Source organism: Rhinoderma darwinii, chromosome 13, assembly GCF_050947455.1.
Source record: "Rhinoderma darwinii isolate aRhiDar2 chromosome 13, aRhiDar2.hap1, whole genome shotgun sequence".
Lineage (NCBI taxonomy): Eukaryota > Metazoa > Chordata > Amphibia > Anura > Rhinodermatidae > Rhinoderma > Rhinoderma darwinii.
This window is the reverse complement of record NC_134699.1, coordinates 42,732,977-43,021,334: the sequence shown is the minus strand read 5'-3', so window position 1 is coordinate 43,021,334 and position 288,358 is coordinate 42,732,977. Positions and strand designations below refer to the sequence as shown.

Here is a 288,358-nt window from a genome sequence, read left to right as displayed (position 1 = left end):
TAAATGACTATTCTAGCTGCAAACGTCTGGTTTTTAATGCAATATCTACATAGGTGTATAGAGGCCCATTTCCAGCAACCATCACTCCAGTGTTCTAATGGTACATTGTGTTTGCTAACTGTGTTAGAAGGCTAATGGATGATTAGAAAACGCTTGAAAACCCTTGTGCAATTATGTTAGCACCGCTCTAAACAGTTTTGCTGTTTAGAGGAGCTATAAAACTGACCTTCCTTTGAGCTAGTTGAGAATCTGGAGCATTACATTTGTGAGTTCGATTAAACTCTTAAAATGGCTAGAAAAAGAGAGCTTTCATGTGAAACTCGACAGTCTATTCTTGTTATTAGAAATGAAGGCTATTCCATGCGAGAAATTGCCAAGAAACTGAAGATTTCCTACAACGGTGTGTACTACTCCCTTCAGAGGACAGCACACACAGGCTCTAACAGAGTAGAAAGAGAAGTGGGAGGCCCGCTACACAACTGAGCAACAAGACAAGTACATTAGAGTCTCTAGTTTGAGAAATAGACGCCTCACAGGTCCTCAACTGGCAGCTTCATTAAATAGTACCCGCAAAACGCCAGTGTCAACGTCTACAGTGAAGAGGCGACTCCGGGATGCTGGCCTTCAGGGCAGAGTGGCAAAGAAAAAGCCATATCTGAGACTGGCTAATGAAAGGAAAAGATTAATATGGGCAAAAGCACACAGACATTGGACAGAGGAAGATTGGAAAAAAGTGTTATGGACAGACGAATCGAAGTTTGAGGTGTTTGGATCACACAGAAGAACATTTGTGAGATGCAGAACAACTGAAAAGATGCTGGAAGAGTGCCTGACGCCATCTGTCAAGCATGGTGGAGGTAATGTGATGGTCTGGGGTTGCTTTGGTGCTGGTAAAGTGGGAGATTTGTACAAGGTAAAAGGGATTTTGAATAAGGAAGGCTATCACTCCATTTTGCAACGCCATGCCATACCCTGTGGACAGCGCTTGATTGGAGCCAATTTCATCCTACAACAGGACAATGACCCAAAGCACACCTCCAAATTATGCAAGAACTATTTAGGGAAGAAGCAGGCAGCTGGTATTCTATCTGTAATGGAGTGGCCAGCACAGTCACCAGATCTCAACCCCATAGAGCTGTTGTGGGAGCAGCTTGACCGTATAGTACGCAAGAAGTGCCCATCAAGCCAATCCAACTTGTGGGAGGGGCTTCTGAAAGCATGGGGTGAAATTTCTCCCGATTACCTCAGCAAATTAACAGCTAGAATGCCAAAGGTCTGCAATGCTGTAATTGCTGCAAATGGAGCATTCTTTGACGAAAGAAAAGTTTGAAGGAGAAAATTATTATTTCAAATAAAAATCATTATTTCTAACCTTGTCAATGTCTTGACTATTTTTTCTAGTCATTTTGCAACTCATTTGATAAATATAAGTGTGAGTTTTCATGAAAAACACAAAATTGTCTGGGTGACCCCAAACTTTTGAACGATAGTGTACATACTATGGTACCCTGTGGAGCCGTGTGAAAGTGATGTTTAGATTGCTATTAGCAAAGGACCGTGCAAAGGACTATGCTAACTATGACATTAGACACTTGGGCCTTTTGTTCAATAGGTTTATTAAGTATGTACAGAGAGATGGGATTCTATATTACTCAGTTCATTCTCTACATTTTCCATGTATTTATAGTAGATTGGGCAGAGCACATTCAAAGAACTGATAAGAATCCTGACCCTTCAAGGGCTGATTTACTTGGGGTCCCATGATAGAAGATCTCATGGGTACTTTTGCCTGACTTCTCCGGGTAGAAACACCCTTGCCATCTAAAAAGAGAAAAAGGTGGAGTAATCATGAACCATCTGGTTATCTATATTAGTCTGTGAACTCTACATTACATAAAATCCATGCTTGTGGCAGTTGTAGAGATCCTCCAAATACTCACAATGTTTACTAAAGCTCGTGTCACTTTGTGGAACTCTATACACATATACAATTATGGTAAATCCACCTGTAGCAGACTTTTACCACTGCGTATATTGAATACATTTTTAGGTGTGGATAGGGATTTGAAAACCTCTATCTATCACAAGTTAGAAGTACATGGAGAACAGCATAGTTTTAGATACCAAAGGCCGCAAAAGTTTTCTCTAAGTAGTCCAAAATATTGGAATCTGGTGCTAAGCGCTATAGGTGACCACAGTTTTCAATTGGAAACACACAAACTAAGATAACCTGAAGATAAATATAATAGTGTTAAAAATTGTGCCAAGGTCTGAGAGGTTACACATTCAGAAATTAATTTACATATTATGGAAAATTATGCAGTTAACGCAACATCACAAGTATAATGGTATCGGCAGGATATCAGATTCTTTCTCAATAGACAACTCAGCTTGACTAGTTGCATTCGGTTGCTATTTTTCCAGTCGGCACAGAATTTTGGTATTTGATAATGGACATTCACTTTAGATTCTTGCGTTTCTTGTAAAAGAATTGATACACAGGTGCTTTGTAAGAGAGCGGTTTAAGTGCAGCATTTTTAACAACGAAGCTATATAGTATTCAGAGGGCAACAGATACATTGCCACGGATTTTACATTTCCAAATGCACATGTAAAAAGCTTCTCCATAGGATACGGTGTTATTTCAGCTAGCCTTGTCACCCCAAGAGCTTTATTCACTCTCGGCTGCTGTTTTTCAGCTGAACTGAAATGAACTGTCAGAGTATGAAAAATACTCCGAGTGCTCCAATTGCTGTTTTTAATCATTAGCTGTTAAATGCTACGGAAGCTTTTGCAGAGCTGAAAATGTGTTTGCTTAAAAAGCAACAGTATGGCATGTTCTAATGCTAAAGACGTATTTCTTCCATGATTGCCTCTGAGGTTTTTTTTCCCCATTATTTTAAATCTTGTGCATTAAATGAAATGAACAGGAAACTTACAATGAACTAATAAATACACTATGTGCACTTTATATGCTCACATTTTGCTATATACTCCCTAAGCAGGTCCTGAGGTTGAAATACTGTGGCTAGAAGTATCCTTGTATATGTATATGTAGTGTGTCCATGGGCATGGAAACTGTGCTGAAGTTATATCCATGGCCGATCGATATCTGCCAGCGGTAATGTGGCTGCATTTTAACACCTGTATTACGTCCATAAGATCTGGACCCTCTGCACCTGCAATCCTTCATTCCCCCCTGTCTGTGAACAAACTCCATGTAAGCCAACGCATAAGATAAAGTAATCACTGTAACTGAGATCTCATTTTTAGGGACCAAATCGCAAAAAGAGTATATTGCTAAATATGAGCACTTCATCTGTTTTTCTTTTTTGTTAGTACCAGAGAGCCCTTTATTTATGTAGAAACGTATTTACCTGCAAGCATTCCACATATAGATGCCAAGGATACTCTTATCCCACCCTTATTAGTTCTTTTCTGATTACAGTCTAAGTTCATGAAATATACAAAAAGTAACAAATCGTTGAAGAAGCAGATTTTTTATTTTTAATATATATTTTTTTATATATTTCAAGGTGTTATTCGTACAGCGGTATCAGACCTTGACCGGGAGTCTCAGGACCGGTATGACCTAGTGATACAGGCAACAGATATGGCTGGGCAGCTGGGAGGACTCTCTGGGTCAACAACTGTCACCATCGTGATTACTGATGTCAATGACAACCCACCAAGGTTCCCCCAGAGTAAGTAAAGGAGATAAATCAGCTATAGTTTGGAGAAACGAGAAATATCCATGTGACAGACTATATGTTTCTTTGGGGTTAAGTTGCATTTTACCAAGTAGAGGGTGTTGCTTTTTTATATTGCTCTTTAATTTGTGACAGTAGACTATATTTACTTCATAGTAATAGCACCATTAAGGTAAGGAGAAGTATCACCAGTGAACAATAAATTTAATCAGCATTAGAATATCTGGTAAAGTCTAGTCAAATATTTCACTGCATCACATTCAATAATATTAACGCATTACTGATATTGATATCACTGATATCTTGATTTTTGTTTTAAATGGTGTAGATATTTATCGTTAATTTTAAAAACTTCCTTTAGTCGGCCATATTGAAAGCACACACTTCCTTCCTACACTGTCTGCATAGATAGTGTATTTTCTGTATAGACAGTGCAACATCTTTAAAGCTGCTGAAATGAATAGGAGTCAAGTAGAGAAATGTCATAATTATTGCAATCTCAAGGAAGTCATGGATACAGGACCCTCTCTCAAAGACCAGGGAGTGACAGGGTAAATGCATACATAACCTTATTTGTGTATATAGTGTATAGTGTTACTATCCTCCCTTATCTTGGTCTCCAGCAGTACAACAGAACTGACATTAAATCACCCACCTTATAATGATAATGAGATGACTCTGCTTAATCTGTCCCAATCTCTACAGCAAAACTGACAAATGAGCTACAGAAAACAGGAAGCCCCAGCCTATTGTGACTGCGCTTGTGGCTAGTGTGAAAACTGGAATATATCAAGATTATTTTTTTTAAGCTGCTAGTATTTAAAAAAATAAAACAAAACACCAATATCGAATATTTTTTTTTACAAATGTCCATAATAAAAACATGATTTAAAGAATCAGTTATTAGAAGAGTTTTTCAAAAGAATGCCTTAAGTGCTTTAGAAAACAGATTTGGGTCTTGAGACCATGGGAAAACCTATTTATCATAGTCTGGGCAGGTCCTTTCCAGCATCGGAGACCTCTGAAAGAAAAGCAGATACATTACTAGGCATACAGCTGTATGAAAAAATATTGTGTTATTGCTTTATTCGATTTGTAAGTGTATATGCTTGTAAATGCTTTACTTTATGGTGATGTGCCTTTATTAACAGGTAATGGTATCTCACTTTGTATTTTGAAAGGCCTGGAAAAACGTCCCAGACACAATTTTCTAGTGTATTTTGCTGCGCCAACAAACTGTGTGAGGAGCACAAAGGGGCGCACTGCTTAACTGATCCAACCTATCGGTATTTAGTGCACGGTCTATGGCCCAGAAAGCAGTAGTCCTGTTAGTGCTGATAATCATGAGATAAGGAGACATCCTCAAGCTAAAGTGGGTTATTGATGGTGGGTTGAGTTGCTAGGGAGCCTCCCAGCAAACAGTAAGAGTGATTCGGCAAGTGGAATTGCCAGGGATTCTCCCATCAAGAGACACTGGTGTATGATGGGTGGAGTTGCCAGGGAGCCTTCCTGCGACAGAAATTGCTAAAGGCCAGAGTTAGAAAGGGCCTGGAGACAAATAGGACATTGTCCAGCATGATGCAGGAGTTATAAGCTCTGTCGGCAAGTAAAATTGGTGAGCCACCATTGCCTACATTGCTATCATTTGCATTTGTGAAACGTTGAAAACCGCGCCTCTCAGCTCCCCCTCGTGGTTGTTGTTAACACCCCCTTGTGGCTGTTTGCGGGAGACTACTGGTCTAGTAAAATAACTGTTATTTGAAACATAACTGGGCCTGCTCTTATAATTGCAACTAAGACATTCCGACTTGCAAAACTCAACTTACAAATTTTTTCCTACAATAATCAGATTAATATTGCAGACTGAGATGGAGAATGATTTTGCTTGAATGTTTGCCATCTTAACTTCAGCATATTGCCACTTCAGCTATAGGCGGACGGTTTGGGTATCTGAGACAGAACAGTTGCCGCAGATACCCTAGTCCAGGTTAAAAACACTTAGCTGAGGTAGAAAGGGACAAGAAGGATCGCAGTGCTTAAACCACACTTACCTCTTCCTATCAATACCATATTAATCAGATATTTTTTAAATACTAAATTTAAGGTGGGGGGCCTTTCTCTTTAGGAAAGGATTTTAGTAGTTCTTAAGATTTAAAATATGATTCCTAAAACTTATAATATTGCCTACTTTCTAGAGCTTTATCGGTTTAGTGTAATCGAGACTGCTCCTCCAGGCTCACTCATTGGTCGTGTAAAAGCAGAGGATGCAGATATGGGAGAAAACACAGACATGTTCTACCAGATCCAGCAGCAAGAGGCGGCAGCATTCTTCAGTGTTACAACAGATACAGTGACTCAGGAGGCTATCCTCAGCATTCTACAGGTATTGACTTTTGAGACATGAGATACAGTACTGTCTGATATCACTGATCATCAAATATGTTACCGGTCTTCATTATATATCTACTGTGAAAAAGTATCTACCCACATCAGATGCGCCCAATTATTGCAAATTTGTCACACCGAATGGTTTATGATCTTTACCCCTTTGCAGGGTGATCATGTAGGCATAACTGATATAAGTAATATTTGTGTTGGGTAACTTTGCCACTAAAATGTGTAGTTCAGAGTTGCACAAAAATGTAAGTTTTTACTTGGTGTTAATAACATTTAATTTTATCCATAAAAGAAATGGAATATAGTCTATTTGATAGTAGGATATAAAAATGTAGGTGCAACAGCTGGGGAGCCACATGCAGAGTGTCCAAGAGCCACATATGGCTCCAAACCTACCGGTTGGGGGAACACTAAATGACAGTACATTTTCTCTAATGCTTGGTACGTAGGGTATCTGTGGTGACAGCCCTGGTATTAGGGCATATTTAATCAATGTTTTTTTACTGCCTTTTCTATCCCTAATACTAGCAGTTCCCAGTTTCCAAATGATATTATAAAAATGTCTACTTTACAGGCTTCAGTTTCTACTTTAGCTGCCTGGATATTGTATATTTCTCCTTTATTTCCAATGATTACTTCCTATAAAAAGACCTGAAATTACTGTGAAATTAAATTACTATCGGTGGTCCTGCAATGTAGAGGTTATGTGAGTTCTCCAGGTCTGCTTGCTTTGGATCATAACACTCTGTAAAGCCTCCAAGGAGTCCTGAGAAGCTCAATCTTCTATACCAAAGGGCATGTGTCACTAAATAGCGTTCTGCTTGTTAGGAGATCTGTGAGGTGTCTGCTCCCACCAAGTGGATATTACATGATCCAACAGAGGGAGTGTGTCTTTATAAAAGTAAACCATTGGTTCATGATACCACACCAAGCAGACCAGAAGAATGTTAAGCATCTCTGTACTACGGTCCCCAGGTAAGTAAGGTTTTTGTGTTTTTCGAGTGAGGGTTCCGGGGTAATAATGGGGGATTAGTGTTACCCTCTGCACCGTCTAACACTACGCCCCGCTTTAGTAATGGACGCTGTCAATCAGCCAGTGTCCATTACTAAGGCGGTAGTAATGACGTTTAAAAGAAAATACAAAGACATAGAAGAAATATTTTATTGAAATAAAAAACTCCCACACATCCCTCATTAACCATTGAAAATAAAAAAACGCTGTCATCGAAGTAGTCCTCAAATTCGACGTAGTCCAACACCCGAACCTGTAAAAAAAGCACAAACACAAAAGAAACCATTAGTAACACAGGTGGTAGGCTTAGATACAGGGCCCATGTGTGATACTGTCTGTTAGACTATGTATCTAAGCCTACTACAAGGTAGGCTTAGATACAAGGCCTCAGCAGATAGTAATCTTATACTGTATAAAATTACTGTCTGCTGGGGTCCTATATCTAAGCCTGCCTTGTGGTAAGCTTAGTTACAGGGCCCTTCAGACAGGATCGCACATGGGCCATATATTAAGCCTACCATGTGGTAGGCTTAGATACAGGGTCCATGTGTGATACTGTCTGTTAGACCCTGTATCTAAGCCTACCACAAGGCAGGCTTAGATATAGGACCCCAGCAGGGTAACAGTAATGTTACAGTTACCCTCCTCTACGGCTCCGCGTGCAGCGGATGTCCCGACACCATCCAGACGTCAGGACTTCCGCTGCGCTCGGGAAGGTGGGTAAGCATAGTGTTATCACGATAGTAACAGGGGCCCGTGTATTTTGTAACATAGGCCCCAGTTACTAAAGTAAACTTTTATAGACTGCTTCCCGGTCACAATTGCGTCCACTGTGACCCCTCTAGCTACACCACTGAATTTGGCAGTCGCCCGGGAATCCGAGGCCCCTGGCCAAAGATCCGGGGATTGGCCCCGGGCGCCAGGTGCTAGCGACGCCCCAGACGTGCCCTCAAGTGCTGGGACCACCCCATGCTGATATATTGTGGGGGGGGGACGACCATGCACGGTGAGGCTTGCTAACCCAGGGAATTAAAAAGTGTAATCAGACAGGGGAGTGTAAAAAAGGATTGATACCAGAGTTAATGGCTGATGATATGATGTCAGCGTGATAAAACAAACTCTGGAACAATGAATGCATATAATTTAAACAATATCCTTGAAAATATATATATATAAGTGGGCTATTAGAGAGTATTGACCTTGCTTATGGACTTAGTCTGGTGTGCCTTGGCTGGGCCTTCGCCATATGTATATATGATGTAAAATGTTGGATTGTACCAAATGGTAATTGATAGTTCTTTTTAATAATCTCTTCTTTAATTATTATGGAAATGTTAAATATGTGTTTGACACTCATTTTAAATAATAAAAATCTTTCTTAATAAAATAAAAAATGAGTGTGGGCTATTAAACCAGAAATTGATTTGAAAAAAAAATGCTTGTCTGTACATACCACATGGGACCTTTGAGCATTGGGGCCACTACTTTTCTAGGCTTTATGAAATACACTGTGATCCCTCTGGCTCACAATTACTGGTGGGTTTAGATCCACCAAAGAAATTAGTGACCAATGATGAATTTATTACCAGAAGGGAAGTGCTCTATGGTGGGATGTTGGACATCAGAGAGCCCAAATACCATTCTAGCCCAAAAAGGAACTTGTTTTTTAAAAATATCCACAAAAAATTCTTATGTTGACGTTTGGGATGTTAAAAGGTATGCCTGTAGTTTGGGGCCCCCTCAAATTTAGTTTTCATTATTCATGTATACATATTGCACCCAACAGCTCCACATGGTTATAGCTTCACCCCAATACCCACCAGATAGGATAGCATTTAAAATGTTCCTATTTTATTTGTGGATGATATATACACCTAATTAAAGAATAATAAATAGTATAGTAAATATTATACACAGCAGACTGGGCAAGCGGAACGAAGCAAATGTGCAGACGGGGGCAGAGCTATAAATTACTGGGCAATCGCTGTGAAAAAATGTTGAAAACTATTTTTAATGTGGAAGGGGAGTCTGACTCCTGTGCTTCTCCCATACTTGTCTGGGATAGAGAATCACTTGCAAAATGAGAGCGCTCTGGGAGTATCTGTAGAAAAGAAGCATTAAACATAAATATACCCAGCTCACATTTTAGATCCAAGGGCATTGTAATAGCCTCAAATGTGTAGTTATAGAAAAGTGAATGCAGAAAATCTCCGAATATCTATCCGTCCGTCTATCTATGAAAATGCTTCTAGTTTGCATTCTTTCCTAATTTACTCCAAATATTCTCATTACAAATAACATTGTCTGCATAACAATTTCAGCAAAAAAAGTCACCTTTGAAATATTTATAGCAAGGCATTGTAATACTCTCATATACGTACTTATATAAAAGCCGAATCTGAATATCTATCTATCTATCTATCTATCTATCTATCTATCTATCTATCTATCTATCTATCTATCTATCTATCTATCTATCTCTACTATGCATGTTCTATCTATCTATCTATCTATCTATCTATCTATCTATCTATCATCTATCTATCTATCTATCTATCTATCTATCTATCTATCTATCTATCTATCTATCTATCTATCTATCTATCTATCATCTATCTATCTATCTATCTATCTATCTATCTATCTATCTATCTATCTATCTATCTATCTATCTATCTATCTATCTATCTATCTATCTATATCTACTTTTCATCTATCTATCTATCTATCTATCTATCTATCTATCTATCTATCTATCTATCTATCTATCTATCTATCTATCTCTACTTTTCATCTATCTATCTATCTATCTATCTATCTATCTATCTATCTATCTATCTATCTATCTATCTATCTCTACTTTTCATCTATCTATCATCTATCTATCTATCTATCTATCTATCTATCTATCTATCTATCTATCTATCTATCTATCTATCTATCTATCTATCTATCTATCTCTACTTTTCATCTATCTATCTATCTATCTATCTATCTATCTATCTATCTATCTATCTATCTATCTATCTATCTATCTATCTATCTATCTCTACTTTTCATCTATCACGTATCTATCATTTATCTTTCATCTAGTAAAATGATTATATTCTGCATTCTTTTTTAATTTACTCCAAATTTCTCATGACAAATAATATTATCAGCAGAGCCATTTGAGGGAAAAGTAGCACCTTCTAAATATTTACATAAATAAATTAGTTGTTGGTATGTTGCCCTCTTGTTTTAATGATGATACAAACTCCAGCTCGCATGGACTCCTAGCATTATTTCACAATGTTCCGGGGACTATCTTGTGATGATACTGAATGCTTGGCTTTCTCACTCTTTGAGTATTCGATAGGGCTAAGGTCAGGTGACTGTGGATGGAAGTCCATAACTTTTACCAGTCCTTACTCATCTTTAATCTTCAAGTAGTGACCCTAGACATGTATTTCGAGTCATTATCCTGCTGTAGTATTAACCCTTGTCCACAAATATCAAAACCAAAGCGTATAATGTAACCCCTTAGAAACGTTCAGTCTCGCCAAGATTTGACACTGAGAAACCTCTTTTTTGCTTAGAATATCTGTTTGACTTCTGGTACTTTCACCTAGTTCTATTGTCATATTATATATTCTACTGTCACAATGTTACTAAATATTGCAATAAATACCTGAGGCATTCACAATCTGAGAGTCATCTGAACATCTTCTTCAATGGAAGGGATAAAAATTAAAGAAGTCTGACCTTTGTACAAAGATTTTAACACAAAATAGCTTAATTTTTAATAGTGCGGGATTTTGTGTATGTCTTCCTTTTACTTTTCTATAACTTTTTTTGTTTTACATTTTCTAAATGATCTATACCACGGCTTCTCAATATATTTCTTCTGGGACCTCGCCAGCCAGAATATGGTAAAGCCTGTTCCTCACCATTGGCCATAATCAATGGCAAATTTTATTTAATTGACTGTAATTTATTTTATAATTGGTCTCGTTACCCTTGTAGAATATCAAAATAAGTAAAAAAAAAGTTGGTTATGTTGCTGAACCAGAGATTTGTGCAACCATAGAAAGAACTAAGCATCCTATAATCACTTCTGTCAAAACTGCCTCACTAGGAGTGCTACACAGACAACGGGAGATGTCTCACCACTGATACCCACCTCACAGCCAGAAGCACTGATCTAGGCAATGAAAACCAGTACAGATTAGGAGTAGACAGGCACTTGCACATGCATAGTCGGAAATGGAACCAAGTTATCCCAGTCCAATGCTGAGTGTTCATCTATTTTTGCTACTCATATCCATTGGCGTACCTACAATAAATGCTGACTATTCCACGAAGGTGTCTATGGTGGTGATAGGGGACCCGGCACTGAACTGCTCCCAGCTTGTTCTCTTGAAGGTGTCATTAAAAATTCTGTACCTGCAGTTTGCTGTTAGCTCCCCCTAGTGGCAGACGCAAGCAGCCATAATTTTACAATTTAGCTCTATCATTGTATAAAGGGAAACAGGAGATTTGATGATCTGCAAAGAGGAAGCTGGAACACACACAGAATATCAAGTTTTCATAACACTTTTCTTCTTTTTTATTTTACTCCTTGGGCAGATGATAAATCACCTATGCATTAAACATTACCCTTACATACCTGGGCAGATTTGGTGTTCGGGAACTTGGGAAAGCCTGGTGACATTTCCTGTGGGAGCTTTACTGGAGGCCATACTGTTAGTTATTCAGCTATCCTAAGAAAATATATAATTAATGAACAGCTACATCAAAGCTGTACTTTCTGATGTTTTTTTCTAGGCAAAATGCTGCAATGGATAAATGGGATAAATAAAGTGACCTGTGGAAAGCACACATTAGACAGTTTACATAAAGACTCTGGATTAATTAGTCCGTGACAACGCCTGTGAAAAATCAGATGTAGTACTACCCACATCTGTGAGAATATTGACGGAACATCTGATGGCAATCACGGGGATCCATCATGATAGCAATTCAATACAGCACAAAGATATTGAAATCCATTGTACTGGGGGAGGGGTAAACCACCTGAGCTCTTAAGTTTAGTCTTTTTTTGTGAAGTGACTTTTTTCTTCTTTGTATTATTGAACACCTCTGTTTTTTCTTTCTTTACGTTATTGACTACTCCTACCCACAGTGAGAGACATAATGATGTGAGTATTCTAAACAATGGCAGAGCCCTAGATCCAGGCTGTGTCTCTGCCACTGTTAAGAGAAGGACAATTTACTGAATATATGCTTTTATGTGCCAAGCGGATTTCAAAACAAAACCATATTTTTTTATATAATTTTTTTTAAATGCATTGACATGGTCTAAATTCAAAATTATTACTCTCTAAAGTCAAATGGTCACCTGAAAAAATATGTTTCAGAGCTGTTCTATTTTTTTAAATCTTTTAATCTATTCAACTAAGGCTGAGTTACTAACCCCCAATGGCAGCCATTACAGTACCCACTGGGGCTTGTCACCCAGATTTTCACATACACTGATCATGCAGGAATAAGTGTTCATACTTGCCAACTGTCCCGAATTTTCCCTGACCGTCCCGCATTTACTCAGACAGTCCCGGCAAATTACTGTCCCGGGACTTGTCCCGGTAACTGCAACAATCAATTGTATCTGCGCCCTCAGGATGCAGATACAATTTAATACTATGGCAGAGCAGGAATCTATACGCTTCCTGCTCTGCCATTCACTCCTCCTGGAGCGAAATCCCCAGCCAAAGCGTTGCCGACTCCCTGGTCGGGGATTCCGCTACAGAAGGTCCCACTGACGTCACTGCCGTTATATGGACAGTGAAGTCATGGCTCTCTCTATGAGAGGAATTCCCAGCCAGGGCATCAGCAACGCTTCGGCAGAGGATCCCAGCACTCCAGGAGTATAGTTACATAGTTGCATAGTTAGTACGGTTGAAAAAAGACACATATCCCTCAAGTTCAACCAAGGGATGGGAAAAGTAAAGGGAAAAATTACTTACCATAAGAGCTAATATTTTTTCATTCTAGGAAATTATCTAAGCCTTTTTTAAAGCCATCTACTGTCCCTGCTGTGACGGCTCCTGCGGTGACTATTCCATAGATTCACAGTTCTCACAGTAAAGAAGGCTTGTCGTCTCTGTTGATTGAACTTTTTTTTCTCCAGTGCCCCCTTGTTTTTTTTAGGGGGTTTTACATGGAACAGGATTTCACCATATTTTTTGTATGTGCCATTTATATATTAATATAAATTAATCATGTCCCCCCTTAGTCGTCTCTTTTCAAGGCTAAATAGGTTTAATTCTTTTAATCTTTCCTCATAACTTAGATTCTCCATGCGCCTTATTAGCTTCGTTGCTCTTCTTTCTATTTTTCCCAACTCCCGGGCATCCTTTCTATGAACTGGAGCCCAGAACTGAACTGCATATTCTAGATGATGCCTCACTAGTGCTTTGTAAAGTGGTAATATTCCATCTCTGTCCCGCGAGTCCATGCCTCTTTTAGTATACAACAATATCTTGCTGGCCTTTGAAGCAGCTGATTGACATTGCCTGTTGTTATTTAGTTTATGATCTATAAGTACACCCAGATCCTTCTGGACAAGTGACTCCCATAGTATAGCTCCCCCTAGGACATATGATGCATGCAGATTGTTGGTACCCAGATGCATAACTTTACATTTATCTACATTAAATTTGTGGATGCCCAAACACTCAGTGTGTTCAAATCAGCTTGCAATTTACAAACATCTTCCATAGACTGAACAATACTACATGGCTTGGTGTCATCTGCAAAAATAGAAATAGTGCTAATAATCGCATCCTCTATATCATTAATAAATAAGTTGAATAATAGTGGTCCCAGCACTGAACCCTGGGGTACACCACATGTCTTACACCTGAGGTTTATTCTGGTGCTGTATTTATGTAGTGAGCTTTGTTCTGGTGTTGTATATACGTACTGAGCTTTGTTCTGGTGCTGTATTTATGTACTGAGCTTGGTTCTAATGCTGTATATATGTACTGAGCTTGGTTGTGATTCTGTATGTATCTACTGAGCTTTGTTCTGGTGTTTTTATATATGTATGAGCTTGGTTCTGATGCTGTATATATGTATGAGATTTGTTCTGGTGTTGTATACATGTACTGATCTTGGTTCTGGAGTTGTATATATGTTGTGAGCTTCTCTTTGGTGCTGTATATATGTATTGAGCTTGGTTGTTATGATGTATATAATTCCAGAACCACGCTCAGTACACACATACAGCACCAGAACTAAGCTCAGTACATAAATACAGCACAAGCACCAATGCAGCTCAATACAGAGACCATTTGCAAATTCTGTTTAACGCCTGCCATATTAGTTTGTGCGGCATAAATCTAGAGCTCACAGTATAGCCAGACTGATGGTAAGAATATGCTGAGAGTTGGTGTTTCACAAAAAAGAACGATACATCGTTGATCGGCGCTCGTTTGCTCCTGTCACACGGAGCTATGGATGGGGACGAGCGGTCGTTACTCGCTCATCCCCATACATTATTATCATGTCGGCAGCACGTCTCCCTGTTTACAAAGGGACATGTGCTGCTGACAACGATATTATTTAACTTTTTTACAAACTATACGATCAGCAGATGATCGAGCGTTTGCTCGTTCATCTGCTGATCCCTAACCTTTTAATGCAGGGCAATTATTGTCAACGAGCATTCTATGAATGCTGGTCTGCATGATAGTTGACCACTGTAAAACCCCCTATAGGGCCTCTCATAGAGCCCCGTGTAGATAGTGCTCCCCATAGTGTCCTTTGTAGATAGTTTCCCCATAGAGCCCCGTGTAGATAGTGCCTCTCATAGAGCCCCCTGTAGATAGTGCGTTCCCTGTAGATAGAGCCCCTTGTGGCATTATTATTATTATTGTTCCCTATAGATAGTGCCCTGTGTGGCGTCCCCTGTAGATAGTGCCCCCTGTGGCGTTCCCTGTAGATAGTGCCCCGTGAGACGTTCTCTGTAGTTAGGGGCCCCTATATAGTCCTCCCCTGTATTTAGTGCCCCCTATATAGTCCTCCCCTGTATTTAGTGCCCCCTATATAGTCCTCCCCTGTATTTAGTGCCCCCTATATAGTCCTCCCCTGTAGGTAGTGCCACCTATATAGTCCTCCCCTGTAGTTAGTGCCCCCTATATAATCCTCTTCTGTAGTTAGTGCTTCCTATATAGTCCTCCCCTGTAGTTAGTGCCCCCTATATAGTCCTCTCCTGTAGTTAGTGCCCCTATATAGTCCCCCTGTAGTTAGTGCCCCATATACACTCCTCCCCTGTAGTTAATGCCCTATATATACTCCTCCCCTGTAGTTAGTGCCCCCTATATAGTCCTCCCCTGTAGTTATTGTCCCCTATAGTTTAGGCCCCCAACACTGCCCACAGTAAAAGGAAAAAAACAAACATATTCTTACCTGCCCCGTTGCCGCGCCAGTCCTCCAGTGGAATGACGTGATTGCGACGACTGAATCATCACTAAAGAGCCGAATGGCGAGGCATCATATGCCTTGCCAGGGCAGCGCTAGTCAACTCAATTGTATTTGTGTTCTAAGGACGCAATTACAATTGAGTGCAGGGGACCGGTTCCGGTTTCCCGCTTCACCCAGGTTCTGCGAACCGGCTGTCGTTTTAACAACCAGTTCAGGAGAACCGGGGCGAACCGGCCGGATCCCACCCCTGGTTGTCAACATAACTAGTGCAGAAATTCTGGATGGCCACACCCCACTAACCACACCCACCAGATAAACCATGCCCCCATAAGACACACCCACCAACGACGCCACACTCTAAGTGTCCCTGGAAAAAAAATTCAAATGTTTGCCACTATGCGTCTTGGATTTGCAATATGTAAATCGGACATGTGTGAATGTAGCCTTAGTGTTACAAAAGTGCTGGCAGTTTTATTATAAAAGCATTATAATCAATAATTATTATTATTATTGTTATTAAAGCATTATTATCATGAACCAAGAGGCTCAGGATGAACAAAGCTATAAGTCACTGTCAGATAAGGGAGTACTGCAGTGCATTGTGGGAGAACACAAGCAATGCTGTATCTGTAATAATAATCTATAGGCCTCATATAATAGCTCTTTAAAGGGGACTGTCACAGATATTGATGTGACCAATGGCGTGAATAATATGTTCTGAGTATATTGCTTTCTCTGGGACAGGCAGCTGCTTCTATTGCAGGAACATGATAGGCTTGATCCCGGGCATCCAATTCAAATCTGTAATCACTACTCAACTTACATTCAGGGCAGGGCTTCCTAGTCCCCTTTATGTTAGGTCTACAAGGTCGCGCAACATGGAGATGATAATGTCGCAATGTGACATCGCAAGTAATGATTGTGAATGTGGTCGCGTTACGAGACGACAGTAGCAAAAAATCTGCACCTACTGAATTTTTGGTCCCAGATCGCAAGTTGCAGGCGACATCACCTGCATAGACATTTATGTAAGTCATTTTCATCTGCGTGTTATTTGCGAAATCCTATCTTTTTCTTTTCTTGGGTGTCTTTTGGATATCGCAATGCCTAAATCGAATGCAACTCTGAACCAAATCGCACCCTAATTAAGTCATGCAACAGCAAAGACAAATCGCAAACATTTTTTGACGTGTAGCCCTAACCACAATAGATCCACAGAGCATCTCTGCTATAAAATCTGCTTCCTAGGCAATATACTGTGCTCAACCAATTCTATTCTCTTTTGGAAGAACAGAATTCAGTACGAACACAAATTTCCTTGCTTAGCAGTGTTTACATATACAATGCATAATGCCTATAGATATAAAATATAGAAAGAAATCTTATGACTGGTGCCCTTTAAATATCAGATTTTGATGTCTTTAGTCAGAGTTACTTTTTCGCTGAATGCAAGATTTAAGTAAACCTATCCTTACGGTTGCCCCTGGCCTCACTTCCTTATACCTATTCTCTAGGTGACTATATTCGGCCCCCGCCGGTAAATTATTCATGCATAGTGGACAGCTGTTAAGATTTGTCTAGTCAGTTTCATTCACACTATTTTTTTGGCAGCTTTTTTTTTGTCCCTGGGAAAAGAAAAAAACATATGACACACTTTTCCCAAATTCTCAATTGTACAAAAACTGTATGAAAACAAAGACAGGTTAGTAAGTGGATGAAAAACTTGTCACATTAGCGCCATCTGCTGGAAAATCGAATTGTCTATATCTTAGTTCATGATAAATCATGATATACCTATATTATATACCTATATTATCAAACAATAAGACTACAATCATTTGTAGTCGGCTGTAACCTAAAGAGTTTTTGTTGGTCTTCCCTGAGTCACTTAAGGGGTCAGTGCATGATTTGCCTCTGTCATGGGGAGTGGACTGTATAGGGATCCCAGGAAAGTTACACCAAAAAATTGCTGCGTAAATAGCAATTACATAATATAATACTGGAAATGTGATATTTTATTACAGCCCTGCCTGTTATCCAAAATCTGTTTATATATCCTCCCACACAGAGGGTATTTTTCTGGCATTTTAAACTGCATGAAAAAGCACAAGCATTTTTTTATGGCATTTTTTGGTGCCGTTTTTTATTTTGTAACATTATGAACATGTGTTCTTTCTGGTGCTTTTAAAGTCCTATACAGAAGTCTGTGGGAAAAATGGCAGAAGAAAAAGCCACACTCCTAACATGTTGCCTTTTAAAAAAAATTACACTTATCCAAAATTTGCTACAAAAAAGCCACAAACAAAAACTCTGTGTAGGTCTGAGTTCACACGGGGCGGATACACTGCGTTAAACCCTGCCGCGTATCCACCCTGTGTGCCGCAGGGAATTCCGGGCGAAAAAGCGCACCAAACTGTGGTGCAGTTTTTCGCTCGGAATGTCCGCTGTGGAAAACTGCAGCACTTAGCCGGCTTCCTGAGATAATGTATCATCCTAGGAGACCGCTGTAGCGGCGGTCACATTGGATGAAGCGTCATCCCAGTAGGCCGGCCCTCTGACGTCCTCCAGGACGACCTCCTGGTATGATGTTTCATCCCATGTGACCAACGCTGCAGCCTGTGCTGGAGGGACAAATGCAGACTCCTGGGTAAGTATGAGATTTTTTTTTCTGAGTTGCGTTTTTTTGGGCGGAATCGCTGCGTACCCGCCGCAAAAAATGCAACAACTGCTATTTGTCGCGGGATTTACCTCCCCATTGAATTCAATGGGGAAAACCCGCAGCAAATAAGCAGCGTTTACGCAAATACAATTGACACACCTTAGATAAATTTTGGAGCATTTTTTCCGCTCTGTATTTACGCAGTCTGTGGATGAGATTTGTTTTATCTCATCCACTTTGCTGCTACTGTATTTGCTGAGGATTTTCCGCAACTAATTCCGTTGCGGAAAAAACGCAGTATTTACGCAACCTGTGAACTGACTCTAAATAGGCTTTGTCATGTTTTACCTTAGACTGTAAAGGCTATGTAAACCTTTGATACATTTTTTTTTTCTTTAATAAAACAACGTATTAGAGGATTTTGGACAATTTTTTGAATTGGTTGTTTATTAAAAAAAATATATATATTTTTTGAGAAACAGCTTCTGTGTATGCAAAATACACAGAAGCTGTGTCTTGCGCTCTAACCTGATTCGGGTTGCATACAAGCCCCGTCTCAAAGAGCAAAACATTTTTTTTTATATAAAAGAACAATTAAAAAGTTGTCTAAAATTCTCTAATATGTTGTTTTATAAAAAAGAAAAAAAAATGTCCTCAAAGGTTTACATAGCCTTTAAAGTAACGTCTGGCTGTAGCGGTTTTTTGTAGAAAAACACAGGCAAAAAAAAAACGTTGTCAAAAACCCCACGAAAACTTGAGCAAATTCTGCATATGATTCCAACCTTAGGCCAGGTTCCCACATAGCGTAAACACTGTGGAATTTCTGCAACGGAATTCTGTGTGGAAATTCCGCAGCACTTACAGTAGCAGCAAGGTGGGTGAGATTTAGTAAATCTTATGCCCACGCTGCGGGAAAAAAATGCAGCGTAAATGTTAAAAACTTGACCTGCGGTGCGGAATTTCATTCCGCAGCATGTCAATTTATGCTGCGTTTTCGTTGAATTTCTGCTGTGGATTTTCCCCATTGAATTCAATGGGGATGCAAAACCCGCAACAGAAAGCCATGGGTTGCGACTTTTGCGTGTATTTGCAGTGTTTACGCTGCAAAAATCGCAACGCCGGAAAAAAAACAAACAAACATACTTACCCAGAACGCCCTCATTCTCCGTGAAATCTGGCCTCCTGGGATGACATTGTATCTTATGTGACCGCTGCAGCCAATCCCAGGCTGCAGCATCACATGGTCTGAAATTTCATCCAGGGACGTCAGAGGAGGGAAGGGGATAAGTATGTGTGCTTAACTGCACAATGTGGAGTGGACATTTTTCGGACGGAAAGTCCTGCGGGTTCCAGGTCAGATACGATGCGTGGTTTTTACTGTGGGGTTTGTTCCCACACACAGGATATGCTGTGAAATTTCTGCAAAAGGAAATCTTCAGTGGAATCTATAAAGAAAACCGCAGAAATCTACACTAGTTTTGCTGCACATATTGCTGCGGAAAAACACTGCTTTTTCAGCAGCGGTATTACCTGCGGATTTAGTGTTAAACATTGATTATGGCAAATTATATGTGCACCTGTGGATTTCCAAAATGCAACAAAACAAATCTGTTGTGAAATGTCTGCTCCCCATTGAAGTCTGTGGGCGAAACAAGCAACATCCCTGCACAGAAACCACAGCATAAATTGATGTGCTGCGGAATTGAAAGTCACACCACAGAACGCTTACCACACAACTTTTCTGCGTGTGTTTTATCGCAACGTGTGGCTGAGATTTGCCTCATCTCATTCACTTTGCTGCTACTGAATATGCTGCGGAATTTCCACACAGAATTCCATTGCAGAAATTCTGCAGCGTATATGCTAAGTGGGAACCAAGCCTTAAAGTGGCTCCAAATCTGCAGCCTTGTTTTAGATTGAGCTAATTTGCTTTGTTTAGCATATGTGATTCAGATATCTACAGAACAATTTAGGGATGTTCAGTGTACACACTAGAGCAGGGGTCTCAAACACGCGGCCCCCGATGCTGTCATCTGCGACCCACGGGGCACCGTAGCTCCCTCGGGAGAGGAGAGAGCAGGCTGAAGGAGGAGTGTGCTCCTTCATCATGTCCCAGAGCAGAGCTTATACTAGCGCTCTGCTCCGGGACTCCTGCTCTTAGGAAGCCCCTGACATCACTGTCCATATATGGACAGTGAGCAGAGCTAGAAGCGACTCTGCTCTGGGACTCCGGCTGGAGAAGCCCCTGACATCACTGTCTATATATGGACAGCGATGTCAGGAGCAGAAATGGAGTCCCAGGCACAGCGCTAGTAGCGCACTGTGGCACTATCTAAAAAGGGTCTGCCCAATCTAGATATTCTTGTGTCTGCCGAACGCTGCCAACTGAGCAACCAGAATGCATTTAGCAACACTAATGCCCCATGCACACGAACGTATTTTGCGGGTGAATTGCAACCCCATTAATTTCAATGGGCCCATGCACACGACCGGGGTGACACTCCGCGGCCGTTTGAGCCGCAAATCACGGCTGTGCACACCACTAGGGTGCATGAGGCCTGAAAACTGGATTGTTAAAATAAACACGTGGAGTAAACTCGCAAATTTCCGTTAAGTTTAAACCTAGCGCTATTATTATAGTAATGTAGTTTTATCATAGTAATGTAGTATTATAGTAATATAGTGTTAATATAGTAATGTAGTATTGTTATAGTATTGTTGTATTATAGTAATGTCGTTTTATTATAGTAATGTAGTATTGTTATAGTCATTTAGTATTGTTATAGTAGTGTAGTATTTTTATAGTAATGTAGTATTGTTATAGTAAAGCAGTATTGTTATAGTAGTTCGAATAACTAATTGATTAACAATAATTTTGTATTGTATCAAATTTGAGAGTAATGCGGCCCGTCAACTTCACATTTTTTCTATGTGTGGCCCATTTACCCGCCGGTTTGTGAGACCCCTGCACTAGAGACATGTCAGAGCAGCTTAAGTTCACTCCCCGCTGACAACTCGGTGGTGGGGACCGCCCAGCTGTTAATGTATTCCCAAATTAGCAAATCTGCCGCCGAGATGAACTGGCTGATTGCCAGGAAATGGAAGAGGATTGCAGGGGAACGTGGACACAAACAAAGATAAAATAAACTGTGGAATCAGGGAGAAGCCAGCTATAAAGGTATGGCAGCAAATTAACATTTCTAGGGACATTATCGGTCCGATTTAGAATGAGAAATACAATTATAGTTTGCTTTTTGAGATTTATTAACTCCCTTAATGCTAGCTGATGAAATGCACTCATATGCCTTCTAAATAATATGTTTATCCATCATATATGCCTGATCAATACTTCTTAATGACATGTTACTTTGCAAATGGAGTTGCCACTGGCTACAAACAAAATGCCATGTCCTCTCCTGGCACAAATGTTTTGTCCCTGTAGCTCATCAGGTTGCTCTCACTTTGGGACTCTTTATAATTTAAAGGAAACTACTTACTATTGATTTATGAAATTTATGGTCATCTAGGAAGAAAGAGAGGCAGCACTTTTGTCAGATCCCATGGGGCTAAATTGTACCACATAGGGATAAATAACCTCTTAGAGTTCGAGCAGAAGGAAACTATACCATAACTTTACCATAGGGATCTCATTAGCACCATCACTAGTCTAGTGGTTTACATTGAGCTCTACAAAAGAGGACAGCTTGCTTTAGTACAGAAAGAATTGGATATTAATATAACTAAATTAAAATACTGTATAACCGGGTCATTATAGTGATATATGTATTAGTTAAAGGAACAGTGTCACCAAAATTTTTTTTTTATATCAGTTTTATGTTAGGGTTTTATTAAAAACGTTTATATTTATTTGTGTGTTACTTTTTTCTATTTTTACACTTTTTCTTCCCTATGGGGGCTGCCATTTTTTTTTCCATTTCTGTATGTGTCGATTAACGACACATACAGACATGGAATACGGCAGCTCCAGTCCCATAGGTACTGCGAACGGGGCCCGTTCCATCCACTATGGTGTACGCCGTGTGTGTGGGAACGGCGCATGCGCCGCTCCCACACAGTCCAATTTGAAATGCGCGCCGCCCGGCGCCATTTTCCTGTGGAACGGAAGTCGCGGGCGGACAGTAAGATTACTACTTCCGGTCGCGACTTCCGGACTTGTGCACATGGAGCAGCGGCAGAAGACGGAGCGGACGGACCGGAGGGAGCGGCGGCGACTGGAGCAGGTAAGTGATTTCTATGTATGTTCGTGTTTCAGTGTGTGTTTACTAGTATATGTAAACCTTCTACACTGTGTGTTAGCTCAAAAAATGGCGACACACAGTGTAGGAGGTTAGACCGTTCAAACCCCTCGTTTCTCCCGGCACTAGCCAGGATAAAGGAGGGGGGGATTCTGAGAGCTCACTAGAGCGAGGGATTTTTTCCCAATTTTGCAGCATAAAGCAATGTGGTTGCTTTACCACATGCAATGCTGCAATTTTGGGAATAGCTCCATCTAGTGACCAGTGCTGGGAAATATTATAAATTGAATCCAATTTATAATATTTCCTGACTCGTGAAAAAAATAAAAAAAATTAGAACAATGTTTAATCACCTACACACTAATTGTTTAACTAAAAAAAAAAAACATGTTTTGCTGGCAACACATTCCTTTTAAAGGATTATAAAATGCACATTTTCTAAAATTCAATTATTGGATGAATCCAGTGGACTGTCAGCAGCTCATATAGTATGACTGTTTATTTTTTGGGATATAAGTTATATAAAAGTGTGTACCAGTTTTCATATACCTTCATTCAGGAAACAATACACTAACCCTTCTCAGCTGTGATGACCGATGGACTACTTAAAGGGGTTTTCCAAGAAAGCACATTCATGGCTTACTTTTAGGATAAGCCATCTATGTATATGTAATTAGTGGGGACCCCCAGTTGTCAGCGTTGCTATCTGGAAAAACATTGAAGGGGCTGCTGTTCTCAAGGCCCCTTTGCTCTGATTGGTGGCCGTCTCTGAGGTTGGGACCCCCACCAATCAAAATATCTATACCTGGAAAACCCTTTTTAACTAATGACAACATATTTTTCCCATCTCTCCTGTCTTGTTATAGGGACATGTTTGTGACATAAACTATTGTAATTCCTTATTGGCATTTGCTATCATGTCCAATAATAATCTCCTCAATTTTAATGTGATTCCTTTGTAATATACAATCTGAAACATAGAGTCAGATACTAAATAGCTCTGTATCTCAGATTGGACAGTATAGTCTGATATTTCTGATTTTAACATATGCTCAGAGAGAAAGCCCAGTATCTCACAATTTTTACCTAGAATTTTGTTATGAACTGAGGTCATAAGTGGCCCTAAGGTTGATTTCCCTAGGCGTATTGCCTAAAGAAAACTTTGGCTTAGGAACCTGAGTGAACGTTCACTTACCTGAGCTGTTCCCTATCAATGGAAGATGAAGATCATAGGCATGGAGTCATCAACCAGCGACCACATGCTGTATGGCACAGAGTCATCAGGCAGAGACGTGGTAAAAAACATGGAATCCATCAGCAATAGTTGCTAGGGGGGCACAAAATCATCAAGAGCAAGCACAATGAGATCCAGCCAAAGGCTCAGCAATAAGCAGTCACACATGATTTAAGGCAAGAGAGAAGTCAAATCAGGCCGACTGAAATTCAGAGATCAATGATCAAATACAGTGGGTAGAAGCAGCAACACAGTGCTATTCCTGGCACCATATTGGATGTAAAGAGAGTCTTGATTTGCCAAGTAGGTAGCTCTTACTGTGCTTGTACCCCAGTCTGCCACGTCCTCTGCGACCAGAGCATTGGCTGGACCAATTGATCCTGGCCAGGTAAGTTTATTACACATGGATTTCCTGCGAACCTAGCGCAAGTAAAACAAAGCCAATCACTAGCCCATACATACATACATATTGAATTAAATTAAACCATAGAAAAGTGAAGCCTGTAACAAAGTTTCCTTTTCTAGGATTGACTGGTTTCCTAGCGATAGCTGGCATTTTAACTATATTCCTCGAATCAGCAAGTCCACTTTAAATACCCATTAATGCAACAGGTTTCATCCTTAGAAACCAACAGTATTCAGTTCATTTGCAGAATATATTATGGTGATTTGTGGAGTAAGCTGCATTGACATGTGCACAATTATTTTATTTATTAGCTTTCTCAAATTTGGCCAACACAGCCCGTGAGCCTCCTGACTCCAGACTAAACATCATTTAAATTCCAGGGCTGGAGAAATGTCTTTTTATCCTAAAGTAATTACAAGGCAATCATTAATAAGGTTATTCTTGAATCCGATGTAGGCAGAAATATTGAGAACGTCCATTTATCACACATTATAAATAAGGACACAGACACTGAGGTGATTGCGAGTAATTGATATTTGCATCTATTTACTGTTGTCATGTTGAAATTACATATTACTTTTTTATATTGTCAGTGCTGGGAGAAATTGCCATAGCAATCTATTATCAAGAAGATTTCTTCACCTTGTCTTACAGCCTCTGGATTTTGAGACCCAGAAGGAGCACTCATTAGTTCTAGAAGCCCAGAACCGCTTTTTGGATCCTCGCTTCTCTGATCTAGGGACTTTTCGGGATCAGGCAATTGTCAAGGTGTCAGTGCTGGATGTAGATGAGCCTCCTAAATTCCACGCTCTGAGCAGGATTATAGAAGTGTCAGAGGATGCACATGTTGGCTCTGTGATTGGGGCGATCACAGCTACTGACCCAGACAAAGCAAACAACTCCATCAGGTATTATGCTGAATGGCAAAAGGAATGTGTGTGGAAGATGTGTGGGTCGTGTTAAAGAATGAATATTATCCCCTTCCCGTCGCAGCCATTTTTTGATTTGTCATTTTCGATTTTCGTTTTTCGTTTTTCACTTGGAGCCTTCCAAGAGCCATAACTGTTTTATTCTTCTGTCAATAGAGTGGTGTGAGGGCTTATTTTTTTGCGGGTGGAGTTGTAGTTTCTATTGGTGGCATTAAGAGTACCGTATATTCTTTGCGGGCTGAAATAAAAAAAAAATATATTCCTAAATAATTTTTGGGGTTTTGTTTTTATGGCTTTCATCGTGCAATAAAAATGACAACTTAACTTTATTCTGTGTCTCAATAAGATTATGGTGATACCAAATGTATATTTTTTTTATATTTTAAAATTTGATTTGTGTCGCCACATTTTGAAAGCCATAACTTTGGCTCATTTTTTGCGAGACAAGCTGTAGTTTATATCGGTATAGTTTTTTGATACATATAATTTTGACCAAAAAATTCTGTTGGCACCCCCACACCATCTACTATACATACAGTGTACAAATGACCATACCATACAATGCCTAATTATAATCATCATATAGTATGGTGGCCAAACAGTGCCATACATTCACCAAATAACCTTTCCATACCATTGCCCAAATAACAATGATCTACTGTGCTGCCACCATCATTAATTCCAAAAATAATATGCCGTACAGTGTCTAGGTAAAAGTGCCACGCAGTGTTTAAGTAAATACCACTATACAGTTCTCAAATAATACCATCATGCAGTGACTGCTCCATACATACAGTAATCTACAGTGCTATACAATGTCTAAATAATACTGCTATACAAATCAAATAAAGATTCATAGTGGTCATAAACCTTGGGTGCCATGTCTTCTGTGGTGTCCTCTTCAGGATGGGGTGGCTGAAGCACCCTGTGCGACTGCACAGGTTGCACACTTCTAGAACCTCTCCTGGATGAATAGATCTAGTAATACAGCTATATTTAGTAGAGTTGGGAGGATACTGCTGTGAACAGTGAGGTTCTATGTATACGGCTCTGCCTGTACAGCGTATCTCTGTGAAATAGGGCTGTAGGCACTCTATGTGCCACTACCGCATTGTGCCGATGAGCGTCACCATATTATGGAAACATTATACACTAGAAGCATTGAACTGTTTGTGATCCTTCCATGACACTGCCTTCCTCTTATTCCATCTCTTCTTAAATCCAAACCTATTTATCATCGACACCCAGATACAAACTAGACAAAACTTCTAATGATGGGATTTTCGAAATTGATGAAGAGTCTGGCAAAATCAGGATAAACAAATCCCTGGACCGTGAAACCTCTGGGTGGCACAATTTGACAGTGCAGGCTACGGAAGCAGGTTAGTATAGTTCAATCGTATTTCTTGAATTCATGTCTTATTTTTCTTCAAAATTGTTATCAGCAAATCAATGTTTATACCACCTGCACCTTACTCTCAGTAAGCAAGCCAAGTACTCAGAATTTAGGCACCACCATAATTTACCTCTTTAAGTGCATACCTCTGGTCATACTTTTACTATGTACACCCTTCTTCCCATAGGTATAGCTATGCTTTCTTTCACCTGGGGCAAAGATTCAGTTCCCTCTACCCCAACATTGAGCGCCGCGGGCAAAAAATGCTGCGAAAACCGCTTTCTCTGATGGAAACGCTTGAAGAAAGGGCATGACACTTCTTTTTCCCATGAGCGTTTTTTTGAGTTTTTGAGGCGATTTTGGATCTTTTTTAATGCAGTTTCAGATGCGGTTTCCACGTCAAAAGCCACGCCAAAGAACTCTGTGTAAACAGGGCCTAAATTAGATTCAAGGAATTTATCCAAATGCCTCAGTAGGGTCACAAAAGATTTTTTTCCTGCGAGATGAAGTTGGCTACAGTCACTGAGAGTCACAGAGAGGACTGAGAAAGGCAGAACTTGATGGATATGTGTCTTTTTTCAATCTATGTACCTAGGGAGAAATTATATTGGGGGATTCAGGAAAGTGGAGGACTTTACTCTTTTCAGAAGGGTAGGGAATGCTAAACTGGAGCAGGTTATTTTTGAGAGCAGTGAAATAACCTAATTCTTTATGGTTTCAAAGTGTCTGCCTGCTGTTGAGTTAATTTCTCTTAAAGTGCCAGCCCCCGCTGCTTACACATCACCTTACAGCAGATCTGTTAGCTAAATATGTTGTGCTATGTAAGGGCAGGATATTAGAGCTACAAATCCGTACTCCTAATATCCAAAAGGGCAAAAAAAACATTTTTTGTGCTGTTTCGGTAATAGAAGCCATGAAAGAAAACAGCAGACTGATTGTTATAAGTCTTCTGTATTCATGATGGGAGGGCCTCCGATCCCCCCGCCCCTCTATACAGTGACTGACAGACTGATATACACAGCGGTCACCGCGTCTCTCACTATCTCCCATTGGCCGTATGTCATCTAGAGTATTGATTGGTGTTAGATGGTATTATATGGGTTTACACATTCTTATTAGTGTACAATCTTTATATAAGGCATGTAGTGATGTCATTATTCTCAAGGTATAGTTCTGGTAACATTGAAGGTGTTATAGTACATAAGTAACCATTACCGTAATATGTTTCCTACAGATGACCCAGAAAAAGTTTCAGTTCTCTCCTTAAGGATACGCATCCTGGACGTAAATGACAATCCTCCAGAGCTCGCTACACCCCATGAATCTTCTGTATGCGAGGATGCTCTTCCAGGACAGGTAATGTTCTATAATCTATACCTATGTGAAGGTTACCAAAGGGACTGCAAGACATTCTTGGCTAAATCTTTACTTCTACTCGCCTGCCCATTTCCAATTTTTCCCAACCCAGTTACTATGACAAGCTGCAAAACCTGTCTTTAATTTTTTTTTTATTGCAAATAACACTATATATCCCACTAACTTCTCAAATGCACTATTAGATTTTCATTAGAAATGATGTGAGATCCTTAAGCCATGCAAGAAGCTTCCCTCCGCAAACTGTTTTGACACATTGGCCCACATTTACTAATGCTGTCTTAGGCTGGATGCACACGAGCATGTTCGGTCCGTAAAGGACGGAACATATTTCGGCCACAAGTCCCGGACCGAACACACTGCAGGGAGCCGGGTTCCTAGCATCATAATTATGTACGATGCTAGGAGTCCCTGCCTCTCCGTGGAACTACTGAAAACATGATTACACTACGGGACAGTTGTCCCGCAGCGAGGCAGGGACTCCTAGCGTCGTACATAACTATGATGCTAGGAGCCTGGCTCCCTGCATTATGTTCGGTCCGGGACTTGCGGCCGAAATATGTCCGTCCATTACGGATCGAACATGCTCGTGTGAATTCAGCCTAATAGTTAGACAGGCGTAAACTTTCAACAAGCCGGCATGAAATGAGTCAAATTTAAAACAGTGTTGCATGCTAGGTAATAATTTTGGTGCATCTTGTATGATCTGTTTTAACACCTTTCTCTTCCTTATACCACTTTTTATTTGGCTTATTTTTCTCCAGATTTTTGTGCTAGTTGCACCCAAAAAATTGGAGAGGGTTGTTGGTGACAATTGCATCTAATTAATTGCAATTTGCAAGTCTCTTAATAAATCTGGTACATTTGGAATTGTCTAAATGTTAGATTGCTTTTTTACGATTGTTATGAGCAGCCGTACATAATGAATTTAGGACAATATTCTTAACTAAATAACTGAATATCCTACAGTATTTCATAGATTTTTCCTGTCTGACTTATTCATCTATTTAAATCAATGTAAATGTGGAGACATTTATATTGCTAGCTGCCAGGGTGCTCTTGGATTGTTATTTAGTCACTCTTGCTCTCAAGCACATAGAGTAACATACATAAGGTCATCTGCAGAGAGGAAATGGTGGAAAAGGCAGAAGAAAGGAAACCCTTGTTTTATATACTTGTATGCATGCTTTATGACCAGGTGACCAAAGACAGAGACCATAGCCTCCAGAATGGTTGACAGTAGTTACAAATTCTATCAATAATTACATTAAGAATATCAGTTCTGGGGAGGTGAAATACTGTACAGGATTACTCATTATAGGACTGATAATTTTATTATTTCAGCAGAAAGGCACTATAACAGGAAGGTTCAATTCATGGGTGCAGAACAGTGTAGAACACCTTAACCCAAATTTTCACATACAAAGTCCAAATGTAACGGCTCAGTATAATGGCTATTTGAACTGACACTGCATGAATGATTTCTGATTCTGAATGCAAATAATCTTGTTATAAAACATGAATTTCTGTGTTTGTGATAAAATATGTATTATCCATCCATATTAAGTTTGGAGAAATAATGTGTGCTCCCTTTGCTGTAGCTGATTCAGACTATCAGTGTGGTGGACCGAGATGAACCTATGGGGGGGCATCGATTCTACTTTAGACTTGCTCCAGACCCCAGCGCCGAGCATCACTTTACTCTGCTCAATGTCAAGGGTGAGCCATATGCTGGTCACCTACCATACATCAAGTCATACCATTCATGCCATACCATTAGCTTCATTATAAAGATCCACAAATTAGTTTGTATTACTTTTCATCTGAATTCACATGAGATACATTTTACTGACACTATTTCCTATAAAAGAAAATGAGGTGTTAGTCAATATTAAGATCAATAGTATAATTTTATAATGCATTTTAATCCCATAAGCTTGTAATGTACTCGCACCTGTGCTTATTGCTTCCTCCTGCTGAGTAATGCACTACACAAGCCGTGTCAAGAGAAGTAGGGAATGGAAAGTGACAATGCCAATGTGAACATTTCTGGCTCAGAAAATGGTTGTCACGTTTCAGTCTAATTCAACTTTATATATATCCTTACTATATCAACACTATATCAAGGCCCAGATGTACTAAGACGGGCCTGTCATACGCTAGTTTAAGTCTGAATCCTGCAGGAGTAAGATGCAACTAATTCATTAAGAGTTGCACACCACTTAATAATTGAGTCAGATTTTGGGCTGTCCGTGCGCTATAAAGTTAGCTAGTGGCTGCCGTAAATTTCCGCTATAATTTACGCCACTGTCTGACGTAAAATATAGTGAATTTGTCAGACCAGGGATGACCACGTCCCTTTTTCTAAGCCAAGTCCTCTTTTAAAGCTTTTTAATCCAGAATGCCGGCCTACGGCCTAACCCCTCTAAGTACTATAGGGTAGGGCAGTTTTGAGTGCAGTTCCTCTTTACGAATAAGAAATGTTGGCATATGCCATGGGTATTCCAGTCTCTATTTATAACATAAGGAAACATGCAACTTTCTAATATATTTCAGTTTAAAATACTACCCACATACTTTCTTACAGCAGTGCAGTAGACAACTGTATCAGCACAGTGGAATGGTTTGCCCATGGGTATGTTCCGTGTAGTGCATCTTTGGGATAAATTGGATGAAACATGGTCCCGGTCATGAGTCTTATGTCATAAAACTGTGTGAAGCTAAATTATGTCGGGGGTCATGTGATGCATTATGTTTCATCCTTTTTAGTCAGCCTATAGATGCATTATGTGTAGGGCACCAACACCAATGCAATTCTATTGGGCAGAGCTCTTAAGTTGCACACGTGTCGCCGGGACATGACCATATCAGATTTTCACATTTAAATCTTCCCACTGTCTTCTACAGAAAAACATGTTACCATGTGCCCTTACTCTTATTGACTCTATGTTCACTCTCTCCCAATACTTAGTTTTTCCTACATATTTTATCTCTATAGATACTTTTGTACTTTACTATCTTATTGCTGCTTCTTATTCATATATACTGTATTTATACTTATTATATATATATATATATATATATATATATATATATATATATATATATATATATATATATATATATATATCAATATCCATAGGAAACATTCTAACTAAATTATATCTTACAATACACCTCCTGCAACAGCAGGAATAGTTCTATGTATTGCATGTTTTCCTTCATACACATGCTAACCTCCATTTCTATATTTGTACTTACTTACAAAGTGGTCTCTGTTGTCTAAATATGAAAGGGGACCTGTCAGCTCTCTTGACAAGTTTGCTTTAGGAAATACTTGCCTTCCCTAAAAATAAAATTTTTGGAGCATCCTTTCTCAATGTCTTTGTATACGCACTAACACTGCCCAATCCGTATTGTCAATCTGTGAACAGACAAACTACAACCAAGGAGAGAGTAAAGCCAAATTGTTAATTTATTCCTACATTTCCAGGTGGAATAACAGAGAAAAGGCACAGTGCAGAGTTCTAAGAAACGATGCTCCAAAATTGTTATTTCATGGGAATACAGGTATTTACTAAAATTGACATGTCAGGAGCAATGATAGTTCCTCTTGCAATTCCATTAGCTACATTTGTGTGTCTTGCTCTATTTTGTCTTAAAGGTGAACTCCACATAAAAGTAAATTTTTAACCAAATTCCCCACTTGCCAAACTAGTACAACCCTAGAGATCCTACTGTATAGTTCCCCACAGGTGGGCAACTAAAAGATTTGTTGCAACAGGAATGAAAGTTTGGAAATTGCTTGAACTACCATATTTTAAGTTGTTTAAATCAGAGTTTTTAGAATTGCCACTAAGCGTGTTTATCGCACTAGTTTCTAATAAGGAAAATGGTTAAAAGTTACCCAATTCCAGGAGTTCCTCTTTAATGTCAAAGTTAATACCATGTATTTCTCCATTACAGATAACACAGCTTCTGTACATACACATCGAATGCCATTTGACAGAAGGGAGCAGGATATGTTTATCTTGCCAATACTGGTTGTAGATGGAGGCACTCCGGCTTTGAGTAGCACAGGAACTCTTACCATTCGAGTGTGTGGTTGTGACAGCACCGGTGCAGTGCAATCATGTAACACCACTGCATATGTGATGGCTGGAAGTCTGAGCCCTGGAGCGCTTATTGCATTGTTGGTGTGTGTTCTGATACTTGTAGGTGAGTTAAAAGGTCTTTTGTTACCTTTCTAGTTTCCCAATTTAAGGTAATTCTCCTGAAATACAACTACAAATTGAATTCCCCAAACCTCCATATGAAGTAACCAATGCACTCCAATTCTACCGCCATAATTCCTTAAAAGGGTTGTCAAATTAAGACAACCCCTGTCTATATGCCCTATTTGGGCATATTGGTATCATAGAGGAAGGTTTCCCACCTGGGAATCCTCTCTATTATCCATTAGAGAGCTACTGTAAAGAGGGGCTCCCATTCTGGGGAACCAAGTACGACAATGTCATACCACATATCTTCTGCAGCAGCAAAATGTATTTCCACTTACAGCTTTCCCCAGACTTAATAGCTGATGTCTGAGGGTTTTTTGCTGCCAGACTGTGAGTCCTCATTTAGAGGAGAGTGTTATAATAAAAAGATCAACCGAGGAACGTCAAACCCTGACAATCCAATGGTAAAAACCCCAACTTAGGGTAAGGGTAAACTAATTCTTAAAACACATGGCATCTCCATAAGCAATGCATTAAATCCATTGTATTGTGCAGACCTTTTGGATGCCTAGATGTATCCCTCAGGCCTGCTCTAAATAATTTTAGTAGTGAATGGTAAGTCCTATATGTAAAATACTATCACTCAATTGAGGCATAAACACCAACAACTCCCAGCAGTAAAACAATAACACCTGTGCAAGTGCTTGGCTTTCTACCAGACTGTTTAAAGGGATTTTCCAGACTCAGATGGCTAATCAGCTGACTATACTATAAAATAACAAAAAGAGTTGCATTCCTCTTTTCAAATCCCGATGCTCCTTGCACCATTTCCCTGTCTCCATGGCCGCATTGGTGATGCGTAGACCTCACTGATGTCAGGACTGCTGTTAGTGATGTCGAGACGACACACCATCGCTGGTGTTGGGTAAACAAATACTGACAGGGTCCAGGAAAAAGTTGGAGCAGGAGTGGCAGGCAATGCAAAAGTCGATTTGGTAGTTTATAGCATAGTCAATTGATTTATAAAAAAATAAATCTGGAAAAGGAAGACTTCTTTAGAATGAAAATGATTAACGCTGGACAATATTTCAATGGGTACATGGTAGTAAGTTGGTGACAGACCCCACTAGCAGCGGCTTATTTCCAATGGGAACGGGCATGGTTCAGGCATGTTAAAATCCAATGTGCCCAATTCTTCTTTTCCCATACATCTGTAATAGGGGACAGTCAAACAATCTTGCCGAAATTGCCATGTTCAATCAACTTTTATTTAATGTGTATGGCGGCTTTAGGCGAAGTCTACCCCACAACATATAACACTTTTCAGGAACTAAATCCAGAATGAAACAGACTAACTTAGTATTTCAAAGGAAATCCACAAAATCCAGCAGATATCACAGACATAAAATATTTTATTCTCAAAACTATGGGGATTTATGATCATTTTAGGAACACAAACAGTACCAACTGATAAAAGTAGATATAATAAACACAATCGCAGACGTTCAAGACTCAAAATAATTATACAGCCTGGAATCCATCTTTAATATTGAAGCTAAAACAGTATTATAAATAAACATCTGGCACTTTTTGAGCATAAAGCTCTTAGTCATGAGGCTAATCCTTGTTAGATTATCATACTGTACTATGTCATTTATACATTCTCTCTTTTATTGCCTGCAGTGCTGATTCTTCTTATTCTGGCTCTAAAACGGCACCATCAGGGTCACCTTTCATCAGATGAAGATGAAGATATGAGGGATAATGTCATTAAGTACAATGATGAAGGAGGAGGAGAACAGGATACAGAGGCATACGATATGTCAGCTTTGCGCAGCTTGTACAATTTTAGTGACGGGAGTGAGACCGGAGGGGACAGTGCTCTTGCTACTCAGCGTCACCCCTTGCCTCAGTGGTTTCCAGGAGCTGAATTGGACTTCTCACTGTTTAAGGACTACATCAGTAGGAAAGTGCGGCTGGCAGATCAGGATTCATCAGTGCCTCCTTATGATTCCTTCCAGACTTATGCCTTTGAGGGCTCAGGCTCCAGTGCTGCATCTCTCAGTTCAATTAGCGGTTGGTCTACAAGTTCAGAGCAAGACTTTTCTCAGTTGGGATCTTGGGGTCCCAGATTTCGTCAACTGGCTTCTCTATATGCGGGACACAAGGGACATGAAGAAAGCCAGAGCTCCTAGCCCAAGTCAATCCCTTAATTTTCAGGGTACCAAGACCTTATTCTCTAATTGTAGGGGCAGACTTGCATCATATTTATTACATATCAATATGTAAACCCCATATGACATTGCTCTACTATGCCCACTAATAGTTTCATTCCACTGGTGCCCTTTTCATCACAGATATACATAACCCTTGTCACCCATGATAATTTCCTTCTCTGACAAACTTATACAGTACATTAACACTCACGAAACAAAATAAATCACCATACTAAAGACAACGTCTGTCATTAATTATAAATATAACTGGTCTGGTCTTGAACAATATCGCATTCTGTCCCCATTTCATATGTACTTTTCTAGCTACGCATATGAACAGCTCTTAAATAATTCTTCAGATTATTCTGTATTCTTTCATTAACTTGATTTAATGGGAAATTCCGGTCAAAAATAATTGCATGTAAAACCTAAGGGGAAAAAAGAGTACACAGCACCACATGGTGCAAGATAAACCTGGTGGATAGGTAGAACAATTGTAAAGAGAGGTAATTGCGCTCACCTTTACGGGTTGTACAAGTCAGGTACAACACTGATGTAAACATGTAAAGATTTTTAAAAAACAGCTGCAGCTCCCCTATCCAGATGCCGGTAACATGAGACGTAATACCGTCAATTCGATTAATTTAAAAGGAAGAAAATGTATGGATATAGAGGAGAGCGCTACTGGTAAGAAAACGATTATCAATGGTAGATTCCTTGATTTATTTGATATAGGCAACGCGTTTCGACACAGGACATGTGTCTCCGTCAGGCCAAGCAAGAACAAACAGTACAAAGAGACATCTTAAATACAAAGCCAAACATGATTACAGTGACGTCACTGACAGCTACTCTCTCCATGAGCTCTGCTTTTGCGTTTTTTTGGGCTGTTCTAGATTTTTGTTATCATGTTTAGCTTTGTATTTAAGATGTCTCTTTGTACTGTTTGTTCTTCCTTGACCTGACAAAGACACATGTCCTGTGTCTAAACGCTTTGCCTATATCAAATAAATCAAGGAATCTACCATTGATAATCGTTTTCTTACCAGTAGCGCTCTCCTGTATATCCATACATTTTCTTCCTTTTCAATTAATAAAAATAATTGCATGACATGTCGTAGATACGTGTCAGAAGATCACACAGGTAAAATTTTGGAGTACAGACCAACAGTGATTTCCAGATCGAAGGGGATGTCAGCGAATAAGGCGATTCAAATTCTATTATAACATTTTATCATTTTACATTGAGCAAACCAACAGACAATATTGGAATAATAATAATACTTAATTTAGCTCAAATTGTTTGAGTATTTTAAATATGCCAGAATGAAGGTCATGAATTCAGACAATGGTTCTAAACACACCAGTAAATATAACATAATGGCTTAAGTAGTATAGGCATTACCTTTTGTAATTGCCAGTAAAATACCAATGAGTTACAGCAATGCTGTAAACAAAAAAATGGGCATAATCCTTGCATTTGACTAAAACCATTTATGCTAATCAGATAGCCGCAAGTTAAAAAATGTGACTATAACCTTTCCTCAGACAATGAATGCAGGAATACAGACATGTCAAAACTGATTACAAAGTTTCCCTCATCCTTCCAATTCAGTTTATAACCATTTTTGGAGGAAAATGTAATTTCCTATATACCTTATTACAGTCATCTTCTAAGCAACCTACTGATGATGCTCTTGCTTTATCACCAGCTGGGAGCCTCCAGCTTACTCATACTCCAAAACAGCTGAATCTAACAGGGTAACCTCAGAGGATTAATGCCTGATGCTTATGAGGGCATATCTGCAGTATTAGCTGTCATTGACGTTGTAATAAACTTTCATTGTTTCAACCTGTGATCTACCATTGTCTATACAGTGCAGTTACAATGACTACGTTTTCCACAGTGCACTACGACAACTCCTAGAGGGATTGTCATTATTTATCATTCTTCCTCAGAGGACAAAATAAAAGTTTCTTCTACTAAATTTCTATGATGTGTCTCAGTGTGATCTGAAGCGTTTACATATCTATTGGGAGGTTAATCGTTTGTAATACTCACTTGGAGAGATAACTCTCCAGATGTGGGATTCAGCCAGCGGAAAATAAGCTGGGTAGGCAGACATCCGACTGATGGCAACAAGTAGGACGCAAACAGGTAGGAATCTACAGGAGGTTGCAGACAAGCTGGGACCGGCAGTTGGTTGCCTGGAAGGTAGCTGTCGCGTAGGGTTTGTGGACCCACAGGGCCGTACCGACTTGGCGGTATGGCAGCTGGCCAACAGGGCGCAGGTCAGAGTCTATAGTTCATATTGGGTACCTGTGGCAGCTCGGACAGTAGCAAGGCAGGCTTGGCTGGGATTAGGCAGCAGGTAGACGTCGGGCGTGGAGTAGCAGGACAGTCGTGGTATACAGCACAGCACGGCAACAGCTCAACTCGGCACTAGATCAGGATACAGGAGCAGGAAACACTAGGAGACCATTTGCAAGACAAACTTAGGATACGACAACAACGCTCAGGCGTGGGAGGCAGGGGCTGAGACCTTCTTATAGCCCTGGGTGCTCTGGAGCAATCCTCTAAATCTCCCACATGCGTGCGCTCTGGCTTCTTGAGTCTGGACTGAGCTCGCGAGCGCACCCTGGTGGTCACTGTGGAACAGGACGGCCGTATGTGCAGACATCTCTGGAGAGAAGGGCGTCGACTGGATGGAAGGAGCTCGTGATCGGCGACCACGGACGATACAGTATCCCTCCTCTTATGCCCCCCCCCCTCTTGGGACCAGAACGAGAGAGAAACCTCTTAATGATGGTAGGAGCGTTGAGATTCTCTTCTGGCTCCCAGGACCTCTCTTATGGACAATACCCCTTCCAACCTACTAAATAAAAGGTTCTTCCTCTTACTTTTTTAATGTCCAGGATCTCCTTAACCTCGAAGGTGTCTGAAGGACCGCTGGAGGCAACCGCAGGGCTTGGAGTCTTGGTAAAGCGGTTCAGAACCACCGGTTTCAGGAGAGAGACATGGAAGGAGTTGAGGATCTTGAGGGTAGGAGGCAGCCGAAGCTTGTAGGCGACAGGGTTGATCTGCTGTAGGATTATGAAGGGTCCGAGGAACCTGGGAGCAAATTTGGACGACGGCACCCTCAGTCGAATATTCCTGTAGGACAGCCAGACCTTCGTGCCAGGAACTGAGGAGGTTCTCTTCTCCTTGTGTCCGCCTTCCGTTTCATGCGGTCGACCGCCAGCAGGATGGAGGATCGAGTCTGCTTCCAGATCTGCAGAAAGTCCCTAAAAGCCGTGTCAGCAGCTGGTACCTCGGATGTATCAGGCACCGGGAGTGGAATTCTTGGGTGTTGGCCGTAGACAATGAAGAATGGTGTCTTCTTTGTGGACTCGCTGGTATGATTGTTCTAAGAGAATTCAGCCAACGGAAGCAACTGCACCCAGTCATCATGCTGCTTGGAGATGAAGTGGCATAAGTAGTTCTCCAAGATCTGATTGATCCTCTCAACCTGACCATTGGACTGAGGATGGTAGGCCGAGGAAAAGTCCAACTTTAGACCTAGGAGTCCGCAGAGGGCTCTCCAGAACTTCGAGGGGTGAACTGAACCCCCTGATCAGACACAATATGCTGCGGTAAGCCATGCAGGCGGAAGATGTGTTGGAATAACAGCTTGGCCAGTAGAGGACCAGAAGTAAGACCGGTCAGAGGAATGAAATGGGCCATCTTCGAAAATCGATCCACCCCCACCCAGACAGCACTGCATCCAGCAGAGGCAGGCAGGTCAGTAATAAAGTCCATAGCTATATGCTGCCAGGGAGCATCGGGCACAGGCAATGGCTGGAGCAGGCCAGCAGGTCTGGAGTGAGCGACCTTGTTAGCTGCACACACTGGACAGGAGAAAACAAAGTCCAAATTGTACTTGGGCAGCGTGGGCCACCAGAAATGATGGGCAATCAGATCTCGGGTCTTACGGGTCCCCGCGTGACCTGCCAGTCTAGAGAAGTGTCCCCAGTGAAGGATTCTCCCTCGGTCAGCAAGGCGCACAAAAGTCTTCCCTGGAGGAATGTCCCCAAATTGCAGGGGATTGACAGAGACAATGCAAGACAGATTAATAATGTTCTGTGGTATCTCCATGGTGTGCTCTGTCTCGAAAGACCTGGACAAGGCATCGGCCCTCACATTCTTGTCGGGGGGCGATAATGTAGCTCAAACTGGAACCTGGTAAAGAACAGCGACCACCTGGCCTGACGAGGATTCAGCCGTTGGGCCGTCAGGAGATAGGTAAGGTTTTTATGGTCTGTAAAAATCAGGATGGGATGAGCTGCGCCCTCCAGTAGATGTCTCCAAACCTCCAGGGCCAACTTGATGGCCAGTAACACCATCCAGATGTTTCATCTCGTTTGTTTGAGACAGATGACCTAGAAGGGGATCCTCAGCCTATCATTGACACTTTCTGTATTATTCCTTTTAACCCTCTGCAGATCAAAGACATTCCTCCTGGGAAAATTTTTGTTCGTCAAATCGACAGGGAGAAAATTCCTGTCTGGGGTCACAATTCCAAGTTGGCAGGCCATTCGAGCATTCGTAAGGCTCGGGACTTTATCACTCGCCACTCCATCTCCTGCAGGCCTATTCCAAACCCTGCCAATTTTGAACAGCCCTTGGCAACACATTGCCATGATTTTTATTACAAATCTTCCTCTCTCTGATGGATGCACCACTGTTTGGGTTGTTGTTGTTCTTGTTCGTTTTTCCAAAATGGTTCATTTTGTTAGTTTACCTGCTCTTCCCCCAGCTCCTCGCCTGGGTAGTCTATTTGTTCAGCATGTCTTTCTTCTGCATGGATTACCCCTCCATATCCTGTCTGACCGGGACGTTCAATTCACATCCAAATTCTGGAGAGCCTTTTGAAAAATTCTGTATGTGAAATTACCATTTTCGTCTGCGTACCATCCGCAATCCAATGGCCAAGTTGAACGAATTAGGGAAGTGCTTTAAAATGATATTTGCCATTTCATATCAGCTGAACACGACAACTGGGTACATCTCCTTCCATGGTCTGAATTCTCTTACAATAATCACATGGGTGAATCTACTGCTGCTTCTCCATTTTTAATTGTTTACAGCCAACATCCTCGTGTCCCTCTTCTTGTACCTGCTACATCTCAAGCTCTTGCAGCTTATGTTTCATACGGGAGTTTTCTCCAGCTCTGGCAGCAAACCAAGACTGTGATCCTGCAAGCGGTGGATCACATGAAGAAGTACACAGTTAAGAAAAGAAGGCCTCATCAACAAAAATTGTACTTAAAGCATAAGTCAAACCATCAGGTATGACATAGTATATCAGAAAACCAAAAATATACCTGATGTAACAAATAACACCACGTAGGCAAAAAATAAAATATGTAAATCTTTATTACCCCATACGGGAAAGGTTACCCACAAAAAACATACATCTAAAATACACAAAACTAAAAACACCCCAGAAGGGAATGTGTATCACGTCCTATGGAAATGACCATATAATGTAGCAGAATAATAGCATGAGACATATGAATGAATAGCCACAGGATCCAATGTCTAAAATAATGGCAACATATGACTCAAAAAAATGCAATGTATCAAGTTCTACAAACAATCTAGGTATCTAAGTAGATAGTCATTTACCCAAAGTGGACATGATAGAATTGTTTGTAGAACTTGATACATTGCATTTTTTTGAGTCATATGTTGCCATTATTTTAGACATTGGATCCTGTGGCTATTCATTCATATGTCTCATGCTATTATTCTGCTACATTATATGGTCATTTCCATAGGATGTGATACACATTCCCTTCTGGGGTGTTTTTAGTTTTGTGTATTTTAGATGTATGTTTTTTGTGGGTAACCTTTCCCGTATGGGGTAATAAAGATTTACATATTTTATTTTTTGCCTACGTGGTGTTATTTGTTACATCAGGTATATTTTTGGTTTTCTAAGAAAAGAAGGCCGCCTCCTCATTTCCATCCCGGTATCAAAGTCTGGTTATCTTCTAAGAATATTTGCCTGAAAATTCCCTCCTACAAATTTGCTCAGCGGTTCCTCGGTCCATTTGAAGTTTTGCAACAGATCAATCCTGTGTCATACAAGCTATATTTGCCTCCTACTCTCAAAATTTCCAATTCCTTCTATGTCTCTCTCCTGAAACCTGCGGTCCTCAACCGTTAGAGTAAGTCCCCTAATTCTACTACAGCTCCTTCCCGGATTTCAAGAAGGTTGGAGGGAGGATCTCTTATTTTGTGGACTGGAAGGGTTTTGGTCCTGAGGAGAGATCCTGGGAACCTGAAGACAACATTGATGGTCCTGCTCTCATCAAAAAATACCTCTTAGGCTCTGGACCTAAGAAGAGGAGGCATAAGTGGGGGTACTATCGTGTCGACGGCTGCGGACCATCGGCATCTCCCCCATCCCAGAGGCGGCCAGTCTGTATATACTTACCGCCAGCAACCCCTTCCTCCTTCCCTGATACGCCAGCGCGCTCTGCCTCCTGCTCCTTAGAAACCGTAGGGTGAGCACGCTCAGGCCGTTTCTTAAATGGATAGTGCCCCTAGCCTATCCCTTAACATCCAGGACTATTTAGGAAGTCTGCCCATTATCCCAGTGCCTGAGCAACATTGTCCTTTCTAGCGCTATCCTGCTAAGTACTCTATCCTGAATACCGTATCCTGTGCCCATGACCAGTCGGTATCCTGTTCCTGTCACCAGTAGGTATCCAGTGCCCGTGACCAGTTGGTATCCTGTGCCCGTGACCAGTCGGTATCCTGTTTCCTGTACCCTGGGTCCATTACCAGTCAGTATCCTGCTTCCAGTAATCCGGCACCAGCCTGCTTTCAATAATCCGGCACCAGCCTGCTTCCAGTAATCCGGCTCCAGCTGGTTTCCACCATCTGCTATCTGTCTATATACAGCTAACACCAAGGTACCATATACCAGTGATTGTTTAACACCTATCTGGCCGGTAATTCCTCTGTTCTGACGGAGTAGCCCTGTGGATCCACAACCCCATTGGACGTTACAAAAAGTATATGCATTGTCCATATCATGGTTATCAGAGCGATATTTCTAGGGGCAATTGTTTATATTTTCTAAATTTCCTGGCGGATAGCAGTAGTCAATGTTTGGTCTAGTAATACAGAACCAGTTCTTATTTTTATTACTGCTTATTTGGTATTGTGTATTAATACTGTTTTATTGGAGCAGTTAAATTAGTTAAAGAGAACTGCAGGGCTGCACAAACCCTGTGACACTTTACATTTTTCTCCTACCCTCCTCCGTTATTTAGATATCGGTGCCGTTATTTTTTGGTGCCCGATATTTAATAGATCGCACAGTCCTGTCTTTGTCTGCCGAGAACTATAGCATTCTCCTCTCTCCAGCTCTTGTTGTGGCACTGTCCGTAGCTGATTAGACAGTGTCACAGTGATGTTACATGCTCCCTTGCCTAAACACGCCCCATTGACAGTTCAGGGGGTTATTTAAATATCGTGCGCTAAATATAACGGCACCAATATCTAAGAACGGGGGAGGTTAGGAGAAAGATGTAAAGTGCCCCAGGGTTTGTGCAGCCCTGCCCATTATATGCTGCGCTCAGCTGCACATGTATGGGGAGGTGAAAGGTTCTCTTTAAACACTACTGGCCAACCTAGCAAAAACTGTCAAAGGAATTTGCCCCTCTTCTATTCCCTATGAAACTAGTGCAGTTGTGTCATATTGTGTTTAGCTCATAACCATATTGACTGTAAAAGATATGCTAGCAGGATGTACTACTTATTCATCTAGCAATATGGTTGAAATATTGTTTTTTTTCCTGTCATCTGTAACCAAGGTTAAAACTTTCTGGTACAATTAATACTTCCTTGTTATGAATGGACAACGCTTTACTTGCACAGTTTAGACATCAATTATTGATGGTTGAAGTACCAGGACAATGGTTGAAGTTGTTCTCTGCTCCATTGAGAGTCGAAAGTATACATTTCTGTATATGACAGGTGTTATTATCTGAATCCACCAGATGGGTGAACGCAGGCTAACATAGTATATTGAATCCAGCATTCTATTATGTCCATCTTTCTTTCCTGCTCAAGAGGTTGAAAACGTCTCCAGAAGGCCTCAAATGGTTAAGCAAATAATTTTTGCGGGAGATCTGGTTTTGCTGTCAGATACCACATTGAACTCCTGCTGTTTGTTTGCCAATTTATCCGTATGATAACTTGAGATTGCTTTTTGGTCCACTGTAACCTCTCTCTACGTTCACATCCCTCTTTTCCCTCCTCTTCTCCGCTTCCAACTCATCTAAATTCACACAAACTGAATTAATGTGCCAGCTAATCAGGATCTGGTCGGATTTCACCGTGTCCTCATTTAATTAACCGGCTTCACCAGTTTCATTTTCCACCAATTAGTTTGCAGGGTGGATGTAAATTAAGATATTTGTTCTTTTTTTTTTTAGTCAAAAGCAAAAATCCTTTGAGGCTCTTATTAGTTTTTCTGCTGAAAAGGAAGAAATCATTTAATCAGAGGAGGCCTCAGAGACCCGTAAACCAGAGATGGTTGTGAAAGAGGAGGGGAGGGAGAGTAGAGATAGAAGTGGGAGAGAAGGGCAACAGCAAGAGAGGGTAAGAGAACAGTTAAAAATATAAGCTTGTCTACTTCCTATAGATGGTTTACTGTGTACTTCAAATTATATCGGTGCCACGTTTTTGTTTTCTTACAAGATAGAGCCTTTTTAATATATTTGATATAAGTAAAGCTGGCTTGTAAAACACAATACCCACACAACTTTGTTAGGGGTATGTTGGTAGGGACATGTAAGGGGCTTATAACTTGACCCTATTAACCAACCATACATTCTGGTTCAATTTTATCAAAGCCAGTGGGTACTGGGGTAATAATTGGGGGTTAGTGCTAGCCTTTTTACCGCCTTAGTGTCACCTTAGTAATGGACGCTGTCAAACAGACAACTGCCATTATTAAGGTGCTAATAAAGTATTAAAAAAACACAGAGACATAAGAAAATATTTTTATTGAAATAAAACTCCCCACAAAACCCTCGTTAACCATTTAATTAAAAAAAAAACGTAGATAATCGCAGTAGTCCAGCGAATCCCCCTTGACTTTCATCATTCTTAGCCTTTTGGTGTGTCCTAGAGCTGATGTCAGCTACTATTTGTAAAATAATTTCCAAAATGGACCTGGACACTGTTTAGCAATTTGAAAACACCTCTTCCTGGCTTGTAGCCAAAAACAGGGAGGGGGGATGAGTCGTCCCCCCCCCCCCCACATTTACAGCAGTTATGAGTTAGGTTGCTTTGCCAGATTCACCTTGCTGTAATTCTGGGAAGTGCTCCCTCTTGTGGTCAACATAGGAAAACATGTCAAATTATTATTTAATTTTTAATACTTCCCACCTTGTGGAAGAAAAAAAAATACACGAAAAAAAAAGAAAAAATATATAATCCAAATAAGTAACTTATTAAAAAAAATAATTATTTGCAATACTTTCCCTTTAAGACCACTACTGTTTCCACTATGTTGCCATAATATGTCTGTATTATGTTGAATTCAAGTTGTCCAACCCTGACTCTAGCCCTGCATTCCTGTGTTCTCCTAATCAACTGTTAGGGTATGTTCACACGGAGTGTTTTCAGCCGTTTTTCTGGCCGTAGACGTCCTGAAAAATGGCTGAAAAATCGGAAGCAGAACACCTCCAAACATCTGCCCATTCATTTTAATGGGAAAAACAGCGTTCTGTTCCGACGATGCATTTTTTATGTGGCCGTTTTTCAAACCGACCACGTAAAAAAACTGCCACGTAAAAGAACTGCATGACACTTCTTCAGCCATTTTTGGAGCCGTTTTTAATAGACTCTATAGAAAAACAACTCCAAAAACGGCTGTTAGAAACGCAGCAAAAAACGCGACTTTGATTAAAAAACATCTGAAAATCAGGAGCTATTTTTCCTTGAAAATAGCTCCGTAGTTTCAGACGGTTTTTATTTTGTGTGCACACATACCCTTATGGTGTCTGCTCAGTGACCTGGTTTAGGGTTCCTACTCCTCACCACAGTCTAGCTTTTGTCAAACCAATCAGGTCACTCAAGATCCATTATCTAAATCTGTAACAGTAAACCCAGGACTACCATTACCCTAAACACTGTTCCCTCTAAACTGTAAGCTCTGGAAATTATAGCTTTAAAAATGTCAAACTCTACAGAATGTTGTTTTAACTCTTCCTTTTCTACATCACAGAGCTTGGAATAGTGACTCTACCTCACGATTACCTTGCCCACTGCTCCCAGTTCCTGCGGCAAGTCCCCGCTGGCAGCCATTGCTTCTGCAATGTTTTCTGTCTTCAGCTACAGCAGTGCTAGATCGGACTACGGTTCTCCTTCTTTCTTCACACAGCGTTGGTGAGTTGCCGAGGCAACCGGTGTCCAAAGATGATGCCAGGCCTGGTATCCAATTTAAAGGGGACCTCGGCTGCAGCTCTGATGATTAAGGCACAATATTTCCTGGCTCTGTTCCTTATTATTTGCTATTGATATTTCTACTTTATATGACCCTGACCCTGGCATGTTCCTGACTAGATATCTGCCTTCTGTTCTGCATTGTTTGCCAGGTACCTGTTGTCCTACTACGGGTTTTGACTCCTGGCTGTACCTGACTATGCTCCTGGCTTATCTTCTAGCCTGACGCATTACTATTAATCTTCTAGTGACGACCCCTGTATCCATTCCTGACCACGCCATAGCTGCTTCAGCGCTACCACCAATCCGTAACTATTCTGTGGAATACAACCTGGGAATCCCCCTGCAGCAAATTCCATACCTCTTTGCAAGGGTTAAGGAAGGAGACCAGTTTGTAGTCCAGAGCTAATCTTTCTAAATCAAGTCGGGCTTGGAAGTTGGAACCATAGCCCGCCTGTAACATGTGGTTTTCTCTAGTGATCCCCCTATCAAGAACACAATCGAAGACCAATAAATGTAGAACAAGACTTTTACAAAACACAAATGATTTTACAGTGGCACAAAATGATACGGTTACTTTCTCTTTGTGAGGCACAGCAAGTATAAATTTTAAAGAGGCTCTGTCACCAGATTATAAGTGCCCTATCTCCTACATAGTCTGAACGGCGCTGTAATGTAGATATCAGTGGTTTTTATTTTAAAAAATGATCATTTTTGAGCAAGTTATGAGCAATTTTAGATTTATGCTAATTAGTTTCTTAAAGACCAATTGGGCGTGTTTTTACTTTTGACCAAGTGGGTGTTGTAAAGAAGTGTATGAGGCTGACCAATCAGTGACCAATCAGCGTCATACACTTCTCATTGTTCCAGCCCAGCTTCTTTCACTGCACAATCAGAATGTGCTGTGGATCATGCTGGGCTGGAACAATGAGAAGTGTATGACGCTGATTGATCACGGATTGGTCAGCGTCAGACACTTCTCTGTACAACGCCCAGTTGGTAAAAAGTAACAACTGCTGTTATTTACATTACAGTGCCGATCAGACTATGTAGGAGATAGGGCACCTATAATGTGGTGACAGAGCCTCTTTAAGTGGCAAAGAAACTTAAAAGTATCTAACAGATCGACAATAACATTCAATCACTAATTATCTCCTTAAGCTGGTCTCTCCCTATCGAAGACCACACCCCAGCTATGTTGTTATCACACAGCTTTCCACCTTATCATCAATTCGCGCTTAATTCTTCAGGCGTTTATCTGCGCTCTCCAGCGCATCATTATTTCTTTCTAGCCCGTTTCATACAGGCCCAAGCAACTTAATAACTTTCATCACACCACTAATAGGCTATCTTTCCCAGGACACCACCATCTACTTCTCCATAATACACGCCCGACAGTGTCTCCTGCCTTTTTGTTTGTCAAATCCCCTACCTTTTTGTGCTGCTGTACTCTCCCCTTCTATAAGTGTGTTGGCGCAGTGTATCGTGTCCCTACGCTCTCTTCTGCCCTTACCAGGCTCAACCAGGACCTGTCAGGGCTTCCCCTCTCCCCTGTCACCACTTCATCCTCCTCCCTCCTGATGACAGCACCGTCGGGTGCGACGCCACCAAGTATTGCGGCTTGCGCCTTCCAAGTATCGCGGCTTGCGCCTTTCAAGTATCGCAGCTTGCACCTTCCAAGCAAACAACACAACAACATATTTACATTGCAGCTGGCGTTCAGGCAGTTTCTAAACCCCATAGCTACATCCAACGTAAATTTACTTCAGATGTGCGCTACCTCAAGATGGCGCAGGCTCAGGAGTGACATCTGAGCAGTTAGACAGAGGGAGGAGGCTCCTGATCGTCCCCGGCGACAAAATTACACGGTGCCAATTGGTTGCCATGGCAGTCGAAAGCCTATTAAAGCAAATCTCATCCACACGCTGCGTAAATAGTGAGTGGAAAAAAACGCTCAGAAATGCGGTGCAGAGTATTATTCCCCAACAGCTCAATTGTATTTGCATAAACGCTGCTTATTTGTTGCGGGTTTTCCCCATTGAGTTCCGCAAAAAACACAACTCAGGAAAAAAAATAGCTTATACTTACCCAGAAGTCTGTGTTTCTTACTCCAGGCCGGCCTCCTGGGATGACGTTTCATCCCATGTAACTGCCGCTGTAGCCAATCACATGCTGCAGCTGTCTCCTGGGATGAAATGTCATCCCAGGAGGCCGACCTGCTAGCATGCTGCAGTTTTCTGCAGTGGACAAAAATTGCACCACAGTTTGTTGTAGTTTTTTGCACGGAATTCCCTGCGGCCACCGGGGCAGATATGCAGTGTAACTTTATGCAGCGTATCCGCACGCGGCCCGGTACCAAATGGTCCGCGGCCCGGTGATTGGGGACCACTGCCCTAGAGGGACTAATTAAAAAATGGAAAAATATGTTTAATAACATCTTTAAAAAAATAAAAAATGTTTAAATAACTGAAAGTTCAACAAACCTTCCTATTCCCATTTTTGACAAAAAAAAATGTAAGCAATAAAAAAACGAAACATAATAATTATTATTGCCGCATCCCTATAAGTCAGAACTAGTAAAATATCACATTATTTTACCCGCTGGGTGAACGCTGGAGGGAACAAAAATTCACAATTCATGCATTGCTCATTTTTTGTCTACTTGCTTCCCCAAAAAATTTAATAAAAGTAAACAAAAAGTCGTATGTACCCCAAAATGGTGCCAGTAAAAACAAAAGCTTACCACTAAAAAAATTAACTTTCTCACCGCTGCATTGATGAAACCCACTCCCATTCCACCCCACAAATAATTTTCAGTTTCCCGGTACATTATATGGTACATTAAAAATTACCATTAAAAACTACAACTCGTCCCGCAAAAAAGAAGCTCTCATACGGCTATGTTAACTCCAATAAGTAATCTCCATGTGTCAGGGTTCCTTTCCCTGTTATTTCACACCGAATAGCCACCTCTGTAAATTGGAAACTGAGGGCATGCATGGAAGAAATATACCAGAGTTGTTGGTAAAGATCCTTCCTCAGTGAAGTAGGAAGTACCAATAAACTTTTATTGAACAAAGAGTTACAAAAAATCTTCTCTGTAGGAAGGTGGGACATGCTTAAGCCCCATTGGCTCTATTCAGCTGTGAGTTCATCTGTACACTCCTCTTGCATTCCAGGGGCGGTGTCTTCCATAGGCGTGTTCCTTATGCAGACTCCATCTAGTTACATACATTCAAGTTCTTTGTGGAATATACTGATATATATATATATATATATATATATATATATTATGTGAGGATAATATTTTTGCAAACAATATACTTGCTAATGATTCCTGACACATGTTCTTCACACTTAACCCTGGGTGAGGTGAGTAACACTATGGTTGCTATTAACTACAGTATGAACCTCCTTATGGCCATCTTCAGGTGTATTTGGCAACTTGGGCAACAGAGTCACGATGGGCTATTTATCCCAGCCCTGGGTTGACCAGGACGGAGCATGTTTATTGAAATCTCTATGGGCCCCCCAAGCCTTGGCATCTGCTCAGGTTCGTTGTGTATTGATGCTGCTCTTACTCGCCATGAGTATCTCGGAAGTGTTTACTTTAGGGTTAAAATGCTCACTAACTAGTCCCAAAACAACTAGAAAAGATTTGGAAGATAAAAATAAACACATCTTTAAATTCTGTATTTCTGTATAGGGAGCTGTAAGCATACCACAGAGTGGAATCCTGTTGGTTGTAAGCAGCAGTTTCTGAGTTGATGGCTGCAGCAGAAAAATAATTCCGTAACAGATGAATAATAATATACAGTTTCTTTAGATTTGAGTGTTACTCTTTAATGTCATAAAAGATAAAAGACAAAATAAATAACCAGTTCTATATTGTATGCCATTTCTGTGTAAAGAAATACATATTTAGGATGTAAACGGTTTTATGTATATAAACTGATGTGCATTTAGTAGGAAACACTAGGAAGTACTCTTACATTACTTCATTTACAATTTGTAAATGACCTTTCCTATAAAATATACACAGAAAATAAAATGTTTTCAATGAAAATGATGCCTTAAAGTGAATGTTCACTATATAATTTTACGTCCAAAATTTTTAGCATATCCTTATAGCAGTCAGAGATCTGTTTTTATGATACAGAGCTCCAAATCCCCACTATAAACAGAGTTAAAATATAAAATTGTGTCTGCCTTCAGCCACCACTAGAGGCAGTTTAGGAGTTTACTGCATATTGATATAGTATTAAATTCCATGTATGTAGTAAGCTCCTAAATGCCCCCTGGTATTGGTTGCAGGCAGCCAGAATTTTATCTTTTTTCTTTAAGGCTGGATTCACACGAGCATGTTCGGTCCGTAAAGGACAGAACGTATTTTGGCAGCAAGGTCCCGGACCGAACACACTACAGGGAGCTGGGCTCCTAGCATCATTGTTATGTACGACGCTAGGAGTCCCTGCCTCTCCGTGGAACTACTGTCCCGTACTGAAAACATAATTACAGTACGGGACAGTTGTTGCAAGGAGAGGCAGGGACTCCTAGCGTCGTACATAACTATGATGCTAGGAGCCCGGCTCCCTGCAGTGTGTTCGGTCCGGGACCTTGCAGCCAAAATACGTTCCGTCCTTTACGGACCGAACATGTTCGTGTGAATCCAGCCTAAGGCTTAAACAGAAGATTTGGAGCTGTATCAGAGAAATATATTAAAAAGTTATAGTATGTAATAAGAAATGAATCAGCACACATTTTTGGAGCAATTAGGTGGCCATTTACAATAAGATAGCGGTAGATGTACTGTATCTATTCTAGGGCATTGTTAATATAGCCAAGAATCAGGCCACACAGAGAAAATGTTTAAGATGTTAGAAAGTTTCTGTGCAGAGACCCATTTCCTATAGAAAATGAAGGCTCAGATTACCCATGTGCTGGCTGTCCAAGATAAGGTAACAAACTGTGTGCCAAGCCGGATCCTAGAGTTAAAGAGGCTCTGTCACCAGATTTTGCAACCCCTATCTGCTATTGCAGCAGATCGGCGCTGCAATGTAGATTACAGTAAAGTTTTTCTTTTTAAAAAACGAGCATTTTTGGCCAAGTTATGACCATTTTTGTAGTTATGCAAATGAGGCTTGCAAAAGTCCAAGTGGGTCTGTTTAAAAGTAAAAGTCCAAGTGGGCGTGTATTATGTGCGTACATCGGGGCGTTTTTAATACTTTCACTAGCTGGGCGCTCTGAAGAGAAGTAACATCCTCTTCTCTTCAGAACGCCCAGCTTCTGACCGATCTTACCTGCAAACGCTGATGCTGCTGCAGAATCAACTGTAGCCTCTGGTGCCGATGTGGCCGTCACGATGCAGGACCTGTGAGTGACGTCACAGATCTGCACTGTCAGAAGCTGGGCGTTCTGAAGAGAAGAGGATGTTACTTCTCTTCAGAGCGCCCAGCTAGTGAAAGTATTAAAAACGCCCCGATGTACGCACATAATACACGCCCACTTGGACTTTTACTTTTAAACACACCCACTTGGACTTTTGCAAGCCTCATTTGCATAACTACAAAAATGGTAATAACTTGGCCAAAAATGCTCGTTTTTTAAAAATAAAAACGTTACTGTAATCTACATTGCAGCGCCTATCTGCTGCAATAGCAGATAGGGGTTGCAAAATCTGGTGACAGAGCCTCTTTAAGGCAACACGTCCATTCCTCTGCTTTAATAGATTGTCCACTATGGAATGAGACAGTTCACCATAATGAGCCAGTTCCAGAAAGACTAAAGGTAAGGCCACACGGTGCGTTTATGTTGCGTTCTTAAACTGCAGCAAGTCATTTTTCAATAGAAGTCAATGGTGAAATGTTTGTTATGGACAGACTGCTGCTATTATATTACAATGTGTTTCAAATGCAAACAAACCGCGTCAACGACGCACCGTGTGGTCTTACCCTAAAAGCATCAGGAATTAGGAAAAATGGTAGTAGTTTGGCATCACACACAGAAGCATTGTATTATGCAAAATCTATGCACATGGATTAAAAAAAGGGACTCCTATTTTGTGGATTCATAAATGACCCTTATAAATACAAGTTAAAGTATTAAAATCTTCTACTACATGATTTTACAGACCAGCATTTTGCCAACATTGACATTTTGTATCGGTTTTCTTAGGAGTTTATTCACCTATCTCTAGAACGGGGCCCCCTAAACCTCACGCTGCCTCCCGGCCACTTCCTGATTACAGGGTCAGGAGTTACGGAAACCGGGTAGCTCAGCGAGTTTCGCTGTTTCCGTAACTCCTGACCGTGTAATCAGGAAGTGGCCGGAAGGCAGCGTGAGCACAAAAAGCTAGAACAGGGATTAGAGGACCCCGTTCTAGAGATAGGTGCGGGTCCCAGAGGTGGGACCCGCATCTATCTGACATTTATGACATATCCGGTGGATATGTCATAATTGTCCTTCATGGGAAAACCTTTTTAAGTAGTTAAAAGCAGTCTTTAAATGGGTTGTCTCATCTTAACAACTCTTTTTTTACTTGAATGCTTCAGAAACCCCAGGCGATTATTGCGGAAAGCTGCAGCTACCTATACATTTCCCCTGCAGCACAAGGCTGCCATTATTAGCAGCTCTCCGTTCTGGCTCATAGAGGGGAGTCTCAAGCGGGGGATACATACTATGATGTCTATATGGCCTAATAGGGCATATAGAAAGGGGTTGTTGAGATGAGACAATCTCTTTACAAGTCAATTATACAATATAGCACGTGCAATATGTTACATATGCCACATTATAGAGACATTATATCTGATCTGCCTACATTAAAATAAATATTGCTCCACTTCAGGTGTCACCATAATACTTCTGGTTCGCAGAGCATTTTTTTAAAAATTACTGTTAATTAAAAATACATAATAAACATTTTTATATTGCATTATCAATATTATTATTACTATTAATATTACATTTTTAAATGACAGTCAGCATTCTGACTACAGTGGAGGTGTCCTACTATCAGGGCAATTCTGAAGATTTTTACTTGGCATTTGGCGACGCAGCTCATTTTCAAAATAGTAACTAAAAAGGAAAACAAAAACTATATTGATAATAAATTACAAAAAGTAACCTAAGATTTTGTACAGTTGTTTTGCAAAGTTGAGCTACAATTCCATCTCACTTATCATAAAAGTATACCAAGATGATGATCTCTGGTTTAAAGAGTGATATGTTTCAAATGATGCTAGATATCTTAAAATCCACCATTTCCAGCTTGGTTGAAGCCCAGTTTAATAGTCTTTACAGCAATGTCAAAAAGTAATTACTGTCCGAATGTTGCCCATCTCAAATGCCTGATCCTGGGCCTTTGCTGATTTTGACATTTACAGGCCCTTCAGACTTCCTCCTGTGATATGTGCCAGTCCTTCCCCTGCTCCTGGGCCACTGGCAGTCCTTGCATTGTAATATCCTGATCATCTTGATCTTCTTCAGGAAGGTTGCCTTCTATAGGGTTAATAAGCTGAAGTTGATTGTTTGCTTCCGGTGGATTCTGTTAAAATTCAAGGCAAAAAACAATAACGACAGCAGTTTTTTGGGGATGGGTTCTTATATATATTCTGCATACACATTTAATCTCTTTTGATGAAAATATCTTACCTGTCTATTTTTCTTCCTGTCCTTACGACGTGATTTCCTAACTAAACAAGAGAAAAACAGGTTAACCATCGATATAAGGAATAAGGTAAACAGCGTTTAAAGAAGTGCTAGATATGTATCTTATGAACAATAAGATAAATGTCAGTAAAGGATAAATTAGATCCAGGGAAATTACCCAGTTGCCCTAGAAAGGTCAAGAAGGATTTTTTTGTTCGTAAATAAGGACAATTGGTTGTTTTGCCTTTCCTTGGATTATATAGCTAGGTTTGCCCTTTTTAGCCTTTGCAACTAAGTAACTACAATGTGGTGAACACTCATCTAGCCAGAATTAATTGACATTATTGCTAGAACATTCATAGTATAAAATTTGACACAGGAACCAATGGCGTAACCGCTCAAAGGAGATCCATGACATTTCATATCATGATTCATAATAGAGTTGTTAGAGGACACCTACATAAGCGGACCTGGCCAGTCAGTGTGTAATATGGAAAGCCATTTATTTGAAAGGCCAGCATGTAATAATACATTTTCCCTGCAGTGGCCGCTATAGGTTTCTGATGCCAGACTTACAGCGATCAACTGATTGCTAGGCCGGCTTCAATTTGAAAAGGAGCATAAGTGACTTTGAAAAATGGTTTAATACTTCTTTAAAGCCACTGGCCAAAGGACCAGAACACTAGTGATATAAATCCCCACAACTGTTAGGTACAATATGGCAATAAAGTTGCCCATACTCATGACATAGCTGTGAAATCAACTCTCAAGTTGGCATCATCTATCTTAACCTATAAACAAGAATGTTGGATTGGTTGAGTATGCTTCTTTTTTCAATATAGACTCGAGGAATAAACCGCTGCCAGACACCTTTGAAATCCAATATGCTCGATTCTTTCTTCCGCTAACAACAGACAACAAAGGTCTCTCTGGCTGCCCCCATATACTTTAGACTCTTGATCCTACCAAAATGGGCACATTTGGCCAACAATAATCTAATGTGTTTGGCTGGCTCCAGTATTCTGTTACACAAGCAGCAGATTTTTTTTTATGCGGTTATTTTCTGTTTCAATTTATTAGGTACTTACTAAATATTATAGCAGCCAAAACAAGCACTACAAAGACCACCATGATGACTAAAATATAAACCCATGTATTAGATTCTGTTGATGGGCCTAAAAAGGGAAGAAAAAAATCTTCATTAACATTACAATTAATATTAATCCACAACAAAATTGTATAAAGCAGAATGCAGAAGTAATACAACGTTCTACAAAACATATGAGGGTTACAAGCTCCTCTCAACAACACTAAAGCATCATTCACAAGACCGTTTCAGTTTTGCGGACCGCAAGACACGGATCCTAGTGGCTTCTGTGTGATGCCCACTTTTTTGGTGGACCCATATGCTAAAATGGGTCAGACAGACCGCAAACATGGACAAGAATAGGTCATCTTCCATCATTTTCTGGAACAGGCACACGGATCTGCAAAAAAAATAGATGTGTGCATGGCCCCATAGAAATGAATGGTTCAGTATGCTATCCGGAAAAAAAATGGGTGGGACACTAAAGAAAACAACAGTCCTGTGCATGAGCTCTAAGGTTCTGTGCACGTGGCTGTAATACAGCATATGTTTATTCTGAAGACTGGGATTGTATCCTGTCCTGGGAAATCATAAGAGCATTTAAATCCTTGGCACTAAAATTGAGGGTTCTGCATGGAGCCGCAATACGACCATTTTCATTGAGCCTTGGATGTCTACAACATCCACCTTGAGTACAATAAGTAAATCTTAGGTATAACGGGGCAATTCTTTCTTATTGAATTCCTCACCATTTTCAAGTAATCCAGACAAAGTTGAAGAATAGTACTACTAGTGTCAATCTGTATTAAAGAGGCTCTGTCACCAGATTATCAAATCCCTATCTCCTATTGCATGTGATCGGCGCTGCAATGTAGATAACCGTAACGTTTGTTTGTTTTTGGAAAAACTATCATTTTTGGCCAAGTTATGAGCAATTTTATATTTATGCAAATGAGCCTTTCTAATGGACAACTGGGCGTGTTTTCTCTTATTTCCAACTGGGCGTGTATTGTGTTTTTAGCAACTGGGCGTGTTTACTTCTTTCACTGCACAATCACACTGTACTGTGAATCATGCTGGGCTGGAACAATGAGAAGTGTATGACGCTGATTAGTCACTGATTGGTCAGCGTCATACACTCCTCTGTACAACACCCAGTTGGTAAAAAGTAAAAACACGCCCAGTTGTCCATTGAGAAACTCATTAGCATAAATCTGAACTAGCTCATAACTTGCTCAAAAATGATCGTTTTTCAAAATAAAAACCACTGCTGTTATCTACATTACAGCGCCAATCAGATTATGTAGGATATAGAGCACTTATAAACTGGTTTGGGACCCAAGTTCCTTCAACAGGCTTACCAATATGCAAAATCCGCATCAATTTATCCCCTGCTGGCATGTATATATCCCAGCTACATAAGCTTGACGGTTTTCACCCTTACCCTATTCAAGATATCTGCTTATGGGTATGTTCACACGGGCTATTTTCAGCCGTTTTTCAGGCCGTAAACGGCCTGAAAAACGGCTAAAAATGCGAGGGCTGAATGCCTACAAACATCTTTCCATTGATCTCAATGGGAAAAATGGCGTTCCGTTCCCACAGGGCATTTTTTAAAAGAACACCTCGTAAAAAGAAGTGCATGTCACTTCTTGAGCCGTTTTTCATTGACTCAATAGAAAAACAGCTCCAAAAACGGCTGTAAAAAAAACCCTAAAAAAACGCAAGTTGCTTAAAAAATGGCTGAAAATCAGAGGCTGTTTTCCCTTGAAAACAGCTCCGTATTTACAGGTGTTTTTTGTTAAGCATGGGAACATACACTAAAGGGGTTGTTCAGCTTAGAAAATCAAGAGCATGGCTGATGAATGAGTATTGGAGGTGTTCTTTGTAAAGTAGACAAGGTAAAATGTATTCAATTGAATACATGTTATAATACGCTTTGCCGCTTTCTACTACTATATCCCTGAGCCTTGAGCTGCACTGGTAACCAGGTTGTCCTTGTTTTTCAGTGCAACATGAGGAAAACCATCTATTTAAACATGGCATCCCCTAAGGTGGGGTAATAACTTACTACAAACAACATCAGCAGTAGAAGTTCCTGGCTGGATTATTATCGCTACATCACCACACCTAAAGCAGAAAAACATGTTAGATGGCAAAAGTTAGCATTTGTATAAGGCTGGATTCACACGACCATGTTACGTCCGTAGAGGATGGAACGTATTTCGGCCGCAAGTCCAGGACCGAACACACTGCAGGGAGCCGGTCTCCTAGAATCATAGTTATGTACGATGCTAGGAGTCCCTGCCTCGCTGCGGGACAACTGTCCCGTACTGTAATCATGTTTTCAGTACGGGACAGTAGTTCCACGGAGAGGCAGGGACTCCTAGCGTCGTCCATAACTATGATGCTAGAAACCCGGCTCCCTGCAGTGTGTTCGGTCCCGGACTTGCGGCCGAAATACGTTCCGTCCGTTATGGACGTAATGTGCTCGTGTGAATCCAGCTTATAATATTTAATTGTACATTGCAGGTAAGCAACCGAACAACTGTGGTGACTGAAAGTACCTCTCATTAAACTGAAAGGATTACAGAATTCTTCTTTAATCTAGGGGCCTCTGGATGACCCAGAATGACCATTTATTTCAATGGAAACTATATAATGCTTGAAGGCTTTTCTCATTATGATAATTTATCACCTGATCGGTCAAACCCCCACTGATCAGACTTTATTACCTATCCTGTGGATGGGTGATAAATTATCATAATGAGAAAACCCATTTAAAGGCGTTGTCCAGTTTAGAAACCCCTTGCTCCTGAGAACCTGTCCTGTCCTGCAATACACAGACAACCCTAATAGAATTGAGAACTGCGTAATGCTTAATTTCCTCTGTGGTGGCGCTGCAAGGAAATTGCACAATTACTGTCAGGTTTCCCCCACAAATAACAGCTGATCACTGGGGGTCCCAGCAAGGGGACACCTTGTGATCTGCTTAATTTCAAGTGACCATTCTAACAAGTAGGGATTGACCAATACTGAGAATTCCTTTAATTCCAACTGCGGCATCACTGAAGAAAAACTGGACTCTTAGGGTACGTGCACACACACTAATTACGTCCGTAATTGACGGACGTATTTCGGCCGCAAGTCCCGGACCGAACACAGTGCAGGGAGCCGAGCTCCTAGCATCATAGTTATGTACGATGCTAGGAGTCCCTGCCTCTCTACAGGACAACTGTCCCGTACTGTAATCATGTATTCAGTACGGGACAGCAGTTCCACGGAGTAGCAGGGACTCCTAGCGTCGTACATAACTATGATGCTAGGAGCCCGGCTCCCTGCACTGTGGTCGGTCCGGTACTTGAGGCCGAAATACGTCCGTCAATTACGGACGTAATTAGTGTGTGTGCACATACCCTCACTGTTGAGTTTCTCCACAGTTATGGCTGATCGCTGGGAGAACTTTCTAACAAAATGGATTGTCCAGAGCTGCAACCTTGCTTCAAACCATTCAAAAGAATAAATGCCATAACATAAGTGTCATTCCATTACAGCACTCACAATTGATAGGAGTTGCTCTAGCAGAGCATATATTTGAGAAACCAACTTGTCGGACAGGTGGAATGCTGTGTCGACCCCATTTTGATAGTCACTGGGCTCCTCAGTAGGACCCATTCTAATGACAAGGTTCATTTATGGAGATTGCATGGATGTAAATGTGATTGTTTCCATGAAGTCATTGGATGAGGCACATTTCTATTGCCCCTTGATTGGTATTTAATGGGGGCATTATACAGAAATCTTTATCTGAAGGATATCTGTCCTAGTGATATGATCGCTGTACAGAACAGCGCATAAACTCAATCTGGCCTCGGGATTAACGATTGCAATAACATCAATATTCCTAGAAGTTCACTAATCCTTGTTTCAATCAAGACCACCAAGATCAATCGGCTATATGATACGTAACTAATAACCCACCTTAAAATGAGAAATGTTCCTAAATCACATACCAGACTACTGCAGAATTATTTTTTCACTTGCTAGGAGTTTCTGTCTCTAACTGATATTTTATTGACCAAAGCAGTTAAGGGTATGTGCACACGGCTTATTTTCGGCCGTTTTTTCGGGGCAGTAAACAGCCAAAAAATGGCCGAAAAATCTGAAACAGAATGCCTCCAAACATTTGCCCATTTATTTCAATGGGAAATACAGCGTTCTGTTCTGACGGGCTGTTTTTTTACGCAGCTGTTTTGAAAAACAACCGCGTAAAAAAACACCCGTGAAAGAGAAGTGCATGTCACTTCTTGAGCCATTTTTCATTAACTCTAAAGAAAAATAGCTCCAAAAACGACCGTAAAAAACACAGCGAAAAACGTGAGTTGCTTAAAAAACTTCTGAAAATCAGGAGCTGCTTTTCCTTGAAAACAGCTCCGTATTTTCAGATGTTTTTTGCTAAGCGTGTGAACATACCCTAAAGGGAGAAGTCATTTTGTGTAAATCGAATGGATGCACTGCATGTGCTGTACATTGCTTTGAAGACGAATTAACAGATATAACGTATTATGTAGAAGCAGATTGAGGCTTTCTTCATATAAAACACATTTATATCACTGCTGTCTGTTTGCACAACACTTTTCAATTAAACAGCTATCTCGTTTGAAGTCGTTGTTCCCTGCAGCCATAACATTTTATTAATAAACAGAATGGAAATTACACATTTATAATTTATATTCATTATAGCATTTTCCACTTAACAATAAATTAATTAATAGAATGACATTAAAGGGAAACGAAACCCGAAACGATAATTTGATATGTTATAAAATAGAATATGCTAACTGTCATTTCCTTCATTTGAAGCAAATTTCTGTATATTCAAGCAGAACATGAAAATTTGTTCAGCACAGACGCCATGTGGAAATGCTGCATCCATAATACCTGCTGTATGATTTACAGTAACATTGCCCGGCTGTGCCCTAAAGTCACAAGCAATCAAATACCTGTCCAGTCCAGATAAGGTCAGTTCCATACAGCCGTAATATGGCCGCAACACCTGGGCCCTCAAGTTTGTATGGAACTAATTACCATAGGAATCTATAGTGATCTAAATTCAGTTCAGTAGAACCGCAGAGACCAGAGTACTAGATACTAGCTGCAAAGGCCTAGTTTCCAGCTGCAGAGGTGAACCTGGGAGATCTTTCACCCAGGCAAACATCAAATCCTGACTTTTAATGGCGCCCCTACACCACCCAACACCCAGGTTATATGTCCCTTTCCCACTAGCTATCCAAATTACTAAGGCCTCATGCACACGACCGTAGTCATGTGCACGGCCATAATTTTCGGGTCGGCCGGCAGCGGACTGTCAGCCATTGTTTTCAATGAGCCCGGACCGCAGAAGACAGCCGTAATAAGACAGGTCCGTTATTTCTGCGGTGCGGGCTCCCGGGCCATGCACAGACCGTAAAAACTATGGTCGTGTGCATGGCCCAATAGAAATGAATGGGGCCGCAATTCTCCCGTGGATTTTCGGGGGAATTGCGACCGCAAAAGCACGTTCGTGTGCATGGGGCCTTAGTCATAAACTAGTTATTAAAAACAAACAGTAGGCAGTTCTATTTGGCAAAATCTATCTTGACCCTAAGGGTGTGTTCACACATGCCAAATTTGTTGCAGAAATTTCTACAACTGTCCCATTCATCTGAATAGAACTTGCTGAAATGTATGATCATGCTGCAGAAACAACCACATTTTTCGCAGACATTTAGCATACGTTGTGCTCATTGTAAATGTCAATAAAAAAGAACTAAGAGAAGGGCGGAGGTTAATATTGCTAGAGAAAAACAAGATTTTAGAAAAGTTTATGTAAGATGGAGCTATACCTAGAGCCTGTTTTTATTTTTAGTCTACAAACACACCAAAAACAGCAGCCTGTATTCTGAGTCTAAGGGCTTATTCAGACGAGTGTGTAATACGTCCGTGCACAGAAGCACTTCCGTGGGACGCGCGTGAGTCATGCAACAGCAGTAACAAGTATGATTGAAAACAGAGAAGCACCACGTGCTTTTCTGTTTACAAACATACAAACAGAGTGTCATAATGATGGTGGCTGTGCGAAAATCACGCAGCCGCGCATCATATGGTGATGACACACGGAGCTGTTAAGTGCGTTTTGCGCGCACAAAACGCAGGGTTTTTTGCGCGCGCAAAACGCACACACTCGTGTAAATCCTCCCTAAAGGGAAGATGCCATGAATTAGAGATTTCACACAGTCCTGCAGGTTTCGATTGGATTGATCCTGCTTGTAAAAAAACCTGATTCAATTATTAACATTGTACTAATATATTCTTTACGATAAAGCTCCACCTCTGACTAACATTGGTTCTACTGACAACAATTGCGTCCATAATACCCTGCAGTCTTGCATATGAACACAAAAATACCCAAAGCAACATTATTTCATATTTTCCTGTGTTATGGAGCTAAGTTATTTAGTGTATTCATTACAAGAAAGATCAGCAACAGCTAGCCTATTGAAGATTTACTACAAAGATGATGCTAGATCTTACACTTGCTAACTTCACTTTGGGTCTTTACTTTAAATGCAGATCTTGGAAGCTGAGCTTGAAAAATTCAGATATTACTGTAGAATTAACTATTTGTCATTTTCAGTTCAAAGACTGAGGCCTCATTTACACGAACGTGATATACGTCCGTGAGACTCACGTGCTTTTCACGCGGGTCGCACGGACCTATACAAGTCTATGGGGGCATGCAGACAGTCCGTGAGTTTTGCTCAGCGTGAGTGCGCTGAAAAAAACTCACGACATGTTCTAAAAATCTGCGTTTTTCGCGCATCACGCACCCATTGAAGTCAATGGGTGCGTGAAAACCACGAAGGTCGCACGAAAGCACTTCCGTGCGAACTGCGTGATTCGCGCAAGAGCTGTCAAACTGAATGTAAACAGAAAAGCACCACGTGCTTTTCTGTTTACAAACATCCGAACGGAGTGTCTTAGAGATGACCGAACCGAACTTCACCGGGTTCGGCCGAACTCGTTTTGACCGAACCCGGCAGGAGACAGTCACTGTCCAGGGTGCTGAAAGAGTTAAACTGTTTCAGCACCCTAGACAGTGACTTCCGTGAACGTGAACGTGTAAAAAAAAAAAAAAGTTCTGACTTACCGATAACTCCCGGCTTCTTCCTCCAGTCTGACCTCCCGGAATGACAATTCAGTCCAAGTGACAGCTGCAGCCAATCACAAGCCAAGCACAGGTTGCAGCGGTCACATGGACTGCCGCGTCATCCAGGGAGGTGGGTCCAGATGTCAAGAGAGACGCGTCACCAAGGACGCGTCACCAAGGCAACGGCCGGGAAGTTCTCGGTAAGTACGAACCTCTTTTTTTTTTAAACAGGTTACTCGATATGGTGATCGGAATTCACTGTCGAGGGTGCTGAAAGAGTTACTGCCGATCAGTTAACTCTTTCAGCACCATGGACAGTGACTGACGTCGGCTAGCCTCATCTCTATGATGGCGGCTGCGCGAAAATCACGCAGCCGCGCATCATACACGGATGACACACGGAGCTGTCAAGTGCCTTTTGCGCACGCAAAACGCTGCGTTTTTTACGCGTGCAAAACGCACACGCTCGTGTAAATGAGGCCTAAAAGTGTGTATGACTCCCTGGTAGCATTTCGGACTGGGGTGTATAAGTGTTTTCTTACTTGCTCCAGTTTTTACAAGGCTCCATCTCCGATTCAATAGCAGAAAAAGTCTTCTCATTGCATGGTGAGCACTGGGTGTCAGAAAGACTGGTAGCTGGCAAAATAAATAAGAGAGTGTAAAGGTGAGTCCGACACCCCCCCCCCCCCGCACACTACTAGATCGGTGTAGGAGAGAAAAGTTTATATATACGTTGGCGATGATACTGCAAGCCACACTGGAACATGCTAATGAATATGAAGTGTATGGCTGTGACCACTCCCCAACCTCTACCCTCTTCTCTCGAGTGATGGCCCTAGCGGTCGCCCGCGTCACAATGTGCTATTTAGCAAAATTCATCACATAAGAGCAGAGGGGGGGGTGGTTACAGCGAAGTAGCATTTCACAATAGCATACGGTGTGTGAGGATTCAAAGTTAATTTTCCTAGAGTGACTTGCCGTATCATCGCCAACATAGGCATTAATAATTTTGTATGCTCTACGAATATTAGCATTTTTAGGGGGACAAAAGTGGTGACAGACTCCATTGAAAACGTACCAAAACGCCTGTGTAAAGCATGCAATAAATAAAAACTATTACTATGACTTCAATACCTCCCGATAATCATACCATCCCTAAATAACCAGACCACGCTAGATGACACTGGATGTAAATGTATAGGATGTTAATTATTTTTGTGTTATATAATAAAAATACAGTAGTAATACAAAATTATTATTCACCAGAAAAATTATAATTTCTAGCTTTTAATGGCAAAGAAGGAGAGGTTGAATGTGAATGAGCGGAGAGCACTACATTTAAAGGAGTTGACCCATCAGGATAACCTCTGTCCATATGTCATAGAGCTCTGAGTTCGAATGGGTATGTTCTGGTGGAATCTGAATGGCCTCCATATAATACTACATTTATCATACAATGATCAGGTGACAGCAACTTCCCCTGGCCAGGGTCGTATTTAGAGTTTGTGCTGCCCTAGGCACTTTTAGAGCGGACCCCCCCCCTCCCCCGATAACGCAGCTTTTTTTACCTCCCCATTGAATTCAATGGGGAAAACCTGCAACAGAAAACCAGCGATTCCACAACATAAATTTACATGATGCGGATTAAGAAAACGCACCGCCATTCAATGTATGAAAGTTTTTTCAGTGGGTTTTTTAGGCAGCGTGTGGATGAGATTTGTTCAAATATTATCCATTCTACTGCTACTGTATTATGCTGCAGATTTTTTGCAATGAAATCCGTTGTGTAAAATCTGCAGTGTTTATGCTACGTGTGGACATAGCCTAAAATAAACACTCAGTGCTACCCCATTATCATTCCCTCCCCTGCCCCCCACATGAACACTGAGGCCCATTTCCCCTATTATTGATTAGGTCACAGTTTATTATTTTTTAGAAAAAAAACAAAACACTCCTGCAGTGGTCCCCTTTCCCGACTAGAGCAAAAAATGGAAGGTCACATCAGTACATCGTCCTACTTTTACAAGTAGGCCAATGAACTGAGGTAACCTGGGACCATGTGATGTAAACTAACCAATGTCAGCTTAGAGTTGTCACTGCTTAGTTCACTGTCATAGACCCAGGAAGGTAAGTATAATAATCGTTTTGTTTTTTTAATTATTAGTGTTACTAACATGTTGTTTTTGGGTGTTTTAGAGGTTCGGTTATTGGACTACGTCAGATTCTAGTACTACTTTGATGACAGAGTTTTTATTTTCAATAAAATGGTTAATGAGGGTTTTATTTCTATAAAATATTTTTTCTGTGTAGATGTTCTTTTTAACTTCATTACTACTGCCTTAGTAATGGCAGCTGTCTGAAAGACATTACTAAGGTGGGGCTTTGTGTTAGCCGGTTAAGAGGCTAACACTAACCCTGGTACCCACCGCCACTAGGGGTTCTAGGAAGAGCCGGGTACAATCCAGTTCCCGACCATCTGAAGAGATGGTTGAGTACTGGGGCGGATGCAGGCTGGTATTATTAGCCTAGGAAAGCCCAAAAACAATGGCCCTTCCCACCCTGGTAATGCTAGGCTACAGCTGCTTTATTGTATCTAGCTGTTTATGAGAAATAGGGGGACACAAAGTTGTTTTTTCAATTATTTATTTAAAAAAATCGACGTGGGGTCCCCCCCCATTTTTCATAACCAGCCAAATACAACATAGCAGCAGCAGACTAGCATTACCAGGGTCGGAAGTCCCATTGTTTTTGGACTTTACCAGCCTTATTATACCAGCCTGCGGCCGCCCCAGTGCCCGACCATTACTTCAGATGGTCAGGTACTAGATCGTACCTGGCTCTTCCTGGAACCCCTGGTGGCAGTGGGTACCGGGATAATAATGAGGGGGTTAGTGTTAGCCTCTGCAGTGGCTAACACTAAGCCCTGCCTTAGTAATGGACGCTGTCTATCAGAGAGCCACTATTACTAAGGCAGTAGTAATATAGTTAAAAACAAACAGACACAGAAAAAAACCCTACACAACCCGCGTTAACCAATTTATTGAAAATAAAAATACCGTCATCTAAGTTGTCCTCGAATCCGATGTAGTCCAACGACCGAAACTGTAATAAAAAACAACACAAAAAAAACATTAGTAACATTAATAAGTAAAAAAGCAAAACCATTATCATATTTTGCCTTCCTCGGTCCATGACAGTTAACTAAGTAGTGACAGCTCCTAGCTGTCATTGGTTCATTTACAAAAAGTAGGCCAATGAACTTAGGTAACCGGCCCCCACGTGATGTAAACTAACCAATGACAGCTTAGAGCAGTCACTGCTTAGTTTACTAAGCCTTGTAAGTAACACAGGATCACCCGAGATGTGCCAGAATTTTGGATGGACGCGGATATAATTGAAGAGAGTACATTACATTAGGGTTGTCACGATACCAGAATTTGAACTTCGATACCGATACTTTGTGTACTATTGCGATTCTCGATAATTTGACAACAATAATTTAAAAGTTCATCCATTTTCTGATGTGAGGCCCGTGATGTGATGAATTTTGAACCTCCGTGTGCCTCACATTAATAGTGATAGCTGTTTAACTAACGCCTGCTGAAAATGGCTAAACAGTGTCTGATCCTGAAGGCTCAAAATGGCCCAATCCTGAACCGGTTAAAGGGGTATTCCAGTTACAACAAGTTATCCCTTATCCTTAGGGTAAGGGGTAACTTGCTGATCGGTGGGTGTCCAACAGCTGGGACCCCCACCGTTTCCGAGAACAGGGGTCCCGTACCCCTCATTTCAACCGTGCGGCAGGTTGCTTATGTGCACTGCCGCTCCATTCATTCTCTATGGGAGCGCCGGAGATAGGCGAGTACAGCGTTCTGCTATTTCCGGCGCTGCCATAGAGAATGAATGGAGCGGCAGTGCACATGAGCAACCTGCAGCTCGGTTCAAACGAGGGGTACGGGACCCCTGTTCTTGTAAACGGTGGGGGACACAGCTGTCGGACACCCACCGATCAGCAAGTTACCCCCTACCCTATGGATAGGGGGTAACTTGTTGTAATCGGAATACCCCTTTAATGCCAGTAGATTAGCCTGTGTACTTATAGTACAAAGGCAGTTGTTAGGACATACCGGAGTATGCCCTAACAGGAAATATGGTCAGACGGCCCTGGGGTCCTTCAATGGACCCTGGGCAGTCTGCCCATATATGGTAAGTCCCTCAGTCGCGTCACAGGGATTCCCTGTGATGCGATCCAAGGGGCATCCCCCTTCGCATTTTGCCCTTGAATGCTGCGGTCAGATTTGATCGCAGCATTTAGGGGAATAGCGGCGGAGATAAGAGGTTGCTCTGATCTCCGCCGTTAGAGCGGGGCTGCTACTGTGTATACAGCCATTGCCCCGCTCCTGACAAGTGTGTGCGCGCGCGGTCAGTATAAGGTGATATGATCAGCACTGCACTAATGAGCGGCGGCACCGCCGGCCCTGAAGTCAGAGAACATGGGGGTTTTTCAGTGCGCCCATCATGTTCTCTGTCTTCAGTGGCGGGCCTCATTAGTGCAGTGAAGGTAGCATCACCTCATGCTGACCACGCGCACACTTGTCAGGAGCAGGGCAATGGCTATATTACACAACTGCAGCCCCGCTCACTACATTCATGTATTACAATACTAAGCTGTGCGAACCGATCAACCCAACACTACACTACATTAAACATGTACTTACCTGACCTGCTGCGCTGCTGTCCGCTCCGCCTACAGCGCTTCTTAGACTGAGTCTAAGACATGCCCACTGTTCTCGGATTGCCTACAGCTGCTCTGGCCAATCCAGTGCCTAGTGGTAAATACGGCCTGCTCCTGGCAAAATCAGTTTACATATTAAAGGGGTTGTTGGTGATATGATTTGTTTTAAAAAACCCATGTTAAAAATAAAAATCTTTGTAATAAATTTCTCTGTTGGTACCATGCCTCTACTAGGCTTCAGTGATCCTTTGTTCAAAGTTATATATCCCACGGCAGCCATTGGACGATGAATCACTATGGATGCATTGTCACTGCGGCTTAGTAAACATGAATGAGCTACAGGGACCAAGAGAGTAGTTTATACATAATATTTCTTCCAGTAGCACCTCCTATACAGACTGCAGTTGACCACATCTTTTCTCTTACCTTTCTTTACCACTCCTTCTCCAGGACCACATACTTTGTTCAACACACACGTCTCACAGGATTCACTTGAGCAGTGCTTGCCCACTTGACATCTACAGTTCACATTGGTGGTTGGTGTTCCTTCACTTATCTTCTCAAAACCAAGTTCTAATGTGAGAACAACATGTTGGTTAGAAAACCATTGTACTAAGACAAAAATATAGAAGGGTTTAAACGACAAAAAAATCATAGAATAAATTCAGTATGTGGAAAGAAGCATCATGAATTATTAGAAATATTTCTTTAAAGCGGCATGTATATAACAATGTATAATCAAGGTGAATCATAAGGAAAATTAGGATCAATCTCATCTATGACACTGTTGTGTGATAACCACATTAGATGGTGTGTGTGTGTGTGTATTATTTGCTATAGGTGTGATGGGAGTCTTATAGACAATGTTGTAGAGCCCTAAAGTCTGTGATCAGTCATAATTTTGAATAAAATTGTTTAACTGACATCATATTATATCGCTACTTTGAAAAATTTGTATTTGAAGTGTGAAATTGTAGGAGGTGGGTGCCTTTTTACTTCCCACGGCTTAGCCTCATCTCTAGAAGAACTACCAATTTATCAGCTGGTTACCACGGATTCAGCTCCTGGACTCCCCACCAATCAACTGATATACCCGTCTCATATCACCATATTTCCCCTGCAGCAGCCTGCATTCAACTGAATAGGAGACCATGTAGTATATTGCAAGACCAACTCAGCTAGAGTGATTGCTGCTCAATGTATCCATCCTACTGAGGGCATTGTGACTGGCATTATCTACAGAGGGCATTGTGATTGGCGCTATCTACAGGGGGCATTGTGATTGGTGCTATCTGCAGGGGGCAGTGTGACTGGCGCTATCTACAGAGGGCATTGTGACTGGCGCTATCTACTTAGGGCATTGTGACTGCCATTATCTACAGAGGGCATTGTGATTGGCGCTATCTACAGGGGGCATTGTGACTGGTGCTATCTACTGGGGCCAGTGTGACTGGCGCTATCTACAAAGGGCATTGTGACTGGCGCTATCAACAGGGGGCATTGTGACTTGCGCTACCCACAGGGGCCAGTGTGACTGGCGCTATCTACAGGGGGCAGTGTGACTGGTGCTATCTACATGGGGCATTGTGACTGGCGCTATCTGCAGGGGGCATTGTGACTGATGCTATTTACAGGGGGCAGTGTGACTGGCGCTATCTACAGAGGGCATTGTGACTGGCGCTATCTACAGGGGGCATTGTGACTGGTGCTATCTACTGGGGCCAGTGTGACTGGCGCTATCTACAGGGGGCATTGTGACTGGCACTATCTACAAAGGGCATTGTGACTGGCACTATCTACAAAGGGCATTGTGACTGGTGCTATCTACAGGGGGCATTGTAACTTGCGCTATCCACTTGGGCCAGTGTGACTGGTGCTATTTACAGGGGGCAGTGTGACTGGTGCTATCTACAGGGGGCAGTGTGACTGGCGCTATCTACAGAGGGAATTGTGACTGGCACTATCTACAGAGGGCATTGGGACTGGTGCTTTTTAAAGGGGGCATTTGGACTGGTGCTATCTACAGGGGGCATTGTGACTGGCGCTATCTACAGGGGGAATTGTTAGTGTGTGTTGGGGTTTTACTTTAAAATATTTGACAACATTTAAGTCATGGGGACAGAGTATGGTGCTATTATAATCAGGGGCACGGTGTATAGCACTATTGTAATCAGTGGCGCAGTGTGTGATACTATTATATTCAGGGGCATAGAGTGTGGCACCATGATAATTTTATCTTCGTTTATAGGTGCGGAAATGTTGGAAAAGTGAGAAGCCAGAGACATCTGAGCATCAAACTCTGCAGGAATGAGCAGTGGTCGGGAGAAGTCATCATGGAGGTCTCGACCGGATAGAGAAGAAAACAGAAAAATAACTAAAAAGAATCTGAGGCGTCACCTGTGAGTCACTCAATGTAAATGTTAATTCTCCCTGTGACTGATCAGTACTGTAGTAACAGTATGATCTGCTGCGAGATGATAAGTGTATCATTCTTTTTTGTGATACAACAACTCCCAGCATATCCTAACCATTGTTCTGGCTATACTAGGGGCTGTCGTTTTATGTCGTACAAACTTATATGGCAGGGGTTAAACTGAATTTGCAAATGATCTCTGTACGGAGCTGTATTTGTGCTGATGCTGTATATATGTACTGAGTTTGGTTCTGGTGATGTATTTATATACTGAGCTTTGTTCTGGTGATGTATATATGTACTGAGCTTTGTTCTGGTGCTGTATTTATGTACTGAGCTTGGTTCTGGTGCTGTATTTATGTACTGAGCTTGGTTCTGGAGCTGTATTTATGTACTGAGTTTGGTTCTGGTGTTGAATTTATATATTGAGCTTGGTTCTGGTGCTGTATTTATGCACTGAGCTTTGTTATAGTGCTGTATATATGTACTGAGCTTGGTTCTTGGTTTGTATATATGTACTGAGCTTTGTTCTGGTGCTGTATAATTGTACTGAGCTTGGCTCTGGGGCTGTATATTTGTACTTGAGCTTCGTTCTGGGGCTGTATATATCTACCTTATCTTAAGAAAAGGTAAATATATACAGTTAAAACAAAACCCCAAAAAACGTGGAGGAATCTTAGTTTTTTCCAATTCAACCATTATATAATACTTTAAATGGTGCCAATAAAAACTACAACCACCCCCCCTGCAAAAAATAATCCTTTACACACCACTCCATTGACGTGAAAATAAAAAAGTTATGGCGGCCAGTGAAAAGTGAAAAATTTCTTGGACTTTAAGGGGTAAAACAACAGAGACAGGTTCTTTAAGGTTATATTCACGCACAGCAGATTTTTTTTTCCAGAAACCACAAACAATTTAAAGCTCCTGACCTCTTTAGGGTTTCAAAGTATTCTGCTTTCTCTCTTCTGTATGGCTCATTCTGCTTTTACAGAAAATTCAAAACTGTGCTAGATTTGTGGCCGACTAAACCGAAATCTGCAAATATATACGGTAAAGTATCATCAGTGTACTGTTTTCAGAGTTGGGGGGGGGGGCGGCAGACTTAAAAAAGTGCCTGGGGTCCTTGGTGCCCTTAATCCACCCCTGTATTTATCTATCTATTACATATCTATCAGTCTATCATCAATAAAAGTGAAATGGGTCCGGCGCACAATATATTAAAATCACTGTTGCTTTATTGATAACACATTTAAAATGAGATGGATAAAAATCCCGGGTGAAGGAAGCTTACGCGCTTCAAACATATTGGGGTTTACCCTTTTTTGAAGTATGGAATAGCATAGTAGACTATTGTAACATCCATGGCCGTGGACCGTCAGGATTACTCACCCCTCGACGGCCGCAGGAATGGTCTGGGGAGCGCTGGCCCGCATCTCCTTCCCAGGAGACGCCAGTGCTCAATTCCGCTCCACTCTGCTGTGTCCCATAGGGTGCGCGCGCACTCTTGCGCCCGACCTAAAAGGGCCAGTGCGCGCACATGTATAACATCAGCAATTAGCCCATGATCACCCTGGACTATAAGGGCCCTGCACCTTTGCTCATTGCCTGAGCATTGTTAGTATCCCCATGTTAGTCTTGCAAATGGTCCCTTGGTGTTATCCTGTTCCCGTTGTTACCCGTGACCTGCTACCTGTATCCTGTATCCCGTGCTGTGTCCTTGGTCCTGAGCATGTTAGTGTTTGGAGTCGTGTCTATTGCACCTGCTGTCGTCTGCCATGTCTGGCGCAACCTGCTGCACTTGCTGTCATCCGCAACGTCTGGCGCAACCTGATGCACCCACCTCCATCTGTGCTAATGCCTCTGCCACTGTCACTATTCAGGTACTCTAGTGTGGGACTTTGTATTAATTGGGTGCCCTGTTGTTTGGCCAGCTGCCTCCCTGCTACAGCGATGCGGCCTAGTGGGTCCACATACCAAGAGACCGTGACAACTATGCCATTCCATCCTGAGAGATCCCGCAAAAAAATGTATAGTGCTCCTGACAATACTATATGGACAGTAATGTCAGGGACTTCCCAATGCCGGTGTTCCCAGGCATAGCATCGCAATCACTCTGTCCTTGGACTTTGGCTCTCTGGAAGATCCCGAAATTACTGTCCAAATATGGACATCAAGAACAGCGCTGGACTCCCTGGGCAGAGCTCTAGTACAAGCCCCGTGCGGGGACTCCAGCCCTGGGAAAGCTACTAACATCACTGGCCATTTATGGACAGTGAATTCAGGAGTTTTCCCAGAGCCATTCCCTGGGAGACGTATACCACTGTATGCCACACAGTGGGACATGTTTTGGCTGAATTGAACAAAATCCAGGGCATTAGCCGGTCATGTGCCTTACCCTTGGTTTAATTTACTGTAATTGACATCAGTACCAAAATCTGTTCACGCGCTTAACGTGCAAACATGAGCGCACTGTGGCGGAACGGGTGATGGTTACAGGCATTGTACCCAGATAAAGGTTAAGCCTGCCGCAAACCGTCGCACTCCCGCCATCCGGGTGCCATAGCTTAGATGGCGCCCGGTGCTAGATGGGGATATGTCCCCTAAAACTGCATTACGTTATGTTTGATAACCAGTTGTTTTATATTATATTGTATTCAGTGCTGCTTCACTGTCCTCCCCCTCTAGGGTTAATCTTATACTGAAGGAGAATGAGTCACAGGCTGAGAGCGGAACATGTGTAATGTAAATAAGAAAAAGGAGGGGGCCTGTTTCCTGAGTGAGGGATATAGCTGTGCTGGAGGAGAACTGAGTGAGTTGGAGCCCAGGAGAGGATGAGATAGCAGTGTGAGCTGCAGGCAGGGGCTGTCTACCTCAGAGATGGTACCTGACCTAGGGACAGTAATAGAGGACAAGTGCTGGAGTCCCATCTAACTAAGGAGGATCTGAAGACACCCCAAAGGATGAAAGGTACAGTGGAGAGACCCCATAGTGAGGTAGCCTGTCCCATCCAGCCCAGAGGGGAGAAGCAGCGATGCATTGGTTCTGTGTGTGTCTGTCCCTGTTAATAAACGCGCCGCTGTGGCTTGTCCCCTGTTAATCTGTGTCGCCTGAATCTATCGCCCACATTCTCTTGGCGTAAACCGACCCCCACTGACCCGGTTTCGCCACACGCACCACTTTCTGTTGCCCAACCCTCGGTAATGAGGGGCAGCTCACACTCCTTGGCTGTATTGTGCCCAGAAATTCCTGATGACGGCCCTGGTATTGGATTGTGATTCTGTCATAACAAAAAACAACGGCAAAGTTGGGACCTTCATGAAAACCTTTCCGGACAATCAATGTACCTATGTGCCAAATTTGGGGTCAAATAGTTCAGGCGTTTGGAAGCCTATAGTAGACAGACAAACAGATATTCGCTTTTATATTATAGATATTTTCTGTGCAGTAAGAAATAAGAAGTACAACATTTTTTAGTTATTTATCAACTTCTGGGATTTGTAATGAACAGACAGATTGAAATAACCCTTCATAGTGCCTACTATGACATCTTTTACTTCGTTTCTGAACATAACAAAATAAAGCAACTTTGCGAATAGTCCTACCTAATAATAATCCTACAAATTTGTAAATACAGGTCCCATATACTGAGAAAAAGTTAAATGGGTTCACCATATGAATATTTCATATTGTGGTACCGTCATCTGTATAGGTAGCAAGGGTATATATGGTAAAGAAATCCATACACAAAAAAAGCTAACCAGCCAAAGATTGAGATTGAATTTACCGCACTATTTCTTAGGGCCTGTTCACATCAGCGTCGGGTTTAATTTGGGCTTTTCATTTATCCTTTCCATCAGGAACAGATGAACGGAAAGCCAAACAGAAACTATAGCTTTCATTTTCATTACCATTGACTTTAATTGTAATGCTTCTGCTGTAGTTTGTTTCCGTTACGTAGTCGACTACGCTATTGTTTCCATTAAAAAAAATTTACTGAACGGAAACAAATGGAAACCAACTGAAATGGAAGCATTAACATTGAGATCAATAGTAATGCAAACGGAAGCTAGTTCGGCTTTCCGTTCATCTGTTCCCCTGATGGAATGGATGAACGGAAACCCCAAACGGAACCCGATGGTGATGTGAACAGGCTCTTAATCTACTCCCCAAAAATCTTGACAAACACTACAGGGAAAATATAGCACAGAAAAGAAACAACAGATAAGGGACACATACGTTTATTGCATTCTTGATGCAGTAGACAGCTAGTTTCTCTGTGATATTCAGCCTGGTACTGTCCGGGAGAGCAGGCGAAGCACACCGTTTCATTATGCTCTGTGCATTCTCTGACCAGCCTCTGTCCTGTTAATGATGAATTAGACATTAAAACACATACAAAGATAAAATATACTAATAACGCAACAGTGAGAAATGGCAAGTGGTATAGATAAACATTCAGCACACAGAGAGGTCAATGAACTAAAGTTTACAGAAGACAAAGTTCACTGACATATTTAATAATTAATTTATTCTTATGTATTCTCATCCTTGGTGCCCCTTCTAGTACTGGTCCATGCCACTCCTCCATCCAGGACAGAAGGCAACGTGTAAGCATGTTAGGATCTCAGTTAACATAAAACTTTAAAGCTTCAAACTATTTGTATTTCATTTTTCACTGGATACAGAGATCACATTTGTATTTAAACAAAGTAGAGTATTCTTTGTGATAATGCTATGCTTCTTAAAAGGTTAATCCCATGTCGGACATTTATGGCATATCCACAGAATAAATGTCCGATAGATGCGGGTCCCACATCTGGGACCCCCACCTATATCTAGAACAGGGTCCCCTGACACCCGTACTACCTTCTGCCGATGTTGCTTGACTCTGAGTTACGAGGTTGTCTGGAGTACGAAAACAGACAAGCTTGCTGAGCTATGCTATTTGTGGAACTCCAATAGACATGAATTGGAGTTCTGGAAACAGGGTAGCACAGCGAGCAATGCTGTTTTCGGAACGCAAGAGCTGCCAAAACAGCTTCGTTTTATGTGATACGCTGTTTGCGGAACTCCCATTCACTACTTTGTGAGGTTCATAGACAGTGTAGCAAAACCCGACCACCTCGGAAAACTTTGGATGTAATTGGAGCTGTTTTTCCATGGAGTCAATGGAAAATGTCTCCAATTACGTCTCAAGAAGTGACATGCACTTCTTTGACGCGGGTCGTCTTTTTTATGCGCCGTCTTTTGACAGCGGCGCGTAAAAAAAATTACCGTCGGCACAGAACATCGTAAAACCCATTCAAATGAATGGGCAGATGTTTGCCGACGCTTTAGAGACGTATTTTCGGATGTAATTCGAGGCTAAAATGCCCGAATTATGTCTGTAAATAGGTTGTGTGAACCCAGCCTTAAACATACATAGACAGACAGATCAATAAACATATAGTGTTTCTTACTCAAATGCACTTACCTGGCCTACATAATGAGCAACATCTACTGTATTTTTCATATTCTTTAACATCCACACAAAATTCTGAACGCTACAAAAAGAAGATACATTATAAAAATTAGTCATATATCATATGTCCTGAACCATTCTTAGAGACCACTCATTAGGGCCAATTTACAGCATTAAACCAGTTACATAAAAGATATTGTGTATTGCAAACAACTTTCTAACCTCTGCTTTATAAATATAAATAGAACACGGTCAGTGGCGGATTAAGTAGACCATAGGCCGTAGGCTGATCCCCAAACTTGGGCCCCCCTTCCCCACCGCCGCTCTGCCGTGTCTATAGTGAACACCACCTTTTTGTGCGAGCATTGACAAATGGGTGTTACGATTCCCCTTGTCAAAGTGCTGTGTCCCTACATATTGACAGTCTCCAACCATCGCTGACAGTATCACACTTCCTCTTGACAATGGGAATGGTAACACGCATTTGTCTATTAGTCTTAGGTACACAAAGATATGTAGAATACAAAAATTTCCTACAATAGACATGTCAGGAGAAAGGACAGATCCCCTATAGATCCAGTGACTCACAGGTGATGTCTTCTATGATGGGAGTCATTTTATTTTCTTCTCCATCTGATGCAGACCGTTATGGCGACTTCTCCTGATGAGACATCTTTGCCCATCACTTCTGCAGCCATTTCCAGCCTCTATAGACAAACAAATTTAGACACCAAAGCCCAGAACCACACATTAAAGGGGTTGTCCTGGCACAAACCGTTTTTTATACTGATGACCTATCGATGTGCCCGGACGACCCCTTTTACTCAGACAAATAAATTTGGACCCCAGACTAGATCATAGAATACATACAGACCCAGACCTTCTAAACTATTGCAGTCCTCAGACCAGACCCCCCTAAAAAAATACAGACCCCAGAACAAGCACCCTAAATAAATACAGACCTCAGACAGGACCCCTAAAGACAGACCCCAGACCTGGCCCTCTACACTAAAAATGACCCCAAACCTGACTCCCTTAATACAGACCCCATAAACTAATACAGACCCCTAAATAAAGACCCCTAAACTAATACAGACTCTAGACCAGGCCCCCTAAATACAGACCCCATAAACTAATACAGACCCCAAACCCCTAAATACAGACCCAAGACCTCAAACTAATACAGGCCCCCTAAATTCAGACCCCCAGACCTGAAACCCTACAATAATAAATGACCCCATACCTGACTCCCTTAAGTATTACAGACCCCAGACAAGACCTCCTAATCTAATACAGACCCCAGACCAGACCCCTAAATAAAGACCCCTAAACTAATACAGACCCTTGACCAGGCCCCCTAAATACAGACCCCATAAACTAATACAGACCCCAGACCCCTAAATACAGACCCCCCCCCCTAAGTACAGACCCTAGACCTCAAGCTAATATAGACCCCCTAAATACAGACCCCAGACCTGACCCACATCAATAGTAATGACCCCAGACCTAACTCCCTTAAGTAATACAGACCCCAGACCAGACCCCCTAATCTAATACAGACCCCTAAATACAGACCCCTAAATAAAGACCCCTAAACTAATACAGACACTAGAACAAGCCCCCTAAATAGACCCCATAAGTCAAACTAATACAGACCCCCTAAATACAGACCCAGACCCCTTAAACTAACACAGACCCCTAAATATACAGACCCTAAACCCCTTAAACTGAAACAGAACACAGACACCCTAAATACAGACCCCAGACCCCTTAAACTAATACACACACCAAACTTCCTAAATACAGACCAGACCCACTAAATGCAATCCCCAAACAAGACCCCCTAAATACAGTCCCCAAACTAGAGCCCCTAAATACAGTCCCCACACCAGACCCCCTAAATACAGATCCCTGAAACAAATCCATCCCCTTATACTTACATAGCAGCTCACCTCAGTCTTCTCTGTGGAGTCTTGCTGCTGCTCATGGACCTGCGGTCATGTGACCAGCAGGTCTCTAAACAGTAGTAAGAACTTCAGAGATGAGGTCATGTAACCTTATGGCTAAAGATCCCTTTGCAGGACATATACAATGCTGTTTCATCGCGATTTCTGCCGCGATTTGCAGCAAAATCGCGGCAATAACGCGATAGAACTACATTGTACTTTGGGCGGCCATGGGCCCTCTAGGAGCCTCGGGCCCCGGGCGGCCACCTAAAACGCCCTATGATGATCCGCCATTGAACACAGTTGCTTTAGGAAAGTCCCTCGATTTATTTCTTGGAATAATTTTCATAAATTGGCTCCTTTGTGAGCTATAATCCAAGTCTTCCTACACAGAGACCTTGCCTTAATAAGAATATGTCTCAGGCAGCATATGTTGAGGGTAGCAAAAGATATGGTATTCTTTAAATGTACGTTTTCCCTTATGTAAAAGTTCATATTATCAATTCCCACTCTTTTCGTTGATAATAAAATGTGCGTTCTCAACGTTTTTTTTAATGTGACGACAAATAGCAGTATTTCAGTCACTGCGTCAGTCTTTAAGATGACTAGGAGTATGCTGTCTCTAAATGAAAAGTGACAAAGTATTTTCTTTATGGGAGGCTATGGAGGAATCCTGCTGTGATCCTGCTGGTAAATGTATTACGGTTATGAAAGTTCTAAAACTTGGTCAACTTTAGCAGTCTGCTTGGAATTTCCCTACATAGATACCTAGGCTCCAAAGTCTGAAGAAATGTGCAAATAAATAGTTGCTCTCAACCTTAAACCAAACCCTAATCCTAAGGGCAGATACAGACGGACGTTGCGTTTTTGCGCGCGCAAACAACTCAGCGTTTTGCGCGCGCAAAAAACATTTGACAGTTGCGTGTGTCATCCGTGTATGATGCGCGGCTGCGTGATTTTCGCGCAGCCGCCATCATAGAGATGAGGCTAGTCGACGCCCGTCACTGTCCAAGGTGCTGAAAGAGCTAACTGATCGGCAGTATCTCTTTCAGCACCCTCGACAGTGAATGCCGAACACAATATACAGCAACCTGTTAAAAAAAAGAAAAAGTTTGTACTTACCGAGAACTTCCCGGCCGTTGCCTTGGTGACGCGTCCTTGGTGACGCGTCCTTGGTGACGCGCCTCTCTTGACATCGGGCCCCACCTCCCTGGATGACTCGGCAGTCCATGTGACCGCTGCAGCCTGTGCTTGGCCTGTGATTGGCTGGAGCTGTCACTTGGACTGAATTGTCATCCCGGGAGGTCAGACTGGAGGAAGAAGCCGGTAGTTATCGGTAAGTCAGAACGTTTTTTTTTACAGGTTCATGTTTATTGGGATCGGTAGTCACTGTTCATGGTGCTGAAACAGTTTAACTCTTTCAGCACCCTGGACAGTGACTATCTCCGGACGTCGCGTACCGGAAATTTTTTTGCCGGGTTCGGCCAAAACTAGTTCGGCCGAACCCGGTGAAGTTCGGTTCGATTGTCCGGGTTCGCTCATCTCAAAGACACTCCATTTGGATGTTTGGAAACAGAAAAGCACGTGGTGCTTTTCTGGTTACATTCATCCTTTTGACAGCTGGTGCGCTGTTTCAGTCGGTTCGCACGGAAGTGCTTCCGTGCGACCTGCGTGGTTTTCACGCACCCATTGACTTCAATGGGTGCGTGATGCGCGAAATACGCGGAGATATTGAACCTGTCGCGCTTTTTACGCAGCTGACAAACGCTGCGCAAAAAGCACAGACTGTCTGTACTGCCCCATAGACTTGTATTGGTCTGTGCGTGGCGCGTGAAAACCACGCGGCCCGCACGGACCGAATACACGCTCGTGTGAATCCCCCCTTATACCCTAAAGGTCATCTTACACAGCTCGTTTGCACCTTTCACAAGGAGCTAGTATGGGGACGAGCGCTCATTACTCCGATCGCTCGTCCCCATACATTATTATCATGTCGGCAGCGTGTCTCCCTGCAGAGAGATGTGCAGCCGAAAACGATAATATTTTTCATTTTTAAAACGAATGATCAGCAGATGAACAAGCGTTTGCTCGTTCATCTGCTGATCATTGCCCTGTTTACACAGGACAATTATCTGCAACGAGCGTTCTATGAACGAGTGTTTGCCCGATAATTGGCCCATGTAAAAGGACCTTAAGTTACAGAAACATCAAACCAAGCAAACCTAAGGCTGGATGTTTTCAGTACGGGACAGTAGTTCCACGGAGAGGCAGGGACTCCTAGCGTCGTACATAACTATGATGCTAGGAGCCCGGCTCCCTGCAGTGTGTTCGGTCCGGCACTTGCGGCCGAAATACGTTCGTCCTTTACGGACCGAATATGCTCGTGTGAATCTAGCCTAAGACACTGGTGAACACACATTAAGTTTTAGGGAATGGAGAACATATACGTGTATACACAGAAACTCGAGTTGGTTTACAGAGTTATAAGTTTGGAATGCCTGTAAACTATTACTCGGGTAACTAACCATATGATTGTAATAATCCAAGAGAAGGACTCATAGTTATGTGCTATGTATACAGTCAGATTATATTATAAATAGGTTATTGATGCTTCTATTAAATAAAACATTGATGGGTAATGAATGCGTCTGGGTCGACACATTGCACTTTATTGAAAAAAACTAAAATAACCTCAAAGGCCATGTAAACCTTTGAGCTATATATATATTTTAGACAAATTTTCAATTGGTTTTTATTTATTTTTTTAAATTAACTTTTTGAGATACAGTTTCTTTGTATCCTGGATACATAAAAGCTGTATCTTGCGCTCAAACCTGAACCCAACCGGTCATCGGGTCTGATGGCTTCGGTGATAGAAGGTTCTGCATGTCTCTGACAATTGTCGATCACATCTAAATTCAAAACTTAGATGTGGTTGATAAAAGGGGATCCTGCATGTCAGAGACATGCAAGGTCGGCTGTCACCGTAGCCATCAGTCCCGCTGACCTGGGTTTGAAAGCAAGATACAGCTTCTATGTATCCAGGATACAAAGAAACTTTATCTCAAAAAGTTAAAAAAAAGAAAATATTAAAAAAAACTATTAAAAAGTTATCCAAAATCCTTTAATATGTTGTTTGTAAAAAAAAATAGTTTAAAGGTTTGCATAACCTTTAATTTCCTTCGGAAATATTTAAGTTCCTCTTTTCAGTTCATATTTGCCAATTCCTGTTTAAAGAGGCTCTGTCACCAGATTTTGCAACCCCTATCTGCTATTGCAGCAGATAGGCGCTGCAATGGAGATAACAGTAACGTTTTTATTTTTAAAAAACGAGCATTTTTGGCCAAGTTATGACCATTTTTGTATTTATGCAAATGAGGCTTGCAAAAGTCCAACTGGGCGTGTTTACAGTAAAAGTCCAACTGGGCGTGTATTGTGTGTGTTACATCGGGGCGTGTTTACTTCTTTTACTAGCTGGGCGTTCTGACGTGTCATCCACTTCTCTTCAGAACGCCCAGCTTCTGGCAGTGCAGACACACAGCGTGTTCTCGAGAGATCACGCTGTGACGTCACTCACTTCCTGCCCCAGGTCCTGCATCGTGTCTGCCACATCGGCACCAGAGGCTACAGTTGATTCTGCAGCAGCATCAGCGTTTGCAGGTAAGTAGCTACATCGACTTACCTGCAAACGCCGATGCTGCTGCAGAATCAACTGTAGCCTCTGGTGCCGATGTGTCCTCGCTCGTCCGACACGATGCAGGACCTGGGGCAGGAAATGAGTGACGTCACAGCGTGATCTCTCGAGAACATGCTGTGTGTCTGCACTGCCAGAAGCTGGGCGTTCTTCTAGTTCTCAGATGCACCCTACTCAATGATCTTACAAGCATAAGACAACCATTTCAAAGTAAAATATCTGAAATAGGAGACAGAGTCTCACATATGGAAAACAAGATGGTGTCATATGCAACTGCACATAATGAACTTGTTGACTCACAATTCTTTAGAGGAAAGAGTTAACAAACACCAAACCAAAACGATCGACTCTGAAGATAGAGACAGACGTAACAATATCAAATTTTGGGGTATTCCGGAAACAGTAGCTAGTTCAACCCTACGAACTCACATTCAACAATTTGTGAAAAGTATGCTACCTGACATCAAAGAAAAACAAACTCAGTATTGACAGAGCACATTGGGTTCCTAAACCCAAGAATATACCTGAGAATGTCCCACGTGATGTACTAGCTAGATTTACCTTTTTTCAAACTTAAGAACAGCTAATTTATATCTCAAGAAAACACCAACCTCTACCTCTGCCATACTCCCATCTTAAACTGTTTACAGACCTATCTGCAGCTACACTGCAAGCAAGAAGAGAATTGCCGCCACTAACGCAAATATTAAGAAAAAACTACATCCAATACAGATGGGGATACCCTACCAAGATTTTGATAAATCACAATGGTATAATCTACACAGCCAAATCAGTGAATGAAGGATATTCACTTCTGAAGACGTGGGACATTTCTCCAAGCTCACCTCCGCCTTCATCCCCTAGGAAATCACCTTCAAGAATTGATGGAGAATGGAACAGGATTGATCCTACTTGACTTTACACTTATCATTATACATCTGGAGTGAATGATGACTTCTTTGTTGTGTCTATTTGTCACGTTTCCACATTTTCCCCAAAATATCGGTTCTTACACTGTTACTGAATGACTCCATAGTCATCAAAATTTCTGTTATAATTGTTAAGTTAATTGTTTTTCTAATTCTCATAAACACATTTAATGAATGCATTGCTATAGATGTATGTAAAGGTATGCATATACATTTTTTTCACCAGACGACCATTTTTGACCTCATGCCTGGCTAATTTTTTTTTTATTTCCTTATCTTGAATTGTATATGACTAATAATGGGAATTAATTTCTTGTAATTGAATGTAAGGGGAATCAATTCACCTTTCAAAAGAGCGCTTTTGTGGCAAGAAGCTAAAATACAGGGAGGTGATGTGCTATGCATACAAGAAACACATATAAACAATAAAAAAAAAAAAGAAACTGCATCATAAAGAATACCCCACCATAATAAATACTTTGTACACTCAAAAAAAAGAGGAGTACTCATAGCTTTTAAACTACAATTATTCACGATCAATATATAGACCCACAAAGCAGATACATTATATTAATATGCTCTATCAACAATCTAGACTACACAATAGTAAATCTATATGCCCCTAATAGAAGACAAATACATTTTGTCAATAAAATATTTAGAAAAGTTCAGAAGATTAAAAAAGGAAATTTAATAATATGCGGTGACTTCAATTCTATTGTAGACCAATCCCTAGATACAACGTCCACTTCAGCCAACAAAAACACTGATCTCCAACATTCCATAAAATATAACTGCTTGATCATTGAGTAGGGTGGTTCTTGAGAATTCAACACCCAACAGAGAAAGATTACTCCTATTTCTCACGAAGACAAAAAACCTACTCAAGAATAAACCTATTCTTAATTGAAAAATCTCTGATAGACAGAGTAACAGAAACAAAAATTGGTAATATACAATGGACAGATCACACACCAGTCTCAATATCCATATCCGAACAGTTCCCAAAAACACATAACTTTATTTGGTGTGCAAATTCCTTAATTATCTCACATGATAAACATTCTAAATCCATTGCATCGGACATTGAGGAATATTTCTATTTAAATTATTCCCCCGGATCCTATGGAACGCACATAAAGCATATATAAGAGGCTCTTTTATTAAAATAGGAAGCAGAGTTAAAAAAGAAAGGGAATTAAATATTAACAAATCTATATAAAAAAATGAAACAACTAGAAACATTAAATAAACAACTACTTACTTTCTCAACCTGATCTGAACTAGTAAAAGAGAGGATCCATCTACGAAACCTACTATTACACAAATATGAACACACTCTCAAGAAAACAAAAATGCACGATTACACAAAAGATAATAAAGCAGGAGCTTTATTGGCCAAAAGACTCAAACAACAAGCCCAAAAAAATAGAATTTCTAAAATTATTCACCCCACAAATGGGAAAACGATTCTAACTCTAAAAGGCATATCTAACGCTTTTAAAGACTATTATCAAAACTTATATAATCTAAAAGAAGATAACAACACTATTCAGCCAACACAATCTCTTATAGACAATTTTCTTAAACAAATTAAACTTCCTAGTATATCAGCTGAATCTTTAGAATCAATCAACTCCCCTTTATCTTTGAATGAGATTGAAAAAGCTATGAAATCCACTGCCCTACACAAAGCCCCAGGTCCAGATGGACTCTCAAATTATTATTACAGCAGATTTGCAAACATCCTAGCACCCAGATTACTCAAAGTAGCATCCAACAAAGCTAGTTTCCCAAAAGAAATGTTATCGGCGTTGATTATTACTATTCCAAAACCTGGAAAACCAACAGAACAGACTTCAAGTTATAGACCGATATCTCTCCTTAATGGAGATATTAAATTATATGCAAAGATATTGGCCTCTAGGTTGAAACAAGTTCTTCCCTCTCTGATTGTCAATAACCAAGCTGGCTTTATCCCAGGTAGACAAGCTCCAGATAATACAAAACGTAATGTCCGTGGCTGCGGGCTGTCAGCTCCAACCTCACCCTGACAGCCGCAGCCACGAGTCGGCAAGCGCTGGCCCCAGCGTCTTCCTCAGGAGAAGCCAGCACTCGCATCCACTCACCTCTGCCTGATCCCGTGCTCGTGCCCGCTCTTAAAGGGGCAGCGCGCGCGCCGGACCTCATGGACGAACTGTCACCCATGAATACCCTGGACTATAAGAGGGGTCCAGCCCCCTAGTTCTATGCCTGAGCGTTGTTGTGTTCCCTATAGTTTGTCTATGTGATGGCCTCCTAGTGTGTTCCCTGTTCCAGTCCCTGTCCCTGTACCTATACTTGTTTCCAGTTCCTGTACCTAGCAATCCATACATTCCTGGTCTACCACGGAGCTGTGCCAAAGTTGTACATCCACGTCTGACCTGCTACCTAGTCCAAGCCGAGCCTGCCCTGCTGCTGTCTGAGCTGCCACAGGTACCTATAGAACTATAGACAGTCACCTGCTAACTGTTGGCCAGCTGCCTTACCGCCAAGGCGGTACGGCCCAGTGGGTCCACAGACCCTTCGTGACAGACGTCTTATATCTCTTATGCAGTATTGTGAAAAGAGAAATATACCTTCGACCTTTCTTACTATTGATGCAGAAAAGGCATTCAATAGGATAAACTGGAACTACGCCTTTTCGACATTGAACAAATTTGGCGTAACTGGATATATTCACTCTGCAATTAAGGCTTTATATTCCCAACCTTCTGCCAGAGTATATACTAACAATGCCCTATCGCAAGACTTTACAATATCTAATGGAACAAGACAGGGTTGCCCCCTCTCCCCAATATTCTTCACTCTCTCTATTGAACCATTAGCAGAAGCTATCAGTATGGATACTGATATCCGGGGTATTACTGTAGGTCAAATGGAACATAAGATAACCTTGATTGCAGACGACATTATTTTGTGTAACACTTATCATACTAAATCTCTAACTAAAGTATTTGATGTAATGAATAATTTTGGTTCTATTTCTTACTACAAGGTTAACCAAGCAAAAGCGCAAATACTTCCTACTCATATCTCCACACATGATCTTCATATATTAAAGGCCAGGCATGATCTTGATTGGCAAACATCGGAAATAAATGACTTAGGCCTCATGCACACGACCGTAGTGTTTTTCTGGTCCGCAAATTCCAGGACTGTGTTCCGTGAAATGTCCTCCGCAGTTCATCCGTATGTAATCCGCAGTTCATCCGTATGTAATCCGCAAAATGCGGATAAAAAAAAAAGCCTAGGTAAAACAGGATGACGACAACTCATTCCCGGTCGTCGCCTAGCAACACTTCCGCAAATCCGCAAACTGCGGTTGACACACGGAGGTGTACCCGCATTTTCCACGGGCCCATTGACTTCCATGGGCATGTCCGCATCGAATTTGCGGGCCGTAATAAGACATGTCCTGAGTTTGTGCGGCACGGATTTGCGGACATGCGGGGACCCGTGAAAACACGGATAGTGTGTATGGGCCCATAGAAATGAATGGGTCCGCAATTCTCCCGTGGATTTTCGGGGGAATTGCGGACGCAAAAACACGTTCGTGTGCATGGGGCCTTAGGTATTAACCCCTTAAGGACGCAGCCACTTTTGACCTTCCTGACAGAGCCTCATTTTTTAAATCTGACATGTGTCACTTTATGTGGTAATAACTCTGGAATGCTTTTACCTATCCAAGCGATTCTGAGATTGTTTTCTATGTTAGTGAAAAAATTTGGTCGATAAATTCAATATTTATTTGTGAAAAACACCAAAATTTAGAGAATTTTTTTTTTTAATTCAAATGTATCTGCTTGTAAGACAGATAGTTATACCACACAAAATAGTGACTAGTTAACATTTCCCATATGTCTACTTGATGTTTGCATCATTTTTTGAACATCCTTTTATTTTTCTAGGACGTTACAAGGCTTATAAGTTTAGCAGCAATTTCTCATATTTTCAAGAAAATTTCAAAAGGCTATTTTTTTAGGGAACAGTTCAGATCTGAATTAGCTTTGAGGGCCTTATATATTAGGAACCCCCACAAATCACCCCATTTTAAAAACTGCACCCCTTAAAGTATTCAAAACAGCATTTAGAAAGTTTCTTAACCCTTTATGCGTGTCACAGGAATTAAAGCAAAGTGGAAGGGAAATTTGCAAATTTAATTTTTTTTGCAGAAATTCAATTTTAATCCATTTTTCCTGTAATACTGAAGCTTTTTACCAGAGAAACACAACTGAATATTTATTCCCTGATTCTGCAGTTTTTAGAAATATCCCACATGTGGCCCCAGTGTGCTACGGGCCTGAAACAAAGGCCCCAGAAGCAAAGGAGCACCTAGTGGATTTTTCAGCCTTCCTTTTCTTAAATTATATTTCAGGCACCATGTCAGGTTAGAAGAGGTCTTGTGGTGCAAAAACAAAGGAAACCCCCCAAAAGTGACTCCATTTGGGAAACTACACCCATAGAGGAATTCATCTAGGGGTGTAGTGATTATTTTGACCCCACAGGTATTTCATAGATTTCATTAGAATTGACCAGTGAAAAGGAAAAATTACATTATTTTTCAATAAGATGTAGCTTTACCTCAGAATTGTTAATTTTTTCAACAAATAAATGAGGAAAAGCACCCCAGCATTTGTAAAGCAACTTCTCCAGAGTATGGAAATACCCCATATGTGGTAATAAACCACTGTATGAATACATATCAGGGCTCAGAATGGAAGGAGAGCCATTTAGCTTTTGCAGTGCTGATTTTGCTGGATTGATTTCTCTGCACCATGTCGCATTTGTAAAGCTCCTAAGGTACCAGTACAGTGGTAACCCCCCAAAAGTGACTCCATTTGGGAAACTACACCCTTAGAGGAATTCAACTAGGGGTGTAGTGAACATTTTGACCCCACTGGTGTTTCATAGATTTCATTAGAATTGTGCAGTAAAAATTAAAAATTACATTTTTTTCCACTAAGATGTAGCTTTAGGTCAAAATGTTTCATTTTCTCATCAAATAAAGGAGAAAAAGCACCGTAACATTTGCAAAGCAACTTCTCCAGAGTACGGAAATACCCCATATGTGGTAATAAACCACTGTATGAATACACATAGGTACCAGTACAGTGGAAACTGCCCAAAAGTGACTCCATTTGACAAACTACACCCATTGAGGAATTCATCTAGGGGGGTAGTGAGCATTTTGACCCCCCAGGTGTCTCGTAGATTTTATTACAAATGGGCAGTGAAAATGAAAAATTACATTATTTTCCAATAACACGTAGCATTAGTACAAAATTTTTCATTTTCTCAACAAATAAAAGAGAAAAAGCACCGTAACATTTGTAAAGCATCCTCTCCAGAGTAGGGAAATACCCCACATGTGGTCATAAACGGCTATTTGGACATACAAGGGAAGGAGCGCCATTTAGTATTTGGGGTGGAGATTTTACAAGATTTTACAAGATTCGTTTTTGACACCTTGTTGCATTGAGCTATAGTATCAGTACAGTGGTACTCCCGAAAAATTACCCCATTTTGGAAACTAGATCTCTCAAAGAATTTATCTAGGGGTGTAGTGAGCATTTTGACCGCACAAGTGTTTTGCAAAAATGAGTAAACAATAGATGTTGCAGATTGAAAATTGCCGTTTTCCACAGATATGCCATTTCAGTGCCCAATGTGTTGTGCCCAGCTTGTAGCACCGTAGACACACATCTCATAAATTGTTAAGCGGGTTCTCCAGAATACAGTAATGCCCCATATGTGGTCATAAATTGCGGTTTGGGCACACTGCCAGGCTCAGTTGGACCACCATTTGGCTTTTTGAAGCACAGATTTTGCTTGGTGTATTAGTGGTATTTCAGCTTATAATGTGGGGGCATATGTGAGCTGGGCGGAGTACATCAGAGTATATGTAGGCTGGGTGGAGTACATCAGGGTATATGTAAGATGGGCGGAGTACATCAGGATATATGTAAGATGGGCGGAGTGCATCAGGGTATATCTAATCTGTGCGGAATACATCAGGGTATATGTAAACTGGGCGGAGTGCAACAGGTCATAATAGGATAATGTAATAATGGGGTGAATGAATAATCCATGGATTGGTATGGTACGCTTTGAACCAATCTTTTATACACAGGCCGGGTTTATTGGCTATTATACAAAATATCTGCGCTCCAGTATTGCCTTATATTTGACTTCTTCACTAGCCCTATAAGCCGCAAAAGGCCCTAAAGTTTCCTCATCTCCACTGCATCTACAGGGTCCACCTGTGGGGTCCAGCAAATGACGATGTGGGGTATTTAGTGAAATTCTACTGGACCTAAAAAATCAGTCTGGGCCGTCATTTTGCATCATTGCGTTTTGAGAGTCATAACGTGTTATTTTTCCGTTGACGGAGCTGTGTGAAGGCTTGTTTTTTGTGGAACGAGCTGTAATTTTTATTGGTTCCATTTTGGGGTACATGCGATTTTTTTATCACTATTTATTCCATTTTTGGGAGTGGAGGAAACCAAAAAACAGCCATTCCAGCACGTTTTTTTTTGTTTTTTTTTTACAGTGTTCACCGTGCAGTATAAACAACATGTTAACTTTATTCTGCGGGTGGATACGATTACAGCGACACCAAATTTATATTGTTTTTTTACGTTTCACTACGTTCCCACAATAAAAATACTCGTTTCTAAAAAAATCATGTTTTAGTGTCGCCATTTTCTGACAGCCATAACTTTTTTATTTTTTCGTTGATATCGCTGCGGGCGGGCTTGTTTTATGCGTAACGAACTGTAGTTTCTATTGGTACTATTTTGCGTTACTTGCAACTTTTTGATTACTTTTTATTTAATTTTTTTTGAGACAAGATGACCAAAAAATAAAATGCTGTCATTGTTTTTTATTACAATTTTTTACGGTGTTCACCGTGCGGTAAAAATAATGTGACCATTTTATAGATCAGGCCATTCCGAATGCGGTGATAGCTATTATGTATAGTTTTTTTTCATGTTTTCATTTTTTTCTAATAATAAAGGAATTGACCAGGGAAACAGAGCGATTATTGTTTTTATCAGTTAAAACTTTTATTTATTTATTTTTCTTTAACATTTTTTTTTTCTTTTTTCACTTTTTCTTTTACACTGACCTGGGGACATGAAGATCTGGTCTTCTGATCCCCGGTACAATACACTGCACTACTTATGTAGTTTAGTGCATCGTAACTGTCATTCATCATCTGACAGTTAGCCTATTAGGTCCTGCCTCGGGCAGGACCTAATAGGCTTCCGTACCTGGGCATCCAGGAAGCCTAGCAACGGCATCCTGGTTGCCATAGCAACCATCGCCACCCGCGATCCATGGGGGTGCAGAGGGAGCTCCCTCCCTCTGTCAACCACTTCAATGTGGCAGACGCCATTGACAGCCGCATTGAAGGGGTTAAATGGCTGCGTTCGGTGGTAACAGCCATCACAGTCATTGCAGCGGGATGTCAGCAGTGTATGACAGCTGACAGCCGCTGAAGATAAAGCGCGCACAGCTCCTGTGCTCACTTTATCTACAGGGCTTGACTGTACGCCGTGTGCGGGAACGCACTTTGTATCTGGACATACAGTCACGCCCAAAAGCGGGAAGGGGTTAAACTTACACATCCTACAGGCAACTGTACCAGAGGAACTTCCCAGGCCTCATATCAGAACTAAAAACAGATATGCAAATGTATTCCAAATCTATTATATCTTGGTTTGGTAGAATTGCCACCTTTAAAATGTTTCTGCTGCCAAAGATGATGTATCTCTTTAGAAAAAATCCCGTACAGCCTACAAAATAATGACTATGCATAGAAAATCAGAAGGATTGGAACTCCCTAACTTGAGAGATTATTATATGGCATCCATATTAGATCAAACATCACACTGGTGGACAAACAACTCGGATAAAAGCTGGGTAGATCTGGAGAGATTATATAGTTAAATTGTTACATAGTTTGTATGGCTGAAAAAAGCCACATGTCCATCAAGTTCAACCAAGGGACGGGAAAAGGGAAGGGAAAAATTTCTACACATAGGAGCTAATATTTTTTTGTTCTAGGAAATTATCTTTGCCTTTTTTAAAGCCATCTACTGTCCCTGCTGTGACTGCTCCTGTGGTGACTATTCCATAGATTCACCATTCTCACCGTAAAGAAGACTTGTCGCCGCTGCAGGTTGAACCTTTTTTCTCCAGACGGAGGGAGTGCCCCCTTGTTTTTTGAGGGGGTTTTACATGGAACAGGATTTCAAAATATTTTTTGTATGTGCCATTCATATATTTATATAAGTTAATCATGTGTTAATCATTTTGTTTGTGACACTAACATGTTTTAACCCCTTAAGGACGCAGCCTAGTTTTGGCCTTAAGGCTCAGAGCCCATTTTTCAAATCTGACATATTTCACTTTATGTGGTAATAACGTGGGAATGCTTAAACCTACCCAAGCGATTCTGAGATTGTTTTCTCGTGACACATTGGGCTTCATGTTCGTGGTAAAATTTGGTCGATATATTCAGTGTTTATTGGTGAAAAATTGCAAAATTTAGAGAAAATTTTGAAAAAATTGAATTTTCCAGAATTTAAATGCATCTGCTTGTAAAACAGACGGTTATACCACCCACAATGGTCACTAGTTCACATTTCCCATATGTCTACTTTAGATTGGCATCGTTTTTTGAACATTCTTTTATTTTTCTTGGACGTTACAAGGCTTAGAACATAAACAGCAATTTCTCATATTTTTAAGAAAATGTCAAATGCCTTTTATTTAAGGTACCTGTTCAGTTCTGAAGTGGCTTTGAGGGGCCTATGTATTAGAAACCCTGATAAAACACCCCATTTTAAAAACTAGACCCCTCAAAGTATTCAAAACAGCATTTAGAAAGATTTTTAACCCTTCAGGCATTTCACAGGAATTAAAGCAAAGTGGAGGTGAACTTTGCAAATTTCATTTTTCTTGCGGAATTTCAATTTTATTCATTTTTTTTCTGTAACACAGAAGGTTTTACCAGAGAAACACTACTAAATATGTATTGTCCAGATTCTGCAGTTTTTAGAAATGTCCCACATGTGGCCCTACTGCACTCGTGGACTAAAACACAAGCCCTAGAAGCAAAGAAGCATCTAGTGCATTTTGAGTCCTCTTTTTTATTAGAATATATTTTAGGCAGCATGCCAGGTTTGAAGAGGTGTTGAGGTGTCAAAACAGTAGGAATCCCCCAATAGTGACCCCATTTTGGAAACTACACCCCTCAAGGAATTCATTTAGGGTTGTTGTTACCATTTTGACCACACAGTTTTTTCACAGCACGTATTTGAATTGGGCTCTGAAATGAAAAAAATTTCATTTTTTCCAATAAAATGTCATTTGTGATCAAAATTTCTTATTTTCACAGGGAACAAAATACCCCATTTTGTTGCCCAATTTGTCCTTAGTGTGGCAATACCCCATTTGTGGTGATAAACTGCCGTTTGGGCCCATAGGAGGGCTCAGAAGGAAAGGAGCGCTATATGTTTGTTGGAGTTCAGATTTTGTTGGATTGGTTTTCGGGTGCCATGTCGCATTTGCAGAGCCTCAGAGGTATCAAAGCAATGGAAACCCGCCAGAAGTGATCCCATTTTGGAAACTACACCCCTCAAGGAATTCATTTATGGTTGTTGTTATCATTTTGACCGCACAGTTTTTTCACAGCACCTATTTCAATTGGGCTGTGACATTAAAAAAATGACATTTTTTCCAATAAGATGTAATTATTTACCAAAATTTCTTATTTTCACAGGGAACAAAATACTCAATTTTGTTGCCCAATTTCTCCTGAGTGCATCAATACCCCATTTGTGGCAATAAACTGCCGTTTGGGCCCATGGGAGGCCTCAGAAGGGAAGGAGCGCTGTGTGTTCTTTGGAGTACAGAATTTGCTGGTTTGGTTTTCGGGTGCCATGTCGCATTTGCAGAGCCCCAGAGGTATCAAAGCAATGGAAACCCACCAGAAGTGACCCCATTTTGGAAACTACACCCCTCAAGGAATTCATTTATGGGTAATGTGACCATTTAGACTCCATAGTTTCTTCACAGAACTTATTTGAATTGGGCTGGGAATTAAAAAAATATATATTTTTTCCAATAATATGTCATTTTAGCTCAAAAATTCTTATTTTCAGAAGAAATAAAATACTCCATTTTGTTGCCCAATTTGTCCTGAGTGCGGCAATACCCCATTTGTGGTGATAAACTGCCGTTTGGGCCCATGGGAGGGCTCAGAAGGAAAGGAGCGCTGTGTGTTCTTTGGAGTACAGATTTTGCTGGATTGGTTTTCGGGTGCCATGTCGCATTTGCAGAGCCCCAGAGGTATCAAAGCAATAGAAACCCACCACAAATGACCCCATTTTGGAAACTACACCCCTCAAGGAATTCATTTATGGGTGTTGTGACCATTTTGACCCCATAGTTTTTTCACAGAACTTATTTGAATTGGGCTGGGAATGAAAACAAAATTATTTTTTTCAAATAATATGTAGTTTTGGCTGAAAATTTCTTATTTTCACAAGAAACAAAATACCCCATTCTGTTGCGCAATTTGTTCTGAGTGCAGAAATACCCCATTCTGTTGCCCAATTTGTCCTGAGTGCCGCAATACCCCATTTGTGGTGATAAACTGCCGTTTGGGCCCATGGGAGGGCTCAGAAGGAAAGGACCACCATTTGGCCTACTGGGGATTTTCTAGTGCGAAGTCATGTATGCAGAAGCCCCTGAGGTACCAGTACAGTTGAAACCCGCAAGAAGTGACCCCGTTTTAAAAACTACACCCTTAAGGCATTCATCTAGAGGTGTAGTGAGCATTTTGACCGGAGACCTACACCCCATAAACTGTAATGTGGGTTCTCCCGGGTATGGCAATACCCTACATGTGGCTGTTATCAGCTGCCTGGGCACACAGCAGGGCTCAGAGGGGAAAGACGAGGGGGGATAAGCTGTGCGGAGTGCATCAGGGTAAGTAAAATTGGGGTAAATTATAAACCAAGGGATGTATGATAAATTTTAAAACACTTTCATACAGAGCTCTGGTTATTCGGGACACGTGTCACATTGATATATTGTGTCATCCATTATCGCCCTCTTATAGCAGACTTTGCACCTCTTTTGACTTTTTCCCTTCTTGCCAGTTTGGGGAACTTCTCCTGGAAAGTGTTGCCCTGGTACGATGCGTGTGGGTTCGCTTCCAGAAGTACTGTGTGCCCCCCCTTCTTGGTCCCTAAAGATTAGGTTCTTGATAATCACCTCTTGAAATTCCAGGAAAGTTCCTGTCTGGCCTGCACATCGACGTAGCATGTACGCATTGTACAATGCCATCTGTATGATGTGCCCGGCCAGCTTCTTATACCACACCGCATGGCGCTGTAGGGCTTCAGGGCTTGATCTTACAAGTCCACACCTCCCATGTACCTATTGTAGTCCAGGATGCAGTCTGGTTTGGGGGTGGCCTTTCCTTCATATATCCTAAACCTGTAGGTATACCCTGATGCACTCTCGCAGCTTATACATCTTCACGCCATACCTTGCCCTCTTACCCGGCAGGTACTCGCGGAATTGAACCCTCCCTTTAAAATGTACCAGGGACTCATCAATAGAAATACACTTCTCTGGGGTGTATGCTTGGGAAAACCGGGCACTGGAACGGTCTAATAGGGGTCTCCGTTTATACAAACGGTCAAAACTGGGGTCATCTCGGGGTGGGCACGGCTTATTATCAGTATAATGTAAGAAGCTAAGTATTGCCTCATTTATTTATTTTTTTAGGTTCCAGTTCAGTTCTGAAGTTGCTTTGAGGGGCCCATATATTAGAAACCCCTATCAAATACCCCATTTTAGAAACTAAACCCCTCAAAGTATTCACAACAGCATTTAGAAAGTTTATGAACCCTTTAGGTGTTTCACAAAAATTTAGAGCAAAGTAGAGGTGAAATTTACATTTTTTTTTTGTCAGAAAATCCTCTTTATACCATTTTTTTTATAACACAAAAGGATTAATCAGTGAAACGCAACTCAATACTTATTGCCCAGATTCTGCAGTTTTGAGAAATATCCCACATGTGGCCCTAGTGCAGTAATGGACTGAAGCGCCGGCCTCCGCCGAAGCTAAGGAGCACCTAGTGGATTTTGAGCCCTCCTTTTTATTAGGCACCATGTCCGGTTTGAAGAGGTCTTGTGGTGCCAAAACATTGGGAACCCCCCAAAAGTGACCCCAATTTGGAAACTAGACCCCTTGAGGAATCCATTGTAGTTTTCATGGGGTGTATGCGGCTTTTTGATCAGTTTTTATTCTATTTTTAGGTGGCGTGGTGACTAAAAAACAGCAATTGTACGATTGTTTTTTTTTACAGCGTTCACCGTGCGCCATAAATGACATATTCACTTTATTCTGCGGGGCGATACGATTACGGCGATACCCTATGTTTATAGTTTTTTTTTATGTCTTATGGCGTTTGCACAATAAAATAAGTTTTGTAAAAAATCATTCACTTTTTGTGTTACCTTATTCTAAGCGCCGGAACGTTTTTATTTTTCAATCAATAAAGCCGTGCGAGGACTTATTTTTTGCGTAACGAACTGTAGTTTCGATCTGTACCATTTTTAGGTACATGCGACTTTTTGATCTCTTTTTATTCCATTTTTTGGGAGGTGAAGTGACCAAAGAATTGTGATTGTGGTTCGGTTTATTATTATTTTATTTTACGGCGTTCACCGTGCGGGATAAATAATGAAATAATTTTGTAGTTCAGGCCGTTACGGACGCGGCGATACCAATTATGTATAGTTTATTTGTTTTTTTATATATTTTTATTAATAATAAAGGACTGATAAGGGAAAAAGGGGGATTTTTACTTTTATTACTTTTAAATCTTTTATTTTCTTATTTTTACACATCTTTTTTTAACTTTTTTTTAACTTTATTACTTTGTCCCACTAGGGGACATGAGGGCAGGAGGCCCTGATCGCTATTCTAATACACTGCACTACATGCGTAGTGCAGTGTATTAGAACTGTCAGCTACTCACTGACAGCAAGCATAGTGGGTCCTGACATTGTCAGGACCCACTAGGCTTCCGTCTATGGCATAGCCGGACGCCATTGTTTGGTGTCCGGTTGCCATAGTCACCATCGCCGGCCGCTATCGCGTAGCAGGCCGGCGATGGCAGCTTAACCCCTAAAAAGCAGCGATCTCTATAGAACGCGGCTTTTAAGGGGTTAATCAGCGGGGACACAGCGATCGGTCCCCGCTGTAGGAGCTGTGACAGCTGCTGAACAAGACAGCAGCGTCACAGCTCCTGTATGTGTCGGGAGGACGGCCGAAATGGCCGTTACTCCCGAGACGTACTATTACGGCATGGAGCGCGAACGATACAGCTGCCATGACGTAATAGTACGTCAAGGAGCGGGAAGGGGTTAATTGTTCTGCTTTTTGTAAAATAAGGACGGCTTTTGGTAAAAGACCTCTACCCTATAATGAAAGATAGTTGTGAGATATTAGGTCACTGATCTATGGTGAATCAGGTGAAGAAAACCACTTTCATAAGCCCTGTCTTCGCTGAAGGAAGTAGCCAAAGTTCCATTCGTGGGTAATTCAGTAGCCTAATTTATCACAAAAGGTGGGATTTGTGAAGGAATCATTTCAAAATTCCATGTTTTGTATTTTGTGTCAGTATACACTGCACAGTATGATATTCATTATTGTCTTTTCGTTTTCCTTGTAATAATCTGCAGATACTCTGCAGATTATTTAGTTATTTCATTTTGGCAGTAAAACAGTTCATGCAAGTAACAGTTCGTGATGGCGCGCAAGGTCAGAGGGAGGGATTCTCCCTGTTGCTGATTACACTCTGAGTTATGCTCTTTGTTCTATGTGTCCTATAAATATACTGTGTAGCAGTGTATACAAGTATATGCAAGGGGAGAGGGGGCTGTATAGCGCTATATACAAGGGGGGATTGCTGTGTAGCACTATATACAAGGGGAGAGGGGGGCTGCGTGCGAGTGCGTGCTTTCGCGGGTGCGAGCGATCGGTCGCGCGTGGGCGGTGTTTGAAGGCCCCCATGACGAGAGGGGGGGCCCGCAGCTCACGACATTCTTTTGGTGAAAAAAACGGGCCCCAATGCAGGGGCCTGTTTTTTTCTACCAAAGGCAAGTCGCGGCAGTTGCCGGGATCCCCTTTCAATTAGGTTTGGCCGGGCCGCTCACATCAGTACCCCTAATACCCCCCTGATGGCGGCCCTGGTGGCGCTATCTACAGGGGGTCTGTGTGGTGTTATCTACAGGGGTCTGTGTGGTGTTATCTACAGGGGTCTGTGTGGTGGTACCTACAGGGACAATGGTGTAATGGCGGATTCATTCATTGATGTCTATAATTGGTGTTTATAACTGTCTATTTTACTGCGGGACTTGTAATATTATCGTATTTAAAAAAGTTATTAAAACTAATTTAAAATACCCTTTCTTCTTCTCTTATTTAGCGTTTACTGGGGGTATTACATTTGGTCATCAGATCGCCCACCATTGATGGGGAATTGCCCTGTTCCCTAACTGCCCCGCTCAGGAGCTGCCAAGAATTAGAGGGAACATTGATAGCAACATGCATCCATATGAATACACGGCTTCACTTCTCTTTTGTATGCTGCCTACATTTATTAATGTGGCATATTTCTAACAGAATAACCTTTTAACAAATGTTTTCTCTATTTCATGTGGAAATGTAATAAGAATTTGAGGTGAATGGGAGAAAGCTGAAATACTGTGATCCGCTACTACAGGTGTGTTGCTGATTCACAGTGTGAGAAGTAAAGGAAATTAAGGGGAAGCAGCGCTCGTACAAGCACTGCAGCCCCTTCAAAACAGCTGATTGGCGGGGCTGCCTGGAGTCAGATCCCGACCGCTCAGTTATTGATAGCCTATCCCGCGGATAAGCCATACATTTTTTGGTGCTGGACAACCTCATCAATATGCTGTCATAATTAGGGGCACCATATTAAGGGCTTGTTTACACGAACATGATATACGTCCGTGCAACGCGCGTGATTTTCCCGCAGCCACGCATCATATGGTGATGACACACGGAGCTGTTAAGTGCCTTTTGCGCACGCAAAACTCCACGTTTTTTGCGTGCGCAAAACGCACACGCTCGTGTAAACCCGGCCTTAGAGTAAAAGAAATTCTGGACTTATAAGCAGAGCTAGAGAATCCATTGTATTCTTGAGGTTATCACTGACCCCGTCTGTCCTTTCCCCTCCTAATACAGCGACTCCTAATTAACCGCTTCCCGACCGCCCACAGTAAATTCACGTCGGTGCTTGCTGGGCTCTGTGCAGCGCCAACGTGGGTGGGTTTAAAAGTTTTTTTCCAGGATTTTACATTGATGGCCTATCCAAGGGATGCAGGTCATCAATGTTGGATTGTACGGGTCCGACCCTTTGAAATCTCTTAAAACCCATTTAAGAATAAAATATCTCCTTTCTAGCCATTTAAAGGGGAATTCCAGTTTACACTTTGTATGGTAAGCCCCTATTTTCCCCCACATACTTTTATTTTGAAAGTAGTCTCTTTTAAAAAAAGAAATGTTGACAGTTGTTTGTGCAGTTCGTTCATGTGGTAGTTCAATGTGGTTTTCCATAGAAGAAGTTCTAGCAATTCAACAGATACTGGAGTATTTTTTGTGGCAGTAGTGCAGCTCCCAACTGAACGCGACCAAAGGCCTATATGGCTATGAATGTTGCCTCTTTGGAAAATTCTAGCTATATACAGTTGTGAATTAATTAAAATGTCTTATATTTAAATTGTATTAACAGTTATATTTACTAATAAGGCAACATGGAGATAACTTAATTCTGGTCATTTATTCAGCCCCCTTAAAAAAGTAAAGAAGGAACTTTTCCCCTTGTAAAATGATGAAGAGTGAACATGATGGACATTGGGCATATTTATAAAAAGTGACTTATAACCGTCAGATTTCTGACATCAAAGTGTTTATATATGTAACCCATTGTGTTTTTTAACCTGTATAACATACATTATTATAGAAGCCCATCAAGAAAGATATCCAAGAAGAACAATAATCCAGTATTACTTCACTGTCAGTGGTCCATGTAACAAAAATGAAAGCAGAGGTATTATTAAAGGGCAGTGGGCATCTAACACCCCTCCCAAATTAACATGTATGGTATCATAAAATATGCCGTCACTTTCTAACTGGTGGGGGTCACCAATCAGTGGAATCAAGTCATTCACTTAAATGGGGCTGTGTTGTAGTTCTCTTTACAGAGCCTAGATGGTAGCGATGATCAGTTCCCATGATCAGTCGGTCCATGAGTCCATCGGTCCGACCCCCAAACAATCAGCAAGTAAAGGTATATCCTAGCAATATGCCATCAATTGCTAAAATGAGTAACCCCATATACCTAGTAACAAGCTCTTTTGGCCTTTTTATATAACTATCTTTTATGTAAAGATCTTCACAAACTAAGATGCTCTGATTGACATCACTGCCGTTTTGGTTGCTGCTAAGTGTGAATGACGGCAGACAGATGGCATTAGACATGTCAACCACAGATGTGCCACAAGGGGAATCTGGTTTATAAGACGGTTTATCTTTAGACTTTATCTGTTTATATATTAGTCTTGATGTTTAATACAAGAAACATTACAAAGTCAACTTTGACTTCGCTGTTAACTTGATTTCAGGCATTTTCTGATCTTATAAATTTTTACTTAGCAGTGGGTTCATGAAACAAAATTCTCTGTGGGCTATTTAATAAACAGCAGTACTGCCACGGTGTACAACTTTTGAACAGATTAGTTGATCATCATGGCATGAAATTAGCCTACCAGTGGGAAGCTAAAGTGAACACACATTTAGATAGTGCACAGTACTTGACGTCTATAGTTGAAGTCCCCAGGGAGGCAAACAGCAGGTGCTTGGAAACTACCAGTGTCAGAAATGAGGAACAAACACATATTAACTCCTTGGGGAAACAAAGAGAAGATTGATTTTTCGGTAGCACAAAGCACATGGGAATGAGCACCGGGTTTGCTAGTTATTAATATTTGCGACTATACAACCAGTTATTACAGGAAGGTGGTTTAAAGGGCTATTCCCATCTTGATAAATATACCTATAAAGCATAACAACATAAAATTAGGCATTTTTCTAAATACCTTCTTTTTTTTAAATGCTGTACTTTGCAATATATGCTGGCTCCATCTTACTGACAGCCCAACTTTGTTTATTGCTCTTTGCCTAGGGATCCGGCCACCACTGCTTTCCTCTAGCGGTGGCCGAGCTTGCGCTGTTCTACCTCTTTATTTTGCAGTGAGGATGGTCGGAATCTCGGGAACGCGCATGCTCCCTGCCCGACCACCTCTCTTGAGTTCTATTCTAGTCTATAGGACGGCCCCCAGGCATGCGTAGTAGCCCTGGAGCCGTCCTGTACTCAACACATGAGTAAAGGCCAGCCGAGTTAGCTGAGCCCTTATCAGAACTGGTGTGTAACATTGTCTGTTCCATACTTAGGCCTCCCACACACGAGCGTGTTTGGTCCGTGATATACGATTCGTATGTTGGCCGCATTTTCCGGATGGAACACACTGCAGGGAGCCGATCTCCTAGCATCTTAGTTATTTATGACGCTGGGTGTCACTGCCTCGCTGCGGGACAACTGTCCCGTACTGTAATCATGTTTTCAGTACGGGTCAGTAGTTTACTACACTCCTAGAAGGAGTCCCAATAAAGTTAGCTACAGGGAGGGGGGGGTGTAGCAAAAACTACATTATCTAACCCCTTTGGGAGCGCGCACTAACAGAGCAGATTCACATCAAGCTCACGCCCCCTTTTAGAAAATATAACCAGCATTAGCTGCACTATCTAGTTGAGAAAAAAGGGAGTTAGGAAATGAATATAATTTATTTTTTTACAGCATTATATTTATATTTTTATTTATGTTTAGGATGTATTAAAGAAAAAGAATGACTAAACTTGGGAATAACCCTTTAAGTCATGTCTCACCTGGCAGTAGCAGCTACAGAGAATCAGCAATATAATCCAAGGGTACATTGCAAGATCACAGAATTTCCAATTGTGGCAATATCAACAGAATGGTCCCGAGAGCATCTGTAACAAAGCAGCAGCTGTAGACACACAGGATCTCAGGGCTCTCAGAGAAGATATCAGAGACACAACATCACAGGACATGAAGATTACGATGAAGAGGACCCCAAAAGAGAACATAAGAGGTTCAATAATTTGAATCAACTGCAAAGACCAAGGAAGACAGCAGACAAGTGCTTGATATGTGTCCTTTGCTTCGATGTATACAGTAAGACCCGCCCAAGGATTACTGCTGAGTGAAACTGAAAGTGGGAACTACATTGGATCCAGGAAAGACTAGGGGATTTTTAAAAGGGAACTCCACACAGTTTTAAACCACGTCAAAATTTAAAATTTATATTAACCCCTTAAGGACGCAGCCTAGTTTGGGCCTTAAGGCTCAGAGCCCATTTTTCAAATCTGACATATTTCACTTTATGTGGTAATAACGTCGGAATGCTTAAACCTATCCAAGCGATTCTGAGATTGTTTTCTCGTGACACTTTGGGCTTCATGTTCGTGGTAAAATTTGGTCGATATATTCAGTCTTTATTTGTGAAAAATTGCAAAATTTAGAGAAAATTTACAAAAAATAGCATTTTTCAGAATTTAAATGCATCTGCTTGAAAAACAGACGGTTATACCACCCAAAATAGTTACTAGTTCACATTTCCCATATGTCTACTTTTGATTGGCATCGTTTTTTGAACATTCTTTTATTTTTCTTGGACGTTACAAGGCTTAGAACATAAACAGCAATTTCTCATATTCTTAAGAAAATTTCAAAAGCCTTTTTTTGAAGGTGCCAGTTCAGTTCTGAAGTGGATTTGAGGGGACTATGTGTTAGAAACCCCCATAAAACACCCCATTTTAAAAACTAGACCCCTCAAAGTATTCAAAACAGCATATAGAAAGTTTTTTAACCCTTCAGGCATTTCACAGGAATTAAAGCAAAGTGGAAATTAAATTAGCAAATTTCATTTTTTCTGCTGAATTTCAATTTTATTCAATTTTTTTTTAGTAACAGAGAAGGTTTTACCAGAGAAACACTACTAAATATGTATTGTCCAGATTCTGCAGTTTTTAGAAATGTCCCACATGTGGCCCTACTGCGCTCGTGGACTAAAACACAAGCCCTAGAAGCAAAGAAGCACCTAGTGCATTTTGAGGCCTCTTTTTTATTAGAATATATTTTAGGCAGCATGCCAGGTTTGAAGAGGCGTTGAGGTATCAAAACAATGGAAACCCACCAGAAGTGACCCCATTTTGGAAATTACACCCCTCAAGGAATTCATTTATGGTTTTTGTTATCATTTTGACCGCACAGTTTTTTCACAGCACCTATTTGAATTGGGCTGTGAAATGAAAAAAATGATACTTTTTCCAATAAAATGTCATTTTTGATCAAATTTTCTTATTTTCACAGGGAACAACATACCCCATTTTGTTGCCCAATTTGTCCTTAGTGCGGCAATACCCCATTTGTGGTGATAAACTGCCGTTTGGGCCCATGGGAGGGCTCAGAAGGAAAGGAGCGCTATGTGTTTGTTGGAGTCCAGATTTTGCTGGATTGGTTTTCGGGTGCCATGTTGCATTTGCAGAGCCCCAGAGGTATCAAAGCAATGGAAACCCACCAGAAGTGACCCCATTTTGGAAACTACACCCCTCAAGGAATTCATTTATGGTTTTTGTTATCATTTTGACCGCACAGGTTTTTCACAGCACCTATTTGAATTGGGCTGTGAAATGAAAAAAATTATATTTTTTCCAATAAGATGTCATTTTTGATCAAAATTTCTTATTTTCACAGGGAACAACATACCCCATTTTGTTGCCCAATTTGTCCTTAGTGCGGCAATACCCCATTTGTGGTGATAAACTGCCGTTTGGGCCCATGGGAGGGCTCAGAAGGAAAGGAGCGCTATGTGTTTGTTGGAGTCCAGATTTTGCTGGATTGGTTTTCGGGTGCCATGTTGCATTTGCAGAGCCCCAGAGGTATCAAAGCAATGGAAACCCACCAGAAGTGACCCCATTTTGGAAACTACACCCCTCAAGGAATTCATTTATGGTTTTTGTTATCATTTTGACCGCACAGGTTTTTCACAGCACCTATTTGAATTGGGCTGTGAAATGAAAAAAATTATATTTTTTCCAATAAGATGTCATTTTTGATCAAAATTTCTTATTTTCACAGGGAACAACATACCCCATTTTGTTGCCCAATTTGTCCTTAGTGCGGCAATACCCCATTTGTGGTGATAAACTGCCGTTTGGGCCCATGGGAGGGCTCAGACGGAAAGGAGCGCTATGTGTTTGTTGGAGTCCAGATTTTGCTGGATTGGTTTTCGGGTGCCATGTTGCATTTGCAGAGCCCCAGAGGTATCAAAGCAATGGAAACCCACCAGAAGTGACCCCATTTTGGAAACTACACCCCTCAAGGAATTCATTTATGGTTTTTGTTATCATTTTGACCGCACAGTTTTTTCACAGCACCTATTTGAATTGGGCTGTGAAATGAAAAAAATGATATTTTTTCCAATAAGATGTCATTTTTGATCAAAATTTCTTATTTTCACAAGGAACAACATACCCCATTTTGTTGCCCAATTTGTCCTTAGTGCGGCAATACCCCATTTGTGGTGATAAACTGCCCTTTGGGCCCATGGGAGGGCTCAGAAGGAAAGGACCACCATTTGGCCTACTGGAGCTTTTCTGGTGCTAAGTCATGTGTGCAGAAGCCCCTGAGGTACCAGTACAGTTGAAACCCCCGAGAAGTGACCCCATTTTAAAAACTACACCCCTTAAGACATTCATCTAGAGGTGTAGTGAGCATTTTGACCCCACAGGTACTGTGTAAAAGATAATGCGCAGCAGATGGTGCAGTGTGAGATTTGCAATTTTATATATGTATATGCCATTTCAGTGTCCAATATAGTGTGCCCAGCATGCGCCACCGGAGATATACACCCCTTAAATTGTAATGTGGGTTCTCCTGGGTACGACAATACCCTACATGTGGCTGTTATCAGCTGCCTGGGCATACGGCAGGGCTCAGAAGGGAAAGATGAGGGGGGTAAGCTGTGCGGAGTGCATCAGGGTAAATTGAAAATCAAGGGATGTATGATACATTTTAAAACAATCTTTTATACAGAGCCCTGGTTTTTCGGGACACGTGTCACATTGGTATATTGTGTTCTTCCTTATCCCCCTCTTATAGCAGACTCTGCACCTCTTTTGACTCTTTCCCTTTCCACCGGTTTGGGGACCTTCTCCTGGAAAGTGTTGCCCTGGTACGATGCGCCCCCCCTTCCTGGACCCTAAAGATTAGATCTTGAAATTCCAGGAAAGTTCCCCTCTGGCCTGCACATCGACGTAGCACATACGCATTGTACAAAGCCATCTGTATGATGTGCCCGGCCAGCTTCTTATACCTCACCGCATGGCGCTGTAGGGCTTCAGGACTTGATTTGACAAGTCCATCCCTCCCATGTACCTATTGTAGTCCAGGATGCAGTCTGGTTTGGGGGTGGCCTTTCCTTCATATATCCTAAATCTGTAGGTATACCCTGATGCACTCTCGCAGCTTATACATCTTCACGCCATACCTTGCCCTCTTACCTGGCAGGTACTGGCGGAATTGAACCCTCCCTTTAAAATGTACCAGGGACTCATCAATAGAAAAACACTTCTCGGGGGTGTATGCTTGGGAAAACCGGGCACTGGAACGGTCTAATAGGGGTCTCCGTTTATACAAACGGTCAAAACTGGGGTCATCTCGGAGTGGGCACGGCTCATTATCAGTATAATGTAAGAAGCGAAGTATTGCCTCATTTATTTATTTTTTTAGGTTCCAGTTCATTTCTGAAGTTGCTTTGAGGGGCCCATATATTAGAAACCCCTATCAAACACCCCATTTTAGAAACTAGACCCCTCAAAGTATTCACAACAGCATTTAGAAAGTTTATGAACCCTTTAGGTGTTTCACAGAAATTTAGAGCAAAGTAGAGGTGACATTTACTCTTTTTATACCATTTTTTTTATAACACAAAAGGATTTATCAGAGAAACGCAACTCTTTACTTCTTGCCCAGATTCTGCAGTTTAGAGAAATATCCCACATGTGGCCCTCGGGCGGTAATGGACTGAAGCACCGGCCTCCGAAGCAAAGGAGCACCTAGCGGATTTTGAGCCCTCTTTTTTATTAGGCACCATGTCCGGTTTGAAGAGGTCTTGTGGTGCCAAAACATTGGAAACCCCCCAAAAGTGACCCCAATTTGGAAACTAGACCCCTTGAGGAATCCATTGTAGTTTTCATGGGGTGCATGCGGCTTTTTGATCAGTTTTTATTCCATTTTTAGGTGGCGTGGTGACTAATAAACAGCAATTCTACTATTGTTTTTGTATACTTTTTTTTTTTACAGCGTTCACCGTGCGCTATAAATGATATATTAACTTTATTCGGCGGGGCGATACGATCACGGCGATACCAGATGTTTATAGTTTTTTTTTATGTCTTATGGCGTTTGCACAATAAAATACGTTTTGTAAACAATCATTCACTTTTTGTGTTACCTTATTCTAAGAGCCATAACGTTTTTATTTTTCAATCAATAAAGCCGTGCGAGGACTTATTTTTTGCGTAACGAACTGTATTTTCCATCAGTACCATTTTTAGGTACATGCGACTTTTTGATCTCTTTTTATTCCATTTTTTGGGAGGTGAAGTGACCAAACAATTGTGATTGTGGTACGGTTTATTAATTATTTTTTTTACGGCGTTCACCGTGCGGGATAAATAACAAAATAATTTTGTAGTTCAGGCCGTTACGGACGCGGCGATACCAATTATGTATAGTTTATTTGTTTGTTTATATATTTTTATTAATAATAAAGGCCTGATAAGGGAAAAAGTGGGACTTTTACTTTTATTACTTTTAAAACTTTTATTTTCTTATTTTTACACATCTTTTTTTAACTTTTTTTTTACTTTATTACTTTGTCCCACTAGGGGACATGAGGGCAGGAGGCCCTGATCGCTATTCTAATACACTGCACTACATGCGTAGTGCAGTGTATTAGAACTGTCAGCTACTCACTGACAGCAAGCATAGTGGGTCCTGACGTTGTCAGGACCCACTAGGCTTCCGTCTATGGCATAGCCGGACGCCATTGTTTGGTGTCCGGTTGCCATAGTCACCATCGCCGGCCGCTATCGCGTAGCAGGCCGGCGATGGCAGCTTAACCCCTAAAAAGCCGCGATCTCTATAGAACGCGGCTTTTAAGGGGTTAATCAGCGGGGACACAGCGATCGGTCCCCGCTGTAGGAGCTGTGACAGCTGCTGAACAAGACAGCAGCGTCACAGCTCCTGTATGTGTCGGGAGGACGGCCGAAACGGCCGTTACTCCCGAGACGTACTATTACGGCATGGAGCGCGAACGATACAGCTGCCATGACGTAATAGTACGTCAAGGAGCGGGAAGGGGTTAAAGGTATTGTTCATTATAATACCACTAATAGGATATTATTTATTTCCTAGTGATTTCATTATTGGACAGCTGTTGAGGCGGACATTATGAATAATATATCCTAAATATGTTAATGTACTACATAGGTTCACACTCCTCTGTACAATATCTTTCCATGTTACTCAAAAGAGATGTTACTACAAAATCTTCAATATGCAAAAAAACAGGGAAATAAATAATCTGATATGAAAATAAATTTATTGTTCTCGATGACCTTTCCCCAAAGCCAAGACTTTGATGAGAGTCTCCATCACATCATGGAAGTCAGAGTTCAGTGGATAGTAACTCAGTAAGGTGAGAAAAATCAAACTAGTTCAACCTTTTATCTTACAGTGTTGATCCAGAGCAAGGCAAAAAAAAAAAAAAAAACAACTAGTAGTAACCAATTGCCCCAATTTTTGGGGTGTCTCTCTCCAGTGGCATAAGCTGGGCACAACATATTTGCTACTGAATTGGCATATCTGGGGAAAAATTAAAATTTTTACTTTGCACCATCCGAAGCGCATTCATTTATGGAAAAGACCTGTGGGGTGAAAATGCTCACTACACCCCTTAATAAATGCCTTGAGGGGTGTAGTTTCTAAAATAGGGTCACTTCTCAGGGGTTTCTTTTATTACTTCACATCAGAACCCTGCAATTGTGAACCAATACTTTATATGTCGCCAAATTAGGCCTCAATTTCGCATGGTACTCTTTCACTACTGAGCCCTGTCGAAAGTCCAGGCAAAAGATTAGTGCCCCATGTAAGGTGATTCTAAAACCAGGAAACACAGCATAATAATCTGTCTTGTTATGGTGGCACAAGCTGGGCTCATATATGGCATCGCCAAAACCGGGAGAACCCGCTTAACATTTTATGAGGTATTTTTTCTTCAGTGGCACAAACTGAGCACTACATATTGTGCACTAAAATGGCATATCAACGGAAAATTGCAATTTTCACTTTGTACTATCTGCTGCGCATTCATTTCTAATGAAAACACACCTGTGGGGGCAAAATCCTCACTATACCCCTTAATATGCCTTAAGGGGTGTAGTTTCCAAAATACAGGTCACTGCTTGGGGTTTGTTTTACTATTTGACCTCAGAGCTGAAAATCACCAAAATAGGCCTCAAATGCGCATGGTGCTCTTCACTTCTGAGCCCTGTCAAATGTCCATGCAAATGATAAATGCCTTGAGGGGTGTAGTTTCTAAAATGGGGTCACTTCTTCGGGGCTTTCACTGTACTCCGGTACCTCAGGGTTTTGCAAATGCAACATGGCGGCCAAAAACTCAGCCAGCAAAATCTGCATGCCAAATAGCGCTTCTGTGTTTCTAAGCCCTGCCGTGTGTCCAAACAGCAGTTTATGACCCCCATATGGGGTATTGCCGTAATCGTGAGAAATTGCTTTTCAAATGTTGGGGTGCTTTTTTTCCTTTATTCCTTGTAAAAATTGAAAATTGCCACGTTTTGTCAGAAAAAATGTAATTTTCAATTTCACAGTATAATTCCACTAAATTCAGCACGGAGCCTGTGGGGTCAAAATGCTCACTATATCCCTTGATAAATTAATTCAGGGGTGTAGTTTCCCAGATGGTTCACTTTTGGGGGGTTTCCACTGATTTGGTCTGGTAGGGGCTTTGCAAATGCGACATGGCACCCAAAAACCATTCCAGCAAAATCTGCATGCCAAAAAGCGCTCCTACCATTCTGAGCCCTGCCGTGCATCCAAACAGCAGTTTATGACCACATGTGGGATAATGACGTACTCAAGAGAGATTACTTTACAAATTTTGGGCGGCTTTTTCTCCTTTAACCCTTGTAGAAATAAAAAATGTCTACATTTTAGTAGAAAAAAATGTTGATATTCATTTTCACAGCCGATTTCCACTAAATTCCAGTTGTAGTTTTTCGTAGCACTATTTATTGTGCCATATAATGTACTAAAAAAACGGGAAAAAATTATTTGTGGGGTAGAAAATGAAAAAAAAAACAGCGATTCCTCCATTGTTTTTTGTGCGTGGTTTTTACGGAATTCACTGTGCAATTAAAACAACATGTTAACTTTATTCTGTGGGTCAATACGATTACGGTGACACCAAATATATATAGTTTTTTCTATATTTTACTACTTTTAAAAGTAATAATCTAAGTGTAAAAATGAAAATTTATTTTGTTTTGCCGAATTCCGAGAGCCGTATGTTTTTTATTTTTCCGTCGATTAAGTGGTATGAGGGCTTAATTTTTGCGGGATAAGCTGTAGTTTTTAATGATACCATTTTGGGGTACATGCGACATTTTGATCACTTTTTATTTTATTTTTTGTGGGAGATGAGGTGACCAAAAAATAGAGATTCTGGCGTTCACAATTTTTTTTTTTACGGCGTTCACCATGCGGGATAAATAATGATATATTGTAATAGTTCAGAATTTTACAGATGTGGCGATACCAATTATGTTTATTTTTTATTTTTTCAGCTATCACATGTTCAGGGACCAAAAGATTGGCCCTCGATACTCTGCCCAGGGCTGTTATCAACAGCCAGGGCACAGGGCTGTGTGCACGCGATCGCGCATTCACACTCTCTGAAGTACCACAGTAATTGTCTATACGGCGGACTTAAGAGAACCTGACCGCTGGCCGTAGTCAGCCAGCAGTCGGGAACCTGTTAAAGCTCAGTGATGCTCTGCCCTGTAACACCTGAGATGCAGAATAAAACCCGTGCTGGCCAGGAAGGGAATGATAAACCCTATTACCAACATGCCTATCATTCCATAACAAAATCCAGCTCCGAACTTGAAAATTACCAAAGTCCTTAGCAAACTACTCCTTGCTAAGGATACTCTGATTTCCTGGATTCCTTCTATCTCACCCAGCTTTCCCTGGATGGGACAGATACTTCCTGGAGCTTAGTACATATGAGAGGAATCTTGGGGAAATATAGAAATCACCTACCACTTTTTCCTGTCACTGTCTCACACCCTATTATGACTCTGTGCAAAACGAAGCCGTAATATGGGCGTTTACATGAGCCCTTACTCTGTGAAGAGGAAGAGTGAACAGAGCATGACTGACCTCTGAGCTAAACCTACCTCATTGTGCAAGTCTGTGGAATCTCAGTACAATAAGGGTATGTTCACTCGGGCGTTTTACACCTCGAATTACGCCTGAAAAAACGGCTCCATTACGCCTACAAACATCTGCCCATTGCTTTCAATGGGTTTTACGGTGTTCTGTTCCCACGAGGTGTAATTTTACGCGTCGCTGTCAAAATACGGCGCGTAAAAAGACGCTCGCGATAAAGAAGTGCATGTCACTTTTTGGGATGTTTTTGGAGCCATTTTTCATTGACTCCATTGAAAAACAGCTCCAATAACAGCCGTAAAATACGCTGCGAAAAACACGAGTTGCTACAAAAACGTCTGAAAATCAGGAGCTGTTGTCAGGTGAAAACAGCTCTGTATTTTCAGACGTATTTTGCTAAGCCGTGTGAAAATACCCTTAGAATACCACTGACAGAGAGAAAGCAAAAGGGAAAGTGAATAGAGGTTTTTTTTTTATTTAAATAAAGAAGTTGAAACTCCGCAAGTGCTAAAAATTCCATACACATGACTTCAACTGTTTGGCTTCCACATTACTGTAACTGGATTTTGTACGTTTCATTTTCCTGTTATTTCAGGTCTAATGCATATTGACAAAAAAAAAAAAAACATGTCTCAACAAATTAATCCCATGGACTCTGTGAATCACCTTAAATTGTTCCAGGTAATCACTGAAAAAACCCAGTGGACAGTGCATTTCTCCCTACCTTACTAAAAGTCTAGTTTCTGTGGCTGACCGCAGGACTTCAAGGGGTTTTCCAGGAACCCCAGCAACCAGCAGAATGAGGAGGCAACATGGTCCTTTCATTGTTGGTCCAGTATGAATATTTTAGCATATAGGGTGTTTCACACATATCATCTAGCTGTGATTTCCCTGCATTTTGCGTGGCTTTTGTTTTGCTAAAACGATGCAGCCAGATCTTTGCTGGGACACAAACAATGGCCAAATTTATTATTAGGGCCTGTTCACATCACCGTTCGCTTTCCGTTCCGGGGTTCCGTCGGAGGCTTCCGTCGGGTGAACCCCACAACAGAAAGTGAAAGTGAAACCACAGCTTCCATTTTGTCAGGTCCGTATATCAGGGAAGCTCCTTTCTCCCTGTCATTTCACACCGAATAACCACCTCTGTAAATTGAAAGCTGAAGGCATGCCTGGAAAGAAGTAAACCAGTCAGAAATGTTTGGTACACAACTTTCCCTTCATCAGAAAAGAGGAGAACTGAACTTTATTCAGAACAAAGAAACAAACAGAGGAGACACATGCCCCTCCCTCGAGATCTGGGACTTGCTTAAGTCCCATTGGCTCCTCAGCTGTAAGTTTTCCTGTACATTCTTCTGCACACTCCTCTTTGCATTCCAGGGGGCGGTGTCTTCCATAGGCGTGTTATGCAGGCTCTTTGTGCTCCATGAATCCAATCTCTTTGTGTAATATACTGAATATATATATATATGTAAGGATAATATTTTTCAAACAATATACATAGTAATGATCCCTGACAGTCCCCCCTAAAAATATTATTCTATCCCTGAGTCTTGCCTATCAACCTACCACTGACCACTCGAATCAGGCGGGTAGGGGTTTTGGATTTCTTCACCAGCTTGAGACGAGCTACTCCTTAAAAGTAACCCCCCTTTGTACCTGGACTTCCAAGGTTTCTGAATGGTCCTAACTGTCCCTATTCTCCTCAGTATACAGGATGGTTGTCTTTAAAGGGACTGTCGGTGTCACCTCGTCTATTTGTGTAAACATAGTGGGAACAGTCTGTTCTACAGCTTTCGTCATCATTTTCCTGATACAAGGGAAAACACAGCACACAAGGACAGAGAATAGTATTAAAAAGACGACTACCACTACTCCTATTTGTGCTAATATTTTCTGCCATCCAGTCATCCATGAGAAATACTGGTCCCATGGGTCGGTAATACCTGAGTTCCTTTTCAACTCCTGAGATAAGCTCTCCAACTTATGTATGTCCATTGTGACTTTTCCTTTGGGCCCGGTGTTTTGTCGGGGATATACGTACAGCAGGTTGTCCCTATCATTCGGCATACCCCACCTTTTTCAGCCAATATCATATCAAGAGCCATTCTATTCTGGAATGTCATAGTTGAGGTAGGCCCTAGTTGGTCGGCTAACCCTTGTAAAGCATCTCGGGTATAATTTCCAAACCGCTGCTGGTTGTAATATATATAATTAATCCAGTCTACATTTTTATTAACAGTAATAATTGGGATAAGAGACTCAAATCCTGCCTTTACCTGATCTCTGGCCTTGAACTCGTCTGACACCCCCCTCGGGACACCAATTGTATCTATATACACATGTGGATCGAAGCTTCCCCTTGGGGATGCTTCCCTCTTTCTGCGGGGGTAAGATCCTTTCATTGGGTCTTCATTTGAACCTTCACCAAGAATGTGGAAAGGCATAATTGCTTTAGACAATGCACATTCTCCTTTCCATTGCCCCTCAAGTCTGGTTCTGATTTTCATATCCCCACATATCCAGTATATATCGCCCAAAAACTGCACCTGATTCTGAGTGATAGATGCATTTAATGAGCTGTACTTTGAACAGTACCCTTCCGGAAAGTTCCCTAGGAACCGGCCATTCCCTTCTGTATTGGTGTAACATGTGTAGTTGCCTTTGTAAATGGTAAGTCCTTGGGCTTGTTTGGGTGTCTTGGTGACTATGGAGTATTCCTTTTTCCAGGACTCGCATACTGTGTGGTCTAATGTTACATTGGTGTATAGGCTTAGGAAACATTCTTCAGCATCGTCAGGAATATTAAGTGGTACTATCCCCAGGTGTGGCCGGGCTCCTGCACACACATAGCAGTTGGACTTATTCACTTTCCGTGTCGTATATTGTACCCACTCTAACCAGACATTATGGTCCCCAAATCCGGTTTCTACGGCCATAGTGTCTTCCAATCCTGGGTCAGCCATGGCCATCATTTTTTTATGCATCTGTATTTGGGATAGCAACACTTTTATCAGTCTCTGAGGGTTCAACTTTCTCCATTCTCGGGAGTCTACCATATCTTTTAGTTTGAATTTTCCCATTTCTCTGTTTACTCCCCCATAGGTCCCTAATATGTATGTGTCTTGGTCTGTTTTAGTAGGGTTTTCTATGGTGAGGATCAAGTCTAATCCTGACAGACCACAGGCTTTCCTTGATAACGTCATTCTAGTTAGAAGTGACTTCCCATTAATGTCTTTCTTTTCTAAGGCACTCTGTGGGCGATATCCCTAATGGTCCCCCGTGTTCCAGCCCACCGCCTTCCAGGATGTACAATGATTGCCGTAATAATTGTGTTACACATATATATTGAGTGCCTCGATCGCACAGGTGATAAGCATTCCAATATCCGCATGTTTGTTTGACACAACTATGTTTGTTTCTGAAGGATGTTACAGACTCAAATTCAAACTGGTATGTAGCTACATGTGTACTAGAAGAATTATACCTTTGTAGACTCCTGTGGGGTGGGGGCGGGTTGCTTTTCAATAGCTTTAGCTATGAGGAGGACCTTCCTGGGATCCATGTCAACATATTCCGGCCTTCCCTCCACCAACTTCTTCTTGATATGCTCCTTGAGACCATTAACAAAGGAGGACACTAACAACACCTGTTGCATTTTGACTTTAACATCAAACCCCTGGTCTTGGAAAAGGGATTGTATCCGGGCATAGAACTTCTCCACTGACTCCGTGGTGTCTTGGGTGCAGTCTGAAATACTCGTGGAAGATTCCGTTAACCTATCCCTGGCCCATCCTTTCATTTGACGGCAAAACACATCTCCTGATTCATAAGTTACCTGATTTGGTACTTGTGTATCATCTAAGGCAGACTGGATTATGGGCCAGAAACTATCCCCCGCCTTGATGCTAGTGATGAGTTGCAAATCCTTCCATGCTGCTGAGTATGTCTGTTGAATTTGTCTGAGTCTCCTGTAGAACGGCATAGGATTCTTGTCCGGGTCCGGGAATTGGCTCACAATCTGGTTCACTTGCGTCGGATTGAAGGCCACATATTTGTTGGGTGCGTCACCTTGGGACGTGGTCGTGGTCGTAGGTGGGTCAGGGACTGGAGGAGAGCCGGGGATGGCGGCGGAGGCGGCTGTGGTAATCCCGATCTCCTGAGGCAGTGCCGCATCGGGGAGTACCACGATGGGTGTGGATATGGGAACTAGAGGTAAGGCTGTAGGAGGGGGTGGGTAGACCGGTGGGTGGGGTAGGCCAGGTAGCAGTTCATCCGGATCTTCAGGGAACATCTCCTTAAATAAAGATGAGGGGATAACTTGCTTGGACATGTTCTGCACGGCCTGCTTCAGTGCTTGGACAGTAACATCATCATTGCTAATTAATCTGATTTCCTCCAGGGACGGCACTGCTGGGTGATGCCGTATGGCCTGAACAATTGCCTGTGCGCATGCTTGAGGTGGGAACCCGAAAATTCCTGCACTAATAGCTGGGAGTGCTATGGTTGTGAGACGTTTATAATTGGCGAAATCCAGAATCCTGCGGACAGTTGTTTGAAGCTGTTGAACACAGTGCTCGTGATTCTCGGCCTCATACACAGGGCCTACTGAATGTACTATCAGGGTGCAGGGGAGATTTCCTGGGCCTGTGGATACCAGATCTGTCACTCTAAGTGGGCCCTGTTCCTGAACTATGAGATCGCTGTCACGTTGAATTCCGACACCTCCGGCGTGTACTATTGCTCTGGCCACCCCTCGCATATGGCGGAGCTTACTATTAGCTGGATTGACAATTGCATCCACTCGCTGGGTGACAATATCGCCCATTCCTGCTATCAACAAAGTGTCAGTAGGCCACACCAGTCTTTTTGCTAATGGTTCCCAGTACTGTGGGTGGTGGGTGTCCTGCATGAGAGAAAGTATCCCTCTCTTCCACTGGTGGGGACTCTGGTATGTGAAATGTGACACGGCCCGGGATCTTACTGACCGGGAGGGGGAGCGTACAATCCTCTTTCACAGCATGTAACTCATGCTGGAGTTCCTTGTCTTCATCCGGTTCACACTGACTCCTTCTCTTTGCCATTTCACATTGAAAGGCCGGGCTATTAAGAAAGTCATCTATGGACGGGAAGCGCCCAGCCATGGTTGGGGGGACAATAGGGAAAAGGGGCACAAAATCTTTCGGGACATAATAGGCACCATCTGGTGTAAGAAACCACCGAAAAAGGCCATACTTACAAATGGACACAGCCAGGTCAGAAACGCTGATGAAGGAGTGAGCAGGTGCTTTGAATAATAATAGCCACTCCCACTGGTCTTGAGGGGTAAGGACTGGGTATAGTGGTAATGGTGGCTCTATGGTAGCTTCATGTGGAGTAGTAAGATGGTCGCTGGGGGTGGGAACTTGCTGTGACGTACTGATGTCAGTTCCGGGTGTACTGGGCGTGTCGGTGGGTGCGGAAGGGGTTGGTCTAGGGGTTGGGCCTGGGCAGGCTGCTTTGGTTGAGCCGGACATGAGCTCATCAGGGGGTGAGGAGCTGCCTCTCCCACAGGAAACACTTTGTTCAATTGTAAGGGGGTTTTGCTGGCCACAATAAGGGCACACCCAAAATGAGGGATGGCGGCCATTATAAGGTGGGGGCTGCTCCTTTGTTGTATAATACATATAACATAATATAATTCCTTTCTTATTCATAACTTCTGCTTCTTCAAATCCCTCTTTGCTAACCGCTATGGCTGTTCGCTGCCATGCTAAAGCACTTTCCATCAACTTACTATCTTCTAACTTCCCTTTGTTCTCACGAATACCTTTTGCCCAATCTGCGGCTTGGAGCCACCCTCCTTTATGGATCCCACACACATCCATCAATTTCTTCATTTTACTCACATACTGCTTCCCTTCCCTTCGCTTCACTAAATCATACGAAAAGGACTGTCCGGAAACGGACAATCCTGGAGATTTGAATATGGACCGTAAACCATCCATTCTAACAGTCTATATTATACACGTAATTTATATATCAATTTTCGATCTACAACTCTCTGACCTGGTTAATATATTATCTACAATTTAATACACCACTTATCAGTGCGTTGCACCCCGCATGTGCCTATCCCACGACTTATCACACGTCTTATCGCACAGTTTACCGTGCCCGCATGTCCGCGTATAAGACAGGTTATAATACTATCCACGACTTATCAGTGTTTAGACACACCCCGCGTGCCCCTGTATAAGACAGGTTATAATACTATCCACGACTTATCAGTGTTTAGACACCCCCCGCGTGCCGCTGTATAAGACAGGTTATAATACTATCCAGTCCCTAATTACCCAGAGGATGGTTAGTCGGGCGCGACTAAGGTCTCACAGGTTTTCGACCTCACAGCGGAAAATATCACCTCTGTCGCCTGAGATAATCCAGGAAATCAACAAAAGGGTTCTACAGATCGCCACAAGACCGTCCACAAACACAGATAAGACGAAGATTCATAAAATCAACTCGCTTACCGTGTTGCGGAGGTGATCAAATTCCTTATCAGTGGGCAATCTCGGGTCCTCTGTTTCACCCTGTGATTGTCGGTTATCCGGATTTCGATATTTCCTCGAGTGAGGTCCCATCTGGGGTGCCAAAAATGTCAGGTCCGTATATCAGGGAAGCTTGTTTCTTCCTGTCATTTCACACCGAATAACCACCTCTGTAAATTAAAAGCTGAAGGCATGCCTGGAAAGAAGTAAACCAGTCAGAAATATTTGGTACACAACTTTCCCTTCATCAGAAAAGAGGAGAACTGAACTTTATTCAGAACAAAGAAACAGACAGAGGAGACACATGCCCCTCCCTCGAGATGTGGGACTTGCTTAAGTCCCATTGGCTCCTCAGCTGTAAATTTTCCTGTACATTCTTCTGCACACTCCTCTTTGCATTCCAGGGGGCGGTGTCTTCCATAGGCGTGTTATGCAGGCTCTTTGTGCTCCATGAATCGAATCTCTTTGTGTAATATACTGAATATATATATATATATGTAAGGATAATATTTTTCAAACAATATACATAGTAATGATCCCTGACAGTTTCAGTCACCATTGATATCAATGGTGACGGAAACATCGCTAATGGTTTCCGTTCATCACCATTCCGTCAGGTTTCCGGTTTTCCGATGGAATCAATAGCGCAGTCGACTCTATTGATTCCGTCGGAAAACCGGAAACCGTCCGGAATGGTGACGAACGGAAACCATTAGCGATGTTTCCGTCACCATTGATATCAATGGTGACTGAAACGGAAGCTGTGGTTTCACTTTCACTTTCCGTTGCGGGGTTCACCCGACAGAAACCTCCGACGGAACCCTGGAACGGAAAGCAAACGGTGATGTGAACAGGCCCTTAATGGTGTATTTTGCACCAATGGAATTGGAGAAAGTAGTTGGCAAAGATTGAACCTAATTTATTAGTCTAAAAGTAAATTTACCATGCTCCCTTCTCACCTGTTTTCAGTTTTCGAGTGATAATTTGGCACGATTTTAGATTTTTAATTTGTACAATTTCTTCCAAAATCATGCGTAACTGAATAATAAATGTGGGCCAATTTGCTGTCCATACTAGCATAGACGGGCAAACAACACAGTGACGTGTCATCTATACAGAAATCAGCTCAGTTGCAGAGAAGCTAATTCAAAAGTAGCAAACAATATGGCCGCTCTTCCTGTTGTTACTTTTGCCAAAATGACTCGAACATCAAACTAGAAAAAATGCCAATACCAAACTTTTGATTAACTAATATATAGTAATTTTTATGTTTTGGGTGGAAATCCTTTTTAGCAAATGTAAATATGTTCTTCTATATTTCAGTTGGTTATGCAGAACACAACAGAGCATATCTGCATGATCTGCCATGGAACTGCCCCGAACACTCGATTGGTCCATCTTCCCCTTCGCATCCCTTTCATCTACAAGTATTCTCGCACTAAAGAAAACTTTTGCATTTATACCATTCCCGGATATAAAGAAAATATAGGAGGATATTAAGGCGCTGGGTAAGAGTTAAAGGAGTTGGCCATGTCGGTGTAGCCTGGATTTGGAAGAGCTAAAGGTATTCTAAGAATCCATCCTCGGAGTCCAAATCAGATAGCGATGCATCGGAGAGATCACATAGATACAAACAAGTGCTTCAGTATCGAATGTGGCATTCTCTGGTGCTTGAGACCTTGTGATATTTATTTATACAAAATAAGGCAATACACAGTTGAAGACCAATATAAATCATGTATGATTCAGTTCCAGCCCAGTTCTAGAGGTAGCTTAACCAATCACATTAAAAGTCACTACATAGTATATGAATATATTACTTGCATAAAAAAATAATATGGAAACATATCTATATATAGCCTCAGGAAATGTTCTTAAACCCACTCCATTGGAGTGACACGTTCAATTTGGTTAATTTTGCGCCTGAAATCTTGTTTGGAGAAGATACGATTTTCAGTCTTATTAAAAACGAAAAATCTCATCATCTTGGTGTTGTAAAAACTTCAATGTATGTTAATAGTTTCAAAACAATTTTTTACTGAGACTTTGAAGGTCTAAGGGCTTATTCACACGACAGGGTCCCGCCCGAGCCCGAGTGTTGGCCGATAAAATCGGCCATTTTTCCCGGCCGGTGTGCATTAGTTTTGCATCCGTTCTGGGCTGGGCAAATCTGGACAGTGACATCAGGGGCAACTCCTGAAGGAGAATCCCCATGTGTTCGGGGATTCCGCTTCAGGAGTTTCCGCTTCAGGAGTTTCCCCTGATGTCACTGCCCAGATATGGACAGAGACATCAAGTGCTCTGTCCAGGAGCGGAATCCCCGAACACACGGGGATTCCGCTCCTTCAGGGAGCTAAAGTCGGGCTAGCACATAGCAGAGCAGGGAGATACCTCCCTGCTCTGCTATAGTGGCGTCGCTACAGCAGTAGCAGCCGCAACTGCTCGCGGCGCCATCGAAGGTGTCGCCGGGTCAGGGCGCTTTTAAAACAAGCAGGGGAAGGGAGCCAGCGCAGTGCTCCCTTCCACCTGCTGTACACCCCGGCCCTGCCACACAGTGTATCTCCAGCGTACAGCCATTCGTCCGAATGGCATCAACTCCTCCTCCTCACATGTATTCTACGCTGTGAGGGAGCGAGCGACGGAATACATGGCCATCACTCGGGACACATTCCGGTGATGGCCGTGTATTACCCGGCCCCATAGACTTCTATGGGAGCCGGGTAAACGGCCGAAAATAGGACATGTCCCATTTTTTGACGGCCAGGTTTCCCGGGCCGTCAAAAAATTGGTCGTGTGAATAGCCGCATTAGGGGTCTATTGTTCCTACTGCAGCCGGGTGACAGCCGTTTTATGAACGGCCATCACCCGGCCGGGAAACCCTGTCGTGTGAATAAGGGCTAACACATGTTTTCAAATAATTATTAGCTCTCAAAACTACAGATTTTTCTACTGAATGGTGAATGATTAAACAAATATCAATAATTACTCTCATAGCCACCATCAATATAAAATATCTAAAATGCCTCAGACAATAAACAGAGCCAAAAAGAACTGGTATTAGGCAAAATGAAGTATGTATAGATAATTTATATAACCTCTCCACCTTACCATGCTCCCATAGTACTGCTCTCTCCTGCAGGCTTGTGTGGGTGGGACACCCGCAAAGTGAAACTAAAAGTCCCAGCATGCATCCCTTCCTGTCATCCCATTTTGAGCGCAACACCTCAGCCAGCGACTCTGCTAACATTTTACAGCTGTATAAGCTGTGTCTTGCTGTATCCGAGAAAGTATTAAAAAAAATTGTAAGATTAACACAGCCCCACCTGTAAATAAAGATTTTTCCCCTTCCCACTCACAACTGTGATCTGTAGGCACATTAGATTTAAAGGCATGTTGTTGCCAGATAAACATGTTTTTTTTTTTTTTATTAAACATTTAGTGTGTGGGTGATTAAACATTGTTCAAATTTTTTTTATTTTTTTCACGAGTCAGGAAATATTATAAATTATTTCTAATTTATAATACTACCCATTTTTGGTCACTAGATGGAGCTATTTCCCAAAATTGCAGCATTGCAACATTGGGTTAAAAGCTCTCGCTCTAGTGAGCTCTCAGCATCCCCCCCTCCTTTATCCTGGCTAGTGCCGGGATAAACGAGGGGTTTGAACGGTGTAACCTCCTACACTGTGTGTCGCCATTTTTTGAGCTAACACACAGCGTAGTAGGTTTACATACAGTAGTAAACACACACAAACACGAACATACATTGAAATCTCTTACCTGCTCCTGCCGCCGCGGCTCCCTCCGGCCCGTCCGCTCCGTTTGCTGCCGCTGGTCCAAGTGCACAAATCCGGAAGCCGCGACCGGAAGTAGTAATATTACTGTCCGGCCGCGACTTCCGGTCCACAGGAAAATGGCGCCGGACGGCGCCAATTTCGAATTGGACTGTGTGGGAGCGGCGCATGCGCAGTTCCCACACAGACGCCGTACACGGAAGTCAATGGGACGGGAGCCGTTCGCAGTCCCTATGGGACTGTGGCTGCCGTATTCCATGTCTGTATGTGTCGTTAATCGACACAGACAGAAATGGAACAAAAAATGGCAGCCCCCATAGGGAAGAAAAAGTGAAAAAATAGAAAAAAGTAACACACAAACACACAAATAAATAAAAACGTTTTTAATAAAACACTAACATAAAACTGACATGAAAAAAAAAATTTTGGTGACACTATTCCTTTAAGTGTCATAAACATTTAATTATTAGTTTTTCAATGAAACTCATGGATGGTATGGTGTCTTAGGGCTCTTTGAATCATTGTAATCAATCTCAGACACCTGTGATAATTAGTTTGCCAGGTGTGCCCAATCATAGGAAAACTACTTAAGAAGGACGTTCCACATTATTAAGCAGGCCTCAGGTTTTAAGCAATATGGGAAAGAAAAAGGATCTCTCTGCTGCCGAAAAGCGTGAAATAGTGTAATACCTTGGACAAGGTATGAAAAAATGGGATATTTCAAGAAAACGTAAGCGTGATCATCGTACTGTGAAAAGATTTGTGGCTGATTCAGAGCACAGACGGGTTCGTTCAGATAAAGGCATAATGAGGAGTGTTTCTGCCAGACAAATTAATAGGATTAGGAGAGCAGCTGCTAAAATGCCATTGCAAAGCAGCAAACAGGTATTTGAAGCCGCTGGTGCCTCTGGAGTCCTGCGAACCTCAAGGTGTAGGATCCTCCAGAGGTTTGCAAGTGTGCATAAAGCTATTATTCGGCCACCCCTAAACAATGCTCACAAGCAAAAACGGTTGCAGTGGGCTCAGAAATACATGAAGACTTATTTTCAAACCGTGTTGTTTACTGATGAGTGCCGTGCAACCCTGGATGGTCCAGATGGATGGAGTAGTGGATGGTTGGTGAATGGCCACCATGTCCCAACAAGGCTGCGACGTCAGCAAGGAGGTGGCGGAGTCATGTTTTGGGCTGGAATCATGGGGAGAGAGCTGGTAGGCCCCTTTAGGATCCCTGACAGTGTGAAAATGACCACTGCAAAGTATGTAGAGTTTATGACTGACCACTTTCTTCCGTGGTACAAAAAGAAGAACCGTGCCTTCCGTAGCAAAATTATCTTCATGCATGACAATGCACCATCACATGCTGCAAAGAATACCTCTGTGTCATTGGCTGCTATGGGCATAAAAGGAGAGGAACTCATGGTGTGGCCCCCATGTTCCCCTGACCTCAACCTTATTGAGAACCTTTGGAGCATCCTCAAGCAAAATATCTATGAGGGTGGGAGGCAGTTCACATCAAAACAGAAGCTCTGGGAGGCAATTCTGACCACCTGCAAAGATATTCAATCAGAAACTGTCCAAATACTCACAAATTCAATGGATGCAAGAATTGTGAAGGTGATATCAAAGAAGGGGTCCTATGTTAACATGTAACTTGGCCTGTTAAGTTTTTTCTGATTGAAAGAGCTTTTGATTTCTGTAAATATGACCTCCTGGTGCTGCAAATTCAACAAATTACCATTTTAGTTCTCTTTACAACCTTTAAAATGTTTTGATCTCTGTTGTGCATAATAATTTGAAACAGTGAAGTTTTAGTTTTTTACTTCTAAAAAAAAATCTGTTATCATTAGGAGATTTGTTCAATAAAATTCGCATTATACTCCAACGGTTGATGGCTTGAAGATTATACTGACTGTCATTTGCATCGACTATTTAGGAAAATCAGCGAAAAATAACATTTGCATAATAATTTGGAATGCGGTGTATATTTGGGATGGTATCAGGGAGCAGATAGCTCCATCTGGCATACAGGAATCTATGGATATGTGGCAAATCAATGTGTGTATATACACACAATTACTTATATATTATATCCCAAGAGGAGTGCACTGTCAATCATTCCCCTATTCGTAAGGAAGAGGTCTGTCGTGCATAGTGAAAGAGGGCACACACCAGACACATGTATAATATGTCTAGCGGACTAGTCCTGCATCACTCATCCTATTAACGGGGTATATCCAGTGGCGGATTATCATATGGGCGGTTCGGGCAGCCGCCCGGGGCCCAAGGCCCAACCGCACATCATTTTAAAAATCACTTAAAGACTCATGGTGTGGTAGCGCCGCTAATGGCCGTTGAGAGAGAGGGAGGGGCGGGTGGGCGGACTGCAATAGAATGTAGCCGCCAGCGCAGTGCTGATGAGGAGGAGGGGGATGGATAGCAATAGCTGGATAGGACTAGCAGACGTGCGTCTGCTAGTTGTGGTAGAACACGCCCCTCTTTGGCGCTGCCAGTGAGGAACGGACGAGAAGGGCGGTGGACGAACGACGAGGAAGAAGGTAAGTCTTCATGTTCGTCTCCTGCCAGCCTGCCACAAGCAACAATTGGCAGAGGCTAAAGGGGGATAGATTATACAGCAAGGGGGGGGGGGGGTGAGATTTCCATCTAAGTCACTGCAGAGGACTGTATGAAGAGGGGAATAATCCCTCAGTATTTCAGTATTTATTATACAGCAGGGAGGGTTGAGCGTGTAACTCACTGCAGAGGACTCTATGGGGGGACAATCATTTCCCCCCATAGACACTCAGCAGTCAGTTACACGCTCAACCCCCCCCCCCCTGCTGTATAATAAATACTGAAATACTGAGGGCTCTATGAGGGATGGGGGGTTATTCCCCCCTTCATGGAGTCCTCTGGAGTCACTTAGTCACTTAAAACAGGACATGGGCTCTGAAGTACATATATAACAAATTCTATATTACAAGTAAGGAAATAATTGATTTTGAACTGTTTATCAGTATTCGGATGTCTAAAAAGCTTCCCTTCAACCATGAGAGAGCAATTTGTACAACCTAAGCATGGGAAACAACCCTTTTTGGGAGGATACAAGTAAGTTTGTCAATTACCTTTGGAGGATCCAAGGTCTGACCTCACAAGCTTATCCCTAAGATTGGGCGGTCTCCAATAAGAGAAAAGAGGCATATCAGAAAAATCTTCTATAGTAGGAAGACAGTGGCCCAACATTGGCCAATGTCTTCGAATAATGTAATTAATCCCATTACTCATATGGGAAAAGGTAGAGACAAGAGGAATGCGTCTGTTTCTACTTACGCCTATCTGTTCTAATCTCTAGTAAGTCTCTCTCTCTCTCTCTCCCTCTCTCCCTGCCCCCCCCAGCATCCTCTCACTTCCCACAGTACTTCCCCCCTCCCAGTATCATCTCCCACAGTATTATTTTCCTTTCCCTTCAGTATTCTCCCACACCCCCCCCCCCCCGTCATCCCTCTGCAGTATCATCTCCCTCCCAGTATCACTTCCCTATAGAAAGCCCCTGTCTTGCCCAGGTCAGCACGATCTCCTCTCTGCGCTGAGTATAGTAATGTACTACTTGTAGCAGCAGCTGCTCCTGTGCTGTGCAACCAGAGAGAGAAGACACTCTGACATGTTACACGGCACAGGAGCTGTCCAAGCCATCAGGAAGAGCTGCCTACTGCTGCTGCTAGAAGTAGTACAGTATTATGCTGCAGTGTAGAGAGAAGATTGTGCGCAACAGTCCCCCCCTTGTATATAGTGCCACACAGCCCCCCCTTAGAAGATAGTGCCACATCCACCTTGTATATAGTGCCACATCCCCCTTGTATATAGCGCCACACAGCCCCCCTTGTATATAGTGCCACACAGCCCCCTTTGTATATAGTGACACATAGCCCCCCCCTTGTATATAGTGCCACACAGCCCCTCCTTTTATGAATGTCTTTAACTTGACCTTGATAACTTGCTGCATTGTGATATCACACAACAAAAGCCATTGAAAAGTCATTGAAAAAGTCAAGATAAGGGATCTAGCCACTGTTTATTTAATGCGTTAAATGTCAAGGAAAAGGTGGCTACATCTGTATTTAGTGCCACACAGCCCTCCCTTATATATAGTGCCACACAGCCCTCCCATTGTATATAGTGCCACACAGCCCCCCCTTAGAAGATAGTGCCACATCCACCTTGTATATAGTGCCACATCCCCCTTGTATATAGTGCCACACAGCCCCCCTTGTATATAGTGCCACACAGCCCCCTTTGTATATAGTGCCACATAGCCCCCCTTGTATATAGTGCCACACAGCCCTCCTTGTATATAGTGCCACACAGCCCCTCCTTTTATGAATGTCTTTAACTTGACCCTGATAACTTGCTGCAGTGTGATATCGCACAACAAAAGCCATTGAAAAAGCCAAGATAAGGGATCTAGCCACTGTGTATTTAATGCGTTAAATGTCAAGGAAAAGGCGGCTACATCTGTATTTAGTGCCACACAGCCCTCCCTTGTATATAGTGCCACACAGCCCTCCCATTGTATATAGTGCCACACAGCCCTCCCATTGTATATAGTGTCACACAGCCCACTCCCTTGTATATAGTGCCACACAGCCCTCCCTTGTATATAGTGTCACACAGCCCTCCCTTGTATATAGTGTCACACAGCCCTCCCTTGTATATAGTGTCACACAGCCCTCCCTTGTATATAGTGTCAGACAGCCCTCCCTTGTATATAGTGTCAGACAGCCCTCCCTTGTATATAGTGTCACACAGCCCTCCCTTGTATAGTGTCACACAGCCCTCCCTTGTAGTGTCACACAGCCCTCCCTTGTATATAGTGTCACACAGCCCTCCCTTGTATATAGTGTCACACAGCCCTCCCTTGTATATAGTGCCACACAGCCCTCCCTTGTATAGTGTCACACAGCCCTCCCTTGTATATAGTGTCACACAGCCCTCCCTTGTATATAATGTCACACAGCCCTCCCTTGTATATAGTGTCACACAGCCCTCCCTTGTATAGTGTCACACAGCCCTCCCTTGTATAGTGTCACACAGCCCTCCCTTGTATATAGTGTCACACAGCCCTCCCTTGTATACAGTGCCACACAGCCCTCCCTTGTATATAGTGTCACACAGCCCTCCCTTGTATATAGTGTCACACAGCCCTCCCTTGTATATAGTGCCACACAGCCCTCCCTTGTATATAGTGTCACACAGCCCCCTCCCTTGTATATGATGAAGGCAGAACGACACAGCCATCTTTGCCCACGTGTCACAGCCAAAGTTGTCACGAAGCCCTAGCCCTATGTGTGCCACTTTGATAACTCATTTTTGCCAAACTGAATGGCTAATTTTTACTTTGAAAGGGGTCGTTCTTAGGACACATTCAATAACCATTTCCATTTGAGTGATTTTTCATAAAAATTGACAATCGGATGAAATATGAACAGAATTTTAGTACATGAAAAAAAAAAAAAAAGATTGTTTATTGAACATAAATTTCTGCTTTATAAATACATTTCAATTTTGTAACAATTGTTGTGATAAAATTTTACCTCAAAATATTACTAATATCAAGCAAGACGCGGGTCAACTCCGCTCCTGTCCTCTGCACACCCTGTCAACCTGTGAGGAAAAACTCATTTAATGTTCACACGGAGTATTTTGGGGGAGGAATATCTGCCTCAAAATTCCGTTTGGAACTTTGAGGCAGATATTCCTCTCCCTGCACGCCGATTTTCGCGCCAATTATCGCGCCGTTTTTCGCCCGCGGCCATTGAGCGCCGCGGGCATAAAACAGCGAGATATACGCTTTTTCCTGCCTCCCATTGAAGTCAATGGGAGGTCAGAGGCGGAAGCGCCCGAAGATAGGGCATGTCGCTTCTTTTTCCCGCGAGGCAGTTTTACTGCTCGCGGGGAAAAGACGCTGACGCCTCCCATTGAAATCAATGGGAGGCGTTCTTGGGCCGTTTCTGCCGAGTTTTGCGACGCGGTTTCCGCGTCAAAAAACTCGGCAAAAGACCCCGTGTGTAATTCTTACTAATACGACGATATAACAAAAATGCTGCTTCTTTTGTTAACAAAAAACAAAACACAACAAAACGGTTAAAACACTTTCCAAATTAGGATTACGAAATGTATAGATAATGTAGATCACGTCACAGCAGCCATTAGCTGAGAAGTAGCCTGCGAAGACAAGATGGCGACGGAAGGCGGGTCATGCAGGTGACGTCACGTTTCCGGCGCGGCCAACCACAGCTCGCAGCTTCTGAGGCTGAGGGATAGGCGGTATTTTGTCGTAAAGCAAAACGGTGTGTAAAGAGCTCTGGGACGCGGGAGGCTTTGTGTTCGGAAACGGTTGCTCGTAAGGAAAGAAAGGTCTGGAAATAGGTGAGCGCCATGTTTTGTATTTAGACTGCGGACTGAACAATACGTGTATTTATACTGAGGAATGTGGTGTATGCGTATTGTGGCGCGCACTCTGGGTCCAGGGCAAAGCCATAATGCCTTGTCTGCTTGTATCATTTGTGTGTAAGGTGTTTTTTTTTTTTTACGTGTTATGCGTCGCGTTCATTATAGTTACCATGTTCTACCCCTTGGTAAGCAATGAGTATGTGGAGATACACAGCTACCTTCAGGCAGTGGTTAGTAGTAAGTGACTATAACTGTATGTGGCATATACTACTCCTCTACATCACATCACTACCGCTATATACCCTGTATGCGTTGGAATTATAATCCTGTAAAAGGATTAATATCCGTGATCTGGGTATTTCATTCCTATGGGAGAAACCTGCAGAAAATATAAAAGAAAACCTTTTATTTACTATTAAAATTATTCTCCTGTGCTTTGCCACTAGTTAGACACGTGTTTACTAGTCCTGAGTGACTTAAAGAGGCTCTGTCACCACATTATAAGTGGCCTATTTTGTACATAATGTGATCGGTGCTGTAATGTAGATTACAGCAGTATTTTTTTATTTAGAAAAACAATCATTTGTGACGGAGTTATGACCTATATTAGATTTAGGCTAATGAGTTTCTCAATGGACAACTGGGCGTGTTTTACTTTATGGCCAAGTGGGCGTTCTCCCCATTCATTTACTCTGCAGATAGCTATATCGCTTTGTGCAGCCACATAAACACTATAACATTATGCAATGTCCTGATAATGAATAGACATCACCTCCAGCATGGACGTGATGTGTATTCAGAATCCTGACACTTCGCTAACGTTTGTGTCAGATTTACAGCAATGCACTGGTGCGCTAAGACACTGGCCACCCGGACGTAAGTTGCGTCGCTTGCGCCTAGGGGTTAATCATGGTGATCACATGCTCTGTTGCCGAACTGATCGGTTCGGCTGTCAGAGAACAGGTTACTGGGCAGCCGGGGACACTGACACCGCCGGCGTCAGAGCGATCTCCCCAGTGCTATGCCGGCAGATGCAGAGATCTGTAGATTCGCGCCCTGGCTGCACGGGGTATATGCGGATAGGGTGTGAATCTACAGATTGTCGGCATGAAAGGGTTAAAGCGGATCTGTCACTAATTTATTAATTCCCTATCGCCTAACTAATCTAATAGGCGATATCCTGCTGATAACTAAAGTGTAAATTGTGTTAGCGCACAAGGACGTACAGTTACTGCGCGTTTCCCGGTGCACACTGTCAGCGACAGTGCGCACAGGGAACCTGGAGGCCAGCTGTCCCCGACAGCTGACACTCCACTGTTGCCCACCGACGGCTCATTTTAGCTGATTTCGGCAATTAACCCCTTAAATGCGGCGATCGATTGCAATCGCCACATTTTAGGGGTTTCTAGCACATCGGCAGACCTCACAATGAAATCGTGGGTTTTGCAGATGGCTAGCATGGCGACCGGAGGCCAATTAATGGCCTCCGTGTCTGCCATGTACGGAAGCCTATCAGGACCAGCCACCTGATAGGCTTCATGTCAGTGACAGGACGTCACTGTCGTTCGCGATACACACGGTCATTGACAGTGTGCATCGGGAACCAGGTCAGCTGTCCCCGACAGCTGACACCACTGTTGCCGATCAGCGGCTCATCACCGCTGATTTCGGCAATTAACCCGTTAAATGAGGGGCTTGATTGCGATTGCCGCATTTAGGGCAATTGTAGCACATCAGCAGCCCCCATGCAATTGTGGGGGCTGCTGATGCTTGTGATGGCACCCGGGGGCCAGACAACGGCCTCCGGGTCTGCCATGTATAGAAGCCTATGAGGATCAGTCTCAGGCTGGTCCTCGTAGACTAACTGTCAGAGTGACTGTGACGTCACACTGACAGTTGGAATACGTTACATTACCAAGGTAGTGTAATGTATTCTAGCAGCGATCAGAGCTGCAGGTCAAAAAAGAAAGTGTAAAGAAAAAAGTAAAAAAAAGTTACAAATGTTTTACAAAAATGTAAAAATAAAAGATTTTTTTTTTCTATAATAAGTCTCTTATTATAGGAAAAAAATGAAACTGCTAAAAAAACAGTACACATATTTGGTATCACCACGTTCGTAATGACCCAATCTATAAAACTATAATGTTGTTTTCCCCGCATGACGAACGCCGCAAAAAAACCAAACTAAAAACAATGCCAGAATCACTATTTTTTTGGTCACCACCCCTCGCAAAATATAAAATAAGAAGTGATCAAAAAGTCGCATGTACCAATAAAAACTACAGCCCGTCCCGGAAAAAACAAGGCCTTACACCGCTTTTTGACTGAAAAATAAAAAACTTACGGCTCTCAGAATATGGTGACACAGGAAAGAAATTATTTTATAAACCAGTGATTTTATTGTGCAAACGCTGCAAAACATAAAAAACGATGTACATATGGTATCGCCGTAATCGTACCGACCCGCAGAATAAAGTAAAACTAAGTTTTTAGCGCATATGTTTTTTGGTCACCAAAGCTCTAAATAAAATGTAATAAAAAGTGATCAAAATGTTGTATGTACCAAGAAATTGTACCAATAAAAACTACAGCTCGTTCCGCCAAAAATAAGCCCTCACACCACTCAATCGACCAAAAAATAAAAAAAGTTATGGCTCTCAGAATGTGTTGATACAAAACAATAATTTTTTATTTTTAACAAATAGTTTTTTCTTTTGTAGAAGTAGTAAAATATATATATACACATTTGGTATCACCGTAATTGTATTGACCCGCAGAATAAAGTTAAATTGTCGTTTTTACCGCACGGTGAAAGCGGTAAAAACGAAACCCAAAAAGCAATGGAGGAATTGTTTTTTCCAATTTTACCCCACATAGATTTTTTTTTTCGGTTTCCCAGTACATTATATGGTACTTTAAATGGTGTCAATAGAAACTACAACTCTTCCCGCAAAAAATAAGCCCTCACACCAGTCTATTGATGGAAAAATAAAAAAGTTATGGCGTTTGGAAGGCGGGGAGTGAAACTAAAATGGAAAAGCAAAAAAGGAGCAGTCCTGCAAAGGTTAATTAATTTCTATTTAAAAAACAATTACCACATGTGGGGGATTGTCACACTCGGGAGAGATTGGGTTACAAATTTAGGGCGACTTTTTCTCCTTTATCCCTTGTGAAACGGAAAAAATTCAACATTTTAGTGGACAAAAATGTTTATTCATTTTCACGGCATAATTCCACTAAATTCTGCAAACAACCTGTGGGGTATAAATGCTCACTATATCCCTAGCAAAATTTCTTGAGGGGTGTAGTTTCCCAAATGGGGTCACTTTTATGGTGTTTCCACTGTTTAGGTCCCTCCAGTACGTTGCAAACGCGACATGGCACTGAAAACCAATCCAGCAAAATCTGCGCTCCAAAATCCAAGTGGCGCTCCTTCTATTCTGAGCTCTGCCGTGGGTCCAAACAGCAGTTTATTACTGCATATGGAGTATTGCCGTAATCGGGAGAAGATGCTTTACAAATGTTGGGGTGCATTTTCTTGTTTACTCCTTGTAAATATTAAAAATGTCTGTTTTTTCAGAAGAAAAGTAGATTTTCATTTTCACAGACTAACTCCAATAAATATAGCAAAATACCTGTGGGGTCAAAATGCTAACTATACCCATAGATAAATTCCTTGAGGGGTGTAGTTTCCAAAATGGGGTCACTTTTGGGAAGTTTCCACTGTTTTGGCACCACAAGGTCTCTTCAAACCTGACAAGGTGCCTAAAATATAATCTAAAAAAAAAGCAGACCCCAAAATCCTTTGCTTCTGAGGCCGGTGTATCGGTCCATTAGCACACTAGTGCCACATGTGGGATATTTCTAAACACTGCAGAATCTGGGAAATAAATATTGAGTTGCGTTTCTCTGGTAAAACCTTCTGTGTTACACAATTATTATTTTTTTTTTTATTACAAATGAATTTCGGCAAAATAAAATGAAATTTGTAAATTTCACCTCTACTTTGCTTTATTTCCTGTGAAACGCCTAAAGGTTTAAGAAACTTTCTGAATGCTGTTTTGAATACTTTTAGGGGTGCAGTTTTGAAAATGGGGTGATTTATTGGGGGATTCTAATATATAAGGCCCTCAAAACCACTTCACAACTAAACTGGTACCTGTAAAAATGTCCTTTTGAAATTTTCTTGAAAATGTGAGAAATTGCTACTGTGGAAAGCGAACCGTGATGTGAACGGGCCCTTAGTGTTAGAATAGGCAGGCAGGAATAGTAAGTTAGAGTGATCAGAAATTGTTAGTTAAGTCATACATTAACTATTTAGTGTAAATTAATAAATGACAATAAATCTGGCACTTTTTTTTTATCAATTGTTTCGTTGTAATATAAAATGTGTTGCATATGTAGTAAAAATATATATTTTTTGAAAGTGTGATTTTGTTGCGAAAACCCCCCCCTAAAAAAATGATTGTTATCCGAAGTAGTTCAGAAGTTATGACCGTTTAAAAGAATGTATGCCAAAACTTAAAATTTAGGCCTGTTCATTGAGGCATCAAGAAAGGGTTAATCTACTTCAAAGTTTAAAGAGGCTCTGTCACCAGATTATAAGTGTCCTATCTCCTACATGATCTGATCGGCAGTGGCTTTTATTTTGAAAAAGGATCACTTTTGAGCAAGTTGTAAACAATTTTAGATTTATGCTAATTCGTTTCTTAAAGGGAATGTGTCGCCAGAAAAACATGTGTTTTTTTTTTTAATTAAACATTTAGTGTGTAGGTGATTAAACATTGTTAAAAATTTTTTTATTTTTTTCACGAGTCAGGAAATATTATAAATTAGATTCTAATTTATAATATTTCCCATTGCTGGTCACTAGATGGAGCTATTCCCAAAATTGCAGCATTGCAAAATTGGGTAAAAAGCCCTCGCTCTAGTGAGCTCTCAGCATCCCCCCCCTCCTTTATCCTGGCTAGTGCCGGGATAAACGAGGGGTTTGAACGGTCTAACCTCCTACACTGTGTGTCGCCATTTTTTGAGCTAACACACAGTGTAGAAGGTTAACATACAATAGTAAACGTACACAAACACGAACATACATTGAAATCTCTTACCTGCTCCTGCCGCCGCGGCTCCCTCCGGCCCGTCTGCTGCCGCTGGTCCAAGTGCACAAGTCCGGAAGCCGCGACCGGAAGTAGTAATCTTACTGTCCGGCCGCGACTTCCGGTCCACAGGAAAATGGCGCCGGACGGCGCCAATTTCAAATTGGACTGTGTGGGAACGGCGCATGCGCCGTTCCCACGCAGACGGCGTACACAGAAGTGGATGGGACGGGAGCCGTTCGCAGTCCCTATGGGACTGTGGCTGCCGTATTCCATGTCTGTATGTGTCGTTAATCGACACAGACAGAAATGGAACAAAAAATGGCAGCCCCCATAGGGAAGAAAAAGTGTAAAAATAAGAAAAAGTAAAACACAAACACACAAATAAATATAAACGTTTTTAATAAAGCACTAACATCTTTAACATATGAAAAATAAATTTGTGATGACACTGTTCCTTTAATGACCAACTGGGCGTGTTTTTACTTTTGACCAAGTGGGCGTTGTACAGAGGAGTGTATGACGCTGACCAATCAGTGACCAATCAGCGTCATACACTTCTCATTGTTCAGTGATTGTGCAGTGAAAGAAGCTGGGCTGGAACAATGAGAAGTGTGGATAGGACATCAGTTTTCTGGTAGTGGATATCCCCTTTAAGCAATTGCCTAATTAAAACATATGTTATGACATGGCAAAGATGCGGTATTGGTCAATATGATCAGCCTTATGGATTCTGTGGTACTCCTCAGTTCACTTGTCATTTCAGGATAAGAGAGGCTATTTATATATGTAGTTGCTTTCAAAGGAAGCGTATTTCAAATGAGCCTATACAGACAATGTTGGTCATACTGTGCAGAGAGATGGCGTCCTTTCATCAACCAACAAAATGTACACCTTATGCTCCATTCAATTTTCCAGAGTGTTATATGCAATTTCTATGTTAGCAATAATGTCCACAAAAGGGAAAAGACCCAGCAATGGTCAGTTGGCTCATAGATGTTTTGTAACGCCTGTTAATTCCAGTCTTCCGCTTAACGGGCAGGTTAGATGTCCGTAAGACAACAGAGTTGTCTTGCGATGGTAATGAAGACATTTTTTGGTGTGTGTCTGCTGTCTTCGATCCTAAGAGTATGCGGTAGAGGAATTCAGGTTGTTCTACGAGGTTGCATAATCTTTGGTACATGGCCAGGATCGGCATCGCTCGGTGCCGCGCGGCGTGGGTCAGCGATGTGGTGATGTTTGTCACGTCGCTTACAAAGGTTGATTAATTGGCTAATGCGTTTCATCCCAGATTAGGACTTCCTCAGAGCCATCCTCTAATAGCACATTGTCTAGAATATACACAGTCGAGTCACATTATTATCACCACCATCTAATATCCAGAGTAACTGCCGTGTGCAGCATGGACAGCAGCTAGATGGGCTGTGAGTGACTCAATAAGGGGCTGGTAGGTTGTCTTGGGTATCTGGAGCCATGCTGACGGCAGTGCATCCCACAAAAAAAATAATTAAAAAACAATACTAGCATCACTTTTTTTTGGGTCACCAGCCCTCCCAAAATATAGAATAAAAAGTGATCAAAAATTCGCATCTACCCCAAAATAGTACCAATAAAAGCTACAACCCTACAATTATGGCTCTCAGAATATGGTGACACAAAAAAATTAATAATTTGATAGAAAAGTGATTTTTATTACGCAAACGCCACAAACCCGGTAGTAACATCCTCTTCTCTTCAGAACGCCCAGCTTCTGACAGTGCAGATCTGTGACGTCACTCACAGGTCCTGCATCGTGACGGCCACATCGGCACCAGAGGCTACAGTTGATTCTGCAGCAGCATCAGCGTTTGCAGGTAACCGATCTTACCTTCAAACGCTGATGCTGCTGCAGAATCAACTGTAGCCTCTGGTGCCGATGTGGCCGTCACGATGCAGGACCTGTGAGTGACGTCACAGATCTGCACTGTCAGAAGCTGGGCGTTCTGAAGAGAAGAGGATGTTACTTCTCTTCAGAGCGCCCAGCTAGTAAAAGTATTAAAAACGCCCCGATGTACGCACATAATACACGCCCACTTGGACTTTTACTTTTAAACACACCCACTTGGACTTTTGCAAGCCTCATTTGCATAACTACAAAAATGGGCATAACTTGGCCAAAAATGCTCGTTTTTTAAAAATAAAAACGTTACTGTAATCTACATTGCAGCGCCTATCTGCTGCAATAGCAGATAGGGGTTGCAAAATCTGGTGACAGATCCTCTTTAACGTCTGTCACCCATAGGCTATAATTCTATTAGTTTAGTAGATATGTCCTGAACGATTGACCCTGTTAATGGTTTGTCTGTTAAACAGATACCATTATAGCCTATTGGTGATGGATGCCGCTGGTAGGCATCTTTCACAGCCTACGTTTAATGTATACGTCTGGAGTTTTTCCCCTGACTTATATGTTTAAATTTAGGCAAAAATGTTATGTGCACAGGGCCTAACAGTTAAATAACCTATAGTGATATTTGTTTTATGTACGGATCAGTTTTGATCGTTTTGTGCATTTACGTTGGGCAATCACAATCCATAGAATCAAAGCATCAATTACTACGTGTAAGCGGATCTTATCTTCTGTGATCCTGCAGCTAGTTTTCACCTTCCTGACAGCCACGTTTTTCTTTAAATATGATGTCGCTTTGTGGTTATTACTTTGTCATTTCTTGGATAAGTAAAAGCATTCCAGTTTTCTCATGATGCGTTGTACTTTGTTAGTGATTAAAGTTTGGTCGATACGATTGCCTTTTTCTAAATTTTATTTTCTTTGCCTTAAGACACAGTAATAGTTATTAATTACCATTTCCCATATCACTTTATGATAAAAAAAACGAACTTTTTATTTATTTTCTTAGGACGTTAAACCCAGGTTTAGTTTTATTTGTATTTTTTTTTTTTTCAAGATGTCCAAATCCAATTTTTTATGAAATAATTCAGTTCTAAAGTGGCTTTGAGAGGTCTTTATGTCTATCACCCCATTGTAAAAAAATTGCACCCCTCAAAGTTTTTAAAACAGCATTTTAGTTTTTTAGCAGTTTAGGCATTTCACAGGAATTAAAGCAAAGTGAAGTTACATAGTTAGTACGGCTGAAAAAAGACACATGTCCATCAAGTTCAACCAAGGGAAGGGAAAAGGGAAGGAAAAATTTCTACACATAGGAGCTAATATTTTTTTGTTCTAGGAAATTATCTAACCCTTTTTTAAAGCCATCTACTGTCCCTGCTGTGACCTTCTCCTGCGGTAGGCTATTCCATAGATTCACAGTTCTTACAGTAAAGGAGGCTTGTCGCCTCTGCAGCTTGAACCTTTTTTTCTCCAGACGGAGGGAGTGCCCCCTTGTTTTTTGAGGGGGTTTTACAAGTTGAAATATAATTTTTTTTTTTTCTTGCAGTTTATTCCGTTTTAATCCTTTTGTGTTAGCAAAGAAATGCAGCTCAGTAACTATTACCCAGTTTCTGCCTCAGAAATTAAGGTCTTGGGGTGCCAAAACATAAACTCCCCAAAAGGCCCCATTTTGGAAATTGAAACCCACAAGGAATTAATCTAAAAGTATAGAGAGCGTTTTGGCCTCATTGGCCCGTGAAAATTCGAAAATTAAATTTCCCAGTACATCCCTCATGACCGCAACACAGGAGGTTTCCCTATTGAACCCTCAGGAAGACAGAGCGGTTAAAAGGCTCCTCCCACCACCCACTTTCCAGTGTTCTTCCTGTCCTTACAGGGTCAGGAGCAGAGAGACATCGCTCCTGGATAAATTCGGGCAGGGGGCGAGATCAGGGAGTCCGTGTACTCCCTTCTATTCCCCTATGTGCCTAGTCTAATTAGCTCTCAAGCCAGAGGTCCCTTAGCTTCCCAACCAAAGCATCTACCTTAGGAATCCTAGGTTGGGTTCCAGTAGCGTGCGGGTTCGGGATCCCGAAGTTCAGGATTCGGCCGGAGGCTGCGAGACCATACGAGGACCGTGAGATCCATAATGTTGGTAGCGGCGGTGATATCCTCGTGAGCCGTCGCGTCATAGCTGGCGACTTGACACTTCGACTATGCGACCGCTCAGGAGTGTTATTATTTATCGGAGGGTGAATTAGAAGAAGAGGAACTCTTACCTTCAACCTCCTCTACACAGGGGGAAAAAAAATTCTTCTCTTCTGAGATGTCCGATACTTTAATCCAGGCAATACGGGAGACAATTGATATCCCTGAAGAAGACAAACTCCATACCATACAGGATGAAGTGTTTGGGGGCCTGATGGAGAGGAAAACAGATTTTTCCGGTAAATGAAAATCTCAAGAAAATGGTAACGGCGGAATGGGAGGATTCTGAAAAAAAGACTCTAAATTTCAAGAGAATTTAAAAACCGACTTCTCTTTGATCCAGAAGACACGATACCTTGGGATGAGATCCCAAAAGTTGATGTTCCAGTGACTAGGGTTGCTAAAAAAAAACCGCAATCCCCTTCGAAGATTTCTCTCGGTTAAAGGACTCCACGGACTGAAAGGCAGAAGGACAACCGAAAAGAGCTTGAAAATCCTCATCTGCTTTAATCTTTACAAATAGCCCAGCCTTATCTGTAGCAAGATCGATTTGTTTATTTGGTTAAACCAACTGGAGGCCCATTTAATGATAAACAGCAAAGAGGTTTATATTGGAATCTCTACCCTTACTAAAAATGGCAACCGGATTCTAGGTAGACTCATCAGCCGAATCCATTCGATTTGCTTCTAGAAATGGGGCTCTGTCAAATGCTGCTAGAAGAGCATTATGGCTCAAGATGTGGTCAGATGACACTAAGTCTAAAAACAAACTATGTTCCATCCAGTTTACAGGATCTCTGATTGGTCCTCTCCTGGATAACATGTTGGAAAGCGTAACAGATAGAAAAAAGGGGTTTCCAGAAGAGAAACCTAAAAAGACCCCTCAGTTGCGTAAGTTTAGCTAACAGAGGGAAGCAACCTTACAGAACTACAGAGGGAATGGGGTAGTCCGGTTGCTAGAATTACCCTAAGGGCTTATTCAGATGAACGTAAACTACGCGCGTGCAACGCGCGTGATTTTCACGTGCGTTGGCCGTAGCTATATTTGTCAATGGGGCCGTGCAGACATGGCAGCGTTTTTTGCGCAGCGTTGCTCCGTTGCAAAAAACTCACGACATGTCCGTTGATTCAGCGTTTTCAACGCATCACGCAACCATTGAAGTCAATGGGTGCGTGAAAACCACACATGTCGCACGGAAGCACTTCCGTGCGAACTGCGTGTTTGCGCAACAGCTGTCAAAAGGATGAATGGAAACAGAAAAGCACCACGTGCTTTTCTGTTGCCGAACATCCAAACGGAGTGTCTTTGCGATTAGCGAACCCCGACAACCGAAGCTAAGTTCACCGAGTTCGGCCAAACTCGTTTTGGCCGAATCCGGCAAAAAAAATTCCGGTCCGCGACGCCGGGGAGACATTCACTGTGCATGGTGCTGAAAGAGTTAAACTGTTTCAGCACCATGGACAGTGACTTGCGATCCCAAATTACATGAACCTGTAAAAAAAACGAAGTTCTAACTTACCGATTACTCCTGTCTCCTTCCTGCAGTCCGACCACCCGGGATGACACTTCAGTTCAAGTGACAGCTCCAGCCAATCACAGGCCAAGCACAGGCTGCAGCCAATCACAGGCTGCAGCGGTCACTTGGACTGTCGCGTCATCCAGGGAGGTGGGGCCCGATGTCGAGAGGCGCGTCACCAAGGACGTGTCACCAAGGCAACGGCCGGGAAGTTCTCGGTAAGTACGAACTTTTTCTTTTTTTCACGGCATTCACTGTCGAGGGTGCTGAAAGAGTTAGCTCTTTCAGCACCTAGGACAGTGACGGCGTCGACTAGACTCATCTCTATGATGGCGGCTGCGCGAAAATCACGCAGCCGCGCATCAGACACGGATGACACACGCAGCTGTCAAATGGTGTTTGCGCGCGCAAAACGCAGCGTTGTTTGCGCGCGCAAAAACGCAACGCTCGTGTGAATCCGGCCTAATGGTGGAAGGGGTCAAGAATATCTCCTCAACCCCCCAAAACTAATTTCAGCCGTCAAAGCAATTACGCCAGAAGTGTGGGAGGAAGGCTCCTACATTTTTATTCCAATTGGACAGGAATAACACAGAACACTTTGGGTTCTACAAATTATAGAAGAGGGGTACAAGATAGAGTTCTCCATTCCACCAGAGAAGTTTCTATTAACCAAGTACCAATCAAGAGATCATCAATTCCAGAAACTGCTACAATTAAAAGCGATTACTCCAGTACCCCACAACGAAAGATTCAAGGGCCACTATTCAAAAATGTTCTTGGTCAAGAATCCAAACTGTTCTTACAGGACTATAATCAACCTGAAATTATTGAACAAATTGGTGAAATATCGCATGTTCTTAATGGAGTCTATCAGATCGACTACTCCTCTGATCAGGAAAGAAGCATCAATGTGTACGATAGATTTAAAGGGTGCATACTATAACGTCCCTATCCAATCCACCCATTCCTCATATTCGCGATTCAGAACGGTCCTTCCGTTTTTTACTTTCAATTTGTCTCCCCTTCGGCATTTCCTCCACCCCCCAGAATTTTTACAAAAATTATGGCAGAGATGGCATTTTTAGGCTATGTTCACACGGAGTATTTTGATGCGGAAACCGCGCCAAAAAGCTCGTAAAAACGGCCCGAAAATGCCTCCCGTCAATTTCAATGAAAACCGGCTTGCGGGAGAAAGAAGCGACATGCCCTATCTTCGGGCGTTTCCGCCTCTGACTTAAATGGGAGGCAGAGAAATCGTATTTCGCGGCGTTTTATGCGCCCAATGGCCGCGGGCGAAAAACGCTGCGAAAATCGTCGTGTAGGGAGAGGAAAATCTGCCTCGAACTTCCAAACGGAATTTTGAGGCAGAAATTATGCCTGCAACATACTCCGTGTGAACATGGCCTTAAGAAGTCAAAGCATAGTGATTATTCCATATCTATTCTATTTCCTGCTGACAGAAACTCCGTCTATCCTAAACCGCCATCGGTTACAGGTTCTTTCCCTACTACAGGAATTGGGATGGATAATCAACTTAGAGAAGTTAAGTCTTCCTCCCCAAAAACAGAAGATCTTCCTGGGAGGGCTGTTAGACTCCTCCCTCCAACATTCCTTCTACCAAGGGATGAACAAATACTTCTACTGACTGAAGTGGGGGAAAAAACACCTGTTCCACAAGGGAAGGAATGTGGCTGTTGGGATTGATGACCTCTTTCGTCCAATCCATTCCATGGAGTCAATTCCTCTCCAGACCCTTACAGAATCTAATCCTGTCCCAGTGGGATTGAAAACAGGACTCCTTGGATTCAGATTCCCAGAACAGTGAAGTCCTCTCTCCGCTTGTGGCTCTGCCCAAACAACATAAGCAAGGGGGTCCCATGGAAAACTTATCCTTATGTAGTAATTACCACAGATGCCAGCAAACATGGCTGGGGGTGGGTGGTTCAAGATGAGCATTTTCAGGGCATATGGCCTGTTCAGATGAAGATTATGTCCTCAATCTTCAGAGAATTTAAAGCCGTATGGGAGACATTCATAAAAGGGATGCACGTAAGAATTTTAATGGACAACATAACAGCAGTGTCCTTTCTTCGCCATCAGGGGGAACAAGACACACTCCTCTTCAGGCCCTCCCTGTACAAATCTTCAGTTGGGCAGAAGAAAATGTCCTATCTGTCTCCGCGGTCCACCTAAAAGGCTCAGAGAACCTATTGGCAGACATCCTAAGTCGGAAGAAAATAGACCCCGGGGAATTGTCCCTGAACATGGAAATTTTTAAGTTCTTAACCCGAAGGTGGGGTTATCCACAAATAGACCGATTTGCCACGAGAGAAAAATCCCAGGTAGAGACATTCTTATCCCTAATTCTCAAAGACAGCCCATTGGGGGTAGATGTATTCTCCCAACCCTGGGACATGGATCTGGCCTATGCCTTTCCTCCGTTTCCTCGAATACCAGTGGTATTAAGAAAAATCCAGGAAGATTTGACAAGACTTATCATTCTTCCCTATTGGCCAAAAAGATGCGGGTTTCCAACCTTAAAGTACCTAGCATTGGAAGACCCTGTCATTCTCCCAGTCAAGAAGAACCTTCTCTCCCAGGGTCCCTTATTCTTTCAAGGAATACAAACTCTGAAGCTTGGATCCTGAAAGGCAGATCCTGAGAAACCACGGTCTGTCAGACGAGGTAATTTCAACTATCTTACAAATCCATAAAGAAGTTACCTCGAAAATCTCACAAAAAATTTGGAAAAAAATTCTGTTCCTGGTATGGAGATCCGGGACCAGACCCCTTTCTTCCTAACATCGCGAAGATCCTAGATTTCTTACAATCCGGATTCAATAAAGGGCTCATCGCTAGTACCTTTTTAAAAGTGCAAATTTCGGCCTTAAAGAGGCTCTGTCACCACATTATAAGTGCCCTGTCTCCTACATAAGGAGATCGGCGCTATAATGTAATTGACAATAATGCTTTTTATTTAAAAAAACGATCTTTTTTCACAAAGTTAGGAGCGATTTAAGTTTATGCTAATGAGCTTTCTTAATGCCCAAGTGGGCGTACTTTTACTTTCGACCAAGTGGGCGTTGTACAGAGGAGTGCATGACACTGACCAATCGGCATCATGCACTCCTCTCCATTCATTTACACTGCACTAGCGATATAGTTATATCACTATGTGCAGCCTCATACACAAGCCCTAACATTACTAGTGTCCTGATAATGAATACACATGAAATCCAGCCTGGACGTCATGTGTACTCAGAATCCTGACACTTCTGACTCTTTTTTTTTTTGTGAGATTCCGGCAAGTGAAACCAAATCTCGTTTAGCTCCGAGATCTCGCGAGGTTTCGTATCCGTTGGTGGAATCTCACAAAAAAGAGTCAAGTGTCAGGATTCTGAGTACACATGACATCCAGGCTGGATGGTCATGTGTATTCATTATCAGGACACTAGTAATGTTAGGGTTTGTGTATGAGGCTGCACATAGTGATATAACTATATCGCTAGTGCAGTGTAAATGAATGGAGAGGAGTGCATGATGCCGATTGGTCAGCGTCATGCACGCCTCTGTACAACGCCCACTTGGTCGAAAGTAAAAGTACGCCCACTTGGGCATTAAGAAAGCTCATTAGCATAAACCAAAATCGCTCCTAACGTTGTGAAAAAAGATCGTTTTTTTAAATAAAAATCATTACTGTCACCTACATTACAGCGCCCATCTCCTTATGTAGGAGATAGGGCACTTATAATGTGGTGACAGAGTCTCTTTAAGTAATTTATTCAATACTCCTTTAGCTGAACATAGGTGGATCAGAAGATTCACTCAAGCAGTTTCTAAATTGAAACCTTCCCTAAAGAAATCGGTACCTACCTGGGATTTAAATGTAGTGTCAACGGCTCTTTGCGATCCTCTCTATGAGCCTCTCGACTCAATAAATCTGCATTTTTTTTTTTTATTTTTTTTTTTATTTTTTTTTTTTTAAAAAACGCTAAAAGCTACATTTCTAGTCGCTATTACATCAGCAATAAGGACTGAAGAAATCCAATCTCTTTCGGTATTAGAACCCTACCTAAAAATTCAAGAAAACAAGATCATTCTAAAACTAGATCCTTCCTTTATTCTGAAAGTGTCTACTGCCTTCCATAGAGACCAAGAAACAATTCTACCTTCCTTTTGTCCAGATCCTAAAGACCAACCAGAAGAAAAATTCCATTACATGGATGTCGGGTGAACAATTCTTCGGTATCTGGATAGAACCTGTTGTTGGAGACGAGATAAAAATCTATTTTGTCCTGTGTGGGGAAAGAATAGAGGAAAGCCTCAAAAAGCTTTCTATCGAGATTGATAAAAATCACCATGCAAGAAGCCTACAAGTCCCAGGGACTTTGTGCCCCACAAGGCATTAAAGCTCATTCAACAAGGGCAGTTTCGGCATCCTGGGCAGAAAGAAGAGAAACTTCTATAGACCAAATCTGCAGAGCTGCCACCTGGTCAAGCTATCATACGTTTTGCCAACATTATAGGCTAGATGTTCTGTCCGATACGGATTTAAGTTTTGGACGGAAAGTCCTCCAATCCGTAGTCCCGCCCTGAGCATTATAATTTGGTATTGCTCCTGTGGTGCTGTCGTGAGGGATGTACTGGTAATTGTATTTCCAGGAATCCATCATGACAGCACCCTTACATTCCCTCCCTTATTGAAATTCTGATTTGTGCAAGTAACATGTCAGTTATTATTCCTAGAAATAAAATAGGGTTGCATCCATCCTGGTGTAGTAATTGAAAAACACTGGCAAGTGGGTGGTGGGAGGGGCCTTTTAACCTCTGTCTTCCTGTACCTATAGAGGTCAGTAGGGCAACCTCCTCCTGTGGTGCTGTCATGATGGATTCCTGGAAATACAATTACCGGTAGGTCTAATTCCTACTTTTTTCTTTCTAATGACATTTTAGTTTCTTAGCTCAATTTGTCATGTTCACCTGGAATAAAAGCTAAAAATCCCCCCAACATTTGAAAAGCAAATTCTTCCACGTACGACAATATTCCATATGTGGTCATAAACTTTTCCGTTTGGGTACACTGCATGGCTCAGAACGGAGGAAGCTCCATTTGGCTTTTGGAGTATAGATTTTGCAGGATTAGTTTCTTGGAGTCATGTCACATTTGCAATGCCCTTGAGGGACCAAAACATTGGAAGCCCCACCTAAACTGACCTCATTTTGGAAAGTACACCCCTCAAGGCACTTACCAAGGGATGTAGTGAGTTTGTTATCCCCACAGGTGTTTGACAGAAAATACCGTGCAGTGAATGTTGCAGATGGAAAATGGCAATTTTTCCATAGATACGCCATTTCATTGTCCAATATGTTGTCATTATGAAATGACATCTCTCTAATTATTATGTTGTGTTTCCTAGTTTTAGAAACACACTACTGTGGCCTTATTCTTTTGCCTGGACATACGACAGGGCTCAAGAGTGATTGCAACCCCTGCGATTTACAAGGGAGGGGGGTTGCAGTTTACAAGGGAGTGGGTGCTGCTCTGTCTGGTAGAGGATGTGGCAGTATCTACATGGGCACTGTGGTACTATTGGGGGCTGGCACTATGCGGGCACTATGTGGGCAGTGTGGCACGATCTACAGGGACATTGCGCCACTATCTACATGGGCACTATGGCACTATATGTGGGCAGTGTGGCACTTTGTGGGCACTATCTACATGGGCACTGTCACTAAATGTGGGCACTTTGGCACTATCTACAGGAACATTGCGGCACGTTCTCCATTTTTATTTTATTTTTTAGCAACCAGGAAAAATGGACAGATGGACTGGAAATGGATGAGAATTTGAAGACACTAATGCAAAATGGACATGAAAAATTGTCAATTCAGTTTTTAATGGCCATCTTTTTTCACTGTCGTATGGCTGTAGCCTAATCGACTCTGATGCCAAGAGTCACGTTCACATGTACCGTGGGTTGGGCTGGGATATCCGGCTGACACACGGACCGTTTTTCACGGGCGTGTGAGTCCGGCCTTAAAGGAACAGTGTCATCACAAATTATTTTTTTATATGTTAAAGATGTTAGTGCTTTATTAAAAACGTTTATATTCATTTGTGTGTTTGTGTTTTACTTTTTCTTATTTTTACACTTTTTCTTCCCTATGGGGGCTGCCATTTTTTGTTCCATTTCTGTCTGTGTCGATTAACGACACATACAGACATGGAATACGGCAGCCACAGTCCCATAGGGACTGCGAACGGCTCCCGTCCCATTGACTTCCGTGTATGGCGTCTGTGTGGGAACTGCGCATGCGCCGCTCCCACACAGTCCAATTCGAAATTGGCGCCGTCCGGCGCCATTTTCCTGTGGACCGGAAGTCGCGGCCGGACAGTAATATCACTACTTCCGGTCGCGGCTTCCGGATTTGTGCACTTGGACCAGCGGCAGCAAACGGAGCGGACGGGCCGGAGGGAGCCGCGGCGGCAGGAGCAGGTAAGAGATTTCAATGTATGTTCGTGTTTGTGTGTGTTTACTACTGTATGTAAACCTACTACACTGTGTGTTAGCTCAAAAAATGGCGACACACAGCGTAGGAGGTTACACCGTTCAAACCCCTCGTTTATCCCGGCACTAGCCAGGATAAAGGAGGGGGGGATGCTGAGAGCTCACTAGAGCGAGGGCTTTTAACCCATTGTTGCAATGCTGCAATTTTGGGAATAGCTCCATCTAGTGACCAAAAATGGGTAGTATTATAAATTAGAAATAATTTATAATATTACATGGACTCGTGCAAAAAAATAAAAAAAATTTGAACAATGTTTAATCACCCACACACTAAAAGTTTAATTTTTTTTAAAAAAACATGTTTTTCTGGCAACACATTCCCTTTAATGTAATTTATTTAAAACCCCATTGTGGGGTTGGTACTGCACAAGGTCCTGCTCAGACTTCAGACAATAATGTAATCTCGCCCCAGAGTGCCCGCTCGGCGCTATCTGCCTGGACCTGCTGCAATTTAAACTTCTCTCACCTGCAATGTCGGAGATCGGCTGAGGGTGTGACTGGCAGATGGGGATGGCGGTGCATGCAGTATTTAATGGATTATAGATTCTGTTAATCTGTTCCCTACCAGGAACACATAAGTTATAATTAGACGTTTTTCCAATTGTATATATGATAAAAAACAAGTTTTTGCAGAGGTTAAAAGTTGTGAAGTTACGCACAATAATTATAGCAATATGTGTTTAGTTATTTATATAAAGAAAATGTATTAAATTATCTTTTGGTATTACTGTTAAATAAACAGAGAAAAATAAGAAAATCGAGATTCAAATAGAAAATCGTCCAAAGCGTTGAAAAAAAATAAAAAAATCGAGATTTTATTTTTTGGCAAAATTGCCCAGCTCTACTCTGAGGTCAAATCGTTGAAGAAACCCCCAAGCAGTGACTCCATTTTGGAAACTACAACCCTCAAGGCATTTATCAAGGGGTGTAGTGGGCCTTTTGACCCCACAGATGTTTTGCCGACATAAATGCGCTGCGGATGGTGCAAAGTGATCGATATTGACTGCGGCATCTAAGGGGTTAATTAGCCGGGATCGGAGATGGGCCATTACAACAGAGTTTCAGCTGACCCCTGCGGCTGATGGCAACTCCTTGCTGGCTATGATTTACAATTAGGACAAATGTCGGCAAGGGTTTAAAACGCCGTTTTTCCAGGCTTATTGGATGCTAAATTTGCCCACTGCTGGATTATATGTGTTGATTTAAACTTGTGTAATAAATGTATCTGACTACAAAAGTTTTGTTTCAATGCTTTTGCTCTTTAGCAACTTTTTATTTTTATTTTTTGTGTTGGCTGGTATTTCAGACCAGTAACATTCTAAATCAAGAAATACTTCTGTTAATAGGAAATCTGGCTTTCTTTCTCTTTATGCTTTGTAGTCTTGTATGGAAATTACATTCTTGGGGCTCATGCACACGACCGTAGTGGTGTGCACGGGCCATGATTTGCGGCTCGGCCGGCCGCGGAGTGTCACCCGCGGCCGCCTGCAAATCATGGGCTGTGCACATTGTGTACATTCATTTCAACGAGCCTGGGCTGCAAAATACGGTCATAATGAGACATGTCCTATGTTTTTGCGGTACAGGCTCCCGGGCAATGCACGTACCATGGAAACCACGGTCGTGTGCATGGGCCCATTGAAATGTATGGGGACGCAATTCACCTGCAAATTTGCGGGGGAATTGCGGCTGCAAAAATACGTTCGTGTGCATGGGGCCTTTAGTGATTAAAAAAAAAAAAATAGCTTTAGTTAACCGCTGTAATGTGACAACGGTGGCGAGAACACATTTTAAAATATGCCTGGCCATTTTTTTTCTTGCGAAGTTCCTTTGGGATTTGTCAAATATGTCTCGCCGAAGGAACAAGAGTGCTAGTCCTTCCAGGAACCGAACGGACAGCGATGATCCCAACGATTTGGATAGAAGAATTTTTGTTGGCAATTTACCTACAAACAACATGAGCCGGGAAGATATGGTAGACCTGTTTTCCAAATACGGAAGAATTAGTGGTTAGTATTGCTTTATGCCATTTAATGGAACAAAGTAATAGAAAAACGTACAGCACTGTAATTTAAAAAATCCACCTGTATTTGGATGGGTGATTTTCAACTTAAGGGCAGAAAGTGCATGAAAATCGGGCAACCTAGAAAATGTTTTGTATCTGTATAAAGATTTATGGAAGCATGTCCTTTTGTCACTGGTTCAGTTTGATGAAAGATAGCGGGACAGAAGGTTTTTTTTTTTTTTTTTTTTTTTTAGTTGCCTGGCTTTATATGTAAATGGTTGTAGATAAAGAAAAGCTTATTTAAAGAGGCTCTGTCACCACATTATAAGTGCCCTATCTCCTAGATAATGTGATTGGCGCTGTAATGTAGATAACAGTGTTTTTTATTTTGAAAAACGATCAATTTTGAGCAAGTTATACACCATTTTAGATTTATGCTAATTCGTTTCTTAAGACAGCTGGGCGTTGTAAAGAGAAGTGTATGACGCTGACCAATCAGCGTCCTACACTTCTCTCCATTCATTTTTAGCAGTACTCGCAACACAGTGTGATCTTAGGTAAAGTTTCAGTGAATGACCGCACACGTGATCTCGTGAGATCACGCTGTGCTGCTAGTTCTGCTAAACATGAATGGAGAGAAGTGTATGACGCTGATTGGTAAGCGTCATACACTTCTCTTTACAACGCCCAGTTAGTAAAAAAGAAAAAACACGCCCAGTTGTCTATTAAGAAACTAATTAGCATAAATCTAAAATTGTGTATAACTTGCTCAAAATTTATCGTTTTCCAAAATCACTTACCTGCATTACAGCGCCGATCACATTATGTAGGAGATAGGGCACTTATAAAGTCGTGACAGAGCCTCATTAACTAAAGTGAAAAATGGTGTCAAACCTTACCCCAACATCTTGAATTTGGTTAACCAACAAAATCTTTCTTGGGCGTTTTTTATTTTTTGCTTTAACAATTATTAATCTTCCAGCCCTCACCATGTTCCGTCGCTTTGGGTTTGTCCAGTATGAACGTAAAGAAGAAGCTGATGCAGCTGTGGAGGGTGAAAGAGGTCGCATTTATAAAGGGAGTAGATTAGGTAAGGCAATCTAGCTGATTATGGTTATATTCTGGAATTTAGCTTTTCCAACACATTTTTTAAACTCTACATTTCACAAGGTCATATTCTATTCATCTATTTTAATAACCATAGCAGATTTAAATAGCCTCTCTTTTAAAGGAGTTTTCTGGGACTTTTATATTGATGAATTGTCTTTAGCATATTCAATCAATATCAGATCGATGGAGGTCTAACTCCCAATCAGCTAACTGAAGGGGTCACAGTGACTGCCGCAGCATCTTCATAGTTTATTAGGCACAGCGCGTACAGATCCATAGCGGCTGTGACAGGGATTGCAGTTCTCTGCAGCCCATTCAAGTGAATGGGACTGAGTTGCAAACCCAGGCACGGCTTCTATATATGTGTATATTGCTATGCCTGGCAAATTATGAATAGCCGCCGTTTCCCCATCAGTTAGCTGATCTGTGGGGGTGCCGGTGTTTCCACCGATCTGATGTTGATGGCCTATCCTAATGATAGGCCATTAATATAAAAGTCCTGGAAAACCATTTTAGGACAACGGATTTGCTAATGCCAATCTGCAGAATGCCCTATTCTGCTGCGGGAAGGTGACGAAGCGGACCCTTGCCATTACAAAAAGTAAAATCCAATTTTTAATCTGCAGAAGTAAAGTGCAGATTTGCTGCAAAGGAACCTTTAATCCTCCTGCAGTTAGAGCGCCATGAGCCTACTGACGGGTTCCCTTTAACATGCCATTTGAGGGGGGTCTCAGTATTTTACCACAATGTATTAACTCTTTACTGACCAATAAATTAGTGTCATTTTGATAGTTGTGGTTTTGCTTTAGTGTCTGAACAATTCTATTAGCTGCATTCATCATGATTTTTGCTTTAATTAAAGCAGTGCTTCATAAACACAACACTCCTAAAGTAGGCAAGAAATTATACTTCTGGGCCAAAAGTATGTGGACACCTGATAGTCATACCCACATGAGCTTGCTGGACATCCCATTCCAAATCCATGGCCAATAATATGGAGTTGCTCCGTTCTGTGGCTATAATAGCCTCGAGTTTGTGCCCAAAAGAGCATCAGACACTGTTGGATGAGAATTTGGGCTTGCAATTAGTGGAGTTCATCCCAAAGGGGTTCAGTGGGGCTGAGGACAGGGCTCTGTGCAGGCCTCTTGCTTCCCCCACACCAAACTATTCTAAACCATGTATTTTTGGACCTTGCTTTCTGACTGGGGCACGGCCATTCTTAAACCGGACAGGAGCCGCACAAAGTTGAAAACATACAGTTGTGTAAAGTGTCTTTTGTAGTCTGTAGAATTAACATTACCCTTCACTGGAAATAAGGGGCCTAGCCCAAACCATTATACACAACCCCAGACAATTATCCCTCCTCTACCATATTTTTTCAGTATGCATTTAGGTAGGTAGTGTACTCCTGGCATATGCCAAACCCAGATTTGTCCATTAGATTGCTCCAGAATCCAGTGGCGGCGTATTTTACACCAGCCGACACTTGGCATTACGCATGGTGATGTTATTCTTGTGTGCAGATGCTCTACCATGGAAACCCATTTCATGAAGCTTCTGAAACACTGTTCTTGTGCTGATGGCCCTTCCAGAGGCAGTTTGGGCCGCTGCAGTGAGTGATGCAACAGAAGAGAGGTGTTTTTCACACCTCACGCTTCAGCTCTGCAGCCCCGCATGTAAGTTTGTATTGTTTACGGCTTCGTGGCTGAGTTGCTGTTAGGCCTAGACACTTCCACTTAACAATAATAGCATTTACATGTGACTCGGGCATCTTGGAAATGTCATGAACTGACTGGTGGCAGAGATGACATCCTATGATAGTGCCATGTTTAAAGTCACGGCGCACTGCAGTAGAACCCACACTGTTTGACTATGGAGATTGCATAGCTGTGTTGTTGATTTATAAGCACCTTTTTTAAATGGGCGTGGCTAAAACACCTTAACTCAATAATTACAACAGGTGTTTACATACACTCCAAGATTGAAATTGCAACACCAAGAAGAAGTTTTGGAATTGTGGAAATCACAGGATCGATAGACGTGTTAATGATATGCAAATGATATAAAAAAATGGAAACCAAATATTCCAAACATCTTAATTTATTTAGTATCATATGATTGCCACGCCAAGAAATACACGCACTTTCAAACCTTGTCATTCTATCAATGAGGTTATTAATGGTTGTCTGAGGAATGTTATGCCACACTGTATGCACTTGGGTACGCAAATCATCAAGATTGGCTGTTGGCAGCTCCCTTTGCAATTACCAACCAATGACGTCCTTCATGGGAGGCAACTCCAGAGAGACTGCAGGCCATGGTCGCACGTTTAGGCCACACAGGCTGCTTACAGTAGCTCGAGCAACATGCGGCCTGGCGTCCTTTTGAAAAAGCTTCTTGGACACTTTGGAGAAATGGCCGTACCACTGGTTCCACGACCAAATCAATGTAACGCCGAGCTGTTGGTGTACCTGAAATGAAGACTTGAGGGGTCTGGCTACATTACATTATGCCACACCATAATCACGGGAGTAGGACCGGTGAGACGTTCCCCTGTGAAGGCCTCTTCGTGGCATTGGTCTCCATAACAGTCTTCGGCTATCTTTGTGTACGAGACAAAAGCGTGACTCTTCGCTGAAGAGGATAGACCTCCATTGCCGTCTCGATGGCGTGTGGTCAATGGAACACCTGTAGCTGGACGTCTGGCTTGTAGTCAATTTTGTGAAAACTCTGTCTGTTTGTTTGTGTCGACACTGGTTGTCTCCCTAATTGTACTTATTAAGTGATTGTTGTAGTGTTGACTTAATGTCGTCTTCTCTGAGGACCTCAGCCGGCGGCAGGAACATATCTGCCTTTGGCTGAGATCCATAATGACATTTTTGTGTTGTGGAATGGCACCTGGGACTCATTCCAGGACTTTGTAGCGCATATTAACTCCAACGAATTGGGTCTGAAATTTACAGCGGAAGCCGATAAACATTCACTGCCTTTTCTGGATGTTCTCATTGAACGTGATCCTAATGGATATATAAAAACAGGTGTATAGGGAAAAGTACCGCAACGAACAGCCTCCTGAGGTGGGAGAGCTCACATCCATATGCTCTTAAAAAGGGTATACCTAGGGGACAATACCACCGCCTCAGGAAGAACTGTTCTAAAAACCCCAACGTTCAAAAGACAGGCTAAGGATCTCCATAGTAGTTTTAAAACTCGGGGATATCCTGATCGCATTTTGCAAGAAGCACCTGAATTGGCTTTGGACAAGGAACGTAATTCCATATTGGACCCGAAACTTGACCTGTTGCATGACCAGGACCTGGGTAATATCCTAGACCCAAGACATCAAATTACCTTTCGTAGAAGTAGCGGCCTAAGGGATCGCCTAGTCAACAGCCATTATGCCCCACCACAGCCACAGGATAATTGGCTGTCCAGAAACCAATGGGGACATGTAGATGTGGAACATGCCTGGCCCGTGACCAGTTATTGCCCTCACGCACACTTACCAGCTCCGCAATGGGTGAACAGTTTGAAATCAGAAACTTCATTAAAGAGGCTCTGTCACCAGATTTTGCAACCCCTATCTGCTATTGCAGCAGATAGGCGCTGCAATGTAGATTACAGTAACGTTTTTATTTTTAAAAAACGAGCATTTTTGGCCAAGTTATGACCATTTTTGTAGTTATGCAAATGAGGCTTGCAAAAGTCCAAGTGGGTGTGTTTAAAAGTAAAAGTCCAAGTGGGCGTGTATTATGTGCGGACATCGGGGCGTTTTTAATACTTTTACTAGCTGGGCGCTCTGAAGAGAAGTAACATCCTCTTCTCTTCAGAACGCCCAGCTTCTGACAGTGCAGATCTGTGACGTCACTCACAGGTCCTGCATCGTGACGGCCACATCGGCACCAGAGGCTACAGTTGATTCTGCAGCAGCATCAGCGTTTGCAGGTAAGATCGGTTACCTGCAAACGCTGATGCTGCTGCAGAATCAACTGTAGCCTCTGGTGCCGATCTGGCCGTCACGATGCAGGACCTGTGAGTGACGTCACAGATCTGCACTGTCAGAAGCTGGGCGTTCTGAAGAGAAGAGGATGTTACTTCTCTTCAGAGCGCCCAGCTAGTAAAAGTATTAAAAACGCCCCGATGTCTGCACATAATACACGCCCAGTTGTACTTTTACTTTTAAACACACCCACTTGGACTTTTGCAAGCCTCATTTGCATAACTACAAAAACGGTCATAACTTGGCGAAAAATGCTCGTTTTTTAAAAATAAAAACGTTACTGTAATCTACATTGCAGCGTCTATCTGATGCAATAGCAGATAGGGGTTGCAAAATCTGGTGACAGAGCCTCTTTAACTGTAAATCCAGCGGGGATGTATACCTGGCTAGATGTGAGTGTCCGATGGACTATGTTGGTAAAACCAAGCCCGAATTTAGATGCAGGATGCGGGATAACTTTAATGATATCCAAAATAAGAGAGAGACCCCAATCTCATGACCTGTCCATACGGTACATTGGGGTAATCGTGCTTCTATGAAAATGATGGGAATCCAGGTTGTTCACAAAAATTTTAGGTGTAGTTTCCCAAATGGGGTCACTTATGTGTGGTTTCCACGGGTTTGGCCTCTCGGGCTTTGCAAATTCTACATGGCACCCATAAACCATTTCAGCTAAATTTGAGCTCCAAAAGCCAAATAGCGCTCCATCCCTTCTAAGCCCTGCTGTGGATCCAAACAGCAGTTTATTACGTAATCGGGAGAAATTGTTTTTCAAATGTTGGGGTGCTTTTTCTCCTTTTATTCCTTGTAAAAGTTAAAAATGTCTATAAAAAAACCTCAGTGTAAACAGGGCCTAAAAATTATGAGGTTTTCTTTCCGCTTAACTGACAATTTGATTTTAGTTTTCTTCCAATTATCCCACACTGGATAATTATTTTGGCACCATGTTTCCATGACTCCCCTCTCTCAATATATTCGTTGTATTATTGGTGGTTCGTGCACCTTTTGCTTTGAGGTTAATAAAAGTTGTGGTGTTTTTTTCTGTAAATAAATACCATTCTTATTTATATGTAGCCTTCATGGATTGCTACATAATTAAATAAAATATTTAAATAAAACAAGTTTTTATAGTAATTCTTTCCAAGCCAGTACATGTGTATCCTGCTTTCTTAGTCTTTATTTCTAAATAAAAGTCTTTTACACTCGTAATGCAATGATTTCTTTTTTTATTCAAATTTTTAAGGGAATCTCTATCAGTTCTGAGGCGGTTTTTATTGTTGTGCGTCTAATAGAACACTAAAATGCAGAAAATAACTTGCATTGCTTTATCACTCACATATTTGTACAGCGCTCCTATGGCAGACTCGCCAGCGCATAATTCAGCTAGTGCCATTGTTTTTCAATCTGTCAATATATTTAACTACTTAGGCATCATGCACAGGACCGTAGCCATGTGCACGGCCGTGATTTTCGGGTCGTCCGGTCGCGGAGTGACACCCGGGAGCCGCCCACAGATCGCGGGCTGTGCACATGCCCACGTGCATTATTTCCGATGAGCCTGGACACGGCCGTAATAAGACATGTCCGTTCTTTCTGCGGTCCGGGCTCCTGGGCCATGCATGGACCATGGAAACCACATCTATAATGTGTATGTATGAAGATATATGTATGTATGTATGAATGCAGTGAAGGAAATAAGTATTTGATCCCTTGCTGATTTTGTAAATTTGCCCACTGTCAAAGACATGAACAGTCTAGAATTTTTAGGCTAGGTTAATTTTACCAGTGAGAGATAGATTATATTAAAAAAAACAAAACAGAAAATCACATTGTCAAAATTCTATATCTATTTGCATTGTGCACAGAGAAATAAGTATTTGATCCCTTTGGCAAACCAGACTTAATACTTGGTGGCAAAACCCTTGTTGGCAAGCACAGCAGTCAGACGTTTCTTGTAGTTGATGATGAGGTTTGCACACATGTTAGATGGAATTTTGGCCCACTCCTCTTTGCAGATCATCTGTAAATCATTAAGATTTCGAGGCTGTCGCTTGGCAACTCGGATCTTCAGCTCCCTCCATAAGTTTTTGATGGGATTAAGGTCTGGAGACTGGTTAGGCCACTCCATGACCTTAATGTGCTTCTTTTTGAGCCACTCCTTTGTTGCCTTGGCTGTATGTTTTGGGTCATTGTTGTGCTGGAAGACCCAGCCACGAGCCATTTTTAATGTCCTGGTGGAGGGAAGGAGATTTGACGGTACATGGCTCCATCCATTCTCCCATTGATGCGGTGAAGTAGTCCTGTGGCCATTGCAGAAAAACACCCCCAAAGCATAATGTTTCCACCTCCATGCTTGACAGTGGGGACGGTGTTATTTGGGTCATAGGCAGCATTTCTCTTCCTCCAAACACGGCGAGTTGAGTTAATGCCAAAGAGCTCAATTTTAGTCTCATGTGACCACAGCACCTTCTCCCAATCACTCTCAGAATCATCCAGATGTTCATTTGCAAACTTCAGACGGGCCTGTACATGTGCCTTCTTGAGCAGGGGGACCTTGCGGGCACTGCAGGATTTTAATCCATTACGGCGTAATGTGTTACCAATGGTTTTCTTGGTGACTGTGGTCCCAGCTGTCTTGAGATCATTAACAAGTTCCCCCCGTGTAGTTTTCGGCTGAGCTCTCACCTTCCTCAGGATCAAGGATACCCCACGAGGTGAGATTTTGCATGGAGCCCCAGATCGATGTCGATTGACAGTCATTTTGTATGTCTTCCATTTTCTTACTATTGCACCAACAGTTGTCTCCTTCTCACCCAGCGTCTTACTTATGGTTTTGTAGCCCATTCCAGCCTTGTGCAGACTTGTCCCTGACATTCTTAAAAAGCTCTTTGGTCTTACCCATGTTGTAGAGGTTAGAGTCAGACTGATTAATTTAGTCTGTGGACAGGAGTCTTTTATACAGGTGACCATTTAAGACAGCTGTCTTTAATGCAGGCACCAAGTTGATTTGGAGCGTGTAACTGGTCTGGATGAGGCTGAACTCTTAATGGTTAGTAGGGGATCAAATACTTATTTCTCTGTGCACAATGCAAATAAATATATATAATTTTGACTATGTGATCTTCTGTTTTTTTTTTTTAAATAAAATCTATCTCTCACTGGTAAAATTAACCTAGCCTAAAAATTCTAGACTGTTCATGTCTGTGACAGTGGACAAACTTACAAAATCAGCAAGGGATCAAATACTTATTTCCTTCACTGTATGTGTGTATGTATGTATGTGTGTATATATATATATATATATGTGTGTGTATATGTACACTACCGTTCAAAAGTTTAGGGTCACTTCGAAATTTCCTTATTTTTGAAAGAAAAGCCGTTTTGTTTTTTTCAATGAAGATAACATTAAATGAATCAGAAATACACTCTGTACGTTGTTAATGTGCTAAATGACTATTCTAGCTGCAAACGTCTGTTTTTTTTAATGCATTATCTACATAGGTGTATAGAGGCCCATTTCCAGCAACCATCACTCCAGTGTTCTAATGGTACATTGTGTTTGCTAACTGTGTTAGAAGGCTAATGGATGATTAGAAAACACTTGAAAACCCTTGTGCAATTATGTTAGCACCGCTGTAAACAGTTTTGCTGTTTAGAGGAGCTATGAAACTGACCTTCTTTTGAGCTAGTTGAGAATCTGGAGCATTACATTTGTGGGTTCGATTAAACTCTCAAAATGGCTAGAAAAAGAGCTTTCATGTGAAACTCGACAGTCTATTCTTGTTCTTAGAAATGAAGGCTATTCCATGCGAGAAATTGCCAAGAAACGGAAGATTTCCTACAACGGTGTGTACTACTCCCTTCAGAGGACAACACACACAGGCTCTAACCAGAGTAGAAAGAGAAGTGGGAGGCTCCGCTGCACAACTGAGCAACAAGACCAGTAAATTAGAGTCTCTAGTTTGAGAAATAGACGCCTCACAGGTCCTCAACTGGCAGCTTCATTAAATAGTACCCGCAAAACGCCAGTGTCAACGTCTACAGTGAAGAGGCGACTCCGGGATGCTGGCCTTCAGGGCAGAGTGGCAAAGAAAAAGCTGTATCCAAGACTGGCTAATAAAAGGAAAAGATTAATATGGGCAAAAGCACACAGACATTGGACAGGGGAAGATTGGAGAAAAGTGTTATGGACAGACGAATCGAAGTTTGAGGTGTTTGGATCACACAGAAGAACATTTGTGAGATGCAGAACAACTGAAAAGATGCTGGAAGAGTGCCTGACGCCATCTGTCAAGCATGGTGGAGGTAATGTGATGGTCTGGGGTTGCTTTGGTGCTGGTAAAGTGGGAGATTTGTACAAGGTAAAAGGGATTTTGAATAAGGAAGGCTATCACTCCATTTTGCAACGCCATGCCATACCCTGTGGACAGCGCTTGATTGGAGCCAATTTCATCCTACAACAGGACAACGACCGAAAGCACACCTCCAAATTCTGCAAGAACTATTTAGGGAAGAAGCAGGCAGCTGGTATTCTATCTGTAATGGAGTGGCCAGAGCAGTCGCCAGATCTCAACCCCATAGAGCTGTTGTGGGAGCAGCTTGACCGTATGGTACGCAAGAAGTGCCCATCAAGCCAATCCAACTTGTGGGAGGGGCTTCTGGAAGCATGGGGTGAAATTTCTCCCGATTTACCTCAGCAAATTAACAGCTAGAATGCCAAAGGTCTGCAATTCTGTAATTGCTGCAAATGGAGCATTCTTTGACAAAAGGAAAGTTTGAAGGAGAAAATTATTATTTGAAATAAAAATCATTGTTTCTAACCTTGTCAATGTCTTGACTATATTTTCTAGTCATTTTGCAACTCATTTGATAAATATAAGTGTGAGTTTTCATGGAAAACAGAATTGTCTGGGTGACTCCAAACTTTTGAGCGGTAGTGTATGAATATATGTGTGTGTGTGTCTATGTGTGTATATATATATGTGTGTGTGTGTGTGTGTGTATATATATGTTTGTGTATATGTATGAATGTGTGTGTTTGAATATATATACACATATATGTGTGAATATTGATCCACTGTTATAACTTTAATCATCTTCTAAATTAAAATTCTATCTTGAAATAAGAAGCTAGAGCTCTTGGCCATAATGGTGACAGAAGTCATGTCAATGGTAAACTGTTGTGAACAAAGGTTTCTTGCGCTTTTAAATCTCCCTTTCTGTTTTGTATTGGGAAAAAAAGTGAAATCCCTTTCGATGCGCTGCCTATATAATTTTCCTGCATGCTCTGACAGAGTGGAGTAGTTTGGTCTATGATCACTTTTGCTTGTTCCCAGCTATAAACTCTTTTTGCTATTGTGAATCATATAATTTTATTAAAACTTTAAAAAGTAACAGATTGCCAGCTGTATAGGTATTTGAGCTGCATGTAAAATGTCATTTGGATTTCACTACTTTCTGCAATACAAAAATCAATGCTTTTTTTTTTCCGAAGTAGTTACTAGTACTTACTATTCAAAATGCGGCAAAATCTGTGCGCCACATTTATTGACGGTTTTAAACTGTGCAGCACTTGATAAGGAAGTGTGGCTTAGGAAATGGGCGTGGTTTAGTAAAAATGGAACTTGGCTAAAAATGCGTCGCCAAAAAAACTGGCATAAACTAGGTTAACCAATAAGAAAGAGAAGGGTCTAACATGTTCAGCAAGATGAGCCGAATTTATCATACAGCGTGCGTCACTTTGATAAATTTGTTACCGCTGTCTAAATATTAGTTTAGCATTCGTAAAGATTTCCCACTGTGTGTAAAACATTTACCAAATATACGATACGGTTGCTGTTTTTGAAGACCTGCTCTCGCCTTACTTTTTCTTATTGACTGGAACTTCACTTTTTCTATTCCTATTGTGAGCCAGTAGAAGATGTTTTAAGGAACGTTGTGTAATAGTTCAGAGATTGATACATGCACTCTTAATAAATATCTATCCATTTAAATTCTTCCATGGTGGTAGTTTTATTTATTTCTAGGATTGTGCTGGTTATTGTGACTACTTCCAAGTTATTGAACAGATGGGTTAATTGTGCTTTTCAGATATTAACAAGGCAGCGGATAGAAGAAATATGTATAAGGCAACATCCAGGTCAAGCCCATCACAAAGGTAAAGTACTTCAGAGCCAAACTTGGTCTTCTATTGGATTTCCTGGATCAATCTTTCTTCACCATCGTTTTTACGGTTACGTAGCTGGACGTTTTCCCACTTTTAATGCATCAAGCTTCTTCGACATTGGCAAAAGTACGGCGCAACCTTGGATATTTTTTTGCGTTCTCGCCTTCCCGTATTGGGAAGGATACTAAAAATAAAAAATAAAAATTCATATAATATTTGAAGACAAAAAACAACAAATTTTAAAATCGTGTTTAATATTTGGTCTGGTATGTTTTTTGTTTGCTTTTTATTTATTTATTTTCCCTTACTTTTAATTGGTATAATAACCACTTTGTTGGAACGGAGGGGAAAAAATACAGATTTTAATTCTAACCCACTTCATGTCAAAAGCAATTTCTCTTTCTGAGATGTTTTCGTTACCTAAAAAGGTAAAGCAACAGGACAAAACAAACACACAAAAAGACACCACTATTTTAGTAAATACAATCTATCAGATGTTTTATGTGTCAATGGTAAATATATTTTACTCTCTGCTCTGAACAGGGTTCTTTTGAGGAGTGACTTTGTACAACCGCATTATAAGGCGTCCAGGCATGTTTGATCCTTTTAAACTTTTGCATTATTTTCAGGAGTTCCTTACCGACTGCATCAAGATTTTTCCATCTTGTATGCCTTTCTTTTGCAAAGAATCTTGATACATAAGCTGACTTAAAATGACAGGAAAAATATTAAAACATATTTATTTAAAAGAAAAAGAAAAAACAATTCTTCGTCACCGGATAAATGTACACTGCTCTTGAAATTTTGGTAGTGTAAAAATCGAGTAGTAAATAAATAAATCAAACAAAACGTACAAAGTTTATGGTTTCAAGTAACCTGCAACTATGCGGTGATCTCGTTTTAAATACACGGACTAGCAGGCGTCATGTTTTCAGTCTGTATGTGTTCTTACATCAGTACAGGTTTAAGGGGAAAATTAATAAAACAATCTATTTTTATTTTTTTAATAGCATCTATAGATTAAAGGGTTGAGTATTAATGCAACTCTTTTTTTTTTTTGTATATTTCTGAATGAATTCTAATAGTTTGTTTTTGGCGCTCCAGAGATTTGTATCCATATGGAGAAAGTCAGGAGCCAAGGCGTGACAGATCTCCTGTTCGCTCCAGTCCCAGGAGAGACAGAGAGCCAAGAGAGAGAGATTCGCGATCCGTTCGGGACTCGCGAGATGGTCGGGAACCAAGGGACGTTCGAGAGCCTAAAGACTTGAGAGATGCTCGTGATGGAGATTTGAGGGATGGGCATGGTTCAAGGGATGTCCGAGATCTGAGAGATACCAGAGACCATAGGGACTATAGAGACCCTCGTGATGCAAAAGATCTAAGGGATGCAAGAGATGTCCGCCTTAACGATCCTCGTGATACAAGAGAACTTAAAGATTCATTGTATGACCGATATAGAGATGTCCGTGACACGAGAAATCCATACAGGTATGAACTGTTTTTATTTTTGTATTATATACCCTTTTCTCGATCGATTAAAACCATCTTGCGTGAGCATACATAAGAATTGTTTGTTAATGTTGACAAAAATCTTCTACATTCAGTGTTTCAAGGAAATGTATAAACAGTCTTACATTCCAGTTTTCCCTAAAGTGAAGGACAATAGCTCCCTTGCCCCCACATTTTCTCTATCCTTTGAGGCCCAGAAAACTTAGATCTGAGCTACTGTTTGCAGGGTATTCGCACTTAGACTTCTTATGCTGTCTCTGTGTTTGCGTTTAGCCATAAAGGGGGTAAAAGTAGTCGGCATCTAGCTCCTTTCCTTACTAATTAGTGATGACAAATGAGGCAAACATTTGAAGTCTCTCCCTAATGACTAAGGTTTTTTGCAAGTAGCTGGTGGGTCATAATCTCTGCCATTTCCCTGTCCATTATATCTGAAGGAGAAAAAAGGACATAGGCCACATCGTTTAGTATATTAAATAGGATGAGACTTGGGGGAGTGTTGGGGGTATGAGCGCTCACTTTCTTCGGTTGTACAGTCAAAGTACAATTCAGGTATGTGCGTGGCGACAGTTCAATGTCTGCTGCTGCTGCCGTCCCTGAACGGTGGGTGAGTGCCACCTCCGCTTTAATATGCATACGATTTCAGGGCAAGGAAAAAGAAAAAATGGGGATTCCAAAGAGGTGCTGCTAACATTCAGAAATTGTGATAAAGGAAGGTAATTTATTAACAGTTGTCGTGGCTACACGGCCCGTGTCTTCCTCATGCCAATAATTTGATGTGACCGGAGGAAGACGCTGGAGCGTTGCTGAAATGCGTAGCCACGATAATTATTCATAAATAACCACCTTTTATCACTATTTCTGCTTGTTCGCAGCACCTCTTTGGAATCCCCATTTTTCCTTGCCTGGAAATTGTATGATTCCTTGTCAGTACATCAGCAAACGCAGACTGCTTTATGACCTTCTGTAGTTTACGGTTTGCAATAAACAAAGGTGGTCCAATTTACAGGGCCAATCCAGTTATTTTTGTTCCAACACAGACCATGAGGAGATATTCCAATAACACTTCTCAAACCTCCTCTACTTTCGTGCGAATAGGCATACCGTTATGTTGTGATTGTGATCTATTAACCGCAATAGGATTTAATGGTATGACACAGATACCAGCAGCAGGTGCCCGCTGTGTTATACCGCAAACATGTTACTCTTACTTGGAGTGATGCCTATTCTTGGACGACTATAGGAGATTTGGAGCTGTGATCGAGCTTCTGGGGCGTGCACCCAACTGTATTTCTTGACTGGTGCATATTATCTCTTTATATGTACCCCATAATGGTGCCTTTTAAAACTACGACTCCCCTTGCAGAAAACATGCCCTCATACGGCTATGTTGATGGAAACCTTTAACGCTATATGGCCCTCAGAATTTAGTGAGAAAGAAATGAAAAAAGTCGCTGCGTTCTTAAGGCCCAAAAAAAACTGTGTCCTAAAAAAGTGTTCATTATATTTATTCTTCCTTAAGTATCGCACTAACTACCAGGAATGGAGATCATGACTAATCTGGCGGTTTAACTACTTTGATTACAACTCGTCCGACAAAATACAAGACCTGGTTCTTAAGGTGTTAATATGTATTGCCCACCTTAATGTGGCCTCTTAGTGATGATCCCTATTACGGATCAAGTTTTCCACTATACGTGCTTCTAGAGGAGCATTTGGTCTCATATACAGCATCTGGTAAAACATGTTTTGAATTATGCGAATACGTTGGGAATACCAACAAAGGAGCAAAGGAACTTGTGCATAGCCCTTTTGACTGACCTTGCCTATGTAAGGAAAAGCTAACAAACTCCACATGGACCCTCATGAGGACTTACACACCCCACCCACAACTTTCTTCTGATGTCAATGACTGACAAACACTTTTTCATTAGCCTCTAAAGTTTTTGTTTTCTTTCATTTTTCAGAGTTGATGATGTATTTGATTATTACCGCAAGCGGGAGGAGTTGTTAGATCGTGTTAGAGACCCCCTGGATAGACACCCAGATGGTGTGTATTTTTCTTTTGCCTTCCATGTCCTAAAATTATTTTACAGGAATGACTAACTGCTATATTATTATTTTTTATCATGTGCACCCCAGCTGATGTAGCTAGCCCATGTCTACTTCTATGCCATAGATGTACTTCTATTTCATAAATACCTGCTCATATTCGTGCCAATACCACCTTTTTCTTCAGAATCCACAGCCTTAAATATTTTAGCTAATAGTCACTTAGCACCGCTGACACTTCGTTCTATTGATCGGCACTGATCAAAGATCGGACTCCTGCCTGTCGCGCATTGATTGCGTTTCCTAATGGTATGTCTTTGTGTCTATCCTGAGACATTGACGTTAACATCAATGGGAGTTATAAAAACATAATAAGGTCACATGTAGATTTCTGTAAATGTCAATGGAGAATTTGAACAAGCTGTGAAATGTCTATAGTGTGTATAGAATGTAGCTTTGCTAAAGTGCCTTACGTTGTTTGGGTCCATGCACGTTACTGCATTCAGAATACATATTGCTGAGATGCAGAATTTTGTACCCTGTGTGCCTCCGAATTGCACATTATTCCAGTGATTTTGATTACTTTGGTATTGAAGGGGTATTAGCATCTGTTCCTGTGGATATGCCATAAATGTCTAATAGATGAGGGTCCCAACTCTGGGCCCCGCACCTATTCTCTAAAGCAGGGCCCCCTGTCCCCCCGTCTTACCTTCTTAAACTGTTACTGCTCTTATTGAGTTGCGAGGTGGCCAGGAGTACAGAAACAGCCAAGCTCGTTGAGCTACGCTATTTCTACAACTCCTTCAGAAGTAGTTGGAAGCTCAAACAGGTGCAGCACAGAGAGCTTATGCTGTTTTCCGTGGCTCCCAAGTTCCGGAAACAGCCCAGCTTACTGTGCTACACTATCTATTCACTTCTATAGAAGTTTTATAAAAATAGCGTAGCGCAGCCAACTCTGCTGTTTCTGTACTCCCATCCACCTCAAAACTCAGTTGCCGAAGAGCAGCGGGAGAAGGTAGGACAGGGGCTCCATTCTTGAGTGGTATGGGTACAAGAGGTGAGACCAGCATCTGTCGGACATTTATGGCAACACTTGTGGATATGCCATAAATGTCTGAGATGGGAATATCTCTTTAGATGTTAATGGGAGTGATTAGTTATGTATTGGATTTATTAATAAATGTATATCACTTCGTAGACTTGGTTTTTGCTCTGACATGAAATGGTCACTTATTCAATGGGAAGCCAGAAAAGATGCAAAAATTAAATAGTTGAGTGAAAGTCATTTATTTATTTTTTCTGCTTTCAACAGTAGGTCTAAAATTAGAAATAAAATAGGGCTAAAATGTATACTGTCCAAGAAACTTTTTGGTCAAACCTCCTTAGGCGTTATGCCGATCGGAGTCAGGGTTTTCATTTATATGCACACATCACTATTCTTCCCCTCAAATCTGACAATCGGTGACGAAAGTTATAAACCGAGCCTCTGACACCTATCTGAACAGGGCCTTAAATGTCAGACTTTCACAAGTTAATGCCCGGGATCTTAAGGATTTCCTTTTTAAATAGAAAAGTTTCAGTTTTGTGTTTCTCTTCTAAGAATAGATTAGAGCGTAAAGATGCAATATGCTGCTAATTTACGAAACCTGAATATGACTACACTTTCTGTTGTCACTTTAGCAAAAATGGCCATTACATCTGTTTTTAAAATCATGGTAATAGCTCCGTAAGGAGAAAAAAAAAACACCACCTGATATGTCTGCTTCTGGATGGAAATCTTGTTTAATCCAGGACATGCAGGTATAATAGTAAGGTAAGAGTGTACATAAGTAATTAAAAAATAAAAAGTCACTGTGAAGTGGCAACATATACTATATTCTATTGAGCTGCACACATTTGTTAGAGTAAATGTCCCCCCTTTCACACTTTTTTTTTTTCCTCTTAATGTGTGTGTATATAATGTGTATGTTTAACATTTGAGCTATATTTGTAGAAAGATTCAAGCGTGAAGAAAATCGACGAGAGGAGCTATACAGACAATATTTTGATGAGCTTCAAAAAAAAATTGATCAGGATCGCCGCGTGGAGTGTTCCGTTGTTGTAGCGAACAAGCAGTCAAAGTAAGAAAGCCTGTAATTGCATATTTATTTGGCCTTTCTTCAATGTTGTTGTACTTAAATGTTCTGAAATAAATCAACCTTAACTGAAGAATCTTTATTTTCCAGGGAATATGCAGAGTCAGTGGGTAGAAAGGTTCGCGACCTGGGCATGTTGGTGGATTTGATCTTTTTGAATACAGAGGTATCTTTATCTCAAGTTTTGGAGGATGTGACTAGAGGTGGTACACCTTTTGCTATAGTGATAACACAGCAGCACCAGACTCATCGCTCCTGCACTGTAAATATTTTGTTTGGAACCCCTCAAGGTAACGATAGATCACCTGCTGTTATATAACATTATTTTTTTTTTTTATTTATTTATTTTTTAAGGCTTTTCACCCAAAATATAAAATAATCTTTCATTCTCCTTCGCAAACATAATCTATAGGAGGTGTGGGACTCCCTGATTTTACTCTTTTTACCATAGGACCACTATGGGAACCTGCATACTAGATGTTTTACATCACGGCTTAACTAAAAAATGGGTTCAATTAAAGCTAGATTTATCTGTAAAAGGTTCCTTGCCTCCAGTTTCTCATCCTGTACCTATGGATATCCCCTTTCTTACAGACCATTTACTTAGTTTTTCAGACTTTTTTTTTTTTTTTTATGAAGATCCTCAGATTCTGTCTGGTTTGGAGAGACCCAGGATTTTGGGTGTCCTTGTCAGGTCAGACCCATCCTGGGTAACTTTCTTTTCTCTACTGTTAAACCTTTAGCCAATTTTTACCCGAATGGGTAAGCCCCTGCTGCTGCTGCTTGATGCCTTTTATCACCAGCTGGAGAGTTGTCATAGATCCCTTCCCTCTCAGACGGACACTCGTAGACCGGTTACACCTTCTGAACGTTTATGCCTCTAGAAGGATCCCCAGTACACAATCTCTTCTGTATGGCCTGTTTCAGAGAGGAAAGACCCCCAATCTCTGACCTTCTTCTCCAAGTGAGAAGAAGACCTTCAAGACCCTTTCCCCCCAGAGACTCGTTCAAAGATTATTTTTTTTATTCCCCCTTCCCCATAAATCTTCAATTTGTTTCACTCAGGAGAAGAACTTAAAGATTCTCCCTCGACAGTACAGTTGCTTAACAACGCTACATGCCGTGTTCCCCATCTACCTCTGCCACTTGTTGGCATTGTGCACGGGCCATTGGCTCTCATTCTCACACTTGCTTGAGTTGCCCTGTTATCCATCCTGCTAGCCCTGTTTGATCTATAACAAAGTTACCCATTCAGATGTAACGCCATCAATGGGGATTGCTCTCCTTTCGCTATGTGGTGAAATCCATGTGTCTACTTTTTAGCATTCGCTAAAAGACCTATTCCCAGGTATTGGAAGCAAACAATCGCTCCTGCACTCTCAGGATATGAAGCCGAGATCAACCACATCTATTGTATGGAAGAACTTATCGCTTAAGCTGCAAACAAATGGGAATCGGTTTTTGATGTTCTGGGAAGTTGACATGCTGTGTACATGGCTTTCCACCCATTCGTTTTTACTAGGGAATGTATGTGCTTGCACAGATTTATTTATTTTCCCTACCTTCCTCTTGTCCTTCTTTCCCCTTTTTTCTGATTTATTAAAATGTTATAATATTCCTTATTTGGACTGTTTTTTTTTCTGTTTTTGTCTTTGAGATTCTTATTCCAACACTGCCTGTGAATTTGGTTTTACTGCCTTACGACTGCAATAAAAAAACAACTTTGATTTACCCACAAATTGCCAAATCAAACCTTTTAGATTTTGTCATTTTTCTGTTGTTATAAAATGAAAAGTAAATATTTTTAATAGGAAATCCAAATCCAACACTTGGAAATTCTGAAGTTGGTGGTAATTTGATCTTTCAGGCTGAGATTTTCATTCAGGCCGCCTGTACTGATTTTAATGCAACAAAAACATTTTAGACGGGGCTATCACAGAATACTTTGCTTTTGGATTTCAAGTATTCATTGGTTATTAAACAGTCAGCAAAGTAGGGCATAATTGGTCGAACTTTATTGTCATTTTGCAGCAGGGAGCTTTCTAATTCTAACTTAACAGAGCTGTGGGTCTTTAAATTCTGTCAGCATACCTGCTAATAAAGGCAACATTGGGAATTTTAAAATGAAAACAAACTGAAAATCTAAAATGCTCATTCTAGTCCACACACATTACTTGTAGACATAAGTTGTGATGCAGATGAACATCAATTCATGCTAAAAATAATTGACTCAAAGGGGTTTTACCACGAGAGACATTTATGATACATCCGCAGGATATATCATAAATGTCAGATAGGTGCGGGTCCCAGCTCTGGGACCCGCACTGATATCCATAACGGGGCCCCCTAAACCCCGTTGAGCCGCTGTGTGTTGCGGCTGAATCAGGTTTTTACCGACCATGAAAAACGTTATATGGTCATGAGTTGCGTAAACGGCGTAACTCGCTGAGCTACGCTGTTTCTGTAAGTCTCATAGAACTTAATGGTAGTCACGGAAACGGCATAGCTCGCATGCTACGCTCTTTCTGTAACTGCCATTCACCACTATTGGAGTTAAGTAAACCGCGTAGCTCCGCGAGTTGCGCTGTTTATGTAACTCACGACCATATAACGTTTTTCATGGTCGGAAAACACCTCATTTAGAGGCAACACACAGCGGCTGAACAGGGTTTAGGGGGCCCCGTTCTGGAGATAGGTGCGGGTCCCCGAGGTGTGGATGTGTCATAAATGTCTGAAACTCCTTTAACACCAAGCACACGATCTGTTTTAGAAACTCCTAGTGGGAAAATTCTTTCCATTTATGAAGGATCATAAAATTAAAATACTGCAACATAAAACAATTTAATGACTTGATATGTAAAACTACAACCTGAATGTATTTTGATTTTGTTTCCTTTTGTGTGTTTAACTTTTATTACATTGTTATTAAAGAGCATCGGAACATGCCCCTTGCAGACGCCATGGTTCTTGTGGCAAGAAATTATGAACGGTATAAGGTAGAGAAGCGCGAGAAGGAACGTGAAGACATTGCAAGACAAGCTGCCAAGCTGTCTACCGACTCCATTTTAAGAGAGCGTGCCGCAGCCTTGGATGAAAAAACAAGAGCTCCCCCACCTCCTGCAGTCCTGAGCCTACTTACTTTGCTCTCAGATAATCGATATGTTACTGCTGAGGAAATAGATAAAGTTATACTGTATTTACGAGATCGTAAAGAAAGAATGTTGGCTGTATCTGGTGACTCATTAGCATGTAAGTAATGACTGCCCTGATTTTAATAGCCTATATCAAATGTGTTACTTTTTAATTTACTAAAGTTTTCTTTAATGGACCATATTTGTCATGCTTGTCTCTTTTTCTTTCTTTCTTTTTTCCACAGCACTCTCAAGGCCGTTGGGATTAAGTTCTGGACCTTCTCTTGATAATTCTTCAACCCTTGCAAGCAGTCAAACACTGCAGATGACACAATTGACTTCTGGCATTCCAGCAGCTCAAACTCCAAGCAAATCTCAACTAGAGCTGCAGGCAAAAATTCTTAGTCTGTTCAATAGTGGAGTTTCTACTGTCAGTGCCAATCCAACCAGTTCAGGAGCAATAACTGCCCCAGGCCAGAGCTATGGAAATGTGACCTCTACTCAACGGGCTGCAGCACAAATGGACATTCCATCTCTTGGTCCATCTGCACAGAGGTCACAGCCCATAGTGAACCAACATCCTAGTTCTTTGACACAAGGTGAAGCTGTAAGGAGTGCAGCATCCAGACCTGTTCCATCTCCTCATATACAGAGTATGTATGGACAACTTCGTCCTCCGGTTCCTATTAATATGCCGAACCAGCGACCGGGGGCATCTGCAGGCATAAACTTTGACAACCCTAGTGTGCAAAAAGCTCTGGACACATTGATCCAGAGCGGGCCTGCTCTTTCACACTTGGTGAGTCAGTCCGCAGGTCAAGCGGGTCGTAGTGGGCCTCTGCAGCAGCCTGCAATGGGCTCTTATGCCCGCCACTACTAATACAGGCTTTCACATCTTGTTGACTTCCAGTGGTATCTTACAAATGAATTTCTTAAAAATGAAAACGAGTTGTTGTTTTTTTCCTTTCTGTTCTGTCTTACACATGAAACCAGTTTAAAAAATAAAAATCGTTACATAATAGTGCATCGATTAGCCAGAGTGGCCAGGTTTCATTTTCGGAAGTATTCTGAGAATTCTTTTGCTACATCCTTTTAGCCACCAATAATTTTACATTGGTGAAACGGTTTTGTGAAAAATCTCGTCATTGCCATGTATGTTACTACATGAAATTATATCTGGTTGTAAACAACTTTTTTTAAGTAAAAGTTTATTTAAAAAAAAAAATAAGTTGTCGACTCCTTAACTGAAAGTTTATTTTTCCTAAAGTATATGCTCGAGTCGTTTTGACTATCGGTTAAAACTTTTAATATCAGGTTTGAACACAACATCCAAAGGGTGTAATAAAATGAAGTTTATTGCATTTTGTGCTGACAGTCTCAAAACAAATTAAATTGGTACGTTAAAGCTGTATGAGGAAGTAATATAGCATTCAACCACAAAGAGAACCACACTAAATACACAAAACATGAAACTATTCCTGTAAGATACATAAACGAAAGCAGCCAGTCTATAGCAGTGAATTATTTGGTTTGGAACAGTAATATCTGTACACTGATTTTAATCTATATCCATAGTTCTAAACAAAGAAAAGAATTAAAGCATTATTTCTTATATTTACTAGTCCTCTAACACACTTCATAGTTAACTGGGAGTCACACAAAACATAGTGGTTTTAAAGATCATATTGGTGGGGGAACTTTCCAAAACACATTTAAATAGGTATATATATATTTATGTATATTGCACAAAGTGAGTTAAATTAATAGACAAATGTAAGCTTTTGGAGTCTTACCAAAGTCATGGTGTCAGCCATATATATTTCTGATGCTTGCAGTGCAGCTTGTTTATTGATATCACTAAGCTGCCAAATTATCATTGAGCTTTATTACCTCCCACCCCAAAATCTTATTTAAAACATGCCCGTTAGCAACATAGACCTGGAAAGTTTCATAGTAGACTTACTGCGCAGCTCCATTTCATCCTGTAAAGCAAAAGCAATTTGTCCGCGAACACCAGTCTGTACCAGTGGCTGAGGCTTGCCTCCGTATCCCAACTTTTTTTTTTTTTTACATTTTTTTTTTTTAAAGATGATAGAATTATTACCAAAATATTTTATATTCTCAAAGGTCCCTGATATATCTGCATAGACGCAAGAATGTGCACTTTCCAACTATGACCTATACAAATGAATACTAAGTATTAGCAGGTTTAGAAGTAAGCCCTGGCCTCTTTGGAAATTGCTCCTCTGTACAAAACCCTAACATGTCCATCTAGGAGCTGTTGCACTGGCAATCTAAAGTCTTACCTATATTTTCTTATAGTGCAGAAAATTGTCATTTTAAATCTGATGCATAATTCATTTTTGTAAAACTAGTCTAAGGCCCCATGCACACGAACGTGCTTTTGCGGCCGCAATTCCACCGAAAATCCACGGGAGAATTGCGGCCCCATTCATTTCTATGGGCCCCTGCACACGACAGTGGTTTCTACGGTCCGTGCATGAGCCAGGAGCCTGGACCACAGAAAGAAAGGACATGTTTTATTACGGCCGTGTTCTGCGGTGCAGGTTCATAGAAATTTTTGCATGGCTGTGATTTGCGGGCGACCCGCGGCTGACACTCCGCGGCCGTCCGACCCGAAAATCACGGCCGTGCACATGGCTACGGTCTTGTGCATGAGGCCTAAAGGTTTTTAGGAATTTGTCTAAACAAAGATTAATCATTGTATAAGTTATGCATCTTTCCAATTTTTTTAAATTCCTCACCATTTTTAGATGTTTGTAGTCTATGAATGGGAACATCCTCGTTTACATCTAAAGGCTGAAAATCCATGCAGGCCAAATACTACTTACAGCTGATTTTGCTACAGTATTACCCACTGTTTGCAGCCCTTCGTGATCCAATAAGCCAGGACTCCAGGCTAATAAATCTGCTTTCACTGATATTGAAATGGGCACTTCTGATGTATCGATCACTGTGAACTACCTAGACTGAATATGTTGGAGCTAATTTTCAGCTGTAAAAGGTGTTAATTTTTTAATGGATTTATGCCTCTGAAAGTAAACTCTAGTGTATTCGTTCACGAACACCAAGCAGAGATCTTGGACTTGACACACAAAGTACACTAGAACGTTGCACTTTTTGTTATACAATAATTAAGCTTTATACAGAACTGGAAAACATTCTGAAAGGTAAACTTTTTACATTTCAATTTTTTTTTTATTCTCTAGATGTGCTCGAAAATGTTATCTGTTATAATGGATGTATTTGCTAAGATCTATGTACCAGAGCAACAGCTGGAGCACAAGAGAGCCAGTTTTTCACTCTGAGGCACTTCAAGGAACAAATGGTAAAACTCATGGGCAACTTATGTACAAATGTCAAAACAGCCAGTTCTCCCAGTAGCTGTCACCAGAGGTACTTTGCACAGATAAGCTTGGACCTTACGAAGTTACAATGCTGTCAAGGTGAACATATTTGCACAAATTAAATAACATTTGCAGGGTGTTCACCATTGCAGTCATGCAGGGGTTGCAATTTTTTTTTTTTTCTTTCTACACATGGCCTAGTGGAATCACTAGAGACTGACACACAAGACACACTACAAGAGTAGTAGAAGCCTATAATAAAAATGGGTGACAAAGGGGCACTACGAGTCACACAGAATAAAATGACGTATCATTTAAAAAAAAATAATAATAATTTGTGTGTATATTAACCATATATAAAGGTTGGAGTTGGATTTTCCTCCAGATGCTGACTTCATGCTGCAGTCCTTGTTTGAAACAATGTTACTACTGTATTCAGCAGGTTCTCTCGGACTTGAGGACAAATGGGATACATTTATTGCAAACACAATTTCATTCATGAAAGCACCAGATTAAGAAAAATAAAATGAACACCATAAGCAAATTTTTAAGTCCTATATAGGTTTTCCAATATTTTTTTTAAATAATTTTTTTTACAAGGGGATGGGGCTTAAACAATTACGATTAGAAAAATATTGACAATGTGCTACACGAGAAAACTTAATAGAATTTTGCAGTACATGCTTAATTTTTTGTTTTAAACATTAGAACTCTGCATTCTGAATAAATCTGTTATATATTTATATAGTTAAAAAATATATATGTACACTGGCGAGTGCTCTTCAACACCTACGCCACATACAGCTTAAGTCACAGCACTGTTGACATGGCACTATAAAACGTTTAAACACCTAAAATTCGTAGGGCCCATCAAAAGGAACAAGCTACGTGTCACACTTTGAAAATTAAAATGTACGGGCCCAACAAAAAAAAAGCAAATTGGAATTATGTTATATACTACTGTTCTGGAAGACCAGTTCTAGGAGACTTGTTTTTTTTTAGCTTTGTTCTGGTTGAAATGTGTTTAAGAAGTGCATAAACATTACCGGCCTTGTATCATTTTAATAGTTCTTCAGTAAACAATATCAAAGATTAGTGATAATCCTATACTATCACTACATTTTATGTAGGAGTAACTTCATTTGTACAGTAGTAGAGGACAAAACAAGCAATCACAAAAATTACAGCTAAAAGATTCATGATCCGAATAGCGTGAAATGAACTTTACATAAGCGATCTATTGCAGGCCATGCAATTTGAGACTGTGGAAGCAAGTCACAGTCTCCAAGAGGTCTCCTGATTTCCCTGCTACTGAATACACACAAACTGTTGCCCTGGTCACCCTGTCTCAAATCTGTAATCACTAATGTAACCATTCTTTCGGCACAGTTCCTCAAAGGCAATCCTACAAAGCAAAGGGTAGAGGAAAAGTAAAAGGCAGAAACAATTGTTCCTTTTTTTTTTTTTTGCATCCGATTATTATTGCAACGTGCTCCTCGGCGTCAGACAATATGTTAACAGCCCTTGCTTTTTTCCTGCACAGCTGAGTGGTCCTTTTTAATGTCTTGTTTGGCCTCTTCTGTGACTTTGGCTCGGCTCTTCCTGATCTGGGGCATGTGCAGTCTGAATTAGGCCATGTCAATTGTCAGTTAACTTTGCGGTTACCCCAAATCCTGACCGATCAAATTGCTGAAGCCGAGGAGAAAATAGCGGATATCAAGAAAAGGGTGAAGAGGGAGCAACATTTGGAACAGTAAAGCATGCTGGTGAATACCCCCTCTCTCCCTTATCTTGTCACACCAATACTTCAGCTAATAACTGGTCTTTATCACCAATAGGTGTAGTCGAGTTATCTTCTGATTTCTGCCAGTTAAACCCATGTGTCCTCCCAAGCCTGTGTCAGGGAGAGTTTAGTGTAATAGTGGATCACAGGATGCACAGACGGGCCAGAATCGATAGCATCTTAAGCAGTGTGGCTCAGTTTAAGAAATGTACACAGACTTATGTAAAGATGTATATAAACTTCATCAGTGGCACGCTGATGAAGATATGAGGAACAGTTGCACTTGTGCTGGAATGGAAGATCTGGTGCTGCAGTTCACATGTAAGGGCATTAAAGGGGAATGGTGGAAGCAAGTGAAGTTTCTGAGCACTGACCATATGCCCCCTCCCATCTCTCCTGTTCTCTAATACTTTTGCAATGTGGAGAGAGGTTCGAAGACTCCTAGGTGCAGCAAAAACTTCATCCGGGTTCTGGTGTTCAAGAATAGATGGTGATCACCTCACGTCCTCCACCGCGAACTAACATAACTCGGTCCAGATGTTCTGTGAGGACTTCTAGGAACTCCATATCTGGTGCCAGAAGTTAAGGGAAATAAAAATGTATTGTTTCATAATAGTATAAGTTCCTATATAAACTTGATTCACCAGCCTTAGGAAGGAAAGACCTATGAGAGAGATTTATTAAAACTAGGGCAAAGGAAAGTTGGAGCAGTTGCTGCCAGCTACCGTTCAGAATTCATTTTTCAGAGGCCGTGCTCCAAGATGATATGTGAAAGGAGAAAAGTGGGAGGAGGACAATGGCGCTCCTCTAAGGTAATATTGTATGGATTATGGGTAAAAGGCAGTGAGATGAGCTAGTTCACTCAAATGACAGTGTTGTGCAAGTATAGGCACAAGGCTACTGCTTTGCGTGGAAGCTGTTGATGATCGTTGTAGGTGTCGGCTGCCACCCGCTGCTATCCCACGTGTCAAAAACTCTATGCCTGGGGAGACTAATACAGGAAAAGGAGGAGAAAAGTTGCAGCTTTCGGGACACGGCGCCTGACCGGTAAGTACTCCAACGAAGTATATTTTTCAGTTTATTGCAATTAACACTACGCGTTTTAGGACCGGATCTTAACCTGAGGAAGGGACCGGTCTGGTCCTGAAACGCGTATTGTCAATTGCAATAAATAAACTGAAAAATATACTTAGTTGGAGAACTTACCGGTCAGGCGCCGTGTCCCGAAAGATGCAACTTTTCTCCTCCACTTCCTGTGCTCCAAGATGAACCCAGATTAGTTGCGAACTGCTCCAATTTTCCTTTGAATTTTGCTAAATTTACCCTAGGGAAATGCACTGCAATAATTATTTACAAAAGAGATATAAGCTGTTACTATATGGGATAAAATCACTTCAACAGTAACTAAAAGTACAAAAATGTTAGTATTGTTATTTGATATCTTAACCCCTTGATGACCTGGCCTGAAAAAACCAGCTAAATTTTTCTGTTTTTGCCTCTGCCTTTCAGCAGCCATAACTTTTCAAAAGCGATTCTTGGCATTGTTTTTCTTGTTTATTTTTTATCCCGTTCACGTTTCACGCTAAATAACCCATTATATTAATTCTCCAGGTTATTACGTTCGTATAGATACCTAATATGTGTAGTTTTTGTTTTTTTTGTTTAGTGGAGGGGCAATAAAATATATTTTATGCAAAATAATGCCTTTTTTTTGTGACTTTTGTTTTTAATCCCATTAAGAGAGAACTTTTTATTTATAACTTTTATTTTTTTCTTGTAATGTATTAACATACTGTGCCCGAACAGCAGGCAAACGGAACAGACAGTCCTGGGGTCCTTTCTAGGTCCCCAGGCTCACTGCAGAGGGATTCCCCGGTGTTTGATCGATTCACCGGAGTCTCGGTGATGCGATCAAAGAGGGGAATTCCCTTTAACCCTTTGATTTCCGCGGTCCGTGACCGCAGCATGATCAAACAGCTGGGGTCCGAATGTTTTCCGACCCCAGCTGGGTTCAGGAGGCTGCACTGAGATCAGGAGCTGTTACAGCTCCTGCTTAGAGGATGAGCGCTCATATGCAGCGATGCCAAAAGATGTCGTCGTGAGCTGGGGATCTGCACCGCCTGCCGTCAAAATACGGTGGGCGGTCATTAAGGAGTTAAAGCTTTAAAGTGTACCTCACCTTTCAGGTAACTTTTCAGAATAAGCAATCGTATGTGTAAACATGCGGACTAACATTATATTTGGCTATTATATGACTTGTATCCAGTATTTTCTGTAATTCTCAGCTTGCCCTAAGATAGGAGCCTAACTGCAATACAAAGCACACAGAGACCATCCTGCTCCTCCATCTCTTTGTAGGACACACATAGAAGCAGCAGCAACATGAACATTATACAGCAGTGTAGCTGTGAATCCGGCACTGGAGTGAGATAGAACACCAGAAGTTGCTACAGCATCTTCGTGTGTCTCTATGCTTCTCTTTCACTCTGCTCCTCCCCTCCCCATAGACTTCTATAGGTATAATTTAACCTGATTTCTCAGTGACCTGATAGTCTGTCTCTTTCCTTGAGGAGACCGATTTAGCAGTAAATTCAGAGTTGGTGAATTTAGGAGAGGGTGGGGGACACAAGACTGATAAGTGGAGAGAGTCCTTTTTCTCTAATAAGATTTGCTTCTGCTATTGATTTATGCAAAACTTGTTAAAGTTAGGGAACATTTAGAGGAATTTAATGAAATTTCATGTCAAATGTGTTTCTGTAGTATGCCAAACTCAGATTTTCATATGTATAGCAGCAGTATAGCTCCATATTTTAAGTAGACTATAAATTACCTGGGTAGATAAACTGACTTGACTACTGGTTTCATTGTCAAGCAGACTTCTTGTGTTCGAAATATTAACACAACTAGTATTAATTCTCCAAGAAGATAAGTTAATATAGTCTTCTCTTACACCAGCAGCATGATAATGGGGTATTTCTGCCCCTGTGTACCAGTAAGACAAATAAATTGTAATTAATCAAATAAACAAATAGTAACTAATTAACCAGAGCTCCCTAACCCTATTAACAGATGTCTAACCCTTCCCACCTTGTTTTTTTTTTTTTTTTTCTGTCCTTGGTGGACTTTGAGAGATGGTTTGCTCTGCTGCTTTGTATTATGTTTCAGTTCTCATTTATTATGCTTTACTAGATTGAACTGAGAGGTGTAAAAAGGTGTTTCTTAACCCTATGCAATCTTTTGAAGCTGCTGTTTTAGTATGTTTTAGCTTGGTATTGCACTCTTGCACCTTAACTTTCCCCTCCCTTCTAGGCAGTGAAACTTAGGGTATGTTCACACGGCCAAATTACGGACGTAATTCGGGTGTTTTACTCCTGGAATTACGTCCGAAATTACGGCTTGAATGCGTTGACAAACATCTGCCCATTGAAAGCAATGGGCTGACGTTTGTCTGTTCACACGAGGCGTATATTTACGCGTCGCTGTCAAGACGGCGCGTAAATAGACGCCCGCGCCAAAGAAGTGTCCTGTCACTTCTTGGGACGTAATTGGAGCGGTTATTCATTGACTCCAATGAAAAGCAGCGCCAATTACGTCCGTAATGGACACGGCGTTCAAGCGCCTGCACATGCCGTTACGGCTGAAATGACGGGGCTGTTTTCTCCTGAAAACAGCCCCGTAATTTCGGCCGTTACGGACGCTGCCGTGTGAACATACCCTTAGTGTTCCTTGTTCGGGTGCCTTTTTAGTTTTCAACGTTTCTCTTTAGCCATGTTACCCGTTAATCTTTTTATGAAGAGGCTGAAGCCTCTAATTCTGTTTTAGGACCGCATCCCATTCTTTAAAATATATTTGTTTTGGCATCTGGGTTCCTTGAGTTTGGGGTGTAGTAGGCGAATCTTCGCCTCTGTGGCTACAGTTCCCACTATTTTAAACGGGATTGAGCTGCCCTCCCTCATTAGGCGCAGTCATCACTTGGTTTTATACTTTGTTTCTGTGAAGTTACATTAGTATTTTTTTTTCATTCTTGGTATAAATTTCTAATAAATTTATTTTCCTAGATGTTCTGGTCACAGAGGTTTGGGAAGAAGAAAAGCACCCTCCAAATGGTGAACCATCTGCAAGATGGGCTGATTGAGTTAAGAACTCCATTTTCATGAATCCATGCTTAAATCAGGCAGTCGCTCTAGTATTAGGAAAGTCTAAGCGTTGCCATGGGCAATGCCCTCAGTATATATATTCAATGAAGATTAGGAAAAATATTAGTTTTCGTGGAAAGAACACATAACTTTCAGTCGGAGGACCTGGATGTTGACCCCCCCCCCCTACTTTTTCAACATCCTAACATCCTGATCTCCCGACTGAAAGCTATTTCTCTGTTCTTTCCACGGGAATTAATGTTCCCCACCTTTTTCTTTCCATGGGAATCTCAAGTCTCCACCTCTAGGGGGAAAAAAGCTATGATGACCGACTGAAGCGTCCTGATTAGGTCCATGTTTCCTTTAAATAAAGTACACCTAAGCAGTGGGGTTCTCCTAAAAATGTTATGGCTATTGCCACATTGTCTAGTCATAGTAATGTACCTGCTGAGGTCAGATCAAATCTTTAAAACGGCCGCACTGAGTGTGCACTTTGAAGGGCCTAGTCTTATGAGAAGAGCCAGTGGTGCGATTGTATTACGTCTGGCTACAAATAACAAGATTGTATGTTTGACAACTATTTGGCTTGAGAAGGTTGCCTTAAAGGACGAGTGTCGCGAAAAAAATTTTTTATATAACAATTTGCTTTTAGTGTTTTATTAAAAAATGTTTTATTTGTGTGTTGGGGTTTTACTTTTTTTTTATTCACTTTTTCTTGTCCATGGGGGCTGCCATTTTTTTTTCCATCTCTGTATGTGTCGATTAATGACACATACAGACATGGAATACGGCACATACAGTCCCATAGTGAATCCGAACGGGGCCCGTTCCATCCACTATGCTGTACGCCGTCTGTGGGAATGGCGCATGCGCCGCTCCCACACAGTCCAAATTGAACGTCTTCGTCCGAGCGACGTCCGGCGCCATTTTCTTGTGGACCGGAAGCCGCGGCTGGACAGTAAGATTACTACTTCCGGTCGCGGCTTCCGGACTTGTGCACTTGGAGCGAAGGTAGCAGACGGACCGGAGGGAGCGGCGGCGGCAGCAGGAGCAGGTAAGTTATTTCTGTGTATGTACGTGTTTTACTGTGTCTTTACTACTGTATGTTAACCTACTACACTGTGTGTTAGCTCAAAAAATGGCAACACACAGTGTAGGAGGTTTGACCGTTTAATCCCCTCCTTTCTCCTGGCACTAGCCAGGATAAAGGAGGGGGGATTCTGTGAGCTCACTAGAGCGAGGTGAGTTTTCTCAAATTTTGCAGCATAAAGCAATGTGGTTGCTTTACCACATGCAATGCTGCAACTTTGGGAATTGCTCCATCTAGTGACCAGCACTGGGAAATGTTATAAATTAGAATCTAATTTATACTATTTCCTGACTCGTGAAAAAATTAAAAAAATTAGGACAATGTTTAATCACTTATACACTAACTGTTTAACTAAAAAAAAAACCCCTTTAACCTCTTCCCGCCGCAGCGCTTTTTCAGGTTTTCATTTTCGTTTTTCCCTCCCCACCTTCCAAAAGCCATAACTTTGTTTTTCCGTCTATAGTCCTATGAGGGCTAGATTTTTGCGGGATGACTTGTTTTTGTAGCACCATTTATTGTGCCATATAATGTACTAGTAAACGGGGAAAAAATGGTTTGTGGGGTAGAAAATGAAAAAAACAACGATTCCTCCATTGTTTTTTGCGCGTCGATGTTTTACTGAATTCACTGTGCAATTAAAACATGTTAACTTTATTCTGTCGGTCAATACGATTACGGCGATACCAAATATATAATGTTTTTTCTATATTTTACTACTTTTACGAGTAAAAACGTAAGTGTAAACATTTTTTATTTTGTCGCCAAATTCAGAGAGCCATAACTTTTTTTATTTTTCCGTCGATTAAGTGGTATGATGGCTAATTTTTTGCGGGATAAGCTGTAGTTTTTAATACCATTTTATTGTACTTGCGACGGTTTGATCACTTATTTCATTTTTTTGTAGGAGATGGGGTGACAAAAAAATAGAGATTCTGTCTTTTACAATTTTTTTTTTTTACGGCGTTCACCGTGCGGGTTTAATAATGATATATTGTAATAGTTCAGACTTTTACGGACGTGGCGATACCAATTATGTTTATTAATTTGTTTACTATGCTCTAGGGGGAAAAAATGGGAAAAGGTTTTTTATTTTTAAACAAATTTTTACTTTTTTATATTAGTCCCCCTAGGTGACTTCAACCGGCGATCGTTAATTGCTTGCACGATATATTGCAATACTAATGTATTGCAGTATATCGGGATTCTGACAGGCATCTATTAAGCCCTGCCGGAGGCGGGGCTTGATAGGTGTACAAGATGGCGGACCCCCAGGCAGGCCCCCAGGCAGCCATAGCAACCATCGCCCTCCTCTAACGATTTAAATGCTGCGGTTGGTATTGACCGCAGCATTTAACAAGTTAAACGAGCAGTATCGCGCTCGAGCGCGATGCCGCTCGTTACTGTGAAGTGTCGGCTGTAACAAACAGCCGACACCGGCATCGTATGGCACGGGTTCACTCCGTAAGCCCGTTCCATACTTCCCCTACCCCACTTTGGCGTATGGATACGTCAAATGTCGGGAAGGGGTTAAAGACCCAGATTTTTTTTACGTTTTTAGTTTTTTACTCAGTGCCTTCCAAGAGCCATAACTTTTTTTTCCGTCAATAGTGGTGTGAAACGTTATTTTTTGCGGGGGGAGTTTTAACGTACCAAATAATATCATGGGAAATGGGAATTCAATTCTTTGTGGGGTGCAATTGGGAAAAAAACAATTCCTCAATTTTTTTTTGTCCAGTTTCTACGGCTTTCACCATGCGGTAAAAACAACAAATGAACTATTCCGCTGCTCAATAAGATTACGGCGATACCAAATTTATTTATATATATATATATATATATATATATATATATATATATAACTGCTTTTACAAAGCAAAAACTATTTTTGTTTCACCGCATTCTGAGGGCCATAACTTTTTAAAATTTTTCTTGTCGAATGAGCAGTGTTGAGGGCTTGTTTTTTGCGTGACGAGCTGTAGTTTTGGTACCATTTTTCGGTACATCTGATTCGGTACATTTTGATCACTCTTTATTTTTAAAAAAAATGTTCGCTATATTGTAATAGTTCAGACTTTTAGGGATGTGGCGATACCAATTTTTTTTAATTTCTTTTTACATTTTATTTTTGCACTCTTGAAAAAGTAATAATTTTTTTTTTTTTTTTACATATTTTATTAGTCCCCTTAGGGGACTTGAACCAGCAATCGTTAGAGCGCTGGTACAATACACTGATACAAACGTATTGCAGTATATTGTCATTTTTACAGGCCTCTGCCAAACCCTGCCGGAGGAACAGCTTAGCAGAGACAGACAGAAGGCAGACCTAGAGGCCTTCATTAGGCACCCGGGCTGCCATGACAATCAGCCAATCGCCCTCCAGCCACGCGATCGATATCTAAGGATCACACACCACTCCTATTTAAATCCCGCAGTCGCTATTGACCGTGGCACCTGCAGCGTATGGGGTGAGCCTGCTTCAAACTTTACAACCTGCCCCCCCGCCGCTTCATGAGGAACAGTTTCGTCATGCGCCCCTCCCACACAGTCCAAAAGGAATATCTTCGGCAGAGCGACATCAGGCGGCATTTTCATGTGGACCGGAAGCCGCGGCCGGACAGTAAGATTACTACTTCCGGTTGCGGCTTCCGTCTATATGTTCAGAAGCAAGGACTAGGAGCGGAGGCAGCGACGGCAGGAGGATATAAGTTATGTTTGTGTATGTGATGTGTGTGCATGTTCATGTTATACTGTCTGATTACTACTGTATCTAATCCTCCTACACTGTGCATTCCCTCAAAAAATGGCGGAACACCGTGTAGGAGGTTTGAACATTCAACCCCCTCCTTTCTCCTGGCACTAGCCAGGATAAAGGAGGGGGGATTGTTTGAGTACACTAGAGTGAGTGTGTCTTCTCCAATTTTGCAGCATAAAACAATGAGGTTGCTTTACCACATGCCAATGCTGCAATTTTGGGAATTCCTCCCTCTAGTGACTAGCACATGGAAATGTTATAAATTAGAATCTAATTTTATAATATTTCCTGACTTGTGAAAAAATTAGAACAATGTGTAATCATTTATATACTAACAGTTTAATAAAAAAAATACATTCTAGCAACACATTCCCTTTAAGGGAAACCTGTCACCTATTAAACGTGCAGTACCTGGTGGTAGTGGGTAAAAACTTATTTTTATGTAAGCTATAGTTATCTTCTAAGTAGGCTCTGTACCTTTTTTAGTATTCAGGTTTTTAGTGTTCCTGCACTGTATGCTAATGAGTATAAGTCATATCTTTGTTTAAAAAGAGTCCTATTTTCATTTCTCAAGCCTTTCAGAGTTTACTCCGCCTCCTGGCTTTTGATTGACCACATTCAGGGTGGGCCAGTTTTAGACGGTGGGCAGGCATAAGAAGAGGAACGAATAAGACTGCTGGATTATTACCATAAAAGGTGCAAAATGTTTGCAGACCGTTATTTACGGTCAAAGGGTGAGTTTAGGAGAGGGGATAACGACAATGAAGTTTAGATAGCAGCGGCCTGCGAGGGGTGAGTAGAGTTCAATAGGTGAGATGCTGGTGACCGGTTCCCTTTAAGGGTCCAAGTTTAGTCCTTGTCCCAAAAGCCCTTGGTTGGAAAGGTTCCTAAAATGGTCTGCTAGTATGAGATTTACCAACCTCAGACCTGTGGCAAAATGGGACCGCTTTGGTCCTAAGAGATTTATGCTTATCTACCTCTGGAAGAGGTCCCTTCAATTTGTCTTTTACTAGCCTTCCTTTCATGAGAAACGTTCTCTCCATTCCTAGATATTTCCTGTTGTCTTGAGATTTATTTAGCTTTTAGTAAGAGATCAGTCTCTTTCCTGAAAGAAACATAGGCTTTAAATCCACCAAACCTACTCTTAGTAGATGGATTAATGAGGCTATTAGACTGGTTTGCATTGTTCATACTCTGATCCACCTAATTTTTATTAGAGGCCAGTCTACTAGAGCAGTGTCCATTGTGCTGGAGCAGTTTGGTGGATCAGAGTTTTTTATGGATCAGAGTTGCCGTGCATCTTGGAGCTCGGACTAAATCTATTTTTCAACCATTACTGCCTGAATTTTTGGTTCTTAGAGGAGCCATATCTCGAACCGTCAATTTTGAACTCCGCCAAACAAAAGGACTCCCCCTATTGGGTTACTTATTGCTTGATCCCCTATTGTGTTGCTGGTAGGACGCAAGCGAAGTGTAGATTTCTAACAATCTGTTTTGCCATAGTCCTAACAGCAACACAAGCTTCCTGTCCTAGTTAGTTTTACTTTATAATAAACACAAGGTAGGAGGGGCTAGACATCTTTTTATAGGGTCAGGAGGCTCTGGTTTATTTCGTTTTTAAATTGATCAATTAAAAATACTCCGTCCTACTAATACATGGGGGGCGGAAATACCATATTTTTCTACTGTTAACCTTAATGTTTTCGCTCAGTGCTAACTCATGCCCACATTTTCCCGTGCATGCACGTCATGGGAAGGGTCACCCTCCCGCATTTGGACGTGCATGTATGTAATGGTGATCGCGTAGGCACGGAAGCTGTGCCTGCATGATCACTGCAGGAGCCCGGTTGTGATGGACAACTGGGCTCCCGCTGCAACGGCTGAAATTCTGCGGTCAATACCGACTGCGCCAGTCTTGATAGTAAGACGGGGCTCCCTCTGTCACCAATCGGCGACCCGCAAACATGATTGGCCACCAACTAGTAGCCGGGGGCCTAACAAAGGCCCACAGGCCTGCCCTGGCTATAAGTATACCAAAGCATTATATCTGCGATCGGAAGATCGTATGGTGAAGTCCCATACTGGAACTAAAAAAATATTTTAAAACTTCTAAATACAATTAATGAAAAACTTAAAAAAAAGATGAACAGTAAAAAACAAAAAAAAAAGTTTCCATAAAAAGTGGTTTTATTTAAAGAGGCTCTGTCACCAGATTTTGCAACCCCTATCTGCTATTGCAGCAGATAGGCGCTGCAATGTAGATTACAGTAACGTTTTTATTTTTAAAAAACGAGCATTTTTGGCCAAGTTATGACCATTTTTGTAGTTATGCAAATGAGGCTTGCAAAAGTCCAAGTGGGTGTGTTTAAGAGTAAAAGTCCAAGTGGGCGTGTATTATGTGCGTACATCGGGGCGTTTTTAATACTTTCACTAGCTGGGCGCTCTGAAGAGAAGTAACATCCTCTTCTCTTCAGAACGCCCAGCTTCTGACAGTGCAGATCTGTGACGTCACTCACAGGTCCTGCATCGTGACGGCCACATCGGCACCAGAGGCTACAGTTGATTCTGCAGCAGCATCAGCGTTTGCAGGTAAGTCGATCTTACCTGCAAACGCTGATGCTGCTGCAGAATCAACTGTAGCCTCTGGTGCCGATGTGGCCGTCACGATGCAGGACCTGTGAGTGACGTCACAGATCTACACTGTCAGAAGCTGGGCGTTCTGAAGAGAAGAGGATGTTACTTCTCTTCAGAGCGCCCAGCTAGTGAAAGTATTAAAAACGCCCCGATGTACGCACATAATACACGCCCACTTGGACTTTTACTTTTAAACACACCCACTTGGACTTTTGCAAGCCTCATTTGCATAACTACAAAAATGGTCATAACTTGGCCAAAAATGCTCGTTTTTTAAAAATAAAAACGTTACTGTAATCTACATTGCAGCGCCTATCTGCTGAAATAGCAGGTAGGGGTTGCAAAATCTGGTGACAGAGCCTCTTTAAGTGTAAAAAAAAAAAGTTAAATACACACATGGTATCACTGCGATCGTAACTGCACAAAAATCTAGTTAACACATTAGTTCAACTGCATGGTGAACGCTGTACAAAAAATACGCAGAAATCCATTTTTTTTTTTTTATTCTCCATTCCCGCCCAAACAAATAATAAAAGTTAATAAATCAGTCTCATGTACCCCAAAAGAGTAGCGATTTAAAAACTGAATCTCGTCCCGCAAAAAACAAGCCCTCACGTGGCGACATCAGCAGCTCTTGTAATGGCGTGATGCAAAGTTACATTTTTGTTTAAAAGGATTTTTTGATTGTGCAAACGTAGTAAATCGTAAGAAAAATACATATATGATATAGCCGTAATCGTACCGACCCATGCAATAAAGGTAACATGTTATTTATGCTGCGTATTGAACGGCGTAAATTTAAACCGCAAAAATCAATGCTGGAAAAGCTGGATGTTTTGTTTTTTTTTTTCAATTCCCTCCCCAATAAAAGTTTATATAATATATGCACCCAATAATGGTGCCATTGAAAAATACAACTCGTCCCGCAAAAAACAAGCCCTCATATGGCTTTGTCGACAGAATAATAAAAAAGTTCTACCTCTTGGAATGCGAAGAGGAGAAAAATAATCATTGGTCATTAAGGCCAAAATAGGCAGGAGAAACTTCCTGTCATGACTTCCCTGTGTGACCACGTGATTATGCTTTGCTCCAGCTGAAGACCGTGCAGAGAGAGACACACTGACACCTCAGCGGGGCCTATTCTAGCTTTTCTGCTGCCTGAGGCAAAAATTGAAATGGCGCCCGCAGATTTTGATTGACATACCCCAGCCTCCTCCAACTCTTGCGGATGCGCCATTGCCTTGTACTGGCATGTGCGGTGCAGCCTGGCAGAGTACACCTCGCTTCACGATGTGTGGCCAAGTAGTACTACAAGGCAATGCTGCATCGGAGAAAGTTGGAGGAGACTGGTAGTGATTTATAACAGCCGGGGGGGATGTCAGTCAAACAGAAAGGTGGGTTTGGAGGCAGGACTGTGACTCTTCAGGATAGCATCACCGCCCCATGACCCTTTAATGAGTTATTAGCATATAGTGTACGCTGGTTTAAAAGTTGATTATTATAGATTTTGCTGCATCTGAAAAAAAAACATACAGGAGAATGTTTGGAAATATTGTCAGGTTGTATATTACTGCATGGTGGCGGTTCAAGGGGTTAAAACTACCTGACCAGTTCCCATTAAAAAACAATACATTTTAACTTCCATCTGCCCTGCATTTGTTATTATAAATATATCCTATATAATTACAGCACCAGAAGCTACGGAAAATATATACAGTACCAGAACAAAGCTCAGTACATATATACAGCGCTAGAACAAAGCTCAGTAAATATATAAACAGCTCCAGAACAAAGCTTGGTACATATATACAGCTCCAAAACCAATCTCAGTACACAAATACAGCTCCAGAACCAAGCTTATTACATATATACAGTACCAGAACAAAGCTCAGTACATATATACAGCACCAGAAACAAGTTTAGCGCACAAATCCAACACCAGCACAAATACAGCTCCATTTAGCGCAACCTCTGCTGTATAGGTTTGTACGGCGTAAAACTACAACTCCCAGCATGGCTTGAACAATGGTAAGGAGATGCCGGGAGTTGATGATTCACGAAAAAAATAAAATCATACCATCCATCATTTTGCTGCAGATGATACAGTGACTACAGTACTGATTGGAGGCAGAATAAACATTTAGATTAAGTGACTCACCAGCGACCATCTCAGATTCTAGTTCTTTTTCTCTTTTCTTCTCCATCCGGTTCAGACCTCTGATGACTTCTCCCGGCCACAGCCCATTTCTACAGTTTGCCGCTCAGATGTCTTCAGCTTCTCACTTTTCAAACATTTCTGCACCTATAAATGAAGATAAAATTCTCATGGTGCCACACACTACAACCCTAAATATAATAGCACAATACACTGCACCTCGAATTATAAAAGAACCATATACTGTGTCCCTGATTATAATAGCACTATAAACTATCACACACACACACACTGCTGCCTGTAGATGGAGCCCCCTGTAGATGGTGTCCCACGTATATCCTCCCCTGCAGATTGTGCCCCACGTATAGCTCCCCCTGTATATAGAGCCTCCCCTGTATATAGTGCCCCACATATGGCCTTCCTGTAGAGTGTGCCCCACATATAGCCATAGATAATGCCACTCACAATTTTAAGTGGGGGGGGGGGGACTTTACATACATACGTTGATCCCGTTCCTGGGCTGAACGACTGTGCTGATTGGCAGGGCAGAAGAACTTGCCCCCGGCAATCAGCGCATTTCAACAACAGAAGCAGCGCTATGACGTCATCGCGCCGCTAGCATTGTTGAAAGGCGCCGATTTGGTGGGGTAAGTAATTTGCCCTGCCAATCAGCGTCTTTTTGAGGCCCTGCCCGGCCATTCTGCGTTTATGCATGTAATTGTATCAGCGTCCTATAGACGCAGTTAGAATTCGTGCAGGAGGGGGTGGTGGCGGGCCCTCAGAGAGGCAGCAGGCCACCGCCTGAGGCGAGAAGCTCATCTTGCCTAATGGACGGAGCGACCCTGCCACACAGCAACTGAAATTGAAAGCCCAGAGTGGAACAGCACGGCATAGAGCACCATAGCACAGTGCTGGAAGCTAGGAGCAGAGGAAAGTCTAACAGAGAGGAGGAACTGAAAATGCGGACAGAACGCTTTCCGAGCAAACACTGGGTGAGATCATCTTAATTCTATCACTATTCTTGTTACCTCCTCTCTCTTTTCACAGTATTGTTTTACCCTTTGGAAGATGTCCCAATCCCCTGGACTTAAATAATATAGGAGATAAATATTTTGCCAAGAAAGGTTAAAGACATGTATTTTAAGAGACTTTTAAGAACAACCTGCCACTCTGCCTTGAATTTAGGAGAGGGAAGATAAGCTCATTAGTTTAAACTGTCTTAACCGTTTAAAATTGTTTAAAAAGAGGGAAACATGGATGTGACGAAAAACTTGAATAAAATACATAGATACGTATTATTCTAAAAATCACAAACCGGAATATTTAGATTTTAATTATGGGGTTTGACTTCTTCCATATAACCTTACAATTACTCTCTGGAAAATGGTTTATAATCCCCCCGGGCTTGAATAGCAAAGTATAATCTGTTACTCTGCCTCTGATACGGGGGAGAGAGTATTAGTTCATCAGTTTAAATTGCTCAAAAGGAGGAGAATGTGGCTGCGACAAGGGTATTTGAACAAAATTCATAAATGGGTCTTGGCGTACTATAAAGATTATAAAGCGGATTGTCTGAATTTAAACTGAGGGGTCTGATAACCCTATGTGACTAGCACTGTATAACAAAAACACCAGACTGCAATTATTTAAAGCCATTTAAAGGTGCTGTTAGCAGTTAAAGAGAGAACATGCCCCGAGGCTCCCAAATAGGTAAACATTTTAAATCAACGGAACAAGAGAATCGAGGATAATTCAAACATAAATCCCCAATGGGGGAAGACTGAACCCAATCTTCCAGTAGATGAGGTGGAATAGCCTCCAAGAGCACCCTTTGATATTAAAGAAATGGCAAGTGGTGGGGGAACTCCTACCATCTCTGACAGAAATGATGGAAACAAATTTTCAAGAGAAAACTAAAATATGATAGAGGAACAGAAAAATTACACCGGTAGAATGGAGGAAATTGAAAAGAGGGTTAGCATCCTGGAAGATGAAATTGAATATATTCACATAAAGCTCCAAGAATCTAACAAAGTAAGATAGGAATTAGTGGAGAAGCTAGACTATTTAATTAGGAATTAGTGGAGAAGCTAGACTATTTAGAGAACAGATCCCGGAGGAACAACCGGGATCGTGGGCATGCCTGAATCTTATTCCAATAATGGCCTTAGAGACGTGGTTATGAAACAAATATTGGAAAAACTGGGCATACAGAATGAAGTCAAAATAGAAAGAGCTCATGGACTGGGGCCACCAAGGAATCAAGAAAAAAAATTTGTCCAATTGTGGTCATTGCAAAGATACTGGACTTTAATGATAAAATCCAGTTACTCTGAGCAACAGACAGGATTGGAACTCTATGGAAACAGAATATTAATATTTTCAGATTATTAAACTGCAGTGTCTATCAAAAGGAGAGCATTCTCAGACCTGTGCACCCTGATGGCGAGAAGGGAGATCAAAATTATTGTAATACCCGGCAACTCTCAAAATTCAGAAGAAGGCTGGGGCATTTACACAATTCACCTAAAAAGAAGAAGCAAAGCATTATCTACAAAAGAGGAAATATAAGGGCAGGGAGGACAGAGGGGAGGGAAAGGAGAAAAAGAAAAGGGTATTAAAAATAAATAAATGGGCCAGACAAGCTTATCTTGCTAAATCTATAGAGAGAGTTTATGGACTGAGAAGGGAAAGTAGGGAAGGGGTGTGTGTCCCCCCCCTAACATTGGAGATATAAATTTAACACTAAAACCGTTATGTAGGTCCTCAATATTGCTGTAATACACATTATTAAAAAGGAGTGGGAAATACACACACACATACAGGTTTGTTGTATGGCTTTTTTTTTTCCCCCCTCACTTTGTAGACATAAGCTTAACCCCTTAATGGCCGGCCTATTTTAAACCTTAATGACCAAACTTTTTTTATTATTTTTTTGCGTTTTTTACATTTTTTTTTTGGGCTGGTAATGGAAAAAAAACCCATAAATTTCGCCACTCTTTTTTTGCGTCTTCGATTTACGCTGTTTACTGTGTGGTATCAATAACTTTATTCAGTGGGTCATTACAATTGTGGCGATACCAAGTTTATATAGATTTTGTATGTTTTACTACTTTTACCGAGTAAAAACACTTTTTTTTTCAAAATTATTTGTTTTTGTGTCGCCATGTTTTAAAAGCCATAAGTGTTATTTTTATGCCGATGCAGCTGTATGAGGTCTTGTTTTTTGCGGGACGACTTCTAGTTTTTATTGGTATAATTTTGGAGTAAATGCAACTTTTTGATCACTTTTTCTCAAATTTTTTTGAAGGCAGGATGAACAGAAAACAGCAATTGTGGCATTGTGTTTTTTATTTAATTTTTTACGACGTTCACCGTGCGGGTTAAATAACGTAATCGCTTTATAGATGGAGTCGTTACGGATGTGGCGATACCAAATATGTGTAATGTTTTCATTTTTATTTTTTCATATTGAAGTATTTTATAAGGGAAAAAGTGGGTTTTTCATTTTTTTTATTTGGGATTAACTTTATTCAACTTTTTGATAACTTTATGTTTAGTCCCACTAGGGGACTTCACTATTCGATCTTCTGATCTTTTATAATACACTGCAATACTTCTGTATTGCAGCAAATTTTTCCCTGTCAGTGTAAAACGGACAGGCACCTGCTAGGTCATGCCTCAGGCATGGCTTAGCAGGCATCCACTACAGGCAGACTTGGGGGCCTCTGTTAGGCCCCTGGCTGCCATAGAAGCCATTGGCACCCTGCGATTGCAATTGCAGTGTGCCGATGGGGTGAGAGAGGGAGCACCCTCCCTACAAAACCACTTGGATGCGGCGCTCACTATTGAGCGCCACATCTAAGGGGTTAAACAGGTGAAATCGATGTTGAAATCGATCCCGTCCGTTAGTGCAGGTGTCTGGCTGTCTTTAAACCGACCGACACCCGCTTTAGCCGGCAAAGGACACCTGTGCCGGGCTTATGTCAGAGCGCTGTGAAAAGGCGTATTGGTGGTTGTTAAGGGGTTAACACTTAGACCGTTAAACGGTCCCTATTATATTTATACTACACATTATTAAAAAATAATTGGGAAATATGCACATATAGATTTGAATAGTACATCATGGTGGGGTTTTTTGGGGGGGGTTTTCCCCCTCCTTCTAAATATAGAAAAAAAATGTAAAACTCTATTCATACCTCTCTATATAGGGGAGTTTGTAAAGGGGGTAGTAATGTGTGTCAATGGTAGATAATGGAAAGATGTATATATGGGGAATACCTTTCAAAAATAATGTAAGATCTAAAAATTATTAATGGGAGGGTTAAGAGTGGCTTTGTGGAATGTAAAGGGCATATCTACTCCGATTAAAAAGAGATAAAGTATTGAGACAGTTGAATGGGGTAAAGGCAGATATTGCTGTTACAAGAAACATATTTAACAGAAAAGGAAATTATGAAAATGCAAAGAATTTGGGTGGGCCAGGCGAGGGGGATCCATTTAACGAGAAGAGGAGGAGGAGTTATATTACTAATACATAAAAAGACTTAACTGTAAGATAGTTAAAACAGAAGAAAATGTACAGGGAAGGGGATTGAAGGCTGAGGTGGTAATTGGCGACAAAGCACTTAGTATTTATAATGTCTATGCACCCGACAATCCAACAGAGGAATTTTTTTCTTTTTTGGAAAAATGGGTGGTGGTAGATACAATATTGTTTAAGATCAAAGTGGGTGATTTTAATTCAATATTGGACCCGCAGATGGATAAATCTAATACAAAGGCCACTCCAATCAGGAATAATACATCTTTTAAGAAAATGATAAAAAATTGTCTGATAGATGTGTGGAGGATTTTTTACCCTGACGCCAAAGAACTTAATTTTTTTCCGGCAGTGCATGGATACCTCTCAAGATTGGATTACATCCTGACCCCGAGAACTTGTGAGTAGGGTCTCTCAGATGCATGTGCATGATATAGTCATAGCAGACCATGCTCCTGTAAGCATGGTCATAGAAATTTTGAATACAGTAGACCATAGAGGATTCACGTGGAGCTTTCCAAGTTTTTTTTATACGAAGATATAGAATTTAGGTGATTTCTCATAAAAGAATTGGATTAGATTGTAGAAAATAATAAACAACATAGGCATCAAGGTATATTACTTATGGGAGACTACGAAGGTGGTTATTAGAGGGTGGGTATTATCTCATATGTACAAGGCATGAAAAAGAAAAACGTAACCAAGTTAATGGAAACAAGTAGTAACTACCGAAGAAGGTTTAATAAATACACCGAGAACCCTAGCATTGAAAACAAAATTAAATGGCAAGAAAATAAAAAAAATATACGAGGCTCTACTGGGGGAAAAAAAAAAACAACAATACAAACTAAAGGCAGATGCTAAATACTATAAATATGGAAATAAATAGGAGATTCTTAACCAATTTAGCTAAAGGGTATAAAAAAGCACATCATATAGAGGTAATTAGAAATGAGAAGAATATACTGGTTAATTCACCAGACCAGATTGCAGAAGCATTTAGGGCTTATTACAAACCTCTATACAGAGAACCAGAAGGATGCGATAAAGAAAAGATGGTTACATTTTGAAATGGGATAAATTTGCCAAGATTAAATGAGATCGAACAGGACTTGCTAAATAAAGAGATAACAAAAGTAGAAATAAAGGAGGCAATTAACGTACCATTAAATAAAGCCCCTGGCCCTGATGGGTATAATGAGGAATTCTACAAAATAGTAAAAGATAAGGTTGGAGATCTATTGGAACAAAGCGTTTAAATAAATATTTCAAAGAGATAAAAGGATGCTATCCGCCAATCAGGCCTACATAGTGGTAATTGGTAAAAATGACAAAGATTACCAGAGTCATACATACCAATATCACTATTAAATCAAGATATAAAAATCCTCACTAAAATAATGGCAAATAGACTCGCTACTGTACTACCCAGATTGGTGGGGGAACACCAAAATGGATTTGTGAAAGGTAGAACGGGAAATAGAAACATCAGGAAGACACTTGCAGTACTGGACTGGGCCAGACCCAGGACACAGTTAATGCCTAAAGCAGTTTTGATTTCATTTGATGCAGAAAAAGTGTTTGTGTCCTGGGTCTGGCTTGGACAGGTACTGGAGAAGATTGAATTTACGGAGAATATCGGGCAGCTCATACGTTGTTTATATGGCCATCCACAGGCTCGAGTGAGGGTGGCAGGGACCCTGTCTGGCCCCTTCGAATTAAAAGGCGGGACGAGACAGTGCTGTCCGCTCTCGCAGCTCCTGTTTAATTTGGCTACTGAATCTCTGGCTCTGAATCTAATAGCAAATACAAAAATAAATGTAAGGAGTTAAAAATAAAAATTAAGGATATTAAAATCTCGCTGTTTGCGGACGATCTAATAATATATGTAAAGAATATTGATGAGGCGGTTGAGGAGATTATGAATACATTAAAAGAATTTGGTTTGTTGTCTGGCTAAAAAGTGAATCAATCAATCAATTTATGGTCCTAATGATGTCAAAAAGGGCGGATCTTGCTTGGAGTGGCAAGTCTAACCTTCATATTGTAAATGAACAAATAAAATATTTGGGGCTAAAAGTAAATAGAGATGTAAATATATCACAGTAATTATGACCCTATCAAAAATAAAATAAATCAAGAATGAAAAAAAAAAATGCAGTAGTTACCTTTATCGATTTTTGGAAGAGGTCATCTTGTAAATATGATCAGCTTTACAAGTTTGTTGTACCCTATGCAAATGCTCCCATTTTTATTAAAGAACAGAGATATTAAAGTGGAAAATAGCTTTTTGAAGTTTATACGGAAAGATAGAAAAAAACCTAAGGTAGCAATAGAGAAAAGAAAAAAAGGCGGTATTGTTACCTATAATTGGTCTTGTAGCTTTAGATATTTAAAAATGTAAAAGAATGGAGAGAAGTGAAGTCTCAACTAAAGGGGGTTTTACACCGGGTGATAATCGTGCAGAAGAGCATTCATATAACGCTCGTTGTCGATAATTGCCCTGTGTGAAAAAAAAAAAGGGCAGAGATCAGCAGATGAACGAGCAAACGTTCAATCATCTGCTGGTTGTATCGTTTGAAAAAAGTAATATAATATCGTTGTCGACAGCAGATCTCTCTGTGTAAACTGGGAGACTCGCTACCGACATGATGATAATGTATGGGGACGAGCGATCGGAGTAACGACCGCTCGTCCCTATCCATAGCTCCGTGTGACAGAAGCAAACTACCGCTGATTAACGATGTCTGGTTGATTGGCGCTCGCTGTACCGGCCGAGTGTCGGCTGGTGTAAAAGGCCCTTAACTAATAAGAGGATAGAGGATCTCCTCACATATCCAATATCTTTAAAAGGATTAATGTGTACAAGAAAGAAAGTAAGGACAGAGTAATTGTATATTGTTTAAGGAGACTATTGCGACATGGAAAAAAATAAGGCTATACAGAGAACCAAGTCATGTTGATACCGAATTGGAGCTCAGACATGTTCCAATTTTGAGACCAACACTGGATAGCAAAATTTGGAGGGAATGGGCAGGAAAGGGAATGAGTAAAGTTGGAGATATTCGAGATAATCAGGGAAAGGTAAAATCATTCTCAGCACTACAAGTTGCAGGGAAATTGGAGGCAAAACATTGGGGTGGGGTGGGGGGAAGAGAAGTATTTGAAGAGAAGGTATGATTTATTGTGTTTAAAACTTATGGAAATATAAGTTATGAATACAATACAAAAAAAGTATTGTTTATATGCTTTTAAATGGAAATAATAAAATATTTATATATAAAAAAAAAAAAGGACCAAAATAGGCCTGTTATTAAGGGGTTAAATCTACACTAAGTTTTACAGAAAAGGATACAGTTTTCATCCCCTTTTCTATTACGAGGTGGACCAGGCATATTGAGTAAAACAAGTTTTGCATCGTGAGACTTCTTCACTATAACCTCATTAAGTTTCACAGCTGTGTGCATCCTGCGAACATTTGACTGATTCCTGGGTAAAAAGAAATTGCATAAGAAAATTTGTATACACTTACAAGTCTACTAGAATATCAGCAACGGCATTCAACAAGTAGCTTTGTAACACAAAAAGACTTACAAGTTTTCCCACTCCCTGATTGCAAGAAAAGTAGACATAAATAAGAATTAGTGTAAACAAACCGGCATATTCTACATATACATATATATCTTTTACAAGTACTTTAATAAATTACTTTGATTTGCAACCACAACGTTGGTGAACCAATAAGAAGATTATGCAGGAAGACTTATGGACATCTTGTGGTTGGTTGTTCACCTCTGGTGGATTGCAGTACTAGCTGTTCTAGAATATTTTTTTTATTATCTGTGATTTTGTCTGTTTTTACACCATAGACCAGGCATCTGCCACCAGTGGCACTTCAGCGGTTGTGTAACTACAATTCCTAGCATGACCTGTCAGGATTTTGACAACAGCTGGAATGTGGCTGGTTGTAGACACCTGCCATAGAATTCTTTTTTTTTTTAATTATTATTATTATTATACACAATATGTATCCTGCTTCTACATGTGCTCTAAAACAATAAAAATGTTAAGAAAAGTGTTCTAATTGATTTCAGAAGTTAACATTCATTGTAACGTTTAATATTTTCTACAACCGTTCAAATAAATATTCATATAAAATTCAGATCAGAGCCAATTGAAGAACTCCAAAATCTATAATACTGTGCAAAAGTTTTAGGCAGTTGTAGAAAAATTCTGCAAAGTAAGAATGCTTTCAGAAATCAACATTTGGTGTGACCACCCTTTGCTTTCAAAACAGCATCAATTCTTCTAGGTACACTTGCACAAAGTCATGGATTTTGTAGGATTATAGTCAGGTGCATTATTAACTAATTATATAAAACAGGTGATAATGACCATCATTTTCACATGTAGGTTGAAACACAAACATGAATTGTAACAGAAACAACTGTGTAGGAGGCTTAAAACTGGGTGAAGAACAGCCAAACTCTGCTACAAAGGTGAGGTTGTGGAAGACTGATGTCATAGGTTCACCATGGCAAGACTGAGCACAGCAACAAGACACAAGGTAGTTATATTGCATCAGCAATGTCTCCTAGGCAAAGATTTAAAAGCAGACTGGGGTTTCAAGATGTGCTGTTCAAGCTCTTTTGAAGAAGCACAAAGAAACAGGCAACGTTGGTCGGCCAAGGAAACTTAGTGCAGCAGATCAAAGACACATCGTGCTTACTTCCCTTCAAAATCTGAAGATGTCCAGCAGTGCCATCCGCTCAGAACAGGCAGAAACCAGTGGGACCTAGGTACACCGATCTACTGTTCAGAGAATTCTGGCCAGAGGAATTGCTGCCAAAAAGCCATACCTTCAATGTGCAAACAAGGCCAAGCGAGTCAAATATGCAGGAAAACATAGGAACTGGGGTGCAGAAAAATGGCAGACAAATTTGAAATATTTGCCTGTAACTGAAGGCAGCTTGTTCGCAGAAGGGCTGGAGAGCGGTACAATAAGGAGTGTATGCAGGGAACACTGAAGCACGGTGGAGGTTCCTTGCAAGTATGGGGCTGCATTTCAGCAAATGGAGTTTGGGATTTGGTCCGGATTAATGGTGTCATTAATGCTGAGAAATACAGGCAGATACTTTTCCATCATGCAATACCATTAGGAACGTGTCTGATTGGCTCCAAATTTATTCTGCTGCAGGACAATGACGCTAAGCAGCCAATGTCATTAAGAACTATCCTCAACGTAAAAAAGAAGTAAGAGCCCTAGGAGTGATGATATGGCCCCCACAGAGCCCTGATCTCTACATCATCGAGTCTGTCTGAGAGTACAAGAAGAGACAGAGGAATTTGAAGAAGCCTACAGTTCTCCAAGATGTTTGGAACAACCTACCTGCCGAGTTCCTTCAAAAACTGTGCAAGCGTACCTAGAGGAATTGATGCTGTTTTGAAGGCAAAGGGTGGTCACACCAAATAGATTTAGATTTCTCTTCTGTACATTCATTTTACATGTTTTTAATTGATTAAAAAAACCACTTCTATTTTTACAAGCATTCTTACTTTGCAGCAATCTTCCACAACTGCCTAAAACTTTTGTACACTACTGTAGAAACATAAGTTATTCAACAGGTCTAGCATTTCCTAATTTAAAATTATTATTATTTAGATGAGCCATACTTGCAAACAAAACTGATATGTTATATGAGTTGATTGGAAATAAAAGGTTAATAATTTTTGCATTGAATCTTTAGCAATAGTCCAAACTAATATTTCAATCAAGTTGGAAGAACACATATTATGATGAGGTAAACTATGATAGTTTTGACTATGTAAGTATTTCTTGCGCAAGACTGCCATACGGCTATATATTCACGTTCCAACTGCCGATGCCCGTACAGTTGTCACGTATATAAAGGTTTGCAGCCTGGAACAAGATTTAATGTGTGCAGTGCTGCACTTTTACGTCTGCTGGGGCTTTGAGATGCCCAGAATACACCCACCCTGTAGATGGCACCACACACAACCCCCTGTAGATAGTGCATACCTGCCTATAGATAGCAACACCTAAGCTCCCTCTAGGAGCGGAATCCCCGGTCAGAACACTCTGGCCGGGGATTCCGCTCTTAGAGGGAGCCCGTGACGTCACTGTCCTTATCGCTTTGACTGGGGATTCCGCTCCTAGAGGGAACTTAGGTGGGGCTATCTGCAGGGGGTGTTGTGCTATCTACAGGGAGGATGGCACTATTTACATTGGCACTATATGGGCACTACCTAAAGGGGACGCTGGTGCTGTCTACATGGGCACTGTGGCACTATCTACAGGGGCACTGTGGTCTTTTCAGGGGGTTGGGACAAAAAAAAACCTAATGAATAAACGTCATCCATATTTTATTTTTATTTTTTTAACAGCCATTAAAAAAACGGATGGCAAATGGCAGTTAAAAAGTGGCAGACAGCCTGGAAATGGATTCAAGTTTTGTGACGCTGATGCAAAACCGCCATGAAAAACTGGCAGCTGATCCATTTTAACAGCTTTTTTTTTTTTCACATGTGAGTATAGCCGTCTTCACTCTCCCCTCACAGTGATCCAGGTTGACCGAGAGAGAAGAACTATTGTTACAGAGTGCAACAGTGTGTATATATCTATATACATATACTATAGTTAAATATATATTTTAAAAAAACACATTTTTAGTGATTTGTCTGCTCATAATAAAAATTAAAAACATGGAATTAAATTTATCTAGAAAAGTTAATTTTACGAAAAAATATACAAGATGTTATTTTGCACTTAAAGGAACAGTGTCATCACAAATAATTTTTTTATATGTTAAAGATGTTAGTGCTTTAATAAAAACGTTTATTTTCATTTGTGTGTTTGTGTTTTACTGTTTCTTATTTTTACACTTTTTCTTCCCTATGGGGGCTGCCATTTTTTGTTCCATTTCTGTGTGTGTCGATTAACGACACACACAGACATGGAATACGGCAGCCACAGTCCCATAGGGACTGCGAACGGCTCCCGTCCCATTGACTGCCGTGTACGGCGTCTGTGTGGGAACTGCGCATGCGCCGCTCCCACACAGTCCTATTCGAAATTGGCGCCGTCCGGCGCCATTTTCCTGTGGACCGGAAGTCGCAGCCGGACAGTAATATTACTACTTCCGGTCGCGGCTTCCGGACTTGTGCACATGGAACAGCGGCAGCAAAGGGAGCGGACGGGCCGGAGGGAGCCGCGGCGGCAGGAGCAGGTAAGAGATTTCAATGTATGTTAGTGTTTGTGTGTGTTTACTACTGTATGTAAACCTACTACACTGTGGGTTACCTCAAAAAATGGCGACACACAGTGTAGGAGGTTAAACCTTTCAAACCCCTCGTTTATCCCGGCACTAGCCAGGATAAAGGAGGGGGGGATGCTGAGAGCTCACTAGAGCGAGGGCTTTTAACCCAATGTTGCAATGCTGCAATTTTGGGAACAGCTCCATCTAGTGACCAAAAATGGGTAGTATTATAAATTAGAAATAATTTATAATATTACATGGACTCGTGCAAAAAAATAAAAAAAATTTGAACAATGTTTAATCACCCACACACTAAATGTTTAATTTTTTTAAAAAAAACATGTTTTTCTGGCAACACATTCCCTTTAACTTAAGGATGCAGCCAGTTCTGGCCTTAAAGAGGACCTGCCACCTCTCCTGAAACATTTATTTTAGTAAATACTTGCATTCCCCAAAAACGTTAAAGCATCTTTTCTTATAACTCTGCATTGTGTCATTACTCTGTTATTCCTTCTATTATTTATTAATACGTACAATTCCTCTTGCTAAAGGGGTGTGGCCATACAGTCTCATTGTGTCAGCACTGGTTTTTTTTTGTTTTTTTTGTTTTTTTTTTCTTTTAAAAGAATAATTTGTCTTTGTGTTGACTCACTTTGAGAACAATAACTTTAATTTTATTTTTATTGTTGACAGCTTTGAGAGGGCTTGTTTTTTTCAGTTGTAGTTTTAAGTGTTACCTTTTCAGGGTTCATAGGACTTAATGATAAAAATTTTTTAATTTTTTTTTGGGGGGAGGAGGAATGAACGAAAAAACACAATTCCACCATTGATTTCTTTATAACACATTTGTTTTATAGTATGGGTGGTTATGGTTGTGGTGATACGAATTGTGTGTACTTTTTTCTTTTTATATATATTTTTTTTTCCATCAAGAATTGTGTAAGGGAAAAAGTTTTAATTTCAATGGGAGGCGTGGGCTTTTTCCCCGCGAGTGGAAAAACAGTCTCGCGGGAAAAATAAGCGACATGCCTTATCTTCGGACATTTACGTCTCTGACCTCCCATTGACATCAATGGGAGGCAGAGAAAGCGTATTTTGCTGCGTTTTTTGCTCGCATCGCTCAATGGCCACGGGCGAAAAACGCGCCAAACAGTGTGCAGGCAGATCAAAATCGGCCTCAAAATTCCAGACGGAATTTTTAGGCAGAATTTTCTGCCTGCAAAAAACTGTGAACATCGCCTTAGAGTATGTTCACAATTAGTGTAAACACTGTATTTTCCGTGTATTACAGTAGCAGCAGAGTGGATAAGATTTGAACAAATCTCATCATACGCTGCGGAAAAAATCTGCCAAAACCAAGTTCATAAACTGACATGCGGTGCACTTTTTTTTAACCCGCAGCACGTCAATTTATTCTTTGGAATCGCTACTTTTCTGTTGTTGCTTTTTCCCATTAAATTTAATGGTAGGTAGAACCTGCAACAAATAGCAAATGTTGCCGTTTTTGCGGCGCAGAAGGAGTGACTCCACCACAAAAATCTAAACGCAGAAAGAAGAAACCTTTTTTTTTAATTAATAGAGGTTAATACTTACCCTGCTCTCTGTTGTCACAGCGACGGTTCTTCTGTTCTCCATCCAGGCCGGCCTCCTGGGATGACGTTTCATACCATGTGACAGCTGCAGCCAGTCAAAGGCTGTAGCGGTCACAAGGGCTGACGAGTCATCCGTGGAGGCCGGCCTGATGGAGAACAGAAGAACTGTTGCTGTGACAATGGAGAGCAGGGTAAGTATTAACCGGTTATTAATTTCAAGCAAAAAAGGTTTTTCTTTTAGCCAGAATTCGCTACGGGTAACAGGGCGTATACGTTGTGTACTTTTAGGCAGCGTGTCCACCCTGTGTGAACATGGCCTTATGTGTCTCAATGGTTACAGACTACAAGTAAGCCTATGTGTAGTCTGATCCTGCAGGCTTGCTTTACTCCACTCCTTCTGCCACTTCTTACTAACTTACAGATAATAGAAAAAATAGTAGGTGGAGAGAATACCGCATGACTGCAGGATATTTGTAATCTGTAAACATAAAGACAATTATTTCTGCATAAGAGTTATAGTAGTGTAGAAGCCATGCTAAGATATTAAGTGTGCCTACTGTAGTGCTAGATCCTACTTACGGTTTCATATTGAAAAAGTCTCTTATGCCTTCTGGAGTGCTAGGACTTTTGCTTTTGTTTTTGTCTGCTGTAAACTTATCCTTTGTCCAGGTAAGGTGCACTTTTTCTTGAGCAGTGTCTGGTTCCTCTGGTGGAGATTGGGGTGTACTTGTTGCATTTTTATCATGTATTAATTGTACCTAAAGGCAAAGGAGATCCATATTTAGAGAACAATAAAAAGAGAGATGTTTTCAGGGGTCAAGACAACAAATGGGATCTAATTTTACCTCTTCCTCAGACTTTTCCTCACAATCTCCCACTTGCTCTTCTGGAACACTAAGATGCAGTCGAGTATTTGTAGGATTCTTACGTCTTATTGATCCACGTGATTCATCTGTAATGCTCTGAATCTGTATGGAAAGGGTAAGTGTAAACCACATCTCACATTTACTTTTCATTTTCTTTTTCTTCTGTACAGAATTAGAAAAAAAAACTGTGCCTCCCCAGTCTACAGATTGTGTGTGATATTGCAGCTCAGACCCATTCACTTCAGTGTAGCTGAGCTGCAATAATAGTCAAAACCCATAGACAAGTGAATACTGTTTCTGGAAAAAGCAGCCATGTTTCTCTAACCCCTTACAACCCCTGTAAAGCTTCTAGCTCTGAATTTGGTCTTTATAAACAAGATTACAACTCTACAAAGTCCTAGGTTACCTTGTCATGCAATTTAACTTTTCTCTTTAAAAAAAAATGTCTATACTCACCTCCCTCTCCCGTTCTGTTTTCGTCAAATGCATTTGTTTCAGGATTTGAGACCTTTGTTCCATCACTAGAGTTTTCTCATATGTGTATGCTGAAATATCACTGTCATGCTAGAGCACAGTAGAATAAATGTTAATAAAAATATACAGTACAAATATTGGAAATAAAATATTTTAAAACAAGGTTGGCTTTTTAAGAATAAGTAAAATGGATTTTCCTTTCTTAATATTCCTTTGAAAGTATCCAAGAGACACCAGAAATCAGATAATAAAACTTGGACAAAATGGAGAGACATAATAATAAATGCAACATCCAAGATGAAGTTCATTTTAAGTTAATTTATCTTTTCGTTTTACCCAACGAGCCTTTTTAAATTTGGAGACGGCGGTCTTGTTATCTGGTGTCCTAATTTAAACTGGCTATACACCATAGATTAAAGTCATCCAAAAATTGGGCATGTTGGATCCCCCTATTGAAATAAGCATGTATGTTTATGGTAGAAATATAGCTGTATGTTCTAATGTGTATGGCCACCTATAAGAAGTCTTGTAATGGTTACCAACCGCTCATGTAGAGCATTAGAGTGATGCATGCATGCTGACCATGTATAAAGATTATTAATATTGGCACTAAAGTTGTTAAAGAGGACCTGTCAGAGACAGACCTACTAATCTTCCATACTTCGTTCCTCAATTGTATTTATCTAGAATGTTATATTGTCAATAAACTTACCATTTCTACTACTTCAACTTCTGCATTAATTCTTAGGTGGTATAAGAAGGTGGTTAGATCCTTTTTCATCTGGATACTATTGTCATCCATTTGTGCCACTGTGAAAATCCGCATTGTACACCTCTTCCAAACCTTAGTAGATAGGATATATTGCAAGTATTTATTTGATATTATTTAAAAACGACTTTTTAGTTGTAGCTGTAGGTTGTTACATGTATTTGCTGATCTGTGATATATATTTTTTTTATATTACTTGTTATAAACCAGTATTTATATTATCTGAACTGAATATAAATACACAACAGTGCAAACATTTTTGTTTTTAAAATCATTTATATTTTTTTATCATGGTATCATTCAATTGATTTAAAACTTAGTGAAGATGTTACTGTTGAGAATCACTATTACTGCTTGAGTTTACTGATTTTATTTTTTATTAACTTGACCGTGAAACCCCATTTTCAGCAGCTATTAAATATAATTTTTTGGTTATAAGAGAAACTTTGTCATTTGTATATGTTGCATAGTTGAACTCCATTATTCTGTTGAATAAAGCAAGTAAATTGCCTTTCCTTGGGTTGCAGGGTATGCATAGCACTGTAATTTTGGAAGGTCTATTCTCGGTTAAAAAAAAAATGTCCAGAACAATAAATTTCAGGAAATAAAAAGAACTGGTAGGACCAAATACACATACACAGAAGAGGATATACACATCTGTGTCTACAGTTAGAGAATCAGACTCCTTACAGTTTCTGAGTTGGCAGCTTCAAATAAATACTATACGCCAAACACCAGTGTCATCTGCAACAGATGACTCTGTGATGTTGGCCTTACAGGCATAATTGCAAAAAAAACAAAAAAAACTTTATTTGAAGCTAGAAAGCAAGAGTAAAAGCTTAAAATAAAACATTTTTGCCATCAAGATTCACAGACCAATCACTGGCCAACCTGACCCAACAGAGGAAAACATCTTTCTAGAAATGGGTATTTGAGTAGGAATTTGACCTCTAAAGTTTATTTGTTAAAATATATAAACTACCCGTCAAAAGTTTTAGAACACCTTAATTTTTCAAATTATTTTTTACATTCACTCAGTTCTAGTACAGAAAATAACGTGAAATGGTTCAAAAGTAAGTTAAAAACATAAAAATATGAATTTTTAACATCAAATGCAACAATAGTCTGAATTTCTGATTTTAACCAAAGGGCTTTTTTCACAGAAGACATCAAGGAGAACCTGTTCTGCAGCACAGAAAGCAAATTATGGTTTAAAATTGGATAAAACTATTCCTACAGGTGTCTCAACTTATGGAGATTTCTTTCCAACCCTCTGATTCTATATAACTAGTGTTGAAACAGACTGCATTACAACACCCTGTAGGGCTGGATTTGAACAGTTTTGCTCTTCAGGTCAGAGCACATTGCTATCATAATGGCAAGAAAAATGCAATTCACAAAATAAGACCCTTAGAAGTGTCCTACAGAGAAATTGCCACGAAAACCAAGGTGGCAGTTAGTACAGTTTTCTGTACCATCAAAAGGCACTTGGAAACTGACGGGAAGAGGTCTGGCAGACCAAAGGCCACTACAAAATCAGATAACAAGTTTTTGAGAGTCAACAGTTTGCGTGATTAGAGCCTCACAGCACAAAATATTCAAACCCAGCTTAATGCAGCAGAAAACAAACACGTTTCCATTTCAACTGTGAACAGAAGACTTCTATCTACAGGTTTGACAGGTCGAATATTAGTAAGAAAGCCGCTGCTAAGATTGCAAAAAAAAAAAAAAAGACTTGCCTGTGCCAAGCAGCACCTCCAGTGGACTACTGAAGAGTGGAAGAAGGTCTTATGGACAGATGAATCAAAATTTGACTTTGGTACATCGCGCAAGGTTTTTGTACGTCGTCGAGTCTGTGAAAGTATACTTCCTCTGTGTGTGACACCAACTGTCAAACATGGAGGAGGAAGCATGATGGTCTGGGGCTCTTTTGCTGGATCTGGAGTTGGCAACTTGTAAAGGGTTACAGGTACACTAGACAAAAAGGGCTACCACAACATTTTTACGTGCCGTGCAATACCCTCTGGTGTACGCCTACTTGGTCAGGGGTTCATATTCCAGCAAGACAATGATCCAAAACGTACTTCTAGGTTGTGCCAGAATTGCTTAAGAAGACCAGAAGAAGCTGGTAGGCTTCAAAGAATGGAATGGCCTGCACTGTCTCCAGGCTTAAACCCCTTTGAGCTTCTTTGGTATGAACTTGACAGAAGGGTGAAAGCAAAGCAACCTACAAGTGCAACACGTTTGTGGGAACTTCTGCAACAATGTTGGGAAGAAATTTCTGAACAATATCTGAATGCAATTGTAGAAAGGATGCCTCAATTGTGTAAAGCTGTTCTATCAGCTAGAGATGGCTACTTTAAAGAGTCAAAAATCTAGATTTAATTTGTTGAAACAAAGTTAATCCATTATTTTTATTGATCTTAACTTGTTTATTTCTTCTATACTTTCATTTTAACCCCTTAATGACCAGCCTATTTTGGACCTTAATGACCAAGCTATTTTTTAAGTTTTTCAAGCGTCGCATTCCAAGAGCTATAACTCTTTCATTTTAGCTTCGACATAGCTGTATAAGGTCTTGTTTTTTACGGGACAAGTTGTATTTTTTAATAGCACCATTTTTAGGTACATATTATTTATTGATTAACTTGTATTAACTTTTTTTTGGGGGGGAATAGAAAAAAATCTGAAATTTCGCCACTCTTTTTTGCGTCCTAAATCTACGCCGTTTACCGTGTGGTATAAATAACACAATAACTTTATTCAGCAGGTTGTTACGATTGCAACAATACCAAATTTGTATAGTTTTTGTATGTTTTACTACTTTTACACAGTAAAAACGCTTTTTTTTCTAAATTATTTGTTTTGTGTCTCCATATTTGAAGAGCCGTAACGTTTTTATTTTTTCGCCGATGCGGTTGTATGAGGGCTTTTTTTTTGCGGGAAGACTTGTAGTTTTTATTGGTACCATTTTGGAGTAGATGCGACTTTTTGATCACTTTTTATCAAATTTTTTTAAAGTCAGTATTCACAGAAAACAGCAATTTTTCCATAGTTTTTTATTAATTTTTTTACGGCGTTCACTGTGCAGGTTAAATAATGTAATAGATTTATAGTCGGGGTCGTTACGGACGCGGCGATACCAAATATGTGTAACTTTTTAACTTTATTTTGTTTTTTTAATAGTAAAGCATTGTGTAAGGGGAAAAGCTGGGTTTTTCATTTTTTTTCACATTTTTTTTTAAATTAACTTTATGAAACTTTTTTTTTACTTTTTGACTAGTCCCATTAGGGGACTATAATATGCGATTCTGCGATCGCATTTATAATACACTGCAATACTTTTGTATTGCAGTGTATTATGCCTGTCCGTTTAAAACGGACAGGCATCTGCTAGGTCATGCCAGAGGCATGACCTAGCAGGCATACACTACAGGCAGACCTGGGGGCCTTTATTAGGCCCCCGGCTGCCATCGCAGACACTCGGCGATCGTATCGCCGGGTGTCGGTGGGAGAGAGAGGGAGCTCCCTCCCTCTCTCCAAAACCACTCAGATGCGGTGCTCGCTATTGAGCACCGCATCTGAGGGGTTAAACATGTGAGATCGATACTAATATCGATCTCACACGGCAGATCAGGGACGCTCCCAGCCCTCAGCTGCCTCTAGCAGCTGAGAGCAGGGAGATTTGACAGCTCCCTGCTCTGTAAACTTATTCCGATGCCACGACTTAAAAAGTCTATGGCATCGGAATAAGGCCCGTTAGTGACCGACGTAGAAACACGATGGGCCGGTCACTAACGGGTTAAAATACATTTGAGACATTAAACTGTGTAAATATCAATAAAAACTGGAAAAATTGAGGTGTTCTAAAACTTTTGTCCGGTTGTGTGTGTGTGTGTGTATGTATGTATATGTATATGTATATATATATATATTCAGAAAAAGCGACCGCACTCCAAGGAAATAGGTGAAAAAGGTGATGCGTTTTAATCACCCCACATGCAGGCAACATTTCGATCCGACTCAATGTGATCTTTGTCAAGGCTTGACAAAGATCCCATTGAGTCGGATCGAAACGTTGCCTGCCTGTGGGGGTGATTAAAACACATCACCTATTTCCTTGGAATGCTGTCTCTTTTTGAATTTTTGTATCTACAAGGGTTCTTAGCCTCAACACACGAGGTTTGCACCCACCACGGTGGTGCTTAACTATTTTTTCACTATATGTATGTATATGTGTGTATATATATATATATATATATATAGATGTGTGTATGTATATATTTATATATAATATTAGTATTTCCATGGTGACCTAGGAAGCAGTGCCTAAAGTTTCCCTACCATCTTGCTGATTCTTCATAAAAAGAGTCAATATGCCGTGTTCATAAATGTATTTCTAGTGCATAAAAGCCTACAAAGCTGTGTCCAGTTTGCTAGTACATGTTGTCTTGTAAAATTTACAAATCTCTATTAAATTCACTTTATTTATCAAAGCCTGAAAACTAGTCTTTGTGGTTTGTAAATTAGCTTTGCAATTAATTCTTCATTTTTTTTTTACAAACACACCTCTACTCAGTAGATTACATTATTTTAAAAATATCAAAACACTTTGTAAAACTTGTGATAAATGGAGCAGCTGTCTGTAGCAACTTATCCAGTCACTCTTTTCATTAGAAAGAGGAAAACTGGAATGTGATAGCTTGTTGTGGGCAACTTATGCTATCCACTATTTTTTTTTTGTGTTTTTTTTTTGTTAACATAAAGTGATATTCTATTCAGAGAACAATTACATTTGATTATGGCAGAAAATCAAAGGTAAGTTTATCTTTGTATAATATATGTTACTTTTTGGATGGAAGAATGTCTTGTCTATGCTATAGAAAACAAAAATAACATACTAATGTATGACTTGATTAAAAAAAGTTATATAAAAACATGCTTGTCATAATGTTAAGATTAGTCCTAATTTATAAATTATTTTTCTAATCATGAGTTCTAAATGGTTCCATGAACTTTCAAATGCTCTTATATTGTAGTTTTTTCTTCAGTTACCTTGTGGTGACGCAGAAGGAATGGCAAGAGCATCAGCATACCACCATCATGAACCACCCACCAAACATCAATATTTCCTTCAGAAAATCTTTCCTGGTTTGCAGGGTACATTGACACATTCTTGGTGGCAATCAAAGCCAAATGAGCAGCAGTAGTTTCTCTAACAAGTTCTGCAATGAGAAGAAGAAATAATAACAGATAATTGCATAATAGGTATGTAGAAATAAATGCCATTTAGAGATTAATAACACCAATTTGTTACTAGAGTATAGCAGGGTAATACCAATGAAGTCTCTCCATGTCTGGTGGTCTTCTTTCTGTCTCCAATTACGTGGCCATCCAACCAGGACAGTGTTATGTTGCAGCCCTCCAAGGCCACTTGACTGAATCAAATGAGAAATTCCATCTCGAATATTGGAAGAAGTAACTACCTGGCAGAAACCTTTTACCTTTTCAGCTTCCATAAGCCTACGTATAGACTGGAATTGTATAAAGACAATACAAAGTATGAATCCTAAAACGGCCACATGTTATTTGTATATGTCTACAATGTAAAAAAACAAAACGCCTGACACTTACCTCTTCAGCACGTTGAGATTGGGGGTTATTCTCCAAGTATGTTCCTTCTAACACAGAGCCAACAATGGTCAGTCCTTTACCTGCTTTTAACTGTGAGGTTAAAGAAAGGAGCTGCGGATGAACAACATTTTGTTCTTGATCAACCCGGACTAGAACAAGCAACTGTGGCCTACAATGAAAAATGCATGAATTCAGTTCTAAAATACCATAGAGGGAAAAGCTCTCTTTCTTAATTAAAATGTTTTTAATAGTTTACATACATACCTCCAGTTTTTGGTGTGTGGAGGGGCCTCCTCCAATCTTAGAAGAGCATATCGAGCTGCACTGAGTGACAGTCCACGAATTCCATCTCCCCACTCCTTCTCAGCCCTGCATATTAGCAGTTTGGTATAATATTTGTTTGAATAGCTCATAACTCCTTTTTACTAGAGACACATACTATAAATTGCAGTGGATATGCCATATAACACACTGATGCTATAAAATTTATTTTTTTAGAGATGAATTAGGCCTTAAAACACAAACAACATACCAGTGTATTATGCCTTAAACAGCTGCCATAAGTCACAAAAGTATTGTGCCCTTTTACTGAACAGATGTAACGCATTCATATTTTACTGCAGAATACAGGCCAACATTTTATGGTTCATGGGAACTTATCATTGGAATAGAACATTAGATTGTAGTGTAATTACACCTATATTTGGAAGGTCTAAAGGCCCTTTTACATGGGCCAATGATCGGGCAAGCGAGTGTTAATATGAACGCTCGTTCCCGATCATTGCCCTGTGTAAACAATCAGCTGATGAACGAGCAAAGACTCGTTCATCAGCTGATCATATCGTTTATGTAGCACAAAATATTGTTGTAAGCAGCACATCTCCCTGTTTAAATCAAGTAGAAAACGTTTGAGGCCCTTTTTAAAGCTGAGCATGAGAGACCACATCTAAACTATACAGCATGATGTTGACAGCATCATGCTGTGAGGGTGCTTCTCTGCAGGAGGCACAGGGAGGCTTGTGAAGGTGGAATGTGAAAAGAACCCGCAAAAAACATGTTAATTCCTGAAATAAACCCACTGCATTCAATTGGAATGTCCAAGGGCTGAATTCTTTTTATAGGAAAGTTAGCAAAAATAAGTATTCTTTAGATGATATTACACGACCCGCCGTGGGCCGCGTAGACTAGTGCCGATCAACGAGACAGCTTGTTGATCGGCACTTGTTTGCTCGTTTCACAAGGAGCTAGTATGGAGAAGAGCGCTCGTTACGCCGATCGCTCGTCCCTATACATTTTTATCATGTCGGCAGCACATCTTCCTGTTTACACAGGGAGATGTGCTGCCGACAACCATAATAGTTTTGGCATGTAAATGATGCAATCGGCTGTTCTGTGAATGCTCGTTTGCCCAATAATTGGCCGGAGTAAAAGGGCCTTTATGCACAGCAATGTCTTCATCAGCTATATTTTTGAAAAAGGTGTTTAATATATGCTCACCCACGGTACTCAATGTATTTGTAGATAAGACCAGCAACCAGCATGGCCACAAGAGCGTAATACCATGAGCAGATAAACATCAAAGACAGACAAAGGCTCATTCCAAGGAATGAAAGAGTCCTGTGAAAGAGAGACAAAACCGGAGTGTATTTTCAGTGCAAGAAACATTCCTAGTGCTAACAAATGTTTAAAGATAATAATAAATCTCTTTCCCAATAAGACATCCCATCTTAAGATTTTCCTCTAAATGTAAACTTTATTCTCCTTGTGAGTCTCTGCGGGCTTACCCGCACTGCTGGACCCTGCAGTGCCTTCTATTTGTTTATACAGAGAGTATTAATTAGGTTTGACATATAAGATGACAGCTTTCTTGAGCAATCTTCTTTTTTTTAGAGAAAGCAAAATACGTGCAAATTTACAGCTGTAGCCATCTTTATCTTGACTTAACGCATTAAATACACAAGGGGAAGATCTTTTATCCTTACTTTTTCAATGACTTTTGTTTTGTGATATCACGCTACAGAAAGTCATCAGTCAAGATAAAGAAGGCTAAATCCATACTAAGGTGTCCACTTAAATTATGAGTAACATATTAGTTGGAAGATGGATTTCTCTCATAGAGCGATTGTATCAAACCGACCTTTCCATGAGTTTTAATATAATATTTCAGGCCTTCACTCACCAGTGGTAATATTTGAAGCGAGGCCTCCAGTTGGGAGTCCTAAGCAATGTCTGAACAGCGCAGGCCAAGTTAACAAACATATAACACATCAAGAAAAACCTGCAGTCACAGAAAGGAAGAAGAAAAGACAGGGACTAGAAAGTTAGAAATAGTCACAGAAGAATCCGAGATTTAGGGTGGTGAAAATAAAATAAAAGAATCTGAGATGTATTAAGAGACCAATAGACATTAAACATACATAGAAAGAATAGGAGCAACTTCATCCAGAGATGCGATGAGGATACCAATCTCACAGATGCAGGCTGTCAACAACAGAGCCCATGTTGGTTCTCCATTAGCCTTTCCATGGCCAAATACCTATGTAGATAATGAAAGTACAAAGTATGATTAAAACTATATACTAGCATAATAAGTTTTAATATCAGTCACTAAGAAATATTACTTTCCTCGCATTCAAATGAAGAGAGACGTACAAACAAACAAGAAAGTAGCAAATATAAGACATGCTATCACGATGCCTGGAAGCAAAGATCTCTATGAGGCCTTCAGAAAGAAGTTTATAGATACCTATGAGTCTAGAAAGGGATTTAAAAAGATCGCCAAACTGTACATCGAACATTCCCCTGTCCAGAAGATTATCTACAAGCAGAGAATATTTTAAATAACTGCCAATGGCTATCCAAGCAATGTCACTGTTCGTGAAAACCTTGGTAACAGTGACCATAATATAGTTGCATTTTACCTATACTGCAAAACAAAACAACCACCGGTTTAGAGGGCAAAAGCACTTAAGTTTAAGGAGGCTAATTTTCCCTGGTTGAGGGCTGCAATTCAGGACAGACTGGGAACAAATAATGGTACAAATGTTAAATGGGAAAACGTAAAATCTACTTTGGGTAATTATAGTGCAAACTGTATAAACGACTAAAATTAAACCCCACATGGCTTACACCTTCTGTAAAAAGGGCAATATATGACAAAAAAAGGGCATTTGAAAAATACAAATCTGAGGGTACAGCTCCAGCCTATGTAAATTACGAAGAGCTTAATAAAGTCTGCAAAAAGGTAATACAATTGGCTAAAATACAAAAATGGAAGCCAGATGGCCAAGGTTAGTAAAACAAATCCCAAAAAATTCTTCAAGTATTTAAATGCAAAAAAGCCAATGTCTGAACATGTAGGACCCCTAAATAGTGGTAATGGGGAGTTGGTCACAGGAGATCAAGAGCAGGTAGAGCTACTAAATGGGTTCTTTAGCTCTGTATATACAACAGAAGAAAGAGCAGCTGATGTAGCCGGTGCCAGTGCAGTAAATCCATCAATTTATATACTGAATTGGCTGAATGTAGATCTGGTCCAAGCTAAGTTAAATAAAATAAATGTGAACAAGGCTCCGGGACCAGATGGGTTAGATCCAAGGGTTCTTAACTTAGTTCAGTTATTTCTGCCCCCTCCTTATAATATTCAGAGATTCTCTAGTGACTGGTATAGTGCCAAGGGACTGGCGCAGGGCAAATGTAGTGCCTATTTTCAAAAAGCGCTCTAGGTCTTCCCCGAGTAATTATAGACCATTTAGCTTAACATCCATTGTGGGAAAAATGTTTGAGGGACTATATACAGGAGTATGTGACGAAAAATAGTATTGTAAGTGAAAGCCAGCACGGATTTACTAAGGACAGAAGTTGTCAAACCAATTTGATTTGTTTTTATGAAGAGGTGAGCAGAAGCCTAGACAGAGTGGCCGCTGTGGATATAGTATTTTTGGACTTTGCAAAGGCATTTGACACTGTCCCTCATAGACGTCTAATGGGTAAATTAAGGACTATAGGTTTAGAACGTCTAGTTTGTAATTGGATTGAAAATTTGCGCAAGGACCGTATCCAGAGAGTTGTGGTCAATGATTCCTACTCTGGATGGTCACCGGTTATAAAGTGGTGTACCCCAGGGTTCAGTGCTGGGACCACTATTATTCTATTATTCAACTTATTTATTAATGATATAGAGGATGGTATTAGTAGCACTATTTCTATTTTTGCAGATGACACCAAGCTATGTAAGTTCAGTCTATGGAAGATGTTCATAAATTGCATGCCCATTTGGACACACTGAGTGTTTGGGCATCCACTTAGTTACATAGTTGATAAGGTTGAAAAAAGACACAAGTCCATCAAGTCCAATTTATAAATCAACTAGCTTTTATACCCGGCGTTGCTCGGGAGGTTGACTTACGGTATAGATAGAGTAAAAGCTCACTATTTCATTACCCAATTATGTGTTGTAAGGCCATGAAAACTACCATAGTAAAATTCATCCGTAATTACGGACCCATTCACTTCTATTGTCCATGGACACATTCCTGTTTATTTACAGGAAGGTGTCCGTGCCGTAGAAAGGCTCCGCAAAAGATAGGATATGTCCTGTTTTTGCTTTTTACGGACCGTGCTCCCATACTTTTATATGGGAGCACGACCCGCATAATAATTAGAGAGTATTAAAAGTTAACTTACCTGCTTCTTCCTCCAGTCCGGCCTCCCGGGATGGCGTTTCATCCCATGTGACCGCTGCAATCACAGGGAGATCATCCAGGGAGGTCGGACTGGATGTCAAAAGAGGGACGCGTCACTAAGACAACGGTACGTATGAACGTCTTTTACTTTCAATCGCTGCAGAAACTCTGGTGGAAAGAGAGAAGGGGAAGCCCTTTCGGGCAGAGAGAAGGGGCTGCCGATTAGTGCAGAGAAAACCGGTCCGTAAGTACGGGTGGAATACTGGTGACACCGGACAAAATGTTATTGGAAGCACCATTAAATATCCTTAACACGGATCACATGATGAAAAAAAATGTATTCATTTTAGGAAATAAAAGTCCTAAGCCAGTGCTCCTAGACTAAACTACGAAGTGCTGGATGAGGGGTGGGGACTTCTGATTCATGCCCATTTGGCATAATTTTTTCCTCGCTCCTCATCTTTACCATTAGTCCCTCCATTGCTCATTGCTTCTCCATGCATTTTAGTCCCTCAATCACTCATTGCTTCTCCATGCATTTTAGTCCTTCAATTATACGAGACAGGACAATTGTCCTGCCTCTGTGTAAATACGCTGTGGCCAACATTGCAGTGCTGCTGTGTTAGGCAATTCAGCGAGGAATGATGTACGTTGCAGCCAATTATGGGCTGCCACGTAATCAATAGGGAACGGAGCCTGTCAGTGCATTCCGTTACCTGGGGAACACGTGTCCAATCAAAAATAGCTATTCCCTGATTTTAAACCAATGAAAAATCGGGCTTCAAACAAACTTTCAAAAATATATATAAGATCCAGAACCCCCATGAGGTTGATGCCACTCATTAGGGGAAAAAAAATCCTCCCTGACTACAAATATGGCAATTGGAATAAATCCCTGGATCAACATCCCATCTCCAGAATCTAGTACTCATAACCTGTAATATTATATTTTTCAAGAAAGGCATCAAGGCCCTTCTTGAACTTGTTCAAAGAATCAACCATCACAACATCCTGTGGCAGTTCCAGTCTCACTGATCTCACAGTAAAGAATCACAGTCTGTGATGGTGGTAACCTTTTTCTCTAGACGTAGAGGATGACCCCTTGTGCTTGTTACAGGCCTAGGTTTAAAAAGATCATTAGAAAAGATACGGTACTGTCCAATTATTTATTTGTACATTGTAATTAGATCTGCCCTAAGCAGTTTTTTTCTTCTAAACTGAATAGATTCAAGTTTGATAGCCTTTCTTGGTACTGCAATCCGTCCGTTCCCTTAATTAGCTTGGTCGCCCGTCTTTGTACCCGTTTTAGTTGAGCCATGTCCTTCTTATACACAGGTGCCCAAAATTGTACACAATATTCCATATGTGGTCTGACTAGTGATTTGTATAGAGGCAAAACTATGTTCTTGTCTCTCTTTTGATGCATCCCATGATTTTATTTGCCTTGGCAGCAGCTTCCTGGCACTGGTTGCTAAAGGTAAATGTACTGTCCACCAATATCCCCAAATCTTCAGTAGTAGTTTTAGTGTTTTAGCATTAAATGCATAATTGTAGAAAAAAAATCCTCGGCCCATAGGGCATAACCTTACATTAAACTTCATTTTCCATTTCCCTGCCCAAACCTCCAGATCCCCCAAATCCCTCTGTAGTATTACCTTTTATCCACCTCCGTGTTGATTACTTTACAGAGCTTGGTATCATCTGCAAATTCTACTCTGTAAAACCTCTACAAGTTCATTTATAAACATTAAAAAGAAGAGGGCCCAATACTGACCCCCGTGGAGCTTTTCAGTTTTCTATCTCTGAGAAAGTTTTAACCCAATTACACATATTTTCCCCCAGTCACAGCATTTTCATTTTATATACCAACTTTTTATGCGGTACAGTATCAAACGCCTTTGAAAAGTCTACATACACTACATCCTTAGCCTTACCCAGGTCTAGTCTAGAACTTACCTCCTCATAGAAGCTAATCAGATTGGTTTGACAGGATCAGTCCCTCATAAACCCATGCTGGTGCTGCGTTAACAGTTTTTTGCATTGAGATACTTGAGAATAACCACTTAGAAAACCCTCAAATATTTTACCCACAATGGAGGTTAAACTTACAGGTCTATAGTTTCCGGGCTCACTTTTTGACCCCTTTTTGCATATTCGCACCACATTTGCTATGCACCCGTCCTGTGGAACAGAGCCAGTCGTGATAAGATCCTTAAATAAGGGTCTGTCTTTCACGGTACTTAATTCCTGCAGAACGCGGGGGTGTATACCATCCGGGCCCGGTGATTTATCGATTTTAGTGTTTTTAAGGCGGCGCTGCACTTCTTAATGGGTTAAGCAGGGGACATTTAAGCCCCTCCCCTGCAGCCAGTTTTGGACTTCCAGACAGAGCCTCATTTTTCCAATCTGACGTGTCACTTTAAGTGGTTATAACTATGTAGTGCTTTTACTTATCCAAGCGATTCTGAGATTGTTTTCCCATGACACATTCTACTATATTTTTGTGGTAAAATTTGGTCGATACATTCAGTGTTTATTTGTGGAAAAACACCAAAATTTTTAGAGAATGTTGTCAAATCAGCATTTTTCTAAAGTTTAAACGTATCTGCTTGTAGGACAAATAGATTGGACTTTTCCTCATCCGCCTCCACCATTATAACCAGATTGTGTTGGTCCTCCCAAAACATTCAGTTTTCAGGTTCTTATTATTTATGTATCTATATCTGCGCTATTGTTCCCACGAAAAAAAATGTAAATCTCACAGATTGGAAACAAACGGAAACCATTTGCAAAAGAAGCATTACCATTGAAATCAATGCTAATGCAAACGTAAGCTATGGTTTCGCCTTTTCGATGCTGATGTGAATACATCCTAAAAAACAAACTAAGGCCCCATGCACACGACCGTAGATTTAGTCCGTAATTACGGTTAGTAATTACGGACTCATTCATTTCTATGGCCGACAGACACCTTCCCGTGCCGTAGAAACCTTCCATAAAAAATAGGACGTCCTATTTTTTTAATTTACAGACCGTGCTCCCCTTACTTTATAATGGGAGCACGGTCCGCAAATGCGGATGACTGTCCGCGGCCGGCTGTGCCTGTAATCACGAACCGTGGTTACGGGCACAGTCGTGTACATGGGGCCTAAACAGTATTTCTACCCCTAGTTTAAAAAGATCTAGGATACTTAATAATTATTACTTTTCTAAAATATATTATTATTATTATTATTATTATTAACACGCCAAGATTTTTATTAACACTATAAAATTGACTTACTCTCAGGAAAGGTACAATGCCATCTCGTGATATGGCTTGTAAAAGACGTGGCGCTCCTGTCAGGCTTTGCAAACCAGCTCCACATGTAGAAAAGAAAGATCCAATAACAATGACCCAGGGTGAAGGCCAGGACAATGTTCCCACCACTAAATTTCCATTAACCGCTTCTCCGAATCTGTAAGAGAAACATAAAAGGCTGAAATCTTCCTTTCAAAATCATGCATACAATAAAGAACATGCTATGACTTTGGGAATAGGCAAACTTTCTGAATTGCCAAAAACACCATGTTATACTGCAATATAAAGAAGAGGCATCAATAAAACATTGGTATGTCCAAAGTAAGGCATTTTATGCTGGTTCCATATTACAAAAAAACATTTAGGATACTTACTTGTCACGCAAAACAACACCTTCTATGCAGGCACCAAACAGAATAACAGTAGTGATATCTGTTTAGCTGTAAAGGAGAATCTGAGACAGTCACTGTGTAATTTATAAACAAACGGGTATTACAAAACTGGATTTACTGCTGCACAAGTGGACACGTCCAGACATATTTATTGTTTTTTTTTGTTTTTTTTAATTATTTTTGTGTGGCTATTGGATACTTGTTAATAATAGTAGAAATGCATAGATCTATTTACATTTAATTGAGTTACATATATTTACTATGTTGTATTTGCCTTTAATTTGAGGGACATATTTGAAAATTGCTACTCTTTACATAAGTGGGGAACATGTTACAGTGCACAGTGACACACACTACATTGACATTCCTTCTAATTAGTTGGATGGCTATTTCAGCCACATCCATTGCTAAAAGGTGCATAAAAGTAATCATACAGCAATGCAATTTGGCAGGATAAGGGCTCATTCAGACGTTTATTTGAATGGGGCTATGCAGACATGCCTGAGTTTTTACGCAGCAAGTGTTTGTTGCGTGAAACTCACTACGTGTCCGGTATTGGTGCGTTTTCACGCACCTAATCGCCCATTGAAGTCAATGTGTGCATGAAAACCACGGACAGTACACGGACGTACATCTGTGTGCTGTGCATGTTTTTCAGGCATCAATTACGTTGAAAAAAAAAAGTGCTTGCAAGAGCGCGAAAAAAGCATGCCACACGCAAAGCACACTGCTACAAAATGCAACGCACACATACTTTTTTACACGCGGAAATCTGTCACGCTCGTGTGAATGTAGCCTAAGAGTTTGAAGTGGCTTTTAGGGCCTTATATATTAGAACACCAATAAGTCACCCCATTTTAAAAACTTCGCCCCTCGAAGTATTCAAAATAGCGTTTATAAAGTTTCTTAACCCTTTAGACGTTTCACAGAAAGTAAACCAATGTAGAGGTGACATTTACAAATTTCATTTTTTTTGTTGCAGAAATTAATTTTTAATCCATTTTTTTTGTAACACAAAGTTTTACCAGAGCAACGCAACTCAATATTTATTGCCCAGATTCTGCAGTTTTAGACACTTTTACATTTGGGCAGACCACCTAAGAAAACAATCTCCCTTTTTTATACTAATCTTCGAAAAATTTATAACACGGATACCCTTACTCATGTTAAAGGCTGGGAGGAAGAATTAAATCTGACCTTCACGGAAAAAGAGATAGGGGAAATTTACAATAACTCTCAAGGTGTTTCTAGATGTATTAAAATTCAGGAATCCACATATAAACTCACTACCAGATGGTACAAAACCCCCTGGGTCTTGAGCAGAATTTATCCGGGCACCTCTCCACTATGCTGCAGTTGCCACAAGACAACGGGTACATACCTCCATATATGGTGGGAATGTGAAAAGATAGCTCCATTCTGGGTTTCTATACAGTCCCTGTTGAACACTATAACCCAATCTTCCATTACCATAGACCCCTGCCTGATATTCCTAAACATACAGTCACCATCTACCGGGGTCAAACCTGGAGTGCTTTGGACACAATTATTTGGTGTGGCTAAGGCGCTTATAACGCTTTATTGGAAAACCGATACAGTCCCCCAATTGGACGGTCTTCGGAAAGGGGCTCAACTAGCAAGGATGGATGAGCTTTCCCATATAGAGCTACATAAATATGCTAAATTCCAAACTATTTGGAAACCCTGGTCAAATTTTTGTGAGGACAAAAATTATAGCCATTTTTGGGCTGATGATCATATACAATAGATGGGTTGACCCTTTGCCGCACTGTGTAATCTGGTCTCCTCAAGGCAGATGTTTGACATCTCTCTTGATTGTTGACATGACCTTTCTTCCACATCCTTCATTCTCTTCCCCCCTTTCCCCTACATACCCTTCCCCTTCCGCCTGATTTCTTAGTGACAATAAGTACTGAAATTGTTCTACTCTTTTGCTGTTTATAGCTACTACTAATTGATAGTTCTTTCTTATCTTTTGGCTTTTACAACCCAATGCTTCCAGGAAACTGTATACATTCTATGTTATAACACTCTGAAAAAGATGTGACGACTGTATATTGCTTTCTTTTTCTCATATGATGCATGTTTAATCAATAAAAAAAAAATTATTGTTAAAAAAAAAGTTGCTTGTACCCCAAAATGGTGCCAATAATAACTACAGCTCGTCCCACAACATAACAGCCCTCATACCACTACGTCTATGAAAAAATAAAATTAGTTAAGGCTCCAATAAGTCAGGAAATAAAAAAAATATGCAGTTGTGTAGATCAGAGGGGAACATTTCTTCTGTTCCTAGAGGCGATGTATCAATGCACTAAAATTAGGGAACCAGAAAGGGTAGGGCCCAAACATATTTGCTGTAAGCGAGGGTGCCCGTTTTATACCAGGACAACACTTTGCGAGTAAAAGTCCCCAAACTGCAAAGGTGCGGAGTGTGGACCAAAAGGGGGAGAAGTAAGGACACCATTTATCAGTTCGTCACTGGCCTGACATCACGCTGTGTTAATGTGGGATTGTTATTGACGATACTCAATGGCACTAGGTTATAAAAAAAAATAGCATCAGGGGACCCAGAAAACCATCAGTGGTGGAACAGTTAAGAATCCGCATCGTAAGTGGATGACTGACAATGTTTATCATGTTTACAGGTTCTGCTAATATGAGCGTTAAAAAAAACGTACAAAAAAATGTGCGATCTCAGCCTCAAAACATCACCACAAGTCATCGTCTTTTGATGACGGCTGTATTTAAAGGGGTTGTCCACTACCGGACAACTGATGACCTTTCCGCTGAATAGGTCATCAGTATATCATATGTGCGGGTCCGACAACCGGACCGTCTGCCGATCATCTTCTCCGGCTGCCTGCAGGCATCGGATGTCATCGCGCAGTATGCAATGTACGGAGCTGGAAGCAGTTGGTTCCGTACATTGCATAGCGGCCGTGCTGCAGAACTGTAGCTCGGCTGCTATTCCGTGACTGGAGCCATCTGCTTCCGGCAAGTCCGGTGCCCGGAGGCAGCCAGATCAGCTGATCGGTGTGGGGTCCGGGCGTGAGACCCCCACTGATCAAGTACTGATAACCTATCCGGTAGTGGACAACCCCTTTAGATCCCAGTTACCTCTGCCGCCTTTATACGCCAGGTGGAGGTAAACAGGTTAAGGGTGGGCCACTAATTATGGACCAGTGCAGTATGCTGGCCCCCCGGGCTAAAATTTGCCAGACAGCCCCTGAGTCTAGACCCCTAGGTTAGCAAGGAGTAGGGGACAGACCCGCGGATGAATGATGACTTCACTATAGGCTTTATCAATGTTTAATTTCTCAGATATAATTAAACCTACTCTTGTGTTAGGATAATAATTTCCAGGACAATCCCAGAGTTTTTGACTTCCAATTATATCTCATATTGTACCAAAGCCAATCCCATATTGACAGTTTGTTCTATAGGATATCTTCCATAACTTCTTGTAATACTGTGTATTCTTCATACTAAACGGCCATATAATTGAAATTATTACGCTATTTGTTAAGGATACATACAAAAGATGTAGTTGCAATAGCCATTATAGTGCCGATAGGAATAGATTTTTGTGCATCACGAAGATCTCCAGACCTGTTAGAACCAGCCATTATTCCTGTGTGGTTGAAAAAAAAAAAGTGATAAAGTAATTACACAGATGCCAGATATAAGGTGATACAGTATAAAGAGTATCTAATAACAATGCTATTAGAATGATTCACACACACCTTACTTTTCACACCACCATGCATCACTCTGAGCTGTAGACTTATTTATTTATTTGATGGTGAGAATACATTTGGTTTTTCATTCTGTTGATTTGGTATAAGCTTTGTTTAGTTTGCCACATTTTAATTAGTTCTGTAAACGTGACATTTCAGTAGGTTTTCATAATGCAGTGGGAGAGCAGTATTTTCAAATTCCTAATTAAGCCATTATCTTTTTCGTTTTATTATTTGTGTCTTTTTTTTATCATTGCTTTTAGATATTCACTTTCAAGGAATTTGCTTATTTAAATCACTAAACAGAAGTGATAACATAGGTTCTCATTAAAGCTCAATTATCTCAAACTGTGAAAAGTTATTAAAAATATTGTCAGGTTGAATATTCCAATGCTCAAATTACATTCTCCTACAGATACTTCTCTCTTAATCAAGGAGGAGGCAGGGAAAGGAGAAAAGCATCATGAGCCACTGAATACAATAAATATAAGAAAGAGAAAGCACACTGCACCTCCTCTAAAGATACAAAGTGAGATTTCTTTAAAGAAAAGAAACTCCTTACCTTCGGTGCTTTATAAAGATATATTTTGAAATTAAACCGGTCAGAAGAATTGGTGAACATGAAATGTATCATTTTCATGCATACAATAAACCGTAATAAAATTCACCTGTGACTGAAGGAAAATAAATTCCCACCAGCAGTGTGAAATATGTTGTCATGTCACTAAAAACATATGGCTGGTCCAGGTTAATTGGATCTGCAGAGGGTACAGATGGCAGACCATTTTTCTCCACCATAATGCCTTTTGGTAAATAAGTTGACCACAGGTTTTCTGAAGAGTTTTAAATGGAAAAAGTAGAAGATGATTAATCTCAAAAGTGTAAATCTTTAGACATGAATGATGCATCTAATTTTATTTTCTGCAGAATTCTGTATGGTTTCTATTATTGTATAAAATGGTTCCCCCTTTTACTAACCGCTTTATCTAGCTTTTATCAGTCTCTTCAACAAAATTCACCTTGTATAAGAGAACTAGCTACTCCAGGAATGCCCTGAACCTCTGTGATGTTATTCTGAGAGAAGTACAGGTCACATGTTGCATTCAAGAATGGAGAGGAGCAGAAAAGAGCCCAAAGCTTGGTGGTGACTGTCTCATTTCCAATGTCTATAAACTTAGCACAGATATCAAAACCTTTTCGGGAAAGAGTGCGGTTGCCAAGGATGCAGATACTGAAAACGTAAAGAAAGAAGACAATAGAGGAAGATGCTGCACATTATTATAGAAATGCTTGCAACCAAAAATAAATGATTACGATACATACATCATTTAGCCACAACAATAAAACTACCTGCCTAATATTGTGTAGGTCCTCCTTGTACTGTCAAAACGGCTCTGAGCCGTCGAGGCATGGATTCCACAAGACCTTTGACGGTTTCCTGTGTTATCTGGCACCAAGACCTTAGCAGGAGATCCTTAAAGTTGCGAGGTGGTGCCTCCATGGATCAGATTTATTTTACCAGCGTATTCCACAGATGCTCGATCGGATTGAGATCTCTGGAATCTGGAGGCCAAGTCAACCTTGAAATCTTTGTCATGTTTCTCAAACCGTTCCTGAACAATATGTGCAATGTGGCTGTATGCATTATTCTGCTAAAAAGAAGAGGCCACTGCCATTGGGGAATACTGTTGCCATAAAGGGATGTACGTCCTCTGCAACAATGTTTAGGAATATGTCAAAGTAACATCCACATGAAAGGCAGGTCCCAAGAACATTGCCCAGAGCGCCACACTGCCTCCTTCCAATAGTGCATCCTGGTGACAACTCTTTTACAGGTAATCCACACACACACACACACACACACACACACACACACACACACACCTGTCCACTTGATGTAAAATAAAATGTGATTCATAAGACCAGACCACCTTCTATTAGTCCACTGGGGTCAGCATGAGAACTCTGACCAGTCTGCAGCTACGTCCCCTCAATCGCTGCATGTTGCAATGCACTGAGGGTTTTTTTTTTACACCTTCTTATCATAGCCAGCATTAACCGTTTTAACAATTGGTGTTAGAGTAACTTTTCTGTGGGATTGGACGAGATAGGCTAGCCATAGCGCCGCATATGCATCAATGAGCCTTGGGTGCCCATGACCCGGTTGCCGATACACTGGTGGTCCTACCTTGTATCACTTTTGCTAGTTACTAACTACCGCATATCTGGATAGAATATCCCACATCACCTTCCCTTTTCGGAAATGCTTTAACCCAGTCGTCTAGCCAACACAATTTAGCCCTTGTCAAAGTCACTCAGATTTTTACAATTGCCCATTTTTCCTGCTTCAAACACATCAACTTCAAGAACTGACTATTCACTTGCTAATATATCCTATCCCCTGAATAGTGCTATGTAACAAGATAATCACTTAACCTGTCAGTTATTTTAACGTTATGGCTAAACAGTGTACGTGCCAACAGGGACAAGAATTTAAAAAATGCTTTATATACATCAATGGATTTTGTCAACTGAGTAGCAGTCTTAAATCCTAGGTTATAAATATTTCAATATTGTTCTTGCTATGCTAGTATTCTTAAAGAGGTGGCATGGCAGCAGTGGTTGATATGGCTACCCTGCTTATATGATTGTGAACATGGATTTTATCTCAGACCTGGTCTTCTTATATAATATTCTTTCCAGAGCATCTACTGGATAAAAATAAAACAGACATAAAAGGACAACTCCAATCTTCCTCTCTAATGCAGCTGTTCTTATAGGGGGAAGCTGGTAACTGTGGCGATCTTCTACGGATCCTCATATGAATGAGTTGCTTTAATTGTCTCTTTATAAACTCCTCAACATTGAAATTGCAACACCAAGAAGGAATAGTTTTGGAAATCACAGGATCGATAGACGTGTTAATGATATGCAAATGATAAAAAAAATGGAAACAAAATATTCCAAACATCTTGATTTATTCAGTATCGAGTATGATTGCCACGCGCAGAAATACACGCACTTACACGCCTTCGGCATTCTATCAATGAGGTTATTAATGGTTGTCTGAGGAATGTTATGCCACGCTGAATGCACTTGGGCGTGCAAATCATCACAATTGGCTGCCAATGACATCCCAGATGTGCTCGATGGGAGACCAGTCCAGAGACCATACAGACCATGGTAGCACGTTTAGGTCACGTAGGCTGCTCACAGTAGCACGAGCAACATGCTGCCTGGTGTTGGTTGTCTTGTTGAAAAAAAGCTTCTGGGACAATTTGGAGAAATGGCCATACCACTGGTTTTACGACAAAATCAATATAATGCCGAGCTCTTAGTGTACCTGAAATGAAGACAAGAGGGGTCTGGCTACCGTACATTATGCCACCCCACACCATAATCCCAAGAATAAGACCGGTGTAACGTTCCCTTGTGAATGCCTCTTCATGGCGTTGCCCACGTGGCTTCCAAACCAATCTCCGGCTATCATTGCATCCGGGACAAAAGCGGGACTCATTGCTGAAGAGGATAGACCTCCATTCCAGCCTCCATTGCCGTATTGCTGTGCACCATGATAGCCTTTGAGAGCGGTGGCTTGTGGTCAAGGGAATACCTGTAGCTAGATGTCTGGCTCGTAGCCCAATGTCGTGCCCTAGGCTTGGGATGTCCAATTTCACTTGCAGTACAGAATGGATCACTACGTGCCATTCTTCCACTCAGATGATCCGTCCGTGCAGAGGTTTGCCTCCGCGCACCTCTTGTTGCTCTCCCAACCTCAGGGACACGTATTGTTGAATAGTGCAGACATCTCGGCCTAGGCACATAGCAGATTGGAGCTAGGTGCTTGAAAATGTGATCATTTGCAGATCTTCGCGACACCTCCTACTTCCTTAATTTGCATTACCTTTATGGCTTGCCCTTCTTGGTGTTGCAATTTCAATGTTGAGGACTGTATGTAGAAATAACAAAGGAACCAAGGTAATCATGAGTGAATTTATTTTCCTTGCAAAAGAGGGGCATTGTGAGGTGAATAAAATAAGTAAAAGCGTCATTAACTTTGTACAGTTGTTATTTTGTAAGTATATAAGTTCACCTGTAACCACCCTTTTCCCTCTACGTTGGTTCAAACGGCACTTAGAAACCTAAAACTGCTCTGCAGAATCCTATCAAACAGTGACACAAATCTCAGCTTCCACTGAATGATTCGTGGGTGCATAACTAGTAAAACCTGAATTGCAGGTTCAGTTGGAATTAAGCTTTTATGGGTCGGGTATTGATTCGAAGATCTGTGCTGCATAGCACTAAATAATCAGATTTTCTTCTTGATCTTATAGACTATGAAAAATATGTTAACATATAAACTTCACAACTCCTAGTTTGATGTAAGGAACCTGATGGAAATAAATGATTGCTGTGATGAAGATGTCACATTTAAGGCTTTAATCACATAACCATATTACAACTCTTGCTCTCTTTTGGGCTAGCTGAAATTGAGTGGCTTGTGATATAAGTGGAGTTATAAAACTGGATTGTGTTGCTGTGTTACTGTGTAATATTGTGCGAGATAATAGAATTGAGTGCTCACAAATAGAAAATAGCAAAAACTGACAATCTAAAAAACTTGTTTTCTTTGCAGCTTCTTTCCTGCTGAGCAGCTGACTAGGGGGAGGGGTTAACTGCTCTCAGGTGATATAAATTAGCCTGCGGGACTCACTCTGAGCTTGCTCTCTTCTGGGCTAGCTGAAATTAAGTGGCTTGTGATATAAATGGAGTTATAAAACCGGATTGAAAAGAGGAGTTAAAGCCCCTGTAAGTAATCTTCTTTTCTTTTACTTTAACAATTGTTCACTTTTTTTGTAACTGGGATAATTGACTGCAAGATTGGAGGTTTGGTTCAGTGCACAGTCTGCCATATGAGTTCCAGGGTGAATACCTCTGTGGAAGATGTGAGCATGTTCACCTGGAAGCTCGCAATAGAGATCTGGAGGAGCAAAATGCAACACTGAGGGCGATAGACAGTCTTGAGCGGAGCATGCTGCTCACTGAGCAAGCAGTTAGTGGGGTAGACCTGGAGGGTGAAGACATGGGTCAGCAGGACCATGCAAGTAGCTGGGTTAATGTAGTTAGGGGCAGTAGAAAGGGGTCCCAGTAAAGGAAGACCAATCCTGTTTCTTATATTCCAAGCAAAATTGCCAAGTTGGGTGATGATGCGAGGGTGTCAGTCTCAGAAATGGCAGCCCTAGTGGATAGCCGGGAGAACAGCCAAGCTAGTAGTCGGTGGGATGGTAATGCAGGTAAGGCAAGACAATTGGTAGTTGTAGTGGATTCTATAATCAGGAAGAAAGAATAATTTGTCGCCAAGACCGCCTCAACCGAATGGTTTGCTGTCTCCCTGGTGCCAGGGTTCGGCATGTGGAGGAATGGGTGGATAAATTACTGGGAGGGGCTGGTGATGATCCAGCTGTTGTGGTCCATGTGGGTACCAACAATAGAATACATGGTAGGTGGAGGAGCCTTAAGAATAATTTTAAAGAACTAGGCTACAAGCTGAAGGGAAGGGCCTCCAAGGTAGTATTCTCGGGAATACTGCCTGTGCCATGCGCATCAGAGGAAAGACAGCGGGAGCTCAGGGAGTTAAATGCATGGCTTAAGTCTTGGTGTAGAGGAGAAGGCTTTGGGTTCCTAGAGCACTGGGCTGACTTTTCATTGGGGTACAAACTGTATTCTGCAGAGGATTTGCACCTAAATGGAAGGGGGTCTGCTTTGCTGGGGGAGAGAATTCCAGCTGGGGGTGGCGGAGTATTCAAACTAGGGCAGAGGAGGGAGGTCAATGTAAAAAATAAAGGGGCAGTTAGGGTAGAGAGGGGTCAGACTACATTGGTGGGGGGAGAAACAGACTGTGGGGAGAGGATTAGACAACAGGATAAGGAGATCCCTTTGTTACAAAACAGCAATGAAAATAAAAATGCCCAAATAATCACATTTCTGATACTGAAAGTGAAAAATTGAAAGGCAAGTTAAAGTGTATGTTCACAAATGCCAGAAGTCTAGCAAGCAAAATCAGAGAGCTAGAGGCCTTGGTACTGGAGGAACATATAGATATAGTTGCTGTTGCTGAAACATTGCTAGACTCTTCACATGACTGGGCTGTAAATCTACAGGGTTCTACACGGTTTCGCAAAGACAGGGCAAATAGGAAAGGCGGTGGGGTATGTCTGTATGTGAGAAGTGATATAAAGGCGAGTGTGAAAGAGACAATAGTGGGTGAAGATTGTGAGGAGGTGGAAACCTTGTGGGTGGAATTACAAACGGAGGTAAACACTGAAAAAATTACTTTTGGTGTAATCTATAGACCCCCCAATATAACTGAGGAGATGGAAGGTCAGCTATATAAACAGATGGAGCAGGCTGGTACAGTAGTAATAATGGGAGATTTTAATTACGAGGATATTAATTGGTGTCATGGTTCGGCTTCAACTGCAAAGGGGAGAAATTTTATGGGCCAGTTTGTGGAAGACCCGACTAGAGGTGAAGCTCTGTTGGATCTGGTCATTTCTAAAAATGCAGAGCTTGTTGGGAATGTCAATGTTCGTGTAAACCTTGGTAACAGTGATCACAAAATAGTTAAATTTTATCTATACTGTAAAAAACAAACACAGGCTGGGAGGGCAAAAACACTTAATTTTAAGAAGGCTAATTTCCCCAGGATGAGGGCTGCAATTCAGGATATAGAATGGAAAGAACTAATGTCAAGTAATGGTACAAATGATAAATGGGAGATTATCAAATCTACTTTGGGTAATTATACTCCAAACTGTATTCCTATAGGTAACAAGTATAAACGACTAAAATTAAACCCCACATGGCTTACACCTTCTGTAAAAACGGCAATACATGACAAAAAAAAGGGCGTTTGAAAAATACTAATCTGAGGGTACAGCTGTAGCCTTTGTAAATTATAAAGAGCTTAATAAAATCTGTACAAAGGTAATAAAAGCAGCAAAAATACAAAATGAAAGGCAGGTGGCCAAAGATAGCAAAACAAATCCCCAAAAATTCTTCAAATATATAAATGCTAAAAAGCCAAGGTCTGAACATGTAGGACCCCTACATAGTGGTAATGGGGAGTTGATCACAGGGGATCAAGAGAAGGCAGAGTTACTAAATGGGTTATTTAGCTCTGTATATACAACAGAAGAAAGAGCAGCTGATGTAGCCGGTGCCAGTGCTGTTAATATATCAGTTGATATACTGAATTGGCTGAATGTAGATATGGTCCAAGGTAAGTTAAATAAAATAAATGTACATAAGGCCCCGGGACCAGATGGGTTACAAAAGAGCTTAGTTCAGTTATTTCAGTCCCCCTCTTCATAATATTTAGAGATTCTCTAGTGACTGGTATAGTGCCAAAGGACGGGCGCAGGGAAAATGTGGTGCCGGTAATTATAGACCAGTTTGCTTAACATCAATTGTGGGGAAAATGTTTGAGGAGCTTTTGAGGGACTATATACAGGATTATGTGACAAAAAATAGTATTATAAGTGCAGCCAGCACGGTTTTACGAAGGACAGAAGTTGTTAAACCAACCTGATTTGTTTTTATGAAGAGGTGAGCAGAAGCCTAGACAGAGGGGCCACTGTGGATATAGTGTTTTTCGACTTTGCAAAGGCATTTGACACTGTCCCTCATAGACGTCTAATGGGTAAATTAAGGACAATAGTTTTAGAAAGTATAGTTTGTAATTGGATAGAGAATGGCTCAAGGACCGTATCCAGAGAGTTGTGATCAATGATTCCTACTCTGAATGGTCCCCAGTTATAAGTGGTGTACCCCAGGGTTCAGTGCTGGGACCACTATTATTCAACTTATTTATTAATTATATAGAGGATGGGATTATTAGCACGATTTCTATATTTGCAGATAACACCAAGCTATGTAGTTATGTTCAGTCAATGGAAGATGTTCGTGAATTGCAAGCTGATTTGAACACACTAAGTGCTTGGGCGTCCACTTGGCAAATTAAGTTTAATGTAGATAAATGTAAAGTTATGCATCTGGGTACCAACAGCCCGCATGTATCATATGTCGTAGGGGGGGGGCTACACTGGGGGAGTCACTTGTTGAGAAGGATCTGGGTGTACTTGTAAATCATAAACTAATTAACAGCATGCAATGTCAATCAGCTGCTTCAAAGGCCAGCAAGATATTGTTGTGTATTAAAAGAGGCATGGACTCGCGGGACAGGGATGTAATATTGCCACTTTACAAAGCATTAGTGAGGCCTCATCTAGAATATGCAGTTCAGTTCTGGGCTCCAGTTCATAGAAAGGATGCCCTGCAGTTGGAAAAAATACAAAGAAGAGCGACAAAGCTAATAACGGGCATGGAGAATCTAAGTTATGAGGAAAGATTAAAATAATTAAACCTATTTAGCCTTGAAAAAAGACGACTAAGGGGGGACATGATTAACTTTAACATGATTAAATATATTAATGGCACATACAAAAAATATGGTGAAATCCAGTAGCAAGAAAAACCCCCTCAAAGAACAAGGGGGCACTTCCTCCGTCTGGAGAAAAAAAGGTTCAACCTGCAGAGGCGACAAGCCTTCTTTACTATGAGAACTGTGAATCTATGGAATAGTCACCGCAGGAGCCGTCACAGCAGGGACAGTAGATGGCTTTAAAAAAGGCTTAGATTATTTCCTAGAACAAAAAAATATTAGCTCCTATGTGTAGAAATGTTTCTCTTCCCTTTTCCTGTCCATTGGTTGAACTTGATGGACGTGTCTTTTTTCAACCGTACTAACTATGTAACTCCATGTGAAAGCAGTATATACGCTATATACGTTGTGTTTTTTTTGTTGGGGGGGGGGGGGTCGGGTGTTCGGATTTTTTCTGCATTTTCCTTTTCCTGATGGGATCAAATGCCTTTGCAGAGCTGTAATATGACTCATAAAGTAGCTGTAAGACTAAGATTTTTTTTTTTAGGATAGGATAATACTGCATGCTGTGCTGTTCTATCCTATAAACCCATTATAACTTAATATGTCAGGATCTGCTATAAAATGGATCATAGTGGATTCTTTATATCCATCATGGGTTTTCTAAACACTGAAGCCATGATGCCGCTGTGAAAATAGCATAACCTTGTATTGTTAAACTGCACCCAGCCATCAAGTTCTTCACATTTGCCCAATTATTTTCCCGTTTGTAGATTTTAAAATACGGAACTTATGAGCAAAAGAAACATTAACAAGAAATTCATTGTTTATGAATTAATTATAAAGTAAAAGTCTGCCTGCTAGACTTTAGTTATACAGCACTATGAAGATGACACTTTTGCCTTATATTATAAAGTACTTTTAATTATGCTTTCTTCTATTTTTAGTTTTCCACTTCTGCCCAAGAATTAACACCAGACTGTTTAGCGCTGCAGTTTCCTGGATGTACCCTGCGACTCAGCTTGTTTTCAGTACAATTTCTGCATATATTAATTGATTTTCATATGCGATGTTGAAGACATCTGGTACCCTTAAAGACTAATCCAAAGGACACTTCTATTGATCACTCTCTAGTACTGTATAATGTCACCTTGACTATGCTCTTCTCCATATTAGACTGCTTGGCTCAGCAGTCAATGGGGCAAACACCAGAAGTTCAGAGCTTTTTACAAGGTAACGTCCGGAATTCTCCCATTTGCCCCTCAATCACTTATCTAACAATATGAAGCCCACTGTTGTTCATAATGATATTAATCAAACTATTTCTACATTAATCCAGTGGTCTGCTTTTAATTCCAGTCTTTCTTTAACTTACTTTACAATGATATATAATCAGCAAAATTGCTATTAAAGTACTACATCAAGTAGCACTGCATCTTTGGCAGATTTTATGTCTATGGGGGATACCAGAACCTCCTTCAATGACTGATGTAATGGATAATTGCTTCCTCAGAGATAAGTAGCATCATAGGTGGCTGCCAGACACTTCCTCTCCAGCCAAGCCAAAAGAGCATCATAATGGGGGAAACAGACATTTTATTTCTTCACTGAAAGTTTTTGTTTTTTATTAAATGTTTATAGCCATCTTAAAGCAAACATGTTGTAGAATGCAAAAAATAAAATTTCAAATGCATTTGCTTATTTTTGAAATGTGTCACCATACATAGCTCAATGCAAAATAGGACTATAATATAATACCACCTGCAACCATTCTCGACAGTGTTTAACTGATATAATCTTAGATGTAAAGATGCAGGGGAAATTAAGAAATCACCTGATAATATTTAAGAACACAATGTTAAGAATATTTAAGAAAACTCACGGAAAATCTGGTGGGTCAAATGCAGACTTAATGACTCCGGCATATATCGACAAGATGGATAGGATTACACAACCCAAGAACAACAGCGCAAACTTATTGACGTACTTCACTCCCACAAAAACCACAAGGGCCATGCAGGTTAGCACACACGTGCCATAAACACGCATGTTATTAAGAAGTACAGCAGGCTCCTCACTAGCCTCTTTTGCCTTAAAGATGGCCATTCCAGGGAAGAGATATGTCTGGATAAAGAAAAGGTTATGTTAAGAAAAGCATTTCCCTTAATCGTTTTATTTTCATATAATAATTAAGCAGTTCAGACAACATTTGACCTCTAACCAAGCAAGGAAACTACTAGTAAAGATGTTGCAGGTCAATGACCTGATCCAAAAAAACAAACACATGTTAAACTGTGATCTACAGGATTATCCCCTTCACTTGGTTGCACACAGATCTCCCTTGCCTTAATTATTAGCCTTATATATACGTTCCTGTTGACCCCTCACCTCACTGTTCCTGGAAGATGCAGAACGTGGCAAAACGCGCTTTTGACAGTGGAGTCAGGTGATGCAGCAGCAACAACAACTTTCATCTATGGCCAATTCAGGTTTGTGCAACTATTACTCTTAGCATATATGCATAATATTGGTTAGTATCACTGTATTTTTTTCACTTAACCAGTGTTGTGACCTGCTTATGGGTTTACCTTGATCCATGTAGATATTTGCCTGCTAATACTCTGTTATATATATTCTCTCTGATAGTTATCTGTAATATTACTGCTACTACCCTCGCCCCTTTGTACATTTTTTTTTTTAATTGTGTCATATGTGTTTTTATGGATTTGTTTACAATTAATCATTCGAGAATAAAGAGTTGTCATATTTTGTTACTATCTTTGGCTATCAAAGGGTTATTCTTTTTTGGTTATATGATTCCGGTGAACCCTGGCCACACAGTCTTTCAGACTGTTATTGTTTGAATTTGGAAATTTTTGAATTCCTATATCTGCCGTGTTTGTAGGTTATAATTATGTTCTATGATGTAGTCTTACCGACGGTATTGCTCCAACCAGTTATTGTTTTGGCTGCAGTCTTCCTCTGCTAATACCAGTATTAACACAACTTAAATGTTTTCCTTCCCCTTTCCCATTCCTTGGTTGAACTTGATGGACATGTGTCTTTTTTTTCAACCGTACTAACTATGTAACTATATGTAACTGTAAAGCCTAGCTGTAAGCCTCCAATATCAAACAATTGCAAATAATATGTTGTTGGTGTAGCCCAAGTCTATAGGTTATGTCAAACAGGCTACTTATGTATTTGCTTTTCATTCTCATTTATATCTGTCTTTCCCTATGTGTTCTTGTCTATGCAGAGCTGCAGATGCTCATTAAAAATTTTAAAATCTAATTTATAAATCCTATAACTTGTAAAGATAAAGTATGCAATCACAAATGGGTTCCCCAGGAATTTAGAAGAAATTATACTGGAGGGTCATATTTGAAGAAGCAAGTTTATTTAAGATGACAAAAAAAGAATATTTAACTTTAATTATACTTTTCATTTTAGAATTCTAAAAACAATTCTTTCATTGCAAGGTCATAAAAAGAAATAATCCATTTGGACTGCTTGACTCCATAAAGCCACTTAGTCAGGGAAACCATTTTCCAGTGACCACCCTGTTCTCTAAGTCCGTTCTGAAGACACTTACTTCGAGATAGCTTAAGCACTAAAGTGCACCCTCAGCTTCCTAGACTTCTTTAAGCATGAGTTTTGGGAAAACATAAAGGGGTTATGTGGATTAGCAGTGTACTCACTGCAGTATGTGAGTACACTTGCTAATATACATTCCGGTCCACCTGTCGCACTGATGAGATTTTAATAGATTTTTATAGCGCTGGCGGGGGACTGGAAGTCTAGTGGCACATTATTCCTTCAAGACGACACGACTCGTCATCGTGACGGGCTCCACTGTACTCTATGCTCTGTGTAATCACTGTAGTACCGCTACAGCGATTACATAGAGTACAGTGGGGCCGGTCACATGACGACGAGTCGTGCTCCCATTAAGGAAGATTGTGCCACTGGACTTCCGGTCCCCCGCCAGCGCTATAAAAGTCTATTAAAATCTCATAATTAGCGCGACGGGGACCTGGAATGTATATCAGGCTTCGTTCACGTCTGCGTCGGGACTTCCTCCATGAGTTCCATCGGAACTTTCCGTCAGGGGAACTCCTGAATGGAATCCAAACTGAAATAAACGAAAACCATATGTTTTGCATCACGTCTGATATAAATGGTGACTGATCCGGTGAAAATGGTTTCCATTTGTCACCGTTGTTTGTGAACGAAGCCTTAGCAAGTGTGCTGACCTACTTCAGTGAGTACACTGCTAATACTTTTCAGTCCCCACATAGCCCCTCTAAAATTTCTAGTTTGACTGCACTTGTGTTTTTCTCTATGGCCTTCATGTGTTGAACCACTGAGTACACCATTGCTTTAAGATTAAAACATTGACAGCACAGTAGTCACTTATAAATCGACCATTGAGTAAATGTTACTTCCAGGTTACGTAGTATAATACAAATCAAAGCTAATTTTATTAACTCACCAACAGAATCTCGATAGTCCCCAGGATGTACATTGCTCCTGCAAATGTCGTCCCCAAGTAAAAGCAAAGCCCCACAGCTCCTCCAAACTCCGGGCCCAACGAGCGAGAGATCATGTAATATGAGCCACCAGCTACAAAGAGATAATGTTTTCAGAAACAAACACTGAACATATGGGAAATATTGCACATTGTATCACCGCACTGCACCTCATACCACTGTATTATTATTAGTCAATGCACTGCACTCTTATAGCACTTCACCCATGTATTACTGTGCTTAGTATATTAGGCTTCGCACATTTGGCCTCACAAAGTATCGCTATATACTATAACAGGGATTACAAAAAAACAACTTTATACAAAATCTTAAAGCATAACTTCATTGCAATAATTTCTTCCTTCTACAGTACACTTGTGTACTAGACATTACTATACATTCTTTCTGACCAATAATCCCCTTATGCTCTTATTTAATCTGTCTGTATCTGGCATATAGTCTCCAACACCCCCCACACACATTGCGTCTGCATCCAACAGTATTGTGCACCCCCACCCAATTCCTCCCACGCACTGCATCTCCCTTATTTTGTTCATCTGAAATTCCCCCTACCTGGCACAACTCCATTGGTAGCGATGGCGCTCATTGAGATAGCAGTCAGCATGGTCTGCAGAGCAAACACAGGTAGGCACCATGAGCCTGTACCCAACGCATAATGGGGTGGGGAAGATGATGACAGGAGCAGTGCATCATAAGGGGTAGACATGAGACGCAATGCATCATGGGAGGGTAGGAGAAGCATTGCACCATGAAAAGAATTTGTCTCAGGTACAGTGCGTGGTAAGGTGATGATGTCCGCCGCAGTGCAATGTGGGAGATTTTCTGGTGCAGTGCATGGTGGGAGTAAATGATATCAAATGCAGTGCACAGTAAGAGGATGTGATATCAGATGAAGTTCATACTCGGACTACATTGCCTGAGATACAACACTCACTCAGACAATAGAAACGGATATGTAGGGCACACTCAATGTGATATCAGGCGCAGTTCACCCTCAGATGACATAACCTGAGGTCCACTGCAGATTCAAGGGTAGTGATATCAAATACAGTGTACATTCACAGGATATGAGATCAGATGCAGCATACAACCAGGGAGTATGAATTCAGATGCAGTGAACAGTCTAAACATGTGATATCAGAGGCCGTGAGCAGCAGTAAAGTAGAATATACGACATGGCCACAATCCGATTATGTCATGTTAAATGTTTTTTTTTTTCAGGAGAATGAATAGCAATGACTAAGCACTTGGACGGGTAGGAGGCTGTGGTAAATTCCGGTAGTCAAATACGTTGTGCAATATCGGTCAATGTTTGTATTTGCAAAAGTGGTTTAGGTATTGGCTTCTTGGAAGACTAGAAAAACATAGAAAGTCTTTTAAGTCAGAAAATGTCTTTAGTTACAGATATGTCCTTCCTTAACTTGTCTCTAAACCCAACATATCCCGAGATGTAAGGTGCGAGATGTTAAACAAACACGTAAAAAACAATCTTCCTCTGATGTATGCCATCTGTTGCCCATAGACTTTGTTGGAAAAAAATATAAAAAAATTATACATTAAACGCATACTTTATTTTACTGGACGGCTGTAATACATGCCTGTGATGGGCGCAATCCGTCACCCGTAGGCTCCCATGTTAATAAAAACTTTTTAAAGTTTACATTTTTTACTGGATGGCGCCAGATTGTATTTAACTGGTATTATGACAAATTGTATATCAACGCAATTCAAGAAAAGTGAATGGTGGACACATCTGTAGATGTAATTTTATTCACCTCAGACCAAATATAAGAATGTGGCAACTGTTATGTCCGATATCACATGAAAAAGGTGCCACTTTGGATACAGAAGATGCAATGTCATAGATAAGGAATGAGACACAGAAGACATGATATCACAGAACACACATTATAAGAATTAGACACTGTCATACCAAGTACGTACAAGGATATGATACTGAAAGTAATTCTGTGTCTTGTTAGGTTGGTGGTGCATTCACCTGACAGAGCATAGATAAACTGCCTCATAGATGTTGTCATGCAAGTGTTGTACATTATACCGGCAAGCAAAACCAAAGAATTTACTTAATACCCAGGATAGAGGCAATCCCACCTCAACGTCTTATGTGGGATCCAGCAATGATCTTAAAGTGTAGCTAAACGTTCGACAAACATAGTGACATGTCAGAAGTTTGTATTGGTGGGGGGTCCGAGCACTGAGACCCCCACCAATCGCTATAACGAAGCAGCTGAAGCGTTTGTGTGAGCCGCTTCGTGTCTGTTCGGCTTTTTCCGGAAATCAATGTAGCGGTGTACGGACTCAATAGAAAGTCTATGAGCCTGTACTCCGATACATTGGCTTTCCGGAAAAAGCCGAACAGAAACTAAGCGGCTCAGTGCTCACACAAACGCTTTAGCTGCTTCGTTCTAGCGATTGGTGGGGGTCTCAGTGCACGAAACCCCACCAATACAAACTTCTGACATGTCACTATGACATGTCAGAAGTTTGTCGAACGTTTAGCTACACTTTAAAGTAGAGACCTTAAAGATTTTATATGCGAAAATCTTTTTTTTTTCTTCTAGAAACCGCGACATTTGTCCATAGGTTGTGCCTGGTATTGCAGCTCAGGTTTATTAAATTGGGGGTTAAGCTGTGATAACATGATCAATAGTGGTGGTGTTTCTGGAAAAAAATCGACCTTTTTTTCTAATCTCATAAAACTCCATCCCAACAATTGACGTAACTATACATCACGGCTGGGAAGGCGGAGTATGGACCAAGCCCACAGGCTGAGCCTGCTCCATACTCAGTGGGACTCAGTATTTTGCAGCCAACACTTTACTGTACAGACCGGGACTGGAGATAACAATAAAAAAAATGACCGTGACCCGCAAAAAACAAGTCCTCACACCTCTTCATCGACCGAAAAATAAAAAAAATTATGGCTCTCAGAATATGGGGACACTTTGTAAAAGTAATACATCATAAAATATATATATATATATATATATATATATATATATATATATATATATATATATAGATGACGTATGGCCATAATCTTATTGACCCACAGAATAAAGTTAACATGTCGTTTTTACGGATTTTTCCAAATCCATCTCTAGTATATTATGGTGCATTAAATGGTGTAATTAAAAACTACATATGGCTATGTTGACCGAAAAACAAAAAAAGTTATGGCTTTTGGAGGGCTGAAACAAAAAATTTAAATGAAAAAATAAAAATTGGCCACAGCAGGAAGGTGTTGAGGGTTTTTTTCTGAGTGAAACTCCGAGATCTTGTAAACAAATAGGGGTTTTTGGGGAGATCTAAACATATTTGGGAAAATCCAATGTAAATCCATATTGAATGTTAAAACTAGGCTCTGTTCACTATGGAAACCAGGGTACAGTTTCGGATCAGTCATACGACGAATACCACCGGTACCCGACAGACCCCATTGTCTTATAATGGGGTTCATCGAGTTCCGTAGTGGTGTGACAAGAAACATACCTATGCAGATGTGATGGAATCTGCAATGGAGGATCCGATCAGAGCCTCCAATACAGATGTGAACACCGCCTTCATTAGTTGAATAAAGGGACTGCTTTTCAGTTATCAGTTTGATCCAGAAGTGATGTTCTTACATTCTGCACACCGCCTATTTCCCATCAATTCAGAAGTAGTGACAAAAAAGCAACTTCGAAGATGTTACGTACGTTGTTGAGGCATGTAAACTATATATGTAGGCAAGTTGGTACTGCTGCAGCTTAAAAATCCAGTAGAATCCAATACCTTGGTCAGACCTCATGAATATATTAATAAGTCAGTTTGTCAATTATATTGGTTGCTTATATCACATTGACGAGCTATGAATGGTTTCAGCTCATAAGATGAATGTCCCAGCAGCACCCAGCAAAGGACAGGGCAGGAGGTGTCCAGATCCAATATTTTGGGAAGAGTGGGGGTAAAAGCCAGTAGAGAGGGTGGCTGCCATAATCGGAGCAGGGGGGGCAGCACCCAGCAGAGACTAAGTTGTATTGTAGAATTGCCAGTGCAAATTAGATCCTGTTCACATCACGTTTGCCTTCCGTTTGGTCTTTCTGTTTATCTGTTCCATCAGATGAACGGAAAGCATTTCAATGGTATTTATTTTCTGTCAGTTGGTTTCAGTTTGCGTCCATTACGCTAGGTTTCAGTTTGTTTTTTTACAGAAACAATAGCATAGTGCGCTATTCTTTCAGTAAAAAAAAAGTAACGGAAACCTAGCGGAACAGACGCAAACTGAAAGAAGAAAAAAAATACCATTGAAATCAATAGTATTGGAAACGGAAATCATACTTTCCGTTTGTCTTTTCGTTCATCTGTTCCTCTGACGGAACTGATGAACGGAAAGACCAATCGTGATGTGAACAGGCCCTTAGACTACACAGTAGTGGCATGGCTGATATTTCTAGACTTTGAAGAAAGATGGCCACGTTGCATCACACTTGTTTACAGATGAATGGGTGGCACAGCTTTGAATATAGGCCACAACAGGATAAGACATCCATATGTGACATCATCAAATCCCATGTCACCATGTAGCATTATCCCTGTTGAGTGCACCAGAAGAGAGTTAATATCTTGCTACATTGGGGAGGGTTTCCCTGGGCCACCAGTATTTACATGTCTCAAACTATATTAAAAAAAATGGTCTTGGGTAAAGTTGAACGAAAGCAATAAAATAAGATTTTTTTATTTTATCTTAAGCTGATCAACAGATTTAATACAGTTCTTATTCAAGGTATATACAGCTATATACCAAGGACTTATTTTCTTACTATTTAGTTATTCTAGTGTGAGGGACAGGGCTGTATGCAGGCTGTATGGCATACAGGGCAGCATCATGTGTCACCATATAGCTTGTCTATCTCTATAAGGTTAATTTATACAACGGATGTTCCTACTAAATAACAAGTTGAGATATTAAAAACCATAAGGAATTAATACAGAAAGTATATTGGAAAATTGTATAAGTTCTAATTATACAAAAAAAATAACAATAATTTGCTGAATGGGGACAACCCTTGGCCTTCAAAATATACAGTATGTGTGAGATTCATACAGTAATAAGCAAAGGGCGTAATACCAGAATTAGGCACTGGGTGTCATAATAGACAAATGGCAGATAGTAGAGTAACTACATATGCGCAGCAATGTTTGTAATCGTCTGCAGGGTTATAGTTAGTGTATCTGCTGATACAGAAAGACGGGACCCCAATTAGTTAGAGCGGTTGCCTAGCAACAGGTCATGGCACCAGAGGCGACTATGCTGCATCCATTGTCCCTTGCATTGGAAGTATAAGAATATGAAGCTAAATATCTATTTGTCTATCTACAGGTAGTTAGCATGTTTTTGTTTTGTTGATGCGCCTTTCATCTCGGAGTAGCTTTAGATGTTGAGGATCGCCTCCCATAGATTTGGGTACTCAGATTCAGGGTGCCTACACAGATCCAATCAATATTTTATTTATAGGTTTAACAATGCGGATGAAGCAGAGTTGATTCTGTTATTTAACACAATGGAGTTGTATTTTTTAATGGACCGTAATATCTTAGAGATACCTGCAGTCCTATGTAAAACCACCGCACTGTAATATCATAATGGTGAGTCGTACCAAATGTCAACATTAGTTCTGTAACGCCAATTTATAGCACGCTTTGTTTCCTTGTATAGATCGGGTTGGCAAAAGATTTTCCTTAAACCGCTCTGGCAGCCTTAATTGAATTTCTTCCACGACTTTAACTTAATAGCCTAGATCAGAAATGAGTTTTACGATTTTAGTGCCATCCAAATAGCGCACTTTTAAATAAGCACATGCAATAGAATCCAAAACAAGGCAATAATTCAAGAAGCCGTGTTGCTCAATTAAGGATTAGCTCTGGCACTAGCAGTGATCCTATAAAGAGTGGGTGTGATATCAGACACAGTCACTGGCAGCAACATCAGACAAGATCATGGAATAAAAATACAGAATAGATGCCACATCACACACTGTCAGGCCATATGACATTCTTCAGTCACATAAAGTGTGCATGTTATGATGGACTCCATCTAGGATATGGCGCAATGCAGTTATCAGGTAACATATGGGACCAGTTTGAGTTTAAACAGTTCAATGCTGCTAAATTGCAGGATTGAATTATCCAAATGCTGGAAGTAGAAAAGCTATGAAGAGCGTCAGTGGAAATGGTTAGGAGAGAGAAGCCAAAAGGAATGAGAGGGTTATGAGAACAGAGATGTTCAGACATACAGTAACATTAAGAATTAAAGGTTGGTTTAGAGAAGAACATAGAACATCAGTGATAAACACAGTTTTCCAAAAATCCATCACCTTAACTCACATGCATTTAATTCTAGAAATAGCTGCCTGTATGTAATCTACTGCGTTCTGGCAATATAAAGAAACAAGGCACCTATAGAAGACACTTAACCATTGTGTTTATTGCTTGGCATCTTCGTTTACTGCAGCAGATGTGCTGAGATTGCCTATCTCTCTATTGCTATTTGTACTGTTATGGGTATCGGGAGAAGCACTGAAACTTTTAGAAGGATCAACCTCCTGTCATGGGTAAAGCTTAGTTGTGTGTTGGATATATGGAACGGTGTACGGATTCCATAGAAAGTCTACGAGCCTGTACACCACCTGCTCGGCTTTCCAAGAAAAGCCGATCAAAAGCTAAGCGGCTCAGCGCTCACCCAAGCACGATCGCTTCGTTTTAGCGATTGGTGGGGGTTCTCAGTGCGGAGACCCCCACCAATCAAAACTTCTGACATGTCACTATGACATGTCAGAAGTTTGTTGAAATTGAGTTACCCTTTAATCCTGACACTTCCATTCTATGTCTATATATTTTAGGGAAATGGTTCCAAACCCCAGTCCTTAGGCTAAGTTCACACGGAGTATTTTGCCAAGTTTTTTGACGCGGAAACTGTGTCGCAAAAACGGCCCTAAAATGCCTCCCATTGATTTCAATGGGAGGCGTCGGCGTCTTTTTCCCGCGAGCAGTAAAACTGCCTCGCGGGAAAAAGGAAGCGACATGCCCTATCTTCGGGCGTTTACGCCTCTGACCTCCCATTGACTTCAATGGGAGGCAGAGAAAGCGTATTTCGCTGTGTTTTATGCCCGCGGCGCTCAATGGCCGCGGGCGAAAAACGGCGCGAAAAACGGCGTGCAGGGAGAGGAAAATCTGCCTCAAACTTCCAAACGGAATTTTGAGGCAGATATTCCACCTGCAAAATACTCCGTGTGAACATAGCCTTAGAGTGGCTGTTTCACAAATACAACCCCTTTTCTAAAAAACAAAACAAAAAAAACACCCCGGAAATCATATGATCCTGAGCCCCCTGGTATTAAGGTGATATTGCCAGTAGACTATTAATGGGACTGGTGTAACTAATCTATTTGTAATATCGATTTATAGTTTTTACCCCACAAACCCCAGATTCTAAAAAGCTTTCTCAGAATGACCTGATCTACTGTCTTCTGTCATCTACTACTTCCCAGTCCCATACTCACACAGGAGCAGCACATCAGGACAATAAGAAAAGACTCCATGACACCTCCAACTCCCACAACCCAAGTGAGACGCAGGAAAAGGATGACACCAAAAATGTTCTGTAAGCAGGGAAGGTAGACACCCATAAAGGTTCCCATCCTCGGAGCCTGGGATAAAGAATAATAATTCTATAAGGTAATGAAATTCTTATATGGGAACCAACACAAACCTATATGACTGTTATATCTGAAAATGTATTACTAACATTATATATATATATATATATATATATATATATATATATATATATATATATATATGTGTGTATGGTGCAGCAAACTGTAAATTAAAATACATGAATATGAAAAAACAAGTTTATTCATCTTTTTTTTTAAATTATTTTATGTTTATGTAGGTCTTAAACTTTTTGTAATGTATATAACAATGATGAGTTTTCATGCGGTGGGGAGGGGTTGTTTGGCACTAAACTGCCCCCACTTATTTCAGCTACCTGCAGCCCCACTAGGGGGAGCAAACTGCATAAAGATTTGCACAGCTCCGCTCCCCCTACTGATTGCTGCAAGACAGAATTCTATCAGTAATCAAGAATCACAGAATTTTAGACCTAAAAACAAAACAGTAGGCAATAAGTTTAATAGAGGTTTAGTACATTTGGCAAAGCTCTCCGTGTCGAGTGGGGTCCATTCTGAGTTTTGCAGGATTTTTGCGTACAACCTTTAGAGTGGAATTACTTCTATTATATAGATAATTATTATATGTACTTTTTCTGTTCCATACCAGCACCCATAAATATACAATATTGGTTTTATTATTTTCTTCAGCACCAGAGCAGTGGAGGACACATAACAAGGAAATATTGTTGAATAAGGAACTAACAGGCAGGGGCCTCGCAGAGCACAACACAAAATATAGTCCGTAATATCCAAGTGTTACTTGTGTTGTTAGTTGTGATATGAAAGGATCTGTCAGCCTAATTCACATCACATGAGAAGTCCTTCAGGGATTTAAGTTTGTCTGGCGGTTCACTCCACGTTGCTATTAACTCAACACTAATGCTTGGCTTTAAACGACCATGATGTTCCCAGGAGGTTCCTGGGTAAGGTTAAACTAGATAAACACGGGTGTTGCGAATCTCAGATGTGAAAAACTGCAGTTTTTCACGTCCGAGGTGCATCCGTGCTTTGCGGTGCGGGACAAGATATCACGCATCCCCCATAGATTAGAGTCTATGGGGGGGATGTGTGAAAAAATAGTACATGTCCTATTTTCTCATGAACCCTTCACATGGTCCGTTGAAACAACGGCTGTGTGAACGGCTACATTGAATTATATAGGTCCGTGTGACGGCTGTTGTTTCATTGGCCGTCACACAGGCGTTTAACACGTTTGTGTAAATAAGGTCTTAGAAGTCTGAGTGATTCCTCATCCTTAATGTAAGGTTTCCTTATTACTAGCCGATAAGAAAAATATCGGTCACCGTTGACCAGACCATGGCATGACCAAAGTGTACAGTATTCTCTAGTCTCCTTAAACCATTGCATGCTTGAAAAAATAATTCTGTATATGACCTGTAGTTTACAGAATTATATATTTCTCAGCTTGCATTTAAGAAATGAACAATATATACTGTATCTCGCTTTTAACATTATATAGGACTATTGTTTGTTTTTTTCTGTTTTATCTATATAAAAAAAATACAAGTATTAGCAGCCAAATGCTTTGTTAATTAAGGAGGCTCTGTCACCAGTTTCATATTTCCCTATCTTCTACCTAATCTAATAGGCACTGTGTTGTAGATAACTACTGTGTCACGTTACTGGTGTAGTAGGCTGCGTCCTTTTAGCTGAACAGCGGATTTCAAACAGACTCAGTGTGCTGAGAGAAACTATACAGATGTAGCCGCTAGTCAGATGAAGCCGGGTCGGTGCACAAGCAGGTAGTCAGATGAAGCCGGGTCAGTACACAAGCTGGTAGTCAGATGAAGCCGGGTCGGTACACAAGCTGGTAGTCAGATGAAGCCGGGTCGGTACACAAGCAGGTAGTCAGGTGAAGCCGGGTCGATACACAAGCAGGTAGTCAGATGAAGCCAGGTCGGTGCACAAGCAGGTAGTCAGGTGAAGCCGGGTCGGTGCACAAGCAGGTAGTCAGATGAAGCCGGGTCGGTACACAAGCTGGTAGTCAGATGAAGCTGGGTCGGTACACAAGCTGGTAGTCAAATGAAGCCGGGTCGGTACACAAGCAGGTAGTCAGATGAAGCCGGGTCGGTGCACAAACAGGTAGTCAGGTGAAGCCGGGTCGGTACACAAGCAGGTAGTCAGGTGAAGTCGTGTCGGTACACAAGCAGGTAGTCAGGTGAAGCCGGGTCTAACACAAGCAGGTAGTCAGATGAAGCCGGGTCGGTGCACAAACAGGTAGTCAGGTGAAGCCGGGTCTAACACAAGCAGGTAGTCAGATGAAGCCAGGTCGGTGCACAAGCAGGTAGTCAGATGAAGCCGGGTCGGTACACAAGCAGGTAGTCAGATGAAGCCGGGTCGGTACACAAGCAGGTAGTCAGGTGAAGCCGGGTCGGTACACAAGCAGGTAGTCAGATGAAGCCGGGTCGGTACACAAGCAGGTAGTTAGATGAAGCCGGGTCGGTACACAAGCAGGTAGTCAGATGAAGCCGGGTCGGTACACAAGCAGGTAGTCAGATGAAGCCGGGTCGGTGCACAAGCACGTAATCAGATGAAGCCGGCTCGGTGCACAAGCAGGTAGTCAGGTGAAGCCGGGTCGGTGCACAAGCAGGTAGTCAGATGAAGCCAGGTCGGTACACAAGCAGGTAGTCAGATGAAGCCGGGTCGGTACACAAGCTGGTAGGTGTTTCAAACAGGAGCAAGTGCAAGGCAGCAGGAGCAAGTTCAGTGGCCTATAGGGGCCTCTTGTGGCTGGAAGTGTGAATGGCTGATGATATTCCTAACATACTGTGTTGTTGTTGTTTTTTAAAAACTGTTTATTAGTGACAATGTTATGAGCATTTTAACATTTATTCAAATCTTTTGTAAAAGCCCAACTGGGCGTTTTTTTTACATTAACCAAGTGTGCGTTGAAAAGAAACGTGTATGACGCAGACCAATCAGCGTCATACACTTCTCTTCATTCACGTCTAGCTTTAGTCACACACAGCGTGACCTTGCGAGATCACGCTGCGACGTAACTTCCTCCCGCAGTTCCTTCACCGGAGAGTCGGGAGAATGACCAGACATCGCCTCCAGCCAGGAGGCGTTCTTTACAATGCCCACTTGGTTAAAGTAAAAAAAACCTCCCTATTGGGCTTTTACAAAAAACTAGCATAAATGTTAAAATGCTCATAACTTTGTCACTAATTAAAGTTTAAAAAAACAAACAAAAAACAACAACATAGTAGTTATCTACAACACAACACCTATTAGATTAGGTGGGAGATAGGGAAGTATGAAACTGGTGACAGAGCCTCCTTAACCCATTAACGACCTCCCACCGTCTTTTGACGAGAGGTGGTGCATGTGCTTAGTCTACAGTCTTTTGGCGTCGCTGTAGAAGAGGCTAATGAGAGCTCATCCTAACTTACAGCTCCTGATCTTAGAGCAGCCTGCTGAATACAGCTGGGGTCGGAAAACATTCGGACCCCAGTGGTTTAACCCTTTGATCGCCGCGGACCATTACTGCGGCAAGATCAAAGGGAACTCCCCTCTTTGATCGCGTTACTGGAAACCCGGTGTTGTAATCAAAGAGCAGGGAATCCCTCTGCAGTCAGCCCTGGGGACATAGAAAAGACCCCAGGGCTGTCTGTTCAGTTTGCCTGTTGTCCGGGGACACTATGTGCTGCCCTAACAGAAGCCTGCGTCATAGTGACACAGTATAAATTAATGTATTAGCATACAGGAGTACGCTAATACATTACAAGTAAAACAAAAATAAAGTTATCCCTTAATGGGATTAAGAAAGAGTAAAAAAATAAATAAATTTTAAAAAAAAGTCCAAAAAAAGTCATTATTTTTCATTAAATATATTTTATTGCCCCTACACTAAATAAAAAAAACTACACATATTAGGTATCTAAACGACCGTAATTTCCTGAATAATTAATCAAACTGTTTATTTAGCGTGAAACGTGAGCAGGATAAAAAATAAACAAGAAAAACCATGCCGAGAATAGTTTTTTCCTATATTCACGCCGTAAATATAATTTTTTTCTACCCTCAAGCTGTGAAAAAAAATAATATAATTTCACCCGCATAAAACAAGGCCTCATACGGCCACGTCAATAAAAGAGTTATGGCTCCTGAAATGCAGAGAGGTAAAAACTGAAAAATGTAGCTGGTCATAAAGACATTTTCAGGCCCGGGCATTAAGGGGTTAAGAGGTCCCTATATCAAGTCCAAGATTATACTTTTCTTTGATTTACTACACGTCACAGCAGGGGCATAGCTAAAGGCTCATAGGACCCGATGCAAAGGTTCTTCTTGGGGCCCCCCCAAACTTCTCATGGCCGTGGGCCTGCATCTTTCAGCTGCATCGATGGGTCTCCTAAGTGACCCAACGATGCAGCACTTGCAGCCAGGGGCGTCACTAAAGACTTAAAATGCCAGCGGAAATAGCCCCAATAGATATAACCCCCCAAAAATGTGTGTGCGTGTATGTATATGTGTATATAGGAAACAGCATATCTATAGCACTACAACCCTATAGCTATGGATAGACCGTATCACACATGATAGGATTAGATACAGTGGCTCAGCAGACAGTATCACACATTATAGGATTAGATACAGCGGCTCAGCAGACAGTATCACACACTATCGGATTAGATAAAGGGCCCAGCTCGAAGACATTGCGGCTCCAGCGCTGGACTCAGGAAAGGTAAGAATTGTTTTGCTTTTTTACGTGTCACTAATTTTTTTTGTGTGTTTGTGTTTTTTTACAAGTTTGGTTGTTGGACTACTTCGGATTCGAGAACTACTTCGGGTTGTGTGGGATTTTTATTTCAATAAAATATTTTTTCTATGTCTTTGTATTTTTCTAAACTTTATTACTACCATCTTAGTAATGGCCGCTGGTTGATTTACAACGTCCATTACTAAGGCGAGGCTTAATGTTAGACATTAAGAGGCTAACACGAACCCCCATTATTAATTCGATACCCACCGCCACCAGGGGTACAGGGAAGAGCTGGGTACGATCCATTACCCGACCATCTGTAGTGATGGTCAGGCACTGGCGCGGCCGCAGGCTGGTATCATTAGGCTGGGAAAGTCCCAAAACAGTGGCCCTTGCCACCATGGTAATGCTAGGCTGCTACTGCTATGTTGTATCTGGCTGGTTATAAAAATGGAGGAACCCCATATCGTTATTTCAAATTATTTATTTATTAGCAAAAATGATGTGGGGTCCCGCTTATTTTCATAACCAGCCAGATACAACACAGCAGCAGCCTAGCATTACCAGGGCGGGAAGGGCTGTGTTTGGCCTTTCCCAGCCTAATAATATCAGCCTGCGGCCGCCCCAGTGACTGACCATCACTACAGATGGTCCGGTACTAGGCAATGAGGACATTCGGACATTCCGTTTTTTTCACGCAGCGTGTGTCCGCTGCGTGAAACTCACATGTTTTTGCGCATCATGCACCCTTTGAAGTCGATGGGTGCGTGAAAATCACGCGCAGCACACGGACGCACTTCCGTGCAACAGTAGATCAAGAAATTAAGGGAAAGATAAAACCACCTCCTTCATTTCTTTTTCTTAACCTCAAAACCGCGTGTCATAAGGTTGGCATATGCTTGAAAATCACACAGCCACGCACCAAACACTTATGACACACGGAACTGCAATGCGCAAAAATCGCTGCGTTTTTTTGCGCGCGCAAAATGCACAAGTTCGTGTGAATATCGCCTAACACATGGTAGGCTTAGATACAGGGCCCATGTGCAGGTGTGATACTGTTTGTTGGACCCTGTATCTAAGCCTAAGGTAGGCTTAGATACAGGGTCCAGCAGACAGTAATCTTATACAGTATAAGATAATATAATAATACTAATGTATTTAGTATAATAATACTGTCTGCTGTGGTCCTGTATCTAAGTCCACCACATGGTGGGTTAAAAGGGGTTTTCCAGACATTAAACATTAATGTCCTATCCTCAGGATAAGCCATCAATAACTGATGGGTCGTTGTCCGACACCTGGGACCCCCGCCAATTAGCTATTTTGAAGGGGGTGCAGTACTCGTACGAGCACTACTTCCCCTTCATTTTCCTTACTTGCTCACACTGTGAATCGCTGACATGTCCGTGTCGGCGATTCACAATGTGAGAAAGTTACTGGAATGAAGGGAAGGTAGTGCTCATACGAGCGCTGCACCCCCTTCAAAATAGCTAATTGGCGGGTGTCCCTGGAGTCGGACCCCGACCTATCAGCTCCAGCAGACAGTGGTATTGTACTTACCCTCCTCTTCGGCCGCAGCGGAGGTCTTGACTCCATCCAAGGTCGGGATGTTGTGTGCAGCTCATAGCGTTGTGACGTCATGCGCTGCGCACAGTGCTGTGACGTCAGGACCGCCGCTGCGCTCCGGAAGGAGGAATGTAATAACTGTCAGTTACTATAGTAACGGGGGCCCATGTAGTTTATTACATAGGCCTCAGTTACTATAGTAACTTTTCATTGATGTGGGCCCCCTAACTTCGGGGCCCGAAGTGGCGTAGCTACACGGGCCCAGTCGCAATTGCGACCGCTGCGATATACTGTATGGGGGCATTATACTGTGGGGACAGCTATGGATGGCATTATACTGTGGGGACAGCTAAGGGGGGCATTATACAGTATAGGGGAATTATACTGTAGGGGCAGATATGTGGGGCATTATATTGTGGGGGCAGCTATGGGGGCATTATACTGTACGGGCAGATATGGGAGGCATTATATTGTGGGTGCAGCTATGGAGGCATTATACTCTGTGGGGGCAGCTATAGGGGGCATTATACTGTGGGGGCAGCTATGGGGGGCATTGTACTGTATGGGGGGAATTATACTGTGGGGACAGCTATGGGTGCATTATACTGTGTGTGGGCAGCTATGGAGAGCATTATACTGTGTGGGGGCAGTATGGGGCATTATACGGTGTGGGGGCAGCTATGGGGGGGTATTATGCTGTATGGGGGCAGCTATGGGGCATTATGCTGTATGGGGGAATTTGGGCATTTTACTGCATAGGGGCATCTGTGTGGGCATTATACTGTATGAGGCATCTGTGTGGGCATTATACTGTATGGGGGCATTATACTGTATGTATGGTGGCAGCTATGGGGGCATTATACTGCGTGGGCTGAACCGGGTGTGTATGAGCAGGGATTGGGTGGGATTAGAGGTGTGGCTTAAAAGGAAAAAAAATGCCTCTGCGCGCCACATCGATTGTCCCTCTTTGTGATACTTGAATGTATATCACAATCTACAGGGAGAGCTGTATAGCAATGTCTTCAGGGGCACTGTATAACACTATCTATGGGGGGCTGTATAATACTGTCTACAGGGGGGGCTGTATAGCACTGTCTACAGGGGGGGCTGTATAGCACTGTCTACAGGGGGGCTGTATAGCACTGTCTACAGGGGGGCTGTATAGCACTGTATGGGGAGGCTGTATAGCACTGTCTACAGGGGGGCTGTATAGCACTGTCTAAAGGAGGGGTCTGCATGTCACTATTTACAGGGCGGCACTATCTACAAGGCCAGGCTGTGTGTGGCGCATAGGGGAGGGGGGCCCAGGCAAAAGTTTTGCTATGGGGCCCAGTGTTTTCTAGTAACGCCCCTTTAAATGACCATCATTAGTAGTGATCATTTCACTTCTTCAGAAATTGCATTTCTATTGCTGCTTTAAAACGTTACATTACACTGATTAAATGCATCCTATACTACAGTAAATGAACAGCCCCATAGAATTCCATTGTATTTTACAAACGTTATTGCTCTTGGACATTGCAGGTCAATAGTCACCAAGGGGGACCTACTTGAAAGCTACATCCTTCGAATTTCCCTGCAGCTAAGCTTAGCCAACCCCTTGTGACCACTCTTTCTGATCATTGAAGTATATTGATATTGTTTGTAGCAATCCGTATGTACTTTATGCAGGCAGATATAAGAAAAGTCATTGCATTTCACTGTGTAATTTATTGGCTACTTGGATTTCTAATTATACATTTTAATGAATACGTTAAACAAGTAGACTTCCAGATCGAGATGTGTATGTCAACTTTTAGTATATAGCTAAAATCACAGATAGCACATATGTATGAATCCTTGGACACTTGGTGAATACTTAGGTTTATTTCATGGATATGATTGCTGTCTTTTGAGGGTGAAGATGTTTTCTGATGTGTTACCTGAATAGGCTTCTTCTTTGCCCCTTCATTGTTTTCGGCTTCCTCATGCTCTCGCACTCCTTGAGTCAGGTTTGTGTAATTGGCCAAGCCACTGAGAAGTGAGGAAACCATTGGACTAGTGTCCATTTCCTCCTGCAAAGCACGACATTGAAAATTTTTGAGTTTTGATGGCGGTAACAGTGGTGAGAAAAAATAAAATGACAGGGCTCAATTTTGCTTACTTATGCTACCTTCTTAGTGTTGGCTAATTGTGTATAGTTAAATCAGAATTCCACAGAATGATGGGAAGATGAGGTTGACATTTCTAATACATTATCTTATGATCATTAAACTTTCAATTAAAAACCAAGCGTCATACCACATACAGACTGGTATACAGTATATGAACTGGCCTTTCAATACCTGAAATTCAACTGGGGTTAGCAGAGCAAACATAGGGATTATATTACAGTAATCTAAGCAGCAGCACGTAATGCCAAGCAGCAGCTGAAAAATTCTAGGGTGCATAAAAAGAAAGATCATCGATATATAATATAGCCCCTTGAATAAATGATGGGAGCACGTTTGTTTTAGGCTCCACACTGTACAAAGGATATAGGAGAGCTAGAGAGGGTTAAAAGGTGGGTGACTAGATTGATACTTGGGAAGGGGGGATCGCTTATGAGAGGCTGGGAAAATTTTACTTGTTCAGCTTGGAAAAAATAAGTGCTAGAGGTGATCTTTTTAGCATTTATAAATATATGCAATAATATAACTAAGATCTGGAACATGAACCATTTATTAAATAAAAACTCTACAAAGACCATAAGACATTGTTTATGTGTCCAGAAAAGGTGGTTCAATTATCAATAATAGAAAGGGTTCTTTACAGTTAGAGTTGTAATGCCCTACCGCAAGAGGTAGTAAAGGTAAATATACTGCCAGTGTTTAAAACTGCTAGACAGTTATCTAATGACTAATGGTATTGAAATTTTAGGTTTAATGATAGCGTTATAATTAAGGTTATAATTATGGACCAATTTAATTTATTCAGGGAATCATTTGACTGCCATGTGGCGTGAGGAAGGTGATTTTCTTGCCTTCATGAGGCCCAATTGGCTACAATCGCCTTTTTGGTACTTTTGCACCTTTCACCTAGATCTTACAAAGGTGATAATAAGTCTTTTTTATAAACCTATTTCACTTAATTTTAAAATTAACTTTGTACAACATCATAGATTCATATAATCTTACCCATCACCCATTTTAATTGCCCTGTTTTATGCCCTTGAATAATTCCTCAATAAACTTCTCTTTGTTCCAGCGCTAAGACTTACCTCAAACAGGGCCATGTTTTTTCCCGTGTCCAATTCTGAGCTGTTAATAAATGGGGAGCTTTCCTTGGGATTTCCATCTCCTGAAGACAAAACAAACATAATAAGTGATGCCATGATCTTTATTCCAGGAAAGTATATATATGTGTATACCTCCCTGCACCCCTATAATTCTTTCTTCCAATAATAAACTCCTGCTTTAAAGGGAATCTGTCAGCAGTTTGAAGGACTGACAATTACTGACAGCGCTATATAGGGGAGGGCATTGTAGCGATACCTGTTGTCTCGGTTATGTAAGTTTCATGACTGAGAAATCAATGTTTAATTTCCCAGATGCCGCAAAAAGTGCCACTTTTTGCTTTGAGTGACAACTCTAGCATCCAATCAGGAGATCTCTAGAGTCGATGCTCAAAGCAGCAGCGTGAGGGTGGCAGCGTTCTCTAGTGAGCACCTGAACGCCAAGGGGCAGTCTCAGTGGCACTTCTGCCAATTTCTTATTCATGCAACTTGCATGACCACAACAACAGGTATCGTTACAATTCCCTCCCCTACATAACGCTGTCAGCAGCTTTGAAGGTCTCAAAACTGCTGACAGATTCCCTTTAATGAGATGAAAAACACTACACGCTGCAGACTGACAACAGCTCAGGCCCTTAAAAACGTCTCTAGAAGGAAATTAATAAAGTGTAAGAAGGTGTAAATAACAACACTTCAAAGATTGCCTCAAATACCTGCAGGGGAGTACTAGTACACGAGGTCATGATCTGAAGAGGGACTATGGGAATCTTCAGACTAATAACAGACCAGAACGTAAGTGAAGTGTAGTGAAACCATGAAGACGTCTCCCAGCAGAAATATAACAACATCATTCATATGAAGAGTAAAAACACAGTGCTCTTATTTCGATGAACGGAGAATCAATTCTGAAATTCTAAAGCAATAGGGCAGATAAATAAGTAGACACGATTTGCCAACAATTTTCTTTGTTATCATCATAATCCTCATTATTTCCCAACGACTAGCATTGTACGGCTTCTCCTTCCCATCAATATTTAGTCTCTCACAGTTATTTTGACACTTAAGCTGGCTATAACATGAAATGTTGTTTGACGGATACATATTGTCGATAATATCATATTCATGGTAGCAGTGGTGGGCGCGCTGTAGTGTTTTTAATAGGCAGCCCAGAAAAATGTGCATCTATCTATCTATCTATCTATCTATCTATCTATCTATCTATCTTGTCTGTAAGTAGCCATTTCAGGTTTGGGGAGGCTCCCTGTATCCACCACTAGATCGCTAATTTATCTCACATCTCCAACTTGTAACTATAACTAGCACAGATCTTACTAGCTGTGTGCTATATTTTTAGTACACCATCAAACGCTATAATCTATTTTTCAGGACTTCAGATCAATTGTCTATCACTGAGCAAGTTAGACAGTCCAAGGGCAATATGTCCACCTTTGAACACCATCTACTTAAAAACTTGAGTAACTTTGTAAATACAAAGCATTATGCATCTCTTAATGATCTTCAGTAACAGTCCAAACCCTATTAACAATCATGCAGCCTTCAGAGCTGAAATCCCCTAATATTAACTGCGTGTTCAGCATCTGTACAGAACCTGCACTGGTGATTTCCTTACTGGAAATTATCTGTACACCATAAACTGTACTTTTAATCTGCTGTAGACAAAATAACCATCCTAGGAGTTCAGCTTAGATATTAGACCCCATGCACACGAACATGTTTTTGCGGCCGCAATTCACCCGCAAATGTGCGTGAATTGCGGTCCCATTCATTTCTATGGGTCCATGCACACGACCATGGTCTCCACGGTCCGTGCATTGCCCAGGAGCCTGGTCCGCAAAAAAATAGGATATGCCGTGTTTTGCGGTCCAGGCTCATAGAAATGAATGCACACGACCATGTGCACGGCCAGTGTTTTGCGGGCGGCCCACGGGTGACACTCCCAGTAGATACCAGCAGAATTACGACCACAGACCTGGACTATAGTAAATACAGGTTGTGACTAAGGATTTGTGCAAGATAAGTATAGTAAAGTACTCACAAAGACACTCAACTTTTCACAGATAAACATACACATTAAGGAAGGGGCTGCACTGCACATTTAACAAAGTTTTGTTGGTAAAAGAAAATTTTAAAGCGTCTGCAAACATCATAGTGCAGGGAGGCAGCAGATTTATTTATTTTTTTAAAGTCCAACATACAGTATTTATGGTAGGAATTTGCTATCGCAGTTCTGTTCAAGCTCCATTTCTCATATTGCCTTAAGGGAAATGCGACAGTGCTTAACTGGATATACACAGGTAAAGCATAGCATTAAATAAAGTGACTGACTTCAATAATAAAGCAAGAACATGGGTTATGGCAATTATGAAATGAAGCTAAGTTGCCTTATTGAGCCCCCTATTGATAGACCAGTTTCAGCAGTGCAAGCCAGAGAATCATAAATTGTCCTTCACACGGTGTAATGGGTTAATCATGTCGAAAATCTCTTAGGGCTCATGCCCATGGCTGTATTACGGGATTGGTATGTACAGGACCATAATACGACACCCTGGGTATATTATGGTCTCAAATTGTAACTTCATATGCTTCTGATTTTATCCAGAGGAACACAGGTTTTTTCCCCACATATTTATGTGGAAAATAAATTGTAGCATGCTGGATCACATACTGAATTACCTAGATATTTCCCTCTAAAAGTATTACCTAAATCAAGTAATATGGTTCCTCACCATACAGCCAGGTCCAGTTTTTTAGAAAATGAGGCCCTGGTGAGCAAGTAAAGTTGGGCCCCCATTTGCCATTTTTGTACAGTTTTTCTTGTAATTTTAACTCTGACCATACCATTATATAGTGTCAATATCATACTGCTATACACAACCTACATAATACCACCATATAGTGCCCAAGTATTATGCAATATCCAAATAATACTTACCTACGTAATACTGTCTACGTAATGCTGCCATATAGTTTATAAATAAAACACTGATTCAATTACTGTTTCAATTAATACTGGGTGGTTTCAGTTTGCTCCTGGAGTTCTTGTGGTCCCCTAGAAATGGGGGCCATGAGCAAATGCCCGGTTTGCCACCATTAAAACCAGTAAGGCTCACAGCTGCACGTGAAGTGCTTACAGCCCTGTATTATTCTGTGCTATGAGCTTGGAGCCTTAGAATTATTTAGAGTGTATTGTAATCTCTGTACTGAAAACGTGTCTCACTTTAAGTTATTAAAGGCCTTCTAATGTGCCAACATATTCCAAAAAGATCAAAGGCCAAACGCTCAAGTGAACAGGTAAATATTCTTAGTCAATGAGAAAATGAGGAAACGGAATAGTCAGTGTCTTACTTTCTTGGACCAATGAAGTGTACCAGGCATTTACTAAGATGATGTCAAATGACAAATTATTTATACTACACAGACCCTTATCACTTGCTTCATCCACTTTGTTATAGATATATTCCATCTGCTTATTTTCACGACCAGTGGGTTGAGCAGACCCTCTAGGCTACTCCGCCAGATTGGTGTAGGGTCACCTTTTGAGGTGGTCCCGGCAGAGTAAGTTCTGGCCAAACAGAATCTAAACAGTCACGGACAGATGGTACCTTGAAAGTAACTGGATTCAGGCTGAAGCAGGTTGTGCCGGTTTGCTTGAAACAGAATGTGTCAGATAGCTGGAAGCAGGTTGTGCTGGATAGCTGGAAGCAGGGTGGGCTGGATAGCTGGAAGCAGGGTGGGCTGGATAGCTGGAAGCAGTGTGTGCTGGATAACTGGAAGCAGGCGGAGCTGGGTAGCTGAAAGCAGGCTGTGCTGGATATAGTATGCTGGGCGTGGTACCCAGCTCATATTAGATAGACTCAGGATACTAGACTCCGGATACTGGACCTCTGCAGGAAATAGTTGGAAGTACAACATTGCTCAGGCATTGGAAAACTGGGAAGACTTCCTATTGTAGTCCTGTAAGTGCAGGGAAAGGCTGGGAAAACTTTACTGGTGCTCGCTGGCCCTTTTAAGAGGAGATCAGCATGCATGCACTTACCCTACGGGCAGAGCCTGCCCTGAGTGCATGACTGAGGGCTTGCCTGCGTCGCAGAGGAGGCAGGATGTCGGCAAGCACAGTTGAGCTGGTGGCCGCGATCACCAGCAGGGAGGGAACATTGGAGGTCAGCAGCTGCCGGTGCTACAGTACCCCCCCTCACCCTCCCCTCTTCTTGGGTCCAGAATGTAGCAGGAACTTTTAATAAGAGCAGGAGCCACGATGTTCTCCTCAGGCTACAAGGACCTCTCCTCAGGACTAAACTCTTTCCAGTCCATAAGATAAAAGGTCCTCCTTCCCACCTTCTTAAAATCCATAATTTCCTTGACCTCACACACATAAGCTGAACTCCTAGGAGATGTGGAAGAATCAGACGACTTGCTGTAACCGTTGAAGACCACAGTCTTCAAGAGAGAGACATGGAAGGAATTGGGAATTTTGAGCGTGGGAGGCAAACGCAGTTTATATGACACAGGGTTGATCTGTTGCAAGGCCTCAAAGGGATCAAGGAACCTGGGAGCAAATTTAGAGGAGGGGATTTTCAAGCAGATATTCTTTGGAGATAGCCAAACCTTAACCCTAGGAAGGAACTGAGGAGACGGCCTTCTTTTTTTTTTTTTTGTAAATTCTTTCTTTATTACAAATTATTAGAAATTTTAAGGCAAAGGTGGTTACAAAGGGGCAGGCCATCCGTCTGCCAAGTCAAATATAACATGTCAACATTTCACAGTATGAAGACATAAATGTCAAAAACAATAACATGTATGAAGACAATAATCTCAAAATCCCATACCTCCCACCACCCATGGATCATAGAAATAAAAAGGGGTGTGTGAAGAGAGATAAAGGGGGAATGAATGAGGGGAGAGGGGAAAGACCGTAAATCCCATCATGACTCCACTCCCATGTTAGAGTGGTAACATCATGTAGGGTCACTCAGGAGAGCCCTGTATTCCGCTAAATTTTGGAAATCTATCCAGAGATGTCAGGTCTTGTAAAATCGATCATGATTATTTGATAGAGAAGACGATAGGTTTTCCATGGTCATCAGGTCATTGACCTTCGATAACCAGAGTGAAATTTGAGGAGATCTATGCTGTTTCCACAGCAATGGTATACACATTTTAGCAGCAGCAACTAGATGCATAAGAATTGAACGTTTGTAAATCGGAATTGGAATCTCGCAGTGATGTAAGAGGAACAGGGCAGGGCCCATTTCCATTGTCAAATCCGTAACTCTGCGGATAACTCTGGTCACTGTCTACCGGAAAGGCGCCAGAACCTCACAAGACCAAAAAGTATGCAAAAACGTGCTTTCCTCAGAGTTACATCCCTAACACATGGAGGAAGCATCAGGGAATAAAGCACACAAGCGGGTAGGTACATGATACCATCTTTATAAAAGTTTAGAATTCGATTCCTGAAATCTGGAACTAATGGAGGACTTGTGCGTTAGGGATTTTGGAACGCTTTTCAGAGGAGAGAGCAATATCTAAGTCTGTTTTCAATTGCAAAAGGTACCAGGTGCTTGGTTCAAAGATGACAAGAGTAGTTTATAAGTCAGTGACAAAGTATGGCGCAAGAATTCTGTCCCCAGGCACAGAGTTTCAAAAGTAGTCCTTTCCCTAACATAGGAGTTTCTTGTGGGGAGGGTAGATAAGAAGTGTTTGAGTTGAAGTGTCCTCCAGCCTCCCAGAGCACGAGGATTGAAGAGAGCTCCTCAGAGGAAGGCCACTGTAGGTCAGTGACAAAATGTGTGATTCTAACTTTATCGGCCTCAGTCCATACCCGAAATACTGGATCATCGATTCCAGGAGGGAAAGCTGGGTTTCCTAAAATAGGATACAGTAGGGAAGAAGGGGGAAGCAAATGCGATTTTACAAAAAGTTTGCGGCAACAGGCCAGAGTGGGAAGAGCTTTCAGTGGAATGCGGGTAAAACTTTGTTTGATGAATACCCATTGTTAGAACAGGGCATTTCTGCACTAGTCCAGTATTCGAGTAAGATGGGAGGCTGTATAATACATCTTAACCCCTTAATGACCGGGCATGTTTGTACCTTAATGACCAAGCCAGATTTATTAAATCTGGTATGTGTGACTTTATCAGAGAATAACTCTGTGAAAGTTTTGAATATCCAAGTAATTCTGACATTGTTTTTTCGTCACATGTTGTACTTTATTTTAGTGGTAAAAGTAGACTGATACGATTTGCGGAAATTAATACAAAAATAGAAAAATGGAAGAAATTTTGTAAAAATTACCATTTTCCCCTATTTTTAACTGCAATATGCCACATATATACACACATACTGTACAATTTTTTTAATTAAATATATATTTCTATCTCTTTACTCTATTTTGGCAGCACTTTTGAAAAAATAAAATAAATTTTCAGCAATTTAGAGGACTTACAAATTGAATAATAATTTTATAAATTTTGAAGTACATTTTGTTTTCCTGCACCAAGCCAGGTTTTCAGAGGCTCATAGGTGTCAGAGTGATGGAAACCCCCACATATGACCCCATTTAGAAAACTAGACCCCTTAAGGTATTTACCTAAGGGTATAGTAAGTATTTTGACCCCACAGTTTTTTGCTAAATTTAATACATAGCAGGTGAAAAAAAAAAATGCACTTTTTTTCATAAAAGTATTAGTTTGAAGACCGATTTCTTTGTAAAGCGAACATGAAAATGAAGAAACACACCCCAAAATCTATCACCCTCTTTCTCCTGTTTTCAAAAATACCCACATTGTGGCCCTAATGCGCTGCCTGGACACACGGCAGGACCCAAAAGGAAGGGAGCACCCGGAGGCTTTCAGGACTCATATTTTGCTTGAAAATGTTTTAGGCCCCACTGTACATTTGGAGAAGCTTTGAGCTGCCAGAACGATAGAAACTCCCCATAAACGACCCCATTTCGAAAACTAGACCCCTTAAGGTATTTATCTAGGGGTATAGTTAACATTTTGACCACACTGGTTTTTTGCTAAATATATTGGAATTAGTCTGTAAAAATTAAAATGTACTTTTTTTCTGAAACAACATAGAAATTTTTATTATTTACAAGGAATAACGAAGAAAATGCACCCCAACATTTGTAAAGCAATGTCTCCCGATTACGACAATACCCCATATGTGGTAATAAACTGCTGTTTGGACCCACAGCAGGGCTCAGAAGGGAAGGAGCGCCATTTGGATTTATGATTTTGCTGGAATGGTTTTCGGTGCCATGTCGCATTTGCAATGCACTGGAGGGACCAAAACAGTGGAAACCCACCAAAAGTTACCCCATTTTGGAAAAACCTTCAAGAAATTTTTCTAGGGGTATAGTGAGCATTTAGACCCCACGGGTCTTTTGCAGAGTTTATTGGAATTAGGGTGCGAAAATTAATATCAACATTTTTTCCACTAAAATGTTGCATTTTCTCATTTTCACAAGGGATAAAGGAGGAAAAAAACAACCATTTTTTATAAAGCAATTTCTCCCGAGTACGGAAATACCCCACATGTGGTCAAAAGTTTTTTTCATTAGAAATGAATTAACCCTTTCAGGACTGATCCATTTTTTGCTTTCATATTTTAGATTTTCACTCCCCGCTTTCCAAGAGCCATAACTTTTTTATTTTTCCATCAATAGAGCGGTGTGAGGGCTTATTTCTTGCGGGACAATCTGTAGTTTTCATTGGTAGCATTTTGGGGTACATGCGATTTTTTTTTTTTATCACTTTTTATTCAATTTTTTTGCAATCCTGAGCAAAAAACAGGAATTCTGACACCGTTTTTTAGGTTTTCTTTTTGCGGCGCTCACCGTACGCTATAGGTGACATTTTTACTTTATTCTGCGTGTTAGTACGATTACGGCGATACCAGATGTATATAGGTTTGGTCCTTTTTTTTAGCGTTTGCGCAATAAAATGACTTATTTATAAAAAAAAAAAAATTCTGTGTCACCATATTCTGAGGGCCATAATTTTTTAATTTTTTAGTCAAAAAAGCTGTGTAAGGGCTTGTTTTTTGCGGGACGGATAGAAGTTTTTATTGGTACTATTTTCGGGTACATGCGACTTTTTGATCACTTTTTATTCTCTATTTAGGGAGCGGTGGTGACAAAAAAAATTGTGATTCTGTCGTAGTTTTTTATTGATTTTTTTTGGGGTGTTCATCGTGCGGGAAAAATAACATTATAGTTGGGTTCGTTACGAACGCGGTGATTCCAAATATGTGTACTTTTTTAACGTGTTCATTTTTTTTCTATAATAAAAGTCTTATTATAGGAAAAAAAAAGCATTTAGTGTTTATAGAACTTCTAACTTTTATTTTTACACTTTTTTGAAAACATTTTTATTACTTTTTTTAACTTTTTTTTCTTGTCCCACTAGGGGACACTTAGTCTTGCAGCTTTGATCGCTGCTAGAGTACATTACACTACACACGTAGTGTGATGTACTCTAACTGTCATTGTGACGTGACTGTCACACTGACAGGAAGCAGAGGAGGAACGGCCGGAGGCTGTTCCTCCGAGGCTTCCGTACATGGCAACCTGGAGGTCATTATCTGACCTCCGATTGCCGTGACAAGCATCGGTAGCCCCCACGATCACTTCGTGGGGGCTGCAGATGTGCTTCAAACCACTTAAATGCGGCGACGGCAATCCGTTGCCGCACTTAAGGGGTTAACTGCCGAAATCAGCGGCGATAGTCTGCTGTCCGGCGAGACTGATGTCTCAGCTGTCTAGGACAGCTGTCAGCGCGGGTCTGTCACTCTGTGTTTACACAGAGTGACAGTTTGAAATGCGGACGAAAATGAACGTCATGGTGCGGGAACTAGCAGCCGACCATGACGTGCATTTTCGTCCTTGGTCGTTAAGGGGTTAAAGTCTGGAAGATCTATCCCACCTCGATCTCTAGGTCTGCACAAGAGCGTATGTTTAATGCATGGTGACTCCCTTCCCCAGATAAAGGAATTTTGAAGGGGTACAATGGCATTAAAGAATGATAGTGAGATTTTGATTGGGATCGTTTGGAAAAGGTATAGGACGCAGGGTAAAACATTCATTTTAAAAATGGCGTATCGTCCAAACCATGTGAAAGTTTGCCCATCTAACAAAGTCTGCCTTAATATTCTGAAGGAGAGGCGCAAAGTTAAGCTGATATAGTAAAAGAGGATCGGCAGGTAAGTGTACACCTAGATATTTAAACGATTGTGGCGCCCACTGGAAACGTAATGCATCCCGTAAAGACCGGACTGTGGTAGAGGGTGAAGAATAAAGAGATAGGATTCATGTCATCATGTGTTCTTTCTGACCAATGCTCCAAAGCGATTACTCAAGGAAAACCTAATTGACACGGTAAAATTACTTTTCAGCATCCGTTGAGAGAAGCATAATGGGAAGATCGTCAGATTTAGCACTGCATATCAGGTCTAGGGCTTTGATCATTTTATCACAGGCTTCCCTGCCCTTTATAAATCCAGCCTGATCTGGGTGATGGATATCCGAGAGGAGGGGAGCTAGTCACGAGGCCAACATCTTTGCGAAAATCTTTATATCGATGTTCAGAACAGATATACATCTGTAACTGGGGCAAAGGGAAGGATCTTTTCCAGGTTTGCGGATAAACGTAATGTGTGCCCTAGTAGAATCCCTAGCCAGACACAAGCCTGTTAGTAAAGAATTAAATGTTGAAAGGAATTGGGGGCCTAAAGTGTCTGTGAAAGTCTTATAATATATGAGAGTTAGTCTGTCGGGCCTAGGGGCTTTCCCATTTTAAGTTTGATTTATGGCCTTATGTAACTCTTCTATTGTGAGAGGGGCTTCAATCGATTCAAGTTCAGGGTCAGAAATGGAGGGGATTCCTGAGTCACGAATATAGGATCTAACTTTATTAAGAAAATCCGAGCTATTAGTGTGCGGATTAGAGGAATCCGTAGAGTAAAGTGAAGAATAATAGGATTTGAAGGCCTTGGCAGTATCTTCTGAGAGATGGCATTGTGTTTGATCTGTTTTTCAATGCGCAGGACATAAACAGAAGCTCTTTAAGCTCGCAATGCTTTCGCTAACTATTTACTGCATTTGTTCCCGTATTCATAGAAATGTCGACGACATTTGATCAGTGTCGCTTTGGCCTTACCTAGTAAAAGATTGTGCAGGGAGTCTCGCACTTGCACCAGAGCAGCACGTATGTCATCCGTGGGCACACGTTTATGCAAGGTCTCTAATTCACGTATCTGCGAAAGGAGAGTAGTAGTTTTGTGGGCATGCTCTTTTTTGAGACGGGAGCCATGTTTCACGAGCACCCCCCGGATGACACACTTATGAGCATCCCAGACCGAACATGGACGCATTCTCTCCGTAGAATTAGTCGTAAAGAATTCCTCAAGCATCTGTTTTCGGCTTTCTTTTCTCAACAGCATATCTCTTGATAAGAACCACTGTCTGCAGGATCGCGAACTTGGTTTGCTGCCTGATCTGAAGAAAACTCCCATAGGAAACATTCACTGCAGGAACTGGAGATGTAGCAGGTGTAGGGAGAGGGACACAAAAATGTTGGCTGTAAACAATGAAGACTGGAGAAGCCGCAGTAGATTCACTCGAGTGATTATTATACGAGAATTCGGCCCATGAAAGGAGATGTACCCAGTTGTCATGTTGAGCCGACACAAAATGGCGGAGATCATTTTCAAGTACTTGGTTGATTTTCTCAACCAGGCCATTGGATTGTGCTTGGTATGCAGATAAAAAGTCTAATTTCACATCCAGAAGCTTACACAGAGCTCTCCAGAACTTGGATGTGAATTGCACATCCCAATCAGACACGATATGTAGGGGCAATCCGTGAAAAGTATAAATATACTGAACAAATAGCCTTGCCAGGTGAAGGCCAGACAGGAACGAGATGCGCCATCTTTGAGAAACGATTCACAATGACCCAAATAGTGGTACATCCATCAGAGGGAGGAAGGTCTGTAATAAAATCCATGGCAATGTGTTGCCATGAGCTTTTTGGGACAGGCAAAGGTGGAAGCAGACGCGCAGCCATGGAGTGTGAAACTTTATTTTAGGCAACAGTTGGTACATGAGGAGACATAGTCCACAAAATCTTTGGGCAATGTGGGCCACCAATAATGGCGAGAGATAAAGTCCTGAGTATTCCAAGGCCAATCTAAGACGGATTTGACTTTCCCCATCCATCTGGAGTCCCTGGTCAGAAACAATATAACCCAGGAAGGATAAGGATTTATTTTCAAAGATACATTTTTCAAGTTTGGCATACAGGTTGTTTCCCCTTTACCGTGACTGGACATTGCGAACATGCTTCCGGTGTGTCGTAAGATTAGGGGAGTAGACCAAGATTTCGTCCAGGTACACCACCACGCACACATACAACAAATCCCGGAATATATCATTCAATAATTCCTGGAGCACAGCTGGAGCATTACATAGTCCAAAGGGCATCACAAGATATTCATAGTGACCGTCTTTGATGTTGAATGTTGTTTTCCATTCATCACCGTTTCGGATGCGTGTCAGGTCATAAGCCCCACTAAGGGCTTAGTGAAAATCTTGGCTTCATGGATTCAGTCAAAGAGCTCAGAGATCAGCAGTAAGGGGTACTTGTTTTTGACGGCAATCTTAATCAGACCACGATAATTAATCAAGGGCAGGAGGAATCCATATCTCTTTTCCACAAACAAGAATCCGGCTCCGGCTGGAGAGGTAGATTCCCTGATAAACCCATCAAGGTTCTCCTTGACATATGCTGTTATGGCTTGGGTTTCAGGCAGAGAGAGAGGATATACCTTTCCACAAGGAGGTGAAGTTTTAGGAAGCAACTCAATCGGATAGTTGTAAGGACGATGAGGAGGCAGGATCTCAGCCTCCTTCATGCTGAAGACATCCACATAACAGGCATACTGCGGGGGCAGACTAGGGAGTGACTGAGGCGCCAGAGATTGGACAGGATGAAGCTGAGGCAGACAGCGGGATCCCCACTGGAGAATTTCTCCAAAATTCCAGTCGAGGACAGGAGCATGTTGGCGAAGCCATGGTAGTCCCAGCAGGATTCGATTAATAGCCTTAGGCAGACCATGGAAGGCTATTTGTTCTGAGTGTAGAACACCCACTTGTAACCTCAAAGGTTCTTTGATGGAGAGAACTGGATCTGGCAATGGTTGACCATTGATGGAATCTACCACTAGAGGTTTCTCCAGAGTAGTCGTGGGCAAGTGGAGACGGTCTACTAAGGCCTGATGAATGAAGTTCGCAGCAGCTCCAGAATCTGGATAAGCAGAAACAGAATGTGATTCTTCACCTGAGGTGATTGTTACAGTAATTGAGAGTTTAGCAGAGAATTTTGTAGAAGGCTTCGGTCCACCTAGGGTTGAAGACGTACGGCCCGAGTCCTTGAACACAGTGCGAAAATTGTCTATGAACAGCTGCAGATTAGAAGACTCTGGCCCCTCACGTTCCCAGATAGGATTCACCCATGCCAGGGCTTTGCCAGACATTAGGGAGACAATGAAGGCTACTTTGTTCTGATCAGATGGGAACAGATGTGCATGTAGCTTGAAAATTATTTTGCAATGGTAAAGAAAGCCTCAACCAGAACTTACTGGACTTATGACGGGTTGAGGAGTAGATAGAGCAGTAACTTGAGAGGTCATCAGGGGAGCAACAGAAAGAAAGTCCAGGCATGTGGCAATGGAATTGACCGCTTGCAGAAGCTGATCCTGGCGTGATCGAAGATCTCATATTTCCGCTTGCATGGCTTGAACTACAGTCTTGGGTTGACCAGTGGGATCAATGGCCCGAGCAAACAGTCATGACCAGTGGGTTGAGCGGACCCTCTAGGCTACTAAACCAGTTTGGGGTAGGGCCACCTATTGAGATGGTCCCAGTGGATTAGCTGCTTGCCAAACAGAAGCTAAACAGTCACTGACAGATGGTACCTTGGAAGTAACTGGATGCAGACGGAAGCAGGTTGTGCAGGATTACTGAAAGCAAGTTGTGCCAGATAGCTGGAAGCAGGCTGCGTCGGATAGCTGGAAGCAGGCTGCGTCGGATAGCTGGAAGAAGGCTGTCTCGGATAGCTGGAAGCAGGCTGCGTGGGATAGCTGGAAGCAGGCTGCGTCGGATAGCTGGAAGCAGGCTGCGTCGCATAGCTGGTAGCAGGCTGCGTCGGATAGCTGGAAGCAGGCTGCGTCGGATAGCTGGAAGCAGGCTACGCTGGAAAGCTAGAAGAATGCTGTGTTGGATAACTGGAAGAAGACTGAGCTGGGTAGCTGGAACCAGACTGTGCTGGCTATGGTACACTAAGTGTGGTACGCTGAATACTAGACTCAGGATACTGGACCTCCGCAGGAAATAGTTGGAAGTACAGCATTGCTCGGGCACTGGAACACTGGGCACAATTCCTATTATAGCCCTGGAAGTGCAGGGATAGGCTGGGGAAACTTTACTGGTGCGCGCAAAGGCGCTCTAAGAGGAGATCAGTGTTGGCGCGCGCACCCCCCCCCTTACGGGCAGAGCCTGCCCTGATCGCATGACTGAGAGCTCGCCGACATCCTGGAGGAGGCACAGTTCAGCTGGTGGCCAGCAGGGAGGGAACGTCAGCGGTCGCCTGCGCTACACTTAGTGTGTTTGTATATATATATTTATATATATATATATGTGTATGTGTGTGTGTGTGTGTGTATATATATATATATATATATATATTTTTTTTTATATATATATATATATATATACACAGTCCAATTATAGATGAACACCGCACTCCATAAGGCTATATATTAGGCCATGTGCACGTTACCAGAGGATGAATCAGTTCCCCAAAGAATACATAAGAACCATAGGACGAAATAACGGCACCAGGACTTCTAGTTAGATGAAAAAGGGTGGATTTATTCACCTCAAGTGAGCAGCGACGTCTTGGTTCGTCACAGAATCTTTCTCAAGCTGTATGAGTATATATATATCCACACAAAAAAACCTTAGCTTTCTGCAATGAAAACCGATATTTTCAAATGATTAAAATACAAAACAAGGTGGAGTGCTTTAGGCAGGGACCCCTCGACCGCCCGCTATCTTGGCTAAAAAAAATCCTCCTCCTCCTCCGCCAACCACCAAAGAAGCTTATGTCACTATACTATAACAATCTCATTAAGATTGATTTTTCTTAAATTTTGGGAGTTGGAACTAAATACTACTTTTTCTGACAAAGACATCAAGGAGATTTTTTAGAAACTCTCTTGGGACTTCTAGGTGTATTAAAATTACAAGAATCCTCATACAAACTGACCTCCTAGGTGGTATAAGACTCCTTGGGTGTTAAATAAAATATGTAATGAAATTTCCCCTAACTGGTGGAGATGTAATAAAACCCCGGGTACTTATCTACACCTATGGTGGAAATGTGAGAAAAAAAATTCTTACTGGGAACAGATACAGAATACCCTTAATACCATACCATACACTCCTCCATCGTTATTACTCCTAGAATGTTGTTCTTAAACATGTGGCCAACATTCCCTAGGGGGCTCCCAAGGAGCTACGGTTACAACTCTTTTTTGCCACCAAATCTGATACCGCTGTATTGGAAGACCAAGGCTGCGCCCCCCAATAAGTCACTGGCTTAAGAAAGGAGACCAACTTGCGAGAATGGAAGAGCTCTCGTAGTTAGAATTTCATTCTCATGCCAAATACCATAACAACTGGGAACCCTGGTTTGTGTTCTGCAAAAATGAATCCAAGACCCAACTCTGTCTGAAAATGATAATTAATATTTTGCTTCTCCTCTAGTTTGAGATTAATTTCCAATGGAACCATAAGGCCTGTTGTGCTTTGAGACTTCTCTCCCCCTTCCTCTTGTTATTCTCCCCCCCCCCTTGACGTTTGGTGACTGAAAAGAACAAAAACCAAAAAGTTCAAACTACCTTATTATTCACTTAGTTTTTTCTACTGTAGATGATATACTATGTGCACACTCGTCTTCTGAATGTGAGTCCTAACAATTACTTGTATCTGGTGTACACTGTTGTTTTTGCTCATAATGTTATTATTCTACGCCTTTATGCAAAATCTCAATAAAAAGTTATTGTTGAAAAAAAATTACAAAACAAGGCAAAAATATTCTCTATCCCCTACTGTCAATGATCAGATATTAGAAATCACTGAGAAGTTCCATGACCATAAAAAGCACAAGGCTGCAAGTGACTTTTCATTATTATTAAATGAATTCAAAACTGAGGTCTGCGTATACCAGCACTTCCATCCAGTGCCAGCCACAGTGCCCCATCCATGCAGCACCTGCCACAAATTTTGCCCCTCCATAACAGTGTCAGTTACAATACCCCACAACAGAGCCAGACACAAATTGCCCCATATAGTACCATCCACGATATAAGTTACATACAGCTCTGTGCATTTCTCTACAGTAGATTGCAATTATCGCTTGTAGTTAGAATGGGAAAGAGGGGCCTGCATCATCAGCATTGCATTTCGCCAGCACCATGTTGCTTCTCTCACTCACAAACCATGTTACCATTTATAAAGGATATGTTACCATACAGCCCTGGTTAAATTAGGGCATTAGGATGAGGCCACACGTAACAGTTTACAGTTAACAGTTTTTTTGGAAAAAGAAACAAACAGTACGTCTTTCGCAAAATCGCAACAAATTCGTGATGTGTGAATTTCCTCTTAATAAGGGAGTGTGTCTTAATGAGTGCGACTGTACCAACTAAATAGCCCAAAAAAGTCCTGATAGACGGATCGACTATGGTATAGGCTATATGTAAATAATCCTCTCTGATAACTCTCAGCTAATCTGCAGCTCTGAAATGGATCTGCTTACACACATTTTTCAGAGTCTGTAATGGCGTTGGTCAGATTATGTGACTGTGTTTCAGGTTGACTGAGAGGAATTAGATAGGCGCATCTACATATAGCCCATACTATTTTTGTACCCCCTTCACATACGGCTGTTTGGTGCAATTTCTGCTATCTTTTTTCTATAGCCAAAACCAGTAGGAAATCCTAAACAGAGGATAAGTATAAAGGATTCACTCCTTTTTGCCGAAAGCAGACGCATGAAAAAAACTGCACTTTGAGGGTATTGATACTCTCATTTAAAGAGGTCTGTGTGGTGACATATTCCCTTTAAGCAGAACTTCATCATTAACATCGCCATATAGGTCATTATTATCACCACATCTTTACTGGTTATCGACCTTCTTCAGTCCTGGTCAACAGCATGTCTATGTAATTACTCCCCATCATTGCCATAAACATCAACTATATTAATGAAAATCTAGACCGTATTGCTTGACATCCAGTAGCAGCGTACTAAAAAAATCTCTTTTCATCATTTAATTTGTGATTGATCGGGAGACGTTAGCATACTAATTGGGAACATGTTACATTATTCATCATTTGTCTATTACCTACAGAAAATTCTTGCCTAGCTAGGTTTCTCAACATTATCTTTTTCAGTTCTATATGTTGGCAAGTTTTAAATCATGTTTTATTATCAGCCTAGAGTTAATTGGTTTTAACCACATCAACTGCCTTTTATGTTCAACATTTTTTATTGGTACAATGAAAAGATAATGCAATAAAGATACATGGCAGAATGAGTACGGGGCTTCTTAAACCAGCCGGAATGTGGTGATCCCTGGACGTCACCAGTGGTTGAAATCCCAACCTCGACTAAAAATATTGCTTAACTGATCTATGCTTTGGTGAAGAACTCAATATAACATTGTGATAAGCACGAAAGGAGTCAATTGGGTTGCTGAATTGAGATAGATCTATGCAGTAAGAAGAAGGCCTATGCAAAGTTAGTGATCAGCGTACTGTCTTCCGAGCTGAGCCTCATCAACTACTGGGGTCCCCGCGCATCGCAGTTTGACAAGCAATGGATTAGTACATCATTGTGGCTGTAAATTTAAAGTGTAAAGAGCTGAGTGGTCATATATGCAGGAATGCTATAGAATAAAACTAAATTCTAATAATACTAGGCAATAAAAATAATAAGCAACACAAATTAAACAGAAAAGCGAGCTTGAATTTGGTTGACAATCCACAATTCTACTATTGGGGACCTTTTTCTGAGCAGAGGCATAACTTGTGACTGTCCCCAGACGTACCATGCAGCCATTTGTAATGCTGGTGTGTTCTTATGTGGCAGTGGGGTGTTTGAGCCCCCTCCGGCATGAGAGCCGGGAACGACTTCTACCTCTGTACCCTCTATAGCAACCTCCCTGATCTTGAGCCAGTAGAGAAGCATAAGAAGTCTTACAGGAGAGCATAGATTTATCATAAGGTTCATTTTTCAGGGGGGTAAAATATGTTGATGGTGTAGACAAAATAACTAATCCAGGAGATTCTTGAAGTTACTCTTACAAGGTGAAATAATCAGGCAATTTATGCCTCCTGGTAAACCATTTGTAATGATTTTCCTGATACTTGTTTTATCTTGAGAACGCTTATTAAGATGTATGTGTAAAATAAGTTTCTGTGCTGAAAATAGAAATCCCCAGTTAAGAGAGAATTTATTTAGGTCTAGGTTGTTCATCTTAGGGGGAGTTCACACAATGTTTTTTGTTTTTTTTTGGCAGGCAGAAAAATAATCTGCATCAAGATTCCTTCAGGAATTTTAAGGTAGGTTTTGAATTGCCAACACGTTGTTTGATGCTTTTTTTTTTCGTGTTTTTTTTAGGTGTATCTTGCCCGCATTTTTTTTTTAGCCATTGAATCTAGTGCAAAAACTGAAGCAAAAAAAAGCTCAAAATGAGCGCAGTGTGTTTTTCTGCCTCTAATTGAATTCAATTGGTGGTCACAAGCGGTAACCGCTGGAAGTAAGCGCACACCGCTTTTTTTTTTCCGCAAGCAGCCGAAAGCCGCTTGGGAAAGATAAGCCTTTGCCTCCCATTGAAATCAATGGGGGAGGGGCGTGATTTGGAATGTGTTTATTGGTGCTGATTCCGACGCGGTTTCCACATTGGAATCTGCGCCAAAAAATGCAGTATGAACTACCCCTTAAAGTTAAAGGGGTTGTATGAGATTAGAATAAAGGGTCTGCTTTTTCTTCAGAAACAGCGCCACTCTAGTCTATAGGTTATGTCTGGTGCTGCTTTTACTTGAATGGGGCTGAGCAGCAATACCAGACAAAGCCTATAGATAAGAATGGTGCTGTTTCTTAAAAAAATAAACCTCATTACGTTTCTAAGATGATAATTCTTAAAATGGCGGATTGTGAAGGAAAATTTTAATTAAAAGAAGATATATCAGGTCTCCTGTGTTTCCCAATAGGATAGACGAGGAGAGGCTGAGCTCAAGGATATTTAATTTTCTATGAATTAATTCAGTGGAAAAGATATATCAAAACTAGTGCAAAGGAAAAGTGGAGTAGTGGCCATAGCAATCAATCAGGTTGCTGATTTCATTTTCCAAAAGGCCTCTGAAAAAATGAGAGGTGGAATCTGATTGGTTGTTGTGGGCAACCACTCCACTTTTCCTTTGCACCTTTTTGAAATATCTCATCCAGTATTTCAATGCAAAAAGCCAGAACAGATGGAGTGATGGACAGCTTTTCGTGTATCATTTTGTATACAGGTAGAGCTGTCAGTCACTTTGTGTGGGCGGAGAAGTAGGACTCGCAGGCTTTTTCTATAAGCCCTGACTGCATTTAAACAGTTTTTTCATATAAACACTAAATCAAATTATAAAAAAGTATATTTCCTAGAGCTCAGCATCTTCCCTTCTATTGTATGCTGCACTCAGATCCCTGCATTAATTAGATATAGATATAAATCTATAGTTCTTTATTTACATAGTGTACTTCATTTCAAAAATTTCCTAATCTACAAATAATTCTATACCTACAATAGTGAAAAAATATTGGCTTAGCCTGACTGTAAAGCTCCCAAACAGCATCCTAAAGCTTAATTTGACTTAAAAGAGAAATTTCTCCCAATGCATCTGCCAAATTGGTCTTGGTCTCTACAAAAGATGCCCCATCTGCATAAATAAAATAATTGGTTCTTGTTCTAAGCTAATACACATCAATAATGGTACATAGCAGGGGTGTCCTCTACCCCCGCTGCTTACTATTCTTGCTATGAGGACCTGCTGATAGCGATTTGGAACAACATGAACATCAGAGGCTACAAGGTGAGCTATAGGGAATATAAGCCTTTGCAGATAATCTCTTAATATATCTATCCACTCTCCACGTCAAAACGGCTGACAACTCGTTAGAACCTGACGGACCTCATTATACGTTAATGGGGTCCGTCAGATGCTGCTGGTGTCCGTCAATCACAGAGTTGTGGCTTCCGATTTTAAAAGTTTCTAGGTCAGTATCTCTACTCTATGTAGTAGTGTCTAAAATAACAGATCCTAACAAATTCTAAGGCTAAACTAGGAGTCTTGTTGGAACAAAAACCCTAAACCCAACTCCAATAAACCAGGATCACGTTTTTTCAATATTTTGTCTTCAACATTGCCATGTAGCATGTCACACGTTTTTGAATTTACAAGTTAGGAACTGCATAGATGATCCTATCAGAAACTTCCTATATTGCTATATTAAGGTATCATTTTTTTTCTCCCTTTTTAATTTTGTTCTTCATTTTCATAGGTAGTAAGTTGATATTTCAATGCCTATAGAGCTTTACAGCTATTCACTGCTTACAGAAGTTCCATTATTGCTGCTCAACTACTGTATATCCATTTAACTACGATAGAAGCATATATTGGGTTTTAGTATACCTAACAATCACAATCACGGTTTTTCATAAAAAAGTGAGGGTATGTGCACACGTAGTGACCAAAAACGTCTGAAAATACGGAGCTGTTTTCAAGGGAAAACAGCCCCTGATTTTCAGACGTTTTTTGAGCAACTCGCGTTTTTCGCGGCGTTTTTTACGTCCGTTTTTGGAGCTGTTTTAATTGGAGTCTATGAGAAAACGGCTCCAAAAACGTCCAAAGAAGTGTCCTGCACTTCTTTGCCGAGGCAGTCATTTTACGCGTCGTCGTTTGACAGCTGTCAAACGACGACGCGTAAATTACAGGTCGTCGGCACAGTACGTCGGCAAACCCATTCAAATGAATGGGCAGATGTTTGCCGACGTATTGTAGCCCTATTTTCAGACGTAAAATTAGGCATAATACGCCTCGTTTACGTCTGAAAATAGGTCGTGTGAACCCAGCCTAAGTATCAATATACTGTAACCATACCTACCAAAGTATTTATATGAATAAGAAGCATACATTCATTCAAGGTTTATACATTTGGGTCTGATCTGTTATTTCTACTACTGACTTACAAGAGTTTTCTAGAATAACATAACAAAACCTGAAGCTCCACCATATTTAAAAAAAGAACATGCGTCATCGGCAGGCAGGGTCACAAAGATCTAAGGAGATTTGAGTCTTCCTTGTGTCCCTGTCCCCTGATGATGCTGGTTTGTTCGACAAAATATGTTGGGGAGGGCACATGTAATAATATTTTTTTCTAGCTTCTAACCTTGCCTTTTTTATTACATCGTGCTAGCCATAATGGTACTATTATTCATAGCATTCCATATAATCTGAATATATCAGTGGCGCAGCCCAGAAAATTATCAATCATGGGCTGATACCATTTCACGACTTGATGATGATTTATAATATGAGAAATTTTATGTTGGTCTAGCACTCTAGTGGTTCAGATAGATAGATTTTTGTTTAAAAGTAATGTGCACTATAACTTAGTATTAACAAGTTCCTCCATTAGTGAGAACTTTTTTCTCTTATTTCGGTTCCTGCCTCCATTAGTCCCCATTACTCTGAGGTTTTGGTAAGTTGTCCACTATGAATGATCGCAACAGTCACATGACATAAAGTAAGTATAGGTGACATTACCATGTCAAAATTGAAACACCATAGCAAAAGGAACTGATAGAGGCTGGTCAGGGTAACCAGATCAGAATTTCAAAGTAAGTATATTACAAAGTTTATTATTTTTTAAATGGGAAAGCTTTAGGGGGATTTCTTATCATTGGAAAACCCATCTCTTGGCATTGATAATTCAATTGCTTTTGAGTGTTCATTGCTAGTGATCCGAGTATCTATTGCTACAGAGCATTAACTTCCAACCAATGATACTCCTTGCCTTTGCTACAAGCTTTCTATGTCTATATGGTCCTCATTCCTTCACTAGCTATGTGCAATCATAACTAATGTCTACTGCTGGAGGATTATTGCTTTACATGCAGTGTGTATTGTTATATAATGGTAATTGTCGAAGAATCCCTGATTTTGGTCAATACAAGTGGTCTTAATAACAAATTTGTAAGCATTTTTTGGGGGGATAAAAGAGGAAAACATTTATATTTTATAATATTTATTGTGTTTTGAATAATGAAAAATATTTATCAGAGTATTTCTATTTATAGAGAAAAATATCTTCGTCTTTACCTTATGTTAATTATTTCTGTGAAGTCAACTGAAAGTACAGAAGACCAATCTAAATACAAAAAGCATCTGTTCTAATTTGTATGTTAATTACACCTACAAAGTAATTAACTGTGATAGATCCATTGATGTCAAATATTAAGTGTTTATGTGCAACTTTTTACTGACTATATATTATGCAGCAGTTGATCAGCCTCTTGGAATATTACAGGTTCTATTTAGATGATGAAAATATACACAATTATCTACAGGAATTATTCCAGTGTCTCCCAACCAGGGTTCCATTGAACCTTGCGGTTCCTTGAAACCTGGTTAGGCAAGAACATGGGCATGAGATAGTTGTAGTGCTTCCCCAGAAGAGGGAATAATTTGCATGACTCCCCCCCCCCCCCCCCCGCACTGGTAAAGAGTGGAGGAATTACTCCATTAGCCAACACCTTACACTTAGCTGCTTCTTAAAATTCCTTACCATTGCCATCATTACAAATCGTGTGTTAGTTAGAAATATCAAAACAGTTTCTAAGGAACATGTTGACATAATTCGGGACCACACATCAGTGTATGTAGGAGTACGGCATATGCTCATGTGATCTGACCAATTCATTTACATTGAGCATTACAATATGTGTGGCTCAATGTGGCCATGGGTTTGCTGCTGGCACAAGGTGAATCAATTGGGTTGTCCATCTGCACAGAGCGTTGTGAGAGAACAACCTCTTCAATAAATAGTTTGACAACCAACAGCCTTCTAAATCCCATCATCGCGTAGACCTTGATCAAGACTTCAAAGTAATTTTTTCCATTCCTTTTTTAATTTTCACCTCCTATATATGAAATTGCAAATTACTATTTATTCCTATATAACACGGGTAGTCACTGTTATAAAATGTTCCAATATCAGCCCAAAGTCCTGTATATTGTCCTCATTTTGAAGAGAGGTATTTTATACTTCTGGGAATTGCAGTGATAGAACCGATGTAGTACAAATATTCACAGATATAGGAAAATTGTCCTTTAATTGCCTAAGTACTTAGCTCTGTACAAGATAATTGTTTTTGCATTGTATAGCTTGCAATCAAATATTTGGCTCTCCATAAGAATGAGAAAGGGAGATATAGCTGCTGGAAGTCCTTCACTGGAAGCTATGAATTCATTGTAACACTATCCTCAATAGCTGTGTGTAACACATTATAGAAGTAATCATTATTGGTATGGTGATGCCGCTCATAAAAGTCCACTCCGTAAAATTAGCATGATCTTCATCCCCACAGGCTACTCTTCCAATATCATCTCCATACAAACCTAACAAACCTAGACCTGTACTTTCATTCTGATTACAAAGCCCTTAGTGATTATCCAATGATTCGATCCATCCTTATTTTCAGGGTGATAAAATAGACGAGGCAAGGGGTAAAAACTAATCACCCCAAGGTCTTTTATTTTAAAGATTATAACACTTTTCACTAACTCTTCCACTATTTGGTAGACATAAATAGTAACATTTGGTCAATTCGCCATTTTCAACCTAGAATTCCTAAATACAAAGTGTGTCAAAAATTGCTGGTCCTTTTCTTCATCTGTTGACAACACATGGTTATCATAAAATACCCTTCATCTCTAAGTTAACCAATGGGGACCAAAACTGTGGGTTTCAGATTTGGCCACTATATGGATTTTTTTCTAAATTCATTACCTCCTGACTATTACACACAGTTTGAGTTAAAGGTGTATAGAAAGGTACAAAAATGGTTATGTACTTTAGTATTTTCATTAAAGAACAAATGAACAAGCAAACAAAATTAACAATTAAATAAACATATTTAAATGTGTGATACACAAAAGTTACAGTTAAAAACTATACCAAACCCACCACTTTTTACCATCTGAAGCAAGGACTTAAAGAGGCTCTGTCACCAGATTATAAATGCCCCATCTCCTACATAATCTGATTGGCGCTGTAATGTAGATAACAGCAGTGGTTTTTATTTTGAAAGACGATAATTTTTGACCAAGTTATAAACAATTTTAGATTTATGCTAATTACTTTCTTAATAGACAACTGGGCGTGTTTTAACTTTTTACTTTTGTGAAGAGAAGTGTATGACGACGACCAATCAGTGACCAATCAGCGTCATACACTTCTCATTGTTCCAGTCCAGCTTCTATCACTGCACAATCACGCTGTGCTGGAACAATGAGAAGTGTATGACCCTGATTGGTCAGCATCATACACTCCTCTGTACAACGCCCAGTTGGTAAAGAGTAAAAACACGCCCAGTTGTCTATTAAGAAACGAATTAACATAAATATAAAATTGTTTATAACTTGGTGAAAAATGATCATTTTTCAAAATAAAAACCACTGTTGTCACCTACATTACAGCGCCGATCAGATTATGTAGGAGCTAGGGCACTTATAATCTGGTGACAGAGCCTCTTTAAATAGTATAGAGCCAGCCCATGAGGCTGCTTTAGACTCCTTAAAAGAGATTGGGCCTAGCCAAGGTTAGCTGAATCCTTCATAGTAGGTAGTAAGAACCTGTAAAGGGGTGTCCTATAAAAGGTCCAAAGGTCTTACAAAATTAGCAAACAAAGGTGTGAGGAATTAATCCAAGGATCATGGAAAAGAAATGGGTGGCAAATAAGCACCAAGTTCTCCTGTCCAATGCAGTTAGAGGTGTGTCAGTGTTTGCCAGCACCATAAAGGTGCCCCATTTTACTCTTTACTATGGGTCCCCCTCTCATCTAAATACGCCCCTGCTGTGTAGCATTCATCTTCTGCTACAACACATACATGTGACTCAAATATAAATTTTTCTGTGTTTGAGAGATAATAAAAAGTATAAATGCAAAAGAAATGAAAGATGCTCTATTTTTCTAAATTAAAAATGCAATCCGTAAAATAATAATAAAAAAAAAAAAGGAAATGTCCTGAAATGATTATTGGTCAATTAAATAGATGTTCTCATTAGAATAATTCATAAAGAAATTAATAAATCTCAACTCAATTTGAGTACAGAATTCATATGTGGGGTGTGGTGGATGGGAATTGTTATTGACTAATGATATTAGTATTTTGGCAGTGCATTTCTACTCAAATACAAAAACGTACTATCTATGGAGATGAGTGTTTTGGTCACCCGGTCAACATATGCATACACAAACACTTTCCCTGCTCTTTTCTTCCTCCTCCCTCTTTCCTCTCTCTACATATCTATCAGTCATGCTCCTCTGCCTACTTTAATCCATACACAATGCTATTTTCATAGAATCATTCTTTTGCATAGGGTCCAATCAGTGGTGCAACTACCGCTGTAGCAGCCGTAGCGGCTGCTACGGGGCCCGCGGCATGAGGGCACCCGTGTCGCCCGCCGGCACGGGCCCCCACCATGGCCGGAGGCTCCACTAGCAGCCGCTATGGCTACTACAGCGCGACGCCACTGAACACGACTACGGCAGAGCAGGGAGGTATCTCCCCGCTCTGCCATTAAACAAAAGACATGTATCCCCTATCCACAGGATAGGGGATACATGTGTGATCGCTGGCATTGATAGGGAGAACGGGGGACTGAAAGTCCCCTGAAGATCTCCCTCACAAACCTCAGACTTCCGGGGTCTGTGTCGGCAGCTCCGTAGAAATGAATGGAGCGCCGGTCGCGCTTGTGTGCATGCGTGACCAGCGCTCCTTTCATTTTTCTTGAGCTGTGCAGACGCCGGAAGTCAGAGGTTAGTCATGAAGAACTTCTTTCGGTCCCCCGTTCTCCCTATCAGTTCCAGCGATCACACATGTATCCCCTATCCTGTGGATAGGGGATACATGTCTTTTGTAGGACACACTGTAGGTCGGATTTTTTTGGGGGGTTGTGGCTGTACGGCGTTACCGACAGGGGCGGGGCTGTATGGCATTACTTACAGGGGGGGCTGTATGGCGTTACTTACAGGGGGGGCTGTATGGCGTTACCTACAGGGGGGGCTGTATGGCGTTAGCGCCATACAGCCCCCCTGTATATAACGCCATACAGCCCCCACTGTAGATAACATCATACAGCCCCCTGTAGATAACGCCATACAGAGTTCCCCCTGTAGATAACGCCATACAGCCCCCTTTGTAGATATCTACAGAGGGGGCTGTATGGCGTTATCTACAAAGGGGGCTGTATGGCGTTATCTACAGGGGGGGCTGTGTGATGTTATCTACAGAGGGGGCTGTATGGTGTTATCTGCAGGGGGGGCTGTATGGCGTTATCTACAGGGGGGGCTGTGTGACACCCAGGGGAGGGGGGGCCCCAGTCAAAAGTTTGCTATGGGGCCCAGTCTTTCCTAGTTACGCCCCTGGGTCCAATGTATTCAGGTCCCAGGTTTGCTTCAATCTCAGTAGTACAATGATGATTGCAAATGTTACACTAAGGTCTATCGGAGGAGTTTATTGTATAATATAATAAAGTTAGAGATATTGGCCACATAAATGATCAAGCATGAATATGTATGGGCATTGCAGATCCGTAGACTGAGTAATGACCTGGACCAATGACATGGTTTATCTTGCATGTATACAAGCAAAGATGTCTCATGGTCATTTTAGGACCTCTGCTACCTTGGGACTTGTACAGCATCTGTCTGATCCTTCTCTTTTCAATGACAAAAGAAAAGGATCGGGTTGCCACATGGATTCCTTTTTAATTTGTTGAAAAAATTGTGCAAAATTGAGCTCTTGTGATCGACAAAGAGCTTGTTATCTCTTCTTACATAGCCCAATTCTCAACTCGTTTGACTGTGCGGGCTGAACAATAGCTTTAGTGAATTATTTTGACTTCCATCTAGTCAGTCACTGCCTCAAGAAATCGAATGAATAGAGCCATTGAGATCAAATGAAACCTGTTGTAAAATTGCTGTGATTTGAGATATATTGTTGACCCATATATTCTCTGGATGACACCAAGGACCAGTTATTTTCAGTAGGGTGTAGAAGGGGTATCCCTGCAAGGCACAAGCAAGGAATTCTTGTATGCACGTAAGCCTCCTTTTAAGGTACAAATTCTACAATAAAATATGTGGACAGAAAGCTTAATTTTCCCCTCTGTTTTGTAACAAGACTCCTAAAAATTACAAACATTTCAACATATGACATGAACTGTGCCAGTGCAGCGATGACTGAAGTCAACTTCACCTTATACTTAAAATGGATTGCATCCTGCACATGAGAGTATTCGTAGTCATTGTAATAAAAGCCTTGAAACATATAAAGGTGCTAAATGGGGCAGTCATTCACCGTTACAATATTTTAAGATGTAAAATATCTTACCACAGCAGTACTTTACGTTAACAACCATAATCAGTTTTTAAAGGGTTTGTCCTTTTTGAGAAATCTCTTTGCAACAGAAGGGGGCCCTGATGATAAACTAATCACAGGGTGTGTTGTTGCTGGGAACCCAGTGATCAACTATAATCTGTGGGGAAACCTGGCAGCAAGTGTTTAATTCTACTGCAGTGCCACCACGGGGGAAAAGAAGTATTACATTGTGTCTACTGAAATCCCCACTCTGGTTAATAGATGGGGGTCGAAACAAAGGGGTCCACCCCTATTAACTCAGAATTCCCTAATACAATGTTTAAAATGGGTTTCCCAAACCAGAAGACTTTTTGAGTTGCATTCTATACAGTTTTACCATCCTGCAAATCTATAGTATATAGATAGTAGGAGTCCACCCCTGATGTGCACTGCGTATACACTGAATCAAACATGTCCATAGGTGTATCCTGAATGTAATTTAGTTCCTTGAGTTCTTTCAATTCCAAAGCAGTTAATCACGCTGTGAGTATATTGGGCAGCAGATAAAGGTGAAAGGTGAGGTGATGCAGTGTACCAAAAATAATGGATCAATTCATTTCACAAGTCAATATGATACATACGTACATATCTGCTCTTATGGTGTACATCGTCTACCCTGGAGAAAATAGGTTGCAGCAAAAAAAAACAAAACGCTGAAAAGGCTCAATATTTTATCACTGAAAGGTCACTTTGTGACACAAAAGACGACATTAGGATCCAAACTATCTATGACTCCTTGTTGTTAAAGGTCTATTACACATTGGCCTATGAAAAAATTTATGTAGGCACCTACGTAAATGTTTTTTATTTCAGATGTTTAATATTTTATTTTTACTATAATTTCAGAATGTTCTAAATAAAAGCTGAAAAATAAAAGCACCAATTACAAATATTTATTTAAATACCAAATACATACGTCCTATTCTACATATATTACAGTGTTCATTTTTTTTGGGATACGGTTTTCTTAAATACTTCTAGTATAATGTCAGTTTGTCATAAAAACTATAACGGACGGGTAAATGCTCAGTGAAATATAAAAAGTTGCATCAATGATTCTGTAAGTATGAAAATGACTTGACTTGTGATGCAGTGACAATGACATGGAATGCAGCGTTTATGTGAGAAGACAGAGGAGCACAGGAGAATACAAAAAAGGGGAAGTCTAGGAGGCAATATACACTGGTGGAGATTGCAGGGTTGATGGGGAAATGCAGTGAACATGAGAGATGATGCACCACTGGTGCTATGAACATAATCGAGCTGTTGTTGGGCTGATGAGATGTCTCATAAGATGTGCAAAGTAAATAGACATCATGTCACAAAAGGACTGACAGAGCGGTCATCAAAAGGGGGGCAGGGTGCAACGGGGTGACAGAGGTCAGCAGCAACTAAAATGCTCCGCAAAGGACAGGCGAAAGGTCCAGTGCAGGGGTGTAATATACCTGGCTAAAAGAAATGTGAGGGACACCTTCTAAAATGACGGTCTTCAACTGTGAGATTTATGCATTGAAAAGGCTGATAAAATTATATGGGTCAGTGGCGAGTGCTAAGTAGATTTTGCATTATGATGACCGCTGGGTTACGTACAGGTGGCAGAATTATGCAGACTCAACCATGCAATGGTGTTTACTGGGAAAGTGGACCCAGTACACTATTGTATAGGAAAAATATGTGTTATAGGGCTATATAGAAAATTTGTATATATTAAATGTATGTAACGTAGCATGCAGCATCCTGAGGATCACTATAAAAGGTTGAGTGCTTTACAATTGATTGAAGCTCTGTTCTCAGCAGAAATGATCCGGTTTAATGCAGAAGTGAAATGTGCCAGGATCTGCAGAGGTGTCTGGGTCGTAAAGCTACATGTAGGGGTAGATGGACACGATTTAGCAATGCAGGGACCAAGAGCAACAGTGTGTGCTACTCAGATTTAGGGGTGCACAAGATGTCTCAAGGCCCTAGTTTCCTGATTTCCTTTTTGGGGAACATTTCTGTTATTCTGAAAACACTTGACCCCTTACTGTTTTATCAATGGGCTTCAATGTGAATATAACATGGGGGGCCCACTCCCCCTATCTGGTCACTACAGCCCCCCCCCCCCCATTTCAAAAGCAGCACTGCGGAGAATTAGCTCCCCCCACCTTCCTCTTGTCAGATTCCAGCACTTACCTTGACTGGTGCCCCCCTCTCCCTCCTCACACTCAGTCAGGTTGTTGAGCATCCTGTCTCTCCCCTGTGCTGCTCCCTCTCCAGTCTCTCTCTCAGGCTTCTTTTCTTCCTTTCCAGGGACTGATGCCTAATACTGCAGCGATGCTCAGTGTGTGATAGAGAGAGAGCAAGAAGAGGAGGAGGAGGAGGAGGAGGAGGCTGCAGTGCAGAGATCCTTCAACGCGCACACTCACAGCCCCATGTACAGGGAGAAAGGGAGGGAGAGAGGGAGGGGGACAGAGAGAGAGGAGAGAGAGAGATGGGGGAGAAATAGAGACACTTGAAGGGGAGAAGGTGGGGGCAATGGAATAAAAGCAGAAGAAAAACATGCAGTAGAGAATGACGGAGTGAGCTGTGTGGATGACAGGGAATGGGCATCACAGGGAGATACTGTATATGGGAATTCCCTACATCTCTCTCCGGTTCATCAGCTCTTAAGGTGCCCATACACATTAGACGAATGCTGAGGAAACTGATAATTGGATTACATTTTGGAAGTGAGCAATCATTCATGATGACGATGACATCCGTCAGGAAAATTCTAAAAAAATAGATTGAACGTGTTGGATTTTTTCTGACTGTTACTATCTTATGTTTATGGTCCGGCCAACCAAGTGATGCCAAAATAAACTGTGCAACTAAAAATGAGTGCAGAATTATACGTTTGACCTAGAAAGTTTGTGGATGCACTTATGCGTCTATTAAATCAATGTTCTTCTTCAATAGAAAATTCAGCCTAATAGGTTAATGGGGATCCTATTACTCATATGATAGAAGAGTCGTACGTTAGCTGGTAGACAATATTAGTGAATGACCAGCTGTAGGTCATGCTAAAAGCAAAGTATGTATGAGAGGAACAAGAAAGAACTAAACCCACATACAGAAACAAACAAGCTGTGCCCATATACTCTCAATTGGACTACATTTACAAGCTTTTTCCATCCTCCTTACACAAATGGCTGTCATTTTAAGAAACCTTTATAGTTCGCAATGTCCTGGATTAGGCACAAGCCATTACACAGTATTAGTTTAGCTTTCATCTATTCAACTAACTCCTTCATTAGCCGGGCGCCTATCCACATCTCTGCAGATAATCATATTCACATATATCTTTATTCTAAAATAGTTACAGTGGAACTCGGCTTCAAGGTCCATCACAGGGTCTTCACACTTCTGTTCTAATGACCACCCTGCATAATACGTGATCTGCCAAATCCCCATGGCCTCAGCTCGACAGTCTCTGCCTTAGGTTCTCAACCTGTAGCGTGTTTACTCCAGGGGGTGCTCACCATGTTCCTATGGGGCGCCCCTCCAAAGCCTCGGGGGTTCTTTGATATAATTTATTTGCATGGGGGTACTTGGCGTAGAAACATTAAGAAACCCCAATCTATACCATTTTGCTGTTTTACCTTGGTCAGTCCTGAGAGTTGTGAACATAGATCAAGGTGTTACAGACTTCTTCTTGTTAAAAGGTTGAAGTGACGAATGGCGTTAAATATTTCATGATATAGTTTGAATGGTGGAAACACCTACACATTGCTGATTGGGTAATGGATTGCTTAAATTTGCAACAGGTCATAATTCCCAGGCCCTTCCTCTGACTCATGAGTTAATTCTGATTTCTTGGATTAGCAAAACCTGAATGAATATGCGTGTAAGAGAAATAATTGGCTTCTCTCAATGGACAGTTTCTGCCTGGAGATATGAACATGTTCGCAATATATCCCATCAAACCCCATGAACTCCCTTCGAAAAGGGCTTAGACATTGTTGAGTCACATTTGCCTCACACAATATTCCAAATGTAAGCAAGCGAATGTGGACACTGCTAAGACATTGGCACCCATAACCATACCATAGTACCTGTATACCTTGACTGGTCAGAGGGACAGCATTTAAAATGCATGTCAGCCCCAAACATCCGAAGACTATGCATGCTTGATTTACGTTTACATGGGGCTGACCTATGGCCTGTAAAACTGGTCGTATGAACATAGAAGAGATTTGCAAGTAACCAAAGCTCCAAATTCTTAAACATGCGAATTGATTTGCTAACATTTCCTTCATGTGAATTACTGAACGAGCCAATTATGACTTAAGGAGACCATAGACACCACAAACTGACAAATGTTTGTCTTTATAACACATGACTACGGATTCTTCATAAAGGCTACAACTCTAGTGATAACAACTAGCCATGAAGAATCTATCATAAGCAGATATGATACATGTTGCGATTGATGGACCATTTATCAATAAGATTATAAATTGTATATATATAATAGTATATACATATACAGCCACATAACATATATTTTGGCTTGTAGCTTACCGGTTCTAATATACATAACATATAATATATATATATATATATATATATATATATATATATATATATATATTCCTCCTCTATGTCCATCCCTTCCTGATTTCCATTCACTTTGATCTTTCTCCCTCATAATTCTTGTCTCCTCCACACCTCTTGGGAAGCAATCACTTAATCGTGTATTCTGGAGGCATATCTGTCCTCCCTTGTGTGTGGATGATGCTCTAGAAACCTATATCTAGAGAGGACACTGCAGGAAGGGGGAGGGAAGGAAGGGGCTCATACTGCCATTTACATTCAGATGCAGTGACACTGGAAATCCTCTCTATTTTGCAAGACTGGAGATGTCTACTTGCCCTTAGCTAAGGGACTGAAATCTATAAAAAGCCATTTACATGAATAAATATGAGGGAAGCTCCATGGGCGACTTGTTGTGCGTTGCGGAAGAAGTAAAGGAGCAACATGTCAGCTCAGCATGTGTACTGCGGTGGTGTCCTGTACTCTGAGTTGCATATGTGTCTGTTTTTGGGTTTCACAGCTTTTAAAATTTGGCTACATTATTATCAAATAAACTATATATAATGTATACTGAGTAATCTATTCCAAGTAATGATATCCTTCCAGCCACAGATTCCCCAATGTTCAAAAACATATTGACATTTCAAGAATGTACTCTTTTCCTTGTCATTGGACATTTATAACAACAGCAGCAATCCATCGGAATGGAGACGGCTATTTCAAAGTGAATTCCACCTTGAATGTTTTAGTAAATACATTTAGTCATAATGTATTGGAAAGTGATGCATCTTTTTAATACACTTTACGTTTACATTTCTTGCCATTTTCAAGATCTCTGCTTTCTGTTTGGCTTCATGCACACGACCGTGTCCGTAATTACGACACGTTTTTACAGGCCGTGCTCCCATTATAAAGTATAGGAGCACGGTCCATGAAATAAAAAAATAGGACATGTCCTATTTTTTTCGGCAGGTTTCTACGGCACGGACACCCTCCTGTAGACATATGGGAAGGTGTCCGTCGGCCATAGAAATGAGTGGTCCCGTAATTACACTATGCACTGTCTCATGCTTACATGCAAAAAGGGTTCTGTTTTCCCCAAAACATGCTGTATTTTAGAGAGTCTTGTTTTATTGTGTCTTATACAAAAAATATATATTTTACCAATATCCTACTGAGAAGTGAAAGTTTTGTGCCTGCATGATGTCTCTTTTTTTACAGTGGATGCCTACCTGGTCTCCATTTCTTTTATCTACTTGGGGCTTCATTGCATGGGTTTCCATGGCCGTGCAGCTGAATGCCAGCCTTACATCACCAAGTACAATGCCAAGCATTGGATGGAGTGGTGTAAAGCACGCCACCACTGGACTCTGGAGCAGTGGGAACACGTTCTGTGAAGTGACAAATCACGCTTCTCTATCTGGCAGTCTGATGGACGAGTCTGGGTTTGGCAAGTGCCAGGAGAATGGAAACTGTTTGAAATGCAAAGGGTGGATCAACCTCATATTAATATCTATGGATTTAGAATGGGATGTCATAAAAGCTCCTATAGTTGTGTAAATGTCCCAATACTATTGTCCATATACTATATATTAGGAAGTTGCATCTTATCATTATGCCATGATTAATGGGGTATTCGCTAGGATATGCCATAATATTGTAATCCTTGGGAGGTCTGACCTCTGGGACTGCTGCAGCAGTGTGCTGCATGAGTAAGAACCACGCTGCAAAATGTGTTTTTTTTTTTGGCTGTGTCTCTCGTACAGGTGAAGCACAATAAAACTATAAGCTTCATTTTGATAACACTTGAAAAACCTTTCACAGAGACTTATGAAAAAATTATGGATAAGTGGTGTCTACCAACTACTACCAAAATGGAGAGAGTCTAGCACATGAATCCCTTTTGTGCTGTCCGGAAACTGTGAAATTGTGGGGGAATTCTTTATCTTTTTGACGCTAGTTTTCTGGCGTAGAAAAGTCGCAATCGGCACCAACGTTGCAATTTGCTGTAAAAATTGCAACTTTTGTGCGGCTTGCGCAGCTCATACAACTTTTCTTAAAAGTTGATGGGCCTTAGTAAAAGGGGCCTAAATTATGGTACATATCTACACACCAGCTCATAGATTTCACATTCTGGCGCACAGACGGCCAGAGATGTGCCTGATTTATTTACTCCAACTTCCTTTTATATTAAAACTGGCATAGAAATGTCTCCCTGTGACTTTAAATTTTCCGGAACAGCTCTCATCTAGTCACAACACTATTTGCTATGCTATGTCCTTCGCAACCAATTATTTATTTTTTTATTGCTCCAATGTATCTTAAATTAAAAATTAAGCAATTTTACAAATAGTCTTGATTAAAAATGACTTGTTGTTTTGTTTCTCCATGGTTACAGACTACAAACAAACCCTGTGTAGTCTGATCCTACAGTCATACTCTCTTCCATCTGACACCTACTTAATGCTAATCTATTGATTATATGTAAGCAAAAAGTAGGGGATAAATTGAAAGAAGGGTGCCTGCAGGATCAGGCTAATTGGATTTTTATAGGTGGTGTTACATAGTTAGGCCTCATGCACATGACCGTGCCCGTAATCACGGCCCGCGATTGAGGATACAGCCGGCCGCATTTTCGGACCGTGCTCCCATACAAAGTATGGGAGCACGGCCCATAAAAAACGAAAAGCAGGACATTCTCCATAATTCCCGGCACGGTTCTATGGCACAGGCACCTATCTGCCAATAGAACCGGGCGGGTCCATAATTGCGGACTGTATTACGGTCCGCAATTACAGAGATTTTTTACGGTCGTGTGTATGGGGCCTTACATAGTATCTATATTAACACTTACTATTTTGAACTGTGATAAAACTTGATCCCCGAGAACTGATCAGAAACCACATCTACAGGGATGGGATAGATTTTTGTTTTTTTTATTTGGACAAACTACTTAATAGACAGAATAGGTCCATAAGGATATATTCACAAGCAGCAGATTTGTTGCAGAAATTTCTGCGACTGAAAATCATTTCCATGCATCTGAATGGGATGGATTATGCAGCATGTGTATGGAGTTCTGCAAGCTTCATTCAGATGAATGAGACTGTCAAATATATTTCTGCAACAAATTTGCTACATGTAAATATAACCATATGGACCTATTCTGTCTATTAAGTGGTCTGTTCAAATTAAAAAAAAACTCCTGCCGCAGCTACAATCCCCATGGTCAGCTCTCATTATTTTAGTTTAAAAAAAACTATGAATTATTAAATTTCAAAAGACATTATTTAGAGAAAAAGTTTCATCAGGCCATAGCGCCAAATTTCCCCATGCATGGGTTGTCTATACATTTTATTCACAGAGTAAACATTTTACATCACTTGTTAAGACATTCGACAAGATTATTGTAGTTTATGCATGTGGTTTGTAAAGCCCTTGGGTTTTGTCTGTCAATAGGAGAGCTGATGGTAGTTTAAGGAAATCTCATGCACGGAATCAAGAAGTCACGGACTACCCCTTACCATCCACAAGGTAACGGAGATTGTGAGCGGTTCAATCGCACCCTTTTGGGTTTGCTGAAAACATTGGGAGACGATGGCCGGAATATGTGGAGGACCTGGTCTGGGCCTATAATACTGTCCACTGAACCACGGGGTATACTCCCTACCAGCTGTTGTTCGGCCGCCCTAGTAGGCTACCCTTAGCCCTTCTGTTCGAAACTCCAGAGCCCGTGGAAGACAGATCCCCAACACAGTCGTTACAAGAGCATCAACGACAGCTGAGCATAGCAAAGAATGGCATGAAGAAAAACCGCAAACCCGAATTATTGGCAAGGCAGAAAGAACTACGCCAAATCTTCTACCCTGGAGACCGAGTATTGATACGAAATCGGAGAAAGGCCCAAGGAAGTAAGTTAGAGCCTCGTTTGGAAAGACGACCATATGTGGTCATCAAGCGCCTAAACCCTGAATTGCCCGTTTATGAAGTCTGACCAGAAGATGGGGAGGGACCGAGCAGGAACCTACATTGGAATCTGTTACGGCCCTGCACATTCCCAACACAGGAAGTCGCTTGCATCCCGAGACAGGAAGCGCAAGAGGAACTGCAACCAGCAGGAGTAGAAGACGATTGGTGGGTAGTGTACCCGCCGAACAGGACAGATAGGACCGTTGATTCATTTCCAAGAGAGATGACAGGATTGGAAGAACCAATTGTGTCGGGCGAGAATTCCGATTCACGTTATCCGAAGAGGTATAATAGTGGCCGCCATCCAAACTATCTGCAGGACTATGAATGGAGCCCTGGTGAACGAAGGGCATTAAAAGATTTGAAACAAATGAAGGATATTGTATTCAAACCTGCATTAACCTAGTGATATGTACAAACAAGAGGCAAGGAGGCAGTTAAATGAGCAAAATCCCACTGCTCTATTTAAAAATAAACTTGAGTTTATTTTGAAGCGGGTTGTTGCTGATGGTATTATAACACAAGATCTGTATGAGGGTTTGATGGAACCCAGAGTTCCGACCTTATACTTTCTACCGCATAAAAATGTCCAATGCCCTCCGGGTCGACCAATTATTTTGGGGATAGGTGTTATATGCGAACATTTATGCAGGTGTATTGATTTTTATCTTAGACCACACGTTGAGACTCTCCCCTCTTATATTCGGGACTCCACGGATATTCTGTTATTTTGGAGAGTTTAAAACTTGAACAAGACATGTATATTGTCACTAGTGACGTTGAGTCGCTTTAATCCTCTATTTCCATAATCATGGTCTACAGGCATGTAGATTTTTCTTACAGATGGGTAATTTAGCCCCTGATCTTATTGAACTTGTCCTCGAATTACTTGAATTTGTGCTTTGTCACAATTTCTTTGTTTTCAAGAATAAATACTATCTACAAAATCGTGGTACGACTATGGGGGCTACCTGTGCTCCGTCATACGCCAATTTATTTATGGGTTTTTGGGAACGGCAAATGATTTAGAGTGAACAAAACCCTTATGAGTTATCCGTGTTATCTTGGAGACTATATAAATGACATGCTATTTGTATGGCAGGGTAGTGAGAAGGACCTTATACTGTTTCTGGATTATCTAAATACGAATTATATGAATGTCAAACTTGTGAGTAAATTTCTAGACCTAAGAATTCTGGTTGAATCCGATGGTCGGTTAGTTACAAATATTTGCAGAAAAAATACCTCCGTAAATTCATATTTGATGGCTGACTCCTCCCACCCAAGACATGTCATTAGAGTTATTGCATGAGGGCAGTTTGTGCGTGCACAACATATTTGCTCTTCTGACGATTGTTTTGAAAATCGATCTAAAGGCCTAACGAAGAGATTTCTCAATAGAGGTTATGACAAAATCCATGTTAAACAAGAATATGAAAATGCACGGACTTTGAAACGAAATGATCTTTTGAAACCTAGACCAAAAAACCGATCCAACAATAATGTGGTAAAATTTATTTCTAGGTATAATAAATAATGGAATGTTATTTGTGATATTTTCCGGAAACATTGGTCCATATTGCGTACGGACAAAGGTCTGTGTAAGATATTGAGCCATAGTCCAGCCATGACACCTCGTCGGAGTCCTAATTTACGGGATATGCTCGTTAGGAGTCATTATGTTCCCCCATTAAAAAAATCTGTAGATATTTGGATCTAATGGACCCAAATGGGGTAATGTGTCTTGCGGATCCTGCGGTGCTTGCCAACTGATGTAGAGGACTAACTCCTTTTCAGGGTCGGATTGTAATAAATTATTTAAGATCGTGCATTTCATTAATTGTAATGTGAGGAATGTGATCTATCACTGTCCCTGCAATAAAATCTATGTGGGGATGACCACAAGGGAACTTAAAGTATGTGTGATGTGTAAATCCCTTGCCAGACATTTCAGCGATTACCATGGTAGAAATTGGATTTTGCCTAAGGTTAAGGGGATAGATCGTATTTACCAGGGTAATCGTGGGGGTGATATCTTTAAAGATCTTTTGAGGAAGGCGATTAAGTGGTTTGTGACACTTGACACAATGTCCCCAAAAGGTCTAAATAAATAACAAATCTTTGCATCTTTTCTATAATATTGTTCTATGTGTTACTAATTTGATCAAATATCTGTTACTCTTTTGCTAGTTCCTAAATGACTGATATTGATGTGGGTATTGGCACTGGCCATACTTTAAGATTTGAATGAAAAAATGGAGAAGACAGGCGAAAAAAGAAAGAAAAAATATTAAGGAGGGAGGGTTAGAAGGGGGAAAAAGGGAAATAAGATGAAATTAAATGATTATATTTATTTTGATGGTATTTTGATAAAAATCTATGAACATGGCGGACAATTGCACTATGCAATTGTTATCTATATCACTAGTATTTGTGGCACTTATGTGTACTTATTTTTAAAAGCATTCTTACGTATTATGCATGTATATATATATATATATATATATATATATATAATAATTTTTATTTATTACTTATTTATATTTTTTATCACTACCTTTTATAATATATTATGATTTCTTCTTTTTTTTTCACTTTTTACACTTTATGGAACTTTGTTCCTCGTAGTGTGCGCATGTTCTGTGCTCCCGGCATTTGTCATCATGTCTGGCTGCGGGTTTGGTTGCCTGGTCCATGTCACTGTGCAATTGGGCACACGTATGGTGCATGGCTCGGTCTTCCGTCCTGTGTGCTGGTTGTTTTTAGCTGATGTCAGGAATCATTTCATGCTCACTTTGTTTTTTCACTTATTAGGTTATTATTGTGTATATATAATAATAGTAACTTTCTTATTTTACTTTTTCACTTATATTTTTTCACATGTGTATATATATAAATATGTATTATTTTACAACTCAATGTTTGATATTATTGATGTAGTGACTGGCAACGCCATTGTTGATCAATGGCGCTGCTCTCCGCTTTTTAACTTTCCTATTCCCTTATTTTATTTTATTTAATTTATTTATTCCCATTCTTCCTCTCCCTTTATCTTTGAATACTGGGTAATTTGTGCAAAAATATAGCATCTTGTCTTTTCTTCCCTGAAGGATACACTGATTTAGTACCCTTTGGTGTGGTCTAAATAAAATAAATTAATAAAATTGTGATTGATTTGGGCTCTGTCTGTGGAGGGATGATGGTAGATGGATTGGTTGTTATTATTAAATACAATATACTACCATATTACTTCTCAAAATATCCATTAAAAGCTTTATGTATTGCGCGTTGCTGTACCCTTCTGCCTCAGACCGGAAGTTGTCATACGTGTAGCGGTGGGCGGCATTGACACTGATGGAGTGACGTATGTTGTGGACGTGATGCGGCATGCGCCATTGGTTATCGCTTTCTCCACTCAATATTTAAACCAGGATTTAGAGTAACACATTTACCTCCTGACGAAGTTTGCGAAATGCGCGTCGAGGTGTGTTCTTTCCATGTGTGCGGTCCAACTACCATCATGTCCTCCACAGGTAAACTGACTTGCATTAGCTTGTACTTTTAAGGGTCACACTTATTTTGTGTATTATACAGGCGGGGTTACCATTTTTTGATTCACTGCCCCTGCTTGTAACCATTATCTGTGGATCAACTATGAAAAATGGCTGTGATGGTGCTACACCTTGATTTTATATAAATGTTTTTTATATTTTTGTAATATATATTTGTAGGGGGGTTATGTTTGTTCATATGTGATCTAATAAAATTATATATATAATTTTTGATGAAAAAAATTGTGCATTTTTTGAGACATTTCTTTTTTGGTTTATTGTATATTTACAGTGGTATGTTTTGATAAGTTAATTATGCTAAGGATATATATAGGTTATAATAGGACTATGAAGTTTAGTGCAGGGGACTGCACTTGTTAATCAGGGGGAAGTGTTAAAGGGATAAACTCTCATTACGTTCTTGCAGAACAGGGACACGTGCCAATGGCCGGAGGATGCGTCCGGGACTGCGGCTCCCAAACCAAAGGAAGTGCTGGTGTTGTCATGACGATGGCACTCGCACTTCCTGTACAGAGCAACGGAGGAAGTCCTCTGTCGGCTCCGTAGGGGGAGAAGGGTGACTGAGTGATGAGGCACGTCATGATGTCACGCCCGGGGGGAAGAGTGGAGAGACGACAGGACGCCATTAGAGAGGGAGAGAACAGGATTGGAATAGAGTGCATCGCTGGGCACAGAAAGTCTGCCCTTGTCACAATTGCACAGTCTATAGGGTATAGACATAAAGGCTACCCTGCTGGAGCTGGATATAGCTCAGGAGACCTGTTCACCTTGAACAACTTTCCTCACTCGGTTTGGCTACAGAAGGCCGATGTCCCTGGGCTGCAGATAAGTGTACAAACATGTGTCTAAGCTGAACTTGTGTGATGTGTTTTCAGAAGATTGTTGCAAACTGTTATATTTCAAGTAAAGTTAAATAGTGTGTGAAGCAAACAGTGAAACGACAAAACTACTAAACTGTGATTATAATAACATATGGACAATACAAGAAAGTGTCGTAAATACATATATTCAGATACTTGTCGTCACTGGACTGCTTGCACTTCTAGGTGTGCCCGAAAGTAAGGGCCCACCGACTGAGGGAGGGAGAGGGATACTGCGAAAGGTAGCGGTTAGCACCATAACGACCCATGGTGGTGCCAGTAGGTCCGGTTAGTCCAACTGATACTCATGGCGTGCCCAGGAGTCGAGAGTGTGACTCTTACAGCAGGATATTCCACTCAGTAGTGGGTAGGTACCACAGTGACTGGTGGAGATGCCTCCATTGCCTAAGTCGGGCAACGTGAGTTTTAGGCGCGACGTCCCTCAGGGGGACTCCAGCGGGATTGATGTCCCCAACCTCAGTTAATCTGTGTAGCATCCATGGCTGCAGGCCATCGGGTTTACTCACCTCCCGACGCCCGCAACCATTGATCCGTGAGCGCTGGTCCCCATCTCCTTCCTAGGAGACGCCAGCGCTCACTTCCAATCCGTTCTGTTGTGTCCCGTAGGGTGCGCGCGCACGCTCGTGCCCAGCCTTAAAGGGCACATTAGGAAATCATCATCAACGGCCCATGATTTCCTGGTCTATAAGAAGGCCACAGCCAATCTGATCCTTGCCTGAGCGTTGTTAGTTTATCCCAGTCTGTCTTGCAAATGGTCCCTTAGTGTTTCCCATTCTAGTTGTTACCCGTGCCCTGTTACCTGTTCCTGTATCCCGTGCTGTTCTTGTTTCTGTGCCTACTAGTGTTGGAGTCGTGTGTACTGCACCTGCTGTCGTTTGCCACGTCCAGTGTCTTCTGCCACCCCAAGTGTTTTCTGCCACGTCCAGTGTCTTCAGCCACGTCCAGTGTCCTCCGCCACATCGGATACTGCCTGCGACGTCTGGCGCTACCTGCTGCACCGACCTCCATCCATGCTGAAGCCACAGCCACCGTCTGGACTAGTTCAGGTACCCAAGCATTACTATCTACTATTGACTTTCGTATAGACTGTGACCTGGTCAGCTGCCTCTCCGCTACTGCGGAGTGGCCTAGTGGGTCCACATACCCTATGATCGTGACAATCTGTCTGCTTCATACTGAAAAAAATATTTGTCAAGTTCCAGTAAACAGTTATTTCCAAGAATCTGTGTCTTCTCTCACGTGCAAAGCAATAGTACCCTACTTACAAATCGGTAGACAAAACCGAGGAAATCATGGATATTACTTGTTGCCAGCGCCCATTAATTTTATTGCAGTGCATATTACAAAGTGTGAGTTCTGCAAGTGCCTTGTTATTTAAGCCCTATATATTAAATCAAAGAACTCCTGCTATATCTGCATCTGAGTCCTCCCCAAACTATAAGGCCAGATTCACACGATCGAGTGCAAACTCGGACGTGAAAAAATGCCATTTTACACGCCCGAGTTGCATAGACTTGAGTCTATTGAGGGATCTGTGAACAAAAAAGGACATGATCTACAAACATCCGTGTTAAACCAACGGCCGTCACACAGACATATACGACGTTCATCTGAATTCGGCCTAACTCTAAGGACATGCATGGCTGTCATACTTTTTACCCACAGAATATTCTCAGCAGGTAAACATTTCTTTTTACCAAGTGTCACAGCTATTGTTGACTGCTTTCACAACAGTGAGTTCTGGCTATGTAAACCCTTGATGGGCATTTTTTTTTTTTTAATAAACCGTTCAATCAGTGTGTTTGGTGTAACTTTATAAGTAGTCTTTATTAAAAATGAGTTTTACTTTTTAGATACAGCTGCTCTGTATTCTGTATGTAGCACTAAATCCTGCTCCCGTCAGATCCACGGGACTGATGGGTTCAGTGACCGCAGATCCACCTGTTATCCATCACATCTAAGTTCATAACTTAGATGTGATATATTACAGGTGGCTACCCGCTGACACTGAACTCATCAGGTCTGCGGAACTGACGGATTCAGATCATAGCAAAAGACTCAGCTGCTCTGTATAGAGAAAACAGAGCAGCTGTATCTCAAAGAGTAAAATAAATTTTCAATAAAGACTAATTAAAAAGTTACACCAAACACACTGATTGACCTGTTTATGAAAAAAAAAAAATGCACATCAAAGGTGTATATAGCCTTTAAAATAGTTCATGAGGTTAATATATTGCTGGAGTTTGGCCATGTCCTCCATGCAAAGGAACTAGTAGTTCTCACTGTGACAGCAACCCCTAATTTGGTTAATAAGCAATTATCCCACTGTGCATTCACCACATGTGAACTATATGAAATAGAACCCCCTAGATGTACATAATATTCGAGTGCAGATCCCGATCGATGCAATAATCTAACCGCAAGCTTTGCTCAGTATCCGGAATGATCTTGAATCCAGTGATCTAGAATTTAAGAAAACGCTTGTGAATTGTTACTCACACATTCTTGCACAGCAGCCACAGTTACTGGAAAAATCAGCCCTATTATATTGACTATTGTCACTGATAGGGCTGTGCTGGGTCAACCTCCCACTCACATCATCCCAGCGATCATGTGACCAGTCACATAATCACTAATACCAATCGAGGCAGCACCAATACATAAGACTAGAGAAGACCGAAGTACTGAAAACGTAGATAGCAGCAAAGAGGAGAAGGAGGTTGTACACTGCAGATCAGAGTGTGGAGAGAATGGTAACACAGGGCAGTCTGCCAGGGGACGGGGAGAGAAAACACAGGCTCTGTAGCACTAAGTCTCCGCAGGGGGGCTCACACACTCCTCAACATCAGTGTTTATCATCTGGAGAAATTCTTTATTGGCTGTAGAAGAAGAAACCATTACAGGAATGAAGCTGTTCTAGTACATGAGAGGTAGTGAAGGCAGCAGCATCCTGGACACACAGAGCTGCCCACATAAGAAAATTTTCAAACTAGGAGCAGGTTGCAAACTGCATATCAGGAGATTTGAAAATTAATGAAGAAAAGGCGATTGCAGCCTGAAACAGAACAACAGAAGCAGCAAAAAAACACGTTTCAATCTGTGTTCAACATCCCTGGGTCTCCAAATTGTTGCCAACATCTTAAAACATCAGGGGAAATAGCCCCAATACATATGTTGTGCCCCCGCCAAAATGTATGTGTGTGTGTGTGTGTGTGTGTGTGTGTGTGTGTGTGTATGTATATACATATATATGTATATATATATAATATATATTTTTCTTATATTATTTATATATATATATATATCGGAGACAACATATCTGCGACGCCTATAGCAATGGAAATGATTATATACAGTGGCTCAGCAGACTGTATCACATATGATAAATTAGATACAGGGCCCAGCGGAAATTATGACACATGATAGGCTTAACTACAGGGCCTAGGAGTCAGTACTGCACATAATAGGCTTAGCTACAGGGCCCAGTGGACATTATCACACATGATAGACTTAGATAGGACCGAGCAGACAGTATCTCACATGAGAGACTTAGCAATAGGGCCCAGGAGTCAGTATTACAAATAACAGCTACGGGACTCAGCGGACAGTATCACACAAAACAAGCATAGATACTGTCCCGTTGGGCACGTGGACCCACTGGACCGTACCACCTTGTCGGTATGGCAGCTGGTCAACAGGTCACAGTCTATAGTTCGGATAGTGTACCTATGGTAGCTCAGACCGTAGCAAGACAGGCTCGGCTGGGAGTAGGCAGTGAACAGGCACCAGGTGTGGTGTAGCAGGACAGGCGTGGTACACAGCACGACTTCAGCTAAACATGGTACTTGACCAGGATAGCACGGGATATAGGTTACAGGTAGCAGGAACGGGAAACACTGGGAACTGGAAAACACTTAGGTGACCATTTGCTTAGACGGACTAGGGTAACGACAACAAGGCTCAGGCAAGGTAGGAAGGGGCTGGGCCCCTCTTATAGTCCAGGGGCTCATGGGCTAATTTTGACTAATTTCAGGTGCACCCTACGGGACCCGGCCGGGTGAAGCGGAAGTGAGTGCTGGCGTCTCCTGAGGAGTTGAGTGAGCCTGACGGCCCGCGGCCATCGGCATGACAAATACAGGGCCCAGCAGACAGTATTGCACATGATAGGCTTAGATACAGGGCCCAAGAGACAGTATTACACATGATAGGCTTAGCTACAGGGCCCTGCGGACAGTATTACACGTGATAGGCT

General features: G+C 41.1%; 4 protein-coding genes across 9 annotated transcripts in view; 2 read left to right on the top strand and 2 right to left on the bottom strand.

Moving 5' to 3' along the window:
• The window catches only part of CDH22 (cadherin 22), a 349,787-nt gene extending 315,437 nt beyond the window's left edge, over window positions 1–34,350 (top strand). For 2 of the 3 annotated variants that reach the window (XM_075846720.1, XM_075846719.1), the window contains exons 5-12: window positions 3,537–3,704; window positions 5,906–6,093; window positions 24,795–25,048; window positions 26,318–26,451; window positions 27,700–27,821; window positions 29,441–29,558; window positions 31,806–32,057; window positions 33,743–34,350. In XM_075846720.1, the coding sequence (XP_075702835.1) occupies window positions 3,537–3,704; window positions 5,906–6,093; window positions 24,795–25,048; window positions 26,318–26,451; window positions 27,700–27,821; window positions 29,441–29,558; window positions 31,806–32,057; window positions 33,743–34,254 (1,748 nt within the window). In that variant the 3' untranslated portion in view covers window positions 34,255–34,350. Of the gene's footprint in view, window positions 1–3,536; window positions 3,705–5,905; window positions 6,094–24,794; window positions 25,049–26,317; window positions 26,452–27,699; window positions 27,822–29,440; window positions 29,559–31,805; window positions 32,058–33,742 lie in introns of those variants that run through there. The other variant, XM_075846721.1, reaches the window with a different exon arrangement.
• Window positions 34,351–51,097: 16,747 nt separating this feature from the next.
• Window positions 51,098–98,280, bottom strand: CD40 (CD40 molecule). Its single transcript, XM_075845149.1, has 9 exons — window positions 97,996–98,280; window positions 73,336–73,405; window positions 72,099–72,224; window positions 65,873–66,019; window positions 61,254–61,347; window positions 55,594–55,652; window positions 53,524–53,610; window positions 52,439–52,479; window positions 51,098–52,331 (listed from the first exon to the last, which is right to left on the bottom strand). Exons 1-9 carry the CDS (start codon window positions 98,041–98,043, stop codon window positions 52,176–52,178), a joined length of 828 nt encoding a protein of 275 aa, XP_075701264.1. The 5' UTR covers window positions 98,044–98,280; the 3' UTR covers window positions 51,098–52,175.
• A 24,985-nt stretch (window positions 98,281–123,265) lies between these two features.
• NCOA5 (nuclear receptor coactivator 5) lies at window positions 123,266–164,009 on the top strand. Of its 3 annotated transcripts, XM_075846689.1 has the most exons (10): window positions 123,267–123,413; window positions 142,520–142,703; window positions 143,682–143,789; window positions 153,900–153,966; window positions 155,080–155,463; window positions 157,449–157,531; window positions 159,527–159,653; window positions 159,759–159,958; window positions 162,600–162,917; window positions 163,045–164,009. In XM_075846689.1, exons 2-10 carry the CDS (start codon window positions 142,541–142,543, stop codon window positions 163,677–163,679), a joined length of 2,085 nt encoding a protein of 694 aa, XP_075702804.1. In that variant the 5' UTR covers window positions 123,267–123,413; window positions 142,520–142,540; the 3' UTR covers window positions 163,680–164,009. The 3 variants fall into 3 exon arrangements, with proteins under 3 accessions (XP_075702806.1, XP_075702804.1, XP_075702805.1); XM_075846690.1 differs by lacking the exon at window positions 142,520–142,703; XM_075846691.1 differs by lacking the exons at window positions 142,520–142,703; window positions 143,682–143,789 and having other exon boundaries at window positions 123,266–123,413.
• Window positions 164,010–164,136: 127 nt separating this feature from the next.
• On the bottom strand, window positions 164,137–273,496 carry SLC12A5 (solute carrier family 12 member 5). Of its 2 annotated transcripts, XM_075845382.1 has the most exons (26): window positions 273,303–273,496; window positions 244,274–244,353; window positions 242,958–243,089; window positions 234,570–234,716; window positions 227,560–227,614; window positions 226,950–227,080; window positions 224,337–224,578; window positions 215,031–215,242; window positions 214,680–214,844; window positions 213,807–213,905; window positions 210,233–210,290; window positions 209,841–210,015; window positions 204,290–204,408; window positions 204,052–204,150; window positions 203,370–203,489; window positions 202,137–202,241; window positions 201,873–202,041; window positions 201,577–201,772; window positions 201,294–201,463; window positions 196,182–196,313; window positions 195,452–195,559; window positions 194,975–195,097; window positions 194,709–194,887; window positions 188,855–188,869; window positions 188,616–188,749; window positions 164,137–168,519 (listed from the first exon to the last, which is right to left on the bottom strand). In XM_075845382.1, the coding sequence occupies exons 1-26, from the start codon at window positions 273,352–273,354 to the stop codon at window positions 168,428–168,430; spliced, it is 3,309 nt and encodes a 1,102-aa protein (XP_075701497.1). In that variant the 5' UTR covers window positions 273,355–273,496; the 3' UTR covers window positions 164,137–168,427. The 2 variants fall into 2 exon arrangements, with proteins under 2 accessions (XP_075701497.1, XP_075701498.1); XM_075845383.1 differs by lacking the exon at window positions 188,855–188,869.
• Window positions 273,497–288,358: the final 14,862 nt, after the last annotated feature.

Bases quoted from the DNA above. Each gene is read 5' to 3' on its own strand.
- CD40 (XM_075845149.1), bottom strand. From the start codon at position 98,043: ATGTACCCTTGGATTATATTGCTGATTCTCTGTAGCTGCTACTGCCAG. The intron at 73,406-97,995 runs GTGAGACATGAC...TTCTTTTTGTAG, and splicing joins TCTGTAGCTGCTACTGCCAG to CGTTCAGAATTTTGTGTGGA. The intron at 52,480-53,523 runs GTAAGTACCTAA...TCTCTTGTTTAG, and splicing joins TTTGGCTGCTATAATATTTA to TTAGGAAATCACGTCGTAAG.
- NCOA5 (XM_075846689.1), top strand. From the start codon at position 142,541: ATGTCTCGCCGAAGGAACAAGAGTGCTAGTCCTTCCAGGAACCGAACG. The intron at 143,790-153,899 runs GTAAGGCAATCT...TGTGCTTTTCAG, and splicing joins TTATAAAGGGAGTAGATTAG to ATATTAACAAGGCAGCGGAT. The intron at 153,967-155,079 runs GTAAAGTACTTC...TTGGCGCTCCAG, and splicing joins AGGTCAAGCCCATCACAAAG to AGATTTGTATCCATATGGAG.
- SLC12A5 (XM_075845382.1), bottom strand. From the start codon at position 273,354: ATGCTCAACAACCTGACTGAGTGTGAGGAGGGAGAGGGGGGCACCAGT. The intron at 234,717-242,957 runs GTAACACATCAG...TCTTTATCCCAG, and splicing joins CAAAGAAGAAGCCTATTCAG to GCTCCGAGGATGGGAACCTT. The intron at 215,243-224,336 runs GTGAGTTTTCTT...TTACGTTTTCAG, and splicing joins TTTGACCCACCAGATTTTCC to TATCTGCATCCTTGGCAACC.